The sequence below is a fragment of the Bos taurus genome, chromosome 6, assembly GCF_002263795.3.
Source record: "Bos taurus isolate L1 Dominette 01449 registration number 42190680 breed Hereford chromosome 6, ARS-UCD2.0, whole genome shotgun sequence".
In the NCBI taxonomy this organism is placed as follows: Eukaryota; Metazoa; Chordata; class Mammalia; order Artiodactyla; family Bovidae; genus Bos; species Bos taurus.
Genome location: NC_037333.1, coordinates 38,760,205 through 39,048,562, shown reverse-complemented (window position 1 = coordinate 39,048,562; position 288,358 = coordinate 38,760,205).

The window sequence follows — 288,358 nt, the reverse complement described above, 5'->3', positions numbered from 1 at the left end:
ACTAGATAAACCAAATGTTTGATTATATGGATCATTGGTGGCAAAGTAATGTCTCTGCTTTTTAATACACTGTCTAGGTTTGCCATAGCTTTTCTTCCAAGGAGCAAGCATCTTTTAATTTCATGGCTGCAGTCATCATCTGCAGTGATTTTGGAGCCAAATAAAATAAACTTTGTCACCCTATCCATTATTTCCCCATCCATTTGCCACGAAGTGATGGGACTGGATGTCCTGATCTTTGTTTTTTGAATGTTGAGTGTTAAGCCAGCTTTTTTTTACTGTCTTCTTTCACCTTCATCAAGAGGCTCTTTAGTTCATCTTCACTTTTTGTTGTAAGGGTGGTGTCATCTGCATATCTGAGGTTATTGATATTTCTCTGGCAATTTTGATTCCAGCTTGTGCTAGAATCTACAGATATACCAATAGTAGAGATCCAAAAATGAGGATTCAGGCAGGAGTGACATTATAAAGGAAAGGGATGATACGAGTGATGAATGCTAGAGAAAAGTCGAAAATAATGAGCCTGTCTAAATTACAGCAATATTTTATCACTGTAAAGCCATAATTTTAGGAAAGTAGTAGGGGTAAAACACATTTTCCAAAGGACCCAACAGTGAGTACGTAAAAGGATGCACAGTGAGTGAAGTAAAAATACATTTTCAATAACTACAGAGGGATCTATGGAACAGGAACTTGATAAGGTGGTAGAAATGATGATGCGATTTGTGCTAACTCTGTAGAGTGCATTCTATTGTCTGGCAACACTATAAAAGTGACACATATATTGAAATCGTGTGACCAATTCCATTTATAATAAGTTAATGCATGTACAAACCAAACTCAGAGCCTCTAACACATTTTAAATATAGCCAGATGCAAATTTCTGTGTCTTTAAGTTCATTCTGGAATCTTTATCAAATTCTTTGCCTAAATGGGAGACATAGGTATAAATACTTTTCTTGTAAAGAAAAGGCTTTTCATGTAATTGGAATCACAGTCCTCAAAGTATTATCTGACTTCTTAGTCGATTATTTTGGAGGAGGAGTTGACTCATTACTTCAGTTCAGTTCAGTCGCTCAGTCATGTCCGACTCTTTGTGACCCCAGGAATTGCAGCACGCCAGGACTCCCTGCCCATCACCAAGTCCCCGAGTTCACTCAAACTCACGTCCATCGAGTCAGTGATGCAATCCAGCCATTTCATCCTCTGTCGTCCCCTTCTCCTCCTGCCCCTAATCCCTCCCAGCATCAGAGTCTTTTCCAATGAGTCAGCTCTTCGCATGAGGTGGCCAAAGTACTGGAGTTTCAGCTCTAGCATCATTCCTTCCAAAGAAATCCCAGGACTGATCTCCTTTAGAATGGACTGGTTGGATCTCCTTGCAGTCCAAGGGATTCTCAAGAGTCTTCTCCAACACCACAGTTCAAAAGCATCAGTTCTTCAGTGCTCAGCTTTCTTCACAGTCCAACTCTCACATCCATACATGACTATTGGAAAAATCATAGCCTTGACTAGATGGACCTTTGTTGGCAAAGTAATGTCTCTGCTTTTCAATATGCTATCTAGGTTGGTCATAACTTTCCTTCCAAGGAGTAAGCGTCTTTTAATTTCATGGCTGCAGTCACCACCTGCAGTGATTTTGGAGCCCCAAAAAATAAAGTATGACACTGTTTCCCCATCTATTTCCCATGAAGTGATGGGACTCACTACTTGCTGCTGCTGCTGCTGCTAAGTTGCTTCAGTTGCATCCGACTCTGTGCGACCCCATGGACGGCAGCCCATCAGGCTCCCCTGTCCCTGGGATTCTCCAGGCAAGAACACTGGAGTGGGTTGCCATTTCCTTCTCCAATGCATGAAAGTGAAAATTGAAAGTGAAGTCGCTCAGTCGTGTCCGACTCTTAGGGACCCCATGGACTGTAGCCTACCAGGCTTCTCCGTCTATGGGATTTTCCAGGCAAGAGTACTGGAGTGGGGTGCCATTGCCTTCTCCCGGGACTCAGTACTTACCTACACTTAAATCTGAAACTTCTCCTCATGAAAAGAAAAGGCTGATGCCTTAAGAAGTTGAAAGCTCCAATCAGTAATTTGTGTCACTGACAGAAACATAAGTCCTATTCTCTGTTGTTGTTAGTTGCAAAATCATGTCCTACACTAGATAGACCAAAATCATCTTTGGAAAGCTTATGAATTAGAGTGCCAGGTCTGGAAAACCATAGAAATTTGGGCTGAAGTCTAAAACTTTAGTCAAAAATGATGAAAAAAACCCACTTGGTCATTTGGGCCTTTCTTGCTCCTTTTGGGAATCTAGGCTATGTAGTAATTTCAAAGCTCAGAACAGACATTTAATAAAGGGAACAAATGGACTGGGAAATGTATGATATAGAAGAAGCTCCAAGATTAGTAGAAACTACAGGTTAGTAGAAAATACTCCATATGCTGACTACAGCAGTGAAGATAATCTTTGGCAGTGCTTGTTTCTGGAAAAGAGGCTAATAGCTTCATGATTATTATTATGGCATGTCCACGTATGGTCAACGTATACAAAATAAAGCAAAATAGAATGGAATGAGATGGGCTCTTTGAGATGCAAATTCAATGTTTACCATTGATTTATAGTCTCAAATCAGGTCATATACTTTGTCCTTTATTCTGTTTCTTTTTAATCAAATTGTGCTATGATATTTTTTAATTTGTTGGAGTTTTCTGTTCTCTTTTTTTCTCGAAGGGACACAATCACCTCCTCCCTCAGATACTCTATATGCATGACTATAAGCACATGTTATCTTAAAAAAAAAAAATGTTACAATCCCCTTGCAAAACTGAATTCCTTTAGCGCATGGGTCATGCCTCCAGGTTGGAGGGGCTCAATACACACTTACAGAATAATCTGAACAGAACCAACAAGCTACTTCCCAAAGCAATTACAATGTGCAGAAAGAATTGTGATTTTTTTTCCCTCTGACTTTCACAAAAATAAAGGGCTAATACCACCAGCGGGAAAATTTTGTAAAATTACTCTCCAAAGTGCTTCAACAAAACCTGCCAACACAACTCAAGCCCAAACTTCCCCCATCCTTGCTTTATAGCAAAGGGCCTCACTGGGACAGGCTGCCAGGCACGCCAACCAGAGCCAAATTGTTCAGTGGATTTGGGAAGTGGACAGATGTTCTCCTGGGACGATGGAGACAGGCACCGCCACATATATTTTCACTTGACGTGTTAACCAATATTCTTAGCCAATTATTCAGAGGCGACCAGCAGTTAATGCATGCAAAGGCAGGAGCTAGAATCATCACTCATGGCTCCCACACAGCCCCAGACTCCTGCCAAAGTGTTAAATTCCTCTCCCGCTCTGAAAGACACGGAGTTCATTTTGTGTGCCCTTGGCTGTGCTCCTTAAGGATTATATTAGAACATCTAAAGCTGATTACAGAATGGCCATTGTAGTTGAATAAATAGGAGAAAATAAAACAAACACTGAGGATATATGCTTCAAAATACCAAACCGGGAAGAATGGGTTTTACATATAAGAATGCATTTGGGGTCTCAAAGGTAATTACCCTGAGGTACTGGAAGAGTGCAATAAAAACAATAGCAGCTGGGCCACACCAGTGATATACTGTGATAACCGTTATTAAGCTCGTTTGAGGCAGAAATATGATGTAATAAGATCTATCTTTTTAACAGAAAATAGAAAAACATAATAAGACAATGTCCATTTTATTCAGAGCCATGTCAGCGTAAGAAAGTCAACAACTGGAATCTTTGCTTCCAAGTGCCCATGTGTGCAACGTCATCGTAATTCTGACATTGCTTTGGGCTTGAAGCAATGCAAACTTGGATCTGGCAAGTGGAAAATAAAAAGATAAAAGGATATAAACCTTGTTTCCAAGAAGCTTGTGATGCAAGTCATCATTTTAAAAGTAGCATTTTATTTCTGGGGGAGATTGTGTTATATGAAATATGTATAATACTAATTTTATAATAATAGTTATATTACTATTTATTTAATAACAATTTTTGACAAATGTATTGATATGTTCAAATAGATAGACCTGATTCTGTTGGTGGCCAGTCAGAGAAACATAAAATGTTCTGAGCTTTTCGCCCAATAGGTAGTATAATAGAGGTAATCAGTTAGTTGATGGGGAAAACTGAATAGGACAGTAAGAGGCCACCCAGAGATGAACAACTCCAGGAATAGCTACCACCCTTAGGATGGGACAGAATGGAAGACATAGTACCACTAGGAACTTAAGGCTCCCTGTGCAGGCTGGATCCATGGTGGACAATTGCCTCGTGGAAACCTTGACCATGGAAAGAGGAGCCGAGGGAAGTGAAAACTGGAAAAACGGAGGAGACACAGCCACTGCGTTAAAATCTGATGTCAGGGAGAAGTGGGAGGAATACCTTGTTTCTCTCTCCCTTTCACTGTGAAGTCTCCTGCCAGTGCTCCCCACTGATGAACCGAGCCAGGAGCCAGCTAGCATGGGGTCCTGGGACCCACAGCCTGTACACAAAGCTCTGTTCTAGTGCAGAGCAGAGCAGAGAAAGGCTGAGGAGTGAAAGCGAGAGCAACCTGGAAAATGACCAGCACTGTTTCTAAAGCCCAGCCTTGCAATCTACCCATAATCTCCTTCCTAAATGACTGCAGTAGTCTACGACAGTTCTCTTTAATTAACCCAGACCTCCTTCTCATCTATTTTCTATGCTACAGAGAGAATGATCTCTCTCTTCAAATCCCCTGTATGATCATGGAGGACTCTGGTCTCTTTGAAACCCCTCAGTGTCTTCCACTGCTCTTGGGAAAAGAAAACTTCTGCATGTAACCTGCAAAGTCCTTCAAGTACTGGCAGCACTACCTGTCCAGGCTCATCTCATGTAGCACTCCCTCATGGTCTCTGCTACACTGATTCTGGTCTTGGCTATTCACTGATTTATTCAATTACTCAGCCAAACTTTATCAAAGGTCTGCTTTCTGCCAGTCATTTTTCTTCACACTAGAGAAATGGCAGTTAATAAAACAAATGCAGAATAAACTTATCAGGAGTATTTTTTGTTTTAGTGTATGAGTATGAAGGGGTCGTTAAAGGAAGTTAAAACGTGCTGTGAACACTTTTATGTAACGTTAGGAGCCCTCTCTGCTCATGTGATGCTTGAGCAAAGACCTAAAGGAAGTCACAGGGAGCACCTCCTGTGCTGTAGTGTACACACTACACATAGAGGAAGAGCTTATGAGTCAGAGGAAACAGCAAGTACAAAGTCCCTGAAAAATACAGTAGGTAGATCCGGCCCAAGAGCCCTAGTTGGCTAACCCCTGGTCTAAATTGTCAGTTTTATCTCTTCTAGGGGGTTAGGGGATGAAGAAGGCAATGGCACCCCACTCCAGTACTCTTGCCTGGAAAATCCCATGGACGGAGAAGCCTGCTGGGCTGTAGTCCATGGGGTTGCTGAGGGTCTGACACAACTGAACAACTTCACTTTCACTTTTCACTTTCATGCATTGGAGAAGGAAATGGCAACCCACTCCAGTGTCCTCGCCTGAAGAATCCCAGGGATGGGGGAGCCTGGTGGGCTCCTGTCTATGGGGTCGCACAGAGTCAGACACGACTGAAGTGACTTAGCAGCAGCAGAGGGTTAGGGGAAGCATATTTTCTTTTGTACTTCACAGAAATTAAATGAATAACGATGCTGATGTCCTTAGCAGAGACCCAATGCTTAGACTATAGCTTTTGGTTTGCTGTTTTGTTAATTATACAATATAACCAATTCAGAAAATGGATGTGGAGGATAAAATGTCCACAAGGGGCAGGGTCCTCAGTGAGGTCTTTATTGATGAGGCTAAGTTGAGCTAAACCATAAAGAATGCCTGCTATTTATTTAGAATCACCAAGAACACTATACATGTTATATCGTGTCCTCCAACATGTCTATGTAGTTTCATAACCACAGAGAAGTTAAGAAACTAAGGGTCCCAGAGCTAATAGGAAATGGAGCCCAACTAGGGTTTCAATTCAGGTTTTTCTCATTCATTGCGGTGTTAGCCTTCTGAATTTGAATGGCTTGAGGAGGCTGGGGATTGAGATGACTACTTTTTAGATATCAGGAACTATATCACCCCTCCATATCAGTCCATCTCATTAATGCTCAGATCACTTTCAGGAGTATTACCCTTACTTCCACATCACATGGTCATAAAAATAATTAGGGTATAAAGATTTAAGAATTTTTATAATATTGTGCCAGAGATATACCAATAGGTTTTAGAAAATCAAGAAGTATCTGCCTTCCATAATACCATAATACATGATGCCTGCAACTGCTCCAAGTTTGAATGAGCTCAAATTCATATCAATTTATTCTCTGTGTAATGATTTTCTGAAATCTGAGTTCAGATTTTCTGAATCAAGTTCCATGATTTCAAATATTTACCACTAGGCAGAAACAAATTAACATTTTTTTTACCTTCTTTATATTCCTGTCCTCTCTCTGAACAACAGCAGTGGCTCCCCAAGACATTAAAGGATCACATAATTCATGGCTGTACCTATCATATTAAAGGCTAGTATAAACAGCAGATTTTAATTAGAGTTTGGAAAGAGCATTTCTATATGAGTAAAATAAAAACACAGGTGGTTTTAGTGAGTTCATTCTGAGTCTAAACCCCCTAACACTATTTAAAGAGCAAAGTGGTTAAAGGATTTCATTTTCCTGGTCAGCTCTGTCCCAGGTAGAAACAACAATGTTACCATTCCTGACAGCATGGGGTGGTCATGTGTGTTTGTCTCAGGGCCAACTGTTGTATGTTTTAATATTCTCTAACAGTAGAAAAACTCTCTCCAGTAAAATGCCAGGCAGTTTTTAAGCACATATCACTCATACCTTAAGTTTCAGCTGTCTTACAATTTCATTAGAATCATGATGTTTCTTGGGCCCTGGCTACTGCAATGTCCCCATATCCCCAACCACTACCACCATTAGAAGAATGTCACCACCACCCTCCTTTTGACTATGTCTTTTTAGAGCTTATTCCATCAATTTATGCCTTTGATTCTTTCAACTCTCCTTAAACAATCAGAGGAATAGTTATCTTTGGAGCATGCATCTGGCTAGGAAATCATCCCAAACTCAAACTAGTGACTGCACTGCTGACAATCTCTCATCAGCATCATCACTGAATATCTAATTTAGTCTCATTTTGAATGCTGGTTGGACAGCTAATACATAAGTGGAAATTTAGGCTGAAGAGACATTCTTATCATAAGTGCCTTGAGACTAAATGAAGGGCCAGTGTTAGTGAATGGCAGGCACTAATTAAGAAGCACGTAGGCTTTAAAATGGGACTTCTTAGGTTCAAATCCAAATTTAGCCATTTTCTAAATTAGCTATTTCATTAGTTATGAGTGAGTGGGTGAGTGTTAGTCACTCAGTTGTGTCCAACTCTTTGGGACCCCATGGACTGTAGCTCACCAAGTTCTTCTGTCCATGGATTTCTCCAGGCAAGAATACTGGAGTGAGTTGCCATTCCTTTCTCTACAGATCTTCCAACTCAGGGATTGAACCGAGGTCTCTTGCATTGCAGGCAAGATTTTTTACCCTCTGAGCCACCAGGGATGACCAATGGGGACTAATGAAAGTTTCTTTTTGTTGCTCAATGTCCTCATCTGTAGAATGGGAGTGATGAAATAGTATTTAAGTCAGAGAAGTATTTTGAGGTCTATGTGAGTTAACATATACTAGGCATTTCGAACAGGGGCTGGCACATGGTTAGTGCTATAGAAATATTTTCTACTGCTATTGTGATAAGTGACAAAAGTTGAGAGCTTGTGCTATATTAAGTGCTTAACACACATTATCTCATTTACTTGCCAGTCAACTCTGGAGGCTTGTGTTTTTGAGAAAACAGACCTTAGAGATTTATAGCTCAGAGTTTTATGGTGGTAAAATGGAGAAGCCTGTCAGACTCCTAAATTCATGCAACAATAGCAGACTGAAAAGATTTAAGACTACTTTTTCATTGAATAAATGTAAATAAGGGGAGATGTCTTCTAAAGCACATACATCTACAAACATTGTGCTATATATTTGCATATGGACATACTTCCTAAGTACAGTGTATGTTTGCAGAGTATTTATATTGAAATATGCCATCTCCTTTAACATCATCAAGAACACTTTATACCTTAGAACAGATGGTGACTTGGGTTAGAAGCACATTTCAGTAGCATTGATCTTGCAGCCAGCATGTTCTCATTATCCTTGCCCATTTATATGACTATTTTTGGAAAATTAAAAGTGTAGTTACTTAACAAAGTTTTTATGTTTCCTTGGAATTCTGTCTAATACTTCTCAGAATACTCACTCTTAAAATAAAGGTATGACGTATTATGGAGGTCGTTTGGGCTTCTTTGTGGCATTTGTATCTTGTTTAACTTCCTTTACAGGTTATTGATTTGTTAGTGCATTTTACTGCATCATCACTAGCTTTTACACGGCACTGTTAGAGAATATTTTTGAAAGATTTTAAGTCACAATGACCGGGAATAATTTGAGTGGAAAACTTGAATCAATAAAGCATTTGTAGAAGGTCCAATGTAGGTAAACAATTGTGTGGGCCAAGGAATATCATCCATTGTTCCTGGTATTTCTCTTTAACATGTGAGTGGCATTTCCTTGTAACAATACTAAAGTACAGTATAAGGCTTACCTGAATTTTAAGATTGGAAATTATGTGATGCTGAATGAATTTTGAAGATTTGGGGGGCATCACATAATTTCAAATTGAGCATATAAAATTACTTCTTTATATTACATTATAAAATTGTATTTCTGATTTGTATAACATGCTTCTGTACAGTTTTATGACTCTTCACTGTTTTTCCATGTCCCCCTTGAATTAGCCTCATGATTCTTTTACTTGTTGTTCATTGATTTCACTTGAGTATTGTGACATTTGGGCCAAAATGTCCTTTTTAGTGCAAGGTATTTAATACGTCTGTCTCCTGGGCAGAAATAGCAGTAACACTGGATATTGTGATGACCAAAATGCCTCTGTCCATTTCACAAAACCTGATATGGAGTTAATATAACTTTCTTTCAAAATCGTTGGGTGTCACAAAACCATCTCAGCCCACTGACCACCTTTTATGTCTTGTTTGCTGAGATCATGTTCACTCTTATCTACTCTGCTGCTGCTGCTGCTAAGTCATTTCAGTCGTGTCCGACTCTGTGCGACCCCATAGATGGCAGCCCACCAGGTTCCCCCGTCCCTGGGAGTCTCCAGGCAAGAACACTGGAGTGGGTTGCCATTTCCTTCTCCAATGCATGAAAGTGAAAAGTGAAAGTGAAGCCTACCTTCCAAAATGATGAGGACAGAATAAAGTGAAGTGAAAGGAAGCAAAGTAACTGTCTAAGGGATGAAGTCTGGCACCTGGAAAACAACTCAGAGAGGAATCTAGAGGACAGATTAAACCACATGGATAGTAATAATAGTAAAGATAGTGATTAACTCAACATATTTTGCATTCCAGGCATTACATTTAGTGGCCTATGTGAATTATTTTGTGCCTTTATTTTTACAACAAATCTATGTGGTAAAGGAAAGTAATGACCTAGTTATATAGATAATGGAATGCTTATATGGAGTTGATGTGAGTTAGTGATTTCTCAAGCTTCCTTGGTAGCTCAACTGGCAGAGAATCTGCTTGCCATGCAGGAGACCCTAGTTTGATCCCTGGGTTAGGAAGTTCCCTGGAGAAGGGATAGGCTACCCACTCCAAAATTCTTGGGTTACCCTCTTGGCTCAGACAATAAAGAATCTGCCTGCAATGCGGGACATCTGGGTCTGATCCCTGGGTTGGAAAGATCCCCTGGAGGAGGGCATGGCAACCCACTCCAGTATTCGTGCCTGGAGAATTCCATGGACAGAGGAGCCTGGTGGGCTACAATCCACTGGGTCGAAAAGAGTCGGACATGACTGAGCAATTAATCACAGCACAATAATTTCCCAGGTTTGTTAATTTAAGAAAAAATATTCAAATATAAAAAGGAAGGAAGTGCATTACAGGGAAAAAGAGAAAGAAGAAAGGCCTTTCTCCTCATGGTCAGTTCAGTCTCTCAGTTGTGTCTGACTCTTTGCAACCCCATGGACTGCAGCACGCCAGGCTTCCCTGCCCATCATCAACTCCCAGAGCTTACTCAAACTCATGTCCATCGAGTCGGTGATGCCATCCAACCATCCAACCATCTCATCCTCTGTTGTCCCCTTGTCCTCCTGCCTTCAATCTTTCCCAGCACCAGAGTCTTTTCAAAGGAGTCAGTTCTTCACATCAGGTGGCCAAAGAATTGGAGTTTCAGCTTCAGCATCAGTCCTTCCGGTGCATATTCAGGACTGATTTCCTTTAGGATAGACTTGTTGGATCTCCTTGCAGTCCAAGGGACTCTCAAGAGTCTTTCTCTTCAAAGATTCCATATAATGAAGGGTGTTACAGTATAATGTTAAATTGACTTTGAGGTTCAAGGATGTGTATATTAACTAAAATTTGATTCAAGTTTTGTAAGTACTTTCAAAAGGAAATGCAAGAGTTCAGCCCAGAAGTGGGAAAATCAGCTAGAAAATGCTATTCTTGTAGCTTTACAAGGATGTTTAAACAGTTTTACTTGGAAAACAAAACTCATTTTAGTGATTCTAGAGATTAAGTAGACAGAATATCTAATAAATAGCCAGAAGACAAAGTTGATACTCACAATGTTTCTCAGCCTGTTAGAAACAATGAGTCAAAATAAACATATGGAAACATATCCAATGTAAGTCCTTTGTTTTGCTTCAGAAACTCAACTGTGGAGGTACAGGATGATGAGGTTCCTGTTTGAAAACAGAACATGCAGTCATAATTCTGGGGATTTAACTATCATTTGTGGTTGAAAAAAAAAAAAAGACAGCTTAGACAAATTTAGGTTGAATTAATAGAAGCAAAGTATCAGATCACAGGAAGCAACATTTTTGTTATACTCTGCTATAGACCACAAAAAGCAATCACAATGGCTAAGTTGTGAGATTTTTTAATTACCACTAAACAGAGCATGAGATGGATGCTGGTAGCTATACATATGTCGTGATTTTTAAAAACTGTCTGCCACATCTAATGTGCAAGGTATGTGCCTGTACTCCTTGATTAGAGTCCACCTAGCACATTGTTATGGAGAAGGCAATGGCACCCCACTCCAGTACTCTTGCTTGGAAAATCCCATGGGCGGAGGAGCCTGGTAGGCTGCAGTCCATGGGGTCGATAAGAGTCGGACACGACTGAGCGACTTCACTTTCACTTTTCACTTTCATGCATTGGAGAAGGAAATGGCAACCCACTCCAGTGTTCTTGCCTAGAGAATCCCGGGGACGAGGGAGCCTGGTGGGCTCCCGTCTATGGGGTTGCACAGAGTCGGACACGACTGAAGTGACTTAGCAGCAGCAGCACGTTGTTAAGGTATCGTGACCCTTAAGCCCACTGAGCTCAGTGCTTCTTGGAAGTTGTCTTGAGGCAATACTTTCAGCAGTCACTACAGATTGACTGAGCTTGTACTGAATATGTCACATTTCACATCCAGGATCTATGCTAAAACTACATAATGATTTTATTTATTATTATTTGGGTTAGAGATTTGTCTTGGGCAACTTAATAATAATAATAATGATTCTTGGTTGTTGAAACATTTGAAATATTTAAAATGTTATTGGAGAAGGAAATGGCAACCTACTCCAGTATTCTTGCCTGGGGAAATCCCATGGACAGAGGAGCCTGGTGGGCTCCATGGGATCGCAAGAATCAGACACAACTTAGCAACTAAACCACCACCAAGAAATGTTATTATGACTACCTGGCTTTTATAAGAAATGTTATATTTAGTAATCCCACTTTAATCATGAATTTCTGAAAACCTCTATGATAAGAGAATTGAGGAACGTGAGAATGAAGAAGTTCATAACTAATGGGGAAAAAGCAATATGGCCAATACCTGAGGTGACTGAACGTGCAAACGTACATAAGTACACACACGCCTAAGTGTGAGTGTGTGTGTAAGTGTGCGTCTAACACATTCCAACTAGGCGTCTGTCATGATGTGACTGTTTACTCTTTCTACTTGGTGGGAAGTCCTTTCAACTGAAACTTTTCCTGTAAATTCCTCCTCAATGTGGTTCCAAATGATGGGGGGCTATACATGAGATCTGCAAGAGTTTTAAAAAGAACTGAAGGAAGGATCAATTTTACATTCAGAAGGTAGGTACAGGGGCCTTGGCACCTTGGCATTTTACAGGCATTCTCTTGATGGGCTGGGTCACCTGATTGGCCAGATCGCCCCAAAAGACCCACAGTTCCTCCCAACCAGCAGGTCTCTCCTAACAAATTCTCCACATCCTGGGTCAGATGCATGATCAAGTTCCGTGGCACAATACAACAGATTCTCCTTCAGGTCATCTGTACTATCAAGGTGGGAGATAGTAAGAGACAGATGTGGGCTCCTATTTGTCCTCATGGGTTTCTCCACTTGTCCTATGGATTGTCCATATCCACCAACACCAAAATACGAAAGATAGACTCTTAAACAGTCCTCCCAAAATTTCATACAGTATAGTCACCCAGTAAACCCCTTATTATTTATCACTCTTAGTGACTTTGCTTTTCTGATTGAAACCTGACTGATGCACTAACTAAAACATTAAAGCTGGAATTATATTTTTTGTTGGCATGTGTCTAAATATAGACTTTGCCATTTACTGGTTGTGTTATACTTGCATGTTTTTTATGAGCCTCAATTTCCTTATTTATAAAATGGGAATGTTAATATTTTTCTTATAGGGTTAGTATAAGGATTAAATGAGATAATATGAATGATCAATGTATCTCAGTATCAGGCATGCACTATTACTTCAATTAATTTGAATGGTTATTGTCAGTTGTGGATTTGTCACTAGTCAGGTTATGGTTTTAATACATTCACTTAATTTCTCAGAGATTGTTACCTTGTAATTGTTATTGTTGTTCAGTCACTAGGTTATGTCCGACTCTTTGGGATCCCATGAACTGCAGCATGCCAGGCTTCCCTGTCTTCACTATCTCTGGCAGTTCACTCAAACTCATGTCCCTTGCTTTGATGATGCCATCCAGTCATCTCATCCTCTGTCATCCCCTTCTCCTCCTGCCTAATTAAGAGACAATGTATCAAAATTACCTAACCCAGTCCCTGAGCTATCTGAATTATTCAATGAAGCTAAACAGCACAATAAGTAAACAGTATCAATTATACCTTGTATTTTTTAATCAATAAATTGAGACTGTTTCCTTAATTCCCATTATTTTTCTCTTAATGACAATTGCAGGCTTTTCTTTTACACAGCTGCAATAAGTTGCTTGTAAATCATTGAGCTTTGTCATCAATATCACTTAATTACAAGGCATTCTTTTTCTACATCTCATTGTCCATCCAAAATTCCACTGCTTTCTGATTACTATGCTTGTGGACATTGACCTCCCATCTCTTGGGAGTTTCTGAGATATAGGAAAAGGTTTTGCCTGTTAGGTCTCTCGTATTCATACTTTCTCCCTCTATCTGGGCAGTTGAGTCTGTGTAGTTCAAAGCTGAGTTTACTGTCTCCCACTACCTTTCTTCTTCCATTAAGAACTGTAACAGTGTCCATTTTAGCCTGCCTCTACTTAGCTCCCTTTCATACTCCCAGGACACGTTAGAAAAGACACTGATTCTGGGAAAGATTTAGGGCAGAAGGAGAAGGGGGTGACAGAGGATAAGATGGCTGGATGGCATCACTGACTCAAGGGACATGAATTTGAGCAAACTCCGGGAGATAGTTCAGGACAAGGAAGCCTGGCATGCTACAGTGCATGGTGTCCTAAAAAGGTGGACACAGCTTAGCGACTGAACAACAATTACTCCAAAGAGGCAAAGACCACATCAGTTCAGTTCAGTCGCTCAGTCAGTCCGCTGAGTCAGTCTGACTCTTTGCAACCCCACAAATCGCAGCATGCCAGGCCTCCCTGTCCATCACCAACCCCCGGAGTTTACCCAAACTCATGTCCATAGAGTCAATGATGCCATCCAGCCATCTCCTCTTCTGTCGTCCCCTTCTCCTACTGCGCCCAATCCCTCCCAGCATCAGGGTCTTTTCCAATTAGTCAACTCTTTGCATGAGGTGGCCAAAGTACATCTTGGAATTTAAATTCTCATATTTGCTTCCCAACCTTTCTAGTATCTTATGTTTTATCCACAAAAAGGGAAATTTATTGTTGAGAAAGCATTAATGTATCACTGAGTTTATTTTAATGGAAAGCATGGAGAGCACACATGTCAACAATATTTGAAGACAAAAAAAGGTATTTCTGTATTCTATGATTTGATTTCTCTATTTTCTGAGCACACACACATCTATTTTCTTTTAAAAAGTTATCTTGGTACATTTTTCTTCTACTTCATGGTCAGCCAGTTAATTTTTGGATGCATTTTAAAATTCAATATTAACTTTATGTTTTTTAAATATTTAAACAATTTGCAATTCATGTTGCTTATACTTTTAGTTCCAGTTTAGATTTATCCTTAATGTTTTCTTTTCTCATTTGGACAATCTATACACCGGTACTCCATTCCCAGTTTAGAACTTTGCACCTGATAGTCTAACTACAGCTCATACCTGTGTTTATGTTCTAACAGATGATAATGATTATCAAGTTAACTTCTTCTGCTTTCACTTAAAGTTCATTTCCTTTATATCTATGAATTACTCGTGGCTAAGTTGAAATACACTGAGAACTTCCTAGATTCTTTTCTTTCTGATTTGTTCTTTTCTTCCCGCTATATAGTCGTTCCAAAGCTGTCTCCTATTTCTACTGTTTCCCTGTCCTCAGCATGTTAACAGTCTAGACAGGGCTTCTCTTTGTTTTTGTTTTTTGTTTGTTTCTTTCACCATGTACCTTCATCAACTTTCATTGTTGTTGGTCAGTTGCTAAGTTTTGTCTGACACTTTGCAAACCCATGTACTGCAGAATGCCAGGCTCCTCTGTCCTCCACTGTCTCCTGGAGTTCGCTGAAATTCATGCCCATTGAGTCAGTGATGCTATCTAATCATCTCCTCTGCTCTGCCGCCCCCTTCTCCATTGGCCTTCAATCTTTCCAGTATTAGGGTCATCTCAAATGAAATTTTAAATTTCAGTATCAGAGTCAGTTCTTCGCATCAGGTGGCCAAAGTATTGGAGCTTCAGCTTCAGCATCAGTCCTTCCAATGAATATTCAGGACTGATTTCCTTTAAATTTGACTGGTTTGATCTCCTTGCTGTCCAAAGGACTCTCAAGAGTCTTCTCCAGCACCACAATTCAAAAGAATCAATTCTGTGATCCTCAGCCTTCTTTATGGGCCAACTCTCACGTCTGTACATGACTACTGGAAAAACGACACTTTGACTGTAGGGACCATTATTGACAAAATGACGACTCTGCTTTATTAATATATTGTCTACTTTTGTCACAGCTTTCCTTTCAAGGAGCAAATGACTTTTAATTTCAAGGCTGAAGTTACTCTCCTCACTGATTTGGGAGCCAAAGAAAATAAAATATGCCACTGTTTTCATTTTTTCCCATCTATTTGCCATGACATGATGGAACTGGATGCTATGATCTTAGCTGTTTTAAGACAGCTTTTCCACTCTCTTCTTTCACCCTCATCAAGAGGCTCTTATCCTTGGAGAAGGGAATGGCAACCCACTCCAGTATTCTTGCTTAGAGAATTCCATGGGCAAAGGATCCTGGCAGGCTACAGACCACGGGTCACAAAGAGTTGGACATGACTAAGTGACTAAAAGACACGAGAGGCTCTTTAGTTCCTCTTTGCTTTCTGCTATTGCAGTGGTATCATCTGCGTACCCAGAACTGTTGATATTTCTCCCAGCAATCTTGATTCCAGCTTGCGAGTCATCCAGGCCAGCATTTTGCATGATGTACTCTGCACATTAGTTAAATAAGTGTGGGGACAATATACAGCCTTGTTGTTCTGCTTTCCCAATTTGGAATCAGTCCGTTTTTCCATATCTGGTTCTAACTGTTGCTTCTTGACACACATATAGGTTTCTCAAGAGACAGGAAGGGTGGTCTGATATTCCCATCTCTTTAAGAATTTTCCACAGTTTGCTGTGATCCACACAATCAAAGGATTTGGCATAGTCAGTGAAGCTGAAGTAGATATTCTTCTGGAATTCCTTGGCTTTATGATCCAGTGAATGTTGGCAATTTGATTTCTGGTTCCTCTGCCTTTTCTAAATCCAGTTGTATATCTGGAAGTTCTTGGTTTACATACTGCTGAAGCCTAGCTTGAAGGATTTTGTGCATTAGCTTGCTAGCATGTGAAATCAGCACAATTTTAAGGTAGTTTGAAGATTCTTTTGCATAATTGTTCTTCAGGATTGGATAAAAACTGACCTTTTCCAGTCCTGTGGCCACTGCTGATTTTTCCTAATTTGCTGGCATATTGAGTGCAGCACTTTTACAGCATCATCTTTTAGGATTTTAAAAAGCTTAGCTGGAATTCTGTCATCTACACTAGCTCTGTTCATTGTAATGCTTGCTAAGCATTGATATCATACAGGATGCCACTCTAGGTGAGTGACCACACCATCTTGTTTAACTGGGTCATTAAGACCTTTTTTTTACATAGTTATTCTGTGTATTCTTGCCATGTCTTTCTAATCTCATCTGCTTCTACTAGGTGATTACCATTTCTGTCCTTTATCTTGCCCATCTGTGCATGAAAGTTTCCCTTGGTATCTCTAATTTTCTTGAAGAGATCTCTAGGTTTTCCCATTCTGTTGTTTTCCCGTTTCTTTGCATTGTTCATTTAAGAAGGCCTTCCTATCTCTCCTTGCTATTCTCTGGACCACTGCATTCAGCTGGGTATATCTTTCCCTTTCTCCTCTGCTTTTCACTTCTCTTCTTCCCTCAGTTCTTTGTAAAACCTCCTCAGGCAACCACTTTGCCTTCTTGTTTTTCTTTTTCTTTGGGATGATTTTGGTCACTGCATCCTGTACAATGTTATGAATTTCCATTCATAGTTCTTCAGGCGCTCTGTCTATCAGATCTAATTACTTGGATCTATTTGTCACCTCCACGGTATAATTATAAGGGATTTGATTTAGGTCATACTTGAATGGCCTGGTGGTTTTTCCTACTTTCTCCAATTTAAGCCTGGATTTTGCAATAAGGAGCTCAAGATCTGAGCTCTAGTCACTGACAGATCTTATTTTTTTCTGACTGTATAGAGCTTCTCCATCTTAGGCTGCAAAGAACATAATTGATATTGACCATCTGGTGATGTCCATGTGCAGAGTCATTTCTTGGTTTGTTGGAAAAGGTTGGCTGATATGAATAGCACGTTCTCTCGACAAAACTCTGTTAGCTTTTGCCCTGCTTCATTTTGTTCTCCAAGACCAAACTTGTCTGTTACTCCAGGTATCTCTTGACTTCCTACTTTGCATTCCATTCCTCTATGATGAAAAGGGCATCTTTTTTGGTGTTAGCTCTAGAAACTTTTGTAAGTCTTCTTAGAATGGGTCTACTTTGGCTTCTTCAGTATCAGTAGTTAAAGCATTGACTTGGATTACTGTGATGTTGAGTGGTTTGCTTTGGAAATGAACCAAGATTCTGTCACTTTTGAGGTTGCACCAAAGTACTGTATTTTGGACTCTTTTGTTGACTATGAAGGCTACTCCATTTCTTCAAAGGGATTCTTGCTCACAGCAGTAGATATAATTGCCATCTTAATTAAATTCACATATTCTCGACCATTTTAGTTCACTGATTCCTGAGATGTTGATCTTCACTCTTTCCATCTCCAGCTTGGCGATGTCCATTTTGCCTTGATTCGTGGACCTAAGATTCCTATGCAGTATTGTTCTTCACAACATCAGTCTTTACTTTCACCACCAGACACATCCACAACTGAGTGTTGTTTTGCTTTGGCCCAACCTTTCTTTCTTTCTTTTTTTTTTTTCACTTAATTGCCCTCTGTCCTTCCCCACTAGCACATTCGACACTTTCTGACGTGGGGGACTCCTTTTCTGGCATTATGTCTTTTAGCCTTTTCATACTGTTCATGGGGTTCTAGAGGCAAGAATACTGGAGTGGGTTGCCATTTCCTTCTCTAGCAGCCCAGGTTTTGTCAGAACTCTTCACTACAACCCATCCATTTTGGGTGGCCCTGCCCAGCATGACTCATAGCTTCATTTAGTTACACAAGCCTCTTCCCCACAATAAGACTGTGACCTATGAAAACTTTTATTACCATTTCTTTTCTGTCCCTCTCCTGTCATCAACAGATAAATGTCTTTTATCAGTGTAGTGTCATATCTATGAATGTTGGTTTTTAGAAGGCTATTGGCTTCATAATCCAGTCACTAACATTCACTCTACCTATTATTTTTCTAGATCTTCTCAGCAATGATGCAAGCACTTGTAAATAAACAAGGAAATACTGGAGCTTCAGACAACTAAGGTCATTTTCTCCATCTAACAAATCCCTTAACCCATAGAGATGCTATATTCACTTTCAGTAGCATTCTCTACCTCTATTATATTCCATATTTTTGCCCTCAATAATCCAAGTAAATATATTTTCTTTTAGCAACAATATACTTGAACCATTTATTTTTAAAGTTTGCTTATGTCATACATTATTAAGAATCCTGTAGGAAGATTTCTGCTGCTCAGTATACTATACTTTTTCTTCAAATTCTGTTGCATTTACTTACTTAGAAAGTTGATGGCTGATTTGCTTTTAATAACCAAGATTAGAAATAGTGTAATTCTTTTTTCTTTAATACATGAACCTTTAAAAATATCAGTAGATCTTTCACTTAAGCTAGAAGGATAAGTTTTCAGAGGTGTGAAAAAATACTGACACTTTTGTATTCGATATTTTGACTTTATGTACAAATAAATAGCTTTCAGGGAAGAAGATCTATATTATTCATCAAAATATTCAATTATCATAAATTTAATACTCAAAATATCCTGTTGCTATGTGCCAGGTTGAAATACCCAGCATCAATTATTTTATTTGTTGACCACAGCTCTGCTTCTAGATAGGTATTATTATCTCTTTTTATAGATAAAGACAAGGAAGTCCAGGAAGTTAAATTAATTTTCAAATATTAAGGAGTTGGTAAGTAGTAGATAAAAAATTTGAATGTAAGCAGACTATAGAACCCACAGTTGGTAAACAATTATGTCTATATCTCCCCCCAAAAATTTAAAACTGCAGAGAATTTGCTTTATAGTAGTATATATAATAAACACAGTATAGTATATAAGAATTTAGCATAGTATAGCATAAATTCAAGGAAGTCCCTAGAAAATGTAATGGCTTCTAAAACAGTTCCTAAGAAAAACCAAACAACCCAATTAAAAAACTGGGCACAGGGCCTGAATAGGCATTTTTCCAAAGAAGACATACAGATGACTAAGAGGCACATGAAAAATGCCCAATATCATTAATCATTAAGAAAGAGTAAATTGACATCACTAATCACCAAGAAGTGCAAGTCAAAACCACAGTGAGATATCACTTCACACCTGTCAGAATGGCTATTACCAAAATGAGAAGAAAGAAGAAGTGCTGGCAAGGATATGGAGAAGGAACCCTTGTGCACTGTTGGTATGAATGTAAATCAGAGCGGTCACTATGGAAAACAATGTGTAAGCATGAATGTTCAGTTGTTCAGTCACAGCCAACTCTTTGTGACCTCACGGACTGTGGTCCACCAGGTTCCTCTGTCTGGGATTTTCCAGGTAAGAATACTGAAGTGGGTTTCCTCGTTTTTCTCTAGGGGATTTTCCCAGTCCAGAGATGGAATCTGTGTTTCTATGTCTCCTGCATTGCAGGTGGATTCTTTACCACTGAGCCACTGGGAAGCCCAGAAAGCAACGTGGAGGTCTCTTAAAAAAATAAATAAATAAAAAATAGAACCAGGGAACAATCCACCAATTTGACTTTGGATATTTATCTGAAGAAAATGAAAACACTAATTCAAAAAGATGTATGCAGCATTATTTACAATAGTCAAGATGGAATCAACCTACATGCCCCCTGATAGATGAATATTAGTTATAAAAAAAAAGAATGAAATCTTGACATTCATGACAACATGGATGAACCTAGAGGGTATTAAGCTATGTGAAATAAGTCAGACCAAAAAACCACTAAATACTGAATAATTTAACTTATATGTGTTTTCTAATAAAGAAAATAAATGAAGAAACATAACATACAGAAACTGTCACAGATACAGAAGACATTCTGGTGATTACCAGAATGGAAAAGAGTTGGGGACAAGATAAATAGTTGAGGGAAATTAAGAAGTGCAAACTTACAGTTACAAAATAAATGAGGTACCTAAAAATGTACAGTGTAGGCAATATAGTCAATAATAATGCAACATCTTTGTATAGTGACAGGGTAACTAGATACCATGTTGATCATTTTCAAATGCATAGAAATATAAAATCACTATGTTGTGCACTAAGAAGAAACATAATGTTGTAGGTCATTTCTAATTCAAAAACAAACAGACTCATAGAAAAGAAGATCAGATTTGTGGTTACAGAGGTGAATAGCTGGGAGGAAGGGGAATTGGATAAAGGTAGCCAAAAGTACAAACTTCCAGTTACAAGATAAAGAATTACTAGAGATGTAATTCGCTTCAGTCATGTCCGACTCTGTGCGACCCCATGAACCGCAGCCTACCAGGCTTCTCTGTCCATGGGATTTTCCAGGCAACAGTACTGGAGTGGGGTGCCATTGCCTTCTCCAATATATATACTAAATATATATATATACTAAATATATATATATACTAAATATATATATATATATATACTAAATATGTACAATATACTAAATATAATTAACACTGCTGTATGTTATATATTTAAAAAAATGGTTAGGAGAGTAAATACTTGGAGTTGTCATCACAACAAAAACATATATATATATTTTTAATCTATATGAGATAACAGATATTCACTGAATGTAATCTGGTGATCATTTCATGATGTATGTAAGTCAAATCATTATGATACATGTTTTAAACTTATACTATTCTATGTGTCAATTATTTCTCAGTAAAACTGGAAGAAAAGATAAAACAGTTTCTATAAATAGTGTGCTGAAATGAGAGAAATGGAAGATACATTATGATATTTTAATTTAAAATGAGGTACTTATGGCATTGTTATTCATAAAAGAAAGTCCATGTTTTGGTTTTTACTGCCATGAACCACCCCTTTGACCTTCATTATGTTAGTTCTTCACCACAGTCTTTAGTGTCTTAACTCTAAATGTATGGGATAAATCTAGAGCAGGATTTTCCAAACCATGCACTTAAACCTATAAGGGTTTTGTGCAATAGTTTCAAGTAATAAATTAATGAAAAAAATTAAAAATAATAAAAATAAATTGATGAGTATATCAATAATATATTTATTTTAATTTTATGTATTGGAAAGAATTAATTACCATGTGAAAGTTGTGATTAAATGACTGAATTAAATTATTGAATTAAAAGGGGTTGATTAATCAAAATGCACTGGTATAATGAAAAAAACCATAAACATGGTAAAGACTTGTGGATGACAATGAACTAGATAATTTTAAGAGTATAAGGAAGACACAGAAGATAAGCTCTATGTCAGTATAGAATCTAGAACTTGAAAGTTATCATTTATGAATCACAAAAATGATTAAATAAATAAATGAATATCATTTGTATGGCATAGACTTGTAACACCATAGAATGAAATATTTCTTTAACACATTTTCATAAAAAACATAATTCATTCAACAAACTCATTCAATATATATTTATTGAGTCCTTACTCTTTGCTTAGTAACTGTACTGGATACGAAAGCACAATAGTGATTCAGTTAGGTAGGATATGCAATAATGCAAATAATAGATGTTTCAAAATATTATCTTCAGACATAACCAGGGTACAATGCTCTTGGGAGTCCAGTAACACCCAAGCTCTGGCCAGAAACCACTAGATGTTAAGAGTTTTTCTACCTATGTATCTAGAGGAACACGTGGGAGCCTTTTAATTCATGTTCCAGAAGAATGGTAATATCACCTATATCTGTTGAGCTACATGTCTGCCTTACCCAGATAGGATAGATTTTATCTTTTGTTGTAAGTAGAGGTAACTAGCTGAGAACATTTAATATGGTTCAATTTTTATTTCTTTGACCAATAACAATGTCAAAAGAAGCAGTGCAAAATTGTGGAAAGACCTTAGTAGAAAGCCTGACTCTGACATATCCTTGTGCCTTTGTAAATGTTGAAGCATTCTATTAAGCCTCAGGGTGTCAGAAAGCAAACAGTGAAATCAGGAGCCTTATAAGAGGAAATGTGAAATGCAACATTGATAATGGTTATTTATTAATAATTACAGTTGGAGCTGACAAGAAGTAAGGATTGGTTGGGATCTGAAATGGTTGCATAGTTACCAACAGAGAACTTGGGACCCTAAGGTTGCATTTGGAAAGTGTCTTTGAATCTGTCAGAGTTAAAAAAAAATTCAAATGTTTGGTGCTGTAGAGAAATATCTGAGACGAGATCCCCAATATCTGCCCAATTCTATTTTTGTATGTCTATTTCAATTTGTCAAGAGAGGTGACAGAATCTTGAAATTTCTCCCCTATAGATCTCTATAACTAACTTTTAAAATAAGTACATTTTAAACTTATTTTAAAAAACAAGCAAAATGTGTTGAGATACTGTTAAGAAGACCGTATAGGCAGTCTTGATATCTGAATAGCTTATTATTTAGATAAGGTGAAGAAGGCTCTTCCAGGGAGGTGGAACAATCACACTGAAACACCAGAGAGTGAGCACATGTCACTTTCAAGAGACTGTCTGTCTGATTTAAACCCAAGATATACATGGGAGGAAGTTAAAAATGAAATGGTTCAGGTAAATCAGAGACAGCTCATTAAAGATTTTCATTCCAATGTAAGAAATGTAAACTTTACATGTATGGATGCAAAGAATATAAAAATCTGAGGCAGATGTGATCAATCATGTTTTAATAAGGGAAACTGATCATAGACTAGGGTGAGGACAGAACTAAAGATTTGACCCACAGAGGCAGAGAGCAACATCAGAAAAGTTGTATTTTTTGTTATATTTTATATTTTATAAAGCTTTTCACATTATTACTAATGTCTTTTATTTTCCATTAAAATGTACTTTTTAATATAAATTTATTTTAATTGGAGGTTAATTACTTTACAATATTGTATTGGTTTTGCCATACATCAACATGAATTTGCCACGGGTGTACATGTATTCCCCATCCTGAACCCCCCTCATTTTTAAAGAAATACTTTGTTGTATTTGAGTAGTTTGTTGACTATTCTTTCATATATGTATTTTTAAAAGTCCAGAGCATGGATTTTATGACAACCAATCTCTTCCTAGTGGAAGCCAATAAAGTTAATAAAAATATTTTGGGAGCTTGTGAAGATGAAAGCCTTATGTCTACCACCACCAGGGCTTCCCTGGTGGTTCAACAATGAAGAATTGGCCTGCAATGCAGAAAACACAGGAGACGCTGGTTCGATCCCTGGGTAGGGAAGATCCTGTGGAGGAGGAAATGGCAACCCACTCCAGTATTCTTGCCTGGAAAATCCCATGGACAGAGAAGCTTGGCAGGTTACAGTCCATGGGGTCCCAATGAGCTGGACACGACTGAGCACACTCACACCACCTCTATTCCTTCCCCACTACCCTTTCTCACTATAATTTATACTAACTTGAAGGCTTGCTAGAAGCCATTGTATTTTCTGCCTGTGAAATCAGAAAATTAAGAGATATATATCTGGCCCCAGTTCCTGACACAGAGCTCCTAAAACTCTTGTAAGTAAGGGTGCTAGGAGAATCTTTTCTTCTATTAATAATAGTATTTAACCCTGGTCCTGACACAGAGCTCCTAAGACCCTTGAAATTTCCTGGGTAAGAGGAACATCTTTTGTTCTAATGAGGCAATTCTTTCTGGACTCAGAGACTGGTCACCAGAAACATCAAGCCGTGGTTAGAAGCTTGAGGCTTTCACTCCCACCTATGATTGTCCAGGGTGGAAAGAGAGGTGGGAAGTAGAGTTGATGTGGCTCAGAAGGTAAAGTATCTGCCTGCAATGTGGGAGGCCTGGGTTCGATCCCTGGTTGGGATCCCCTGGAGGAGGGCATGGCAACCCACTGGTGTATTCTTGCCTGGAGAACCCCCATGGACAGAGAAGGCTGGCAGGCTACATACAGTCCATGGGGCCACAAAGAGTAGGACATGACTGAGCGACTAAGCCCAGCATGTATGATGAAACTTCCCATTAAAATCCCTAAAGTATAGGGTTTAGAAAGCTCCCAGGTTGGTAAAAATATTTGTATCCTCTCTGAGCCTCAGTTTCTTTTGGTTTTGAAAAATGGCATCATTGTAAATACTTCCTAGAATCACTGTGAATGTATAAGAAAAAGCCTCAGTTTCATAGCTATTATTACTTATATTATATATATATATAAATATTTAAATACATATATATATTATTTTGTTATAAACAAAATCCAGGCCTGTTCAGTTCAGTTCAGTTCAGTCGCTCAGTCGTGTCCGACTCTTTGCGACCCCATGAATCACAGCAAGCCAGGCTTCCCTGTCCATCACTAACTCCCGGAGTTCACCCAGACTCACGTCCATCGAGTCAGTGATGCCATCCAGCCATCTCATCCTCTGTCGTTCCCTTCTCTTCCTGCCCCCAATCCCTCCCAGCATCAGAGTTTTTCTAATGAGTCAACTCTTCACATAAGGTGGCCAAAAGTACTGGAGTTTCAGCTTTAGCATCATTCCCTCCAAAGAAATCCCAGGGCTGATCTCCTTCAGAATGGACTGGTTGGATCTCTTTGCAGTCCAAGGGACTCTCAAGAGTCTTCTCCAACACCACAGTTCAAAAGCATCAATTCTTTGGCGCTCAACTTTCTTCACAGTCCAACTCTCACATCCATACATGACCGCTGGAAAAACCATAGCCTTGACTAGATGGACCTTTGTTGGCAAAATAATGTCTCTGCTTTTGAATATGCTATCTAGGTTGGTCATAACTTTCCTTCCAAGGAGTATGCTATGCTATGCTGTCACTTCAGTTGTGTCCAACTCTGTGCGACCCCATAGACGGCAGCCCACCAGGCTCCCCCATCCCTGGGATTCTCCAGACAAGAACACTGGAGTGGGCTGCCATTTCCTTCTCCAATGCATGAAAGTGAAAAGTGAAAGTGAAGTCACTCAGTCATGTCCTACTCTTAGCGACCCCATGGATTGCAGCCTAACAGGCTCCTCTGTCCATGGGATTTTCCAATCAAGAGTACTGGAGTGGGGTGCCATTGCCTTAGTAAGCGTCTTTTAATTTCATGGCTGCAGTCACCATCTGCAGTGATTTTGGAGCCCCCAAAAATAAAGTCTGACACTGTTTCCACTGTTTCCCCATCTATTTCCCATGAAGTGATGGGACCGGATGCCATGATCTTCGTTTTCTGAATGTTGAGCTTTAAACCAACTTTTTCACTCTCCTCTTTTACTTTCATCAAGAGGCTTTTGAGTTCCTCTTCACTTTCTGCCATAAGGGTGGTATCATCTGCATATCTGAGGTTATTGATATTTCTCCCAGCAATCTTGATTCCAGCTTGTGCTTCTTCCAGCCCAGAGTTTCTCATGATGTACTCTGCATATAAGTTAAATAAGCAGGGTGACAATATACAGCCTTGACGTACTCCTTTTCCTCTTTGGAACCAGTCTGTTGTTCCATGTCCAGTTCTAACTGTTGCTTCCTGACCTGCATATAGGTTTCTCAAGAGGTAGAGCAAGCTAAATTGTTAAGCAAATTTTATCCAAAAGTGACTTTCGAAGACTGGGACACAGATTTGGTTCAACTAAGAAGTTACCTGTAACTACAGAAACAGTCTTTGCCAGGTCTAAAAAGAAAAGACCCAGGTGAAATATGGCACATTTTTGGTTAGAGATTATAAAATTCTATCTGGATGTAGTTATGATGATTTTTGTACTAGAGTAAATGGCTTCCACATTTGCCAATACATGCATAATTTTTTTAGATGGATGTCAGAATTTTTAAATACTTTTCTCAAATCTGGTTTTCCCTGGTAAGAAAGTAACTAATGATAACATTTTCAGCTAGGTTGAAACTTTGCATGTGGTAAGGATTAGTATCTGGACAGTAACAATGTCACAGTAGTGTCATTTTTAAGAGCTATCATTGTCCATGAGTGCAAAGATTATCTTGCTGAAAAAAATACTGGTCTTTCCACACATGGCTGGTAAAAGAAAATCTCTCAAAATAATGTACCTGGATTGAAATATAATTTTATAATGGACTGAAACATAAATATCTGCAAGCATAATGTGAAGACTAGAGTACTACCTGAAACAATTTTCAGAAAAACAATATGGTGGAAAAGCTGTGTTCATTTCTTATAAGAATCATAACTTTATAGCTAATTAAACTCAGTTTATACTATTAAACTTACTCAGCTTTCATATATTGAATATTTATTTCATTTATTGAATATGAATTTCATTCATTTCATTTCATATTTTCACTTATTTCATTTATTGAATATGAATAAATCCCTGTATTATATACAATTAAGTTGCTATATTATTCCATTAGCTTTGTACAACAACTTTAACAAATATATACTTCTTTTTGATGTGGACCAATTTTAAAGTCATTGAATTTGTTACAGTATTGCTTCTGCAGTTTTTGTTTTGGTTTTTTGCCTGTGAGGTATGTGTGGTCTTAGCTCCCTGACCAGGGATAGAACTCATTACCTCTGTATTAGAAGACAAAGTCTTAACCACTGGATCACCAGGGAAGTCCCTAAAACTGCTTTTACAATTTATAAAACTCATAAATTTGTTCATGTATGTGTCTGTACATGTATTATTGGTTACTATAGCAGTCTTGTAATATGAATATTAATTTAATGAGCATCATTATCTACTTTTTCTGTGTGAAGAAACTGAAGTTCAGAAGGATAAGTGACTCTTTCAGGGTCAGCAGGATACACATGAAATTTGGATAATTATGGTCCAGTTACTTATGGAATACATGGTTAAAATCAAGTCTGGAATTTCTCATGTTATATAACCTTTTTATCCTTCAAACGAGAGGCAGTCTTTACAATACTGATGGTATGAGTTTTGGAATCAAGCAAACTAGTGTTTCTATCATGGTCCTGTGTGTACATGTGGTACCCAAGGCGCTGCCAGGTCCTTTAAGACCTAAGAGCTTCTGTTTCTTTCCTACTAAAGTTATTGAAATACTAGAGACTCTTCTTCTTGCTGGAAGAAAATAATAATGGTAATAATATTAAAAACAGTATCATAGATAACAACTAATGTTATCATAACGCTCAAGATGAACTAAGCTATTTTCCATGTATTACATTTAACATCCCAGAACTTTTCTCATTAGGTCTTATTATTGTTATTATTGACAATAAAGAAAGGTAAATGCAGAAAAATTTCAATTCATAAAGATGGTATAACATGACCAAAGTCATATAGCAAATAAATAATAAAAACCACATAAATTTTTCTTACTTCATCATTCATATGCTTTCCTCTTAAGACAAAACTCACAAAATTTTTCATCAAGGAGGAATCTCCATTACAAAGTGCTTGTTTATTTTTACCTTATAAGACACAGTTTATGAAAACAGTACTGTCTGAAATACATAAACCATGTATTTTCTAATTCCATTTAAAAATGTGTGGGAGAAAAACTGCTTCTCTTTTCAGGGAAATGCTGCAGAATTTAAGTAGAGGCATTTTTCCTGCAGCGTGAGATTTTAAAGAGTGAGTAGGATAATTGGGATTTGACTAATAAGAAAGCATTGCTTGCCATACACAGATTATTATTAGCTACAATATAATCAAGATCTGGATCCAGGGAACATGGGAATAATAATTTTATTTTCTCATGAGAAAAACTGAAGAGCACAGAGGTATTTTTTGAGTTTATTGTTTTGATAACATCTCCTCTTATTTATTTATTCTATCTTTTAAACTTTAATGCAGTTTTACTTTGGTTTTATCTTTGGTGATTGTGAACAATACAACAATCAAAATTACAAGGTCAAGATAAAAGATAATAGCAGAAACTGAAATAGCTGAAAGATTGAAGGACAAAGGAAAGAACATTTATTTATTGGTTGTGTTTTATTTAATAAAATGTGACATATCTCTTTGTTATGTAGGATCCAAAACTCCTTACACAATTTCCTTTTATTCTTTCTTAAAATTTATTTTTTTTTTTTTTGTATGCAATTTTACTTAGAAATGCACCTATCATGTTAGGAAAGAACACAATTCATGACAAAAAATGCAAGACGCCTAATGTGAGTAGTTATATATAGTTCATTTCTCTTGATGCTGTTTTCTTTTTCTAATTTTTCATGAATATATTATTTTTAAGTCTTCTAAATTATAAAAAAAAATCTAGATGGACAACTCAATTTGGATTTAATGAGTCTCATAAACGCTTTCAGTGTTCTATACCATATCCATATTAGTCAGCCTCTCCCAGGAGGTTTAGTTTATTTTGTTTTTTAAAAAAGTTGTTTTAGACTAAGTTTCTAAAATTGCTCTCCAAGCCCCAGATGTCATATTCACCGATCATCTGTAACAAAAGCAATGCTTCTTTTTCAGACAAATATCAACTTCATTTTATCTTTAGCATGGAAGCATTGGCATTCTATTCAACCTCATTAGGTACTTTTAACTTGTTTTAGTAATAAGAAGTGGAAAAATACCATCTATATTAGTCAAGTTTTCCAGAGAAACAGAATCAAAGGATGCTTATTTATGGATTTATTTTAAGGAATTGGCTCACATGATTATGGAGGATAAGCCCAAAGATTTTTTAGTCAGCAAGCCAGAGGCTTAGGAGAAATGATGTAGTTCCAGTTTAAAGGCCAGTAATCTCAAGACCCAGGAAAAGCTGATATTTTAGTTCAATTTCAAAGGCAGAAAAAAAAACTATGTCCCTACTTGAAGGCAACTGGGGAGAAAGAATTCTCTCATTCTTGTAAGAGGTAAGCATTTATGATCTATTCAGGCTTACAACTGCTTCAACGAGGTCATCAAATGTACCAATGGAGAGAATAGGACTTGTTGATGGCCTTGTTTAAATCACATTCTCCTATATGATCCTACATACTTATATTAGTTTAATAGGCTTCCATAGTAAACTATGGAGGAGTGGTGGTGAGGAGATACCCCTCATCCAAGGTAAGGAGCAGCGGCTGCACTTTGCTGGAGCAGCCGTGAAGAGATACGCCACGTCCAAGGTAAGAGAAACCCAAGTAAAACAGTAAGTGTTGCCAGAGGGCATCAGAGGGCAGACACACTGAAACCATAATCACAGAAAACTAGTTAATCTAATCACACAGACCACAGCCTTGTCTAACTCAATGAAACTAAGCCATGCCCTGTGGGGCCACCCAAGATGGGCAGGTCATGGTGGAGAGATCTGACAGAATGTGGTCCACTGGAGAAGGGAATGGCAAACCACTTCAGTATTCTTGCCTTGAGAACCCCATGAACAGTATGAAAAGGCAAAATGATAGGATACTGAAAGAGGAACTCTCCAGGTTGGTAGGTGCCCAATATGCTACTGGAGATCAGTGAAGAAATAACTCCAGAAAGAATGTAGGGCTGGGAGGGATTGGGGACAGGAGGAGAAGGGGATGACAGAGGATGAGATGGTTGGATGGCATCACCGAATCCATGGATGTGAGTCTGAGTGAACTCTGGGAGTTGGTGATGGACAGGGAGGCCTGGCGTGCTGCAATTCATGGGGTCACAAAGAGTCAGACACGACTGAGTGACTGAACTGAACTAAACTGAGGCTGCCATAACAAAGTAACCCAAATGGATGGCTTGAAAACAGAACTTTATTGTCTCACAGTTCTGGAACTTAGAAGCTGAGCTCCAGGTTTTGGTAGGGTTGGTTACTTCTGAGGGCTCTCACAGAAAACTTGTTCCATGCCTCTTCCTGACAGTCCTTGGTGTTCCTTGATTTATCAAAACAATCTATCATCTCCACCTTCATCTTCACACTGAATCTTCTCTGTATGCATGCTGCTGCTGCTGCTAAGTCACTTCAGTCGTGTCCGACTCTGTGTGACCCCATGGATGGCAGCCCAACATGCTCCCCCGTCCCTGGGATTCTCCAGGCAAGAACACTGGAGTGGGTTGCCATTTCCTTCTCCAATGCATGAAAGTGAAAAGTGAAAGTGAAGTCACTTAGTCATGTCCGACTCTTAGCAACCCCATGGACTGCAACCTACCAGGCTCCTCTGCCCATGGGATTTTCCAGGCAAGAGTACTGGAGTAGGGTGCCATTGCCTTATCTGTCTCCAAATTTTCCCTTTTTATAAAGGCACTAGTCTTACTGTACAAGAGCCCATCCTAAAAGTTAATTTTAACTTGATTATATCTGTAAAGTCCACATTCCAAGATAGTGGGGCTTATGGTTTCAACATGAATTTTCAGGGGACAAAATTCAATCCATAACAATATAGCAATCTAATCTAATCTAGTCTAATTTAGACTGTACTCTAAACTAGCGTATTTCAGTCTTAATCTAATTTGTTTCCCTCACTCTAGTACTCTATGATGGTTGGAACCTTTATTTCATTTATTTAATTATTGATGTATCCCAAGTTCCTAGAAGTATCAGTTAGAAGTGGACATGGAACAATGAAAACTGGTTCCAAATTGGGAAAGGAGTATGTCAAGAGGGTATATTGTCACCCTGCTTATTTAACTTATATGCAGAGTATATCATGTGAAATGCCAGACTGTATGAAGCATAAGCTGGAATCAAGATTGCCAGGAGAAATATCAGTAACCTCAGATATGCAGGTGACATCACCCTATGGCAGAAAGTGAAGAGGAACTAAAAAGCCTCTTGATGAAAGTGAAAGAGAAGAGTGAAAAAGCTGTCTTAAAACTCAACATTGAAAAAATGAAGATCATGCCATCTGGTCCTATCACTTCAAGGCAATTAGATGGGAAAACAATAGAAATGGTGAGTGACTTTATTTTCCTGGGCTCCAAAATCACTGCAGATGATGACTGCAGTCATGAAATTAAAAGATGCTTGACCCTTGGAAGAAAATCTATGACCAACCTAGACAGCCTATTAAAGAGCAGAGACATTACTTTTCCAACAAATGTCCATCTAGTCAAAGCTATGGCGTTTTCAGTAGTCATGTATGGATGTGAGAGTTGGACCATAAAGAAAGCTGAGTGCTGAAGAATTGATGCTTTTGAACTTGTAAGTGTTGGAGAAGACTCTAGAGTTCCTTGGACTTCAAGGAGATCAAACCAGTCAGTCCTAAAGGAAATCAATTCTAAGTGTTCCTTAGAACTACAGATGCTGAAGCTGAAGCTCCAGTACTTTGGCCACCTGATGCAAAGAGCTGACTCATTAGAAAAGACCCTGATGCTGGGAAAGACTGAAGGCAGGAGGAGAAGGGGACGACAGAGGATGAGATGGTTGGATGGCATCACCTACTTGATGGACTTGAGTTAGCTCTGGGAGTTGGTGATGGACAGGGAAGCCTGGCGTGATGCAGTCCATAGGGTCACAAAAGTTGGACATAACTGAGCTAATGAACTGAGCCTGAGACTGATGTGGAAAAAATTTTTTAAAATATTATTTTCTCCTTTACAATTCCTGGCATTTTCAATTTTTATGAAACTATGTATTGCCATTGACACGACTAAGCAACTGAATTGACTGAACTGAAGTTCCTAGAGCATGTTTGATCTAGAATAAGCATTCACACATGTTTTTTGAAAAAGGCAAATAAATGATGTTTATAAAAATGTGAGCAATATTTTCTGGTACAGGAAGACTAGTAACATATATTAACTTTTATTGTTATAATACATGTATTGATCCTAAGAAGACATCTTTGAATGTTCTTTTCCAGAACATTCAGGTTGACTATAAATTACAGTGAAACTATTAAACAGACCAGAATTTGAATTTGTATAAGTGCATTGCTTTACAATAGGCTAATTGGTAAAGTGTTTATTTAATGACTAGGATATAGCTCAATTAATTTTAAGGAGTCATCTTCATAAAAAAAATTATATAAAACCATGTATTTGTGATGGACAGGGAGGCCTGGTGTGCTGCGATTCATGGGGTCGCAAAGAGTCGGACACAAATGAGCGACTGATCTGATCTGATCTGATCACCTAGTTTGATCCTTTAGTGATTCACCAAACACCATTCAGTATTTATTCGATTATTTTTTAAATTCATATGTGCCCATAAAACATAGAATGGTGATATTTCAAGTGTATTGTAAATCTTTTATGTGATTTCCAAAGGTGTGTGTGTTATATATCTTTATTCAATTTATCTTAGAAAATGGCATCATTATAGGGAGAAAACAAATGAATGATGGGTCATTAATAGGGTTTGAAAGTACCCACACTTATTTAAGACCTCCTACTCTCCTTTTTTTTAATGATTAAATTACAATAAAAATGTAGATACATATTCCCAGAATTAAAATTCAGAAACACTGCTTCTCTGTCCTCATACAGAAAAGACACCATAAGATTAGTAATTAAAAGTTAGGTTTTTTCACTTTAATAATATTTAGGTCATTGGCCTATAGAGTAATAGTAAAGGTAAAATTCTCCCAGATTAACACCATATGCTATCATTCAGAACCGTAAGTGCTGGTGATGAATTTTTCAGTTTGGATTAATGATGCTGTCTCTGTACGAATGGTAAGCAATTTACCCTCCCCTCGACACACACATTAGCTATGGAGTCCAAGAAGACCTTCATCAGATCTGCCTCAAATCTAGGCCTTCAAGGTCCTTAGAGATTGCCAAGTCTTAGGGGTATGCAGAATAAGTTATAGTTAAAATATTGTCCAAAAGAGCCCATATGTTTGAGCAGACTGCATTTGCCTTGACGGGAGAATGGAAGTGTTAAGACAAATCATGTCCAGGTTGTCATAAAACTGAATTAAGACTGGAAGGAAGATGAAAATTTTAGTCAAGGGAGCCAGGAAGCTTAACAGATATCCTCCTGAAATTAGCAGACATGAGTGGTGGCCAAAACACCCTTCATCATTCTTTTTTTTCCCCCTGCGACATAGAGGTAAAAAATCTTGAATGAAGCAATATGAGTGTTTTTAGTTTTCTCATAACCATATGAAAAAGCTTACATAAAGCCCAATAGTGATACCCAGCTGGCTCATATTCTAGAGTCTAGATAAATAATGTTATCAGCAAACAAAAATAATATTTTAGATTAGTTGTTTCATCTATAAGAGGTTCATTTCATATTGAATCTATATCTTAATGGTTAAGATATGTTCAGTGACTACTTTGAGTATTACTCAGTTAAATGCTAATTTCTAAAGTTACTTGGAAAGAATAATCAGTACTCTTTGAGGAGACCAAATATTGAGAGACTTCATCTCATCTGTTTTTTTTTTTGTCATAGTTTTGGCCCAGAGATGACCAAGGGCCATGTCTCAGAGGTAATAAGGCTCTATTGTGTGCCTTAAAGTAATGTGATTGGTGGCAGGAAAAAAAATAAGACATACAATGGGATTAGGGATTGCTAAAGGAGATTCCAGGTAGGTTGATCAGGAAAGGCTTGAGTGAGGAGGTGAGGTTTGGTGGGGATTATACAGATGTTTAAGAGAAATTGCTCTAAAGACAGGAAAAAGTAAGCAAAGAGATGACTAGAATAATCCATGAGAGAGATGTTTGCCCTTAGGAAAGGGTACTGGCAACAGAAGGGCATCAGAGTGGTTTTATTCTGGATGTGTTTTAAATACAAAGCTAAAAGATTTGTGGACTAATTAAATGAAAAATTTGAGAAAGGGGAGTTAAGCGTGGACTCAAGTTTTAGCTTATGGTTTAACTATTAACTGAGATGAGGAAGAATTAAACTGAGCAAGTTTGGAAAGAAAAACTTAGGAACTCAATTGTATACTTACAATGTTCAATTGCCTATTAGGTATTCACATGAAGAACTTTTAGCAAGCAATTAGAAATATGAATTTGGAATTTGAGAGAATTCTGGGATATACATCTACACAGATGAGAGGTAGGTAGATGGGTAGATAGATACATAGGTTGATAAAATGAAGAGACAGAAAGATGGAACTAATATCTGGAAACTAGACGTTTTAACTATAGAAAGTATGCAGACTTCAAAGCAGATATATTCAAGGATCAAGCATTAAGAATGTAGAAAAAGTAAAGCCCAGGAATATAAGTTTCTTTAAAGCCAATAAAAACACACAGTTCTGCTGTATCAAATGCTTTCAATAGCTCAAGTGAGATGAATACTAAAAATTGATTATTAGTAGAATAGTTATGAAGGTATGGTGGAGGCAAAAGTCTGTTTAGAACAGTTTCAAGAGAAATTGGGAAGGGCAAGTTGGAATCATCAGTATAATTAACCCTATTTTGAATATGTAACTGCAAAACAGAAGAGAAATGAGTCAATAGCTAGAATGGTGGTCAAGACAGGAAAGATGAAATGCTTTCAATTTTTCACCATTGAGGATAATGTTTGCTGTGGGTTTGTCATATATAGCTTTTATTATGTTGATGTATGTTCCTTCTATTCCTGCTTTCTGGAGAGTTTTTATCATAAATTGATGTTGAATTTTGTCAAAGGCTTTCTCTGCATCTATTGAGATAGTCATATGGTTTTTATTTTTCTATTTGTTAATGTGGTGTATTACATTGATTGTTTTGCGGATATTGAAGAATCCTTGCATCCCTGGGATAAAACCCACTTGATCATGGTGTATGATCTTTTTAATGTGTTGTTGGATTCTGATTGCTAGAATTTTGTTAAGGATTTTTGCATCTATGTTCATCAGTGATATTGGCCTGTAGTTTTCTTTTTTTGTGGCATCTTTGTCAGGTTTTGGTATTAGGGTGATGGTGGCCTCATAGAATGAGTTTGGAAGTTTACCTTCCTCTGCAATTTTTTGGAAGAGTTTGAGCAGGATAGGTGTTAGCTCTTCTCTAAATTTTTGGTAGAATTCAGCTGTGAAGCCATCTGGACCGGGGCTTTTGTTTGCTGGAAGATTTTTGATTACAGTTTCAATTTCCGTGCTTGTGATGGGTCTGTTAAGATTTTCTATTTCTTCCTGGTCGAGTTTTGGAAAGTTGTACTTTTCTAAGAATTTGTCCATTTCTTCCACGTTGTCCATTTTATTGGCATATAATTGTTGATAGTAGTCTCTTATGATCCTTTGTATTTCTGTGTTGTCTGTTGCAATCTCTCCATTTTCGTTTCTAATTTTGTTGATTTGATTTTTCTCCCTTTGTTTCTTGATGAGTCTGGCTAATGGTTTGTCGATTTTATTTATCCTTTCAAAGAGCCAGCTTTTGGCTTTGTTGATTTTTGCTATGGTCTCTTTTGTTTCTTTTGCATTTATTTCTGCTCTAATTTTAAAGATTTCTTTCCTTCTACTAACCCTGGGGTTCTTCATTTCTTCCTTTTCTAGTTGCTTTAGGTGTAGAGTTAGGTTATTTATTTGACTTTTTTCTTGTTTCTTGAGGTGTGCCTGTATTGCTCAATGGTGAAAAATTGAAAGCATTTCCTCTAAAGTCAGGAACAAGACAAGGGTGCCCACTTTCACCATTACTATTCAACATAGTTTTGGAAGTTTTGGCCACAGCAATCAGAGCAGAAAAAGAAATAAAAGGAATCCAAATTGGAAAAGAAGAAGTAAAACTCTCACTATTTGCAGATGACATGATCCTCTACATAGAAAACCCTAAAGATTCCACCAGAAAATTATTAGAAATAATCAATGACTATAGTAAAGTTGCAGGATATAAAATCAACACACAGAAATCCCTTGCATTCCTATACACTAATAATGAGAAAACAGAAAGAGAAATTAAGGAAACAATTCCATTCACCATTGCAACGGAAAGAATAAAATACTTAGGAATATATCTACCTAAAGAAACTAAAGACCTATATATAGAAAACTATAAAACACTGGTGAAAGAAATCAAAGAGGACACTAATAGATGGAGAAATATACCATGTTCATGGATTGGAAGAATCAATATAGTGAAAATGAGTATACTACCCAAAGCAATTTATAGATTCAACGCAATCCCTATCAAGCTACCAACAGTATTCTTCACAGAGCTAGAACAAATAATTTCACAATTTGTATGGAAATACAAAAAACCTCGAATAGCCAAAGTGATCTTGAGAAAGAAGAATGGAACTGGAGGAATCAACCTACCTGACTTCAGGCTCTACTACAAAGCCACAGTTATCAAGACAGTATGGTACTGGCACAAAGACAGAAATATTGATCAATGGAATAAAATAGAAAGCCCAGAGATAAATCCATGCACATATGGACACCTTATCTTTGACAAAGGAGGCAAGAATATACAATGGATTAAAGACAATCTCTTTAACAAGTGGTGCTGGGAAATCTGGTCAACCACTTGTAAAAGAATGAAACTAGACCGCTTTCTAACACCATACACAAAAATAAACTCAAAATGGATCAAAGATCTAAACGTAAGACCAGAAACTATAAAACTCCTAGAGGAGAACATAGGCAAAACACTCTCTGACATACATCACAGCAGGATTCTCTATGACCCACCTCCCAGAATATTGGAAATAAAAGCAAAAATAAACAAATGGGACCTAATTAACCTTAAAAGCTTCTGCACATCAAAGGAAACTATTAGCAAGGTGAAAAGACAGCCTTCAGAATGGGAGAAAATAATAGCAAATGAAGCAACCAACAAGCAACTAATCTCAAAAATATACAAGCAACTCCTACAGCTCAACTCCAGAAAAATAAACGACCCAATCAAAAAATGGGCCAAAGAACTAAATAGACATTTCTCCAAAGAAGACATACAGATGGCTAACAAACACATGAAAAGATGCTCAACATCACTCATTATCAGAGAAATGCAAATCAAAACCACTATGAGGTACCATTTCACACCAGTCAGAATGGCTGTGACCCAAAAGTCTACAAATAATAAATGCTGGAGAGGGTGTGGAGGAAAGGGAACCCTCTTACACTCTTGGTGGGAATGCAAACTAGTACAGCCACTATGGAGAACAGTGTGGAGATTCCTTAAAAAACTGGAAATAGAACTGCCTTATGATCCAGCAATCCCACTGCTGGGCATACACACTGAGGAAACCAGAAGGGAAAGAGATACGTGTACCCCAATGTTCATCACAGCACTGTTGATAATAGCCAGGACATGGAAGCAACCTAGATGTCCATCAGCAGATGAATGGATAAGAAAGCAGTGGTACATATACACAATGGAGTATTACTCAGCCATTAAAAAGAATACATTTGAGTCAGTTCTAATGAGGTGGATGAAACTGGAGCCTATTATACAGAGTGAAGTAAGCCAGAAGGAAAAACATAAATACAGTATACTAACGCATATATATGGAATTTAGAAAGATGGTAACAATAACCCGGTGTACGAGACAGCAAAAGAGACACTGATGTATAGAACAGTCTTATGGACTCTGTGGGAGAGGGAGAGGGTGGGAAGATTTGGGAGAATGGCATTGAAACATGTAAAATATCATGTAAGAAACGAGTTGCCAGTCCAGGTTCAATGCACGATACTGGATGCTTGGGGCTAGTGCACTGGGACGACCCAGAGGGATGGTATGGGGAGGGAGGAGGGAGGAGGGTTCAGGATGGGGAACACATGTATACCTGTGGCGGATTCATTTTGATATTTGGCAAAACTAATACAATTATGTAAAGTTTAAAAATAAAATAAAATTAAAAAAAAAAAGACAGGAGAGAGATTCCTTAAGATGGAAGAAATGACAGAGGCATGAATTACTAGAGCCATATATTTGTGTTTGTGAGAAGGATGTAGTCTTAGTAAAAGTAAGTGTAGGTAATCCATAGTCACAGGCTGCAAAGGAAAGTATCTGTGTACAGATTCAGATGGGTGAGCAGATGTGGTGGTGGGAGTTTTTAGATATTCTCCATTGATTCTTACAATTTTCTCTGGTACACAAAGAAAAGTTCAGTGTTTGTGAATGATGATGGAAAAGGAGGTACTGGAGGTTTGAGGAGACGATAAAACATGGTGTGTGAAAGATCGGAAACAGAGAACAGATTTTGGAAATAAAGTATCTCGATTGCTGAACAGCAATAAAGATAAGATTATGAATCATGAATGAATAATAACATCAGTTATTATGCTTGTGTTTTCTTTAAGTTTGTTTGTCTGTATGATTTAGGACAGGGTCGGTAATTTTTTTTTTATCAAGAAAGGAAAACAAGACAGTTATGGATAACAACATTGAATGCTGATGAAAAAAAGGGATTATAAAGGATATTCTTTGAACTTCTAAGTATCTCCTTAAGTCACTGTTTTGATTAGAAATACTTAAACTGGTTCTGATTAGCTGGCCCCTCTGAATGGTACAACATATCTAGCATTTCTATGAAATAGGAATGTCTACATGTAGACCCCTCAGGTCACGTGTACAAAAGTAGGTTCTAATAGCAGTCCAGACATAGGAGTAAAATTAGGTAAGAGTTAGGATACACTAAAGCTTCAGTCCTGGGTTTCCCAAATGGCATTAGTGATAAAGAACCTGCCTGCCAATGCAGGAGACATAGAGACACAGGTTCTATCCCTAAGTAAGGAAGATCCCCTGGAGGAAGGCACGGAAACCCACTTCAGTATTCTTGCCTGGAGAATTCCATGGACAAAGGAAAGAGGAGCCTGTCAGGCTGTGGTCCACAGGGTCACAAAGAGTTGGACACAACTGAAGTGACTTAGCACATCCACACAAAGGGTTCAGTCCTGTTCAGAATATTATTAAGTTAAATGTTATTTTTCTTAAGTTACTTAGAATAATCAGCATTCCTTGAGGAGACGAGTGGTACAATACAACTGTATTAAAATACTCCATTTCAGTTGTTTATTTTTGTCACAAGCAGTTCCCCAGATGACCAAAGTCCATGTCCTGAAGGTAAGGAGAACCTTGGTTTTAAAAGCCTCTTCTTTTTAGACATTTTTGTTACTTAATATAATTCCTGACAACTTAAGAAAAACTTCCCAGAAGGCATGCAGAGAGGCAGGGCCATCCTGATTTGTTATTGGCACAAACAGCCTTGAAAATCCAATGGCTTATGAAATGTGTAAAGATCTGTGGTCATGAAATACATTAAGCAAAAACCTTCCGTAAGGTCTGGATGATATAAGATGTTTAGGAAGATCACAGTTCCAATAAATCAAGTGTACCATCTAAAGCAAATGACTATGGGGATTTAGGAGTTAGACTCAAGTCATCTGAACACAAGCTTTTCAAATATATGAGAGATCAAGCATTACAGTTGTGAGATCCACAAAGATCGCTTTAGGTTGCGCTTTTGGTGGAGGATACACTGTTACTACGTGGTGTGACTTAACTCTACTATGCCCAGTGCTTCTTACTGGCCATTAGAAAATACCAACATAACTTAGAAAAAAAAAAGTGAAAAGCCAAATGAGGAAAATAAAGCCAGACATATAAATGTTTAAAAGCAAAGAAGACATAGAGGTAGGCCTTGCTTTCTTTGCTGAGGGATGCCTTGTTGGAGAGATGGAGTCCTTGTGGTTGGTGACCCAGTATGGATTAGAATAATGTGACTGATTTGTACTATTCACTTTCATGCATGATTCTTCATTTTATCTAAAGACGAAAACTCATTTCTGCCAAGATCTTTATATTAAAAGTATGGCATAGTGTGTAAGTTAAGACTGTGTAGACAGTCAAAGATCATGAATAAAACTGCCTCCTGGTGCTACCTGCTGGCTCAGTGGTAAAGAACCCGCCTGCCAATGCTGGGGACACAGGTTCAACCCTGGTCTCGGAAGATGCCATGTGCCTCAGAGGAACTAAGCTCATGTGCCTCAACTATTGAGCCTCTGCTCTAGAGCCTGAGAGCCATGACTGCTGAAGCCCACCTGCTCTACAGCCCATGTTCCTCAACAAGAGAGGCCATCACAGTGAGAAGCCCGTGCACTGCAACTAGAGAGTAGCCCCCACTCAGTGCAACTAGAGAAAACCCGCACAGCAATGAAAATCCAGCACAGCACCTCCCCCCACCCCCAAAGAAACAACCTGTCTCCTGTTGTATACTCAGGAATTGTATTCTATCAGATCTTTAGAAACCATCCCACCATAAAAGAATATAAGGGCTTGAAGGGTAATCAGTAATTATCGAGTCCAGTCCATCCTTTACAGAAGAAACAGAGGTCCAGAACATTGAATTTACTTAGCTAGCTTGGATCAGAACCAGATTCACACCATACTTATTCCATTATATCACAATGATCATTGTTATCAGCTTGTCCTGTTAATATTTTGAGCTAGTGGCAAGTGCTATTTTTACTCCAGTTCACTTCAGTTCAGTTCAGTTGCTCAGTCATGTCCGACTCTTTGCGACCCCATGAATCGCAGCACTCCAGGCCTCCCTGTCCATCACCAACTCCCTGAGTTCACCCAGACTCAAGTCCATCGAGTCAGTGATGCCATCCAGCCATCTCATCCTCTGTCGTCCCCTTCTCCTCCTGTCCCCAATCCCTCCCAGCATCAGGGTCTTTTCCAATGAGTCAACTCTTCCCTTGAGGTGGCCAAAGTACTGGAATTTCAAAAAGGATGTCAGATATGGAAGTAGAGACACGGATATTAACTGCAATCAACAGCTAAAATGTTCAGTAGTAATTGCTTTTTATGTCCACTTAATGGAATACTAAAATATCATTAAAAATAAAGTTGCTGATGAATATTTAGTTACTCTATTGCTAAAGGGAAGACAAAATATTCAGATAGCAACATAATAAATATAATATGATACTAATTTGCCAGATAAATGGAGAGTTAGCAGGGATAATATAGACCAAAGAGTTAACAGTGGATTTACCTAGGGTCTTTACCTCCTTTCTATGCCACTTTATTTCCCCTCTATTTTTATAATGAATATGTTTTACTTAAATTATCAGAAATATGCTATTTTTAAAATTTCATTTTTGAAGTATATTTATGTGATACACTGTAATTAATTCCTTCTTCTTTTCTAACTGTAAGAGCTATTTGCAGATTCATTATTGGGTACATCTCAAGCCAGATAAAGGTTTCCTAAATTTGTAAACATGAAAGCAGTCATTTCCTTTCTTGGCTTCTACTAAAAACCTTCACTGATCACACAAAGGGAGAGGAAAATACATTTGCAGAATGAGAATTTGACTTTTAAAGGTGAGATTCAATCTCTGTTATTGCATAATCATCAGAAAGTGACAAAACAACCAACTTCCTGGTATCTAATTTTAGATTCCTGTGGATATCTAATTTCAGAAAATGCTATAATCACTGTTCAATATGTGCACTAGTAGAAATTTTCAAAGGAAACTTAGTAGGTAAAAATTACTTAATCTGTCCAAAAATATCTAAATAAAAAAAACACATAATAACCAAAGATTCTGATACTCTGATTCCTGATAATACTAAGGAAAATGACACATATAAAAAACACAGCAACAATGACAAATGGTAGTTCTTAATGTATTAAAGAGTGCTGACCTATAGTGAGAGAAATTAATTGGTAAAGGAACAATGTGCGTCTCTCAGAGGATCTTATTCCATAGCCATGAAATCTAAAGAGTGATTCCATCTAGCTGAAGGCCCCACGAGCTGTGAAAATTATTTGAATAGGAAATGTGCACATATAAAATTCTCCAAGCATTTATATAAGCCTTTGTGTTCCCAAGTTATAATTTACCAAGTGTTGTTACAAATATAAATACAAATTCATTCTTTACAGAATATTTTGAAGTAAAATTCTAAAGCACCTAAAGAAATCTATTCAGATTTTTTTTAAGTATTTAATTTCTAGTAAAATAATATATATTAGTGTAGATATTCAGCAAGTCACATAGCCTCTTAAAATGTCAAATTTTATGAAGACACACAAATTGTATGCTCATAAACATTCATAGTCTTGCAAATATTATCCTCTGACCATCACATTCCTTTATTCAACAAATATTCATTGAGTTTTTATCATGTGCTACATATTATTCTAGACACTGAGGAAAAACTGTGAACAAGACAAAATATCTGCCCTCGTGAAATTTTATTCTATTGAAAGACATACATTGTTAAGGAAAGAGTTATCCTGCATTATCTATATGAATATAATAAAGAACATAGGTATAGTATCAAACAATTCTGTACAAGGTATGAATAATAATAATACAAATATGACTGTGTACTCAGAAAAAAATCAGTTCTAATCAAAATTGTGCATATCCTGAAAGATTCTTCAGACTATATGAAAACTAAGTTATACATTAAAAGCTTGCACATAATTATATAATAGGCAGGATCTTAGGCATTAAGCTAATATGTAAATACAACACCATTGAAGGAAGTATTTGAATGCTTTACATAATATATTCATGTATGATGAATATGAATATTCATGTATGATGTGATGGAGAAATAGGGATCTCTTTTTTAGATCTTTCTCTAATAATAAAGGACACAGTTCTGGAAAAATAAAAAAAATTATTACAAAATATATTTCTAAAATGATTTCATCCTTTCATATTCCTTCCAATAAAGTGTGAGAATTTCAACTGGTTCACTTACTTCTGTTGTTGAGTGTGTACTGATACCTCATTGTTTTTTTTAATTGTTATTTTATAGATTACAGTGATTATAAGCATATTTTCAAGTATCTATTGGTTGTCCCTATAGATTGCTTTGTGGAGTGTCCAAATTTTTTGCTCATTTTAAAATTGGTTTGTCTTTTTATTAATCTATTATAGAAATTATGTATATATCCTGGATACCAGCCTCTGAACACATATCACATTCTGTAAATATTTTCTCTGCATCTGTGGCATTCTTATTATTTTTCCTAAGTATATCTTTATTGAGAAAAAATTAAACTTGTATTTAATTTTTGATGAATTCTTAGTCTGTCAATTGTTTTTTCACTACCATTGTTTCTTTGTCGCTGGTCTAAGAAACCTTTGCACAGCCTAAAATTAGAAGCAATGCTCTGATGTTTTCCTACACAAGCTTTAAGGGTTCAGCTTTTATGTTTCAATTTATGATGCATGTTGAATTATTTTGATATATTCTGTGATGCAAATGACAGATTATAGTATGTATTTATTCCAGTATGATTTGTTGAAAAGGCAAAATAAACTCTGATTGCACTGGCATCTTTTGTAGAAATCAAAGGACAGAGGGACTCAGTCTGCTGCTGGGCATTCTACTCTATTCTGCCGATCTGTTTACTGATCTTTAAGTCACTACCATATTTCTTGATTAGATAGCTTTGTAGCAACTTACAAAGATGTGTAATATAAGTTCTCCCACTTGATTCTTTTACAAAATTGCTTTGGAGAGTCTACATATTTTGCATTTTCATGAAATCCTGCTGGTGTTATATTTGGGACTGGATTTAATCTAAAAATCAATTTGGGGAGAATTGAAATGTTAACCATACGAAAACTTCCAGTCCATGAAACTGTCTATCTCTCAACTTAATTTTTAGCGTATCAACATTCTACAGGAATATTGACTTTATATTTTAATGATATGAGTCATTATTTTCCAGACTCATATCTTTATTCTAGATACTGCCTCAATTTTTCACTGGGCCACACTATGCTCAGTGTCCTTATACCTATTTGCTCCATGCGTATATTTGAGTACCATTCTGAAGACACTAAATTTTACACCTGTGACCTATATTTTGGTTTTCATAGAATTGCATAAAACTATTAACTGTTTTGACCATCCTTACTGTTACTTCTACTTTTGATGCTATCCCATCATTTTTAATACTTTCACTAAAATCTTACATTCTTTAATGTGAGACTGGAATATTTTTTTTGGTGTAGTCTTTCCTGAACAATTCAGACAAAATTCATCACAAATTGTATGAGTTACTCATGCCTTTCAAATTCCTCTCACATATGACATGGCATATTTTATGATTATCTGTTGACAATTGACTTGTCTAAAAACTTAGTATATAAGAAATATACATATAAAAGCCTTCCTAAGTGATCAATGCAAAGAAATGGAGGAAAACAATAAAATGGGAAAGACTAGAGATCTCTTCAAGAACATTAGAGATACCAGGGGAGCATTTCATGCAAAGATGGGTACAATAAAGGACAAAAATGGCATGGACCTAACAGAAGCAGAAGATACTAAGGAGAGGTGGCATGAATACACAGAACTATACAAAAAAGATCTTCACAACCCAGATAATCATGATGGTGTGATCACTCACCTAGAGCCAGACATCCTGGAGTTCAAAGTCAAGTGGAGCTTAGGAAGCATCACCATGAACAAAGCTAGTGGACATGATGGAATTCCAGCTGAGCTATTTCAAATCCTAAAAGATGATGCTGTTGAAGTGCTGCACTCAATCAGTCAGTAAATTTGGAAAACTCAGCAGTGGTCCCAGGACTGGAAAAGGTCAGTTTTCATTTCAATCCCAAAGAAAGGCAATGCCAAAGAATGTTCAAGCTACCGTAAAATTTCACTCATCTCACACACTAGCAAAGTAATGCTCAAAATTCTCCAGGCTAGGCTTCAACAGTATGTGAACCTAGAACTTCCAGATGTTCAAGCTGGATTTAGAAAAGGCAAAGGAACCAGAGATCCAGTTGCCAACATCTGTTGGATCACAGAAAAAGCAAGAGAATTCCAGAAAAATCTACTTATGCTTCATTGACTATGCTAAAGCCTTTGAATGTGTGGGTCACAACAAATTGTGGAAAATTCTTAAACAGATGGGACTACCAGGCCACTTTACCTGCCTCATGAGAAACCTGTATGCAGGGAAAGAAGCAACAGTTAGAACTGGACATGGAACAATGGACTGGTAACAAACTGGGAATGAAGTAAATCAAGGCTGTATATTGCCACCCTGCTCATTTAACTTGTATGTAGAGTACACCTGCTGAAATACCAAGCTGGAGGAAGCACAAGCTGGAATCAAGATTGCAGGGAGAAATATCAATAACCTCAGATATGCAGATGACACCACCATTATGGCAGAAAGTGAAGAAGAACTAAAGGCCCTCTTGATGAATGTAAAATAGAGTGAAAAAGCTGGCTTAAAGCTCAACATTCAAAAAACTAAGATCATGGAATCTGGTCCCATCACTTCATGGCAAATAGATGGGGAGACAATGGAAACAGTGACAGACTTGATTTTCTTGGGCTCCAAAATCACTGCAGATGGTGAAGGCAGCCATGAAATTAAAAGATGCTTTCTCCTTGGAAGAAAAGCTATGACAAACTTAGTGTATTAAAAAGTAGAGACATTAGTTTGCCAACAATGATTTGTATAATCAAATTTTGTTTTTTTCCAGTAGTCATGTATGGATATGAGAGCTGGACCATAAATAAAGCTGAGCACTGAAGAACTGATGCTTTTGAATTGTGGTGATGGAGAAGACTCTTGAGAGTCCCTTGGACTACAAGGAGATCCAACCAGTCCGTCTTAAAGGAAATCAGTCTTAAATATACATTGGAAGGGCTGATGCTGAAGCTGAAACTCCCACATTTTGTCCACCTGATGCAAAGAAATGACCCATTAGAAAAGACCTTGATGATGGGAAAGATTGAAGGCAGGAGAAGAAGGAGATGACAGAGGATGAGATAGTTGGGTGGCATCACCAACTCGATGGACATGAGTTTGAGCAATCTCTGGGTGTTGGTGATAGACAGGGAAGGCTAGCGTGCTATAGTCCATGGGGGTGCAAAGAGTGGAACATGACTGAGCAACTGAACTGAACTGAACTGATTTTATTTTTTACGGTATATCATAACGTATTTTGAACAAGTAGAAAACATAAATAGAAGGATATAATAAATATTTTATACCAGTGGTTTGCAACCAAAGTTTTTTTTTTTTTTTCCTCTCAATTCAAAATAGTTGGCATCATTTTATCACAGCTGGAGCAGGGTTGGGAGGTTTGCTACTGGCATCTAGGGGATAGAGACCGAAAGCCTTCTAAATGTCTCAATATCCTACAATGCACAGGACTGTTCCCCAATAAAAAAATATTGTCTCATATACTAATGGTACAGAAGTTGAGAATTTTCCTTTAAACTCACCACTTAGCTGTATCAGAATTTTTTTTTTGGCCTTTTTGCCACATCTGTTCCAAATTCCTTCACCTGTAAATAATAAGCTGTTACATATATTTTAAGCATTTATTTATTCTGATCTTTTTCTTCACCTTTCCTCATTAGAGATGACCACTACCCAAAAATTGATGTACAGGTAACTCCCTATATTTGTAGATTATATTTTATATGTATAAAAAAACTATGACTGTGTTTTGTTTTACATATGTATCATGCCTATATATTAGGTATCACACCATAAGATATAACTTTCTTTTTTCTACTCAATGATATGCTATTACTTAGGAGAATGAAATGGCAGCACACTCTAGTATTCTTGCCTGGAAAATCCCATGGATAGAGGAGTCTAGTGGATTACAGCCTTAGGGTCACAATTGGTACATAACTTAGCCACTACACCACCACCACCACGAGGTTATTATTAAAATTTCCCAACTCTGCTATTCATAAGTCTAAGTCATTTGTTTTAAAGTTGTATAACCTTCATTGTGTATCTATACAATTATTCATGGGTAATTAGTCTAATGGATATTTTGCTGTTTAAAATTACTCCCCATGGCAAAGAGTGCTATGATGAAATTTCTTGTTATACATTTCTGCTTCTGTGCTGAGCATCAAAGAATGGATGCTTTTGAATTTTGGTGCTGGGGAAGATTCTTGAGAGCCCCTTGGAATGCAAAGAGATCAAACTAGGCAATACTAAAGGAAGTCAACCCTGACTATTCTTTGGAAGGACTGATGCTGAAACAGAAGCTTCAATACTTTGGCTTCCTGATGCAAAGAACCAACTCATTGGAAAAGCCCCTGATGCTGGGAAAGATTGAAGGCAAAAATGGAGAAGGGGGTGGCAGAGGATGAGATGGTTAGACAGCATCACTGACCCAGTGTACATGCATTTGAACTACCTCCAGAAGATAGTGGAGAACAGAAAAGCCTGGCATGCTGCAGTTCATGGGGTTGCAAAGAGTCAGACGTCACTTAGCAAATGAACAATAATAACAAAAAAATGTACTAGATTGGCTAGAGTCCTCCGATTGTTCACCCAGAACTTCAGAATGTGACTTTGTTTGGAAACAAGGCTTTGGCAGATGTAATCATACTAAGGTGAGGCCATACTGAATTAGGGTGGGTCTTAATTCAATGACTTTGTCCTTAGAAGAGGGAAATTCACACACACACCTACAAAGGACTTAGCACACATACATGTACCATAAGAAAGACAATGCAAACATTAGAGTGATCTACAACCCAAAGACCTCCAAAAATTTTCCACCACCATCACTAGCTGGAAGAGAGACAAGACAAATTCATCCTCAAAGTCTCCACAGAAGTACCAATCTTTCCAACCCCTTGAGTTCAGACTCCTAGTCCTCCATAACTATGAAGATATATATTCCTGTTGTTTTAAGCCACCCAATGTGTGGTGATTTGTTATAGCAGCTATAGCAAACTAAAACAGGTAGTTATGTTTCTTTCACTTAGTAATTAAACTAAAGAGTATAATTACTGGGATATAGAATCTATGCATCTATAAATTATTAGAGTTGAGATTATTTTCCTCATACTTTCTCCTACATTGATAGCATCAGACTCTAATTTTTTTAATTCTGATGGGTGAGACAGTATATCATTGTTTTTTACTCACTTTTCTATAATTATTAATGAGGTTTGTATGTTCACACAATTTTTTATTTGTTCACTTCTATTATTATATGGACTAAATATTTATCTATTTATTTATATGATTTACTCATGTTGTGTGTATTTGTCTGTGTCAAGAGGAGAAGGGGACGACAGAAGATGAGATGGCTGGATGGCATCACTGACTCGATGGACGTGAGTCTGAGTGAGCTCCGGGAGTTGGTGATGGACAGGGAGGCCTGGCGTGCTGCAATTCATGGGGTCGCAAAGAGTCAGACACGACTGAGCGACTGATCTGATCTCTGATCTGATGTGTGTGGGGGTGTTGCTTACCTTTAATAGATAATAATAAGTAGGGTGATATAATGTTTTCTGGATACTAAACCTTTGTCTAATATACATTGCAAATATCATCTCAAAGCCAATGGATGGTATTTAAAATGTGTATATTGTCTTCTTAGCAGAAGTTATTTGTTATATTTATCAGTCTTATTTTTATGAGTTGTTCTTAGTTTCTATGGAATAATTCATTCTAATTACCATAAAGCTATTCTCCTACATGTAATACTAAAAATTACATCTTAAAGTTTGATAGTTACATTTTAATATTTATGTTTTTAATATATGTGGAATTTATTTTTGTCCATGGTATGACACAGTAGTCTACTTTACGCAAAGAAAATCAATGTTCCTTTCACTATTTAGTAAGCAATATATCTGTTCCTCATTTGGTTGAAATGAAACCTCTGCCTTATAAATAGTGTATGTGTGTGTGTGTGTGTGTGTGTGTGTGTGACTCTACAAATTTTCTGTTCTGTTCTAGTAACCCATTTGTCTGTTATTGACTTTATATCATGTGGCCTTAATTAACATACTTTAAAAATAATTTTGATATATGAAAGAGCCAGTTACCCAACTTTGTTCTTCTTAAAATATATCTTAGATATTATCAACTTTTTATGATCCCATATGGATTTTGAGATAAATTTGTCAAATTTCCAATAAACCCTAGAAAGATTTCAATTAAAATTGCATTGATTTTACAAATTAATTTAGTGTCATATGACATTTTTATGATGTTGGGTCCTGTCATTCAGGAATATTAATGTTTTTTTTTAATGGGTTAATAAAATTTAAAATTTCTTTGTAATATTCTTGTACTCAATTATTTTATATTTACTCATGTATTTTATGGTATCTCTTGCTATTATGTGTAATAATTTATTCTCATTTGTTATTGGCTATCACTTCATGGGAAATAGATGGGGAAACAGTGGAAACAGTGTCAGACTTTATTTTTTCTGGGCTCCCAAATCACTGCAGATGGTGACTGAAGCCATGAAATTAAAAGACACTTACTCCTCGGAAGGAAAGTTATGACCAACCTAGATAGCATATTCAAAAGCAGAGACATTACTTTGCCAACAAAGGTTCGTCTAGTCAAGGCTATGGTTTTTCCTGTGGTCATGTATGAATGTGAGTGGACTGTGAAGAAGGCTGAGCGCTGAAAAATTGATGCTTTTGAACTGTGGTGTTGGAGAAGACTCTTGAGAGTCCCTTGGACTGCAAGGAGATACAAGCAGTCCATTCTGAAGGAGATCAGCCCTGGGATTTCTTTTGAAGGAATGATGCTCAAGCTGAAACTCCAGTACTTTGGCCACCTCATGCGAAGAGTTGACTCATTGGAAAAGACTCTGATGCTGGGAGGAATTGGGGGCAGGAAGAGAAGGGGATGACAGAGGATGAGATGGCTGGATGGCATCACTGACTTGATGGACGTGAGTCTCAGTGAACTCCGGGATTTGGTGACAGACAGGGAGGCCTGGCGTGCTGCGATTCATGGGGTCGCAAAGAGTCGGACACAACTGAACGACTGATCTGATCTGATCTGATTAATGATGCATAAAAACACTCTATGCCCTCATTTGTCCTCAGCATGTTTACTGTCATTGTATTGCTGTTAATAACTAATAGATACCTTGAATTTTATAATGAATTAAATTCTGTTTCCTGAAAATGAATGATAATTTTATCCCTTCCAATTGTCATACAAAATTTTGCATTGCTCAGGGAGTTCATTAAAAAGGGTAATGGTGAGTATATTTACTTTCTGCATAATTTTAATAGGACTATTTTCAAAATATCATGTTTAACCATGATGTTTCTTAAGGAGCAATGAATACCTTTAACAAAGTAAAGACATTTCTTTTTATTTTGAGCTTGCTAGGTTTTCCATGATGAATTAATGACACACTTTATAAAACTTTTCCAAATAACAGGCAATCAATGAGTAATCACAAACAAATCCTGCCCAATAATTTATAAATACTGTTGATAGCAGGTGACAGGTTCTGCTCCATTATAAAAAGTGTGTTTCTGACATTTATTTACTTAATCTTTTTTTACGTTAAGCTTTGAATTTCTTCAAATGTGACATTAAACATATGTCACCAATTTTAAAATTAATACAGTACATAAAGTGTTTATAAGAACTATATGCATTTCTGAGTGTTTATGTACTTAATCAAAGTATTTTTATGCTCTTTTAAGCATATATTTATTTAATCAGGCTTTAACTGTTTTAGGAAGTGGAAAATGGCTGCACCATATGTGAGATTTCAGAAGTACCCTGGAAAGAAAGTGAATGAAACATCAGAGGAGAGATAAAATAGATTATGAAACAGAAATGAAACACTCTGGGGTGAACACTGGCAAAACACACACACACAAGAGATAAAAGACTATATAGGAGAAACCACAAAACACAAACATTGCAATGTAAGAAATGCAAGCTATTGAGGAACAGAAGTTAACATTTAAAATGAATGTAACTATTTTTATGAACAACTCTTGGGATTGACTAGAACAGCATAGGTAATGTTGAGTAAGTAGTGCCAGTTACTCTATCTTACATATCAACAATGAAATGTTTTGGAAGCATCTGGTATCCAACTTTATATGTTGCCTAGATTGTCTCACTTTTTAAAATATATTTTAGTTTCAAGAATTCTATACTGTAATCATGGCCAGAAGATATTAAGAAGAGGTGGAAAGAATACACAGAAGAACTGTACAAAAAAGATCTTCACGACCCAGATAATCATGATAGTGTGATCACTCACCTAGAGCCAGACATCCTGGAATGTGAAGTCAAGTGGGCCTTAGGAAGCATCACTACGGACAAAGCTAGTTGAGGTGATGGAATTCCAGTTGAGCTATTTCAAATCCTAAAAGATGATGCTGTGAAAGTGCTGCACTCAATATGCCAGCAAATTTGGAAAACTCAGCAGTGGCTATAGGACTGGAAAAGATCAGTTTTCATTCCAATACCAAAGAAAGGCAACTCCAAAGAATGCTCAAACTACTGCACAATTGCACTCATCTCACACACTAGTAAAGTAATGCTCAAAATTCTCCAAGCCAGGCTCCAAGCCAGGCTTCAGCAATATGTGAACCGTGAACTTCCCGATGTTCAGGCTGGTTTTAGAAAAGATAAAGGAACCAGAGATCAAATTGCCAACATCTGCTGGATCATGGAAAAAGCAAGAGAGTTCCAGAAAAACATCTATTTCTGCTTTACTGACCATGCCAAAGCCTTTGACTGTGTGGATTACAATAAACTGTGGAAAATTCTTCAAGACCAGACCACCTGATCTGCCTCTTGAGAAACATGTATGCAGGTCAGGAAACAACAGTTAGAACTGGACATGGAAAAACAGACTGGTTCCAAATTGGGAATGGAGTACATCAAGGCTGTATATTGTCACCCTGCTTATTTAACTCATATGTAGAGTACATCATGAGAAACGCTGGGCTGGAGGAAGCACAAGCTGGAATCAAGATTGCTGGGAGAAATATCAATAACCTCAGATATGCAGATGACACCACCCTTTGGCAGAAAGTGAAGAGGAACTAAAAAGCTTCTTGATGAAAGTGAAAGAGGAGAGTGAAAATGTTGGCTTAAAGCTCAATATTCAGAAAACTAAGATCATGGTATCCAATCCCATCACTTCATGGCAAATAGATGGGGAAACAGTGGAAACAGTGGCTGACTTTAATTTTCTGGGCTCCAAAATCACTGCAGATGGTGATTGCAGCCATGAAATTAAAAGATGCTTACTCCTTGGAAGTAAAGTTATGACCAACATGCTGCTGCTAAGTCACCTCAGTTGTGTCCGACTCTGTGCGACCCCATAGACAGCAGCCTACCAGGCTCCCCTGTACCTGGGATTCTCCAGACAAGAAAGCTGCAGTGGGTTGCCATTTCCTTCTCCAATGCATGAAAGTGAAAGTGAAGTCACTCAGTCGTGTCCGACTCTGCAACCCCACGGATTGCAGCCCACCAGGCTCCTCCGCCCATGGGATTTTCCAGGCAAGAGTACTGGAGTGGGGTGCCATTGCCTTCTCCAATGACCAACATAGATAGCATATTAAAAAGCAGAGACATTACGTTGTCAACAAAGATCAGTCTAGTCAAGGGTATGGTTTTTCCAGTGGCCACGTCTGGATGTGAGAGTTGGACCATAAAGAAAGCTGAGTGCTGAAGAATTGATGCTTTTGAACTGTGGTGTTGGAGAAGACTCTTGAGAGTTCCTTGGACTGAAAGGAGATCCAACCAGTCCATCCTAAAGGAGATCAGTCCTGGGTGTTCTTTGGAAGGACTGATGTTGAAGCTGAAATTCCTATACCTTGGCCACCTGATGAGAAGAGCTGACTCATTTGAAAAGACCCTGATGCTGGGAAAGATTGAGGGTAGAAGGAGAAGGGGAAGACAGAGGATGAGATAGTTGGATGGCATCACTGACTCGATGGACGTGGGTTTGGGTTGACTCCAGGAGTTGGTGATGGACAGGGAGGCCTGGCGTGCTGCGGTTCATGGAGTTACAAAGAGTCATACATGACTGAGCAACTGAACTGAATTGTGGCCCTAGGAAACCAAGTTTAGCATGGTTGCATAATGACAGCAAGAAAAGCACAAAGGGAATGAGATTGAATGAAAGAATAGCAAATACATTTTCAACCATCACTCCAAGACCTCACTTAATGGAACGGTGGGGAAAATCTTTTTGCTTTTCCAAATATTCTCTCTCTGTATATGTGTCCTTCAATTTTCTAAGTCTCACTCATCTCTTTCATGTCTCTTCCTCTGACTATCTGTCTCTGAGTCGGTTTCCAACTCTATATGCACAGAAGTCAATGATAGAACTGATGTATTCAGGGATAGATCTAGCAATAAAGAGTATATTTCAAAGGTTCTATGTTGTCCTGGCTAATTAAAAATAACCCCTTATCCATACATGCTTTTGTTCACCATACAAAAAGTAGAAATTTAATTTTTCTCATCTTTAACCAAGAAATAAGTTGAAAGAATATCAAGCTCATTCATATAATTTAAATCACTTAGATAGCAATTATTCAGCAGTAGCAGTTTAAAGGTACTTTCTCATTTGCTGAACTTTTAATCCAAGAGTTAAAAGCCTATTTAAAATTAAAGAATTTTAACATTACACCACTGTATGATAATTAAGCGCTGAATGGATGTTAAAGAAGAAATACACATATGTTTTTAGGGCATAGTTTAGTCATTACGGTAATTAGTAGTCATAATACATACATTTTTATATTCTAATATTAAAATCTAAGAAATTAAGTACAGCTCCTCAAGAAGAATCTGAACCCTGTACTTGTCACTTGTCTATAGGAAGAGTTATTCGCTTAAAACATACAGCCTTTTCCAAAGTAGATTGTGGGTTATAATAGAGAGATGACCAACACAAAAGAAGAAAGGCCAAAGTTCTTCTTAGGTGCCATACATGCCTGGCACTTCTGCTTGCATGATCTCATTCAATCCACACAAGCCCATTGTGCACTATGATTGCATTATTTTGAAAATAAGGATAAAAAACTTAAATCAGATTAAATATCCTGAGAGAGTTCATGAAATTGGCCTTTGAATCCTACTCTGTTGGATTTGAACTTTATAGTTTTTTCCTCCTTACAGCATTGAATCACTAGGACAATCATGTTTATTATATATAAACCAATTATTCATCTAATACAAAATGTGTACTAAATTATAATTCTGAAATGAAATAGCTTAACAAATAGAACAAAGGAGCTCTTGGATACTTGGAGTGCAGAATATTTACTGAGCTATGTAACTGCCTCATATTCATTCAAGAACAATCGTACAAGAAAACTGGAGTTTAGGTGGTGGGAGATAGAGGAGGGGCAAATCTAGGGATGGTGGTATATCCTCAGGTACTTTCATTCACAATATTTATCAAGTAAAAACTATAAACCAGGCACTGCTAGGTGCTAGGCCTTGAAATGCAGTCCCTCAGTTAATCATGTGAAATGTAAACCATGAGTTAGAGAACTTAAATAATCTTCTCAAGGACTCACAACTGCTAAGGCATGAAATTCATCCCTCAATTGATTTTGCTATAGAGATGATACAGCAACCAATTTTTGATGGCATAAGATTTCAAATGGAAGATCATATCTCTGTGAGATCATATCCATACACATACAAATATATCTATACTCATGTACACACACATATATTCTGATAATAAAGCAATCTCAACCATATATCCATTAATTTTCAAGGTAAAGCTCCTATTTCTCTACAATTTTGGTATGACAGCTCTTAAGTAATGATGGTATAAACATGTATTTATTTCCTATCTTTCCAAATAATTTATGTCAAAGTCTATAAATCTATAAATCTACTTGAAATTGTGTTCTACCTATTTACAGGAAACCATGAAAATATACAAAGATTTTGAGTGAAGGAAAAAAAGTGTTTGGGACTCCACTACTAAAAGTTTTACCCCCAACACCCAATCCACCAAAATAAGAACAAAGCAGTCACAATAATGGCAATACTCCACTTCCTTATTTAAAAAGAATGCAAGAATTATAGTCATGAACTCAAAAAATGCTTCATCATGACCATGGCCTTAGCAGAATTTATTGCTCTATCATTTTTAAACAGTCTGTAACTTTTTTTAAGTTCAGTTCCATATTTAAGAGATAAAAGTAATCACAAAAAACTAAAATAAATGCAATTATCATAATAAAAAATGCAGGAATTTGAAAAATGGAAAAGGAAAAAGAAAACAAAGAGCTGGTTCTTTGAAAAAAAAAATAAAATGGAGATGAGAAGGAATTTAAGAGAGAAAGAAAACAAATATGGAAAATTATACTAGGAAATAAATACAAATATAAATCATGGCCTAACTTTGTGTGAGAATATACTTTGCACAACTATTTGTTTTTAGAAAATTTCATGGAATTACAGCTGTTTTTGAGAAAAGACTTACTTTTTTTTAAATTTTATTTTATTTTTAAACTTTACATAATTGTAAAAGTGAACCAAAAACAGATTTTGAAACATGAATAGATAAAAGCCATAAAAGAAAATGCAAAATTATCAAAGAAATGTCTTCTAAATATTGCAAACTAAGGAAACTTACAGGTGAGATATTTAAATTTTTTATTTAAAAAGTTTAATTTGTGTGCTTTATAAACTGTGATAATTAAACATGATGGGATATCATATGCTTTATTTTATGAAGCACATTTATACCTGACAAAGGAAGTATTAAACAAAAATATAAAACATTATTTATGGATATAAATGAAAATATTTTAATACATGAAACACTAAAAAATGGATTTATCATGGTATTTAAAAAATAATCCACCTTGAAAAAATAGATTTACTCTCAGTATGAACACAAAGAATTTGACAAATTAGATTAATATTTGAGTAAGAACACAATACAAATTCCATGCAATAAAAGATTCCACTAATGATAACATCTAGAAAAGGGAAAAAATGTTCTTCTCAATCTTATAAAGCAAAAGGCAGCATTTTACTTGCTGGTTAAAAACAACAGATGTCACAATTAAAATGAGGAACACAATGGATATTATAACTTTGCATTTTTTGGTAACTTTAACAAATACTGGAAATTAATTTAATGTTATATATTAAAAGTCTTAGAAATGATCATACTATAATAAGACTTCTAAGAATTAATTAAATATGTAATCAAAGATTTATATAAGAGGGTATCTTTCAGTCCTCTGCTGTAAATTCTCTAATAACCCCATCTCTCCCAGAATGAAAGGTTGCCTTCAATGTCCCTACCGTGGCCTAGAAGACACATTCCATTTGAGCCTGTGTTAACTCTTGGAACTTGACTCTCCTGTTTCTCATTTCCTTTTCCCTCTTTCACCTCCAACCTCTCTGGCCTTGTTATTGTCCTTCAAATACACTAGGCCCCTTCCCACCACCACACAGGTGTTTGCCTTCGAGATTCCCTTTGTTTAAAATTTTGTTTTTCCCTATGGGTATGGCTTGCTATTGTAATTGTTCAGTTGCACAGTCCTGTCCAACTCTTTGTGACCCCCATGGACTGCAGCCTGCCAGGCCTCTCTATCCCTCATCATCTCCTGAAGTTTGCCCAAGTTCATGTCCATTGCATCAGTGATGCCATCCTGCCATCTCAACCTCTGATGCCCTCTTCTCCTTCTTCCCTCAATCTTCCCCAGCATCAGGGACTTTTCCAATGAGTCAGCTGTTTGCATCAGAGGACCAAAATACAGGAATTTCAGCATCAGTCCTTCCAAGGAGTATTCAGAGTTGATTCCCCTTACAACTGACTTCTTTGATCTCTTTGCTGTCCACTTTCCCATACCACAGTTTGAAGGCATCAATTCTTTGGTGCCCTGCTTTCTTTATAGTCCAGCTCTCACAACCCAACGTGTCCACTTGGGAAGACCATAGCCTTGACTAAATGGACCTTTGTTGGCAGAGTAATGTCTCTGTTTTTCAACACACTGTCTAGGTTTGTCATATTTTTCCTGCCAAGAAGCGAATATCTTCCAATTTCATGGCTGCAGTGACTATCCGTAATGATTTTAGAGCCCAAGAAGAGGAAATCTATCACTGCTTCCACCTTTTATCTGCCTTTGTGTTGCTATTTTGATTCACTTTTATAACATGATAAAGTGAATCAATATATCACTTAGAAAATAAACAGCAAGAAAAAAATATGTCATTTATTTTAAAATAGAGTCTCATGAGGGAATAAACCACTAAACTAATAGTGCTTGCTTGCGTGCTAAGTCACACACGTTCAGCTCTTTGCAACCTCATAGACTGCAGCCCACCAGGCTCCTCTGTCCATGGGATTATTCTGGCAAGAATACTGGAGTGGGTTGCCTTGCCTGCCTCTCGGGTATAGTCCCAACCCAGGGATCGAACCTACATTCTACTGTGTGTCTTGCATTGCAGGCAGATTCTTTACTGCTAAGCCACTGGAGAAGCCCAAACATATGTTATAAAAAATACACAAATAAAAATCACTATAGTACGGTTTTGAAAATCATAAATAGAAACAAACTTAAGACAAATAACATACACATATATACAGACTATATCAATCATTTATTCATGTATTCACTTGTTCAATAACTGGTGACATATTATGTTCCAGGAATCGTGTTTGGTGCAAGAGGTTCAAATATCCTCATGAAACACAAAATATTAGAAAAGGCAGATTATAAAAATAATCAATTAGAGTATTGGACAACAAGGAGATCCAACCAGTCCATCCTAAAGGAAATCAGTCCTGAATACTCATTGGAAGGACTGATACTGAAGCTGAAACTCCAATACTTTGGCCACCTAATTCAAAGAACTGACTCATTTGAAAAGACCCTGATGCTGGGAAAGATTGAAGGCGGGAGGAGAAGGGGATGACAGAGGATGAGATGGTTGGATGGCATCATTGACTCAATGGACATGAGTTTGAGTAAACTCCAGGAGTTGGTGATGGACAGGGAAGCCTGGTGTACTGCAGTCCATGGGGTCACAAAGAGTCGGACACGAATGCGTGATTGAACTGAACTGAACTGAGAGTGTTATTTGAAACATGGTCGTCACAGAGATAATGAAAGAAATTACTTTTGAAATATTTAAGAGCAATGTAATTCAAGTACTGTTTACCATTTAGAGAGCTGGTGGTTTAGTCGCTAAGTCATGTCCAACTCTTGTGACCCCATGTAGCCTGCCAGGCTCCTCAGTCCATGAGATTCTCCAGGCGAGAATACTGGAGTGGATTGCCATTTTCTTCTCCAGAGGGTCTTCCTGACCCAGGAGTCGAACCCAGGTCTCCTGCATTGCAGGCAGATTCTTTACCGACTGAGCTACAAGGGAAGCCCATTTAGAGAGCTACTGATGTGTAATACAGCACTTGTGTTGTTGTTGTTGTTTAGTTGCTAAGTTGTGTCTGACTTTTTTGTGACCCCATGGACTATAGCACACTAGGCTCCTCTGTCCATTAGATTCCCCAGGCAAGAACACTGGAGTGTGTTGCCATTTATTTCCTTCTCAGGGGATCTTCCCAACCCAGGGATCAAACCTGTGACTCCAGCCACTTCTCCTGCATTGCAGGCAGATTTTTTCTTCTTTACTGCTGCCACCCAGGAAGGCCATTTGTATTAACATATATATATTGAATTCTAATACAAACCATCAAAATGCCCTACCAAAAATGAGGGGAGAGAAAAAGGAAAGAAACTCACTTTTTATGTTAAAAATGTATACAATGCCTCTTCATTGCCAAATAAAGGACTGCAATTTTATTCTAAGTAAAATTTGGCAATTCATTGACCTGGCAGATTGCCTAATGTTTCTGAGGATCAGACAAAGATGTTAAAGGCAGATGCCTGGTGAGACAGCCTAAAAGAGAAGTGTAGGGTCATTCTCTAATTTCTGTGGTTCTTAGAAAATGGATCAATCTTATGCTCTTAAGATCTGATTTGAGAGTCATGGAAAATTGGTCAAAATGTGCAATACAGACTTGCTGGAAAGGCAACAAGGACCAACAATACAAAAAGTAGTTATCAAGTTAGACTGCCAACTATGGTTCGAGAGCAAATAGGACTTAATAATTAAGAAACCCATGTTGGCAAGGGAATGGCTTAATTTGTTTTAATTAAGAGATACAAGGACTTACATTCCATCTTTTTGAGACATAAATTAGGGCAACTGTGGAGGAGTGAAAGTTCTTTTTTTTCAAGTAAGGAGCCATTTTTTATATTATATCTTTAGGGAAATGCAAATTAAAACAATAATGAGGCATTGGTGCACACATTAGAATGGCCAAACTCCAGAACGCTGATGAAAAAGGCTGGTGTGGATGTGGAGCAAAAAGAACTCTCATTTTTAGCTGGTGATAATGCAAAATGGTACAGTTTGGATGACAGTTTGATTGTTTCTGATAAAACTAAACACACTCTCACCATTTGATGGATCCAGCAATTACATTTCTTGGTATTTACCCCAGTGAATTAAAAACATGTCCACACAAAAGCCTCCACATGAATGTCTATAGCAGCTTTATTCATAATCACCAAAACTTGGAAGCAACAAAGGTGTATTTCAGTAGGTGAACGACAAAATAAGCTCTAATACATTCAGACAATGGGATATTTGTCAGCACTAACAGCTATCAAGCCATTAAAATGTTCATAGGAATATTAAATGCATATTACTAAGTGAAAGAGGCCTATCTGACAAGGTTATATACATTATTATAGTATGATTCCAACTACATAATGTTCTGGGAAAAGAAAACTTATTGAGATCATGAAAAGATCAGTGATTGCAAGGGACTAGGGGAAGGGATGGATGAACAGATGGGGCACAGAGTAATTTCAAGGCAGTGAAAATATTTTATATGATACCATAATGATGAATAAATGCTGTTACACCTTTTTTCCAAGTCCACAGACTACACAACATCAAGAGTGAACCCTAATGCTTTTTATAAACTTTGGGTTACTATGATGTATCAGTGTAGGCTTTTCACTTGAACCAAATATACTACTCTGGTGGGGAATTGTTGATAATGATGAAGACTATAACTTTAGGGGCAGGTGTTACACAGACCATCTCTATATCTCCCCCTCAATTTGCTGTTAATCTAAATGTACTCTAAAAAATAAAGACATAATTTTTCAAAAATGATCAAACACCTGTGGAATAGTTTTAAGCTTTTATTAGTAATTCTTTCTTCTTCATGAAAGGAGTGATCAACAAAGATAGTTGAAAGCAATGATTGAAAGAAACAAATATTTTACATTTTTACTAAAATTATGAGTTTGCATTTAGACAATAATACATGAAAAAAATTACAGTCATATATAGAAAAAAATCAAGTCATTTAAAAATAGAGGAGAAAAAAATATAAGATCTCAAAATGAGTAAAGATATTTCTGAACTTAAACTAATGGGCATAAGCCATATTGAAAATAAATACTTACATATGATTCATATCTGGGCTTCTTCCTGGGTGGTGCTAGTGGTAAAGAATCTGCCTGGCAGGGCAGGAGACACAAGAGACCTGGTTTGATCCCTGGATTGGGAAGATCCTCCTGGAGAAGGAAGTAGCAACCCACTCCAGTATTCTTGCCTGGGAAATCCCATGGACAGAAGAGCCTGGTGGGCTACAGTCCATGGGGCTGCAAAGAGTTGGACACCATTGAGTGTGCACACACACACACACAAATCATCTCACTAATTTTCAACTAGGTGCTGTTTTGCCTCCTCTGGGGCTATATGGCAATGTGTGCAGGCATTATTGGTTGTCACAAATGAAATGAGAGGTTATTGTCATGTAGAGGATAGAGGCCAGGATGCTGCTAAATGTCTCATAATGCACAGGACAGTTCCTTGAGTCAAATTATCAAGTCCAAAATGTCAATAATACCAGGGTTAAGAAACCTAGATTTAACTCTTACCAATTTTCAGTTCTCAAGAACTGCCAGTTTTTGGAGAGAGTTGAAAGCATCCTATTCATAAACTGAGCAAATCTGCTGAGTTTATAAGAGGTGTGCTTGTTTGAGTAAGCCAAAGTATCAGTTGGCTAAGAGCTGATTCTTAGGCTTTCTTTTTTACTTTATCTGGATAGAGAATACTGGAGGCCATGTTGTCAGGAGACATCTTCTAGCTAGCCTGAGTTAGGTGCCTTCCAGGAGGTAACATAAATTGCATTTATTTTATTTTTTACTATGGCTGGACCGATCTTTAGCTGTGGCTTGTGCACTACATGCAGTTGTGTGTGTGTTAGTTGCAGTGTGTGGGCTCCAGTTCCCTAACCAGGGATCAAACCCCAGAAAAACTTCTTCATTGGAAGCACAGAGTTTTAGCCACTTTACTACCAAGGAAGTCCCTAAATTCCATTTCTGACTTTCCTCTAATGTATTCTGTGATCTTGGGAGTCATTTCTTTCTTCAGGAAAGAAACCTCATCTGTATCAAAAGGTCATTGACTCAAACATAAGTTTTAGAGCTTCAACATTTTCTGTCTCCTTCCCCACACACTGGTTCACATCTTCTCATTCCATGGATGAGCCTTAGGTTTCAAGTTGCATCTTTTGTCATGTTGACGAAAAGAAATGTGAAATCCACTCTGAGACAAGTACATCTCATGTGCCAGTGCAGAAGGCAGAGAAAAGGAATGGTTGATTAGTCACACAACCCAACTTAATTAAAACACTTTTCACTGGCCTCAGTATCCCGATGGGGAGGGAGGAATTCAGAAAACGAGACATTGTGCTTCCTTTCTTTATTTGGTATCTTTGCAGTGCTTAAGCTGCAGGATGTAACTTTTAACAACAACTTTGGGGGAAATCTTGAATGCCGTATGGTATTCATTGGCTTCTATGGTGGGAAACATGCTGCATCTTTAGCAGCATATATTGGTATTTACCCAGTCCTATATGTGCCTTAATGGCAGACATTACTTTAGAGAGGGGGAGGTTATGTGGAGTTTTATGGTAAATAGATATTTTTATATCTGTGATTAATCAGAGTAATTATTTTTATCCTGTTAAAGGTCATGAATTACTAGGTAATATCTGTCTTCATTCCGAATTTTTCCATAGTGAGTTTACAAAATAAGAAGCTAATTTCTGTCCCACTATTTGATCTCCATGCTCCTGAAATATGTCTTATATCTATCTATCCATCTACCTATCTATATCTCAAGCAGTCTGTCTGTACATATGTATGTAAATTTCAAACATTTAAATTAGTCTCTTGCCCTTTTCCTTTCTTTCTCCCTTTCTCCAGTGGCAGGGGAGTATAACGTATGGAATTTTACCAAAAGCTCCCTGGAAAATACATCCATGATGACACAGAAGACTGAACTATGTAGCAAGAATTTTTTTTATAGATTTGAGAGAATAGTGTTCAATTATTTCAAGCCAAGATCAAACAAATAATTTGAAAGAGTCTCTGGAGTCCCCATCATATTAAGTTTTGTTTTGTAATTATTTGTTTATTGAGGTATAATTTATAAACAGTAAAATTCATATATTTAAAATACACAATTTGCTATGTTTTAATATATGTATACACAGGTGAAAACATCACCACAATCAACATAGCGAAGAAAATGTCACCCGTAAAGTTCTCCTAGGTACCTGATATAATCATTTCTTCTTGTCTTTCACCTCCAACCTATTCTGTTTCCAAACAATAACAAGTAAGATTTCTGCCACTGTAGATTACTTTGCATTTTCTGGAATTTCATATGCATGGAATTTCATATACATAAAAGTACGTATTCTTTTACCTCCCTCTGATTTTATTTCACTCAGTGTAGTTATCCCTGAGTTCCCTGGAGTTGGTGATAGGAAGCCTGGAATGCTGCAGTCCATGGGGTTGCAAAGAGCCAGACACGACTGAGCAACTGAACTGATAATTATCCCATCCATGTTACATGTTTCAGACTCTTTCTTTTTATTATGAACATTATTCCACTTCATAGCTATAGCACAATTTGTTATCCATTCACTTGTTAAAGGACATTATGAGCATTTCTGTTTTGGGAAAGAATAAATACATATTCTATAAGTATTCTTATATTTTTACTTGAATATGTGCTTTTATTTCTCTGTGGGGAGACCTAAGAATGGAATAGCCATATCATATGGTAGGTCCATTTTTTTTTAAGTTTAATTTTTTATTGAGGTATAATTGGTTCAGTACTAGCCATGGAAATAAATGAAGACTACCCAAATGTGAAGAAAAAAGTGACTATTGATACAGAGCTTACTACAGCAGGAGAATCAGCCACCACCAATTGTGTTTGGCAAAGACCCAAAGGCAGACAGAAGAGTGGGAAAGTTTTATAGTGAATAAAGGAGGTTTTAGCTATGTGCAGTTTGGAGACTGTTGGCATGGGGAAGCTGAAGTAGGCTAAGTAGAAAGCAAACATATTCTGTGATTGGTTTGGAGATCATCTTTCTTTAGTTAGACCTGCAGTGGAAACAGGGACAAAACATAGTAAAGCTTCGACTTGTTGTCCAAGTCCTGACATGTATGCATGCGTGTTCAGTCGTGTCCAGCTGTTTGTGACCCTATGGATGGTAGCCTACTAGGCTGCTCTGTCCATGGGATTCTTCAGGCAAGAATACTGGAATGGATTGCCAAGCCCTCCTCCAAGGAATCTTCTTGACCCCGGGATCGAACCTGCATCTCTTACGCCTTCCACATTGTCAAGTATGTTCTTTACCGCTAGCGCCACCTGAGAAGTCCCCAAATCCTGACTGCTGCTAAGTCGCTTCAGTCGTGTCCGACTCTGTGGGACCCCATAGACGGCAGTCCACCAGGCTCTGCCGTCCCTGGGATTTTCCAGGCAAGAACACTGGAGTGGGGTGCCATTTGCTTCTCCAAATTCGTGAAAGTGAAAAGTGAAAGTGAAGTCGCTCAGTTGTGTCCGACCCGTAGCGACCCCATGGACTGCAGCCCACCAGGCTCCTCCCTCCATGGGATTTTCCAGGTGAGTATTGGAGTGGGGTGCCATTGTCTTCTCCGAGTCCTGACATTCTGCACTAATTGGTGCAGAAGTTGTGATTTGACTTCCTGGGATGATTGCTGTGGAGGTTTTGGGTCAAAGTTTATCATTATATGTTCAGGTGCTACAACAAAAGTATCATAGACTGGGTAACTTAAACAAACATTTATTTCTCACAGATCTGGAGGTTGAAAAGTACAAGATCGAGAAGCTGACAACCTCGTGTCTGTTGAGGGCCCACTTCTTCACAGGCAGTCATCTCCCTGTGTCCTCACATGGCAGAAGGGGGAGAAAGAGTTCACTGAGTTCCATTTTACCAGGGAAGATCCCCTGGAGGAGGGCATGACAACCCACTCCAGTATTCTTGCCTAGAGTATCCCATGGACAGAGGAGCCTGGAGGACTATGGTCCATAGGATTGCACAGAGCTGACGTGACTGAAACAACTTTGCACGCACACACAATCCCCTTTATGGCCTTCTCAGGTGGCACTAGTAGTAAAGAACGCACTTGCCAATGAGGTAGGCATAAGAGATATGAGTTCAGTACCCGGGTGAGGAAGATCTCCTCGAGGAGAGCATGGCACCCTACTCCAGTATTCTTGGCTGGAGAATCCCATGGACAGAGGAGCCTGGTGACTACAGTCCTTAGGGTCACAAAGAGTCAGATACAACTGAAGCGACTTAGCACGCATGCAATCCCATTCATAAGGGTTCCACCCTCCTGATCTAATTACCTCCAAAATGTTTCACCTCCTATTACCATCCCTTTTGGGGTTAAAATATAAATACAATAACTTGAGAGGGACACACTTAGTCCTTTTCAGAGTCCTGTTGTTATATATGGTTTGATCATTGTCCATTTGTATGTCCCCTCCTTCTTAGCTACCTGGCAGTACATGGTTCTAATGAGCATATATTACATTTCAAGTGCTGATGAGAAACTTGAAGCTCCATTAAAATAAGGGATCAACTTAAGCATTTTTAAAACAGTAAAGAATGAAGAGTGTCAGATTTTTGACCTTGAAGAGCTGTTCTCAAAGAACAGTCTGGGAAAAGCAGGTCAGCATCTCCTAAGAACTTGTTGGAAATGCACATTTTTGGCTGCACCCCAGACTTACTGAATGTGACAGCCTGGGGGGGGGGTTGGCTCGGCATCTTGCATTTTAATAAGGTCTGCAAGTGATTCTGATGCTTCTGCTTATAGGTTGAGAACCACTGATCTAGAGCTGCATGCACTACACTATGATACTGTCAAGTGAGGGAAAAAGAATTCTCTCAACCCTGAATATGCTTCTGTAGAAGTCAACAACATAGCAGTTATAGTGATTTGCTTAACAAGGATTAGGAATAATCACTGTGTCTTAAATATGAGATGCTCAAGTTCTTTCAAGGGATTTGAATAAATTGAGCTTTATTAGGATTGATGAAATGAGGATACTTACTTCCCTACAGAATAGTTTAAGCCTGAACATGAAATAAATCAAAGGAAATTCTAGACTTGGAATTTGCAGATGGCGTTAATTAGCAGATGAGGTGCTTGGCATTCAGATTTAGTGAAAATTTTGACTTGGAGAAAGTGGTGCTTGATATGCATTATTCTAGTCTTTCAGAAACCTGGAAGGCTTTGTAGGTCCCAGCTACAGATATGTAGAAAACAATAAGAAATATCAAGCGTTTCATTCTCCTAAACATAATACCCCAGTCCACAGCCTTAACTAACCTCATAAAGACTATATATGGATACCTTACATATAGTTTAAAAGGGGATGTTTTGATCATAGGATGGAGGCTGTTATTACAAGAGACTACAAAAATGATTAAATTGACACATATATAAAAATATGATTGGTATATATATTCTAATATATAATTAGAATATAAAGTAAAGACATTTTGGAACAATATTCTAATATAGGTTCATTTAATAAGTAGGGAGTTAAGTTTCATTGAAATCATTCATATCATATAATCAGGAAAACAGTATTAAAGAATTGGATTATAATACTGCTCTGTCTCATATGATACACATATGTGCATTATATATAATTTTGTATATTCACATGTACATGCACATATGTATGTAAACATGTATGATCATATACAATGTATGTATAATATGTACGATCATATATGATGCATGCAGTTATGTGTGTGTGTGTGGTGTGCATATTCCTCTGAATGTACAAACATAGACTTTTTACCAAAAGATGTCAGTAAAGTTTTAGATTGTGGAATTCTGTATGCTTTTATTTTAAATGAGAAAAACAATCATGTGTTCATCGTGCTTTGTGCTCAGTCACTCAGTAGTGTCTGACTCTGCGACCCCATGGACCATATCCACCTGGCTCCTTTGTCCACGGAATTCTCCAGGCAAGAATACTGCAGTGGGTAGACATTTCTGTCTCCAGGGGATCTTCTTGACTCAATGATTGAACTTGAGTCTCCTGCATTGCAGGTGGATTCTTACCATCTGAGCCATGGAAGTCCAAATATATACAAGAGTCAAATGTCTCAGGCACTCCATCCAAAAGTCTGATATATTTTCCAAGAAATTCAATTTAGTCTCTTAATTAACAATTCTCAAAATATTTGTGTATATTCTGTATTGAAACACCATTACCAATTTCATTTGTATCCTAGAGACTCCCTAGTGAATATGTTCATGTTTAGAACATAACAATTCTCTACAATACTAGAAAGAAATAGCATTTTGCTTCAATGCGTAGAAGTTTATACTGCACAGACTTTATGATTATATTTCTAACAGTTTGGCCAGTTATAGTCTCCTGAAGTTCACCTCCATAAGTAGATATAAAACAATCCAGGGAAGATGACAGAAAACACGTCACCTTGTAGACAGCTGGTTCTGCAAAACAACCCTCAAACTTATCCTAAATGGAAAAGACCTGAGCAACACATGCAGCTCACTCCACCCCTTTCTATCCTAATTCAGGCTCAGCTCCTTTTTACTGGCTTACACAAGCAATATCCCTAGGGAAGGTTTTAAATTTTAGAAACAGATATTGAATTTTGGATAAATATTTCTATAAATTAATATTTCACACATCAAAATTCATGGAAAAATATATTTTCTCAGAGAGAGAAAAGACAAATATATATCTCATACACCTGTATATTTAATGTGTGTGTGTTGTGTAGGTCTGCATTGTATATGTGTGCATAGGTACATATATGCATATCTGTACATATTCATATTCATGGATATATGTGTATATATACTAATGACCATGGTTTCTATTCATAAATGACCTAATAAGGTAGATAAATAATAAATAAACATGTTGTTTTACATTATCTCCACAAAGAAACTCCTTTATACACTCCTTTATAGTGTGCTGGACCAAGTGAGTGAGTGATAGCAATCGCCTTTAAAAGCTTGCAATTTAATTAGAGAAGAGAAAATATAAGCAGATAGATACCTGATATTAATATTTAATTATCAAAGAGATAAATACATAATGTAAGTCAATTAAAAGATAATATAAATCTCATCAAGCAATGCTTTATGTACAGTAATAGCTGTATGCACAGGGTATTGTGGCAATGTAGCAACACCAAGGAGTCCCTTACATCATAACTGGAGATATCAGAGGTGTCTGTGAAGGTTGAACAAGGAGGACAATGCATGAACAAAATGGAATGAGGAATGTGAAGAAAATGAAGAAAATAAATCTCTAACATAAGGAGCAGAATACGAGAGAACACAGATGAGAGAAAGCTTGGCAAACTGAGGAGAAAAGAGGTAATTCAGGGATTCTAAAAGCATAGACCACGAGGCAGGGAATACCACATGATGGGACTGGTGAGGGAGAAAGAGGTCAGTCAGTTCATAGGTAATCTTGCATCTATTCTAATAAGCTTTGACTGTGATCTGCACAGGAGAGGAAATCTCTGGAAATAAGATGGTGAGTTGGGGAGACACTGCAGTGACTTCCATGAAGAGTTATGAGTTCTGAACTAGGGTAGTGAAAGTAAGGTTGCTGTGTTGGAAGATAACTTCAATAAATACTTTGGTTTAGAGTCATTATTGGAGAAGGAAATGGCACCCCACTCCAGTGTTCTTGCCTGGAGAATCTCAGGGACGGGGGAGCCTGGTGGGCTGCCGTCTATGGGGTCGCACAGTGTCGGACACGACTGAAGTGACTTAGCAGCAGCAGCAGCAGCAGCAGAGTCATTATTCGGTCATGACAAATGGATGTGTGTTGTGTGATGTAGAGATGGGTATAGTAATGGGTTAAATTAAACCTCCCTGATTTCTAGGAGAATATTGACAATATAAGAGAAGGAATTAGTTTGGAAGGATGCGTTGGTTAAAAAAAAAAAATCTAGGTTCAAATAAGACATGTGTAAACTAGTCAAGACAATGCCTCATGCTCCAAAATCAACATCGAGAATTGAATTTCTTAGCAGTGAAAGACAAAAAGCCTGAGGAGAAACACCAGTTGTTTTATTCACTTACAGTGTGACTATAAGCAGGTCATATAGGGTATTTTTGAGGCTTACTTTGATTTTCCCTTGTGAAATGAAATACTATTTTCTGTGCTCTTGTAAAGTTCAAATGATATCATTTCCAAACTTTATGTTTTTCCAACAGTAAAGTCATATCATACTTAAACTAACCATGGCTCTGATAAAGCTACAAACCATACTACCTTGTTGGACCTCCTAGTCTGTGATGGATATATAGTGCCTTTAGAATACTTGTAGAAGGCAGAAAGGAACCCAAAGGTGTACCAGGATAAATAGAAGGCTAAACATTGGTAATAAAGAAGAAACTTAATGGGTAAATCCACTCTGGGAATATGAAGCTATCCTAGTGGACCAACATGTGGTATACACACTTGAAGACTAGGTTTAATGAAAAAATAGCAAAAGAAAAGAAAACTAGTACTCATGGTTAGGGACTGAAACATAGGAATTAAGATCCTGAAGCAGGGGACAGGTTCCAAGGCTTACAGCAGATATTCAGAGATAGCAGATGTCATGAGTAAGATAGATACTAAGAAAATACTTTCATACGCCAGGTACTGACAGGGTGCCTGAACTGTCCCTGGAAAACCAATTTGCTGTTTTAAAAATGGAAGACTTTTTATTGTAAGCTGTCATTTACAATTCTCTGACATTGCCCCAGAGGAAACAGCTCACATTTCTTGAGAGAAGAGCCTATAAAGCACAGAAATATTTCGCATATCTTTGGGAAATGAACAAAAATTTAGACTTTGGTGGAGAGAGAAATCTTCATTCCAGACAAGCAAAAGAAATCATGGTAGAAACTGTGAGATAATCAGTGGCAGTAGTGAATGAAATAGAAAGAAATGCATTTTGAAACCATTCAATTCAAAAGCAGAAGAAAGAGCATTAGACACACAAAATTAAGCATAACAGTAAATGGAATGAGAAAGAGTGGAGAAAATGAGTGAAAAGTGTTAAATATTCAAATGGCTTTATAAGATACGGGTTAGAGTAAAATTATATAGAGTGAAATTATAATCCACACATTTGGTTGCATCTCCTCCATTATTTCTTTGAGCCCCTTTTTTTTTTGGCGGGGTGGGGGGAGCAAGAATACTGGAGTGGGTTGCCATTCCCTTCTCCAGGAGATCTTCCCGATGAAGGGATTGAACCTGGGTCTCCCTCATTGTAGGCAGACGCTTTACCATCTGAGCCACCAGGGAAGTCCTCCATTATTACTAATGTTCTTCTATACCATGGATTTTAATATGGAACACTTTTGATTGTAAGCTGTCATTTACAGTTTTCTGACATTGCCCCAGAGGAAACAGCTCACATTTCTTGAGAGAGGAGCCTATAAAGCAGAGAAAAGTTCTTCTATACCAATGGATTTACAATTGCTTATGAACTGACAAATGGATTTACAATTGTTTATTCCAGATGGGTGGAGATGCCTCCGTTTATATTGAAGACATATGACACAAAGGGGACTAGATAAGTAATGAGATCATCTAGTCTTTTTTAAGAAACTTTTTGTGTTGGGGTGTAGAGGATTAACAATGTTGTGATGTTTTCAGGTCAACAGTGAAGGGACTCAGCCATACATATAAATGTATCAATTCGCCTGCAAACATCACTCCCATCCAGGCTGCCACATAACACTGAGCAGAGTTCTATGTACTAAACAGTAAGTCTTTGTTAGCTATCCATTTTAAAAATAGCAGTTTGTACATGACTATCCCAAACTCCCCAACTATCCTTTCTCCTCAGCAACCATGATTTTGTTCTTTATCATATGACATCCATTATATATGGAATTTAAAAAGAAATTATAGAAATGAGATCTTCTAGTCTTGATGAATCTGAGATAATTCAGAAATTTCTCTCTATGAGGTTGCTGGACTTACAGGGTTCAGCTGAACTATTAAAAACAATGAAGTTTAGTCATTTGGTTCTAAGTCTCAAAGGAATAAGCATGAAAGAACAAATATTCATTTGCTTATAACGTCTACAATATTGTCAATGGTAGTGATTTAAAAGTAAAAATATGTGGTTATTGTTCCTCACTATAGATATGTGAACCATGAACTTCCCGATGTTCAAGCTGGTTTGAGAAAAGGCAGAGGAACCAGAGATCAAATTACAAACATCCGCTAGATCATTAAAAAAGCAAGAGAGTTTCAGAAAAACATCTATTTCTGCTTTATTGACTATGCCAAAGCCTTTGACTGTGTGGATCACAATAAACTGTGGAAAATTCTGAAAGAGATGGGAATACCAGACCACCTGACCTGCCTCTTGAAAAACCTGTATGCAGGTTAGGAAGCAACAGTTAGAACTGGACATGGAACAACAGACTGGTTCCAAATAGGAAAAGGAGTATGTCAAGGCTGTATATTGTCATCCTGCTTATTTAACTTATATGCAGAATACATCATGAGAAACGCTGGGCTGGAAGAAGCACAAGCTGGAATCAAGATTGCCGGGAGAAATATCAATAACCTCAGATATGCAGATGACACCACCCTCATGGCAGAAAGTGATGAAGAACTAAAGAGCCTCTTGATGAAAGTGAAAGAGGAGAGTGAAAAAGTTGGCTTAAAGCTCAACATTCAGAAAACGAAGATCATGGCATCTGGTCCCATCACTTCATGGGAAACAGACGGAGAAACAGTGGAAACAGTGTCAGACTTTATTTTCTTGGGCTCCAAAATCACTGCATATGGTGATTGCAGCCATGAAATTAAAAGATGCTTACTCCTTGGAAGGAAAGTTATGACCAACCTAGATAGCATATAAAAAAAGCAGAGACATTACGTTGGCAACGAAGGCCCATCTGGTCAAAGCTATGGTTTTTCCAGTGGTCATATATGGATGTGAGAGTTGGATTATAAAGAAAGCTGAGTGCAGGAGAATTGATGCTTTTGAACTGTAGTGTTGGAGAAGACTCTTGAGAGTCCCTTGGACTGCAAGGAGATCCAACCAGTCCATTCTAAAGGAGATCAGTCCTGAATATTCATTGGAAGGACTGATGTTGAAGCTGAAACTCCAATACTTTGGCCACCTGATGTGAAGAGTTGACTCATTTAAAAGACTCTGATGCTGGGAAAGATTGAGGGCAAAAGGAGAAGGGGATGACAGAGCATGAGATGGTTGGATGGCATCACCGACTCAATGGACATGAGTTTGGATAAATTCCAGGAGTTGGTGATGGACAGGGAGGCCTGGCGTGTTGCAGTTCATGGGGTCGCAAAGAGTTGGACACGACCGAGCAACGGTGTTGGGAGCCACGTTAGGCATTACTGACAAAATGGAGGTAAGGTCCCCAGGCCCCTCTCCTCATTCCGCAGGCACGGATCCCAGGATGAAGGAGTTAGGCCTTGTAATTCTGACTTGTCTTTTCCTCTCCTAGGCTGAGTTGACTGAAAAGGAATGTTAAGGTGCTTATTGTTCTTGAGACGAGTATGAGAAGGCGCAAAGCCTTCTGCAGTTGTGCTCAGAAAATAATTCATAAAGGTAATCATTGACATTTGTTCAAGGACTCTTACAAAAGAGTGTTCCAGGATGAGCACATAGGCCGTAGCTTGAGGCTATGGGAGGGATTGATATCTGAAGCCTATTTGTGAGGAGAATGTTTATGGCAAAGGAGTTTACTGAATTTAGGGCTTAGAAATAATTAAAACAGTTAGAAGTTAAAGATTTAAGAAATGTTGTAAAGTTAGCATATTTTACTATAACTTATAGAAGTTAGGAATTTTTAGAGACACTATAGCTAGAAGCCTTTTTAAGAGATAGTGAGCTCAGGATGTTAGGGGCAAACAGGATTTAGGAAGATAAGTAGTAAACTGAGGAATGTAGCATGAGTTACAATATAATCACAAGTTAACTATAGGACACATTAGAGGAGGTAGATAATAGATGATAAGGCTGATTCCGAGAGAATCCCTGAAGCAGGAACTCTGTTTGAAGAGCAACAATGATTTATGGAGATAATAAATCTGGGAGAGAGGGAACTGAAAATGTCAAACCTCTGGCCTAATGTTTTTGTAAAAGTATAAAAGAGAATCTTAAACTTGGAATAAACAGGCAGTCCATAGAAAAATGAGAGGCTGTCTCATTTCTCATCGCTGACACCGTCCATCTCTTCAGGTTGAATCCCTGGTTGCTGGAGTTGGACTCCAGCACAATGGAACTGAACTGATACATTTATTCCACTTCCCCTCTTATCAGACTTCATTATTATCTCCAGTCCACTGAGAAATGGGAATGCTCCCTGATATCAATGTGGTCCTTGCACTCAGTATACCTAGGGCATCTAGACTTTAACAAACTTGTCTCATCTAGGATAAGAAGTTAGAGATTTTTATCTATGCTCAAATGTAGAGAAATGCTAGTCCAAAAAGAGGACTAGAAATCAAGGGAAATTTAAATGATAATCACTGATATTATGAAAGAAAATTATCTTGAATTCATTTTATAATCCATTTATCAAAAGTATGTAACATGTTCTATACATAATGGAAATAAAACTAACATATAATTGTTTTAATAGATTCAAAAGCTTTTCATAACATTCATTTTTCCAATAAAATATATTTTATTATAATAAGAATATATTTTACTTATATAAATGTTACTAAAGAATAATAATGTATTGTTTTTCTTTTTTCAAATAAGTTGGGTTAATTCTAGGTGATACAGAATTCAGGATGGATCAAAGACTTAAGAACACATTGTCAGGATTCTGGATGGTGTTTATGTGGATCTCATAGCTAAGGTAGAAAGAAATAATGATAAGGTACAGAAGAACTAATGAGAAGATGAGCCACTGTATAATTTTTTTTCTTCACAAAAGTTTATTCTTAAATGTGTATTAGGTTCCAAGACAACACTTCATTCTAGCTATTGGTGGCAACAGATGTTATGGCAGAGGATCTAGATGTTTAATCAGAAATAGGATTAAGGATCATCATTGCCTCAGGTACAAGGAGCAACTTACTTTTTGCCAGATTTCTTAATTCCACCTGTAGCCTTTGCTTTTAGTTCCTGTGTTTCTTCTGCTTCTCCATTTGTTTCTGTTTGATTGCCTTATCCTCCTTATCCATCTCCTTGACTTGCTTTTGGGCTGCTTCAGGGACTTCTTGCCACCATCATGGTAAAAAATGGCACCTGTTGCCCCTTCCCCAATAATGTCTTAAATCAAGAGCTAAAATGGTATATAGTGGCAAAAAACTAGAAGCATATTAATCAGTAAAATCAAAGAAAAAAAATGGAAGACCGTAGTCATCATTGTTATTTACATAGCAATTAAAGAAAAAAACAGCATAATGTGTTTGAGTATAGTTTATACGATAATTTTCTGCAATGCTAGTAAAATTTCTTAATTTCTCAAAAATTAATTTTCTTTCTTAAAAATTGGTAGTAACTTTACATTTAATAAAAAATCAGATGTGTAATAAAAAGGGGAAAAATAAAACTAAGAACTAACTTTACCAAGTGTGGACAATATGAACATAAATATTAGGCAAATAAATGGAGAGATAATGTCTTTGAATAGGATGACGATATAATAAAGTGACCATCTCTTGAAAAGAATTTATATATTTAACAAAATTGAAAAACATTTTGTTATTTTTAATGGATTTTGATAAATTGATTTTAAAACTCATTCAGGCCTACGAATATAGAAGAAACATTAGGAAAGCAGTTCTAAAAACAACAAAAAGATTTTCTTAATCTATAAAAACATGATATAAGTGACAAAAGTTAAATGACATTGTGTTAGCAGAGAAGTGTGCATTTAGCTTAATGGTATTTTTAGTCTTTTAGTAAAGTCAAATTAAGTCTCTATATTATACCATATTTTAAAATAAATTCTGGATTAATTATATTTTTTAATTTTTGGTAATTCAGTGATGTACTAAAACTATAGGAGGCTATTTGTACAATTTTGGTTGATCTTCAAGACAGTAATATCAAAGAGATTTGTTTTGAAAGTCTGTATGAAAAGTACTATTAACATTATTAACAGAATTATAAAGGAGACATGTAATGTTAATTTGAAACATGTATTTCAATAAATTTTTTGAAGTTTAATAAGACTTTTGATAATGTACACAACCACTCTGTATGTCTGTTTCCTTATCTGTAGAATGAGGCTCTTAAACATACCTAACTCCTAGGGATGTTGTGAGGATTAATGTTATGTATAAAGTACTGAGAGTATTCTTAGGACAGAGTCTGCTTCTCATATTTATAAATGGAATATTGGTTTTATTTTCTTACTCTTTGTTAAAACCTCTAACTTCTCTCCTTGTTCATACAATCTTCTCCTAAGTTCTTTGAAACCCCTTACAGTCATTACCTTGAACTCTTTATTGGGTAAATTATTTATTTACCTCCACTTCCCCTAGATATTGCTTTGCAGTTTTATCTTGTTCCTTTATTTGGAACATATTTGTCTGTCAACTCATTTTGCCTAATTTGTTGTTTTTATTTCTATGTATTTGGCAGACCATTTATATTTCCTGACCTTGAAGAAGTGACCTCTGGTAAGAGACTTGCTATGCATTCCAGCAGCTCATTCCCCTCCCCAGTTATCAGAGCTGTATGATCTAGGTTTGCCCTCTAGGCACTGTGCATCCTTCTGTTGTGGTGGGCTGACTACTGTGGGTGGTCTGGTTTGCAGGATTAGGCCCCAGTCCAGCTGGTTGCCAAGCCCTGCCTTGTGTAGAGGCTGCCAGTTGTGAGTGGAAAGTGCCAGGTCAGAAGGTGGCAGGCAGAGGTACTGTACAGGGGATCCTGAGGCCAGTGCTAGCCCATTGGTGGGTGTAGCATGGCTCTAGGGTGGGTAGCTGCAGAGTTTAGGGGAAGGGGATCATGGATCTAGTGTCAGCCTTCCTGATATGCCTGAGTATGGGATCTAATGTGTCCAAAAGCCGGTGCTGGCCCACTGGTGAGTGACCCTGGATGCAGATTTGGCTGACTGAGAGGTCCAGGGTGTCTCGGAGGTTGTATCTGTCTACAGCTATCAGTAACTGGGGCCAGATCCTGGGCTGGGAGTCCAGAGGCTAGTTTTGGTCGACCAGTGGGCAGAGCCAGGTCACAGGATCTCTGGCTTGCATTATCTGGCTGGTGGGTGAAGATGGATCCTGGGATGGTTGGCTAAGGGGTCTAAGGTCACCAAGTGGGTATTAACCTTCTGGTGGGCAGGGCTGAGGTTCATCGGGCCCAGGGCTGGTATGTGGGCTATGTTCTCATACAACAGGTTGCATGATTATAGGGGTCTTGGAGCAGGTGACTACCCACTGTTAGGTAGACTTGGTTCCTAGGGCCTCTGGTTGCAGGGCTCTGGGGGTCCTAGGGTTGATGTTTCAGCCTACTGATGAGTGGAGCCAATGCCCAGGAGGTCCTGGGGCTGATGACTATTCACTGGTAAATGAAGCTGGTCTAATGAACACCCACTGGTGAGCAGAGAAAGGTCCCAAGGTCTCTGGCTGTAAGGCCCAGGTGGTCACAGTACAAGTGTCAGTGTACTTTTTGAAGGGCCAGATCCTGGACTCTCTGGTGGACGGGGCTGAGTCCCAGAGTGGTTGTGGCACAGAAGGTCTTGGTAGCTGGCCTTCTAGGGGGTTAGCTCTGTCCCTTCCTGGGTAGTTTGTTTGAGCTGAGGTGTCCCAGTACTGGTGCCATAGGCTGGTGGATGGGGCTGGGCCCTGAGGGATGATCTCAGAATGGCACTTGCCAGTCCAGTACCAGTACCCCTGAGATAGAACAAGCTCCCCATAATGACTGCCACCAGTATCTATGACTCCTGGGTGAACTCCAGTTGCCTCCCTCCTCTCTTGGAGGCTCTCCAAGATCATCAGGTGGTTGTAATCAGGCTTTTTTCAAATTACGGCTTCCTCTCTGAGCCCTGGTACATATGCAATTTTTTGTGCGCAAGTTTAGAGTGGAATCTATTTCCTCCTCAGAGAATTCCATGGACAGAGGAGCCTGGTGAGTTACAGTTCACAGGATCACAAAGAGCTGGACACATCTGAGTGACTAACATGTTTCACTTCACTATTTCACATAGTAATATGGCTCTCCAAAGAGAAAGCCCTGACTGCATTCAAAGTCAAGTGTTCTGGGGGCTTGTCTTCCTGTTGCAGGATCCCTGGGCTGGGGAGTCTAATGTGAGGTTTGGACAACTTGCTCCTTGGAGAGAACTTCTGTAGTTGTAGCCATTCTCCTGTTTGTGGGTTGCCCATTAGGGATATGGGTCTTGACTATGGGTCTTGGAGATATGGTCTCCACTCTTCTTACCTGCTTTGCTGTGGTTCGTTCTTTAGATCTTTAGTTGTAGAAGCTATTTTCTGCTAGTCTTCTAGTCTTTCTCACCTGTAATTGCTCTGTAAATAGTTCTCAATTTGATGTGCCTGCGGGAGGAGATGAGCTCAGTGTCTTCTTGCTCTGCCATCTTGTCCATTCCCTATAAATGTGCATATTAAGATAGATATACACTTGTTAACTGCTTTGTCCCTGTTTTTTACAAATGATATAAATGAAGAAATTAACAAATGAAAAAAGTATATTAAGTATTAAGTGCCTATTTTATGTTACACATGCTTTATATACTTAATGCTCAAAAAAAATCTGCAATCTATATTTTCATATCAATTTATCAGATGTAGGTTTCTCTGTCCATGGAATTTTCCAGGCAAGAATATTGGAGTGGGTTGCCATTTTCTACTCCATGGGATCTGCCTGACCCAGGGATCAACCCCAAATCTCTTGCATCTCCTGTACTGGCAGGCAGATTCTTTACCACCGTGCCACCTGGGAAGCCCTTGAAGATCAGTACTTATCACTTGATAATAAGTAAGAGTGATCAAGTACCTTTGAACATGTTATGTTAGATTTCTCTTTAGCCCATGCTGCATTTTGCTTTAAATTAAAGCCTGTTAACATCCCGTGAAGCTCATCATTAGCTCTTCACAAAACCAAAGATTTGGGGGCACCCTTAATATACATCCTTAGTGCTTTGATCATTAAGTTTCAAAGTCATGCCAAGTTTTCCATTGATTGCATGGCATGTAGCCCTTAGCAGCTTTTATTTTTCTTGTCTTTATGCAAATAAAACAAATGCCTGGAAAGAGAAAGCAAATCAAAGATGAAAGTCTGTTTATAAGAATGCCAAAATAACTTGTTTATCCTTGTTCCTATCACTCCTCTTTTAAGTCTTCACAGATAGAAACAATGACATTGGATAGGAGCAATTTAAGCAGAATATCGGAGATAACAAGCAGATAGAGGGCTCTGCAGAATAAGCCTGCATACAATCTTAGGAAGCCTAAGTTAATAAAGCATAACTTTATTAACCTAAATAAAATTGATACCAACCATTCACTTAGCCTATCATAAATGTATGTATACAGACTACATACAAAATCTTATTCAGTCTTTTTTTACAACAGCAGTGGAAACCCTCTACTGTTATAGGTACCTTTCAAAAGAGGAAACAGGGTGAGAGATAAACTGTTACATGTCCAAAAGAATGCAGCCAGGAAATGGCATTGTCTGAACCTGAGAACAGGCAAATTTGAATCCATGTCATTATGACATTCAACTCATCTGTATTCTGGGAAATGCTTTATCAGGTCTTTTATACATAATGCAGAAAAAAATACTACTATCTCAGAATGAAATGAATTAATTAATGTGCTTGGCACTTCTACTTTCCCAAATTTTATTTAAATGTTGAATTGCCGTAGAGTGACCAAATTTACTCTGTCCCTCTTTAGCAAAGCAAAACTCTCATTTCTTTTATCTCATTTTTTTTCTAAAAAGCACATAATTCGATTCATAGTTCTACAGCCATTGATTTATAAATCCAGAGAGATATGTCTTTCTTTGGGTGCTTGATGTGCCAAATTAAAAGTTACCCTCATATAGAGTAGTGAGTTATTTAAAAATAATTATTAGTAAAACCAGAGAAGGCAATGGCAACCCACTCCAGTACTCTTGCTTGGAAAATCCCATGGCTGGAGGAGCCTGGTAGGCTGCAGTCCATGGGGTCACTAAGAGTTGGACAGGACTGAGTGACTTCACTTTCACTTTCACTTTTCACTTTCATTTTCACTTTTCACTTTCATGCATTGCAGAAGGAAACGCAACAAAGGTCCGTCTAGTCAAGGCTACGGTTTTTCTAGTGGTCATATATGGATGTGAGAGTTGGACTGTGAAGAAAGCTGAGCACCAAAGAATTGATGCTTTTGAACTGTGGTGTTGGAGGGTGTTGGAGAAGACTCTTGAGAGTCCCTTGGACTGCAAGGAGATCCAACCAGTCCATTCTGAAGGAGATCAGCCCTGGGATTTCTTTGGAAGGAATGATGCTAAAGCTGAAACTCCAGTACTTTGGCCACCTCATGCGAAGAGCTGACCCATTGGAAAAGACTCTGATGCTGGGAGGGATTGGGGGCAGGAGGAGAAGGGGATGACGGAAGATGAGATGGCTGGATGTCATCACTGACTCGATGGATGTGAGTCTGGGTGAACTCCCGGAGTTGGTGATGGACAGGGAGGCCTGGCGTGCTGCAATTCATGGGGTCGCGAAGAGTCGGACACAACTGAGCGACTGAACTGAACTGAATGGCAACCCAATCCAGTGTTCTTGCCTTGAGAATCCCAGGGACGGGGGAGCCTGGTAGGCTGCCGTCTGTGGGGTCGCACGGAGTCGGACACGACTGAAGCAACTTAGCATCAGCTGCAGCAGCATTAGTAAAACAGAGACAGTTTCTCATGTCATTAGATGTATTAATTTTTAAATAATAAAATATGCACATAGTGTGTTCAATTAGAGGTTTCCCCAATGGCTCAGAGGTGAAAAATCTGCTTGCCAATGCAGGAGATGCAGGAGATATAGGTTAAATCCCTGGGTCGGGAAGATCCTCTGGAGGAGTGCATGGCAGCCCACGCCAGTATACTTCCCTGAAGAATCCCATGGACAGTGGAGCCTGGGAGGCTACAGCCCATGGGGTGCAAAGAGTCAGACATGACTGAGCACATATGCTCACATATGTTCACTTAAATGTGTTTTAGTGGGTCAGTAGTTCCTTCCCTACCTATCACCCATTTGATTCTTTTCACCCTGTGTAGCTGCCCTGGTGTTGGGTAGGACTGACTGCACTCCCAAATCTATAGTAGACCCTCACTGGTCTAAAACAATTAATGTAATCCCATCCATGTTCCTAGTGGTTAGTTCAGTTTTCTTGAGCTAAGATAATTGGTTTTGTGACTAGAATTTATTCAGAGGGGATTCAAGCACAGAAGATTGAAGGCTTTTATTGGGTGCTTTTAGGAATATTTTCTCTTTCTCACTATCTCTGTTTCTATCTTTGAAAATCCTTAGCACTGATTGTTGCTATAAACCATTTTATAAACACCAGGATGGATATATACATATATAATCTCAGTTCAGCTCAGTTCAGTTGCTCACTCGTGTCTGACTCTTTGTGACCACATGGACTGCAGCACTCCAGGCTTCCCTGTCCATCACCAATACCTGGAACTTACTCAAACTCATGTCCATTGAGTCAGTGATGCCATCCAACTGTCTCATCCTCTGTCTGCCCCTTCTCCTTCCACCTTCAATATTTCCCAGAATCAGGGGCATTTTAAATGAACCCGTCCTTCGCATCAGATGGCCAAGATATTGGAGTTTCAGCTTCAGCATCAATCCTTCCAAAGAATATTCAGGACTGATTTCTTTTAGGATGGACTGGTTGGATCTCCTTGCAGTCTAAGGGACTCTCAAGAGTCTTCTCCAACACCACAGTTCAAAAACATCAATGCTTCTGTGCTCAGCTTTCTTTACAGTCCAACTCTCACATCCATACATGACTACTGGAAGAATCAAAGCTTTGACTAGACAGACCTTGTTGGCACTATATAGTGCAAAATTAAGCAAAAAGGAAGGAAAATATTGGATTCCCTAAGACATCTTTGAGCCATTGTATCTACCAATCACACAGGCTGCCTTACTTCCAGAACCCCAGTATGTAGAACAAATACAGCTCTTAAGATGTATGTGAGTTTGAGGCAGGTTTTCACTTCTGTTCAGCTGAAAGTGTTTAATTTCTACTTCTGAGATTTCTACCAGAGTTACAGTTTCTACTGGGATTCCTACCAGTGGTTATGAGTTCAAGCTCAGCTTTTGGCTTTGTTATTTTAAGATATATGATCAAAAAAAAAAAAAAGATTCAACATTTCTGAGCTTCAGTTTTGCTATCGAAAATGGATACTTACTGTGGGTTACTGTAGGAAGTACAGATCAGATCAGCTCAGTTGCTGAGTCGTGTCCGACTCTTTGCGACCCCATGAATCGCAGCATGCCAGGCCTCCCTGTCCATCACCAAATCCCGAAGATCACTCAGACTCACGTCCATCGAGTCAGTGATGCCATCCAGCCATTTCATCCTCTGTTGTCCCCTTCTCCTCTTGCCCCCAATCCCTCCCAGCATCAGAGTCTTTTCCAATGAGTCAACTCTTCGCATGAGGTGGCCAAAGTACTGGAGTTTCAGCTTTAGCATCATTCCTTCCAAAGAAATCCCAGGGCTGATCTCCTTCAGAATGGACTGGTTGGATCTCCTTGCAGTCCAAGGGACTCTCAAGAGTCTTCTCCAACACTACAGTTCAAAAGCATCAATTCTTCGGTGCTCAGCCTTCTTCACAGTCCAACTCTCACATCCATACATGACCACAGGAAAAACCATAGCCTTGACTAGACGAACCTTTGTTGGCAAAGTAATGTCTCTGCTTTTGAATATGCTATCTAGGTTGGTCATAACTTTCCTTCCAAGGAGTAAGCGTCTTTTAATTTCATGGCTGCAGTCACCATCTGTAGTGATTTTGGAGCCCAGAAAAATAAAGTCTGACACTGTTTCCACTGTTTCCCCATCTATTTCCCATGAAGTGGTGGGACCAGATGCCATCATCTTCGTTTTCTGAATGTTGAGCTTTAAGTCAACTTTTTCACTCTCCTCTTTCACTTTCATCAAGAGGCTTTTTAGTTCCTCTTCACTTTCTGCCATAAGGGTGGTGTCATCTGCATATCTGAGGTTATTGATATTTCTCCCGGCAATCTTGATTCCAACTTGTATTTCTTCCAGTCCAGCATTTCTCATGATGTACTCTGCATTTAAGTTAAATAAACAGGGTGACAATATACAGCCTTGACGTACTCCTTTTCCTATTTGGAACCAGTCTGTTGTTCCATGTCCAGTTCTAACTGTTGCTTCCTGACCTGCATACAAATTTCTCAAGAGGCAGATAAGGTGGTCCGGTATTCCCATCTCTTTCAGAATTTTCCACAGTTTATTGTAATCCACACAGTCAAAGGCCTTGGCATAGTCAATAAAGCAGAAATAGATGTTTTTCTGGAACTCTCTTGCTTTTTCCATGATCCAGCAGATGTTGGCAATTTGATCTCTGCTTCCTCTGCCTTTTCTAAAACTAGCTTGAACATCAGGAAGTTCACGGTTCACATATTGCTGAAGCCTGGCTTGGAGAGTTTTGAGCATTACTTTACTAGTGTGTGAGATGAGTGCAATTGTGCGGTAGTTTGAGTGTTCTTTGGTATTGCCTTTCTTTGGGATTGAAGTGAAAACTGACCTTTTCCTGTCCTGTGGCCACTGGTGAGTTTTCCAAATTTGCTGGCATATTGAGTGCAGCACTTTCACAGCATCATCTTTCAGGATTTGGAATAGCTTAATTGGAATTCCATCACCTCTACTAGCTTTGCTCGTAGTGATGCTTTCTAAGGCCCACTTGATTCACATTCCAGGATGTCTGGCTCTAGGTCAGTGATCACACCATCGTTATTATCTGGGTCATGAAGATCTTTTTTGTACAGTTCTTCTGTGTATTCTTGCGATCTCTTCTTAATATCTTCTGCTTCTGTTAGGTCCATACCATTTCTGTCCTTTATCGAGCCCATCTTTGCATGAAATGTTCCTTTGGTATCTCTGATTTTCTTGAAGAGATCCCTAGTCTTTCCCATTCTGTTGTTTTCCTCTATTTGTTTGCATTGATCGCTGAAGAAGGCTTTCTTATCTCTTCTTGCTATTCTTTGGAACTCTGCATTCAGATGTTTATATCTTTCCTTTTCTCCTTTGCTTTTCGCTTCTCTTCTTTTCACAGCTATTTGTAAGGCCTCCCCAGACAGCCATTTTGCTTTTCCACATTTCTTTTCCATGGGAATGGTCTTGATGCCTGTCTCCTGTACAATGTCACGAGCCTCATTCCATAGCTCATCAGGCACTCTATCTATCAGATCTAGGCCCTTAAATCTATTTCTCACTTCCACTGTACAATCATAAGGGATTTGATTTAGGTCATACCTGAATGGTCTAGTGGTTTTCCCTACTTTCTTCAATTTCAGTCTGAATTTGGCAATAAGGAGTTCATGGTCTGAGCCACAGTCAGCTCCCAGTCTTATTTTTGCTGACTGTATAGAGCTTCTCCAGATCTGACAGAATGTGGTCCACTGGAGAAGGGAATGGCAAACCACTTCAGTATTCTTGCCTTGAGAACCCCATGAACAGTATGAAAAGGCAAAATGATAGGATACTGAAAGAGAAACTCCCCAGGTCAGTAGGTGCCCAATATGCTACTGGAGATCAGTGGAGAAATAACTCCAGAAAGAATGAAGGGATGGAGCCAAAGCAAAAAGAATACCCAGCTGTGAATATGACTGGTGATAGAAGCAAGGTCCAGTGCTATAAAGAACAATATTCCATAGGAACCTGGAATGTCAGGTCCATGAATCAAGGCAAATTGGAAGTGGTCAAACAAGAGATGGCAAGAGTGAATGTCGACATTCTAGGAATCAGCGAACTGAAATGGACTGGAATGGGTGAATTTAACTCAGATGACCATTATAACTACTACTGCGGGCAGGAATCCCTCAGAAGAAATGGAGTGGCCATTATGGTCAACAAAAGACTCTGAAATGCAGTACTTGGATGCAATCTCAAAAACGACAGAATGATCTCTGTTCGTTTCCAAGGCAAACCATTCAATATCACAGTAATCCAAGTCCATGCCCCAACCAGTAACGCTGAAGAAGCTGAAGTTGAACGGTTCTATGAAGACCTACAAGACCTTTTAGAACTAACACCCAAAAAAAGATGTCCTTTTCATTGTAGGGGACTGGAATGCAAAAGTAGGAAGTCAAGAAACAACTGGAGTAATGGGCAAATTTGGCCTTGGAATACGGAATGAAGCAGGGCAAAGACTAATAGAGTTTTGCCAAGAAAATGATCTGGTCATAACAAACACCCTCTTCCAACAACACAAGAGAGGAAGTAAACAAATTGCCTGTAAAACCCCTTGTACTGCACCAGTGACACAATATGTAGAGCTCCTATTTCTTGGGAACAAAGCAATTTCACCTCTATGAATATTTCAGAGTAAGCCCATCTGGTTCTAGGCATGTCAATTGTCCTGGCATTCCTTTTGGCACTGCAAAGCCATATTTGGTTATATTTTTCCTTTGTTAGTATTTTTCAGGACTTAGCTTGCTTTGTCTCCAATGAAATAGTGATATTATTCTTTTTGAGGGGAACTTGCTCTTCCTTGAAGTAGGTACTCATGGAACTCAAAACAGTGCTCTTTATAAAGTGGGGACTTGATAAATCAGTATTTCTTTACTCATGAACATATAATGTGAGAACACTAAATATAACAGTAAAGCAAGAACTAAAGAGACATTCAGAAAAATACACTGTTTGCCCAGAGGTGTTCACTAACCACAAATTCAGTAACTATCATTCACATAAAATCCTATTTTTAATTTAAGATTTTCTGGACATTGTAAGATTATACAGAAAGCAAAAGAGGAAAAATTAGAATATATTTTCAGTGATTACTATCTACCAGATACTGATATTATACCATGATGTCTTTAATATTTATTAACTCTCAGAACACAGCTGTTTCTTCATTTATGCAATTATTTAATAGACCCTTATTGAGCCACAGATACTATGCTAGACCCAAATGAGCTGTAGTCTGGATATTGTCATGTATTTAAATTGAACAGGTAATTATAGGAAATCATCAGGCAGGTAAAAAATGATTACTTTTATGCACATAAAGAAAAATTAAGTCATTTTATCCAAGTAAGACAAGTAATAAATGGTAAACTATTTGAGATGTAGAATAGTTGAAGAATACAATGGGAAGCAGAATATAATCTCTCTGCTCTCAGTAGCATAAGGTAATACTACCCAACACAGACTTGATGGATATTTATTGAATAGATAAGTTATTTGAACTCAGGCTTATCTTTCTCACATTTCCACATCATTTCACTATGCTATGCTACATTAAAGTAATCCACATTTCACCCGTTATTCTGAAAATCCTCAATAGTCTACTATAAATAAATTATATGCTTTGGGCACAGTCAAGTCCTATTCTTTGGACTAATTCTTTAGACCTTTTAGAACTAATTCTACTAATTCTTTTCTTTTTACTACTACTTTTAAATTAAAAAAAAAAAAACTCGTTTAGATTCCCTTGTTTAAATAATGAATAAAAATCTACTTAAATTTACTTAAAATTTATTTTACTGTTTTAATTTGAAAATTATACCAGTCAGAATTTTAACTTATATCTTCTGTCTGCAAGTAATAAACTGAGTCACATTAAAATTAGAACACTAAATTACACAGATTTAATCAGAGCAAAAATAAATTAGAGGCCTGTCCTGTCCCATCAAATCACAACAATTATTTTGTTCACATTAAAGATAATCAGTTATCCAAAGATTTTTGAGTAAATGAACAAAAAATAAAGATAGGGATTGTCAGAACAACACATAAAGAATAAAGATATTCAGATATCCAAGAATTTTTGAACAAAAGAACAGAAAATAAACATACGAATTGTCAAATCAAAAACAAAATCTGTCTGGAAACTAGTCTATACTGTAGAATGGTACAGAATAATTTAACTGATTTTCCAGAATCCAGCCTCAAATGTTTCATATGCTTCTACTGCACATTAATCTGCTTTCATGATTTTTCTGCTTGTGACACTTATTAATTTTAGTCATACTTTACAGTAGGTATTAATATATTCTTGCTTGGAAAATCCCATGAGAAGAGGAGACTGGTGGGCTACAGATGCAAAGAGTCGGACATGATTTTGTAACTAAACAACAAAATGTTATTTAAGTGGTTCTCCACCTCATAGTCATTAGATACTTCAGGAGATTGACACTGGTCTGTAAAACATATCCATTGGTATGATATATGTGTATACATTGCTATGAGAATAGATTCTCTGACTTTCTTACAATTCCCAAATGAGCATAAAAATAGTTGAGAAACACTGATTTGTTTTCTTAGCTTATTTTTGCCTTTATCAAACTTTAGGATTTGAAATAGCTTAGCTGGAATTCTACCACCTGAACTACCTTTGTTTGTAGTAATGCTTCTTAAGAACCATTTGATTTCACACGCCAGAATGACTGGCTTTACGTGAGTGATCACAATGTTGTGGTTATCTGGGTCATTCAGACCTTTATTGTACAGGTTCCTGGGTATTCTTGCCACATCTTCTTAATATCTTCTGCTTCTGTTAGGTCCATACAGTTTCTGTTCTTTTATTGTGCTCATCTATCAAAGAATGTTCAACCTACCTCACAACTGCACTCATTTCATATGATAGCAAGGTAATGCTCAAAACCCTTCAGGCTAGGCTTCAACAGTATGTGAACTGAGAACCTCCAGATGTACAAGTTGGATTTAGAAAAGGCAGAGGAACCAGAGATCAAATTGCCAACATTCATGGGATCATGGAAAAAAGCAAGGGAATTCCAAAAAAAAATCTACTTCTGCTTCATTGACTTTGTTAAAGCCTTTGACTGTGTGGATCACAACAAACTGTGGAAAATTCTTAAAGAAATGGGAGTATCAGACCACTTTACCTGCCTCCTGAAAAGCCTATATCCAGGTCAAGAAACAATAGTTAGAACTGGACAAGGAACAATGGACTGGTTCAAAAATGGAAAAGGAGTATGTCAAGCCTGTATATTGTCACTCTGCTTATTTAATTTACATGTAGAGTACATTGTGCAAAATTCTGGGCTGGATGAAGCACAAGCTGGAATCAAGATTGCCAGGAGAAATATCAATAACCTCAGATATACAGATGACACCATCCTAATGTCAGAAGGTGAAAAACTAAAGGGCCTCCTGATGAAGGTGAAAGAGGAGAGAGAAAAAGCTGGCTTAAAACTCCACATTCAAAAAACAAAGATCATGGTATCTGGTCCCATCACTTCATGGCAAATAGATGGGGAAATAATGGAAAGAACAACAGACTTTATTTTCTTGGGCTCCAAATCACACAGATGGTAACTGTAGCCACAAAATTAAAAGACACATGCTCCTTGGAAGAAAAGCTATGACAAGCTAGACAGTGTATTAAAAAGCAGAGACATCATTTTGCTGACAAAGGTCCATATTGTCAAGTTATGGCTTTTCCGGTTGTCATGTGTAGATGTGAGAGTTGGACCATAAAGAAGGCTGAGGGCTGAAGAACTAATGCTTTCAAACTGTGGTGCTGGAGAAGACTCTGAACAGCAAGGAGATCCAACCAGTCAATCCTAAAGGAAATCAACCCTGAATGTTCATTGGAAAGACTGATGTTGATGCTGAAGCTCCAATACTTTGGCCACCTGAAGTTAAGAGCCAACTCATTGGAAAAGACTCTGAAGCTGGGAAAGATTGAGAGCAAAAGAAGGTGGTGACAGAGGACAAGATGTTTGGATGGCATCATCAACTCAATGGACATGAGTGTGAACAAACTCAGTTCTGCTGTTCATGGGGTCACGAAGAGTTGGACAGGACTGAGTGATTGAACAGCAAAATAAAATGTTAGTATTTGACCACTCTTGTAAATTAAAATGAAAAACTATGTAACTAGATTACATGAGTTCCAAATTCCTACTCTAACACTGAACAATTATGATACATTTGGCATGTTATTTAAGTATGCTAAATGGAGATAGTGTTACCTAGCTCACAAGATTATTGAGATGAGTATACGGTGTAACAAAATTAAAAGTCTAGAACAGGGCCTAAAACAAAGGCACTATTAATCTAAGAGCTAGTTTTACGTATTATGAAAGAGTAACAAAGTATTATGTTGGTGTAAATATTATGTTATCATTACTGTAAAAGTCCATGATACCTCCAATTGCTAGAGAGCTAATTCCAAACTATACTCCCCGGAGCACTCATACTTGGAGTTGCTACAAATACTGTATTCTATGAAAATAGTGTTAAAAGGGTAAATACATTTGAGAAAGAGTGCCTGGTTTTCTTAAAAAAGATTCACAGTACATGCTAGTTTCTTAAAGACTATAAAGATTTCTTAAAGAAACATATTTAAATTTAACTGCATATTTTTTACCACAGAACATTTTATTGGAGGAAATACCTACTATTTTCTTGTGGAACTCACAATTTAAGTAATATTATCCTACTGGATGGTGGTCACTTCACTGCAGATAATGAGATGGTACCAAAATCTAGTTTCTTCTTCAGTTAGTATCATATAAGGGATGCACTTAGCCAGAGTATTTGATATAGTAATTTCCAAGTTGATTGAGTCAATTACAGAGTTCTTCATTCTTGGAAAGCTGGGAAATGCAGAACAGCCACTCTCTCACCCATAAAACCCCATACAAAAAATTTTCATTTTGAAATTTCCTGTAGTTAGAGTTGTGATCATAAGACATTTCAGGGAAGAAACAAATCTTAAAGATAATTGACTGGCAATCTCAACATTTTTATAGGTTTACTATGGTCTCCTCAACTACGGAATCAGTCAGACTTGAAACAGTTATCAAAACCCACCATCAAATTATGTGGCCAAAATTTAAGTATACAATGTATTCTATTGTTTTAGTTAATTATATCTTTAAGGCCATTTATATTATTTCTATGTTTTGTCATCAGAAGTGTATTTTATAAGTGATTATAAAGATGTATAGATTAGTATAGAGCATATAAAATAATTTTAAATGTATTTTAACCAGTTATTTATTTATTTAATTTTTATTGATTTATAGCTGGTTAACAATATAACAATATTGTGTTAGTTTCAGATATACAACCAAGTGATTTGGTTACATGTATTTTTTTTTTACAGATTCCTTTCTATTATAGGCTATTACAAAATATTGAATATAGTTCCTTGTGCTATACAGTAAGTCCTTTTATTTTATATATAATGGCATGTTTCTATTACTCCCACTCTCCTATTTAATTTCTTCCCATATCTTAAAATGATTTTTAAAAAATGTACCTATATGAGTTTCCTGAGCTTTCATAATGCATTATCATAACTTAATGGCTTAAAATAAGAGACCTTTACTCTCTTTTAGTTCTGGAGGCTAGAAGTTCAAAATCAAAGTGTCAGAACAGCCACACTCTTCTGAAGTCTCTAGTAAAGGATCCTTCCTTTCCTCTTCCAACCTATGTTTGGCCCAGAGATTTCTTGGCTGTGGTTGCTTAATTCTTATCTGGGATTGATCTTCACCTGGTTTTCTTCTTTGTGTGTCCCTCCATGGCATACCTTAAATCCAAGATTATTTGATCCCAATATCCTGAACTAATTATTAATTTATCTTCAAACAATCTATTTCTTTATAGAAATAAATGAGGTCACATTCTGAGATTAAAGCAGTCATTGAGTAAAGGGGGAGGAGCTTAATATTTAAGCCAGTATAAAATTTCCTGCCATATTTTCCATTAATTTCTGATATTTAGAGAAGTTATATAAACATCTAAATGTATATACATGTGTGTGTGTGTCTTTATATATACATATGGCTCCAGGTAAGAATATTGGAGTGGATTGCCATTCCCAGGGGATCTTCCCAAGCCAAGGATTCTCCTGCATTGCAGGCAGATTCTTTACTGTCTGAGCCATTCCTGATGGCTCATATATATATGTGTGTGTGTATATATATATAATAAAATAGTATTTTATAGAGCTAAGTTGGACATTGGTAGATAAAATGGCAGAAATTCAAGCTCACCTCTACACTGTAGAAGAATGCAGAACATACTTAAGCACTTAAGTTTGATAAGATTAGGGACATATAATACTTACAGATAATTTTGATAGATTCTAAATGTATCATGCATATGTAATACTACAGTTCTGGTGTAGTAAAATAAGAAGAGTATTTAGATAACAATTTGAAAATTACAGAAGGAGTGACCTTTCAAGAGATCAAGAAGTACAACGATGGCATGGAAGAATAGTAGGAATGAATGGGATTGCTTTTGAGAACTTGGGAGATTTAGTAATTTAACCGTCCATTCTCTTCTCCTCCTTTAAGCCAAGGATGCACAACAAGCTGATGTCACTAAATAAATTCAAACAGAGAAGAAAGACTTTTGGTAGATTGTTAGAAGACCAAAAATTCCATAGTCAGCCATGACACATGTGAAGCTGAGAATTACCAAGTAAATTAATACAATCTGCACAATCCCAATGACAGTCCAGAAAATAAGCAGTCTTCAAAAGTCCCCATGCTCTTCTTAGCTGAGAATATGCCTCCTTACTTTTATGGAATTAAAAAGATGTTTCTTATTAACCAATGTTTTAAACAAATATAAACTGACTTTTATTTTGAAATCATACTCTGTTCACAAATCAATGTGGCGCTAAACAACATTTGAAGGTGCTGAAAGAGGAAGCTTATTTCTAACACATTAAATAGTATATGGAGTTTCAAGGATCGAGCAGAGGCCAAATGTTAGGCAAAAAAGACTGGGTGGTCTCACAGCAAATATTTGCAGCCGTCAACATACTGAGGGACCACAGTGTTCAAGCTCAGAGTCCCAACAAACAATAGTCAACAAAAGACTGGAAACCTGAGAGTAGGAATGAATTTTAAAAAGCTTGTCTTTTCTTTTTTTAATTTAATTTTTGTTGAAGTATAGTTGGTTAAAAATGTGCAAATTTCTGCTGTACAGAAGGTAACTCAGCTATACCCACGTAGACAATTTTTTAAATATTCTTTTTCATTATGGTTTATCATAGACTATTGAATATAGTTCCCTGTGCTATATAGTAGGACCTTGTTGTTTATCCATCCTCTACATGTAACAGTATACATCTGCTAATCCTAAAATCCCAGTCCTTCCCTATCCCATCCCATTTCTCCTTGGCAACCACAAGTCCATTCTCAATGTCTGTGAGTCTCTTTGCATTTGTAGATAGATTCCTTTCTGCCATATTTTAGACTCAATAAATAAGTGATATCATACAGTATTCATTTTTCTCTTTCTGACCTAGTTCACTTATATGATAGTCTCCAGTTGCATCCATGTTGCTGCAGATGGTATTATTTCATTCTTCTTTTTATGCCTGAGTAGTATCCTGTTGTATACATGTACCATATTTTCTTTGTCCATTCATCTGTCAATGGACATTTAGGCTGTTTCCATGTCTTGGATATTGTGAACAGTGCTGCTATGAGCATAGGGGTGCATGTATCTTTTTGAATTATAATTGTGTCCTGGTATATGTCCAGGAGTGGGATTTCTGGGACATATGGTAATTCCATTTTTAGTTTTCTGAGGAATCTCCACACTGTTTTCCATAGTGGTTGCTTATATTCCTATTAACCGTGTAGGAGGGTTCCCTTTTCTCCACAACCTCTCCTTCATTTCTTTTTCCTTTCAAAATTAATTTATTTAATTGGAGGCTAATTACAGTATTGTAGTGGTTTTAGACATCTTAATTATGGTTATTCTGATTGGTGTGAGGTGGTACCTCATTGTAGTTTTGATTTGCATTTCTCTAATAATTAGTAATGAGCATTTTTTCATGTGCTTATTGGCCCTCTGCATGTCTTCTTTGGAGAGATGTCTATTAAGGTCTTCTGCCCACTTTTTGATGGGTTGTTTGTTTTTTCTGCTGTTAAGTTGTATAAGCTGTTGTGTATTTTGAAGATTAAGCTCTTGTCTGTTGTATCATTTGCAAACATTTTCTCCCATTCCATAGGTTGTCTTTTCTTTTCTTTTTCTTTTTTGTATGGTTTCCTTTGCTGTGCAAAAGTTTGATTAGGTCCCACTTGTTTATTTTTGTTTTTATTTCTATTGCCTTGGGAGACTGACCTCATAAAACACTAGTACAAATTATATCACAGAATGTTTTGCCTTTGCTCTCTTTCTAGGAGTTTCATGGTGCTGCATCTTATGTTTAAGTGTTTAAGTCACTTTGGTGTGTTCTAACTTCACTGATTTACATGCAGCTGTTCAATTTTCCCAGCACCACTTGAGGAAGAGACTGCTTTTCTCCCGTTTTATATTCTTGCCCCTTTTGTCAAAAATTAATTGACCATAGGTATGTGAGTTTATTTCTGTGTTCTCTATTCTGTTCCATTGATCCATATGTCTGGTTTTATCCCAATATCATACTATTTTGATTGCAGCAGCTTTGTGTTTTTGTTTGGAGTCTGGGAGAGTTACGCTTCCTGCTTTGTTGCTCCTCCCCCACCCGCCCCCTGCCCCAGGATTGCTTCTGGTGGTCCTGTGGTTAAGATTCTGTACTTTCACTGCAAGTGGCAGAGGTTCAACCCCCGGTCAGGTAACTAAGTTCCCACAAGCCAAGCGGTGCAGCTTAAATAAATATCTAAGTAAATAAAGCTTGCCTTTTTATTAGAAATGCTAACTACTGGCATGGAGGGGAGAACCACAGAGATGATAAAAAGGTATTTCATTGAGCTGAGGAAAAACAGAGTTCAGAGAAACCAACTGTGTTGAAATTCATGGGGCAGCGTACTGGAGATGAAGGAGCTACTCAGAGAAAGAGTTCCAGAACTCTGCAGGAATCTCCTTGAGTTGTCTGAATTCTAAACTATACATGCATGGAGAACTGTCACAGGACTGGACAAAACCAACAAACCAACCAAAAATTATCAAGCAAATATTAGCTGAAAAATCCTCAAAACACATACAGGGCTGAAGACATTGCATTCCGACTACCTACAGTAGAGAGACTTTGCTTACCATTTAGATAATTCAGTAGGGATCTCAGAAACTCACATCTTAGTATTAATAGTAAGACTAAAGTATCAAAATAGCAAAAGCTATGCTAGGAGTATCTTGATAAAATTTAAAATCAAACTTCATAAGAATCAAGGTGAATGGCAAATAAGTTAAGAATCTACCAAAAAAAAATAAAAAATAAAAACACAGAACAAACTTTTAACAGGCTTTAAAGGTGCAACATAACAATGATATTCAAGTACATAACAAACATACCATCTGGCAACCAGTCAACAGATACTAAACTAGCAAAGAAGTGTGAAGCCTAGGATAAAAAGCAGTCATAGAAACTAAATTAGAAATGACTGAGAACCTGGAATTATAAAGTAAGGATTTTAAACAGTTATAAATATATTTAAGGATTATGGGAAACATAAGCAGAGATGTTTCAGAAGAGAGACTGAACGTATGGAAATCAGCAGATTTAGTTACAAGATAAGATTTTTTAAGGAAAACTCATGGAATGGGCTTAAAAATATAAAACTGTACTGAAGAGAGGATCAGTGAACATGAAGACAAAACAACTGTAGGCTATTTTTAAAAAGAGAGAAAAAAATGATATACCAGAGTGAATGAAACTTAGTACCTGTGGATAGATACTGGGTTGTCATATATGATGTAATTGGAGTCCCAGGGTAAATTGGCAGATGGAGAGAGTGCCAAATAATACCACGAATAAATAATGTGCTGTGCTTAGTTGCTTCAGTCATGAGTGACTCTTTGTGACCGCATGGACTGTAGCCAGCCATCCTCTTGTCTATAGCATTCTCCAGGCAAGAAAACGGGAGTGGGTTGTCATGACCTCCTGCAGGGGATCTTCCCAACCCAGGGATCAACCCAGGTCTCCCACGCTGCAGGAAGATTCCTTGCCATCTGAGCCACCAGGGAAGCCCAAAGAAATAATAGATGAATTTATTTTCAACTTTGAATAAAACTGAAAATTCGAGATCCAAGAAACTGAAACAAAATAAACACAGGAAAACCACATCAAAGCACATCTTAAATAAATTGCTGAAAAACAGTGCATGAAGTCACTTTGGTCATGTCTGACTCCTTGTGACACTATAGACTGTAGCTCACCAGGCTCATCTGTCCTGGGATTCCCCAGGAAAAAATACTGGGGTGGGTTGCCACACCCTTCTCCAAGGGATCTTCCTAACCTAGGAACTGAATCTGCATCTCTTAAGTCTCCTGCATTGTTAGGTAGATTCTTTACCCCTAGTGCCACTTGGGAAGCTTGCTGAAAAATATGACAAAGAGAAAAATCTGAAAAGCCAACAGATGTGTAGAAACATCTGAAGAGAGTGCCAGAAAAACATCTATTTCTGCTTTATTGACTATATCAAAGTCTTTGGCTGTGTGGATCACAATAAACTGTGGAAAATTCTGAAGGAGATGGGAATACCAGACCACCTGACCTGCCACTTGAGAAACCTGTATGCAGGTCAGGAAGCAACAGTTAGAACTGGACATGCCTGGGGCTGGTGCAATGAGACGACCCAGAGGGATGATATGGGGAGGGAGGAGGGAGGAGGGTTCAGGATGGGGAGCACATGTATACCTGTGGTGGATTCATTTCGATATTTGGCAAAACCAATACAATATTGTAAAGTTTAAAAATAAAATAAAATTTTTAAAAAATGATAAAAAATAAAAATATACATTATGTACACATTAAAAAAAATAAAAAATAAAATGGAAAAAAAAAAAAAAAGAACTGGACATGGAACAACAGACTGGTTCCAAGTAGGAAAAGGAGTGTGTCAAACCTGTATATTATCACTCTACTTTTTTAACTCGTATGCAGATTACATCATGAGAAACACTGGGCTGGAAGAAGCACAAGTTGGAATCAAGATTGCCAGGAGAAATATCAATAACCTCAGATATGCAGATGACACCGCCCTTTTGGCAGAAAGTAAATAAAAACTAAAGAGCCTCTTGATGAAAGTGAAAGAGGAGAGTGAAAAGGCTGGCTTAAACTCAACATGCAGAAAACTAAGATCATGACATCCATTCCCATAACTTCATGGCAAATAGATGGGGAAACGGTAGCAGACTTCATTTTTTGGGGCTCCAAAACCACTGCAGATGGTGACTGCAGCCATAAAATTAAAAGACACTTACTCCTTGGAAGGAAAGTTATGACTAACCTAGACAGCATATTAAAAGGCAGAGATATTACTTTGACAACAAAGTAGGTCTAATCAAAGCTATGGTTTTTCCAGTGGTCATATATGGATGTGAGATCTGGACCATAAAGAAAGCTGAGTGGCGAAGAATTAATGCTTTTGAACTGTGGTGTTGGAGAAGACTTGAGAGTCCCTTGGACTGCAAGGAGATCCAGCCAGTCCATCCTAAAGGAAATCAGTCCTAAATACTCATTGGGAGGACTGATGCTGAAGCGGAAACTCCAATACTTTGGCCACCTGATGCAAAGAGCTGACTCATTTGAAAAAACCCTGATGCTGGGAAAGATTGAAGGTGGGAGAAGGGGATGACAGAGGATAAGATGGTTGGATGGCATCCCTGACTCAATGGACATGAGTTTGAGTAAACTCAGGGAGCTGGTGATGGACAGGGAGGCCTGACGTGCTGGAGTCCATGGGGTCGCAAAGAATAGGACATGACTGAGTGACTGAACTGAACTAACTGTGGAGAAACATTACATAGGACCACAGCAATAAGAATGATGTTTATCTTCTCATGGGAATAAACAAAAGTGAGAGACTAATTATAAATATTGAAAGAAAATAAACATCTACTAAATTTTTTTTATATCCATCAAAAATGTACTTTAAAATTTAGGGTAAAATGAAAAACTTTTTAGAGAAGCAAAAGTCAAAGGCTTTTATCACCAGCTGCTCTATGAAAAATATTAAAAGGAAAGCCTTCAGATTGAAAGAAAATTCTACATGATGAAAACTTGGATCATCACAAATATGAAATATTTTCTTTTGAATTTTAATATCCTTAAAATAATTGACTTTAAAACAAAATAATGTAGATGAACTGTACAGTTTATAAAAATGTAGAAGTAAAATGCATAAAAATACTAACACAAACAATAGGACAGGGAAGTTAATGTGGATTGCTTCTGGATTTTATATTATATATGAAGTGGTATGATTTATTTTGACAGTATCATGGGATGTTTAAAATGTATATTGTAAACCTGTGTGTGTGTGTGTGTGTGTGTGTGTAAACAATTGGAAATCAATTGGAGAAATACAGATAATTATTAAATTTAGGAAATTTAGTACTAAAAAAATACTCAACTATCCATCAGTTCATATTTGAACATCTCATACTTTGCAGATGTATAGCATTTCCCCCCCTTCTTACAATATAACCTGTGATTACACATTTCATTTGGCTGTTGTGTCTCATTAATTTAATCTGGATTATTTTATCCTTTATTTTTCATTATGCTAAAATTCTTTAAGGTTAGAAGTTTTTTATTTTGTAGACTGTCTTACATGTTAAGCCTGTCTGACATTTTTTCAGGATGAGATTCAAGTAATGTATTTTTGGCAGAAATACCACAGAAATTATGTTTCTTTCTCAACATAATAGCAGGAGGCACAAGATTGATCTGTTCTCATACTGTAGTGATAAATTTGATAATGTAGTTAATGTAGTATCTGTAAATGTTCTCCACTTGATACTGTTTTTCTCATTGTATTAATAGAAATCCATTAAAATTGCAAAGCTATGTAATTATCCTTTCTCATCAATATTTCACTAACAAATTTTAGCATCAAGTAATGATTCTCTAATTCATCTTAACTTCAATTTAATTGATATACTGTAAGAAAGAGTGTTCCTTTTTCTCATGTTTATTTTTACATTAATATTAGTTACTTATATAAATATAGGCTTATATATATATTCTTGTTTTATCAATGGATTATATTGATTATGACAATGCTTCAAGTGTTCACTGGTAATAAATTCACTCAATATTCATTTATCTGGAAAAGTCTCTTTTTCCAACATCATATTTAAATATTTTTCACTAGATATAGAATTCAATATTGAGAAAAGTTTTCAGAACTTTATGCCATTCTATTTTCTCCTCACATTCAATATATCAAAGAGGTCAACTGTAATTTTGACATTTTTGCCAGTATTTTTGTTGATTTTCTGTAAGAGTTGATTTTTGGAAATTTTTACATACTCAAGTGCTTCTTGTATACCTATTCTTACATACCATTCAACAAGGAAATTTTCACTTGCATCCCAAACAGGTCTTATTAAAATTGATCTCATAATATGTTATGAGGGCTTCCCAGTTTGTGCTAGTGGTAAAGAACCCAGCTTCCCAGGTAGGAGATGTAAGAGATATAGATTCGTTTGCTGTGTTGGGAAGATCCCCTGGAGAAGGCAACGGCAACCCACTCCAGTATTCTTGCCTGGAGAATCCCATGGACAGAGAATCCTGGAAGGCTGTAGTCCATAGGGTCACAAAGAGTCAGACAAGACTGAAGCAACTTTGCAATGTGTGATGAACAGAAGGAAGAAGGCATAATTATGATTAAACAACTTTAATACTTCAATTATAAATAAAAGTGATTCCAAATTTGCAAAATTTTTTATAAAGTTTCATGAGACTTGAATCACTAAAGGATACAGAGTTGAATGAAACAGAGTCATTGTTGTTTGGAAGGTCATAGTTTTATTAAAGAGCTATATACGAGAAAAAGTAGACTTTGTTTACTGGTTCTGCACATAAGGAACTTTAAAGTTGCCACTGTATCTAAACAACAAGTAAATAGCTGAACAGAATGGAAATCAACAACTCTTGGTTCATAAGAGAGGAGAGGACACAGAGAAAGCCGTAGTTCTCAAGGTTGGAGAGAAAGAGAGACAAATATAGGCAGTTATGACTTACTAATGCAGAGACTCACAAGCAGAAAACTCCATGGGAACCAGACTGGATAGGAAAATCTGTACTGGATCAAATGCTGAAGTCTGAATAAGGACAACTCAGAGAATTACATATCCTACAAGGAGTCTGTTATAGGAGGGGCCTCATGATATTATGAGATGTACCCTCAAAGAGCTCTAGGTTTCCACCAGAATTCAAAAAGACACATGTATGCCAATGTTCATCACAGCACTGTTTATAATAGCCAGGACATGGAAGCAACCTAGATGCCCATCAGCAGATTAATGGATAAGAAAGCTGTGGTACATATACACAATGGAATATTACTCAGCCATTAAAAATAATACATTTGAATCAGTTCTAATGAAGTGGATGAAACTGGAGCCTATTATACAGAGTGAAGTAAGCCAGAAAGAAAAACACCAATACAGTATACTAATGCATATATATGGAATTTAGAAAGATGGTAACGATAACCCTATATGCAAGATAGCAAAAGAGACACAGATGTATAGAACAGTCTTTTGGACTCTGAGGGAGAGGGGGAGGGTCGGATGATTTGGGAGAATGGCATTGAAACATGTATATTATCATACGTGAAATGAATCGCCAGTCCAGGTTCGATGCATGAGATCAGGTGCTCGGGGCTGGTGCACTGGGACGACCCAGAGGGATGGGATGGGAAGGGAGGTGGGAGGGGGGTTCACGATGGGGAACACATGTACACCCGTGGAGGATTCATGTCAATGTATGGCAAAACCACTACAATATTATAGATATTTAGCCTCCAATTAAAATAAATAAATTTATATATTAAAAAAAAAAAGACCTCTAGGTTTCCATAGTAAATGTGTGAGAAAACTTTCAGGTTTCCAACATGGGGACAGAAAAAGAAACCATCTTGAAATATTTCAGAGTATTATGTTCTTCTTAATAAGGTCTGCCCTCAGGGAAAACTATTTAATATGTAGCCAAAGCCTAACCTGCTGGGGTATTGCAAGGGACTAACTGACCTAGGGAAAGAAAATACCAACTCTTCAGACCACTCTAGCCATCCTGTCCCACCAAAGGAGGGAGAGAAAAACTGAGAAACACTTGCGAAGTAAACAGCTAAGAAGTATAAGCTTACTGAAAGGCTGAAACTTTGTCAGAGGACTATATGATACTTCTGCTCTCCTTACATCTCACTACTCAATTAGTAAAGTCCTATTTACACAATAAATCATGTCTGGGTCTCAACAAAAAATTACAAGGCATATCAAAAGAGAATCTGAAGAGACAGAGCAAACATCAGAACCAGACACGGCAGGGATGTTGGAATTATCAGACTGGACATTTAAATCAACTATCATTAATATAGGGATTCCCTGATAGCTCAGTTGGTAAAGAATCTGCCTGCAATGCAGGAGACCCTGGTTTGGTTCCTGAGTCAGAAAGATCCACTGGTGAAAGGATAGGTACCCATTCCAGTACTCTTGGGCTTCACTTGTGGCTCAGCTGGTAAAGAATCTGCTTGCAATGTAGGAGACCTAGGTTCAATCCCTGGGTTGGGAAGATCCCCTGGAGAAGGGAAAATCTACCCACTCCAGTATTCTGGCCTGGAGAATTCCAGGGACTGTACAGACCATGGGGTTGCAAAGGGTCAGACATGACTGAGCGACTTTCACTTTCTTTCATCATTAATATGTTAAAAGCTCTAAAAGATAAAGTAGACAACCTACACGAAAGAACAAATGGGCAATATAAGCAGAGGAGATGGAAATCCTAACAAAGAACTGAAATGAAATGATAGAGATTTAAAAAAAAAAAGGAAAGAAAACACTGTAACAGAAATAAAGAATGTCTTGAATGTCTTTGATGGACATATATGTGGAGTGTACATGGCTGAGGAAAGAATTGTTGACCTAGAGGATAAATCAAAAGAATTCTCAAAAACAGAAAAGCAAGGAGAACAAAGACTAAAAAAGCAGAAGAGAATACATGAAGACTGGAACAACTACAAGTGTTGTAATATGCATTCAATGGGAACACCAGAAAGAGAAGAAAGAGAAAGGAACAGAAATATTTGAAACAATAATGACTGAAATTTTCTGTAAATTAATGTCAGACACCAGGAAGCACAAGGAATACTAAGCAGGATAAATGTCAATGAACTGCACTTCTGGATATAATTTTCAAATTATAGAATATCAAATAAAAAGAAAAAAGATTCTGAAAGAGTCAGAGAGAAAGACACCTTACTTACAGAGGCACAAAGATGAAAATTACATTGAACTTTTCCTCAGAAACCATGTAAACAAGAAGCAAGTGGAATACAATATTTAAAGGGTCGAGGAAAAAGCAAAACAAAGGAAACATCAGCTTAGATCTCTTCACTGTTCAAGATTATCCTTCAAAAGTGAAAGAGAAATAAAGGTTTTTTCAGACAAATGAAAATTGAGGGATATGTTGATCTGCCTTGCAAGAAGTATTAAAACAAATTTTTTATAGAGAAAAAAATATGTCAGAAACTCTGACATACCTAAAGAAAGAAAATACATGGAAGAAAATATGTTAAGGTAAAATTAAAAATATATTTTTTTCTTATTCTTAATTGATCAAATAGGCAACAATTTGTTCAAATAATAATAGCAACCCTGCATTTGGTTATGTACGTTTATGTATATATCACATATGTATTTATACATGTATGCTGCTGCTGCTAAGTCGCTTCAGTCACATCCAACTCTGTGCGACCCCATAGACGGCAGCCCACGAGGCTCCTCTGTCCATGGGATTCTCCAGGCAAGAACACTGGAGTGGGTTGCCATTTCCTCCTCCAATGCATGAAAGTGAAAAGTCAAAGTGAAGTCACTCAGTCGTGTCTGACTCCTAGAGACCCCATGGACTGCAGCCTACTAGGCTCCTCCGTCCATGGGATTTTCCAGGCAAGAGTACTGGAGTGGGGTGCCATTGCCTTCTCCATTATACATGTATAAATATGCTCATATATAATGAAATGAATAGCAGCAGTGTGACAAGGGACAGGAGAGAGGAATTAAGATATACTGCTTTTGTAAGTTACCTATACTACCTATGAAGTACTATGTTGTTATTTGAATGTAGGCTTAGATTAGCTGTAAATGTAAATTGAAAACTGTAAGCAACCACTAAAAAATAAGTGAAAAAAAAGTATAATTGATGTGTTGAGAAAGGAGAAATCATGGAATAATGTAAATTGCTTAATTAAAACCACAAAAGGGAAAAAAAAAACAGGAATAAAAGAACCAGAGCAATGAATATAAAACAATAATGAATATAAGACATGAATCCAAGTATATAAGTCATCACTTTGAATGTCAATGATCTAAATTCATCAGTTAAAATGCAATTGTCAGAGGTGACAGAATACAGGACACAACTATACATTTTCTACAGGAAAACCACTTTAAATATAAAGATGCATATAGATTAGAAATAAAGAGATGGCAAATATATGCTGTTGTTGTTCAGTCACTAAGCCATGTCTGGCTCTTTGTGACCCCGTGGATGGAAGCCAGCCAGGCTTCCCTGTCCTTCACTATCTCCCTGAGTCCCTGAGTTTCCTCAGATTCATGTGCATTGAGTCAATGATGCTATCTAACCATTTCACCCTCTACCGCCCTATTCTCCTTATGCCTTCACTCTTTCCCAGCATCACCATGTTAATATTAATCAAAATAAAGCAGAAGCAGCTATATCAATTTAAAGAAAAGCTATCAGGGATAAAGAAGGGCACTACATAATGATAAAGAGATCAATTCTTTAAGAAGACAAAACAATCCTTTTTGTGTGTACAGCTAACAATGGAGTATCAAACTACATGCGTCAAAACCTCATACAATTGCAAGGAGAAACAGATGAATCCATTATCATAGCTGGGCACCTCAATGCTTCTATCTCAGAAAAGGATAGATACAGCAGGCAGAAATAACAAACACCACCATATATTGCAACCAGTGTTATAATAGGATATGGAGGCAGTCAAAAATACAGCTATTCTGGGAGGTGGGATATATGCTCTCAGTGTCCCATTTCTTATTTTAAGGTAGCTTCATTTTATTACATAATGTTTCTAAAGTTTAACTGGAAATAATCCCTATGTAGGAAAAAGTGTTAGTCACTCAGTAATGTCTGACTCTTTTGTGATCCCACAGACGGTAGCCCACCAGACTCCTCTGTCTATGGGATTTTCCAGGAAAGAATATTGGAGTGGGTTGCCATTTGCTCCCCCAGGTGATCTTCCTGCCCAGGGATCTACCCCAGGTCTCCTGCATTGGCAGGCAGGTTCTTCACAATTGAGCCCCTAGGAAAGCCTGCATTCACTTTCAGTTCACTTATATTAGAAACATGTAAAAATCACCTATTGGTAAAATTTTATATTTCTTCACATGTTCATAAGCAGTTTGTGATAGCATTAAGGGATTGATTTAAGTAGAATTATTCAAAGTCCTGCCTTTCACTTTTAAACACTATTCTTCTTTGCCAATGATTAAGATCTTGAAGTTAAATATAAATCCACTATTAAATTTATTAACAACACATAAGACCATAAATACCAAAGTGACATTTTTAGTAATGAGCCAAGAGAATTAAGTTTATAAACATTCTTCATCTAAAAATTTCCTTAGAAATTATGAAAAGGTATTTTTCTGCTAAATTCTTATTTAAATGTGGTAAAACAGGTAGACACAGAAATTATCCTCTTACAGCTCAACCTAAGGTTTAAAAACCACTTTTGCTTTTCATTGCAAAATCTTAAAGAATACACACTTTAATTGACTGTAGACAATTTGAAGCAACTTGTTCCGTGTAGTTGAGGAACATTGAGTTGGGTAAATATGTAGATGAATTTTTACTCACTACTGAGGGACTAGACAGCAACAACAACAGAAGTGCAATGTATATTGAGATGCCGCCGCTGCTGCTGCTAAGTCCTTCAGTCGTGTCCGACTCTGTGCGACCCCGTAGAGGGCAGCCCACCAGGCTCCCCACGCCGGGAGTCTCCAGGCAGAACACTGGAGTGGGTTGCCATTTCCTTCTCCAATGCATGAAAGTGAAAAGTGAAAGTGAAGTCGCTCAGTCGTGTCCGTAGCGACCCCATGGACTGCAGCCCACCAGGCTCCTCCGTCCATGGATTTTCCAGGCAAGAGTACTGGAGTGGGGTGCCATCGCCTTCTCCAGTATATAGAGATAAATGAAGCTAATTTATTCATTGAAAAATGTTAGAAGGTAATAGTGGCCTATATGCCAAATAGAATGAGGAAGTATAAAGTATTCTAAAATTCATAGATTTTGCAATCCAGAATGAAAGGTTATGAATTCTGAGTCACTTAATTACAGGTGTGCAACTGAGGAAGCTACTTAACCTTTAAATGCCTTAAATTTCTCATTTGTGTAATGTAAATAATTGTTCTTAATTTTTAAGATTATGTAAAAACTAAGAACTATGTAATATATACGGAACAAATAGCATAGTTTCTAGTATTAGATTTTATTTTTCCTAAAACATTAATTTATAAAATATTTAGTACCAATGAATGCAACTTAAAACACTGGAGGAAAAAGAATTATGAAATGAATTCATCATTTATGTGTGTTGTAAACTCATTATTCCCTCAACTTCTTATTCAAAGATGATTAATTTGTTCATGGTGAATATCACACGTATTCTTTCTTTCCTACTCTTCAATTTATTTGTTATCAGGTCAGTAAAGTTTTTAGAAAAGAGGAAAAAATCTGTTTTACCAAATGCAGCATACACATAAATAGGCACACAAGCATACACATTATTTGATGAAGTCAAACTGAAATTAAATATTTTTGCTTACCCTTGACAAAATACAGCTTCCTGTATTTAAGAAAAATAATAATAAAATTTATGTTGAATAACAAAATCTCATGTAGAGCCACTTGATGAGTTAAGTGGAAAGCAATGAAGAGCGTAAGGATTGAATTTCCGTGAAAAAATGTCTGGGACTAAAAATTTAAGAAGGAAAGAACTTAGAGAACCAACATGTTATATCTGGCTAAACCTGAAAAGTCTTAAAAATAGCATGATAGAAACAAAGATGTAGTTTCATTTTTGTACTCTTAATGCATCAACAGTTTTATGAAACTGAAAGAATGGTGCTCTAGAGGAATTTTTCAATTTAACTTCCTTAAAATTGTAAATTTCACAATGGAAACTGGAAATGCCTTTTAAAGATAAAGATACAGCATCTCATTGCCTCCAGACCCTAAAGCACAGTCTTGTCCGCAGCTTAGAATGTCCCACACATGCCAGTTCACACATGAGTACAACTCCCAACAAATAGCTCAGAACAGACACGGAGCTGGTGATCAAGTAACATTTTTGTTAAGTAAATACTATGACATGTCTTACATGTTTTAACAAACAAAACAGCATGGCGTTGAGCAGGTATTCAGTTTTCTTAAGCTTCTTACATATTTTCTATAACAAGTTAACAACAACAACAAAAAGATTTCCAATGATTGCATTTTTTAACTCACTTTTTATTTTATATTTTGAATCAAAACTTTAGCATTGTTTAATATGCAATGTAGTTAACAAAAATCACTTCCAAAGATCTATGGTCTAGCCTCTTAGCAATTTCAATAGAAAAGCTGAATTTCATTTACAACTGATAAAATATTAAAAGCATCACAAAGTCCAAAAACAGTTTCTTTGAAGTTATAAACAGAAGAGAGTTATAAAAGTTGTATAAGAATCATCAAGATATTTACTATAGAGTTTTCCCAGCCTTCATTATTTTTATAGGCCAGAGGTAATACTGATAGTTTTAAGGTTCTTATAACAATAGTCACACTTGTGATTACTTTCTTGACCTGTTTTCAGGTGGTTGCCATATGTTTGGCTTCAATGCATAGACTATTTTTTGATTTACCTCTCTGGCATATCAATCATTTTTCAATGAAAAAAATTCTCTTAGAACATGCACTCAGTCAGTTCAGTCACTCAGTCATGTCCAACTCCCCGTGACCCCATGAACTGCAGCACGCCAGGCTTCCCTGTCCATCACCAACTCCCAAAGTTCACCCAAACTCATGTCCATCAAGTCGGTGATGCCATCAAGCCATCTCATCCTCTGTCGTCCCCTTCTCCTCCTGCCCCCAATCCCTCCCAGCATCAGGGTCTTTTCCAATGAGTCAACTCTTCGCGTGAGGTGGCCAAAGTATTGGAGTTTCAGCTTCAACATCAGTCCTTCCAATGAACACCCAGGACTGATTTGCTTTAGGATGGACTAATTGGATCTCCTTGCAGTCCAAGGGACTCTCAAGAGTCTTCTCCAACACCACAGTTTAAAAGCATCAGTTCTTCGGTGCTCAGCTTTCTTCACAGTCCAACTCTCACATCCATACATGACCACTGGAAAAACCATAGCCTTGACTAGACGGACCTTTGTTGACAAAGTAATGTCTCTGCTTTTGAATATGCTATCTAGGTTGGTCATAACTTTCCTTCAAGGAGTAAGCGTCTAATTTCACGGCTGCAATCACCATCTGTAGTGATTTTAACATGCACTAGGTTCACTGAATTTTTGCAAATCTATTCACAAAAGGTAAGATACAACTTGGAGGTGGGAAGTGTTTCAAACGAATCAAGGCAGAGCTGGAGGAGCTGAGTCCAAAGTAAACCTTTTTGAAATTCACAATTTTTCCAATATACATATATCTGGATTATTTCAGAGTAACTGTAGACATGACCCCACTTATTTGGCATATATATTTGATGTCCTTAATCTGGAACAGTTTCTCAGACATCTATGTACAACATGAAATTAACATTTTGAAGAGTACAGGCCTGTTTCACTTTGTTTTGTTTGCACAGAGTGGTTCTCCATTTGCATTTGTCTGATGTTTTCCCACGATGAGATTTAGATTGTGCATACTGACAGATTACATATATAATGAAAATATATTGTGTTCTATTTGAGTGCATGCTAAGTTGCTTCAGTCTTGTCTAACTGTTTGCAACCCCTTCGACTGTAACCTGCCAGGGTCCTCTGTCCATGGACTCTTCCAGGCAAGAATACTGGAGTTTATCACCATGCCCTCTTCCAGGAGATCTTCCTGATTCAAGGACTCAAATCCACATCTCTTATGTCTCCTGCATTGGCAAGCAAGTTCTTTACCACTAACCCCATCTGGGAAGTGTTCTTAGAGTATCATGTAAAAAAGTACATGATACTGGTTTGGCCCATTATTAGTGCAGTTAACTTTGATAGCTTGATTAGAGTTATGTTTGATAGTTCTCTTTATTATAATCATTATTATTTTACCAATTATATTGACAAGTAATTTATGGAAACATACATCAAAATTATGTAAATATGCTGTTCCTTATTAAAATCTTACCAATAGCTTTAGCATCCATTTCTGATTCTTTATGCAGCTAATTATTCCTTTGATAGTTGAAAAATGATAAATGTTTTAACTCCATCATTTCTTTTGCATTTACTAGTTGACATTCCACTATAAACAAAAGCTTTGCCACTTTCTTTCTTTCTTTGTCTTATGGACACATACATTTTATAAACCATTATTTCCATTATTTTTAATCTCAAAACTACCCAAAACAAAGGTGATGAAAGTTCACTCAAGCTATCTCCTCTGTCCTCATGATACTGCTTTAAGCATTTCTTTAAAAAGTGATCATAAATAGGTAACAATTAAAGTACCCATGGCAAGAATAATATTGAGGAAAGGAAGTTAAAATTTTTAAAGTGCTTCAGCAGGAAAAACACTGGTATTTTCAAAGTTTAACAAGAACTCAGGGGATTCTATGGTGGCTCAAATGGTAAAGAATCCACCTAGAGTGCAGGAGACCCAGTTTCAATCCTTGGGTTGGGAAGATCCACTGGAGAAGCAAATGGCCACACACGGCCTTATTCTTGCCTGCAGAATTGCATGGACAGAGAAGCCTGGAGGGCTTCAGTCTATGGGGTCACAAAGAGTCAGACATGACTAACACTTTCACTTCACTGTTAATAAGAACCCAAGTGCTATTAAAAGATATCAATGAAGAAGAAGTGATATAAGTTGGGGCTGGAGTGATGAGTAGACAATCAGGGCCTTGAAGACTCTGAAAAGCAGAGTGGACCATTTCAGAAAGTAGAAGCATAAAAAGTGGAAAAAACCAGTTTATCTTTTTTGGAGGGATTGTCCTGGCTGTTTCCTAGAAGAGCTCGTCAGTTTAGTTCAGTCACTCAGCCATGTCCACACTTTGAGACACCACGGACTGCAGGACGCCAGGCTTCCTTGTCTATCACCAACTTCCAGAGCTTGCTATGAAACTAAAATGAAAAAAAAAAAAAGCAGAAGAATAAAAGGGCTATTGCAGAAGTTCAGAAATGTTCTTACAGTTTGGCTTAGAGGAGTAGCAGTGAACAGTGAAAAAAGAAGTGAATTTCAGGAACAATTTATGAGTATAGCCAACATGGCTTTAGTGAACTTGATGATGTAAGGTGCAAAGGAAAGGAAAAAAAATAATATCTAAAGGTTTGACACGAGTTACCAGATAGGTGATTTTTGTTAAAAATAAAGTGAAGATTAATTCTGAAGGAATAGAGGTTTTTGTTTTGTTTTTTTTTGGTGGCGGGGGAGTGGGCGTTGGGGTTAGAAATTATATTTTGGGAAAGTTTAACCTTTGAAGTATTTAAGTATAAATGTCAGGACTCTGATGTAAGTTTGAAGCTCATAAAAGTGTTTAGTAGCAAAATTATAAACTTGGGAAACATAAAACCCATATATATTTATTTAAACTGAGGAATTAGATTAAGTATGATAAGTTATACTATTTCTGAAAACATTAGCAAATATTTGCTTTATTCATTGTACTATATCAATTTGATTGCCACAAATGGGTCTCATTGTTATTTCTTACTTGATAAGTTAATGCTTAACTGAATCAATAGTAAATAATTTTGACTTCTACCCAGTTCATATATGAAATTACTATGTGAAAATAGAATTCTCCATAAAAACTCTTACTTAATGAAAAAAGTAATGTCTGCAATGATCCAGTCTGAATAGATTAACTTCGAGGTATATTTTTATCAAATGAGAAAATAGACAAAATTTAAAAAATGGAAAATAGAATGAAAAAATGTTTATATATTTGAGTTAAGAAAGAAGATAATAAATGGAATTTGAGTAAGAACACTTGAAGAATATACTGCTGAGAATTTTCCAGAAATGGCATTTTTGTTTGTTTTTTATAAAAACCAAGAATCTGAAAGTTTGGTTAGCATAATCAATTCAAAACTCATACATTTAAAAAATTCACACCTTGATATATCTTCTTGTTGTTCAGTCATTAAGTTGTGTCTGACTCTTTGAGACCTCATGGACTACAGCACGACAGGCTTCCTTGTCCTCTGTCTCCAGGAGTTTGCTCAAATTCATGTCCATTAGGTCACTGACTCCATCCAACCATCTCATCCTTTGTTGCCCCCTTCTCCTCCTGCTCTCGATCTTTTCCAGCATCAGGGTCTTTTCCAATGAGTCAGCTCTTTATATCATGTGGCCAAAGTATTGGAACTTCAGCTTCAGCATCAGTCCTTCCAGTGAATATTCAGGGTTGATTTCCTTTAGCATTAACTGGTTTGATCTCCTTGCTGTCCGAGTGGCTCTCAAGAGTCTTCTCCAGCACCACAATTCAAAAGCATCAATTCTTTGGTGCCCAGCCTTCTTTATGGTCCAACTCTCACATCCATACATGCCTACTGGAAAAACTACAGCTTTGACTAAAGTGGTGTCTCTTCTTTTTAATATGTTGTCTAGGTTTGTCATAGCTTTTCTGCCAAGAAGCAAGCATGTTTTAATTTCATGGCTGCAGTCACTGTCTGCAGTGATTTTGGAGCCCAAGGAAATAAAATCTACCACTGTTTTCTCATCTATTTGCTATGAAGTGATGGTACAGGATGTCATGATCTTAGATTTGAATATTGAGTTTTAAGCTAGCTTTTTCACTATCCTTATATGTTATATCTTAGTGAAAATACAAACCATAAAAGAAAAGACAATTTTTTAAAGATCTAATACTTACAGAGTAGTGACAAGTGGACTGACAGCAAACTTTTCACAGCAATAAAGAAGGCAAAAGGTACTGGAATATTATATTTGATCGACTAGCAAAATACACTTATTGGTGAAATAATAAGTGTTTTCTTCTTTGCAGTAGGAAGTAGCCAAATAATTCCACTATTACAGCTTCTCAAATTTTGTATAAAGGTGCTAGGCAATGCAACAAGAAAAATAAATAATCAAAAGGAAGAAGGAAATTTGTACTTATTCATAAATGAACAGAAAAGAATCTACAAAAAAATCTAATAGCAACAATTGCATTATATTACTATATACTAGCAAATGCAAAATTGAAATTAAAATACAATATCAAATACATAGGAAGAAATCTAATATGCACAAGATACCTACTCTGAAAACTCCAAAATTTTTGAAAGAATTTAAATCGTCTGAATAAATGAAGGATATACAAGTTAATGTATTAGAAAACAATATTTTTACAATATAAAGTATAAACTGATCCATAGATTCAATACAATACAAATCATAATCCTAGCAGGTGTGTGTATGTATGTGTGTGAATGTTTGTAAGCCTATACTAAGGTTTATATGGAAATGAAAAGGACCAAGAAGACAATTGAAGATATTATATGTTGCAATAATTAATCTAGTGTGGTAATAGCCCAATTTTAGACAAAACACTCATGAAGCATGATAGTAAGAAACAGAACCAAAAAATAAAGTCACCTGATTTATGACAGAGTTAATACAGTTCAGTTTTTTTTTTTTTTTTCACAAAAATAAACCATTAGGTAAGGGAATAGGCAAGACACAGATTATGAGAAGATTATAGAAAATATATCTTAGACAAATGGCATAGGTCTGTAACATGTAAAAAAACAGAACAGATACATCAATTAGCAAAAAAAAAAAGCTAGTATAGAAGCAGGTGACATAGTTTCACAGGCACTTCACAAAGACAGACAAATAGCCAATTTAAAAAAAAAAAAACAGAAAATTTGCTAAATACCACTAGTTTTCACAGAAATGATAATTTAAGCATAATGAGTAAATTTTAGAAGACTGACAATACCAACTGTTTTCAAAGATGTAGAAAACTTGGGACTGTCATACATTGTTGACTGAAGTACAAAATTATTCAAACAAGGTTAGGTATTGTGCAAAAATAAGAAGAAAATAAAAACCCTGAATTCTTAAAATATATATTGCTTGTGTGCTGTCACTCCAGTGGTGTCCAACTCTTTGCAACCCCAGGGACTATAGCCCGCCAGGCTCCTCTGTCCATGGGATTCTCCAGGCAAGAAGCTGGAGCGGGTTGCCATGCCCTCCTCCACGGTATCGTCACACCCAAGGATCAAATCAGAATCTCCCTTATTGCAAGCAGATTCTTTACTGCCGAGCTACCAGGGAAGCCCTAAAGTATATATTAAAACATGCCAAAATTTGACAGAAATTCTAAAAATGGACATAATATTAGCTATAATATGTTCTGAATCACAAAGAAATTCCTAAATAAATCTTTTAATGACTGTTGTGGAGAAATATGTAAAATGAGAGATTCTTGAGAAAGTTCAATAAAAATTGCAAATCTTAATATACTTGGTGGGGCTAAAGATCATTATTTTGTAATGATTTCTATTGGTTCATAATTACATGTTAAATAAGTGTGTCAAAAATGAATAGACCTTTCTTTAAAGAACATATATAAAAGTGCAACAAGCAAATGAAAAGATACTCAACATTATTTTTGGTTAGGGAAATACATAAACCATTTCATATCCATTAACATAGTGTGTATTAAAAGCAAACAAGCAAAAAACAAACAAAAAATGGAAAACAAGTTGTTGATGAGGATGTGGAAAAAAGTGAAACCCTCATACATTGGTGGCAGGAATATAAAATACTACAAAAGCTGTAGAAAACTATGGGATGGTTCCTCCAAATATAAAACATAGAAGTCTTATGTGAACCAGCAATCATAGGATATACATCATAGGATTTACATAAGATAAACACTTCTATGGATAGTCTATGTATTTCCATAGGATATACACTTCTATGGTGTATATCCCCCAAATTAAAAACTAATATTTAAACAAGTACCTTGATAACAAAATATATTTGTAATATTAACCACAGTTAGCAAATGGAGAAAGAGCCAAAATATCCATCAACAAATGAATGGATCAGCAAAATGTAAATGTCCATACAATAGAATATTATTAGTCATAAAACGAAATGAAGCACTGATGCCTGCTACAAAGTAGAAGAACCTCAAAAGTATGCTGATGCAGAACCTGGAAAGAAGACTGATACAAAGTCTTTGGAGAGAAACTTAGTTGTTTGTATATTGCTTTGAGTATTGTAGAAACGATGGATAATACTTAATGATCATTTATTCTGTAAGGAAGGGCTTTGTGGAGATACTGACTTATTAAAAGATTTTTTAGATATGTGATATTTGGAACAGAATGCAAATTGATAAAAACATAAGAGTTACAGTAAGTATGATGCTTTCATGGAGAGTGACAAAATTGACCTTACTGCAATCTATTTTTTAAAAAACAATTTTTTTGGTCATCCTAGCTCTAATCAGGATTGAAAAATTGTTTCTTCACTGGGCATGATCAAAAGATACATTAAGATTAAAAATTCAAAAAATATATTTTTGAAATAGTCTCACATTTCTCTCATGCAGCCCCGCCCAATAGAATATTCTGTGATAAAGTTCTGTATATAACTTGTCTAATATGGTAGCCACTAGCCTTTGTCACTTTTGAGCTCCTGAAATGTAATGAGAAAACAAATGAACTGATTAAATAATTCATTAAATAATCAGTTATTCATTTACTTCAACTTTAATTTCATTCATTTTATCTTTATTTAATTTCAATTAATTCATTAAACTGGTCACGTGTGTTTAGCGGCTACCATTTTGCTTAGTGAACCTCTACTCTCCACTCTACTGAAAATACTTGGATAATATCATTTTGGCTCAATTTTAGCTCTTCCAGTTTAAATCTATTAACTTTAATCCATCTCTTCTACTTAAACCCATTTTAAGTCTTTCTGAATTTGTCCTCAAGAATGCTCTGTCCTATCCCATCTTCTTCTATCCTAACTTCAGGATGGCATCTAAGAGTAGGAATTCGGTGAGAATGAAGGGATTCTCACAGTACTGTGGGAATGACATCTGATTCTTGTTTGGAGTGTGTCATTATCCTTTGACTCTGGATCTCAGCCTCTGTTCTCCAGAGCCCTTTCTTTTATAACTAGGTCCAGTCATATTTTGTAACTAGTCTTTCTGGTCATCTAGAAGCTTAGTGCTGGTATTTGCTGAGGAATAAAGTTCCCTTCATCATTTAGCGGTTGTTAAGATCTAAACTTAATGACTGTGGTGTTGCTTATACTTGTGTGAGTGACCTTTTTTGACCCCCAGATCTATTTATATCTACTGTTTCTCACAGAATATCTGACTCCTAACTCTTGAGAATAGGGTCTCTCCTTTCCTTACAGAAGCTGGTGTGGGCAGTTCCCAATAAAGAAGCCCTGTACTCCAACTCAAACTCCCGCACAATTGCACTCATCTCACACGCTAGTAAAGTAATGCTCAAAATTCTCCAAGCCAGGCTTCAGCAATATGTGAACCGTGAACTTTCAGATGTTCAAGCTGGTTTGAGAAAAGGCAGAGGAACCAGAGATCAAATGGCCAACATCAGCTGGATCATGGAAAAAAAAAGAGAGTTCCAGAAAAACATCTATTTCTGCTTTATTGACTATGCCAAAGCCTTTGACTGTGTGGATCATAATAAACTGTGGAAAATTCTGAAAGAGATGGCAATACCAGACCACCTGACCTGCCTCTTGAGAAACCTATATGAAGGTCAGGAAGTAACAGTTTGAACTGGACATGGAACAACAGACTGGTTCCAAATAGGAAAAGGAGTACATCAAGGCTGTTTATTGTCACCTTGCTTATTTAACTTATATGCAGAGCACATCATGAGAAACGCTGGGCTGGAAGAAGCACAAGCTGGAATCAGGATTGCTGGGAGAAATATCAATAACTCAGATATGCAGATGACACCACCCTTATGGCAGAAAGTGAAGAGGAACTGAAAAGCCTCTTGATGAAAGTGAAAGTGGAGAGTGAAAAAGTTGGCTTAAAGCTCAACATTCAGAAAACTAAGATCATGGCATCTGGTCCCATCACTTCATGGGAAATAGATGGGGAAACAGTGCCAGACTTTATTTTTGGGGGCTCCAAAATCACTGCAGATGGTGACTGCAGCCATGAAATTAAAAGATGCTTACTCCTTGGAAGGAAAGTTATGACCAACCTAGATAGCATATTCAAAAGCAGAGACATCACTTTGCCAACAAAGGTCTGTCTAGTCAAGGCTATGGTTTTTCCAGTGGTCATGTATGGATGTGAGAGTTAGACTGTGAAGAAAGCTGAGCGCCGAAGAATTGATGCTTTTGAACCGTGGTGCTGGAGAAGACTCTTGAGAGTCCCCTGGACTGCAAGGAGATCCGACCAGTCCATTCTCAGCCCTGGGATTTCTTTTGAAGGAATGATGCTAAAGCTGAAACTCCAGTACTTTGGCCACCTCATGCGAAGAGTTGACTCATTGGAAAAGAATCTGATGCTGGGAGGGATTGGGGCAGGAGGAGAAGGGGACGACAGAGGATGAGATGGCTGGATGGCATCACTGACTCGATGGACGTGAGTCTGAGTGAACTCCAGGAGTTGGTAATGGACAGGGAGGCCTGGTGTGCTGTGACTCATGGGGTCGCAAAGAGTCAGACACGACTAAGTGACTGAACTGAACTGAACTGAACTGATACTCCAACTCCAACTGATACTCCAAGAGTACCTTCCCTGGTGGCTCAGACAGTAAAGTGTCTGCCTACAATGAGGGAGACATGAGTTTGATCCCTGGGTTGGGAAGATCCTTTGAAGAAGGAAATGGCAACCCACTCCAGTACTCTTGCCTGGGAAATCCCATGGATGGAGGAGTGTAGTAGGCTATAGTCCTTGGGGTCACAAAGAGACACAACTGAGAGACTTCACTTTTGCTTTTCACTTATCCTCCAACTATTGGATTTTCTTCACCATTGCAACTCAACCACTCGCAGGCCATCTCAGTGTGATTCGCCCAGGGGCAGCCAAAATCTATAGGCTAGGTCAGGATGTAGAGAACTAGCACTGAGGTTTTGAGAGAGTCTCCAAAAGTCTCTGAGTGTTATGGCAAGAGATCATGACAAAATCCTCTCTCTCCTTTCTCTCTACCCTCACTGTTCTTGGAAAGAGTTTTGTCAGTGGTGTGGTAAATTCCTTCACTTTAAAGATCCCATTCTCTCTAGTTCTTGGTTTACTCTGAGATTAATCCTCTAATTCAAGGTTGTGAAATGTAAAAACCCAGTTTTAGGATGCTCAAGAAATCTCCTTTATATGATTTGAAACATGGCTGAAACTTTGCAGCTGGGTTTTTATTAAAAGCCTGTGGGGGCTTTCCCTGGTGGCTCAGTGGTAAATAATCTGCCTGCTAGTGAAGGGGACATGGGTTCAATTCCTGGTTTGGGAAGATCCCGTAAGCCATGGAACAACAAAGTCAATTCACCACAACTACTGAGCCTGTGCTCTATAGTCCAGGAAGTGCAACTGAGCCCAAGCACTGCAACTACTGAAGCCTGCATGCCCTAAGAGCCCATGCTCTGCAACAAGAAAAGCCACTGCAATGTGAAGCCTGCACACTACAAGGAAGAGGAGCCTCCCTTGTTCCAACTAGAGAAAGGCCTACACAGCAAAGAAGACCCAGTGCAGCCAAAAATAAATAAGTAAATAGAATTATTATTTTTTTAAAGCTAGTGTCTAACTCAGAGATGCACTGCCAGATTCTAGTTCTAGAAAAGATTAGTAACCTCAGCTACCAGTTACCACCTGGGCTTCCTTGGTGGCTCAGATGGGAAAGGAACCCATCGCAATGTTCGATCCCTGGGTTGGGAAGATCCCCTGGAAAAGGAAATGGTAATCCACTCTAGTATTCTTGCCTGGAAAATCCCATGGACAGAGGAACCTGGTAGGTTACAGTCCATGGGGTCACAAAGAGTCGGACATGACTGAGCAACTTCACTTTCTTTCTTAAACTGTCTCAGCATCTGCTTCCAAAGAACCCAACCTGAGGCATTTAGTTTGAAGTCCAAACTAAACACTGAGTTGTTTTTTTTTTTTTTTTTCCCTAGGCAATGTCTGTCTGCCTCTTATCTATGGCAATAGACCTAATCCCCTTGGTCTAGTCTTAATTGCAAAATGATTCTAGGGAGGGAATTTTTTTAAAAAGAAAAATACTTTTGGTGATACCCTGCCCTCCTCCTTTATTTGGGTACATTGACCTCAGGGGAATAGAGGTCGGAAATCTGACTATTCTTTAGGAAACCTCTGTGATAATTAGTGACTTTCAGCAGAAAATTAGTGTTCAGCCATGCTTCTCATAGCTTTAGCACACTAAAATTCATATTTAAGACAAGTGTTGATCATTTCACTTAAAACTTTCCCTAATGTATTAATATTAATAATTTAACCTTAACACAAAAGCAAAATTTTAACAATTGCTGTATTTCCTGTCTCTAGCCAAAGGTTTGTTTCCCAGGAGAAATATGGGTATGTTTTACGATTCCCTCTCATTTACACCTTGTAAGTGTCAGGACCTTTGGCTGATTTCTGTTTCTCAGCATGTAAATTCTTCAGTGTTTGGGTAGTGCTGCGTTCGAGGTAATCTACCTTAAGCAGCTCATAAAGAGTGACACCTCATGTTTCCAAGCCTGCAAGGGAATGAGGTTTTTATGTTATGGATTATTTAAATTGTCAGAAGAACGCTATCAAGTGTTAGAAATTTATAAAACCATCTTAGGTGAAAGAATTTTTAAAAATCATTCAGTTCAGTTCAATTGCTCAGTTGTGTCTGACTCTTTGCCACCCCATGAACTGCAGCACGCCAGGCCTCCCTGTCCATCACCAACTCCCGGAGTTTACCTAAACTCATTGAGTCGGTGATACCATCCAACCATCTCATCCTCTGTCATCCCCTTCTCCTCCTGCCTTTAATCTTTGTAAACATCAGGGTCTTTTCAAATGAGTCAGCTCTTCGCATCAGGTGGCCAAAATATTGGAGTTTCAGCTTCAACATCAGTCCTTCCAATGAACACCCAGGACTGAACTCCTTTAGGACGGACTGGTTGGATCTCCTTGCAGTCCAAGGGACTCCTCAAGAGTCTTCTCCAACACCACAGTTCAAAAGCACAGTTCAAAAGCAAAGAGCTGGACATGACTGAGTGCTTGAGCACACACACTATAACTGATCCATACATTGCTGTCATGGATTCTCCACCTTCAACCATTCCTTGTCACCCCCTCCATGCCCTTATTTTAGAAACTTCCTTCCCTACCTGCCCCAAAACCAGAGGAAGGGGATACTACCAATTATCACTCAACCATAAATCACTTAGCATACATTCACATGCTTTCTAATTTCTAAGCTAATGTTATCTTGTCTACTCTCCCATGTTCCATTTTTTTTTTTAAATCTCTTTTCTAAAGATAAAGTTTCAGGGAAGTAAATTAGATGACCCATCCCTCATACTGTATTTTCTCTCACACAACTCTTTTTTGACATTCTGCAGTTCATTACTCCCTGAATCAATGTGTTCTGGAATCAGATTTTTCCACACTCTATTCACCATAGGAAATCCTTCTAGCACCACAGGGTTGGGACCAAAAGCAACAGAGCAAAACCAAAACAGTAACAAAAGCACATTTCTGGGCAAAAATCACCTCTCCAGAATAATTCACCTGAACACTATGGGGGTCACATACAATTGCATGCCTACATCTGCCACTCCTGTGTATGAAACTTGATTATGTGAGCTCATGGTCACCTTTTGTTTCCAGGTGTCAAGATTCCTGCCTCACCCTGGTACTATCTTGATGAACTCAGTTTTCAACATGACTGGTTTCTAGATATTTTGACTCTGCACTTTTTATTTGGAGTCACTCTATTGGTATTTTTCAAATCTTTTAATACCCATTTCTAATTCTAGGCAAAAATATATGCCTATTTTTATATAAGTCTTACTTGTGGACATTCACACTTTACAAACTATATATTTTAGAATTTCTACTATATAAACTAGAGTGTGATATCCTCTGCTATCTATTTACAAGTATCCTATAGTATTACTTCTTAAGACTCAATTTCCTTTTCTGTGCATGGCCAAAAAACAAGACTTAGGGCTTTAGTTCTTCAAATTAGTCTCAGTATTTGTTACCTGATTACCTTTCATTTCTTTTTTGATCACCTTGACAACACTGGGAAAGTATCATGCTGAGTATTCTGGCCAACTCCAGTATTGGTCTCAATCTGATCATTTTACTCTTCTACTTAAAAAAAAAAAAAAAAAAGTTTTTATCACTCATTTCACCCTCAAGTTCTATTTCCTGACTACAGAGTTTTTGGTAGAACATGATGCTTTTGAGTAGAACTCTAGTAGAAAAATGTCCTTGATAAAAGCATCAGTTCAGTTCAGTCGCTCAGCCATGTCTGACTCTTTGTGACCCCATAAATTGCAGCACGCCAGGCCTCCCTGTCCATCACCAACTCCTGGAGTTCACACAAATTCATGTCCATTGAGTTGGTGATGCCATCAAGCCATCTCATCCTCTGTCGTCCCCTTCTCCTCCTGCCCCCAATCCAACCCAGCATCAGAGTCTTTTCCAATGAGTCAACTCTTCGAATGAGGTGGCCAAAGTACTGGAGTTTCAGCTTTAGAATCAGTCCTTCCAAAGAAATCCCAGGGCTGATCTCCTTTAGAATGGACTGGTTGGATCTCCTTGCAGTCCAAGGGACTCTCAAGAGTCTTCAATACCACAGTTCAAAAGCTCAATTCTTCGGCGCTCAGCCTTCTTCACAGTCCAACTCTCACATCCATACATGACCATAAGAAAAACCATAGCCTTGACTAGATGGACCTTTGATGGCAAAGTAATGTCTCTGCTTCTGAATATGCTATCTAGGTTGGTCATAACTTTCCTTCCAAGGAGTAAGCATCTTTTAATTTCATGGCTGCAGTCACCATCTGCAGTGATTTTGGAGCCCCCCAAAATAAAGTCTGACACTGTTTCCACTGTTTCCCCATCTATTTCCCATGAAGTGGTGGGACCGGATGCCATGATCTTCGTTTTCTGAATGTTGAGCTTTAAGCCAACTTTTTCACTCTCCTCTTTCACTTTCATCAAGAGGCTTTTTAGTTTCTCTTCACTTTCTGCCGTAAGGGTGGTGTCATCTGCATATCTGAGGTTATTGATATTTCTCCCGGCAATCTTGATTCCAGCTTGTGCTTCTTCCAGTCCAGCAATTCTCATGATGTACTGTGCATGTAAGTTAAATAAGCAGGGTGACAATATACAGCCTTGATGTACTCCTTTTCCTATTTGGAACCAGTCTGTTGTTCCATGTCCAGTTCTAACTGTTGCTTCCTGACCTGCATACAGGTTTCTCAAGAGGCAGGTCAGGTGGTTGGTGCTCCTATCTCTTTCAGAATTTTCCACAGTTTATTGTGATCCACACAGTCAAAGGCTTTGGCATAGTCAATAAAGCAGAAATAGATGTTTTACTGGATCTCTCTTGCTTTTTCCATGATCCAGCCGATGTTGGCCATTTGATCTCTGGTTCCTCTGCCTTTTCTCAAACCAGCTTGGAAGTTCACGGTTCACGTATTGCTGAAGCCTGGCTTGGAGAATTTTGATCATTACTTTACTAGCGTGTGAGATAGTGTCCTGCATTTTTAACAACTTGTTCAGATTTGTTTTCTTTTTTTAAAGTCTCCTTTGTTTAAACTCATTCCTCATTTAATTAAACTTTGTTTCTTGTCTAGGAAATGGTACATGGTATAAAATCATGCGGGATGAAAGGCATTAACATTTCCTTTATTTTCATTGTTGTCTATCAAGATCTTCAAATCAAAAGATTAAATACATTTAACTCATTTTTATTAACAAGCCTAAATTGAAAGTCTACTGTGTTTCAGTTATAGCACCAGATGCCTCTGAGGAAGATCACTGTGTAGAGAGAAGTTATGTGAAACAATTGCTATAGAGCATCAAAACAGTTATTATAGAGATAAGGACAATTAATAGGCAAGTCTGGTATTTTTGGGTCATATAAATTAGAAGAGTGAACATTTCCTTTCTCCTTCTGAACGGATTGCTACTTGCTTTCATCCCATTTTACCTCTTTGTTAAAAGATAACATGGTTTCTGAAGGGAAAAGCTTCCTTGGTTCTAATTCAGGGACAAAAAGAGTCATATAAACGTATTTCCAAATTTCCTTCCATTTCTTTCCCCCCCCTCTCATCTTCTGATTTCCATTTACTTGGTAGTAGCATCAATTCAATGGCAAGCTCACAGCTTGGTTGGACATTTTACCTTATGCCATTCCGAGAGCTTGCTTAATTCCAATTTGCTTTCCCGTTTGCTATTTGTTGGAAAAATGTATGTTCCAAAAGCTACACGTAGTGAAATGAAAACCCATTATACTATTTTATGATGAAAAGTAAATAATGCTTAACATGTTTCATATTCATCAGAATAATTTCCTTATGTTTCATCATTTGGCTATGGGGAATTTCTCTCACACAAAAACCTGTTCCCTGGCTTCGTAAACACTGTCTAGCTCTGGGACCCTTCTGACCTCAACAGTCTGTTCCATTGCTGCTAAAATAGTGGTTTTTAAGGAAGAAAATATGTCTGGTCTATTCTTTTACTGTTTCATATATGAAGTTCTAATTATCCATAATGGAAATTATACTCGTATATTAGGGGGGAAAAGACCTTTCTCATGTGTCACCTGTTTCTTTTCTATCTTCTTGTCAGTCTAACAAAATGTTTTCAGAATGTGAACTTAGTGCTAATTAGATTCCATCAGAGATCTCATGATGTTGCCAGTTCAGGCTCATTAACCTTTCGTAAGGTGAGATTTTGAGGCAGTAATATATTTTAAAATCCAGTATTTAGGGAGTAACCAGTTTAGTGTTTGTGAAGCATCCAAATACATATTTTGTATCTTCCAAGATGTTTTGAAAAATTGTCAAATCTGCCCATCACTTTATTTATGATATTTTAAGATTTAGAATATTTTGTGTATATGCTGAAAGTTAAGTTCTCTACATTAGAAATTATCTAGAATGTATTCTACCAAATAGGGCTTCCCAGCTTAATCAGTGATAAAGAATCTGCCTGCTAATACAGGAGATACGAGTTTGATCCCTGGGTTGGGAAGATCCACTGGAGTAGGAAATGGCAACTCACTCCAGTATTCTTACCTGGAAAATTCCATGGACAGAGGAACTTGGTGAGCTACAGCCCCTGGGGTTGCAAAGAGTCAGACACAACTGAGCTATTAAGCCTGCACACACATTCTACCAAATATTTTAGAAAAGTCAATAGCATAATGCTGACTACTTGGCATATATTTCCGTAATGAATCCACATGAATTAGTTACATTATTGGCAGGGCCTTAAAAGGCCTGTGATTTAGAGGTTAGTCATGTCTTGCATTGTAGACTTTGGAATAGCATGCAATGAGGTGAACAGTTTATTATGAAGATTTAACAGAGTGTATTAAGCATTCAGAAGACTGATTCCTTTCATGCCCTTGATAATAAATTCACTTTTCTCATGCAGTGAATTCACTTGAGATTCATAGTCTCCTCATAAACCTTGTAGTAAATGTTTAACCTCAGATTTCAAATGCTATAGTTCTTTTTATGATAATAAATGTTATCCCTATGGGATTGTGAATTTGGAGAGCATACCTAGTGCCCCAGTTAGAGAAACCTTACCTCCCACATACAGTATCCAGAGGTCCTGTTAGAGTATTTGATTACCTAAATTCATTGAGATTAGTTTTCAATTTGTATATGTATATGCATCCTGCATTTCCATGCACATGGAGTTTTTCTTAGCCTCAATAGGATTAAGTCTCTTTTTACTTACTATAATATTTAATGAATTTTATTTTCCTACATATAGGCCATATGAAATACACCTTATTTTAATTAGTATATAAATCATACACAAATATTTCCAAGCATGGTGGACAGTAGAGAGGCACAGGGTACATTTTCTGTATGAATTATGATCTAAACAACTTTTCCTATTTTAACACAGTGCCTTCCTTCCTGAATGCATCAATAAGATTAACTCTTAAAGCAAATCATGATTCTAAAACTTTGGAGGGTAGCCTTTGCTGCTTCTTTAAATGAAGCTGAGTTTTACTGTGATATATTTTGCAGTCTGATAAAATGCTATGAACATTTTGATCTGAAATAAAGTTTTTTTTTCTTTTTCTTATTTCTGAAAACAATGTCTAATTTCTGGATTTTAATACATACAAAATCTGAAGTATTATGTGTACTTTTTGATATGGTGACAAGGGTGGGTAACATTCTCACTGAAAGAATTCCATGTACTTACATTAAGAGAAATTAATATATAGTCTATGGCATTTAAAAGAAATACCTGTATGCTGATAATATTTTTTAATTCTCAAAACAACTTCACTAGAATTTAGTCCATTGTACAAGCTAATTAATAATTAAGAAAAGACACAATGTGAGAAAAGTACTAATTCCAACTCTTGAATACTTAGCATATTCAAACACTAAGTGCTGTACTGTGGTGGAATCAAAGATTAATATAATACACTATCTCTCTGAACAGCCTAAGCAATAGAAACAATAATATTATATTAAAACACATAAAGCAAAATAAAAAAGAAAACAAAAAAGCAACACCTGATAAAATAAAGGTTTTTATCTTGTTTTCATTCTTTGGGTCATGTAGATTTCCAGGGGGACTCTGTGTGTCAAACCTCGTCCTGACTGCTGATTGCTATTCGATGCCCACGTAACTGTCCATGACAGCAGGTGAAAAGTCTGCTGCTATAGAGTCTCGTTCTTGAGATTAAAAACTCTGGCCCAGAAATGACATATGTCATTTCCACCTAAAAATCACCAGCTCAAATAATCCCATGGCCACTCCTAACTGATTGAAACAGGGACAAACATCTTCTTATGAACCCAGGAGAAAAAATTCCAATGAGCACTGGCAACATCTGCCATACACACAATCGCCTCCATCTTGAAGGTTAATCAATACAGTCAAACACGAACATGAAAGCTATCACTAAATCATTCATGTGAAGATGAACTTCCTAATGATAGTAAAAGGTACAAGGAGACAGTTAATTTTGAATTTAACCCTCACAGAAGATAATAATTTAACTGGAAAAGAAAAAGAAAGGGTGTTTTCAAGGAAAATACAAATTACAGATGAAGACAAAGATTGCTCAAATTTTCATGGTCTCATTATTATTTCAGGAGATGTATCCTTTTTCTTACGAAGTCAAACAATCTCTGTCACTTTATGTGCCTTTTTTATTTAAGAGTTGGTCTCTATTTTTATGGGCATCAATAGTTAGATTTTGAGACCCTATTTAGTGTATTTTACTTTATCAAAATGGTGATACCATTCTTATTTAGAATGCATATTTATTTCAGACAGTGGTTTTTAGATTAAATGAATATTGTGATATCAATAACTATAAATTGGGTGTCAAAAATGAAAAAATGTTGTTCATGTCCATGGCCATGATTCTTCTGTTAGCTATTTCCTGGAAAATACAAGCTATTGAGATGGATAATATTTTAACCCAAATGGAATAAGACTAGCCCAAGCAACTTTTAAACAGTATGATTTTTCTTTTCAAGAGATCTACAATTCCTTTTTAATATCTCTGTAGCAACTAAATATACACGTAAGACTTGAGATGCAAAATGTTGAAAATGTCTAGGAAGAGACACTACCTTTGGCAGTACAAAGCATCAGAGAGCACAAAAGCAACCCGGAAATAAGGTGAACAAAATTGTGGCCAACACCACCAAGCATCACATTTGAAGAGTAAGGTATAATCAGAAATGATTGCAAAAAAATGAAGGAATGAAGGGAGGTCCCATGCTGTCATAGGAGTATAATGGAAGCAGTATAGAAGCAGATTGCCTGAGTTTGGCTCTCTGCTGTACCAATTCTCCTTTTGTCCCACTTACTTTATCTATAAAATGAAATGATGGTCACAAAGGAATATGGGATAAGTCACGGAGATGTGTTGTACAGCAGGATGGCTATAATAAGTAATACTGTACAGTGTATTTGAAAGTTGCTCAGAAAGTCTATCTTAATTCTCATCACAAGAAAAAAATATAACACTGTATAGTTATAGGTATTAGATAGACTTACTATGATGATCATTTTGCAATATATACAAATATTGAATTGTTACACCTAAAATTAATGTTCTATGTCTATTTTACCTTAATTTTATAAAAGGGAGGTGAGGATGGCTAGTTTTGTGCAAAATCACTTGCATGCTTTGGTTCTTTCAGATTCAGTGGTATAGACCTAATCTTTAGAAATCTATCTCCTTTTATTCCCTGGTATCTAATGCTTTCATATTAGGCTAAGAATTTTAACACCTATTAGGACGTACTTCTCTGTGAACAGATAAGTTGTTAGAGACAATGATAAATAAATTAACTTTCACGAGAGGGATTTAGAGACTTCTAGAACAAAAAGATATTGGGCATAGCGGATAAAAGAAAAATGCATGGGTAAATGCTACTGACAATAAAAATAAGACAAAACAAACAACAAAAGCAACCTTGGAGTCTGAAGAGAAAAAAGGTTGGTGCAAGTTAGAAAATTAGGTTGACAACACATGCTTTCCTTACAACTCGGCTGTAATAAAGGCATTTGGAGCAGCAGAATTTCAACTGTAGCATAATATCCTATAGTTGGTATTTGCCATACGTTAGCTAAACAGGTCACTGTTCGCAGACAATTATATTTTCTCCACTTAATCATCATTACAAATATCATTGTTATAAATCTCCTACGGTGTATTTTTTAGGTTCATGTTATTGTCTTAGGAGAGATGGCTATTTTTTCTTATTTTCTCAATTGCTCTCTTGAGCTGATGTACAGTATAAACCTGTTTCTCTAATGGACAATTTTTCTCTGAATGATGTGGTGATTATTCTCCAAAAGTGTTTGTTAGGAGGCCCCTGTATACTTCTGTCCTCCAGTCTCGATGATCCATGGTCATGGAGCTGCTATGATGGGCACTGTAAGGCCTCCCTCACATATTCATTTAACCAGAGACTTTAGATATCAAGTACTGAGCATACTTTGATTTGAGCTTTTATATTTTTTCTATAATATTTCAAAAAAAGAACTTAATTAGTCATGCATTAATCTTGATTCCAATAAATTTAACACCAAGGTTACTTCATGCAGTAGTATTATGGTCATGGCACCTGTGACACCTGTGGATGGTGGAATTTGTGATCTTCTTGCCTTCCTCCCAGAAAACTCCCTGGGTCCTAAGGCATGATCATCTGTGGAGGTCTGCTACACACACCTCCTGTTAGTGGTTCTTTTTCTCACTGAGTAGACCTTGAGTTCCTAGAGAACAGGAAACATATCTCCTTTGTCTACCACTGAATGTTCACTTTAGTGTAATATCCAGCACATGCTAATCTGTGCTTAGTCACTCAGTCATGTCTGACTCTTTGCAACTCCATGGACTGTGGCCCACCAGGCTCCTTTGTCCATGGGGAGTCTCCAGGCAAGAATACTACAGTGGGTTGCCATGCCCTCCTCCAGATAATAGTAATTAAATAAATATTGGTTGAGTAATTAAGTTAATTAACCTTGATGCTTTCTTTCTTACTACTAGATATCCATTCCTTATTCTGGGACACTTGTGTATTTTCTATTTTCTTATTCACATCCCAAGTATAATTAAGATGTATAGGAAAAGATCATAGACTTTAGCTTAGATTTTTTGCCACAATATTGCACAAAAAACTTATCAGATGCTAAATTATACTGAGAATACTATTTTTCTTCAATAATTTGCCCAAATATTAATCCAGATTAATCCAATGAGTCACTTCTTTTAACTTATACTCTCCATGGTCATTGATACCTTGGGGATAATGGTTCAGTAGAACCTGATTAACAATCTCTTCTCCATTGCTGTCTTCACACACTAACTCCTCACTGTTTTGTTCCAGCCAAGACCTACTTCAGTCAGTTCAGTTCAGTTTAGTCACTCAGTCATGTCCAACTCTGCGGCCCCATGAATCACAGCACGCCAGGCCTCCCTGTCCATCACCAACTCCCGGAGTTCACTCAGACTCACGTCCATCAAGTCAGTGATGCCATCCAGCCATCTCATCCTCTGTCATCCCCTTCTCCTCCTGCCCCTAATCCAACCCAGCGTCAGAGTCTTTTGCAATGAGTCAACTCTTCACATGAGGTGGCCAAAGTACTGGAGTTTCAGCTTTAGCATCATTCCTTCCAAAGAACACCCAGGGCTGATCTCCTTCAGAATGGACTGGTTGCATCTCCTTGCAGTCCAAGGGACTCTCAAGAGTCTTCTCCAACACCACAGTTCAAAAGCATCAATTCTTCGGCGCTCAGCCTTCTTCACAGTCCAACTCTCACATCCATACATGACCACTGGAAAAACCATAGCCTTGACTAGACAGACCTTTGTTGGCAAAGTGATGTCTCTGCTTTTCAATATGCTATCTAGGTTGGTCATACTTTCCTTCCAAGGAGTAAGTGTCTTTTAATTTCATGGCTGCAGTTACCATCTGCAGTGATTTTGGAGCCCCCCAAAATAAAGTCTGACACTGTTTCCACTGTTTCCCCATCTCTTTCCCATGAAGTGATGGGACCGGATGCCATGATCTTCATTTTCTGAATGTTGAGCTTTAAGCCAACTTTTTCACTCTCCACTTTCACTTTCATCAAGAGGCTTTTTAGTTCCTCTTCACTTTCTGCCATAAGGGTGGTATGATCTGCATATCTGAGATTATTGATATTTCTCCCGACCTACTTAAAAGTCATCATAAACATCCACTGTTTCTTGTATAGGTTCTGCACGTGCAGTTTTTCTCAACTTGGATTACTTTCCTCATCCTCACTCACCTAGGTAACTCCTAAGCATTAGTCAGTTCAGTTCAGTAGCTCAGTCATGTCCGACTCTTTGCGACCCCACGAATCGCAGCATGCCAGGCCACCTTGTCCATCACCAACTCCTGGAGTTCACTCAAACTCATGTCCATCAAGTTGTTAATGCCATCCAGTCATCCCATCCTCTGTTGTCCCCTTCTCCTCTTGCCCCCAATCCCTCCCAGCATCAGAGTCTTTTCCAATGTGTCAACTCTTTGCATGAGGTGGCCAAAGTACTGGAGTTTCAGCTTTACATCAGTCCTTCCAAAGAACTCCCAGGGCTGATCTCCTTCAGAATGGACTGGTTGGCTCCCCTTGCAGTCCAAGGGACTCTCAAGAGTCTTCTCCAACACCACAGTTCAAAAGCATCAATTCTTCGGCCCTCGACTTTCTTCACAGTCCAACTCTCACATCCATACATGACCACTGGAAAAACCATAGCCTTGACTAGACAGACCTTTGTTGGCAAAGTGATGTCTCTGCTTTTCAATATGCTATCTAGTCATACACTATCTTGGTCATAACTTTCCTTCCAAGGAGTAAGTGTCTTTTAATTTCATGGCTGCAATCACCATCTGCAGTGATTTTGGAGCCCCCAAAAATAAAGTCTGACACTGTTTCCACTGTTTCCCCATCTCTTTCCCAGGAAGTGATGGGACCAAATGCCATGATCTTAGTTTTCTGAATGTTGAGCTTTAAGTCAACTTTTTCACTCTCCTCTTTCACTTTCATCAAGAGGCTTTTAAGTTCCTCTTCACTTTCTGCCATAAGGGTGGTGTCATCTGCATATCTGTGGTTATTAATATTTCTCCTGGCAGTCTTGATTCCAGCTTGTGCTTCTTCCAGCCCAGCATCTCTCATGATGTACTCTGCATATAAGTTAAATAAGCAGGGTGACAATATACAGCCTTGACATACTCCTTTTCCTATTTGGAACCAGTCTGTTGTTCCATGTCCGGTTCTAACTGTTGCTTCCTGACATGCATAAAGGTTCCTCAAGAAGCAGGTCAGGTGGTCTGGTATTCCCATCTCTTGAAGAACTTTGCACACTTTATTGTGATCCACATAGTCAAAGGCTTTGACATAGTCAATAAAGCAGAAATAGATGTTTTTCTGGAACTCTCTTGCTTTTTCAATGATCCAGCGAATGTTGGCAATTTGAGTAGAGGTAACATATTGTCAGAAGAACTCTACTTAGCCCCAAAGACTGGCAAAGCTGGTAAACTTCCTGATAAGCACTTTGCACATACCAATTTTCACTTTGTACTTTGTACATAGTATTGTATTTTGATGCTTTTGAATTATGGTGCTAGAGAAGACTCTTGAGAGTTCCTCGGACAGCAAGGAGATCAAACCAGTCAATCTTAAAGGAAATCAACCCTGAATACTCATAGAAAGGACTGATGCTGAAGCTGAAGTTCAAATGCTTTTGTCACTTGATACAAAGAGTCAGCTCACTGGAGAAGACATATAAGTGAGGCCACATGGTATCTGTCTTTCTCTGTCTGACGTATTTCACTTGGCATAATGCCCTTATGTCCACCCATGTTGGTGAAAAAGGTACCATTTCCTTCTTTATAATTTTATGAGTATTATACATATATATAGTATTGCAAATGGAATTGTTTTCTTTCTTTTTCAGATGGTTAAGTGTTAGTGCATAGAAACAGAACTGATTTTGATGTGCTAATTTTTGAATTTATTTGTTCTAATAGTTCTTAGTTGGAGCTTCAGGATTTTCTATACACAATATCATACATAATATTACATAACATAATTGCAATATTATATAATTATGTAATTGTAATTATGTAATTATAATATTGTATAATATTACATATAATACATAATATCATATATATATCATATATATCATATCATATAAAGTTGGAGATAATTTTGCTTCTTTCTTTCTGATTTGGATGCTTTTCATTACTTTTTATTGCCTAATTGCTCTGGAAAGGATTTCTAGTTCTGTGTTGATTGGGTGTGGTGTTAAGAGCACACTTATCTGTGACCTTAGTTGGAAACAGTATGACTAGATTTTCAGATAACACAGAATACCTGCTGTCAAGAAATGTCTAGTCCATCTAAGGGAAAGATGAGGATATTATATGCATATCTGGAATGAGAGTTTGAGCAAATTTCTCATAAGTTATTACTGTTGGTAGAATTTTCTCATTTGTAATGATTCATTTTCTAGACACTCACAGAGCACCAAAGCAAGCATTCAGATGGCCAAAAATATTGCTTGGAATCAGTACCATTATCTCAGGAAAAATACATCACCTCTCCAATTTTCAATCACATGACCTATAAAATAGGCATGATAACTATCTTGTTCAGTTGTTGTAGAAACCAAAACAAGAAAAAATCTACACAAAAAGTACACAGAACATTGTCACCCCATAGATGACAGTTTTTATTGGTATTTGATCAAGATAATTCTCATTATCACCATCATCAACATTATCATAACCATTTTTTCCTTTGATCCAGATTAGGTTGATGAAATATTTTAACCTCAAATGATCCTGAATCACAAACAAAATCTTTGTTCTGCCAATGAACAGTAATGTGACACTGGGCATGTTATTTATCCATTGATTACTTTACTGTGTTTCAATTTTCTTTCCAAAATAAGAATGGTAATATCATTTATCTCACAGGATGGAAAAAAGGGTTAAATGATATACAGGTTTCCCCAACCATCTGAAAGTAGAGCATTCCTATGAAAAATTTCTAAGCTGAAATGGCATAAAAGGAAGAAGCAATTATCTGAGGACATATCTTGCTAACGGATGCAAAAAGCAAATTGAGATAAAGTGCAGATGCTCAAAGACACAGTTCAAAGCTAAGACAGCTTGATGCTGAGATGCAGAGTGTAGTTTCTGGGGAAGGAGCTTGGTGGTGTCCCCTCACTGCTGGGTTGCATGCTGTCTATGAGGGCTTGTTGCAAAATAAATGCTATTTTTCCTTTTCACCTTTTCTCATAAAAGTGAAAATGTTCTTCAGATTTATTATGTTAGTGAAAACAAGTATTAATGTAGATCTCTTGTAAAAGTGAAATGGAATAGAGCAAACTTTCTGTAAAGTGGTGAATACCTGTAATACTTATTACTGACCACAGTTTTAAACACATGGTAAGTGTGCAATAAATTATTATAAAAATATTCATGTTAAATTTGTTCCTTTCTTTATTCATTTTTGAAAAAGTTATTACTATTAATACTGATATTATATTTATAAGCAGCATTAATTGTGGAAACTTCAAAGGATGGGACACGGAATTAATTATAGTAGTTATTATTAAGTGAGGTCATGAAAACGGTTATTGTGATCCAAAGACAAGAGCGATAAGCTGAGGCTGAGTTGTCCCATTATTACTGATATAGAATTTCTTACAAAATTGATGAGGACATTCTACCAAGAATACCAACAAGAGTACTCCTTTGCTCAGAAGATGACCCCCTATGGCAGACAAATTGTAGCTAGCCCAATGAGAGACCTAGAAATGTCAGTGAGGATGGGAGAAACTCTGAAGATTCTGAAAAGCACTAAGTAATGAAAAAAGTGACAGTTCCTGCTGGGTGGAGGAGAAAGTAATACTGTCTGTACAGTGAGGAAACAGAAAGTATTTCTGGAAAGTAAAGATCTGCTGATGATATTAGGCAGCTGTGTGGAGCCTGGGAGATTACGAAGAGTGTCAAGACCATCAACATGAATAAATTGGAGGTCAAGAGATCATGCTGCTCATCAGTCAGTGTCACTGGTGATGAATGTTTTCAGGGGAAAGGTCAGCAGATGAGAGGGGACTGGAGTATTCCAGGGAACACTGCTCTTCTGTTAAACAGGAGGCTCTTGGAATACTGACACATGATTATTAGACCTGTCATATCAGTGAATAAGGGCCACAGTCAAATCAGAGTGATGATTCTAAGAATTGGATAAACTAAAAAAAAATAGATAAAAATCAAATGTCTTTATACTGAACTACTACTTTTAGATAATTCACATAAAATGCCAATTGCTGTTTTATGACATATTCCTTTTTATAAAAAATAGGTAATCTAAACAATTGTAAAATAAGCTAACCTTTTGTTTTCTTTTCCAATTGTCTACATATCTCTAATCAAAGTAAGCTTGGAAAACCATAACTAGTCAATCTGAGGTTGCGAGCTCTGCTGACCAAAGACAATGCCAGGAATTAAGCAAGGCTCATTTTTAAATGGATGCATATTATTTATGTGAATGGGGCAGATAATTTGTAGAATCTGAGTGGATGTATTAACTCATTTTTAGATCAAGTGCAAATACAAGGATCACACAGGCAAGGCATGATAAGCAGAATGGGCTCAAATCACACAGATCTAGGTTTAAGAATTGTTACATGTGTGACTCATGACATGCTATTTAATTATTTTGAGACTCAGTTTCTAAAACTGAAGAACGAGCCAAATAAACTCTATTTCAGGTTTGTTATTATACTAAGTAAAATAATGTGTAAAAAGCATCTCTTATGTCATCAATATATGACTCTGTGTTTGCTTGTATATATGTATGTCACAAAATTTGGCCTTATCTCATTTTAAAATCTTAATACTGGCTTGATGTATGAAATGCATCTTTTCAACAAATATATACTGGGTCTCAGATACTGTTTAGGTGCCAGAAACAACAGTGACCCAAATAGCCAAGGTCTCAACCTCACAGAATTTATATTCAAGTGAGAGGGAGGCAGGTGATAGACAAATAGTGACATAGTGTGTGACAGTGCTAATCAAGGTACAGGAGATGCAGAGTGCCATCAGGGCAAAGGTGGGAAGGACTCTAAATTTAGAAATCATGTGGTCAATTGAGGATTTTAGAGGGACTGGCCATCAGTGAAAATACTGTTTCTAAAGACATAAAGATGAGCCAGGAAGCTGTGTAAGCAACAGTAGAAACACATGTTAGGCAGAGGGAAGAATCTCTGTCAGGACTTTGAGTCAGAATGTGCCAGAACAGTGTGCCTGAAGCAGAATGAGCAAGAATGACTACCGCAGGGGGAAAATGGAGACTCAGCAGTGACTGGATCACATAGGACGATCATTTCAGGGGCTTTGCTTTGTACTCCAGGGCTGATGAGGCAACACTGAAAGTTACCAGCAAAAGAGTGACAGGAAAAAAAAAAAAGAGTGACAGGGATTAAACTAATGCTCGAGTTAACTGTTTTAAGTAAGTCTCTAGGAATCTCTATTTAAAAATTCCCACAATGCCCAATGAAGAAGTTGCTATTCTTATTGCCACTATCCCAGCAAGGAAATAGAGGCTCAGAGAAGTTAGGTAATTGACTAAGGCCATGTGGTTACTTAGTAGCTGAGTGAGCTGAGATTCAAATACAGGCAGATTCAAGGACACATCCTGAAATTTTTCTTTTCTATTTTCGATTGTGTCCATCCTATTCCTTGCTGTGTCTAATGTACAGGTTTGTTCTATAACAATATTTTATGCAAATTTCTGTTTTATAGTCTCAATTTTCAGCCTATTTCCTCATTTTAGCATCTAACTGTGAGGTGTTTATTTATTTATTTTAGATTAGAATACTAACACATTCTAAACTTTAATGAAACATTCTTTAGAAAGGTACATTTTCCTTGGTTGTCTTTTAGTTTTCCCAGACTGTATTTTCTCTTGGTCTTTTTTATTTCATTCTCCTTCATTTTCTTCTCTTCTTTCCTTCCCTCCCTCAATCTGTCCTCTCCCTCCTTCTTCCTTCTTCCCTCCCTCATTCCCTCTCTTTCTCTCTTTCCTTCCCCCCTTCCTTCCTTCCTTTATTTCTTCCTCCTTTCTTGACTTCCTAACATTGAAACTTCATATCTTTCTTTTCTGGTTTACTTTACATATTTCTCATGTAGCTTAGCTCACAATATGTTTTATTATATACCCCCCCTTTTTCTTGTCTATTCATCCTAAGACAGTGTCCAACTAATTTAATGCGTCTTGCCACACCAAAGCATGGTCTCCAGCTGCAAACACTTCAAAGTTTATTCAAAATGCACCACCACAGACTCTGTCCTGAGATCCACATTTTTGTTGGATCCACAAGTCATTCATAGGCACATTAGTGTCTGAGAAACACTTTTGGTGCGTATTGGGTGACACACAATAGGATTTGTCAGCCTTACTGTCCCATAGCTTTTTAAGGTAGACTCTGTTTTTCAGATCTCAGGTACAGAAAATTTCATTTCAGAAGATAATCCTATAACCATCTACAGAAAGAAATTTATCTGATGTCACCAATATAGCAGAAAAGGAAACTCCAGTCTCCATTCCTCACAACAATTAACAATGACTCAACTATTCATAAGTGAAAATACTGAATAGTTCTGAGAGAGTTCATATTTCTACTTTCAGCAACAGAGTGGGGCAAAATTACCTGAGAATAAATACACAAAAAGGGAAGAAAGAATGAAACAATCATGACCATAGAAAATACTGCTGCTGCTGCTAAGTCACTTCAATCACGTCCGACTCTGTGCGACCCCATAGACAGCAGCCCACCAGGCTTCCCCATCCCTGAGATTCTCCAGGCAAGAACACTGGAGTGGGTTGCCATTTCCTTCTCCAATGCATGAAAGTGAAAAGTGAAAGTGAAGTTGCTCAGTCGTGTCTGACTCTGTGTGACCCCATAAACTGCCGCTGACCAGGCTCCTCCATCCATGGGATTTTCCAGGCAAGAGTACTGGAGTGCGGTGCCATTGCCTTCTCTGTAGAAAATACTAAGACTCTACAAATAACTAATAGAAAAATTCAATAAATTGTCTGGGTATGAAATAAAAATACAAATATAAGATGCATTCTGTAAACTAACAATGAGCTACCTGATAAATAAAGAAAATAATTTTCAATTTCAGTAGCATAAAACATAAAGAAAAAGTGCCTTGACATTGGTCTTGGCAATAATTTTTGTATGTGACACCAAAAGTACAATCCACAAAAGCTGAAATAAGCAAAAGTGGGATCACATCAAAGTAATAAGCAAAAAAAAAGAAACAATAAAATGACAAAGCTACCTATGGCATATGATAGAATATTTGCAAATCATATATATGATAAGGGATTAATATTTAAATTATATAAGAAACTTATATAACTTAATATTTCATCAGATAATTGGATTTTAAAAGGGTAGGCTACCTAAATAAACATTTTTCCAAAGAAATCATAGAAATGGGCAACAAGTATGGGAAAATGTGACCAACATCACTGATCTCAGGATAATGCAAATCAAAACCATAATGAAATATCACCTTACATGTGTTAGAAAAAACAATGTCAATAAATATTGGCAAGTCTCAGAGAAAAGGGAACACTTGAGCATTGTTGATGGGAATTTAAATTAATACTATAATTATGGAAAACAGTATGGAATCTCCTCAAAAACATAAAAATAAAGCTACAAAATAATTTAGCAATTCCACTTCTGGGTATTTTTCCAAGGGAAATGAAACAGGTTATTGAAAAGATATCTGGTCACCAGGTTCATTGCAACAGTACTCATAATGAGCAAGATAAAGAACCTAAATATCCACCAACAGTGAATGGACACACACACACACACACACACACACGAATGTTATTTAGCCATGAAAAGTATGGATATTCTGACATTCGTAAGAACATGGATGGACTTAGAGGAACTCATACTAAGTGAAATAAGTCAGACAGAGAAAGACAAATACTGCATAAGCTTTTGTGTAGAATCTAAAAACTCCTAATTAAGGAAGATAGGAAAATGGGGATTAGTCAGTAGCTGGGAGGTGTGGGAAACAGAATGTTGGTAAAAGTGTAAAAACGTCCAGTTATTAGAAGAATAAATTCTGAGAATATAACGTACAGCAAGGCTTCCCTGGTGGCTCAGAAGGTAAGAATGTGCCGACGATGCAGGAGACCCAGGTTCAATCCCTGGGTCAGGAAAATCCTGTGGAGAAAGGAATGGCAACCCACTCTAGTTTTCTTGCCTGCAGAATTCCATAGACAGAGGAGTTTGTCATGCTACAGTCCATGGGGTCACAAAGAGTCGGACATGACTGAGAAAATAATACTTTTTCTTTTTCATGGTGACCATAGTTACCAATACTGTATTGTATACTTGAAAGCTACTATGAGAGTAGATCTTAAACATACTCACCATAACAACAATAAAATGGTAATTATAGCAGGTGATTCTCCAGGAAAGAATACAGGAGTGGGTTGTCATGCCCTCCTCCAGAGGATCTTTCCAACCAAATGATCAAACCCAGGCCTCCCACTTTGCAGGTGGATACTTTACTGACTGAGCCAACAGGGAAGCCCATATTAGGTGATGAATGTGCTAAATAACCCTACTGTGGTTAATATTTCTCAATATATGCATGTTTCACATCATCACCTTGTACACCTTAAACTTAGACAATCGTATAGGTCCATTATATCTCAAAAAACCTATGAAAACTGTAAGAAATTAAACTAACAAAGCCGTGCTAAAAATGGATCATTTTCTAACCCCACTCCCTCATTTTGTTCACATTAAAACATATATTCCATAAGTTACACTCCACAGCTTGCACTACTTCTAGAATGCTTTGGGGTTTTGCTTCTCTAATTTTTCTTCCTTTGGAAATGCATGTTTCAAGGATACAATGAACCAGTTAGTTTCTACCTTTAATCCTTCTAATCCTGAAGTTTTAAGTGGAAGTCACTAAATATTCTTAGAATAAGAGGTACTAGTGGAAAGGACAAATGCTATACTCTATCTTTCTTAAAATGTATATCTAGTTTTTCAGTCTCTGAGACCAAGGCAGAAAATGGAGGATAAATAGCATATATCCTTCCTTTCTTTCAGTCCAGTGGGTCTCTTCTGCTTCTGACGGCAAACAATGCGTTAGAAACCAACTGCACTCCTTAGGTCACTGCTGTAATCAGAAAATCTTTCCAGATCCAGCCAAAATCCAACTCCGAGAGTTACTTTTCAGTGTTCTCATCAAACACAGAGAAGTTAAAATACCTGCCTAAATTACTAAGTGATACAGGCAAGAGCCAAAATGCTTCCCAGGCGGTGCAGTGGTAAAGAATCTGCCTGCCAATGCAGGAGACACAAGAGATGCGAATTCGATCCCTGGGTGGAGGAGATGGCCTGGAATAGAAAAGTAGGAAAATACGAACCCACTCTGGCCTTCTTGCCAGCAGAATTCCATGGAAAGAAGAGCCTGGCAGTCTAGAGTTCATGGGATCACAAAGAGTCATAAACAACTGAGCAACTGAGCACACACACAGGCAAGTGATAAAATGATTACACACACTCTCACACACACAGGAGTACTATCTCATGACTTTCTATTAACATTTCTGCATGATTTAAGCAAAATATGAGGAAAACAATGTGAGTATTGTCCAGTGGCATTAGAATCACTCTCCATGTCGTATTTCACTGCAGTTTTTGCAGTAGATGTGGTGCCACACCTTCTAAGTACCAAGGTCTCAGTCTGCATGCATATCTACAGATTGCCTTCTTTTCCAAATTCATGGCCTCTGTGCAGTAAAACCTGCTGCCTGCCCCCTGAAGTCCCAGCTGTTTGGATCCTATTGTGACCTGGTGCTGGATAGCTGCAACCTCAGTTCAAAAAGACCTGTGCATGTCCTTCCTACTGAAATCTTTGGTTCGTTCATGTTGTGTATATGAGCACAGAGAATAAATATCTCTCTTTACAAAATATTTGAGCACCACACTTTTATCTCATTTCACATGGCCCTGCACTTACGATGTGTTGTGTTGCATTCATCTTATAAATTCAGGAAGGTTCTTGTTTAATTTGAAACAATTTAACTGTATACATTTTAGGTAAAGTTTAAGCCATAATAATGCTGTTCATAAATATGAGTTCAGTTGCCTTTTGTTTTCCAGGCCACCTTTACTTGCCTTTTTCATATAGTATTTTACAGAGTCATGCAAGTCTTAGAGATCCTGAAGTGTTCAAGGACTGGAAATAGCAAATGAGAACTTGCGGGAGCATTATATCAGCTGAGTCATTAGTTTACTTGGAAAATTTAACTTAGTCAAACCAAGTAGTAACATAAGATGAAACCCTTGTGTATTCAATTGCCAAAATGTCTGTTTCTTTTAAATAGCCTTTATTTCCTGTGTTAACTCCTGGAATATCATTTACAGTATATTCGCTTTTTTAAGTATACTATTTTTACTTTTGAATGTCCTCAAGATATGATAGCTAATTAGTCCTCTGAGCATATTGATTAAATTCATTTACATTCATAGATCTAGAGAAAAGAAAAAATATTGGTAGAAGGTTATTCTAGAACACTGCACAGAAAAATGAATAAAAATGAAAACAGTTAAAAATAATCAAATGTTCTATGTACGCTCTTATTGCCAATCAATTTTTTACATTTTTAGAGATATCAGCCTGTTATTAAAACTGTTTCTGCAGATATTTTTCTCCCATTAGTGATTATCTTTTATCATTTCAGCAATTTAACATAGTGAAAATGTTAATATTACTAACTTATCCTTGGCTTGCGCATTATGCCTGAACTATCTCTAAAAAGGATCTGGTCTGCAAAAATCTCATTCTTAGACCAGTTTATAAATGGTGAAGTCCTTTGGGTCAATTCAAAAAGCTCTTAATGCTAATTAACGAATGCAGCAACAGTGATACAATGGGAATCATGTGCCAGTCATGTTTGTTAGACCCTATAGAGAGTCAGAAATGAAATGGCCATCAATCAGAGCTCTTTGACAACAGAATGAAATAAGAATGTTATGGTATTGAGGTACAAGGCATAAATATTGTTATTATTCATAAGGCATAAATCTGGGACTGTGGTGCATACAAAAAGGCTTGTTTTACTTATTTATTTATTACCTATGGGTAGTTTATAATCTTATAGAGTAAATTAAGCTTGAATTAAGTATGTACTTTGCTGCTGTTGTTGTTTAGTCACCAAGTCACATCTTACTCTTTTGCAACCCCATGGACTGTATAGCCTGCCAGGCTCCTCCGTACATAGGATTTCCCAGGCAACAATACTGGAGTGGGTTGCCATTTCCTTCTCCAGGGAGTCTTTCTGACCCAGGAATCAAACCCAGGTTCTCCACATTGCCAGGCTGATTCTTCACCACTGAGCCACTTGGATGCCCCAAGTTTGTACCTTGGTTGAAGAAAATTGGATTTTTTCCTCTTAATTGATACTCTCTCCCTACCAAAGAGAAAGAAGGCTGTATTTCTAAGACATAGTCAATAAATGGGTATCATTTTTGTTGTTTTGCCTCAGAATGTCAGTATATTTTGAAGATATTCTAGAATAGATGCAACTGGTTTAAAGAGGGGGAATCAATCATACTAGTTTGTTGGCTTTATCTTTTACAGGAAGACAGTTATATTACTGCATTTTGGTGCAGTTATTCATAGGATAAATTTAATCCCCTGTTGATCTCTTTCTTTAAAGTGATTTGGTATTTCTCCTATCAATCATCAGTAAAAGATATGGGACTTCATTTTTTTTTGTTGTTTTTCCTATTGCTGCTGGAACATATTGCCACAAAGTTTGTGGCGTAAAATACCAGACTTGGTTATCTTAACTGTTCTAGAGGTACATTGTCAGAAATGAGTATTACTGAGTTAAAATCAGGGTGTCAACAGGGCTGAATGTTTTAAGGGATAATCTGGTCCTTGCTTTTTCCAATATAGAGACAGCTGCCTTTCTTAGTTTGTGGATGTTTCCTCTAACTTCAAAGCAAGCAACATGAAATTTTCAAATCTCTCTCTGAGTATGATTTCTTCTTCTGCCTTTCTCTTTATATACATATATATATATATATATATATATATATATATGTATATGTGTATGTATTTTGTTTGTTTGTTTGTTTTCTTTTGGCCATGCCACACAACATCCAGGATCTTAGTTCCCAACCAGGGATGAACCCACAGCCCCTGTTATGGAAACGTAGCATCTTAAACACTGGACTGTCAGAGAAATCATTTTTCTTCTAAGTTAAACAATACACTTGGAATCCCTTGAGGCTGGGGTTCCTGCAAGGCAGGCAAATTCTTTACCTTCTGAACCACCAGAGTATTCATACTGGGTGGAAAAATTGAGAGTGATTGACTTACCCTAGATTAGTTGTTAATGGAAGATCTCTCTAAGGTTTTAACATTGAAGTTGAGATATGCATGATAGAAATTAATTGTACGGAAAAGAAAACAGAGCTGAAGCATAGAGAAGACAAGTAAAGACAAAAAAGAAAAAAAAAAAAAAAGAAATTAATTGTATGTACTCCTACCCAGAAACACCTTGAGCCCATCTACATAATACAGGATAGTATCTTGATCTTTAAGTCAGCTTATAGTAAACTTGATTATATTTGAAACTCTGCTTGCCCATTTGCCTTGTAACCCAATATGTTCAGAGGATCTAAGGAGTAGGAAATGAACATCTTTCAGATCAGATCAGATCAGTCACTCAGTCGTGTCCGACTCTTTGTGACCCCATGAATCGCAGCACGCCAGGCCTCCCTGTCCATCACCAACTCCCGGAGTTCAGTCAGACTCACGTCCATCAAGTCAGTGATGCCATCCAGCCATCTCATCCTCTGTCATCCCCTTCTCCTCCTGCCCCAATTCCTCCCAGCATCAGAGTCTTTTCCAGTGAGTCAACTCTTCGCATGAGGTGGCCAAAGTACTGGAGTTTCAGCTTTAGCATCATTCCTTCCAAAGAAATCCCAGGGCTGATCTCCTTCAGAATGGACTGGTTGCATCTCCTTGCAGTCCAAGGGACTCTCAAGAGTCTTCTCCAACACCACAGATTCTTCGGCACTCAGCCTTCTTCACAATCCAACTCTCACATCCATACATTACCACAGGAAAAACTATAGCCTTGACTAGACGAACCTTTGTTGGCAAAGTAATGTCTCTGCTTTTGAATATGCTATCTAGGTTTGTCATAACTTTCCTTCCAAGGAGTAAATGTCTTTTAATTTCATGGCTGAAGTCACCATCTTTAGTGATTTTGGAGCCCAGAAAAATAAAGTCTGACACTGTTTCCACTGTTTCCCCATCTATTTCCCATGAAGTGATGGGACCGGATGTCATGATCTTCGTTTTCTGAATGTTGAGCTTTAAGCCAACTTTTTCACTCTCGTCTATCACTTTCATCAAGAGGCTTTTTAGTTCCTCTTCACTTTCTGCCATAAGGGTGGTGTCATCTGCATATCTGAGGTTATTGATATTTCTCCTGGCAATTTTGATTCCAGCTTGTGTTTCTTCCAGTCCAATGTTTCTCATGATGTACTCCGCATATAAGATAAATAAACAGGGTGACAACATACAGCCTTGACGAACTCCTTTTCCTATTTGAAACCAGTCTGTTGTTCCATGTCCAGTTCTAACTGTTGCTTCCTGACCTGCATACAAATTTCTCAAGAGGCAGATCAGGTGGTCTGGTATTCCCATCTCTTTCAGAATTTTCCACAGTTTATTTGGGAAACCCTAATTCTCCCTACCACAATGATTTGACCAAGAACTCCTGGGTTTGCTTCTCTTGGCTATGAATTTCAACTGGTTTTGCCAGACTCACAAGTACTCCTGAATAATCAGCAGCAAAGGTAGTTATAGAGATGTAGAGTATGGTCTAGCAGCCAAGGGTCCCTGTCTGGATCATGGAGGGATTCTTACTCCCCTGCCCTCCCTTGTTTTTTTTTTTGGCCCTTACCTTGTATGGGCCAATAACTGAACTTTGTGATGCTACAGTGACTATAAAAGACACATGTTTCAATTATTTGTTGTTGAGTTACAACTATGGGACACAGGGACCTAAACGTCCATTTTACTTTTGCTCTCAATTTTGTGGAAAGGAATTTGGATGGTTCATCTCTGATGCACATGGTGATAGTTATGGCTGGAATATCCATTTCCAATGGTTTCATCATTCATGATTTTTGTATTGGTTCACCTTGCCACTTACCTCTCTTTTCCTCTCCTCACTTCTAATTTTCTGTCTCTGTCTTCCCCTCTTTTTCATTCTCTCCCCTTCTCTTCACCTTCCCTCATCCTTCTTCCTTCTCCCTCACTCTCATTCTCTCTCTCTGAGGTTTCTCAAACTCTAGGCCTCTCCCCACTGCTTGAACTTCTCAGAGCATGGCTGTTTCTGAGAAGAAGTAGATAAAATTAACTTCTTTCATGCATATTTCAGCTTCAGTGTTAAAACTTTAGAGAGATCTTATGAACAACTAATCTAGGGTAAGTCAGCCACTCAGTTTTTACACCCCATATGAATTCTTCTGTGGCTCAGAAAGTAAAGAATCTGCCTGCAATGCAGGAGACTTGGGTTTGATCCCTGAGTTGAGAAGATCCCCTGGAGAAGGGAATGGCAACCCCCTTCAGTATTCTGGCCTGGAGAAGTCCATGGACAGAGGAGCCTGGCAGACTGTAGTCCACGGGGCCGCTAATAGTCAGTCATGACTGACCAACTAACACACACACATGAATTCTCTGCAGAACATTAATCAATGTCTTATATATTTATACATTAACTTATTCCCAATAACTCCCATTTATTTATTCATTGAATATTTATTGAGCACATATAAAATAACTAACAGCTATTATAGACATTCAACAAACGTCAGTAAGAAAATTGACAAAAACACTAAGATTCCTGATGGCATGGAATGTACACTTCACAAGAGCTGGAATCTAGTTTGTCTTCCTCATTATTGTATATTCAGATCCTAGAAACATGCCTGGCAGGTAACAGATGTTCAATAAACATTTTTAACTGATCAAATAAATAAGACTAGGGCTGCTATGAAAAGAGACAGGAGGAATCTTAGAGTAGTATGAGAGACACAACCAGGGAACTAATTTTCATTTGAAGATCATGCAAAATCTACTTGCAGAAATGATACTTAAACTGAGAATCAGAAAATTAGTTGAAGTTGGTGATGACAGCAGCATCAGTGGAGACAAGCCTTTCACTGGCATGATCTGTATCCTACTGATAGAAATTAGATCTGAGATTCAAAGAAAAGTGGATAATAATGGGAAGGAATATTGAATTTTCTCATTTGAGATGACTGAAGCTAGTTTTTATATTAATTTTTTAAATTAATTTTGAACACCTTACTATTGAAGGTGAATATTGAAACCATATACTGAAACCATATACTTTAAATTTATACACAGATAGATGATTTTCATAACCACAGAGTACACTGACTTTTCAATGAATGCTCTTGAAATTGGTGATCCAAATGTTAAACTTGTTTTTTAATTAAACTGAACATTTATTTTAAATTAAATATCCAGCAATCTTATTTTAATCATAGATTCAAGATGTATTGGAATTTTACTTAAAATCATCAATACCTCTTTAATATTATTACCTGGAATGTATGTGCTTCAAACCCCCCTGTATCTCTAAGCTTCTTTTATCAGTGATGGTCTATTCACAGCTTCTTTGTTTGATTCGCATAAGTCCTGCATGGTCTCGCTGATTTCCACCCTATTCTTGGTATATCTCCTATTTTGAACATATGACAATTACTCCTACTCTGCTCTTTCAGGGTAATAATGGAAAACACTCTTTCAAAAAATTTTTCCACATTTGGTTTTGCCTCACATAACCTCTCACTACAATAACTTTTAGTTTCAGAAATAAGTAAGTTCATCTATAAATTATAAAGCCACAAGAAAATATATAACATCTATAAATTTGATAGGTTCTCAAACATTGAGATATGTTCATGAGATTGCTAATCTTTAATAAGAACAAAGAAAAAGTTAAAACCAGAAGTTTAAACAAAATAAAACCATATGTTATGATGTGTAATTTCATCAAACTTCTTCCGCGTATACTCCATTAGGCAAAATCACTAAGCCCATTCTCCTGATGTTTTATTTCATAACAAGAATTTTACATTAAGGTAGCATTGGACTTTCATTGACTCCTTATTCCCATTGAAGATGAGTGGTCTAGGTATTTAGGGAGAAGAGCTAGGTAGATAGAGTTCAACCTACTATTCATTCAGCTTTAGTCTGGCCTCTAAGAAGCTTATGTTCTTTGTCCCTAATGGTAAAGTTTACTAGTTAAGGCTCAGTCCATGTGGGGGAAGTGGTGCTACCTGTGACAAGGTAAACCCAGATTCTGGAGAACAGTTTTTTCTTACCACACAGTGAGCTGTGCTCTCTGGAAACTCCATCAATTATATGAGTTATATTTTTACCTCCATATGATAAACTTCTTTATATATCTCTTAGCTGGTTCAGAATTTGAATGGGAGATATAAGGCCTTTCAAATATTAATACGGTAGGAAGAATTTAGGAAGCATATGAGAGTATAGGGTACAAAAGTTTCAAAGAACTGGGATCCTTGTTTTTTATTGCTATTAAAAAGTTTTGTAGTTTTGGGTAAGTCATTTTTTCAGTCATTAACCTGAGGATAATGGGCTAGTTTAACATGTTTCAAACCCCAAAGTACTCACTATCCCAGAGAAGTAAAGGAGGGCTGAGTGGAGGAGGAGTGACTTCAGAGTTCCACTGCTTTACCAGGAGCAGCTCTACTTGTAGAAAATATTGAGCTTCCCAATAGGGCTTTGCAACTAAATATTTGAAAATAATTTCAATAGATAATTTCTATTAATTTGTCCATCTCTGACTCAGTGCGGCTCAGTGTAAAATGCACAGGCAATGAATTGGTATAGGTATTATGCAGGCTTGGACACAAAAATTGACTTCAGTTTGGATCTTGATTCTAACATACACAATGACACTGGACAAGATGTACAACAGAGTTCTTGGATGGATGGATACATAGATAGATGATAGATAGATGGTAGACAGGTAGATAATGTCATTGTTGTTGCAGGTGGGAAATTCCCAAAGCCACAGGGAGTATTCAATAATTGCTAAGGCATTCCTACTCTCATTTTTCAAAGGAAAAGCCTTTCAGTAATAACATGAAATATTTGTACAATGCTTTAAACTATTTTTACATAGGCCTTGTCTCATTTGATTCACATGATTTCCTGTGTAAGTCTACATCAATTTCTTCCATTTTAATGTGAGCAAACTGGCTCAGTGGTCTGCTCAAGGTCATGCAGCTAATAAATGGCAGGCTTAGGTTCGAACCCGGGCTGTCTAATGTTGCATCTGTCCTAGTGTCCTTTTCCTAATCAGCGAGCTCTGGGTGAGCCATACATATTCAGTTTCACCTGCCTCATCACTTTTTCTGGTTCAGCTCATCCATGCGACTCCTGTAAAATGAAATTGGCAATTGTTTATGGCATTGGCAATGGGTTGTTATGTCAGCTCATCTACTGAGGCAGCCATTGTGAAATAACAAGTGTGCTGACCCTTCAGTGTGAAGTCTAGCACCTATGTCATACTTGTAATTGTTCAGCATTAATATCTGCCCTGCTACTCCCTAAATATACCTTCCAAGTATCCACCTCAAGGTATTTGCTCTCAAAGCAGCTTGACTTCAAGTCTGAAAAAAATGGCAGATGGATAAGCAATGTGTAAACATGATAACTTGATTTTTTACTCCATGTGAAATACAATTGAAAACAAATAGCATTTCAAAGAAGAGTTTTCAGTAGCTACACTTATTATCTCTAAAAAAATAAAAATAAACAAAATAAAGGATGCTGTGTAGAGAGAATTTTTGTTAATGCTATTACACTATGCAAATTCCACAAAAAAGGTAACTCAATTCTGCCATTTTTCCCCCCAATTTCTACCCATGTAACAATAACAATTTTCTACCATAATAAAAAAAATAAGCAATGGAAATTTGCCTTCTCTGTGATATTCAGATACCACCACCCTTATGGCAGAAAGTGAAAGTGAAAGAAAGAAAGCGAAGTCACCCCCGACTCTTTGCGATCCCATGGATAGTAGCCTGCCCCAAGCTCCTCCGTCCATGGGATTTTCAAGGCAAGAGTATTGAAGTGGGTTGCTATTTCCTTCTCCAGGGAATCTTCCCAACCCAGGGATTGAACCCAGGTCTCTCACATTGTAGACAGATGCTTTATCGTCTGAGCCACCAGGGAAGTCAAAGTGAAGAGGAACTAAAAAACCTCTTGATGAAAGTGAAAGAGGAGAGTGAAAAAGTTGGCTTAAAGCTCAACATTCAGAAAATTAAGATCATGGCATCTGGTCCCATCACTTCACGGGAAAGAGATGGGGAAACAGTGGAAACAGTGTCAGACTTTATTTTTCTGGGCTCCAAATCATTGCAGATGGTGATTGCAGCCATGAAATTAAAAGATGCTTACTCCTTGGAAGGAAAGTTATGACCAACCTAGATAGCATATTCAAAAGCAGAGACATTACTTAGCCCACAAAGGTTCATCTAGTCAAGGCTATGGTTTTTCCTGTGGTCATGTATGGATGTGAGAGTTGGACTGTGAAGAAGGCTGAGCGCCGAAGAATTGATGCTTTTGAACTGTGGTGTTGGAGAAGACTCTTGAGAGTCCCTTGGACTGCAAGGAGATGCAACCAGTCCATTCTGAAGGAGATCAGCCCTGGGATTTCTTTGGAGGGAATGATGCTGAAGCTGAAACTCCAGTACTTTGGCCACCTCATGCGAAGAGTTGACTCATTGGAAAAGACCCTGATGCTGGGTTGAATTGGGGGCAGGAGGAGAAGGGGACGACAGAGGATGAGATGGCTGGATGGCATCACTGACTCGATGGACTTGAGTCTGAGTGAACTCCGAGAGTTGGTGATGGACAGGGAGGCCTGGCGTGCTGCGATTCATGAGGTCGCAAAGAGTCAGACAGGACTGATCGACTGAACTGAACTGAACTGAATGATATTTTTACTGCAGGTCTGCTCTGAATACAGTTAGTAAAGTTCCTTCAACCTTATCCCAAATTCCAATTAATTTCCCTCACCCTTCTTACTCTTTCTTTCTGTTGATACTTCCTCAAGTTACTCATGAAAAACAACGAATAAATATACAGCAGCAACAGCTAGACAACGGCAGACTCAGCAGCACCTACCCCACAGGGCTAACAGGAAGAACAAGGATTATATACAACCTCGTGCTCATGCTCAGTTGCTAAGTCATGTCCAACTCTCTACAACTTCATGGATTGCAGCTCACCCAGCTCCTCTGTCCATGGAAATTTCCACACAAGAATATTGGAGCGGGTTGCCATTTCCTCTACCAAGGGACCTCCCCAATCCAGTGATCGAACTGGTATCTCCTATGTCTCTTGCATTAGCAGTTGGATTCTTTACTACTAAGCCACCTGGGTAGCCTATTACTTTTTCCATGTGTGTTATTCACTGATGCCTCTCTTCCTTTCAAACCCCACAACTAGTCCTAAATCAAACATCATCACCTTAACCTTAAAAAAAATCAAGACTTTGATCCAGCTTTGTCATCTTCTTTTCATTGGCCATGTCTGACATCACTGATTGCTTCGACGCCTCCAAACTGCCCTTTTTATATGTGGCTTTATCAACAGAATTGCAACCCAACACAATAGCCGAGGTGGTCTTATAACTTAAACCAGAGACTGTCTTTCTTTTGCTCTGAACCCTGCAATGACTGCCCATCTCACTCAGTCTAATACCCTCGATTCTTACAGTAGACTATGAGGTCTTAAAAACTCTGGCTTCTTAGCTTTCTCTATACTCTTTTGTTTCTTCTGCTCCTGGTACACTGATCTTGTCTTACACACACACTAGGCCCAGGCACTTCCCACCTGGGATCTTTTCTTACAATTGCCTTTACTGGGAAAGTCCTTCTCTAAGATCTCAGTGCAGTTTATCCTTCTTTTTCTATGATTCTTTAATCAGATGCTCTCACTCCAGTGAGGATTTCTCTGACCACTCAAAAATAAACATTGTCACTCTTCACCCCCCATTTCTATTTTATTTTTATTCTGAGTCCTTGCTAGCACTAACATATTACATATTTTGTTCTTTAATCTTGTTTCTTTTCTGCCTCTCTCAGCTAGATCAGCTCCACAAAGACAGGACTGTGACTCATATTTTTCATTGCTTTATCCCTAACACCTTAATCAGTCCCTGGTGCTTGCTGAGTATCCATTAGGTATTTATTAAATGAATGGCTCTACCTCTTATTCACTCTGCAGATGAAGTCCTGATTGGTACAAAAAATCTGAGTCTCTGTGCTATATCATCTTTAGTATCAAGTTTAATCGCCTGAATTTTAGCAACACTAGCTGTGTAACTTTACACAAGCCCATCAGCTTTGCTTCCCTGTTTTGTGGTGAGAAAAATCATATGCAAGACGCTAGTAACTTTGAAATTTAAGTGAGACAATGTGTGTGAAAATAAGATTTATTTGATATAAATATTCAGGTTACTTTCATTGTACAAAGGGCTTCCCTGGTGACTCAGATGGTAAAGAATTAGCCTGCAATGCTGGAGATCTGGATCCAATTCCTGGGTTGGGAAGATTTCCTGGTGAAGGGCATGGCAACCCACTCCAGTGTCTTTGCCTGGAGAATCCTGTGGACAGAGAAGCCTGGTGGGCTACAGGCCATGAGGTCACGAAGAGTCAGACACAGCTAAGTAACTAAGTACAGCACAGCAAAGCATTGCATAAAATATTACTACATTAGCTATTCATGGTAACTTTCTGACATGGTGGTATGGAAGATTCCCCTAAGCACATTCTGGAGGAGCCCAGGTAATCATAATCCAGGAGTATGCACAAGCTACCTTGGTTATATAGGGGGATTTCAAAGTGGAAAATAAGTCAGTGTTGAATATTATGAGCAGCATAAAAAGAGTTTTGAACTTGGGTCAGGTTATTTTTTGCTAATCTTTCTCATTTTAATAAATGTGTTTCTTTTCTTTCACCACTTCTCAGTTCCAACTCCTGTAGCACTTAATAATTATTTACTTTTCAAGTTTTCAGCCAAAAATTTAGTTCCTTCACAATGTCCTCCCTATATTCCACACAGATTATATTGGATCTATTTTTTTTACAAGCTGCTATAGGACATCAAATGTTATCATCTTAATATTCCATATATGCAATTATTCAATGTATAGCCTCTCTACTGACAACACAGTAAGGACAGGACATGAACCATGTTTATTTTCCCCACTTTATTTCCGATACCTAACACTGTATCTGTTATGCATCACATATTTGATATTTTTTGAAAGAACAATTTTTTTAATGTAAGATTCAGTAATATATCTTAACTTTGAATCCATATAATACAATTCACCTCTATATAAGCATATTATTTTTTTTACCTTTTGTTAGTTTTTTGTGTATATGGTTTCTCTGCTAGGTTTTTATTATCTATATACCTTGTCAACTTAATGTTATCCATCATATATTTAATAAGTATCTACTACAATAATACTTTGGGGCACATTAAGCACTACATGTTATTTTAAGCTGTTTAATTTTACACATTTTTGGTTTCCTGTTGCATGTAGTAACTCATTCAATATATCTTATACAATCTATGTGTAGGATTTCTGATATTTCTTTCCTTTTATGAAAGAGGAATCTAAGATACAGGAAATTCAAATATCTTGCCTCAAGCCACACAGGTGGGATATGGAGAGCCAAAATCTTAATTCACATGATGGATTTTCAGAACTTATATTCTACCAAGAACATAAAAGAGATGAGCAAGAAAGTTCCCCCCACACATCAACTAAGTATTTAGTGGTATGTAAATAATTAAATTGATAATTTTGATATAATTGATAATTAGACTGCCCACTGCATATAATAAAAGTCTCAGTACTCAGTAGATTCTTTAAAAAAAAAAATGTTGGTTAAATGAAGAATGATTTAGTCTTAGCAAATAGCTTGCCTGGACTATTCATATTCCTCCCTTCCCAAAATAAAACCTTATGGATATTTTATTAGGTTTTATATTTTTTTGGCTAAAATCATATGTATTTGTATGCTTTGTGAAAAAGCAACATACGTCACCCTGTCACTTTGTAAAAAAAAAGTACATAGATCATTCAATTCAATTCAGTCTCTCAGTTGTGTCCGACACCACGATCCCATGGACTGCAGCACTCCAGGCTTCCCTGTCCATCACCAGCTCCCAGAGCTTTCACAAACTCATGTCCATCCAGTCAGTGATGCCATCCAACCATCTCATCTTGTGTCGTCCCCTTCTTCTCCTGCCATCAATCTTTCCCAGCATCAGGGTCTTTTCCAGTGAGTCAGTTCTTCCCATCAGGTGGCCAAAGTATTGGAGCTTCAGCTTCAGCATCAGTCTTTCCAATGAATATTTAGGACCGATTTCCTTTAGGATTGACTGGTTTGATCTCCTTGCAGCCCAAGAGATTTTGAGTGGCAGTAAAAAAAAAAAAGGAGCGGGGCCGGCGGGGGGGGGGGGGGGGGGGCAGTGATACACTCCTTTTTGAGAAGCCACTTGAAGAAAATAAGTAGTATATTTTCCTTCAGTTTTAAGGAGGTTTAATATTTATTCAGAGTGATCTGCCAGCTTTTGGTCCTCCTGCTATTTCTGTCCTCGCCCTCCATGTTCTACAGCAGCAGTGAGGAGAATGGAAGTTACTATAATGCATTTGTCCTTGAGAGTGCTACAGTACTCTTTGCTACTGATATTATAGCCAGAGGGCTGAACTTCCTTGCTGTGAATTGGGTTCTTCAGTTTAATTGTCCATAGAATGCCAACAAAAAATTTCCAGCTACAAAGAGAATGGTGACATTTTATTAATTTTGCTTCCCTCAGATGGAAAAGAGAGGATAGAGCAGCTTCTCTAGAAGAAAGCACCTGTGAAAAAAATCAAAATAAAACTAGAAAATACTTATACATATCTAGAAGAAAATCAGAATTTTTTAGCCCCAAATCAATATTCAAAAGAAAGAGGTCAAAGGTGATCTGTCCTCTACATATATTCAGTATGGGCTTCCCTGGTGGCTCAGACACTCTACATATATTCAGCATGGGCTTCTCTGGTGGCTTAGAATCTGCCTGCAATGCAAGTAGACTCCAGTTTGGTCCCTGGGTAGGAAGATCCCCTGGAGAAGGAAATGACTGCCCACTCCAATATTCTTGCCTCAAGAATCCCATGGACAGAGGAGCCTGAAAGGGTACTGTTCATGAGGTTGCCAAGAGTCAGACATGACTGAGCGACTAACACTTTCACTACATTCAGTATATCTGATGAAGGATAAAAAATATTTGGTGTAGGCAAGTTACCTATCCTGAATGTGCCTTGTCTCTTAGTCTTGTTGTAAGTAAGATTCTTCAGAAAATGCAGAAACAACCTACCAAAGAATTGGTAGTGAGTCAAGTCAATAAAATAATTGAGTCAAAGACTCCCTCTCTCACCAGTGATGAGGTGGAAAAATTTAGAGCCTACTCCAGCAAGAAAAGTTCCATCTTTCAGAAAAGTTGGAAAAGCCCAGAAGGGACAGAGGACAGACTGGCTAGTGGTATTAGTAATGAAGAAGAAAAAGAAGGAAGATGAATAAAAAAGGAAAGAGAAATTGGGAAAAGCAAAGGGATCTCAACCTCAATCAGTCTCTAACACTGTTGAAGTACAGAAGATCAAGGACATTTCTTTGTAGTTCTTGGATGGAAATGATGAGAGAAAGGAGGACTTGATGCTGATTTCTTTAAAGTAAAACGTGCTTCGGTTGGACTCAGAGGGAAAAAATAAAAAAAATTTGGAAGAAAGAGCCTTCTGATTCCAGCATCAAAAAAAGTGACCAGGGTCATAGAAGCAAAAAATTCATGGAAGAGAAATATATGTGTGATATGTATGATTTTATATATCACATTTATTGAATAAATATATACACATATGTATACATTTAGTATTCCCATTGCATATATAATGTTTTCAAGAATTTTTTAAGTCACAAAATTAATTATTTATTCAATGCACATATACTTACATTACTTTCCTAGGGAACTTAATCTGTATAAATGACTTGGCTCACAATAGCTTCTTAACTTCAGTGTAGTTACTGTGTGGGGTGTCTGCAAATATCTCAAGGGAGTTGTTAAATTTCTATAATCAAAAACGTAAATGCAGCATGAAGAGTACACATTTCATAGAAATATGGAGCTGGAAAGAACCTGAATAATAGGTGGTCTCTTTTTGGCTGAAAGGATAGAGGCGCAGAAGGGTTAAGTGACCTCGCCAACATCACAGAGTACTGATTCCCAAAGGAGTGCTCAGACCATGTTACTTCTCCATTAATTCTCCTGTGAATCATTTTATGGCTTGAAGACTCCCTATGCAATAAAATTTTATTGGCCATGTGTCAGGAACTTTGCTAGGTGCTGGAGTTACAACAGTTTATGAGACGTAGCCTGTGCCTTAAAGGACATCACAGTCTAATGGTAAAGGTAGGCACAAAACATGCTATAGGACGTAATAAGTAAAATGCATACAGAAAAGGGACAAATAACGCAGCTGAGAGAGTTCAGAACTCTTGCCTGGAAAATCCCATGGACGGAGGAGCCTGGTGGCCTGCAGTCCATGGGGTCGCTGAGGTCAGACACGACTAAGCGACTTCACTTTCACTTTTCACTTTCATGCATTGGAGAAGGAAATGGCAACCCACTCCAATGTTCTTGCCTGGAGAATCCCAGGGACAGGGAAGCCTGGTGGACTGCCGTCGCACAGAGTCCGACACGACTGAAGCGACTTAGCAGCAGCAGCAGCAGCAGCAGAGAGTTCAGAGCAAAGGCACTGGAAAGAAAGACCTCTAATCTGAGTCTTAAAAGATAAGTAGGGGTGGAAGATTTCCAATTAGGCTGGGAGAGTGGAGGCAGGGGAGGCTTATGCATAGGAACAAGTCCAGCTAGGCAAAGATCAACATAAATAAAAGAAATGTGCTATAGTAGGAGTGGGACTGAAGTATGGAGAATTGCTTATAGGTATATGCAATTTATTGCTGTTGGAGTATGAAAGGTATAAAGAAAGATAGCAGGAAGTAAATCTGCATGAGTAAATCCAAATCCTACAATGCCTGGTAACCATATTTAGGAAATGTGAAATAACTCTAGAATTTTTGATAGGAGTGCCACAGTTGGGATTGTACTGATGGAATCCTGGAACCAGCATAATCCAAAAAGTGAAAAATGAAGCAGAGAGATTACCTAGTGAATTAGTGTAATGATCCAGTTTGGAGATTTGGGGGAGATGACTAATGTAGAAAGACTTAAATGAAAGTAGATGAGTTACAGATAGATTAATAGATTACCAACTGAGCTATCAGGGAAGCCCTAGATTGATAGATAGATATAAATGGATATAAATATACAAATGATATAAAATATGTATTATTTTATATGTATATATATATATTTGATGTAAAATATTATGGTAAATGATTGAAAGTGGTGGCTGAAGGTAAAAGAAAAGTGAGGATGACAAACTAAGTTTTTAAGAGATGATTTAGAGTTGACCAATTCAAATGGTACAGAATTAACTGGAGATTTAACTGGTACAAAGAGATTGAATATATACAGTTTGGGGCATATTCAGGTGAAGGGGTTCAGCAGAATTTAAACGTGGAGGTTACTTGAGCAATCTATATGAGTATGATTAGCATGAGACCAAACAATTGGATGCCTTTGTAATGGGAAAACATATGAGTAAGAAGGGCCTAATTGATAGAAGAAAAAGAGGGAGTGGATAAGATAGGAAAGGTGTCTTCAAAGCTATAAAGAAAATCAGGAGAGAAAAATGTTACAGAATTAAAGAGAAACAGAATTTCAAGATGGAAAGAGTTGTTAGTTGAATAAAGGTTAAGGAAGAAAATAAAACAAAATGTTCATTAAATTTGAGAATTGATGTTATTGGTATCATGTTTTCCAACAATTTACATAAATTCTTATGATTTATTGTGAAGGGAGTGGAAGTAAGAAAACGGAGATAGGAACTATAATTGATTATTTTGAAGTCATAGATTGGAAAGGCTTGGAAAGGAAAAGAACTTGGGAGTCATGTGATTCAAGGATGAGATACTTAGGCTAGTAAATATTTATCAGGACTGTCTTGAAGAGAGAAGAGGTTGAAGATACAAAAGGTAGAGGATGCGGCACTGACAGTACAAGAAACCAAAGGAGTCGCGATGAATGAGGTCAAAGGCACAGACAGAGGCAGAGGTTGCCTGAGAATAGGAAGAGGAATATCATTTTCTGGAATTACAGAAAAGGAAGTAAGTATAGAAAGTAATGAAACTGAGGAGCAAGCAGACAGAGGGGAGGGAAGTTGAGTGTGACCACTCATAATAACTATTTTCCATGAAAACTAAGGAATTGTCTAGTTACTATCTGTGATACTGATTTAATAAGGCTGAACTTTTTAAGAAAGGAGAGAAAATGGGCAAAAATATTAGTGGCCTTAGTAATTTAATTAGGGAGTTTAGTAAATGTGAAGGTGTGAGATTCTTGGAAGGACAAGATTTAGTGGTCTGAGTAATGTTGTTTTATTTTAATGTTTCTTTGGTGGTGTGCTGCCTAACCACAAAAAAAGTTTCATGAAATAATGTAGGAAGAAAAATAATGAAGCAGAGTACAGATGCAGCCAGTAAATGGAGGAAGCCCAAGAATTTGGGACGTGGTTAGTTGGATGGATTTTGTTCATAATTTGTGATGTTTCCTAGATATAAGGTGCATACATCGAGGATAACGAATGAAAATCTAAACCAAGCACAGAATCCTTTAGTACGAGTTTGTTTGTGGAAAGAGAGTAACACACGATAGAAATAGTAAAAGCCATGTGGAACTATCCATGATGGGTTTGGTAAAATGAACATTCTCCATTGCTGAATCCTATAAAGGAAGTGGGCTTCCCTGGTGGCTCAGAGGTTAAAGCGTCTGCCTCCAAGGCGGGAGACCTGGGTTCGATCCCTGGGTCGGGAAGATCCCCTGGAGAAGGAAATGGTAATCCACTTCAGTATTCTTGCCTGGAGAATCCCATGGATGGAGAAGCCTGGTAGGCTACAGTCCACGGACTCGCAAAGAGTCGGACACTACTGAGCAACTTCACTTTCACTTTCACTTCATAGAGGAAATGGTGTCCTTAAGCATAGACAGGGTTAAGAGAATGCAAAGTAGCAGAGAAAAAAGTCCATGAAGAGAATGAGGAAATAGGTAGATAAAGCCTCTTTTTCCAGGAAAAAAAAAAAAATTGAAAGGATTTGGAAATGAAGTCAGAATCAAAAGGAATCAGGTTGCAGGAAATAAATATAGCAAAAAAAAAAAAAAAAAGAATGAGGAAAGTCCTGAGAGGAATGACAACTATTTTGGGTCACTCCAAAGAAGGAGAATAAACCCAAAATCTGATCTGGATACCATTCTAGTGATGTCATACATGCACCAAGAAGTTATGAAATATTAGTCACCCAGAGACTTCCAGGGAGGATGGGGTAAGCTCTTAAACTCGGGCAAGAAGGGCTTGAGAGAATAAAGAAAGAAGACTAACTTAGGGTTTTAGGATTGTTACAGAAAGAGGCTGAGAAGTTGTATGCACTAGCTGGATCTTGTGGGGTGTGATCTTCCCATTGGAATCAAAAGAGAAAGTAAGTGGGTTTCTCATCAGATTTTCTAGATGTGGGGTATAAGGGGAAGGTAGTAGTGGAGCTTGAAAGATGTCAACAATCAAATATTAAATAGGGAGTCAGACACTTGGCAAGATGATTGCCTTTCCTTCAGTGATCAAGGATTATATGGATAAGACACATGGTTAGAAATGCCAGAGTTAAGATTTGTATGTTCATTAAGCTTAAAATATTCACACATAGATTCCAGTGACCATGAGCATCAAAAATAGGAAATTTAAGTGTCAAAGAGTAAGTGTAGGACTCAAGGAAAGATTTCCATCCAAAACGGGCAGTGGAGCATTGAACCCAGAAACAAAAGCCTGAATGTACAAATCCAGCCAAAAGAAGAGACATAAGAACCAGATGTCAAAGCTGCTGCTGATCAGAAGTTCACAAGTGTTCAGGAATTTGGCTGGACTAAGTTGCAGGTGAAGGTTATTATTGACTGCAGCTGGGAGGTGCCAGGATCATGTCAAGCTCTTTAAAATTTTATATACTTGTTAGTAGAAAGGAAAATGATTCCTCTGAATCAATACATGGCACTTCTTGCATGAAGGAGACAACCAAGAACCAAGGCTATGGTTGGAAAGAAGCCTAGAATTATCAAACTTCAAAATTTAAGACATCATGACAAGCTTATAAACCCACATGTTTTATCTTCTTGGTTAATTCAAAGAGGAAAAGGAATATATTTTTCAGATCTTTAGGTCAAGTAGGTTGCCTGACAAGGCTTGAAAAGAGGATAAAAATTCTTCCTGGTTTTGTGACAAGACTGTTTGGAAACAATTGAAATTCTGCTATTCAAAGAGATCTGAGATAGTAACGTGAGTGAAATTTAGTTTTATATTAAATTCTTTACTTCTTTTTTTTCAGAAGCCAACCTGATCCATTAAATTATTGCTTTCATATAGCAATTCTCTCTCTTAATTGAAATCCTGAAACATAGGGATGTTTTCCAAATATATTTATGGTATAATTAAAAAGAATCCCCCACCAGGAACACACTGTCAAAAATATCATCACTGAAACTGCTAAGTGTTTTACAGTCTTGAAATCCAAGCAGTTTATTCAAGCGCCTATTATAAACATTAGTATTTCAAATATTTCAGGCTTAATCAGGTCCTTCTTGACAGTAAATCTAACAATATTTCTATATTTTGGAGCAAAAATGAATGATAGCTAGGATAGCTTTTCAATAATGAAGAACCACTGTTGTAACGGAAGGAAGAAGGTTTGAAAATAAGGCTAAATTTTCTGGAAGCTAAATAATAAATAAAATCACTTATTGTCTCTGAACATCCAAGGACAGAAATGTCAAGAGAACATATTGTTCAAAATGGGATGTTTTGAAATTCTTTTCTTTCATCACGGTGATTAAAATCATAAGACATTAGAACCATAAAGGTTGAGTTCAAATCCTGGTTCTGACACTTAAAAGATCTGTCTGTCTCATCCATAAAAATGTCAGGAAGAAAAATCAATAATTGTATTTGCTTTATAGTGTTTTTGAAAGGTTAATGGGTCAGTATTCATGACATGCTGAGAGCAGGGATCAGGTTATTTTGGGGAGTTGATTCTGATAAGTCAGTTCTCTTAACTTTTTGTCTGAGACTGATCTTTAGAGTTTCAGACTTTTCATTGTTTATTCAAGTGCTGAAACTGAGGCGAATGCTATACTGTAAGTACAATAAATCCTCTCAATTGTTGCCATGTTACTGTAGTTTTAATTATTCAGATAATTCTCCAAATTGGCTCAAATTCTCCATTAACTTTGCCATTATCACCTAATTCGATAATTAATTCTTGACAGAATTTGGTTCCCAATGCTATTTGCCTTCTCAAACAGTCAGGAATTGGAAAGCAACAATATAATTGCCTTGGCAGCATTTTCCTTAGTTTCACAAATCTTGTTTTGGATATATTCTAGGAACAAGGATCCAAGATTTGTAGACTCAAAATCCCATCTTGGCAGTAATAGCATTTGACTTTGCACAGATTGTTAAAGAGGTAAGGTGTTTTGCTCAGCAGGTGAGAAAATTATTTCTGTTAGCCATTATGGCTGTCATGATTTGGGGAAGCAATTCAGAAAACTCCTTTCATAATACTTAAAAGGTTTCCTTGACATTCACTGAAAGAATCAGCAGTGTGGAGGGGAGGGGTGGCACTGGTGAAATTAATTTAGTCAAAGCAAAACAATTAGCAATATAATCATTTCAGAGAAACATTACTCATTTATTTGGTCATTAATTCAACAAAAATTTACAGAGTGATTTCTATGTGTCACACAGTTTTAATCTTGCAATAAAATGATGAATAAAATGTGGGCCTGATATGCATATGCTATAGAAAATAAATTTAGAAAATACTGTTTTGAATATTAATTCTAAATCTACAGTCTATTACTATAATTGAGAAAGCATCATTCCTCCTGATGTCAGTTCTAATCAGCCCCAAATATTTTGTGTATATAATAAGATGAATTTCTTTATTTGATGTTAAACTCAATAATTTAGAAATAAAAATGATTCTAGAAGAAATTTCCTTGGCCATTGGATATATTTCTATGGTCACTTCTTCATTCCCAATGTCACATGTTAAGAGGGACAATTACTCTCATTTTACTCAGTGGTTCATAACTGTTCTAGACTGAAAGCTACTACAGGGACTGTTTCTTATTAGCCTTTATATTCCCTGTGCTTAGAATAGTATCTAGAAGAATGGTACTTTACTATGGTGTGTATCATTATCTCATATTCTATATAGCCTTAATAATATGATTGCTTGCTACTCTAGGTGTTTCTTGACTTCCTACTTTTGCATTGCAGTCCCCTATAACGAGAAGGACATCTTTTTTGGGTGTTAGTTCTAAAAGGTCTTGTAGGTCTTCATAGAACCATTCATCTTCAACTTCTTCAGCATTACTGGTTGGGGCATAGACTTGGATTATTGTGATATTGAATGGCTTGCCTTGGAAATGAACAGAGATCATTCTGTCATTTTTGAGATTGCATCCAAGTACTGCATTTGGGACTCTTTTGTTGGCTACTCCATTTCTTCTAAGGGATTCTTGCCTAAAGTAGTAGATATAATGGTCATCTGAGTTAAATTCACCCATTCCAGTCCATTTTAGTTCGCTGATTCCTAGAATATCGACGTTCACTCTTGCCATCTCCTGTTTGACCACTTCCAATTTGCCTTGATTCATAGACCTAACATTCCAGGTTCTTATGCACTATTGCTCTTTACAGCATCGAACCTTGCTTCTATCACCAGTCACAGCCACAACTGGGTGTTGTTTTTGCTTTGGCTCCATCCCTTCCTTCTTTCTGGAGTTATTTCTCCACTGATCTCCAGTAGCATATTAGGCACCAACCGACCTAGGGAGTTCATCTTTCAGTGTCCCATCTTTTTGCCTTTTCATACTGCTCATGGGGTTCTCAAGGCAAGAATAATGAAGTGGTTTGCCATTCCTTCCCCAGTGGACCACATTAGGTCAGACCTCTCCACCATGACCAGTGGAAGTGAGAAATAGATTTAAGGGACTAGATCTGATAGATAGAGTGCCTGATGAACTATGGATGGAGGTTTGTGACTTGTATAGGAGACAGGGATCAAGACCATTCCCAAGAAAAAGAAATGCAAAAAGGAAAAAAGGTTGTCTGAGGAGGCCTTACAAATAGCTGTGAAAAGAAGAAAAGTGGAAGGCAAAGGAGAAAAGGAAAGATACCCATATGAATGCAGAGTTCCAAAGAATAGCAAGGAGAAATAAGAAAGCCTTGCTCAGTGATCAGTGCAAAAAAAAAAAAAAAAAATAGAGGAAAGCAGTAGAATGGGAAAGACTAGAGCTCTTTTCAAGAAAATGAGAGACACAAAGGGAATATTTCATGCAAAGATGGGCACAATAAAGGACAGAAATGGTATGGACCTAACAGAAGCAGAACATATTAAGAAGAGGTGGCAAGAATACACAGAAGAACTGTACAAAATAGATCTTCATGACCCAGATAATCACGATGGTGTGATCACTCACCTAGAGCCAGACATCCTGGAATGTGAAGTCAAGTGGGCCTTAGAAAGCATCACTATGAACAAAGCTAGTGGATGTGATGGAATTCCAGCTGAGCTATTTCAAATCCTAAAAGATGATGCTGTGAAAGTGCTGCCCTCAATATGCCAGCAAATTTGAAAAACTCAGCAGTGGCCACAGGACTGGAAAAGGTCAGTTTTCATTCCAATCCCAAAGAAAGGCAATGCCAAAGAATGCTCAAACTACCACATAATTGCATTCATTTCACATGGTACTAAAGTAATGCTCAAAATTCTCCAAGCCAGCCTTCAGCAATATGTTAACTAAAAACTTCCAGATGTTCAAACAGGTTTTAGAAAAGGCAGAGGAACCAGAGATCAAATTGCCAACATCTGCTGGATCATCGAGAAAGCAACAGAGTTCCCGAAAAACATCTACTTCTGCTTAAGCCTTTGACTGCGTGGATCACAATAAACTGTGGAAAATTCTGAAAGAGATGGGAATACCACCTGACCTGCCTCTTGAGAAACCTGTATGCAGGTCAGAAAGCAACAGTTAGAATTGGGCATGGAACAACAGACTGGTTCCAAATAGGATAAGGAGTACGTCAAGGCTGTATATTGTCACCCTGCTTATTTAACTTATATGCAGAGTACATCATGAGAAACGCTGGGCTGGAAGAAGCACAAGCTGGAATCAAGATTTCCGGGAGAAATATCAATAACAGCTGACACCACCCTTATGGTAGAAAGTGAAGAAGAACTAAAAATCCTCTTGATGAAAGTGAAAGTGGAGAGTGAAAAAGTTGGCATAAAGCTCAACATTCAGAAAACTAAGATCATGGCATGCAGTCCCATCACTTCATGGCAATAGATAGGGAAACAGTGGAAACAGTGGCTGACTTTATTTTTGGAAGCTTCAAAATCACTGTAGGTGGTGATTGCACTGTGAAATTAAAAGGTGCTTACTCCTTGGAGGGAAAATTATGACAAACCTAGACAGCATGTTAAAAAGCAGAAATATTACTTTGCCAAACTATGGTTTTTCCAGTGGTTGTGTATGGATGTGAGAATTGGACTATATAAAGAAAGCTGAGCACAAAAGAATAGATGGTTTTGAACTGTGATGTTGGAGAAAACTCTTGAGAGTCCCTTGGACTGCAAGGAGATCCATCAAGTCCATTCTAAAGGAGTTCAGTCTTGGGTGTTCATTGGAAGGACTGATGTTGAAGCTGAAACTCCAATACTTTGGCCACCTGATGTGAAGAGCTGACTCATTTGAAAAGATCCTGATGCTGGGAAAGATTGAAGGCAGGAGAAGGGGACGACAGAGGATGAGATGGTTGGATGGCATCACCTACTCAGTGGATATGGGTTTGGGTGAATTCTTGGAGTTGGTGATGGACAGGGAGGCCTGGTGTGCTGTAATTCAAGGGGTCACAAAGAGTCAGACACGACTGAGCAATTGAACTGAACTGAACTGAACTGAACTAAACTGAATATGTTTGGTCTGAATCCACTGCAGGTTTACTGATGAAGAATGTTCAAGGGTACAGACTTGTCTGTTTTTAAAATAGTCTAAAGAGATTTCAGAGACTCCATTAGGGTTGAGAATTGAGTTACACCAGTATATAACTATTGATTCATTTAATAATATGTGAATGAATGAATAAAAACTAGCATCATAAATTTACATAGAAATTAACATATTACTTAAATTTGTGAAACCAAATTTAAAGCTTTTCTACAATAAAACTGAATCAATAATTCAAATTAAAATACTTTCGTGCCAAACTTTCATTCTCAATTATTCAATTTGTCAGTAATTTATCATCTTTCCCTATACTTCTGTATTTCCAAAGAGGAAAGTATAAACGTTAGAGAATAGGAAGCTCTCTCTAAGCTGACTCACAAGTTAGAGGAAAGGTTACAAGATGTGAGTTAGCTGTTGATTTTCAGGCAAGCAGGATGAGTGAGAAAAATATATATATATATCACTGAAAGGCCTGAGATTTGAAGGCAGTATTATCCCAGATGTCAGAGATGGTGAGAGTAATGAGTACCTGGTGTTTAGTTAGCAGTCCATAAGTTACAAGGAAAAGTAATGATTTGAAACAAGTACTTATAGTAATATTTTATCCCACAGTCTTCTTTTCAGTATCTGTTGACTCTTTATAGGAAAGTTAGCATTTAAATATAGATTCTTAAGAAAGCAGTTAATAACACTGTGAATTCTGTATATGTGGATGACACCACCCTTATGGCAGAAAGTGAAGAGGAACTAAAGAACCTCTTGATGAAAGTGAAAGAGGAGAGTGAAAAAGTTGGCCTAAAGCTCAACATTCAGAAAACTAAGATCATGGCATCTGGTCCCATCACTTCATGGGAAATAGATGGGGAAACAGTGGAAACAGTGTCAGACTTTATTTTTCTGGGCTCCAAAACCACTGCAGATGTTTATTGCAGCCATGAAATTAAAAGATGCTTACTCCTTGAAAGGAAAGTTAGACCAACCTAGATAGCATATTCAAAAGCAGAGACATTACTTTGCTAACAAAGGTCGGTCTAGTCAAGGCTATGGTTTTTCCAGTGGTCATGTATGGATGTGAGAGTTGGACTGTGAAGAAGGCTGAGTGCCGAAGAATTGATGCTTTTGAACTGTGGTGTTGGAGAAAACTCTTGAGAGTCCCTTGGACTGCAAGGAGATCCAACCAGTCCATCCTAAAGGAGACCAGTCCTGGGTGTTCACTGGAAGGACTGATGCTAAGCTGAAACTCCAATACTTTGGCCACCTGATGTGAAGAATGGACTTATTGGAAGAGACCCTGATGCTGGGAGGGATTGGGGGCAGGAGGAGAAGGGGATGACAGAGATTGAGGTGGCTGGATGGCATCACCGACTCAATGGACATGAGTTTGAGTAAACTCCGGAAGTTGGTGATGGACATGGAGGCCTGGAGTGCTGCGATTCATGGGGTCCCAAAGAGTTGACACGATTGAGCAACTGAACTGAACTGAACTGAACACAACCTTAAATGAAGAAATGGTTCCTTTGCAAACTTTTGTGTATTTAGGATATGCCCAAAATGTGTTTCTTTTTTTAATGTTACAGATATTGAAAAAACATGTGGATCAAAATAAGCTTTGCCAACAATTTTAAGCTCTGAATAATAGCTATGCAAGAAGTGATTAATTACTAAGTGTTTTAATACTAATTCAATTAACTCCATTCATTTTCCACACCACACTGTCTCTAATTAGCTGATTTGCCATTAAAAACAGCACATTTGTGACAAGAATTGTACAGGAAAAGAAAAGGAACATGCTGTCATTTGAATTCAAATGCTAATTTACAAGTACAGCCTAGGGAAAGAATACATTTTGTTTACAAAAAAATAAAATGGAAGAAAGACAAACAAAAAAAAATCACTCCTAAAAAAATAGTAAAACCATATTCATCTCACTACAAGTATCTTCCATAGTGTAAAGCTTTTAGAATGAATTGTAAGTGTAGGGACAACATTTCAGGAATTGGTTCTATAATTCAATCAAATTTAATATAGTTGTAATGATTTACAAAGTATTTGTTCTTCCAATGTTTTTATTACAAAATAAAAACGTGTTAATCTAATTGCCCTTGACACTTTTAATTCCCAGGTTTGGTCATTCTATTGTCAGGATAGGTGAAAATCAGACTTCTAATAGAAAGAATCATCGTTATAGTGGAATTTAACTGAATTTTTGACCTCAACCTGTTAAGCAAAGTTATTAATGGACCAGATTTTATGTAAATTTATATCTCTTTGCTAACTTCTTCTTTCCATTTATTAAAGGGAATTCCTTGTACATTGAATGTCTGGAAAAATGAGTTACACTTAAATAATAGCAAGGAGTATTTTATTCATTTACAGCTTACCATTCAGAATTGTAGATTGTTTAATATTATAGTCAGTATGCTTTCTCTATTATAATATTCTCAATGCAGCAGCATGTTCATTAAAGCATATATCATTGTTTAGTAATCTCTGAAGACAGATGCCATTTATTGGCATAAATCAGAGTTGTTTTATGCTAAAGAAAAGAGGCAAAACTGAGTCCAGGGTTAATTTGGAAAGACTAAAATGGCAGGCATTATAATCTAATTGTATATAGTATCTAGTTGTATATAAAGTACTATATCAAGAGGATAATATTTATCAGCCTTTAACTTTGGTTGTCAATAGTGTTATTAAAATGCTTTCATTTCATATCTTTGTGAACATCAACTGTCAATTTATTTAAATTAACATAAGCAACATCAACAATATTTAAAAAGAGATATAAAAACACCTTCATTTAAAAATTGCTAGTCTTTGCAAACACTCCTCAAAGCAAAAACTTAACCAGCTCTTATAACGGTTTGGTTTATCTAGAGGTTAGATCGAGAAGCTAAAGGACCAAAACAGTACAGAAACAGATGACGTATAACCAGCTATTTGATGAAGACTCAATTACTCTCACTTGGTTTCCCTGTTATTGTTTAGTCCCTGAACTGTGTCTGTCTCTTTGTGACCCCATTGACTATAGCCTGCCAGTCTCCTCTGTCCATGGGATTTCCCAGGCAAGAATCCTAGAGTGGGTTTCCATTTCTTAAATGTCCTGAAAAATTTTACTTCGTTTATAGCATATCCATTTCTAAATGTGAAGAGAATGAATGTTCAGAGGTAAGAGATAGCTTGGTTTTCAACATCACCTCTCTCAACTTTTGCAGCTCTTTTCTTCCTTTTTTTCTCATATCAGCATGCCACTTGTCACTGTAGTCCTTGTTTTTCAATCCATAACCACTGTCACAAACATGGCCTGATGTGATCTAGCTGCCCCAACAGGAATAGAGTTGGATTTGTCAAGATCTGCTTTGGGCTCATAATGAAGTGTTTAACAAGATAGGGTAATAGGTCAATGACAGTTGGGATTGTTGCACTGGCAAAGCCACCAAAAGCTTTGTATGAGAACTAATTCACTTCCAAGCTCCATAACAATTCATTGACCCTGAATCCACTGCTTGAATTTAGACCCTAGATATTCCAAATCCTGAAAGATGATGCTGTGAAAGTGCTGCCTCAATAAGCCAGCAAATTTGGAAAACTCAGCAGTGGCCACAGGACTGGAAAAGGTCAGTTTTCATTCCAATCCCAAAGAAAGGCAATGCCAAAGAATGCTCAAACTACCGCACAGTTGCACATCTCACATGCTAGTAAAGAAATGCTCAAAATTCTCCAAGCCAGGCTTCAGCAATATGTGAACCATGAACTTCCTGATGTTCAAGCTGGTTTTAGAAAAGGCAGAGGAACCAGAGATCAAATTGCCAACATCCGCTGGATCATGGAAAAAGCAAGAGAGCTCCAGAAAAGCATCTATTTCTGCTTTATTGACTATGCCAAAGCCTTTGACTGTGTGGATCACAATAAACTGTGGAAAATTCTGAAAGAGATGGGAATACCGGACCACCTGATCTGCCTCTTGAGAAATCTGTATGCAGGTCAGGAAGCAACAGTTAGAACTGGACATGGAACAACAGACTGGTTCCAAATAGGAAAAGGAGTTCATCGAGGCTGTATATTGTCACCCTGCTTATTTAACTTATATGCAGAGTACATCATGAGAAACACTGGGCTGGAAGAAACACAAGCTGGAATCAAGATTGCCGGGAGAAATATCAATAACCTCAGAAATGCAGATGACACCACCCTTATGGCAGAAAGTGAAGAGGAACTCAAAAGCCTCTTGATGAAAGTGAAAGTGGAAAGTGAAAAAGTTGGCTTAAAGCTCAACATTCAGAAAACTAAGATCATGGCATCTGGTCCCCTCACTTCATGGGAAATAGATGGGGAAACAGTGGAAACAGTGTCAGACTTTATTTTCTTGGGCTCCAAAATCACTTCAGATGGTGACTGCAGCCATGAAATTAAAAGACGCTTACTTCTTGGAAGGAAAGTTATGACCAACCTAGATAGTATATTCAAAAGCAGAGACATTACTTAGCCCACAAAGGTTCATCTAGTCAAGGCTATGGTTTTTCCAGTGGTCATGTATGGATGTGAGAGTTGGACTGTGAAAAAGGCTGAGCACGGAAGAATTGAAGTTTTTGAACTGTGGTGTTGGAGAAGACTCTTGAGAGTCCCTTGGACTGCAAGGAGATCCAACCAGTCCATTCTGAAGGAGATCAGCCCTGGGATTTCTTTGCAAAGAATGATGCTAAAGCTGAAACTCCAGTACTTTGGCCACCTCATGCGAAAAGTTGACTCATTGGAAAAGACTCTGATGCTGGGCGGGATTGGGGACAAGAGGAGAAGGGGACAACAGAGGATGAGATGGCTGGATGGCATCACTGACTCGATGGACATGAGTCTGAGTGAACTCCGGGAGTTGGTGATGGACAAGGAGGCCCGGCGTGCTGGGATTCATGGGGTCACAAAGAGTCAGACACAACTGAGCGACTGATCTGATCTGATTGGTCAAAGGACAATGAGAAAGTTAAAGCAACAACGGCCTTGCTGTTGAACATCACGAGAATAAATTTGCCTCCTATATGTCTATACTGTATAGAATAATGGATTACAGGAGAAGTTTTGGAATCAGACATGTTTGAATCTCACTGTCAGTTTCAACACTTAATAACAATGTGAACTTGGGCAAAAAAAAAAAAAATAAAACAATTAAACTTCTGTTTTCTTATTCCTAAAATGTAAGCATGACAGTTATTTTAGGAGAAGATAGTAGAATAGATTACATGAAATAATGTCTATGTAAGTTATAATATTATCATTATTGTAATCAATGATACTGTGCAATGACAGTGCTCATCAGGTAGTCCTCCACGTTTCCAGGTCCTGTTGTAATTTATTGGGAGCATGTGACTACTACTGGTAATTGAAATGTGATGGACAATTTTGTGAGTCATTCCAGACTGATGCAATTGAGAAGTAGGTGGCTCTTTATATCTCTCCCATTCCCTACCATTGTAACTTTGGATACCACACACTCCAGATGATATAGTTACAAGGTGGAGGAGGTCCAACAATCTAGATTGAATTTCACATGAGTGGGAAATAAACCACACACATGAGAGTGTTGTTTTATTTTAATTTTTATCATAACACAGCCTAGCCTAAACTGACTAATACAGATCATTAGAGACAGGAATGGGAAGTTCAATTGCTCTCATTTTATAATAAAAGATATCAGGACTCAAAGATTTAAAACAATTCCCTTAAAGTTCCAGGGACAATTAGGGATATTACCACAGAAGTTTTACCATGGAAGATGAGGGCCTAGAGAACTTGGATCATGATCAGTGTAGACAGACAACGTTTATATGAAGATCTGAATCTATACAATGCCTTCCATCAGCTGGCATTGCATTAACAATCTCTAGATTCACTCCTCATCAAAATTAGTGTTCATAGAATAAGAATAGCACTGCATATTAAGCTCTTCATAATCCTTGTAAAAAAGATATTATAGTAGATGTCACAATGGTAGGTTAATTATTGAAATATTAATATCTGCTTCACGGAAAAAAAAATTCCTTGAATTGATTTTCCATGCATGAGGTGTTTTACAGGCTAAGCTTGTGACCTTGAAATTGCAGAGATATTGAACATGGATCATTTTTTTTCTTCCAGAAATAAATTCAGTAATTCAGTATTAATTCAGGTAAAATGAACTAGAATTTGCTTACTTATTTCTACGGAAATTGTGGCTCTTTGAATCTTCATGCCTTTTGTTAAATCCCAAAAATCTAATAGTCATTCTGAAATGAATGAATTGATTTGAATTCCAAATTTTTACTACCTGAGTTAACTGATCTCATTGATATCATCCCCACCCCCAAATCTACACCCACCAACCTCAATTTCTAAGTTGAACAAATATGATCAGAATTCTATCTCACTTATGATTTAAGGAAATTGCTTACTTTCTGAATATATTCCAATGTTTGTTAATAGTTTGTTTTTTTTTTTTTAGACAAATTGGTACTCATTATGTTTCCTTCTAAAATTGCATTCAAATTTTTAAAAAATTCTGAATAACATCTTTAGCTAGTTTTATTTTATTTTATTCTCAATACATACTCAGAACCCCATTGTAACACAGTTCATACAAATGCATTTACTTTTTTGTGCCAATTCTAAAGAACAATAATGTTTTTCCAGAGAAAATTTTGCTTTTAACAGTTTCAGCTGAGTTTTTACCAGCTCCTGAATAAATGAACAATATAATGAGTGTTGAATATTTCAACAGACCTAAGATCTACTTTTGGCTCTTCCAATAAAGTTATTTGAAATGGGAAAACTCACTTACTCTTATTGAGTTTTAATTTAAAATCCAGTAGTATGGGAAAACAAAGATCTCTAGGGTAATTTTCATTTCTAACTCTGTGCATCAGTGCATGCATGGCACTTTCATTTAATCTACCTTTACCTATATTTGTGCAATATATTCCTAACTAATCCTCTGTATCAAATCTCTTATTTACCACCCACCAAACAGTTCTCTCCTCTACAGCCACTCATCTTTCAATGGCTTTATTAAGACATAATTCACATGCTATAAAATGTCCCCATTGTAATTATACAATTCAATGATTGTTAGCAAGTTTATAGAGTAATTTAATAATCATCACCATTTAGAACATTTTCATAAACTCCAAAATCTCTCTTGGATCTGTATACACTTAATCTTAACTCACACTACCGATCCCATTGATTATCTTATTATCTCTGTTTGTCTTTATATCATTTTCATTTTCTGAGCATTTTATAACAATTCAATTAAATAATAAGTAGTCTCTTGTGTAAGGCTTCTTTCACTTTTCATAATGGTATAAGTCTCTACCATATTATAGTACATATCACTATTTCATTCATTTTTCTTGATCAATAGTATTGCTTAGTATGGATACTACCACATCTTGTCTATTTATTTAACAGCTGGTGGGAATTGGAATGTCTCCAGATCTTGGCTATTATGAATAATGCTGCTGTGAACATTTGTATTCATTTCATTTGGGGGCACATAGATTTTTTTCTCTTGGGTAGATCATTAGGATTGAACAGCTTGGTCTTATGGAAACATTAACTTTTTAAGAAATTGCCAAATGGTTTTCCAAAGTAGTTGTATTATTTTACATTTCAGGCAGCAATGTATAAATAATTCAGCTTTCAACATTTTGTCCAAATACTGGTATTGTATCTCTTTTTGGTTATAGCCATTCATGTTGGTGTATACTGACAACTCATTGTGGTTTTGATTTCCATTTATCTAATAGCTAATACTGTGGAAAATTTTTCTTGTGATTTTTAGCTTTTGATAGTGAAATCTTCAGTGAATTTGAATCTATTCAGAGAATTTGCCCACTTCAATTGGGTTGTTGATACACTTGTAATAAGTTGAAAGTTCATTATGATTATGGATTCAATTCTTTTTCAGATATGAAACCTACTTTCTTTTAGCATGTAGATTTTTTAAATGGTGTTTTTGAATCACACAACTTTCTAATTTTGGTGAAGTCCCATTTATTCATTTTATTTAGCTCATTGTCAATGTGTTCACCCAACTAAGGTCACAAAGATGTTGTCCTACATTTAGTTTATAACTTTTATAGTTTAACTCTTACATTTAGATATCTGATCAATTTTCAGTTCATTTTTCTTATGGTGTGAGTTAAAGTTTTAACTTCCTCCTTTCCTTTCCTTTTCCTCCTCCACCTCTTCCTTCTTCTTCTTTTTGTATAAGGATTTACAAGTGTCTCAGCATCATTCAGACCGATAGTTTTGTTCTATTAATTCATATACCTATCTTTGTTACAATATACTAGCTTGATTACTATGGCTTTATACTTTGCCTTGAAATCAAATACTGTGCATCCTTCAACTTTATTCTATTTCAAAAGTATGATAGATTTCTTGTTTTTACGTATTTCCGTATGAAATTTAGAATCTACTCAATAATTTTTTCAAAAGACTACTGAGGTGTTAAAAGAGATTGCATGAAGTTTATAGATCAATCAGGGGTGAATCATCTTTTAACAGTATTGAGTCTTCCAGTCCATGAAGTCATCAACCAATAATTGAGGTTACACTCATCTACCTCAAGTCCATGAGACTTTTGTTCTCTACATATTAGATGTATCTGCATGTATAGGAAAGTGCCTTCAAATTCAGATTATTTTTATGTATACTCCAAATTTTACTTTCTATTGAGCCCTTTCTAGTTTTCTGTCTGCCTATGAGCATCCTCAGCTTTGGTCAAGAGTGTGTGACTGCCTTAAGTCCTCTGTTTTTGCTTCAGTCAAGCCTCAAATATATTCTTGTACCCAACAATTACCACATCAAGCTAATAGAGCCATTAAACGTTCTTGCCACCGAGAGTGGGCATCACCATCACTACAAAATAAGAGATCCCCCTTTACTGGCAGTAGAAACTGCTTCTCCTTGTGGCTTGCTCTAGACTTCCCAGGTAGCACAGTGGTAAAGAATGCTCCCACCAACACAAGAGACACAAGAGGTTCAACCCTTGGGTCTGGAAGATCCCCTGGAGTAGGAAATGGCAACCCACTCCAGTATTCTCCCCTGGAAAATTCCATGGACAGAAGAGCCTGGTGGGCTACAGTCCATGGGGTCACAAAGGGTCGGACATGACTGAGCGCGCACACACGCACACACACACACACATGCACACACACGCACACGCACACACATACATGACGAGTTTCTGGAAGAACTTTCATGGCCACGAACTTTCAGCAATGTGAGTGAGCGAAGAAACAGCTTTGAGCCTGAGTGTCAGAGATTTCTACTCTTCTGATGTTCACTCTTTTAAGTTCAGCATGTTTGTTTATTTTTAAGCAAAAGTACTTCTCAATTTATGCCTTTGGTTTCATCAATTTCCAAATCACTAAAAAGGTATTTTGGGCTTTATGTGATTTTACATGTGTGTGGGTTTGCATTTTTTTGCACTTTTCCTCCCAAGATTTATGAGGAGAGGATTTTCCTACCTTCTCACTTGACCATAATCTGAAGTCACTTATTTTTGTGATATATAACTGGTCATTTTTCTCTGCTTTAAACATATTAGTAGCCTCTATTTTTTCTTTGAATAAGAGCTTTCACAGTACTAATACTAATACCTCATCTAATGCATCCCTGCAGCAATATAATACCCCTTGCCCGCTCTGGGTCTAACACACTGAACTTATTTGATGTGCTGTGTTTCCTCCTACCACAAGGCCTTCACAATTGCTTCTCGCCTGAAATGCCTTCTGTCTCTCACCTCCACCACACAGTTAACTCTTCTTTTCCTTCACATGGTCATTCAATCATCACTGATCTTTCTGACTAGATTATTTATTCTATGAAATATTCCAGAGTTAACAGATAATTCCCACCTTTTCCCCCCTGTCATTCATAGCAGAGTAAGAAAGAATCTGTTTTGCTTTTCATCATATTCTCAATGCCTGACAAGTTGCCTGGCACTTATGAAACAAACAACTAAAAGATCATTTTCTTAGATATTTGTTAAATATGGTGATTGGTTATCATTAGCTGGTAAGTAAAGTTTGTCACATAATTTTTGTTTTTGTTTTTTTTTACATCTGCTATGAACCAGACACCTTGGCAGGCCTGGAGGATACAAAGATAAATTAGATGCATTCATGCCATTTTTATACATTTTAATGCAAATAAGCATTTTCTGCATTAACATTATTACATCACTGTCCCTGAACTGGGCCAGATAATATTTCTTCCACAATTTAGCTTGACATAGGTGAGGTAGTTTATGCAAAAATCTATCACCGGGCTTAATAAATTAATGTTTTGAAGTTAAATTTTAATGTTTTGCAGTCATATCTAATGTAAAAATATGTTTCTCTCTCCTGCTTGAAAAAAGAGATATAAGCACAAGAAAATTATATACTATAGACATGGAAACATTAACATTATGCTAAAAGTAATTCAATGGCAGAAGTTCACAGGTGTAATTTTCCTGTAAAATTGTAGCTTACATTACTCATGTTTGAGCAATATTGAATCAGAGTGTTTTTACAATAATTCTTCTGTCAGAATAAAAAGGATAGAAAACGAGGAAAAGAAGGAAGAGGTGACAGGGAAAATGGGAGATGAAAGGGAGCCAAAAGAAATAGGTGTTACATAAACAGACGCTATGGATAAGTTTCCAATTATGTGCTCCTTCCCTTTGTCTACTAGAACATTATTCCTTGCTCTTAGTTGCTGTATAATTTTAAGTGCCTTCCTTGAGAGCAGTGTATTTCTTAGCTTCAGTGGCAGCCCTGGCCAGGTGACTCACTTTGGCTGATGGACTGTAATTGAAAATGTTTATCAATGTTTATGCCAGTTCTCTTGCTTTTCTCTCTTGCCACCAGAATAGTAGGTCCCAGGTAGTGGCACTTCCTTTAGCCTGAATTCTGAAGTGAGAAAGCATGAGTTGCAGAGTCCCATACAACCCACAGCCACTACTGGGAGTGAGAAATAAGGCATTGTTATTGAAAGTCACACAGTTGGAGATGATGGCCACCTTACCTAGGAGTGTGTTGCTCACTCAGTCGTGTCTGACTCTTTTGGGATCCCATAGACTGTAGCCTGCCAGGTTCCTCTGTCCATGGAATTTCCCTACAGGAATACTGGAGTGGGTTGCCATTCTCTTCTCCAGGGGATCTTCCTGACTAGGGATTGAAGCCAGATCTACTGCATTGCAGGCAGATTCTTTACCGTTTAAGCCACCAGGGAAACCCTTTATCTAGGAACTGAGGATTAAAATAAGCATTATACATTGCTGAGAGTTTTCTTGAGAAAAAACTCAGATAGTACACTGTCCCTGCTTTTGAAATGCAATTTCATTCCATTTTATTCCAGTGAAAATAAGCATGTTTACCTGGTGCACATTTCCATCTTTTTGTGCTCCCTGGATGTATATGTGTCACACAAAACTCTAAAATGAACAAGTTAAAACAACAGCCACCCCGAAGAATCAATTAGCTTCTTTCCCCAGGAGCCAGTGAAGGAAGTTGGTTTTCCAAAGTCGCTTTGATAAAAGAGAGGTACTCCACAGGCATCACCCCAGGCTTGTAGCTGAGCGTCCTGTGCTGCCTCTTCCAAAATGTGAAGCACAACAGTGTTTGAACTTCAAAAGATGGAAGGTGGAGACACTGATTATAGGCACTCAAAGCAGACTAGATACTTTAACACTATCAAATTTGGGTTTTAGGATTCCTTTTTTCAAACTACTTACTGCATATTTAAGAACAGGATGCATTCTTAGTTAACCTCACAACTTAGCTGAGAGTTTTACTCGCTAGCTTCACACGTTGCAATTTTATTTTAACTGGAGGCACTTTCTCACTATAATGAAAGGACATGATTTGAGAAGTTGGCATGTTCCATGAAATCTATTTCCATTCATCCTATTTCCCAATGAGGGATATCAAAGGAGAAGATACACAGACCTTGAGGTATTTCAATTCATGGAAGACATTTATCAGGTAAATAGTGATAGAATGTGGAGAAGGCAATGGCACCCCACTCCAGTACTCTTGCCTGGAAAATCCCATGGATGGAGGAGCCTAGTAGGCTGCAGTCCATGGGGTCGCTAAGTCGGATACGACTAAGCGACTTCACTTTCACTTTTCACTTTCATGCATTGGAGAAGGAAATGGCAACCCACTGCAGTGTTCTTGCCTGGAGAATCCCAGGGATAGGGGAGCCTGGTGGGCTCCCGTCTATGGGGTCACACAGAGTTGGACACAACTGAAGTGACTTAGCAGCAGTGATAGAATGAGCAGAGAAAAGAAAAGCCATGAAAGCAGGGATGAGTTTTGTTCCTGACCTCTGCAAAAGCAGATCACGAAAGATTTTGAAAGAGGTGAAACACTTAAGGCAAAGATATGTTCACTTTTCATATATGAGTATATGCAAGTCTTTACTTGATTGGAAATTATGTGCAAGCTAAGCATTTTCATTGTGCACAATTTCTATCAATAATCACATCTCTGATCTCATTTCAGGCTTGCCTGGTAGCTCACAGGTGAAGAATCCATCAGCAATGTCAATAATCACATCTCTGACCTCACTTCAGGCTTGCCTGGTAGCTCACAGGTGAAGAATCCATCAGCAATGCAGGAGCCACAGGAGATGTGGGTTTGATCCCTGTGTTGGGAAGATCCCCTGGAGGAGAGCATGGCAACCCACTCCAGTATTCTTGCCTGGAGAATCCCTCCAGAGGAGTCTGGAGGGTTACATTCCAAGGGGGTCACAAAGAGTCTGACACAACTGAAGCTACTTAGCACGTTTGCACACAGACCTCCTTTCAGAGACCACTACTATTATCCTTCTTCCTACCTTATGTGAACATCAAATACAGGATTCCTAACATCAGAAGTTGCCTTTTCCATTTAGTCGTTTACTCAACACTGTGTTTTGGGTTCATTTATCCCGATTTTCTCTTAATTCTGTTCTGAAATTTAAAAGAAAATAAAGCTCAGCATGTAATGAAGGGATGATCAGTAAACATAAAATTAGAATAAAATGTGAAAGTGCTGTGATAGGAGCCCTGGGAAACAGAAAAATGTGTGCTTGCTTCAGTCTGCGCAGAGGGTAAGTGGTTAATGTGAGCTAATCTTGTAAGATGAGTAAAATATTAGGTGAAGAAGAGGGGGGAAAAGTTCCTTTCAACCTGTAATAAAGATAAGAGAGGGCAAAGAACTAGACTAGAAACTGCAACTCACTCTATTGAACCAGAAACTAGCACTTTAATTTTGCTCTTTTTTATTTTTATTTTTTTGCTGTGTATGATTCAAATATTTCACTGATCAAACTAGCTAGGTATTTCTCTTGAGGTGCCTTTCTTTATTCTCTCATTTTTCTTACTCATTTAATATACCTATTTTTAAAAACGAATTCCTTAGGCTGAGTGAATTGCTGTTTAAATATACACATAGGTGCAAAATTTTTCTTTTTTACTGTCTTTGGATGTTGATTTTGTTATTAAGTAGTCCCAAGAGAAGCTAAGTTTTAGTGTATCAATATCTGCTTTTTGAAGATATACTACACTGATAGTTCTTAGCTTTTCCTTCATATGAGTCCTTTTCTTGCATAAATCATCACCAACCCCTGCAGCCACACTTTTGCTTAGATTCCTGACTTGTAACTTATTTTTAATTATCTCCTGGCTTACTTTTTTAGCTCCAGTCTCTCCATTAACTTATTCAAAGCCAACTTTGTCAATTCCTTGCTCAAAGGTTCTCCCTTGACTGTCTCTTTCTGGCTGGCTGCCTCTCCTGTCTTTCTAGTCCTTCTTAATTTGACTTTTACTTATTTAATTTCTTTGTTCTCTGTTTAAGAAAAAAAGGTCATTTCTGCCAGTCTCTGTCCTGTTGGCTTTTTCATTTTTCATTGGCTTTTTCACCTCAACCTGACTTTTTCATTTGCATCTCTTCCCAGACAATTTTTACTCATCTCTCAAGACTTTAATTCATTCATCTTCTTAAAATCTTTCTTGTCAAGACAGAGACGAAGAAGTCCTACTGAAGGGCCGTTCTCTGAATTCTTATTGTGTTTATAATCAATTCCCTGAAACTCACTCCTGAAAAAAAAATCCTGTTTTGTATAGATCAATTCTGTCTTGTAAATGTTGGTATTGTCTTCTCCACTAGATTACACTATCTTTAAGGATGGAAACTGTGGCCCATACTGTTCTGAATTCCATACCATGCCTTGCGTTCTACAGACAGCATAGTTAAAACTCAACAAAGGTTGGTTGTAATGAATGAACTTTATTCCTAACCCAGTTAATGACTTCAAATTTCTGTTTTATGTAATTTGTGAAATTAGTTATCTTTTAAAGTTGTATTTATTTGTTTTATAATACATGCAAAAAAATAAACATTTAAGATTTACATAGTGTCTTGATTTTTAACCATCTTAGTGATTTATTTTGGTCTTTTTAATATCCATGCATATTCTTATGTTTTAGTTGTTTTTTTTTATGTTTTTATGGCATCAATAGTGGTCATTATAAAAAATTTAGAATATGTCCTCTGATATGTGACTGTCTGTGTGTTTACCTGTGTTTCTTGTATTGTCTGAACAGTAAGTATTGATACATCTGACTTCATCAGCGTTACCCAGAACTAGCTGGTGAGAATATGCTGAAATTGGAACTCTCCATGTTTTAAACCTTAAACTCATTTGAACCATCATTATAATTAATTTCCACTCAATAAATCTACCACTGCAATTGGTCATGTTTCTGAGTTTTCAGATTATTGCTGTTTTTTCTTTATTTGTTTTTCTTTTGTTTAACAAAACACTTGGAATTGACTAAATGGATATCAAATTATCCCATATCTCGATGGATGGCCTATTTTTTTTCCTAGTGCAGCAAACAAATCCAGCCCCACATACCACTCATCTGATTGTCCCTTTACATGCTTTATGATGGGGAGACCCCACAAACTGCCACAAAATGCAAAACTCTTTTCAGTGGGGGATATGAAATGTTCAGTATGGGATACAAAATGCATAGAAGTGTTGCAATTGTGGCATAGAAGATATAAGTTTGACTCCCAGGTAGGCCACGTTAGTGTGGCATTACTAAAACTCTCTAAGTAGGTTTTCTGCTTTGTAAAGAGAAATGCACTTAGAATTTTGAGGAGCCATTCAAAAACTTTTCAAAGTTACAAGCGTAATATCTTTCACAAAAGAGTTATTTGAAATGACATTTTGGTTGAGAGATACATCGTAATGTTGAGAGGACAGGTTCTAGAGTTTTGCAAACCTGGATTTCCAGTTGAGTGAACTTTGGAAAGTAACAGTCTTCTTGATGTTTAATTTCATCAGTAAATGAAGAATGCAAACCTATGTAAATATGTTTTGGCTTAAAGCAAATATGTTTAAAATACTGAAGAAATACTTGATATAGCTTAGGAACTCAAAAAAAAAAACATTAGCTAAAAGAAAAAAATGCAAATTTCAAAGACCACTCTTGAGTAACCAAGGTATGTGTTACAGATTTATAGGTTTTGTTTATTTTTTATTGAAAAATAAACAGACATAGGATACTACATGGTTCTTCTCCATTATATCACAATTTCTATGACTTAGAAGTCCTGTCACAGTCTAACTGTATTCTCTGTAACTATGGTCTACTCTGAAGCTTGAATTGGGGAAATATCCACTTCTGAGTTCACTCAGAACATTGAAAAATTCAGTTCTTTTAAGTGTAGGACTACAGGCCCCAGGTGCTTGCCTGCTGTCAACAAGAGGTGGCCCTAGCTCTAAAGACTGCACACATAAGGTTTCCCAAGTTGGCCACTTGCTTCTTCAAATCCAGCAAAATAGAACAGGAACTCCAGGAAGACAGATTCTACAGTATTATGTGAAAACCATATACAATTACATGCATCCTGTCACCTTTATTGTATTCTCTGCTAGAGACAAACACAGGTCACGCCCATACTCAAGGTGAAGGTACCTAAGAAGGGCTTGAACATCAGAAGATGAGGATCCTGGTTGTTATCCTGGAGTGTATCTACCGCACTCCCTCATACAAAATGAGGCTTAGTAAGATAATATATTCCTTTCAAACTAGACTTTGATTTATTTAATGGCACCATAGTTCAGAAAAAATGATGGCACAGTGATGCGATAGCTGCTTAACCATGTGTTCATTCATAAAGATAGCCTATCTTTCTCTATGTATTCACTTGTTCAGGATTCCTACACAAAGATCTGGGTGATGTTTCTCAAAGATTCTAGACCATGTGCTGTGACTCAGGCAAAGTTTATTTATATTTTATATGAATTCTGCTAACTTCATAATCCCTATAAATTTCTTTATTTTATGGGCCTTCTTAAAAATGTAATATTTTAGTGTAATATTATCTAACATGGCCACAGAAGAGCAGAAAGGCATCTAGCATTGTCCTGTCTACCATCTGGTCCCACTAAACATACTGAGTGGCAAGGAACTATGAGAACCCAAATGTCTACCTCATTGACCAACTGCCATGATCTTGAAGATTAGATGTAAAATGGGTGAAATATTTAAATAGCAATCTATATTAATAGCAGAACATATTGAAATTGCATCCCTTGCTAATTGACTACTGACGGAAGTAACCACTTGGCTCCTATTGAGCAAATGCTGTAAACTGTCTGCTGCAATGAAATACAAATGTGGTGTATTGGTTTCTATAACTTCTTCCACTGTAAAATTAACCTTCCATCCTATCTTTCATTTATAAGGTGGAAACTCATTACTTTGAAAAATTCAATGGAAACATACAAACCTCTTTGGGAATTACTTGACTCTTAAAAACTAAACCAAAATACACAGGTAATAAAAGAAAGTCTTGTTGCTGTAGAAAAATTGCTTGAATAAGAATTTTGGTGTATTATTGTTTTTCAGCAAACCAATTATAGAGGCTAAAATTGGAACCTAAGTGAATAGCTATTTCATGTTGCTGAAAGTGAACTGCAAGAGTTCTCCATTTCAAAGTCCGCTTGACATAAAACTTACACATTCCAGACTTCTGAAACTTTCCACCTACTTATATCGCTGCCACTTACACATATCGTTAATCCATCAATAACTCTCCGGATTGCAACAGCTGAATGGAAAAATGGCTAAGTTTCCCCCATTTCATAAATCTCAAAGTGCTTGTGATTCTTATAAATACTGCACATATTTTTATTTGCAGTTTCAGAATGATTGAAATAATTCAGAAACAGATACTCTTAACTGGTGAGTGATTTAGTCTGGAGTTAGAATTAATATTCCACATTTTCTCGTTTTTGGACAGAGAACTATTTACTAAGAGCATTTCAAGCAAGAGGAATTAATGCAGTTTTTATATTGACTTTCCACCTTAATATTTAAAAGGAGAGCATTTATTGAGGAAAATATGATTTCACATTTACTCTAGATAGTTTTGTATATAGAACATTTCATGGAGATGAAAATATTGAAGTTTTAAAGTTATGGAGGTTTATTTTACACTAGTACATATTGAGTAGCTTATATCACAGAGAATGGGTTATTAATTTTTTTGGTAAATCTGCCCCAAAATTGAAGGTCCCCAAAGAGAAATAAAATAAATTCTTATAGACAGATATATGAAAATGAAAATTTATTTGAAAAACAAAATTAATTTTAAATTATACTAATTCATAGTTCCTGAAGGTGTGCTATATAACCCTATTTAGACATTAAACAACAGATATTCTGTGACTAGAGAAAATCATAGGGAGATTTTTTAAAAGGAAAATTTAAAGCAAATATAGAGAAAAACTTCATCACTCAAGATAAGGGACTTTGACTTTATTAACACTTGGTTGAAGGGATGAACAAATATAGGATTGAATGGAAAGCAATTAGAAAAGGGAACAATGATGAATCATGTCAATTGAAGTTATTTCACTACAATTTGAAGAGCGGAACATATGAAAAGAAAGTGAAGAGACTAGGATGTCCAGGCAAGTGTCTAGTATGGGTTGCTATTTTAAAAAGTAAAATAAGTACAAAAGAAAATAAATAAATGTAGCCCAGGGTGTGGGCCCTTGTTAATAAAGGCATTTTCCCCAGGGAACTTGCAAGGACCTCTTGCTCTAACTGTATCTGTACTAATTACAAGCTTTTTCTCCTATGTAGTCGCCTCTGCATTTCTTGACCTTTGCTGCAGCACTGAGCTAACTCGTTCTGTCTGATTGTTTGCAGACTAAGTAGATATAAAAGCCCTTTGCTTGCTCCACTTGAATATTGTAACATTTTCTGTTTCTAGTGTGAAACCCTTAACAATTCACCTGGTAAAAAAAATAGATCTTGAAAACCTTACCTCTAAAAACAAGTTGTCATGAACAAACTAGTGGGATCCCCTATAAAGTGAGTTATTCAGAGGCTTTGTTCATAAAAGGGAAAACAATATACTTAATAAATAAGGCAGTAGAGGTGTTTTAATTAAGTAATTAATTTAGTGGCATTATCAAATTGATCTGGCAATAAAATGCCTGTAGTTTTCAAACCATCTACTGTCTTGATGAACATTTGGAAATGCTTCCATTTGGCAGTTTACTCATTTCCAGAAGAGTTCCTTTCATAGACATGTATTTTTGTACAGTGGTTTGATAATAAATCATACACAAGGCACATTTCCCATGTCATTCCTATAGACATCATCAAGGTGTGTTAAATATTTCAAATTCAACCTGAGGATTTTTCTATGGGAAAGTTTTAACACCTTGCACCAATCAATATATCACATATGAAAAGTGTTAGTCACTCAGTCATGTCCAGCTCTTTGTGATTCCATATACTATAGCCCTCCAGACTCCTCTGCTCATGGAATTCTCCAGGCAAGAATACTGGAGTGGGTTGCCATTCCCTTCTCCAGAGTATCTTTCCAACCTAGGGACTGAACCCAGGTCTCCTGCATAGCAGGTGGATTCTTTCCATATGAGCCACCATAGTTGGTTTTAATTTTGTCATCTTATTTGTTTTTATTTGCTTTATACTTTATGTCTTACTCATTTTGATTACTTGTACTCATTTTTTTTTCTTAAGAGATTTGAAATATATGCATCTTGTTCTATTTTATACAAGTTCTTTGTCTTAACTTTTTCTGTCTGTGTACATATTAAAATAGTTAATGAATATTAAGCCCTTACTACATGCTGGGTACTACAGTAAATGTTAGTTCACAGTAAATACACTAATTCTGTAAAGTAAGTGTGCATTCTTCCTCTGCTTCACAAACACAGGACCACTGATTCTAAGTAAATACCCACATTCAGAATGTATGTGTGTGAAAGTTGCTCAGTACTGTCCGACTTTTTGTGACCCCATGGACTATATAATCCATGGAATTCTCTAAGCCAGAATACAGAACTGAGTAGCCTTTCCCTTCTCCAGGGGGAGCTTCCCAACCCAGAGATCGAACCCAGGTCTCCCGCATTGCAGGCAGATTCTTTACCAGCTGAGCCACTAGGGAAACCCAAAAAATTGCAATAGAAATGGAATTCAATTTTGTTCAAACTAAGAGTTTGTGTTCTTAACATGATAATGCAGTATGTCCCTTTAATGATCAGTGTTGATTGAATGCAAGGTTAGCAGAGAAGATGGAGAACACACAACTGGGGATGTGTAAGGAAATAGCCTGGGAGGTGAATGCTGTATTTTCTCTACTAGTTTGAAATCATGCTTTATGATGAAAGTCTTTTGCATATATATGGTAACTATTTCTCCATCATTGATTTTAACTTTACTTCATTGTGATTTCCTTCATTGCAATTGTAATAATTCTAAACTTCTCTGTTTGAATTTCAACTTTCAATAATGTTTTAAATAATATATTCCATGTTACAATATTTTTAAATAGTCATCTATAACTTCTTTTCTAATCTGTATTATTCTGCTTTTAAATGAAATATTGAATATCCTTACATTTGCTGTATCATATGATTTAAGATAAAGATTAATTTAAAATAGATAAATCAGTATGTGATTTATTTATCAAATGTTTTGTCTAATGACTAATACATATATCATAAATGTTTACCTATTTCATGAGTATACAAATATTTCAACTGATCTATAGGTCAATAATCTGGCACTCTCATCCTACTAATTTTAAACATCTTACTTTCATAATATGTTCTAATAATGGTTTGAAAAATCCTCACTATATTTCATTTAAAAGATTTTCCTGAGTATTCTAGATTATGTAACTTATGAAATTAACTCTGGAACATTAATTTGAAAAATGACTTCCAGTAATATTTTTGTAAATAGCTTTTTTAGTGGAACTTATTGCCTTGAGAAACCCCATGAACAGTATGAAAAGGCAAAAAGATAGGACACTGAAAGATGAACCCCCCAGGTTGGTAGGTGCCAATTTGATACTGGAGTTCAGTGAAGAAATAACTCCAGAAAGAATAAAGAGACAGAGCCAAAGCAAAAAAAAAAAAAAAAAAAACCATCCAGTTGTAGATGTGACTGGAGATGGAAGTAAGGTCCAATGCTGTAAAGAGCAATATTGCATAGGAACCTGGATGTTCAGTCTATGAATCAAGGTAAATTGGAAGTGGTCATCAGGAGATGGCATGCATGAACATCGACATTTTAGGAATCAGTGAACTAAAATGGACTGGAATGTGTGAATTTAACTCAGATGACCATTGTGTCTACTACTGTGGACAGGAATCCCATAGAAGAAATGGAGTAGCCATCATAGTCAACAAAGGAGTCTGAAATGTAGTACTGGGATGCAATCTCAAAAATGACAGAATGATCTCTGTTCGTTTCCAAGGTAAAGCATTCAATATCACAGTAATCCAAGTCTATGTCCCGACCAGTAACGCTGACGAAATTGAGTTGAATGGCTCTATGAAGACCTATGAGACCTTCTAGAACTAATACCCAAAAAAGATATCATTTTATTATAGGGGACTGGAATGCGAAAGTAAGAAGTCAAGAAATATATGGAGTAACAGGTAAATTTGGCCTTGGAGTATAGAATGAAGCAGGACAAAGGCTTTTAGAGCTTTCCCAAGAGAAGACCCTCTTCCAATAACAAAAGAGAAGATTCTACATGTGAATATCACCAGATGGTCAATACCGAAATCAGATTTATTATATTCAGTTCAGTTCAGTGGCTCATGTTCGACTCTTTGTGACCCCATGAACCACAGTACACCAGGCCTCCCTGTCCATTATCAACTCCCGGAGTTCACCCAAACCCATGTCCATTGAATTGGTGATGCCATCCAACCATCTCATCCTCTGTCATCCCCTTCTCCTCCTGCCCTCAATCTTTTCCAGCTTCAGAGTCTTTTCAAAATAGTCAGCTCTTTGCAACAGGTGACCAAGTTTCAGCTTCAACATCAGTCCTTTCAAGAACACCCAGGACTGATCTCCTTTAGGATGGACTGGAGCCAAAGTTGGAGAAGCTCCATACAGTCAGCAGAAACAAGACTGGGAGCTGGCTGTGGCTCAGATCATGAACTCCCTATTGCCAAATTCAGATTTAAATTGAAGAAAGGGAAAATCACTAGGCCATTCAGATATGGCCTAAATCAAATCCCTTATAATTATACAAAAGAAGTGATAAACAGATTCAAGGAATTAGATCTGTTAGACAGAGTGCCTAAAGAACGATGGATACAGGTTTGTGACTTTGTACCAGAGGCAGTGATCAAGACTTTCCCCAAGAGAAAGCAATGCAAAAAGGCAAAACAGTTGTCTGAGGAGGCCTTACAAATAGCTATGAAAAGAAGAAAGGTGAAAGGCAAAGGAGAAGAGAAAAGATATACCCATTTCCATGCAGAGTTCCAAAGGATAGTAAGGAGAGATAAGAAAGCCTTCCTTAGTGATCAGTGCAAAGAAATAGAGGAAAGCAGAAGAATGGGAAAGACTAGAGCTCTTTTCAAGAAAATGAGAGATACCAAGGGAATATTTCATACAAAGATTAGCACAATAGAGGAAAGAAACAGTATGGATCTAACAGAAGAAGAAGATGTTAAGAAGAGGTGGCAAGAACACACAGAATAGCAATATGAAAAAGACACTCATGACCCATATAACCATGATGGTGTGATCACTTACCTAGAGATATACATCCTGGAATGGGAAGTCAAGTGGACCTTAGGAAGCATCACTACGAACAAAGTGAGTGGAGGTGATGGAATTCCAGTTGAGCTATTTCAAATCTTAAAATATGATGCTGTGAAAGTGCTGCCCTCAATATGCCAGCAAATTGGCAAAACTCAGCAGTGGCCACTGGACTGGGAAAGATCAGTTTTCATTCCAATCCCAAACAACGGCAATGCCAAAGAATGCTCAAACTACCACACAATTGCACTCATCTCACATGATAACAAGGTAATGCTCAAAATTCTTCAAGCCAGTCTTCAACAGTACACAAACTGTGAACTTTCAGATGATCAAGATGGATTTAGTAAACACAGAGGAATCAGAGATCAAATTGCCAACATCTGTTGGATCATCGAGAAAGCAAGAGAGTTCCAGAAAAACATCTACTTCTGCTTTATTGACAATGCCAGATCCTTTGACTGTGTGGGTCAGAACAAACTGTGGAAAATTCTTCAAGAGATGGCAATACAAGACGACCTTATATGCCTCCTGAAAAATCTGTATTCAGGTCAAGAAGCAAGAGTTAGAACTGGACATGGAACAACAGACTGGCTCCAAATCGGGAAAGGAGTATGTCAAGGCTGCATATTGTCACCCTGTTTATTTAACTTATATGCAGAGCACATCATGAGAAACACTGGACTAAATGAAGCACAAGCTGGAATCAAGATTGTTGGGAAAAATATTAATAACCTCAGATATGTGGATGAAACCACCCTTATGGCAGAAAGCAAAGACTAACTAAAGAGCCTCTTGAAAGTGAAAGAGGAGAGTGAAAAAGTTGGCTTAAGACTCAACATTCAGAAAATTAAGATCATGGCATCTGGTCCTATCACTTCATGGCAAATAGATGTTGAAACAATGGAAACAGTGACAAACTTTATTTTCTTGGGCTCCAAAATCACTGCAGATGGTGATAGCAGCCATGAAACTAAAAGACACTTGCTCCTTGGAAGAAAAGCTATGACCAATCTAGACAGTATATTAAAAAGCAGAGACATTACTTTTCCGTCAAAGGTCCACCTAGTCAAAGCTTTTGATTTTTCAGCAGTCATGTGTGGATGTGAGAGCTGGAGTATAAAGAAAGCTGAGCATAAAGAACTGATGCTTTTGAACTGTGGTTTTGAAGAAGACTCTTGAGAGTCCCTTAGACTGCAAGGAGATCTAACCAGTCCATCCTAAAGGAAATCAATCCTGAATATTCTTTGGAAGGACTGATGTCAAAGCTGAAACTCTAATACTTTGGCCACCTGATGAGAAGAATTGACTCATTTGAAAAGACCCTGATGCTGGGAGTGATTGAATGCAGGATGAGAAAGGGATGACAGAGGTTAAGATGGTTGGATGGCATCATTGAGTCAATGGACATGAGTTTGAGTAAACTCCAGGAGTTGGTGATGGACAGGGAAGCCTGGTCTGCTGCAGCCCATGGGGTTGCAGAGAGTCAGACACAACTGAGTGACTGAACTGATCTGAACTGAACTGATTGTCAAAAACATTAAATAATATATTTGCCATTTTAATAATTACTGTATCAAAATGAAAGATTAATTCAGAAAGAATACATGGCAAGCAGTTTTAATGAAAAATGTTATTTAATAACTATAATTAATGAATAGTATATCCTTCTCACTTGCTTGATTGATATTATTATTTTCATGATATCAAATGCTTTTTATGCTTTAGCATATAGCTCTATCGTTTTCTTTATTGTATAAACATATTTGATTTGTCATCATGGTATTTAATATTTGCATCTGTATTTATCTGTGATATCACCTAATTTTGTTTTTCTATTTGGAGGTTTCACCGATTGGTGTTATCAAGATTAAAGAATGAATTGAGACTAGTGCTATAAAGGAAAAGTGGAGGAATTTTGAGGAATTGTAGCAGGAGCTCTAAAATATAGTGGGATGTGAAAAATAAAAGACTGTCAAAGTACATGATATTTAAGACATGACTTGAAGAACAAACATATAGAACCTTTGTAGTCAAGATGTGGAGACTGTGGAAGAGACCTTCTACTTAAAAAAAAAAAAATCATCATGCAAAGCCAAATCTATTTCAAATTCAAAGACAGGCTAATAGCCCTGTACTGTTGGAGCATAGGAGAAGAGGCTTCAGGGCCATTCAAATTTATGACAGAAAGAGAAGCAAAATCATGAAAAGTAGAATGTGGGGAAGTAGCCAAAGAGTTAGGAGAAATAGCAGGGAAATTTTATAAAAAGCAGACTGTCATGGTCTTGAGCAGGGTATTCATAGGGATGTTTGGCTTAGCCAACAAGAATTGTGTTGGATTCCATCTTATCCACACTACTGTTGATTGATCCAGTATCTCAACAAGATGTAAAGGAGCATGATTTCTCTACCGCTTGACTCTGCTGTCCACAGCGCAAATTCTGTCTTAGGGCTAGCTTCTCTCTTGTCATTGGAAAACAGAGTTATATGAGTTCACATCCCTTTAAAGAGATCTTTCCCTTTTTTGAGATCTTTCCCAGAACTCTTCCACACACATCTCCTTATGTTCTAGGATGACTGGGTCACCTGCTCATTTCTACATGAGCAAGAGAAATGGAAATACTTTTAGACCAGTCATGATGGTATTGAAAATAGGTCAGGTAGCTTCTAGCATATGTGACTTAGTGGTAAAGGGTTATGTGTCTAGATTCTGTCAGAAAGGAAGACAAGAATAATAGATGCTTCATAGGCAATTGACATGGAGAAGGCAATGGCACCCCACCCCAGTACTCTTGCCTGGAAAATCCCATGGACGGAGGAGCCTGGTAGGCTGCAGTCCATGGAGTCGCTAAGAGTCAGACACAACTGAGCGACTTCACTTTCACTTTTCACTTTTCACTTTCATGCATTGGAGAAGGAAATGGCAACCCACTCCAGTGTTCTTGCCTGGAGAATCCCATGGATGGGGGAGCCTGGTGGGCTGCCCTCTATGGGGTCACAGAGAGTCGGACACGACTGAAGCGACTTAGCAGCAGCAGCAGCAGCAGGCAATTGACAATGTGTACTTCAAAATTAATGTAAATTTAAAAACTAAAAAAATTGATTTGATTGAGCAACTAGGTCATTTGTGGATATAGCAAGTTTCAGTAGGTAGGAAGCCAGATGTAAATGGGAGGAAGAGGGAATGAGAATCAAGAACTAGAGCTCTAAAATTAACAACACTTTCAACATGTTTGTGAAGGTTACAGTACTGAGATAAAAACAGGCATAGGAAGGGAATTAATAAGGCCAGAAAGACAGTTATAGATGGGATCTAGACAAAATATTGAAGATTTAGCCAACCAGGTGCAATCATATCTTCTATTATAATGTAGTATTAAGAGTATGAAATGAGATGAAGGACTTTTTTAAATCTGTGAGGGAACATGCAGTTATTCCTTTGTAATATAGAAATGTTATTCTATGAAGTATAAGATAAGGTTATTAGCAGAGAATGAAAAAGGCAAAGGAGATCAGAGATTTGAGGGAAGCAGAGGAAAGACCAAGTGGTCAGTAAGGGAGTAGAAAAATGTCTTACCAGGGAAAGCAGATAAGGAACCCAGATGGTGTTGAAGGCACAGTTGGGATTTTATGCTATGGTCATTTTTTGAGCATTTTTTTCTCTTTCTTTTTTTTAATTTCAGGGGTACAATATCAAGAAAACATGGTGTGTGTGTGTGTGTGTGTCTTTAATAATTGTACATGTGTATATTGTTGCATGGTTTCTAAATCTCAGAAAATATTTTTCATTTTCTTAGACATGTTAGCCAACTAGGCTAGACATGCATATTTTTCCCCTCAAAATTTTTTTCTGAAAACTAGTTTGAAGAGTACAACTTTGAAACAACAGAGTTTTATTCTTTTGTGGGTATTTGTTTTGTTAATAAGTTAGTATGCTTTTAAAAAATTTTTCTAGATATAGATCTCTATTTGCACATTTTACATCATCTTTTCAATTTGCTCATATAGAGTTTTTTCTTTAGTTTAGCAAAGCTTTAATCTACCAAGTTACTATATTCCAATTTATTCTATTAATATTTTACTGATCATAAACAAAATTTACCTGATATATGCTATTATGGAACATGTTAAATCGGGAACACAGTCAATAGACTGTATATCAAGCTCTAGCATTCTTTATACATGACTGACGTCCATGCTCTAAGCCAGTGTCTTATAAGGTTTGGTATCACAACACTTGAAGAACTCATGAAAAGACAATGGCTGGATCCCATCGATACTTTCTGATTCAGTAGGTTTCAGGTTGGAGCTGAGAATATACATTTCTAACAAGCTCCCAAAGGGCACTCACTGATTTTTCAGGTTTGGGGGCTACACATTGAAAACAAGTACTCTAAACTATTAAATTTTCTTGCTTCATCAAATTAGAGTAAAATGACAAGAAGGGAAAGGAACTATGCTGGCAACATTAAAAAATTGTACATATAAATTCCAATGGCTTCATTAATTTTTCTGCATCTGGTAAGTGGTTATTTGAAGGAAGCTTCACAGAGGGGCTAAGATTTGAATGAAGCTTTGAAAAAAGTGAATGGCTTTCTCACAACACAGATTATTCCAAGTAGAAATGCACTGCTTGGAAAGGCAGATAAACAGCTATTTATGATGATGTAGAATAAGAAATGTGATGAGACACTGGTATAGATGTTATTTGTAAAATATATTATATTTTATAAATAAAATATAATAAGGTATCAGATGTGTTCAACCTCACTTGAGTCTCTTTCAATGTGGCTATGCACTTGTTTGAAGAAAAAGAGCATAAGAACTAAGTAAATGAACTGGAGCCAGACAGGTCTGGTCCAAATCCCTACTCCACAACTGATTGGCTCTGTAAGGTTGGAGAAAGCATTTTATCACTCTCAAACTCCTTGTTAGTTTGCTAAAGCTGCCATGACAACATACCACAAACTGGAAATTTAAACAACAGAAATGTATTGTTTCACAGTTCTGGAAGTTAGAATTCTGAGATCAAGGTGTTTCCAGGGCTATGCTTCCTCTCAAGTAAGGAAGGATCTGTTCTAGGCTTCTCTCCAAGCTAATGGTATTCCTTGGCTTGTGTAACCAGCATGGTCTTCTCCTTGTACATGTGTCTATGTCCAAATTTCCCCAATCGGGACTCTACTCCAGACCTCATCTTAGCTAATCACATCTGCAATGACCTTATATTCAACTAAGTTAACTTGTTTAAGGAGGTTAAGGATGCAACATATGAATTATAGGGGACACGATTTAATATATAACACTCTTCCTCCTCTCCTGTGAAAGAGGTTTGCTTTTGTTTGTTGTTTAGTCACTAAAGTTGTGTCTGACTCTTTTGCGACCCAATGGACTGCAGCATGCCAGGCTTGCCTGTCCTTCACTATCTCCTGGAGTTTAAAGTTATACAATTAATAGCGTTGTTAAGGAAATTAAATGAGAATTGTATGCAAAGTTTTATCTCAGTAGCTTTTCAATCATTGCAATATTATTAATTTAAAATATATCTATTATTGTGTAATATTCTTGAGGTTGTCATCTTTTACCAGCCTACCATCTGTATTAAAGTCACAGGTCTATAAATCCTCCTAATACATTAAAGATGGAGTTTCAAAAAGATATACTGGGAAAAATTGTTATTTACCTTTTCTGAATTTGTAATTTATTCCATCCTGCTTGTAGAAGGGTTGGATATGTCTGACCTGTTTCTATGGATGCAGAGAACTATAGTCTTGTGGTGGCCCCATTCAGAGAGAGAATCTCCAGGATTCTCTTTATACTAGACTAGCACTCGGTTTTTTTCCATCCTCTTTTTTATTTACTTATTTAATTTTTGTCCTGTTTGCTGCCAAAAGTGTCCCAAATGATGAGCTCCTGCACTGGGCCTGTGACCAGCAGGAAGAGAATCAATGCTGAGAACATATTCCCACAGCTCAATGGGCAGCATGCAGGTGGTAATGACTTTCAGTCACAATTTGTGCGAGGTCCAGTGCCATGCTTCAGACTGCTAGTCCATTACCAGCTTCCCTGCTCTCCCAGTCTATTACCAATTTAACTCCCCAAAGCTCCCTTTCACTCTCTCTTTTGCTATTGTCCTTTCTTATTCAATTACAGTGACTACTCAAGGCCTGAACAGAAGGTTGGTGCAGCATAAGGCAAAATTAAGCTGCTGTTCCAATACACTGGACCTGCGTTGGCAGACATTTGAATTGAAAATGGATTTGGCCATTCCTTGGTCATACTGTTTGGCCATTTTTATCATACAAATGCAGTATTTTGGTCAATTTTATAAGGCACCTGGTCTTATATTTCCTACTCAACAGAGGAACAGGAAGACAGATTACACAGTGAACGCTGTGTTTGTTTCATGGAGTTGTACTAAATATCCCCATTTTATCCCCAGTTTAATGACAGGGGTAAAAGTAAGATGACCCTCAAAGGGAAAAATATCCAAACAAAGATGTAGCTTGCATATTTATATTTATATAAATTCATCTATTTTTAATTGGAGGAAAATTGCTTTAAAATATTGTGCTGATTGCTGCCATATATCAAAAGGAATAAGCCGTAGGTATCATATACATATATTTTTATAATAGGGGAAAAATAAGTTTGAATATTTATCTAGAAAATAATTACCATTTACATATATATATAATGTATATTCCTAAGTGCTAATAATCTCTCCCAACACTAGAAGTTTCTCAGATAGGAAAACAGAGATTTAGTGAATTTAAGTTACTAACATACAGTTCAGTCAGTTCAGTCACTCAGTTGTGTCCAACTCTTTGCCACCACATGGACTGCAGCACACCAGGCTTCCCTGTCCATCACCAACTCCCAGAGCTTGCTCAAACTCATGTCCATTGAGTCGGTGATGCCATCCAAGCATCGCATCCTCTGCTGTCCCCTTCTCCTCCTGCCTTCAATTTTTCCCAGCATTAAGACCTTTTCCAGTGAGTCAGTTGTTCACATCAGGTGGCCTAAGTATTGGAGTTTCAGCTTCAGCATCAGTCCTTCCAATGAACACTCAGGACAGATTTCCTTTAGGATGGACTGGTTGGATCTCCTTGCAGTCCAAGGGACTCTCAAGAGTCTTCTCAAATACCACAATTTAAAAGCATCAATTCTTTGACACTCAGCTTCCTTTATGGTCCAACTCTCACATCTATATATGACTACTGGAAAAACCATAGCTTTGACTAGATGGACTTTTGTTGGCAAATCAGTGTCTTTGCTTTTTAATATGTTGTCTAGGTTGGTCATAGCTTTTCTTCCAAGGAGCAAGTGTCTTTTAATTTCATGGCTATAGTCACAATCTGCAGTGATTTTTGAGCTCAAAAAATAAAGTCTGTCACTGTTCCCATTGTTTCAACATCTATTTGCCATGAAGTGATGGGACCAGATTCCATGATCTTAGTTTTCTGAATGTTGAATTTTAAGCCAGCTTTTAAACTCTCCTTTTAAACTTTCAATATGAGGATCTTTAGTTCTTCCCTTTCTGCCATAAGGGTGGGGTCATCTGCCTATCTGAGGTTATTGATATTTCTCCCTGTAATCTTGAATCCAGCTTGTGCTTCATCCAGCCTGACATTTCACATGATGTACACTGCATGGAAGTTAAATAAACAGGGTGACAATATGCAGCCTTGACATACTCCTTTCCTGATTCGGAACCAGTCTGTTGTTCCATGTCCAGTTCTAACTCTTGCTTCTTGACCTGAATACAGAGTTCTCAGGAGGCATATAAGGTCGTCTTGTATTCCCATCTCTTGAAGAATTTTCCACAGTTTGTTCTGACCCACACAGTCAAAGGATCTGGCATTGTCAATAAAGCAGAAGTAGATGTTTTTCTGGAACTCTCTTGCTTTCTCGATGATCCAACAGATGTTGGCAATTTGATCTCTGATTCCTCTGTGTTTCCTAAATCCAGCTTGAACATCTGGAAGTTCACAGTTCATGTACTGTTGAAGCCTTGCTTGAAGAATTTTGAGCATTACTTTGTTACCATGTGAGATGAGTGCAATTGTGCGGTAGTTTGAGCATTCTTTGGCATTGCCTTTGTTTGGGATTGGAATGAAAACTGATCTTTCCCAGTCCAGTGGCCACTGCTGAGTTTTGCCAATTTGCTGGCATATTGAGGGCAGCACTTTCACAGTATCATCCTTTAGGATTTGAAATTGCTCAACTGGAATTCCATCACCTCCACTAGCTTTGTTCATAGAGATGCTTCCTAAGGCGCACCTGACTTCTCGTTCCAGGATGTCTATCTCTAGGTAAGTGATCACATCATCGTGGTTACCTGGGTCATGAATGTCTTTTTTGTATAGCTCTTCTGTGTATTCTTACCACCTCTTCTTAATATCTTCTGCTTCTGTTTGTTAGAACCATACTGTTTCTTTCCTCTATTGTGCCAATCTTTGTATGAAATATTCCCTTGGTATCTCTCATTTTCTTGAAAAGAGCTCTAGTCTTTCCCATTCTACTGCTTTCCTGTATTTCTTTGCATTGATAACTGAGGAAGGCTTTTGTCCTTACTATTCTTTGGAACTCTGCATTGAAATGGATATATCTTTCCTTTTCTCCTTTGCCTTTCACTTTTCTTCTTTTCACAACTATTTTTAAGGCCTCCTCAGATAACTGTTTTGCCTTTTTGCATTTCTTTTTCTTGGGGAAGGTCTTGATCACTGTCTCCTGTACAAAGTCACAAAGCTCCATCCATAGTTCTTCAGGCACTCTGTCTATCAGATCTAATCCCTTGGATCTTTTTGTCACTTCTACTGTATAATTAAAAGGGATTTGATTTACGTCATATCTGAATGGCTTAGTGATTTTCCCTTTCTTCAATTTAAATCTGAATATGGCAATAAGGAGTTCATGATCTGAGTTACAGCCAGCTCCCAGTCTTGTTTCTGCTGACTGTATAGAGCTTCTCCATCTTTGACTGCAAAGAATATAATCAATCTGTTTTCAGTATTGATCATCTGGTGATATCCACGTGTAGAGTCTTCTCTTTTATTGTTGGAAGAGGGTATTTTATATGACCAGTGCATTCTCTTGCAAAACTCTGTTAGTCTTTGCCCTGCTTCTTTTTGTACCCCAAGGCTAATTTTGCCTGTTACTCCAGGTATCTCTTGACTTCCTACTTTTGCATTCCAATCCCCTATAATGAAAAGGACGTCTTTTTTGAGTATAGTTCTAGAAGGTCTTGTAGGTCTTCATAGAAGAAGATACTGTATGTAACTTACAGTTATATCACTATTATATAGAAGGGCTAAAATTTTACCTTCAATTCCAGATGGGTCCCTTGGAAACTGTGCTCTGGGTAGAGTTTGCTGATACAGCATAACATCTGGCCCTATTGCCAAACATACAGCAGTTTTAGTTTTACCTAATCATAGTGCCTTCCAAGCAGGACAAAGATATCATCGCTAAGGATCTACAGCACTTTCCGTGATATCTTCTGCTTTCACTCATCCTCTTGCCTTGGCAAAGTGAAGAAAGGCTGGCCCAGGTAAGATCACTGGAACCTGTGTCACTGTAAAAACAAGATAAGAGGCAAGCATCCCTTTCCCATTTTTGTAACTTTAAAAGAGCTATAATATACAAGTTAATTTTAATCTGCTTCCAGCTCAACTATCTTGCCTCCCACGTCCCATAGTTAACTGGAACAAATTTAATTACACACAGACACACATACACACATATATATGTATATATATAAAGAGAGAGTTATATTCCTTCCATAAGAAATTGATATTTTTACCAACCAGATTTTTAGCTAAAGTCTATCCATATTGTTTCCTAAATCTGGGCATTTGGGTGGATCCAGTAGTTGTATATCTAGTTCTTATATTTCATCTCAAAAATTGCTATAAAATAATTTTTATGATGACATTTGATTGCATCTATTGTCCTTCTATCATTTGTGAATATATCATAATTGAAACCATTGGATAAATCATGATTTGAGTGGTTAGCTAAATGAGATTATCACAATCTTCCTTGTCCTTGTGATGTTTAGCACAAGTATATGCTTGTAACATTTATCCTATATGAATTGAGTTTACATAAACATTTGTACTCACAGGACTAAATGCATTCTCATCCTCATTTTGCTATTTGCTTTTTTCTAGCTAGTGCTAAAGCAAAGACAGAGCAATCTAGAGATGGTACTGGGGCCATAGATGATGAAGACTAATGGTAACAGTTACATTTTTCTAGTGGATGGTGGAGATGGAACATCTTAAGAAGACTGAGACCATTAGGGACCCCAGTGAATATGGAAAGACCAGCTATCTAGTTGCTTTCATCAGCCTTTCTAAACAGGGCTCCACAAGAGAATTACACCCTGAATCTCCAAGAGGCACCTATTTTACCCAATGAGTTTCCCACTTTTTGTTCATCTAGTATGATACTACCTAAGTATCATCTTTGAAGGAACTTAGGTAATAGTCACTGGGATCATTTTCTGGATTATGCAATTTAGATGAAGAATCCCACTTGAGCTCAGGAAAACTACACATATTCTGTCACTCCTCCACTCTCAAAAACTGTGGGAAAGAGATCACTTGACCGGCAAACACTGACCCACAATTTAGGGCTAGGCGGATACTGGCACCCATGAGAGCTCATTCCTTCCATTCCAAGCTAGGTTTTGCAGAATATTACTCCTGGGGAAGCTACTTAATGGGTCTTCCCATTTTCTATAGAATTTTTCTCCCTTAAAGAATTGCCCACTTAAATATATAGTCATTTAAATTTAGTCAATGAAGATGGAGTGTCAGGTCCCATTGGTCACTGTCTGTGAAGCTGGAAAATTATCACAAAATAATGGAAGTATATACAAAGAGAAAAGGGAACTTGCTAAGTAAAGACAACAGATGAACATTGTCATAAAATAACACCGACTCTTTTTTTGGAACTATAGATTAAGATGTCCCCAACAGGCTGTTTTAAAGTGCCTTCGCATTCTGAGAAAAGGTCACAGTTGTGATGGATGTGGTTGCTCCTTTCTTTTGTCATGGTAAATTAACAGACTTCATTAGGTGAAGTGTGATAAATAATGAAGCAATAGAAAACAGTTGATCTAGATCTAGAGAAGCAAGGAGAAGTTTCAATTCTAGCATTGAAATCATGTTTATTAGCCACATACATGATCTTGGACAAATTTCTCAGTTTCTTTAAGTCTCAGATTCAGCACTATAAAATACTAACCCTCAATCTCAAGTGTTTTGGTGAAACTGAAGAAGATATAAATCCTACATATGCTTTAAAGAAACAATTACAAAGTTCACCATGATTTGCTGATTAAAGTAGGAATATTTTAATTTATTTGTATTTTGTGCTTTACAGACAATTTATCCATTTCTCTCAACACCACAGTGAACTAAGCCAAGGAACATTACATGACTTGCCTGAGGTCAGAAAACAAATACCAAGCTGAGCCTGAACTCCTCTTGTCTGCCTGATTCTCAAGTGCAACTTCTGTAGTCTCTTCAATATATCATGTCTGTAGTTGTCTAACTTTTAAAACGCCTCCATTGATTTTGCTTTCGCAAATCGTTCACATTATAATGTAGACTGTAAGGGCCACAGGTTGAAGTGCAGGATGAGGAGTGAAGGCAGAATCTTGGAACCAGAAAGCACTGTCAAAGTCATCTAGGTGAACTCTTTGCCTTATGTAAAGCTCACCAAACTATTCCAGACACATTGTCAGGGATGGAATTAACAGCTCTGCTAACTCCTCTGCTGCCTAGCCATGCTTGCTACCCCCAGAGTTCCTCCTTACATCATTTGAATTCTCTCCAACTGCAATTTATGCCCCTCTCCTCTTATTGTGGCCTCATCAGAGAGGGAGAACAGATGGTCACCATCCTCATATAATCATACTGGGGATAATGGAGGTGGTTATTGAGTCACCCTTCCCCAGCTCCAGTCCAGGTCTTGCTACACGGACCTATTTACTGGGGAACTGACAAAGATGGCAAGTGGAGGAAAACACATTTAAAACATATTCACACCTAGTGATTAGAAAAACTGTTTTAGGAGTGAATAACAGTATTCCTTCATATGTTACCACAGCTCATGTTCTGCAATTGTTTTCAATCTGAAGCCCATTCCATAATAGCTAATGATATGACTTTTTATACAATTTGGATCTGGCTTTATCTGAGTTTGAGATAACTAAGTTAGGAAATCCAAAGTGGAAAAAAAAAAAAAAAAAAAAGGTTTGGACAGCAGCCAGAAGAATATTTGATCCAAGGCACATGTGTCTGAAATTAAATTTGAGAGTTAGTCTGTGCTGTCTAAGTCATGACAGCAAATGAAGGGGAACCTTCTGTATGCTAAGAAAAGGAGAATGTGTTGGCTGTTGCCTTACAGGAATTGCAGCGAACAGGGGTAATTCCTAGAAACTACCCAGATTGGCTGAATGGCTTTTTGGCACACCAGAGTGAGGGGACTAGAATGGAAGCCTCCCTATAAGTATCCTGTCGGGTTCCTGAGAGGTCACCTGTGTGGATTTGGGCAGGGTCAGCTAGAGAGTACAGAAAATAAGGCATTGCCTAAATGGAATGGCTTTTAAAGTGAGCAAGCCCTCCGGTTAGTAGTCAACCCTAGGTATGTTGCTTTGTTCATTACAATTCTATTTTTTGAGACTTTAAAAAAGTTGTCTACATCTCAGACTTCCTTATTGGAGAGGTAATATTCTGCATTAGCAAGTCTGCTAATGCCATCTTGAAAGCATGATGTTTAAAGAATTGGGAGGATAGTCAGACCCTACTTGGCTCCAGACAAGGTAAGAAAATGATCCGAATTCTTTCATTTATTCTTTCACTCAATTATCCATCAATGCAATGGGAATAAAACCAGCATTTACCCCATAGGGATAAGCATTAAATAACTTGGCAAATGAAGAGTTTGTAATAGTACATAGTACAAAATAACAGCTCCATGGTTGCTATGTTATTACTAAAGACAGAAAGCACCACTGTTCTTCAGGAGGTTTTCCATGAACATTCAAAACTAGTGTTTAATGTGAAAAGTTCTTTAAGACAAGGTTCTGCAGATGGAAATATCTTAGTGATTATGTTTTTAGAAAGAACAGGGGGTTTCAGAAGACGATAATAACAGAAGGTGATAATAACTGTTTAGTGCTGGGTTAGAGTCCATCAGAAATATTTCATTTTTCTAGACATAACACTTTAAAAAGGATATTGATTTATTTGATTTTATCCCTGGGAAGCAACCAAATAGAAAAAGGATTTCAAACTGATTTAAATGGGAACAATTTAATATAATTTTACGTGTTCCATTTAGAGAGGACTTAGGCTGAGATATGATTGTGTTCTTGCATGACTGTCTATGGAATATGAAATCTTTCTGGAGAATAAAACCAGGACCACACAGAGTGGAAGTTTCTAGAAAAATGTCATTCATTAGATAATTTTTTTCTGGCAATAAAATATGATCAAAATATGATTAAGCTTCTCAAGTAGTATGTGGATTACTAAAAGGGTATAGGACACTTGAAGAGAATATTTCGAGATAGGCCTATAACCTCCCCAGATCCTTTTTGCATTCAAAATTTTATAATTGATTAAGAGCATTCTTAACCTTGATAATTACAAGGTTACAAATTGTTACAAATTAACAATATTTCAAAGACCAAGTGGAACAGAAGACACACTCACCAAAACAGTTTCTATGCAAATATATCTGAGGGCAAGCAGTTGTATGTTTTAAGTATTAGGAAAACAATTTTTCGTTAATTCTTCAATGGAGCCTCCAGACATTACACTCTATGAACCCTCCCTAACATTGTAACCAGATAGTAAAAGCATCTGTGAAGGCCAGGGAAGGCCCACTTCCTGTAGAGGTATATCAGTGACTGCAATGGATAGCATAATTAAGGAATGCAAGTAGGGCTTCTGGCTCAAGTCAAGAGTAGCTAGGTCAACCTTTTGTGAAACAGTTACTTGCAAAGAAATTGAACATACTAATCAGCTGGTTGTGTGTACCCAAAATTCTTGTGAAGAATTTAATTCATGACTGTACAATGTCATTGGATAAAACAAAATTTGCTGATCATTATCTCTAAAACTTTGATCTTGTCCATTTACACAGTCTCATCTACAACTATGTTCCCTTTCAACATGTTACAAACACAAGGGCTTTCTGCTCTCTCTCGATCAAGCAAAGTTCACTACTCGCCATGTTTGAACTGTTTTCTTTGTCTCTTCTACTTTCAGATCTTTGCACGGTTGTTCCTTCATGATCATTCAGATTCCAACTGGATAGTCTTCTCTGGCCAAGGATCTAAATGTATTATATTGATCTCTGCCATAACATTACTCTCCATCCTATCACTCCATTTTATTTTTTCCTAGAATTTTTTATCTTTTTTTAACTTCTGCAATACAAGTGTCTAGAATATTATCATATATTTATATGTATATGTATGTATATATATACTTCCAACATATTGATTTATCTCATCTATATTTATGTGTTTATTATCTTCTCTCTCCCACTAAAATATACATTTAATTGGGTCAGAGGCCCCTTTTACATGTTCACTGTGGCTTTTCCAGTACTTGGAAGAAAGTGACACCTCCATAGTTTTTTTTTTTTTTTTTTTTTTAAGGAATGACTCTTGTTTGTGGCGGGCAATCACACAGGAAGAACTTAAAGTTATTTTAGGATGGTGAAAGGTATGATTTTGTTTTTGCTTAAGCAGTTTGTATTCTTAGTATCTAAGATGCAAAGTCCTGACCTTAGAGAAATGAAAGTAGATTCATCATGCTATGCTGATGATGAAGAGAAAGAAACTATGCAAGTCATCCTTAACTTCTCTGGTGCAGCTGCTTTCTTTTCTGAACTATTTCAGCACCACTATTCTAAACAAGACTTGGTCCTCTGAAGGTAAGACTAGAAACTAACTTAGAGGTCAGAGCTAGTGGAGCAGTATAAAAAATACAAAAAGTGTCCTAAAACTCTAGAGAAGAGTCTCAAGAGGATGTGGATAAAGAGCAAAAGGTTAGAGACAAGTAAATGCTATTAGCAATGACTTTGGTGAAGTATAATAAAAACCTGCCAAGACCTGAAGCTACAGGAAACAAGTAGAACTCAAAGAAATAAAAGGAAAGGACAAATTGATTTTGACAGATGAGGGCTTCTGCAATATAATCCCTCTTGAAGATCCAGAAGCTGTTCACCAGTCCCTCTTTGTCCATCTAAGAGGATCCAGATGTTTCTGACATATAGACTTTATTATCTAATCAGTGTGATCATTTATTTTATAAAGATTGCTCTTCTGAATGTTTAAGTACAAAATCAGAGTCAAAAATAGTTAATGAAAATAAAAATTATACATAGTATATGTACATATAGTTCTATATCATCTTTTATATTATTATCACAATGTATTATTGTTTGGAAAAATATTCCTTTAATGCTAATTGCCACTATTATACAGAAATAATATCAGGAACATATTTTAATCACCGTTTGCTGCTTGATTAATTATTTAGAGTTAATTTAGCAAATACTTATTGAGTATCTTCTATGATAGGATGCATGATAGGTCCTGGACAAACATGGTCTCTGCCTCGGGAAGTTTATGATCTTGTAGAAGTGGACGATGCTAAAATATCTAGGATGATACTGGATTTTGATAAGTGCTTCATGGAAAATAAAACACCATGAGGTAGTGATAATTGTGCCTGAGAGGATGGTGTCACTCACGAAAGGATTAATGTTTGGCATGAACAGAATTTAAGCTGAGATCTGAAAGCTGAAAACACATAGAAAAAAAAAAAAACAGATATCTATGATCTGTTTTGATCTTAGAGACAAGAAAAGAGACTAAAAGGTACAGCATAGTTCCAAGTAACTGTAAGGAAACCCCTGGACTGCAGACCAGTGAGCAAAGAAGAGAGCAATGGCAGAGGTGAACAAGGGAAAATCACACTAAGTCTGTGGATTATCTTTGGGAAGTTCAGGTTTTATTCTATGTCCATTGCAAGCTTCTGAGCAGGGGAGAAATCTAATTTATTTACCTTTTTTAAAAATTGCTCTAGTTAAAATACAATACATTGTAGAAAGGTAAGCTGCCAAGACAAGTCTTGGGGATCATATTGTAGGTGACCAGTTGATGAGAGATGAGTGGCTTTAACTGTGGATATGCAGTGAAGATGATAATAATTGTAGAATATGTGAAAAGTTTAGATGTATGGACAACAGAGAGAGAGCTGAGCTAACTACTAGATTTTGGCTTGAACATCTGGTTTGATGTTGATATCATTTATTTATAGGGAACAGACTGAGTTGAGTGAGAAAGATGTTCAAATGGTGAGTATCATTAATAACATTCTTAATTAGTTTCAGAGACCATTATGTATAGCAGATCTCTCACATGTGTTTGAAGTTCAAAGCAAGTTTGGGCTAGGAATATATATATATAGTTGAAATATAAAGTGATTAACATGGAAGTGATCATCCAGAGAGAAGGTGTAGAGAGAAGAGATTAAAACCCAGAACCAATCGTGGGAATATTACATAGAAGTCAGATAGTAATATGGAATATACAAAAAAAAAAAAGAAGTCCAAATGGAATTACCAGTTGAAAAAGGAAAACTTATGAGAATGTGAAATTATATAAACTGAAGGACTGTTGCAAATACATGGGATCATTTATTTCTTGTGAACAGTGCTAAAATGTGTAGAAAGACTGAAGACAGACATTAAAGCATTTTAGGATTTAGTTTGGAGGTCATTGTTGGCTTCATAACATACATTTAAATAGATCACTGACTGAACACCTAGATACACATGAATCAAAGTATTGAACACTAAAGATAGTCTTAAAAAAGATCAGAAAAAATGGATAGACTTACTTGTAAATGAAAGATGATTATTTACATTCATCGCTGAATTCTCAGAAGCATCAAAGAATAATATCTACAAAGTTAGGAGAAAACTCAATTCTAGTGAAACTATCACTTAAGAATCAGGTCTAATTACTTCACACCAATTAAGATTGTTATTCAAAAAAAAAAAAAAAACAGAAGTTTGGGCAAGAATGTAGAAATACTGGAACATTTATGCACTGCTGGGAATGTAAAAGGACAGTCATTAAAGAAAAATGGTGATTCTCAGAAATTTGAAAATAGAATTAGTATAAGATCCAACAGTCTAACTTCTGGGTCTTACTCAAAAGAATTGAAAGCAGGATAGGTATTTGTGCATTTATGCTCAAAATAGCATTGTTGCAGTATCCAAAGGTAGATGCAATCCAAGGTCCCATTCAACGGATTGATAAATAAAATTTTGTTATGTATACACCAAATGTTGTTATCCATTCTGCCATATGTCTCTTTTCTTTTTTTAAACCACAATTGAAATTTTAAAAAAAAGATAGTCTTGAACTTTTTGAACATGTAAAGTTTCTTGGCAATACCTAGGAGTCTAGAGGCCATACTTTGAGAACTTCTAATATATAGTAATCTTATTAATACATATTAAGATTGCCCATTATAATTAAATAGTATAAGTTCATGTGCTAAGGACTTTTCTGTGTGTTTTCAAACTACTATCCCTTTAAACCACCACCACAACCTGATGAGTACCATTGTTCCCTTTACAGTCATAAACTTCTCATCTTTGAGGAGTATAATAATTCATATTGGGTGATGTAAGTAACTTGACTGATTGCCTCTAAGTGAAACTGAGAGAACTTTGCCTAGGCCTCTTGAACTAACTGGCCTCACAATCTTTCCTAATGGTAAACATATTCTTTTAAACAGTGCTTAAGCATTTAAATTGTTCCTTTCTCTTAATTCTTCTGTAGTGCTGGTTTAGACTGATTTTGACACATTAGGGTCTTTGTTACTTGTTGGCATTACTCCTTTTTCTGCTCTAAGAACTCATCACATTTTTGTCAAAACATTGAGTTTTCACTCTTCCCCTGCTCAAGCATTTCCTGCAGTGTCCCTTCTCCAGCAATCACAGGGCGCAAAGCAGAAGGAAACACCCCCACACCACATTAAATTACGATTCTCAAAAGAATAACCTGATTCTTTACTGTATCTTCCCCCTTAATTGCTAATGTTTACAAAAGCTTATTCATTTCCCTCTTTTATTTTTTAATGGCATCCCACGGATCCTGAGGGCTGGTGGGATGACAATTTGGGGTAGTATTAATATTTAATATACTCCCGGGTGGCACAGTTGGTAAAGAATCATCCTACCAATGCAGGAGACACAAGAGACCCGGGTTTGATATCTGGTTCAGGAAGATCCCCTGGAGTAGGAAATGGCAACCCACTCCAGTATTCTTACCCAGAAAACTGATGGATAGAGGAGCCTGATGGGCCACAGTCCATGACATAACTGAGCATGCCTTGCCATATCTTCCACTCCATTGTGACATGAATATGAACACTGCCACGTCTATTCTAGCTGGAAAATATGCAAAATATATAGCTGGACTTTTTATTACTCAAGGATGGAGTCTTTGCACAGTTTTACAAATGTGAAATTTTAATAACATTAAAGAAATAGTGTTTATACATGTCAAAAATTCATCAATTGTGCTCAAGGAATTGTGTTCAATATCAGATTTCTTTGCATAAATAACATTCTTTTCAAATAGAAATTCCTAGGCTATATTTTGCCAGAAATACAGATTAAATAGTTCTGAGGTGGAGCAAAAGAGACAATGATGTATAGAACAGTCTTTTGGACTCTGTGGGAGAGGGAGAGGGTGGGATGATTTGGGAGAATGGCATTGAAATATGTATAATATCATATATGAAACGAGTCGCCAGTCCAGGTTCGATGCACGATACTGGATGCTTGGGGCTGGTGCACTGGGACGACCCAGAGGGATGTTATGGGGAGGGAGGAGGGAGGAGGGTTCAGGATGGGGAACACATGTATACCTGTGGCAGATTCATTTTGATATATGGCGAAACCAATACAATATTGTAAAGTTAAATTAAATAAAATTTAAAAAAAAGAAAATATATAAGTGAACAAGCATGCCTGTTGCAAAAAAACAAAGACGCTTTACAAAGAAAAAAAAAAGTCCCCTCATATCACTCTTAGGTAGAATATACTTTGAGTATAACTGATCTGGAGTATGGCCTTCTCTGGTAGCTCAGGTGGTAAAGAATCTGCCAGCAGTGCAGGAGACTGGGTTAGATCCTAGAAACCGGAAGATCCCCTGGAGAAGGAAATGGCAATCCACTCCAGTATTCTTGCCTGGAAAACCCCATGGACAGAGGAGCCAGGTGGGCTACAGTCCATGGGGTCACAAGAGTCAGACACAACTTTGTAAGTTATAATGATACTTGGGATTCTTGTGTGGCATGAGTGCCTTAACATGCACTAGTCTAAGTGTTTGAAAATGCCTTCTTGTCAGGTGGCAGTCAATCCAGGTGGGCTACCCCCAGAGTCTGCTTTTAACCCCTCTACCATGCTTTTTTTCCTAACCTCATATAAAATGCCCAAATTATCGGATACTTGCAAAGGAATAAGCCAGAGAGTTTAAATTTGTCCTCCTACTTTATCTCTTTTCGTATTTAGAATCAAACTATCTTCAAGATTCCCTAAACTGAATCTCAAGTACTTAAATATCTGTTGATTAACCAAGCACTAGAAATTGTGCAAGATCCTTCTAGACAATTTCCAAAATATTGGTTAAGGGAAGATTTCATAGTAAAGGATGAAAAAACATCTCAAGAGCCAGAGCCTGTCACACTGGAAAGCTAATCTCACAAATATCAGCAGGAAGAGTTGTGACTTTGAGATCCAGGAGGGAGGTGGTAATTGTGGGCATGGTGAAACTTCCCAAAATTCTAGGGCTCCAGTGGAGAGATACATGGACCACTTCACTCCAAGCTGACTTCAGGATAATGGAGACACAGTGGTTTTACCAGGAAAGAACACTTTTACTAAAGAGAAAACATGTTGAAATGCTCTCAGGGATGTGAACTAAAGGTACTAAATAGAAAAGTAAAACAACTTTCTCAAACAAAAAAACAACACCTTTTTGCATTCAAGTACTGATTTGTAAAATATGGGATAACTATAAATATGGTCAGTCAACCCTTCTCATCTCAGAGGCACACCGTCATTCTAATAGATAAATTGCAAAATTAAAGTTGGCCAAAGAAACCTGATGATCTTAGGAGCCATTATTCCCATTTTCTAATCTACGTTATGTTTCAGTATAATGTCAAGTAATTGAGTTATTGGGCTTGGGGCAGGCACAGACCACTGCTAAGCTTCCTCATCAACATTCAGAGGTTGATAGTTTTCAGATGGAAATCCACACTTATTCTATTTAATAATTGAAATCATCCTTGCAGCTATAATTAAACATAAAGCATTTTGTGACAGTAAATAGTAAACTCAATGCCATTTATACCAAAACTGCAGTTTAAGGCTAGTCTATTGGAATGAAAATTCTGGGATCAGGAGATCTTAGCTTATGTCCAGTCTCTATCACCTATTTGGGCTTCCCAGGTGGCGCTAGTGGTTAAGAACCCACTGGCCAATGCAGGTAGATGTAAGAGATGTAGGTTCGATCCCTGGGTTGGGAAGATCCCCTGGAGAAGGGCATGACGATCCACTCAAGTATTCTTGTCTGGAGAATCCCATTGGTCCATAGTGTTGCACAGAGTTGGACACAACTGAAGCAACTTAGCACGCATCACCTATTAAGGGCTTTTCAGGTGGCTTAGTTGTAAAGAATTCTCCTGCCAATAAAGGAGACACAAAGGACACGAGTTCAATTCCTAGGTCAGGACAATCCCCTGGAGGAGGAAAAGGCAGCCCACTCCAGTATTCTTGCCTATAAAATCCCACAGACAGAGAAGCCTGGTGGGCTACAGTTCATAGGATCTCAGAGTTGAACATGACTGAGCATACACACCACCACCTATTAAATGTGTGACCTTACAAAAGTCACTTAACCTTTCTGTGCTTCAATTTCCTCATCTGTAAAATTTGAATAACCTATAGCCTAACTCACAGGGTTATGATGAAGATTAAATGATTTCATACACGTGAAATTCTTAAACAATGCTTGATATATAGCAAGAATGATATGTGGTAGTTAACATTATATTATTAGTCATCAGAAATATTTTAACTTCCCAATAAAAGACCTAGGTTAAAAAATGGTACAGGCTGTATGTTCTGTAGGACTTCCAAGAGGGTGAAATCACTGTGAGCCTCAGTAATAACAGTCTCCAATTTAAACAGTTTCTCTACTTAAAAAATGGAAATAGAAGAACCTGCCTTTCCAGTATCTTAGAACCGTGGTGATAATTAAATAAAATAATACTTAGAAAGAGTTTTATGAATTTCTGAAGAGCAATAGTTTTGCAATTTAGCAGTGCTGTTATTTTGCAAGAAGTCTAAAGGAGATGACAGACTCTGATGGAGGAGCTAGAAAAAGAATTTCCTACTGCAGGTGGAGGCAAGGTGCCCAAATATATCCCAGTCATCTTTGCACAGTATCAGTTAAGGGAACAAAACTCACCTTAAAAAAAAAAAAAACTGAAGTATAGTTGATTTACAATGTCTTGCTAGTTTGAAGTTTGAAGGCCTAAATTCTTTGGTGTTCTGCTTTCTTTACAGTCCAGCTCTCACAACCATATAGGACCACTCAGAAGACCATAGCCTTGACTATATGGACCTTTGTCGGCAGAGTAACCTATCTGGTTTTCAACACACTGACTAGATTTATCATAGCTTTCCTGCCAGTTTTATATGTGCTGCTGCTAAGTTGTTTCAGTCGTGTTCGACTCTGTGCAACCCATGGACAGCAGCCCACCAGGCTCCTCTGTCCCTGGGATTCTCCAGGCAAAAATACTGGAGTGGGTTGCCATTTCCTTATCCAATGCATGCATGAATGCTAAGTCACTTCAGTTGTGTCCAACTCTGTGTGACCCTATGGACAGCAGCCTACCAGGCTCCTCTGTCCACGGGATTCTCTCGGCAAGAATACTGGAGTGGGTTGCCATTTCCTTCTCCCAGTTTTGCATATATATAAATATAAATATATATACTTCTTCAAATTCTTTTCACTTACTGATATTGTTCAGTCACTCAGTTGTGTCTGACTCTTTGTGACCCCATGGCCTGCATTACGCCAGGTTTCCTTGTCCTTCACCATCTCCTAGAGTTTGCTCAAACTCATATCCATTGAGTTGGTGATAACATCCAATCATCTTATCCTCTGTTGCCCCCTTCTCCTCCCGCCTTCAATCCTTGCCAGCATCAGGATCTTTTCAAGTGAGTCAGCTCTTTGCAGGAGGTGGCCAAAGTATTGGAGTTTCAGCTTCAGCATCAGTCCTTCCAATGAATATTCTGGACTGATTTCCTTTAGGATGGACTGGTTGGATTGCATTGCGGTCCAAAGGACTCTCAAGAATCTTCTCCAACACTACAGTTCAAAAGCATCAATAGTAAAGAGTTCAGCTTTCTTTATTGTCCAACTCTCACATCTATACATGACTACTGGAAAAAATGACTAGATGGACATTTGTCAGCAAAGTAATGTCTCTGCTTTTTAATATGCTGTCTAGGTTTGTCATAGCTTTTCTTCCAAGGAGCAAGCGTCTTTTAACTTCATAGCTGGAATCACCATCCACAGTGATTTAGAAGTCTAAGAAAATTAAGCCTGTCACTATTTCCATTGTTTTCCCATCTATTTGTCATGAAGTGATGGGATCGGATATTATGATCTTAGTTTTTTGAATGTTGTGTTTTAAGCCAGATTTTTCACCCTCCTCTTTCATTCTCAAGAGACTGGTTAGTTCCTTTTCACTTTCTGCAATAAGGGCAGTGTCATTTGCATGCTAAGGTTATTGATATTTCTCTTGGCAGTCTTGATTCCATCTTGTGTTTTATCCAGCCTGGCGTTTCACATGATATACTCTGCATATAAGTTAAATAACCAGGGTGACAATATACAGCCTTGACATACTCCTTTCTCAATTTTGAACCAGTCTGTTGTTACATATCTGGTTCTAACTGTTGCTTCCTGACCTGCATACGGATTTCTCAGGAGGCAGGTCAGGTGGTCTGGTATTTCCATCTCTTGAAGAATTTTCCACAGTTTCTTGTGATCCACACAGTCAAAGGCTTTAGCATAGTCAATAAAGTAGAAGTAGATGTTTTTCTGGAATTCTCTTGTTTTTCTATGATCCAGCGGATGTTGGCAATTTGATCTCTGGTTCCTCTGCCTTTTCTAAATCCAGCTAATACATTTGGAAGTTCTCAGTTCATGTATTGTTGAAGCCTAGCTTAGAGGATTTTCAGCATTACCTTGCTAGCATGTGAAATGAGTGTAATTTGCCATTGCCTTTCTTTGGGAAAGGAATGAAAACTGATCTTTTCCACTCCTATGGCCACTGCTGAGTTTTCCCAATTTGCTGGCATATTGAGTGCAGCACTTTCACAGCACCATCACTTTAGGATTTGAAATAGCTCAGCTGGAATTCCATCACCTCTACTAGCTTTGTTCATAGTGATGCTCCCTGAGGCCCACTTGACTTCATATTCCAGGATGTCTGGTTCTAGGTGATTGATCACACAATCATGGTTATCTGGGTCATGAATGTCTTTTTTGTATAGATCTTCTGTGTATTCTTGCCTCCTCTTCTTAATATCTTCTGTTTCTTTTAGATCCATACTGTTTCTGTTTTTTATTTTCCCCTCTAGCATTTACAAAATGTTGGGTAATGTTCCCTGTGCTGTACAATAGGTCCTTGTTGGTAATCCAATCTATAAATGTAGTGTATATCTGTTAATCCCATCCTCCTAATTTATACTTCCTCCCCTTATCTCTTTTATAACCATAAATTTGTTTCATCTTGCCACCTCTTCTTAATATCTTCTGCTTTTGTTAGGTCCATACCATATCTGTCCTTTATTTTCCCTTATAGGTATTTACAAAATATTGTGTAAAATTTCCTGTGCTGCACAGTAGGTCCTTGTTGGTTATCCATTTTATAAATGTAGTGTGTATCTGTTAATCCCATCCTCCGAATTTAAATTTTCTCCCCCTCCCTCTTTTTGTAATCATAAATTTGTTTTCTATGTCTGTGGGTCTATTTCCATTTTTTAAATGACACTTATTTCTCGTAATTCACTCTTTTCTAATGATAGAAATCAAAGTGAGAGAGAGAGAAAGAACTCATCCATCCAAATATGAATTTAGAGTTCTTTTCACTTACTCTGCTATCAGCATCCAGAATATGAAACTGTCATCTGCTGGATTACTGAGCTGCTTGTCAAACCCCTTAGGATTTGGGGAGCTAGCTTTCCATTTCATTAGTAGCCTTTCACTGTTAGAGTGTAATAGGTTGTCCTTGTAATACTGGAGCCCTAGTCACTGTATTCTTCCACTCCTGAATATCTCAAATATCAAAGGAAAACAACATCTTAATATAATTACATCTAATTGCATGAGGAAGAGATATAGATAGATAAATAGAAATATGTATCTCAAATCATACATGATTTTCACCAATATCATAATCACTATCATCATTAAAATTTTCCTTTTGATGAAAGCTTAAGTCCCATTGTTTTCTTTGTGTAAGGTTTTGTTTTCCATAAAATTCCTGCAGTGGGTTATTAGGTTACCTTTCTTTGTTTGTTTTAGTTTTTTGAGTTTTTTAAGATCAGACATCTGATTAAATCATTAGATTGTTTTACTAAATAAAAATTTTAAACACAGATTTTAAGATTGTTAACACAAAACCCTTTTCAGACTCATAGATGGCTCAATGCATTTGAGGAAGAGAAAGGAGTTGGTATGAAACCTCAGATGGAGATGATTTTGAATTGACATTTTGGTTAAGTCCCCTGATTAACTGAACTAGCCACATAGGTGAGACTTAAGTAGGTTGTGTTTAATAACCTCCATAGCTATTTTAAACAATGTTACCTTACTGTTCAGAGAAGAAGCTTTATTTTTTAAATTTATTTTGTCATACTGCCTGGTGTGTGGGATCTTAGTTCCCTGACCAGGGATTGAACTGTGTCCCCTCCATTGGAAGCACGGAGTTTTAACCACTGGACTGCCAGGGAAGTCCCAGAAGATGCTTTAGTATGACATGTGAGGATCACTGCTTTCTGCTGCACTGTTTGTCTTTCTAAGTTTGGTCATCAGAAAGTACATACATACATACATCCATAAATACATTTTTTAAAATTGTTGCACATACTTAAGGCTTTTAAGAATCTATTTGGCAGAGAGTTAATATTTCCTGGAGCAGGAACTACTCTACAAATGTAGGCTGGATGCTTTAGGAGGTAAAGTTCACCATATTAACAGACTGTGTTTGGACAATTGTGGACAGCAAACAGGCTTCAGAATCAGAAAAAACTAGGTTTAACTCCAAATTTTCATTAGTCTTCGTTCTCACTGATCATCGGTTTCCTTATCTCCTAACTAGGGTAATAAAAGATTCTGACATCATAGAGTCATTTTGAGGTTAAATGAGGAAATATAAGTCTAAATGTTTTCTAAATTCTAAAACAGTTTAAAAGGCAAACTTTTTCTTCTTGAGTCCAAAGAGAATCAGGAAACCTAACTGTAGGACTTGGAGAGGCTATGTGAAATAGTGTGTGGTGTGTCTCATATGGTCAGGCATTATACGTCTATAGATAATGGTTAAGAGCTCCATCCCTGCAGTTTAAAAAAAAAAAAAAAAAAGCATACTGGGGGTTCCATTTTAGGCCAAAATTTTCTAGTAGAAAACCCCCAGCTGGTTTTGGAGATCACTTATCTCTAGGATTTCTGCTGTTACTTTACTTTGGTCTCTGATAATTTCTTTTCCTAGCATGCCTGCTCAGGAATGCAGTAAATAAGATTTAAAATATATTTTATTTTCAAACACTTCATTGGTTTTATGGGGATGGTCATCAGAGTGTATAGACGATCATGCTACTGGAAATAGAAGTCTCCCATTTAAGCCAAAACTCAATAACAGAATACCTGCTTGTGTAGAGATCTATAAAAATTGACATCTATATAATTTTAAAGAAGGTCAGTCTTCACTATTCAGATAATTGGGCCTTTCTGAATGTCACATGTTCATTCAGACATTGAATGAACTATATTTTTCCTTACTTGGTTACTGTTATGCTCTGAATCACAATCTCTGCTTTTTTGTGTGTTTCCTTCCCTCCTTTATTCCAAAGTAATGTCTTCAAGCCTACAGTGTATTTATCTTCTAACTACCCTCAAAAATTCATTTAGTTATTTTACCATTAAGTATGTAAGATGGGTTGAATAAAAACTGGGGATGAGGAAGGTGGAGGAAGGGTTCAGAATGAGTTTGTTGCATTTGGTTATATTCTCACTCTTGTTTTTCCTCTCTATAAGCTACATCGCTAAATACAAGAATAACTTTTACATATGTTATGTCTTTGAGCATCTTTGCACTTATTTTATCAGAATTTCATTATCTCTGCTTTCACTATTGGTACAAAAGTGAATGATATATTTTTGTTTTGTATTATAACTGGGTAAAAGTAAAATTCCAGAAAATTGCATTCCAAATGTTTATAATTGGTATTCAAATTAACACTAAAGATTAGTTTGCAACATTTTTTAATAAACCCCGTCTCTTTCTAGCCAAGGAGTGAAAATACCTTTATGGACCACCAGAAAAGACTGTACCTTTTTCATCTCAACCCTCACCTTCCTGTCATGTCATTCACACAGAGAACCAAGCAGACATGTGCTAATGAAAAAATCTGAAACACATTTACTCTTCTGTTTTACAATTAAATTAATGGACACTAAACGACAATTTTCCATGTCCCTTATCTTTACCATGCCAAGAGATAGCATGTGTCATTGTCACTGTCATTTTCTGAACTCCTTTTTTTTTAAACTGGGCAGATATCTCAGCTGCTGATGGCAATAAAAATGATTTCCAATGAGTGAGATGCCTGTTGGAGGGGGACTAGATATCGTGGGCAGGTGGATTCTGAGGGTCTCCACGGCAAGGCTGTTAACTGACTTCCAAAATTATCTCTGCATTTTACAGTTATTCAGCAAATCTCTTCTCACAATAAAAAGATCCTCTGTGCCGCTTAAAAAGGCCATGGCATTCATTTCATTCCATTTCATGGAACAGAAGCAGCTTGTTGATTAAATGAAAAAAGAAGTTAGCCTGGCAATCCATTGCTTTTTACCCTCCATTTATAGGGTGATTGAAAATTTCATAGTAATGATCTCTGTGTGGTTTTTCTCTGGTATTACTCTTAAAGCTTGCTGGGTAGCAACCTTTCTTTATTCCCTTGAGGTAATCAATTTGGGATAGTTGTTTACTATATATCACATACACACACATGCTTTGTTTGAAATTCACTAACAAGAAATCGCTAGATTTTGCTCCCCACCCCTCTTTGTTGATTTGCCTGTAGTAAATGATTTTCAGTTCCCTAAGGGATTTTTTTTTCTTGTCTACTACCACTAGAGCTTCTGTTTTTCCGAAGCTATCAGCAAAATCCAAACTAGAAAATTTTACTTTATCCAACTGTCATAGTCTTTATCTCTGGACCCAGGAGATTGTCTTTTTTTGAATGTATGCACAGGATTTTAACTCCATTTTGAACAGAAACCCAACTGTACTCCAATAAAAGTTAATTAAAAAAAAAAAGAAGAAGAAGAAATCCAAGATCAAGTTTCTGAGAAAATCACTTACAAATGTTCCTGTTTGGGAGAATTGATAGTTTGCCTTCAATAAGAAGTTTACTTTCTGATCTTTTTCAGATGCTATCTTGTCATAAGGAAGCAGTCATGACAGTGTGTTAAAGAATACTGACCTCTAACCAATAACGACTTGACATGGCTCATTCCTCTGCTGACCTGCTGCGGCTGCTAATAGCCTAACAGCAGCTACTGGTGTGAAGCATTAAACCATGAAGAGAGAAAAAAATCTAACACTCATGATCCCTTCATTTAAAAACTGTTGGGAGTGGTATTGAACCAAGTTCCCTAAGACTAACCAGCTGTTCTATAAATATAATTAACCTTGGTACTTAGAAGTTATATATTATGTTATGTTTTGTTATATATGGGATAATAGCTTTAAGATTACTTCTGATTTGGCCTTCTTATTGTATATTATATAATTTACTCTTTATATAATACACATCATACTAAATGTAATAGAAAAATAGTTCAATGTCTTTTAAATACAAGAAGCAGATTCGTCATGTGTTTTTTCATACATATGACATTTTAATCCCCCCAACAACAGTAAAGGCAATTTGGTATACAACAAATTATTCTTATTCATTCAAGTTAGAAAATCTACTACTAAAATTTGGATGAAACTACAAAGTTTTTTTTTAATAGATACTTTTTGGCACTCTGCCAAATTATAGATTTTATTAGATGAGGTAAATATATTGCTTCACCAGAGTTTAATATTTTATGATATAGTTTTGTACATCCTTTTGACTATGACATTCTTTTTAGGGCACAATATTTCTCTTTCTTTAGAACTAATTCCTTAGTTAGGTTTTATTTTTTATTGTTGCTGTTATTTTCTGTAAGTCTGAATGGACTCAGAGCCGAAATTAAGTGGTCATAATGGATATCAATATTTTTAATTTACTATCCTACATTAGATTAAAATATATTGAATTTTAACACTAATTCTAAATTTTCAGACATATTTGTACCAATTTTGATGCATTTGTCTGATCATATTTACTGAAAACCCAAGGGGAAAACATTGTAAATGCTTAGGGTTACTATCAATTAAAAATTTCCAATTAGATACGTCATTCGTTCTCAACTTTTCCTCACAACCAATGGACTCAAAGTAGATGAGCTGTCACTATTACCTGAAGGAATGCTGCTGACAATGGTGTTTTCTTTGCGAACCACGCTCAAAGACAGCTTTGAATGTAGATTCTCCTCCAAAATCACTTTAATTTGCAGGGCACTCAGTGTGCCTGAAAGGCCTATTTTGGTCCCTGCCAGGAAGATTCCATCAACTTCTATCTGTGTCACTTGCCCGCTTCTGTTGACTTAGCACTTCCTGAAATACAGTCTTCACTGACCTAGTACTCCAGGAAACACCAATTTAGCATGGTAAATTACCATTTTCACTGCTGCCTCAGCGTTTCCTGCAAAGACTTTTTTTTCTCCCCTTAGTCCCTTCTGTCAGAGAGCTATGGTTTTGAGGTGGATTTAGAAGTTGAGGACTATCACAGAACATAATGACAGGATGCCCTCAAGTGGTAACATTTACTCTACCTAGAAAGGTCTAAGTGGTTTACAGCATGAAGACACAATTCATCCTGTGGTCTCCTTAATAGCGGTGGATAGCAGCCCTGATGGCTCAATAATGGAGTAGCATGTGAAAGCTGAGTGAAAGAAATGGAAAAGATATTAAATGTACTTGGAAGGAGATAACATGTATTTAACCAGAAGGATTCCTCTGCACATCTCAAGTTACCACTCTATAAAACAGCTAATGGAACTCTTCCTGTCTACCACTGAGTACCAAGAATACCCAACTGGCTATGGGTATTGTTTGAATATATTTATTAGAACCATGGGCTTCCCTGATGACTCAGATGGTAAAGAATCTGCCTGCAATGCAGGAGACCCTGGTTCAATCCCTGGGTCAGGAAGATCCCCTGGAGAAGGAAATGGCAACCCACTCTAGCATCCTTGCCTGGAAAATCCCTTAGAGAAGCATGGCAGGAAAAGTCCATAGGTTTGGACCTGATTGAAGCGACTTACCTACACGCACTGACCTCTAAAATAGCACGTTTCACAAAGACATAATTTCTACTAATAACCACTCAGAACTTCAGATTAAAACAAATATATGAATATCATATAAGTGGTGTCTGATAGTGAGAAGGGCCTCAAGAAATAATAATTTTAATTCTATTACATTTCACACATTTCTCATCATCAATGATATCACAGCCAAGAAGTCTAACTCACAATTCAGATTAAAAAAAAAAAAAACTGATATTTTAAAAACACAAGTTTTTTTTTTGTTGTTGTTATCCGAATTGTGAGTTAGAAAGGGTCAGAAAGACTGCAAATGATGGAGTGACACTAATGTAATGAGATGTAATAAATCCCTAAGAATCTCAAGCTGAACATTTTAAAACAAACTCAGCTTGTTGTTTTTCTAGGCTCTGAATCTGTGCCTTTTATTTCAATGTCTTTTGTATTTTATTCTGGTAAATAGATCCAGTCTAGTTAAAACATTCTGTTACTCAAGTTTGCAGCCCCAGGGTCATCCCTGAATCAGTCATTTCATGTCCCACTTGAATTATTTGGTTTTCCGAATGCTTCTTCAGTCTGTTACCTCCTTTCTAATATCATGAGAGCTTTGGTTTAAGTCCTAAGCATTTTTCACCTAACTGATCTTTCCAACATCAATCTTCTCTTATTGTGAGTGGTACAAGTTACCCTTCCAAAATAAAATTCTGGTCATTATTCTTCATTAGAGGCTTCCCTAGTGGCTCAGAAGTAAAAGGAAAAAAAAAAAAAATCTGCCTGCAATGCAGGAGATGTGGGTTTGATCCCTTGGTGGGGAAGATGCCCTGGAGAAGAAAATGGCAACTCACTCCAGTATTCCAGCCTGGGAAATCCCAAGGACAGAGGAGCTTGGTGGGCTACAATCCATGGGGACACAAAGAGTCAGACCTGACTTACAGCCTAGACAATAACAATTCTTCATTTAGGCCAGCTGATTTTTAAGTTTGTTTTTTTACTTTTTACTGAAGAATAGTTGATGTATAATATTTTATAAGTTACAGATGTTTAACATAGTGGTTGACCACTGTAAAACTTATATTTCATTTAGAATTATGATAAATTACTATATATTCTGTATTTTACAATATATCCTTACAGTTTATTTATTTTAGACATAATAATTTGTATGACTTAATCCCCTACCTCTATCTCATCAATTCCCATTTTCTTCTCCTCACTGTAACCACTAGCTTTTTTTCTATACCTATGAGCTTGTTCTTTTTTTTTAATATATTCATTGGTTTGTTTTACTTTTCACCTTCCACGTATAATTGATATCATATAATGTTTTTATTTACTGTATGATTTATTTCACCTAGCATAATAACCTCTCATGTTGCAAACAGCAAAATTTTATTCATTTTTTTCTCTTGGTGAGTGCTATTCCATTGTGTATATATATACACACATCTGTTGATGGACACTTAGGTTGCTTTCATATCTTTTACATGCATATTTTTAAAATTTCTAACTGCAAAAAAATCCACTCCTTTACAAATTATGGAAAATTCTTCAAGTTCTAGATCACATAACTATGTGTCTTTCTTTCCTTATTTCTTTTTTTTTCTCATTTCCTATCTGTACCTGCTGCTAAGCTACCAAGTCACTACAGTTGTGTCCGACTCTGTGCGACCCCATAGACGGCAGCCCACCAGGTTTCCCCATCCCTGGGATTCTCCAGGCAAGAACACTGGAGTGAGTTGCCATTTCCTTCTCCAATGCATGAAAGTGAAAAGTGAAAATGAAGTCGCTCAGTAGTGTCCAGCTCTTCGTGACCCCATGGACTGCAGCCTACCAGGCTCCTCTGTCCATGGGATTTTCCAGGCAAGAGTACTGGAGTAGGGTGCCATTTCCTAATGGCTTGCAAATCTCACTTTCTTCAGTTCTCTGTTCCTCAGGCAGGTTGTTTCCCATAGTTGGAATGCTCGCCATCTCCAATTTATCTACTTTGCAAAACACATTGTCCTTTTACTCTACTATTATGTTCCAATTTTACCTCCTTTTTGAAGTTTTTACTACTTCTCCAATTAATCCTTTATAATTTTTCACTAAGTTTCCATAGTATTTGATATACTTCTTTTATCAAATCATATTATCAATTCTTGACTACATAGTTAGTTTTCTCTTGATTAAGTATCATGTAAATGTATATACTAAATCTTGCTTGTATGTGTCTGTCTCAACATTATTCTACCTGACAAATAGGGAATCCTACAGAAATACCAGTCTATCAATGTTGAATGGCTATATGCAAAGCATTATTTTAAAAATTTCAAGGAATAAATATAGCATTGAGCAAAACAGGAATTCAATTGGCTGCAAACTCAATATAAATCTAAATGATAAATTTTGTATTTGTTTCAAAAAAGAGTTAGAGGATGGAATTCAGATTGGCTCAAACAGTTGAAAAATAAGGGATAAAACCTTGGACTACTCAGAAAATGAACCCTAAATCTGTGTGTAAACTCTGTACAATCCCTTAACTAATACCGAACTACCCACAAGTGGAAGAAATGCCAAGAATTTCGGCATACAGTAGGGATAGAAAGCTGAGGTAACTGATCTTTGCTGTGAACCACTGCAGGAAAGACAGGATTTCAGTAAAGCCAGGTTTACAGCTTGCTATAATAAAACAAATCAGACAAAAAAACTGCATTCTTTAGAAGTTAACAATAGTCCAAATCATTATAATACATCATTAGTTTCCATAATACAATCACAAATTACTAGACTTAGAAAGAAAAAAAAAAAAAAACAAGAAAACATGAATCATAGGCAACAGAGAAAAGGAGTCACTATAAATGATCTTAAGATGAAGGCAATCATGATATAATCACAATTTCAAAGTAAAACAAAATCATAATTAACAAGTGAGGACTTTCAGCAAATAGAAAATGTAAATAATCATATGCAAATCTTCAAACTAGAAAGTAAACATCTGAAATTAGAAAAATAATAATCATTAGATGAGCTTCAAGAGCACATTGGTAAACACAAGAAATAGTTAATTAACTTAAAGATTTATGAACACAGATCACCCATCTTCAGAACAGAAATACAAAAACTATTAGAAAAATAAATAGAACTGGTTTCAAGAAGACAATATCAAGCTATCAAATATATGTATTGCATAATTAGAGTCCCAGAAGAGGAAAAGAGAAAAATGGAGAAGAGAGAAGAAAAAGGATGAAAAAGAAAATTTATAGTTATATAAGCAAATTTTCTTATTCTTTAGAAAATGCTCTCAAATATTTAAGGATTGTATTAGTCTGCTAGGGCTGCCATAATGAAGTACCATACACTTAGTGGCTTCAACAACAGAAATGTATTCTTTGCAACTCTGGAGACTAAAAATCCAAAATTAACATATCAGTGGAGCAGGGTCCCTCTGAAGATTCTAGGAAAGTATCTGATCCAGGCTTCTCTTTTGACTTCTGGTAGTTATTTGACTTGTGGCAGCACAATTCCAATCTTTATATGATGTGTTCCCTACGTGTGTACCTGTGTCCAATATTTTTATAAGATTAACATTTGTATTGGATTAAGGCCCACCTGGATGACTACATTTTAATTTTGTTACCTCCACAAAGACAATTTCCAAATATGGTCCAATTTTGAGATACTGAGATTAGGATTCCAACATGGCATTTTGAGGGGATCACAGTATAATCTGTAATTGTGGTAAAGAGTTATAATGAAGTGTCTACTTTAATCTCAAAAAAAATCAGAAAGAAATATGCATCTATTCATACATGTGAAAGAAGAAAAAAATAGAGAAGATGTAAAAAAAAATAGTGAATCAGAATTCAAGGTATATGGGGGTTTCCTATATCAATTTAACATGAATCAAAAATAATGTCATGAAATATTCAATAGTGTATATCCCGTTGGAAGTCCCACGGGGCTCCTCTAAGAAGACAAAATGGGGATTAGAAAGTATTAGGCTCTCATGCTTCCTGTTCAGCATCACTGTCTTTCCTATGATGGGAACCAGCATTCTCTCGTTAGCAGTGTCAGCCCTTGCAACCTCAGTAACAAACAATTGTCCTAAAAAAACAGTGGAAAATTTGCAACCTAACACACTCTATTGTCATGTGAGGCTGAGTCCAGTTATATGAATAAAACCTGATCAGAGCATTTCCTCCCATACCAGAATCTGTTTAAGGTCTTTTCATCATCTTTATTTTACCTTGAACTGAATTTCTTGCATCATTATATTTTATTGATGTCTCTTTCATCTCAGCCCCCGAATATGGCCTCAGAACTTGGAAATTCTCTCAGTATTTGGACCCAGGTAAAACTTTCTCTTACACCACATCTTTCTCATAACCCCACCTTTTCTTTCATAAACCCATCCAAGATAAAGTAGGGCATAACAAATATAACATGGCTACCAGGTTACTTTTTTTGAAGCAAGGACTGTACATGCATACATAAAGCTTAGAGGGGAATTAATACGTGTGAAGAGTAAAGTGCATGCTCAGTCATATCCAACTCTTTGCAGTCCCATGAACTGTAGCCCGTCAGGCTCTTCTATCCATGGAATTTTCCAGACAAGAATACTGGAGTGGATTGCCATTTTCTACTCCAGGGGTCCCCCCCTGACTCAGGGATTGGACCCAGACATCAAACCCATATCTCTTGAGTCTCCTGATTGGGAGGCAGATTCTTTACCACTGAACCACCTGGAAGCCCACGAGGAGTAAGGTAGCATATGTAAAATAGACATAAGGCATGCACGTAGCAGAGGATCTGGTGTTTAATGACTGTGGAATTACTGGGCCGTGATCAGGAAACCATTGTTCCATCTTAAATATCAACTCCTATTTGTTAATAGTGGCTGCTGGCAGTATTGTGTTGGGAGGGATTCCTTGCCTCTTAAGGTCGCAACTAAATGAATCATTTATCCAGGATGTGAAACCTGCAGTATTACCTTTCCTACTCTGGCTTCTATTCAATGCACAAAAAGAATAGTAGGATGTTTTTGATATAAATGTGAACTAGATGACCCCTGGGTACAAATCCTCTTCTTACATGTTTCTCTATCTATGGCATGTATTAAAGTAAAGAGTACAGGGAATACCATTCATTGATGCTTACTTATGCCAGATATATTAGTGTTAGAAATATTAGTAATTTTTATTTATATTTTTATAAAATCTGTATAAATATAATTTGTTAAAATTTTATTTATTAAACCAGTGTCATGCATGTTTGCATGCTAAGTCGCTTCAGTCATGTCCCATGTCATACAGGATAATAATGAGGCAGAGAAATGTTAAAATTTTTCTCTTCAGTCTTTCAAAAATAATTAATAAAGAAATTAATAAAGAATATTAATTAATAAATTAATTAAATTAAATTAATTAATTAAGATTTAATAAAGAAATGTGACACTATATCAAAAAATACCACCTTGCTTTTTACCCATGTGGTGTTATAGTTAATTCTGTATGTCAACTTGGCTGGGCAATGGTGCCCAGATGTTCCGTGAAACGTTGTTTTGGATGTAGAGATGATTCTTGGAAGAGATTTATGTTTAAATAGGTACATTTTGAGTAAAGCAGTGTGACCTCCACATTGTGGGTGAGCCTTAACCAGTAAGTTAAAGGTCTGACTAGACAAAAAATCTGACCTTGCCTGAGCAAGGCATTCTGCCAACAGACCACCTTTTTACTTTTTCTGCTTTATCAGCTCTTCCTGGTCCACCAGCAGACTACCTTTAAATTCAAATTGCAGCTCTTCCTTGGATCTCCAGTTTGCATTTCCAATCAAACTTTGAACTTTCCCAGCCGACACAATTTCAGTTCAGTTCGGTTCAGTTCAGTGGCTCAGTCATGTCCGACTGTTTGCAACCCTATGAATTGCAGCACGCCAGGCCTCCCTGTCCACCACCAACTCCCGCAGTTCACCCAAACTCACATCCATCGAGTCGGTGATGCCATCCAGCCATTTCATCCTCTGTCGTCCCCTTCTCCTCCTGCCTCCAATCCCTCCCGGCATCAGAATCTTTTCCAATGAGTCAACGCTTTGCATGAGGTGGCCAAAGTACTGGAGTTTCAGTTTTAGCATCATTCCTTCCAAAGAACACCCAGGACCAATCTCCTTTAGAATGGACTGGTTGGATCTCCTTGCAGTCCAAGGGACTAGTCTTCTCCAACACCACAGTTCAAAAGCATCAATTCTTCGGCACTCAGCTTTCTTCACAGTCCAATTCTCACATCCATACATGACCACTGGAAAAACCATAGCCTTGACTAGACGGACCTTTGTTGGCAAAGTAATGTCTCTGCTTTTGAATATGCTATCTAGGTTAGTCATAACCCTCCTTCCAAGGAGTGTCTTTTAATTTCATGGCTGCAACACAATTTATGTGAGCCAATTATTTAAAATAAGTCTCTATGAGTATTGGTTCTTATTTTATGTGCAGAACCCTGCATTAGTGAACACAGGTGGGTATTTTCTGGTTATTGTACATTTAATGACTCTTAAATTTTACCCTCATTTCAAACACTATATCTAACCACAGATCATTAAATTTGAGATTTTATGAGAAAAAAGAAGAAAAACAAATAAGAAGCACACTTGTTCTGGCCACCTATCACTGTGTAACAACTCATTAATGGCTTAAAACAACAGCCATCACCATTATCTTTCAGGTTGTCTTTCTGTGGAGTAGAAAATTGAGAGACTCAGATGGGGAGTTCTCGTTTGGGTTCCCTCATGCAGTTACAGTCAGACTGTGGCTGGAGATGGAACATCAAGAGACTGGAATAACAGGGGCTTTCTGGTCATGTGCATGAGTGTGTCTGGGGGGGCACATATGTGCATGCACACACACGTGTGTGTGTGTGTGTGTGTGTGTGTGTGTGTGTGTGTGCGGTCTCTAAGCCGTTACATAAAGTCTCTCCATTTGAGCTACTTTCAGCTTCTTCACAGCTTGACAGACCAAAGCTATCGTGGTGTTTACAGGGCATCTAAACATTTCAAGTGTGGGTATTCCATTGATCAAGGCTGAAGCTATATCATATTTATGATATATATTATATATATTTTATGATATAGCTTCACAAGTCATTAATGTTATGTCCTGTTAAACTCTATTGGTTGAAATAATCACAAATGTACACTCATTTTTAAGCAGGGGGCACACAGATCCTTATCTCAGTGAAAAGAACATCAAAAGAGTTTGCAGACATATTTTAAAACGTCCATGCTGTTTCTTTCACCACTTCCTTTACCTCTCTTAAGAAATGTGGCCACGTTCTGTCTCTAAAGCCAGTAAGGAAACCACAACTCCTTACCCAATCAGTACTGGTTACTGGATTAGTACAGACTGTAACTAGCACGTACTAATCAAGAAGTTATCGTGCTCTCAGCACCTCATAGGTAATGCCAATGTGGAGAATAGGAAACAGCAGAAAACTGATTCCCTGAGCTCAAAAGCTTAGCATTTATTGTAAAGTGTATGGTCTCTCTTTTCCTTCTGAATCCTCATCAATGTTTTGAGATTTTTAAAAGCTGTGTGTGGCCTAGTGGTAATTTGGTTACCATGATTCTACACTAAGTCCATTCTCTCTTATCAGAATTCCCAAAATTTTCAAGTCTACAGTTTTATTAACTAACCTTCACTATAAAAGAATGAGGTAGTATTAACTTCAAAATATCAAGCAATTACTTGTTTTCCCACTCAGTGTTACATTCTAGAAGGTGACTTCAGCGGCCATAAACTTTCATCCCAAAGCTGAATGACAAAACAGCTTCTGAGGACTGTTATAATAATTTCAGTCTGAATAAACTACATTTGTGATGATAAGAAAAAACAGTCATGTAAAGGCTAAAAATTTATTACTGCCTTTGTTCTCTGAGAATAAAGGAATCAGTCTGCTGGTCAGCTCTTGGAAATCAATATATCAGTGCATTTCTTTCTTCTTTTTCCCTAAGCCAGAGGTCAGCAAATGCTCAAGGTGCCAACACCACCCCTGTGTTAGAGATTCACTATAAGGCTTTCAGGAATATGTTGAAGGGAGAAACATACTAAACAGCTAAATGTACTAAACACTGCTATTATTTTGTGCATTTTTGGAGTAATTAAAAAGTGATACATTCTTTATTTGTGAATCACATCGCATGGTGTTGATTTTTCCCAATATATTAGATAACTGTTTTGAACTGTGGTGTTGGAGAAGACTCTTGAGAGTCCCTTGGACTGCAAAGAGATACAACCTGTCAATCCTAAAGGAAATCAGTCCTGAATATTCATTGTAAGGACTGATGCTGAAGCTGAAACTCCAATACTTTGGCCACCTGATGCGTAGAACCGACTCATTGGAAAAGACCCTGATGCTGGGAAAGATTGAAGGCAGGAGGAGAAGGGCAGGACAGAGGATGAGATGGTTGGATGGTATCTCTGACGCAATGGACATGAGTTAGAGTAGGCTACAGGAGTTGGTGATGGACGGGGAGGCCTATCGTGCTGAAGTCCACAGGTCACAAAGAGTCAGACACGACTGAGCGACTGAACTATCTATAACTGTTTTTCACTATGAAGTTTCCTTTGATTCAAACAGGTAATTTGTAGGGAGATATCATAATATCACATAAAATTTTCTAACAAAAATTTACCCAGTAACTTTAGCAACCAGTAATAACTCTCTTACTCTGTCATTCCTTTTATGTTTTCTTTTAATTTTATATTCTGCTGTAAAAAAGAGCTTTGCTCTTTCTGTACTGAACAATTAATTGATCTGTATAACTAACTATCATGGGTTCAATCCCTGAGTCAGGAAGATCAACTGGAGATCCAGCACTGTAATGTATATTTAGTCATGCACTTTTTTTGTGGACAAAAACTCCCATGGACCGAGGCGCCTAGAGAGTTACAGTCCATGGGGTCGCAAAGAATTGAACACAGCTGAGCAGGCCTGCACATAAGCTAAAAATACATAAAAAGTAGTTCCTGAAAATCTAACCCATATAATTTTTTAAAAGACAGTCCACTAACTAGAGTCCTAAATTTGTTTGCTATTTTTTTTTATGGAGAATGTGACATTTCCTTATAATGATATGCACAGATCTTAAGTATACAATTAGACAGATTTTATCAGATGTATACTCCAGTGTAACCTATATCAACTATCTAGTGATTCAACGTCTCGTCTCTGCTAAGCTCCAAATCTCATCTCTGCCTCATGGACTAAAATTCTTCTCGCTGTCCTAAAAGACAAAAATATATGATTAAAAAGTTCTTATTAATTTTACCAATCCACTGTTCAAGTGGTCAGGTTTGAATTCCACCATTTTCCAATTTAACAATTTTCCTTTATTATGTGTTTTTTAACTCACTCATGTTATATTCTATATTTTCTGATAGATGATAATATTTTAGATATATATAAAATGCAATAAAATGAAATATAATACATATTAATACCAAGCTGTCTTCTAAACTTCAGGCACAATGGAGCTAGAGCTCATAGTTTTCCATACATTATTATTATGGTGATAATTGCTTCTTTTAAAATTAAAACATCTAGCTTCTTTTAATTTGATTTATGAAATGTAAATATATTTAATCTGTTATCAGTAATTGTTATATAACTTATTAATAAATAATATCATATATTATAAAATTAAAATGATCAAATAATTAAGTGATTATTTCTTATCACTTAAATTAACAAGAAAAAAAGTAACAGCCAACTAGTAATTTTCTTTTTTTCTTTTTCAAAACCCATTTGCTTCCTGTATTTTCTTTGTGGTCTTAAATTGAAGCATAAAAAGTCATTTGATAGAATATCATGGTTAAATTATGATTCAGGAAAGCTCTTACACAGTGGATTTTTATGAGTATCTTAATTGTGGAGCTAATGCAAGCTATAGATTTATGCTGATTAACTCCAGATGGCTCTCTGTCATGATCCTTAAAAGTTTAAATTGTCAGTTACTGATTCTACTTTTCCTACTGTGTATTCTTAGGAGCAATATCTCTCTCCCTTATTTAGAAAAGATATTCCACTCTTTGTTTTACATTTGGATTAAAATTTCTGCATGTTAATGTTCAAGTTAATGACAAAGCTTATAGAAAAACAACAAAAATGTATTTTAAATATTAAAAATCTCCCTGAATATGAAAAATTCTTGTATTTACAAACATAAGACTGTCTTTTATTGTGGTTCAAACTAATCCTTTAATTGGAAGAATAAAAAATCAACTTGCCAAATGATTCAACTTTATCTGTTTTTGTGTTAACAATACTGAACAAATTGCTTGAAAATAAAGTCTCACTGATTTAGCCAAGTTTAATTTTGAAAGGTATATATGCTGAATTGGGCTCCTGATCCCTAGTCACACAACAGTACAAGTAAAAAGGAAAGAAAAAAATTGCTAGTCTGAGATGGATTTTCTAACTCTATAGCTAAGTGACTGTTGAGTAATCTGCGGTTACACCTTTAACTCTGAGAAAGACATAATGCTTAGAACAGATTCACCATGACTGTTTCCTAAAGACTAGGCTGCTGCTGCTGCTGCTGCTGCTAAGTCGCTTCAGTCGTGTCCGACTCTGTGCCACCCCATAGACAGCAGCCCACCAGGCTCCCCCGTCCCTGGGAGTCTCCTGGCAAGAACACTGGAGTGGGTTGCCATTTCCTTCTCCAATGCATGAAAGTGAAAAGTGAAAGTGAAGTCGCTCAGTTGTGTCCGACCCTCAGTGACCCCATGGACTGCGGCCTTCCAGGCTCCTCCTAGGCACTAGTGTCTTAATGCCCACTGACAGATGAGAGCAATAAAACGCAGGGTTCTCTCAGCAGTTTAGATTATATATGAAGTTGTAAACAGCAAATAAATATATGTATATATGGAATTAGGTGAAAACAAAATGTTGTCACCTTTCTTCTGCTCAGGCAAATGTGGAACTGTGTCTTTGATGATGTCCCATGTGAAGAGCTATATTCACGCATGGTTTGCTTTTCTTTCATCTTGCCCTTCTTTAGTGAGGCAATCTCACTTCTCAAAATAGTTTTCTTGAATCAAACTAGCCTGATCACCTACTCCTTCTGACTTTTGCCTTGGAGACATTGGGGAAATTTTGGATTTTCTTTTAAGAGAAATGGATTGTGATGAGAGAGACTTCAGCTGGTGAAAAGTAAAAAGTAGAAATCATTAGTCACTCAGTGGTGTCTGACTCTTTGTGACCCCATGAACTGTGGCTGGCCAAATTTCTCTATCCATGGAATTTTCCAGGCAAGAATACTGGAGTGGGTTGCCATTTCATTCTCCAGGGTATCTTCCTTACCCAGGATCAAACTGGGGTCTCCCACATTACAGGCAGACTCTTTATGGTCTGAGCCATCAGGGAAGGCCTGGCTGGTGGACAACACAAATATAGAGATTATTGTCTGTTCTATTTAGAAAATCATATATATGAATAATTTCCTAATAATTATATTGTCATGGCTATGAGTATAGGTTAGGAGTCAACTGTCTGGGTTCACACTTCAGATTAATGATATGTAAGTTATGTGACCTTAGGTAAGTTATTTATAAATGGGTATAATAATAATACCTAGTTCATAAGACACTAATGATTTCAAATGAAATAATAAATATACAGAGTTTGGCACACTGCTTCACAGTGTTGTTGAAATCATCATAACCATCATTATCATCATCATTAGTCTTTAGATATCATTTATAATACAACTCTCTTGACAAGGCAAGTCAATAAAATGAATGCTTTGAAAGAGCTAAAAATCAAGTATTTTATTATCTATTCAACACATTTAAAAAGTTCATAACATTTTTTCCTGGACCTTTGCATCTGCCATCCAATCAGTTGCCAATATTAATATTCACCACTCCAATGGTACCATTATAAAAATTTCACAACAGTAATCTCTTAACTAGAACAAACAAAAAATTTCTAACTACCAAAATCTATCTTAATAATTATTGACAGATTAATATTCTAAATGTCCAGCTCTAATCACACAAATGCCTCGGGTAGTTACCTTCAAAGAAACTTTCACTCAGCACTTCTACTTCTTCACATGTATCCAAGATTTTCATGACCCAGAAAGTAATTCTACAACTTTATTGCCATTGCTGAAAGTATTTTCTATGTCTCTAGAAGCTTGGAATAAAGCTATTATTATTTCTAACCTATTTTTATTGCCAAATTATTCCTTATAACCAAAATGTCCCTTATTTTCTCTTCACAGTATACATGCTGTCTTTCTATTTAGAATTTGCTATGTTCTTCATTTTAACTATATATTTTCTTTAGGGGGCTAACCAGGCTTCAACAGTACGTGAACCATGAAATTCCACATGTTCAAGCTGAATTTAGAAAAGGCAGAGGAACCAGAGATCAAATTGCCAACATCCATTGTATCATCGAAAAAGTTAGAGAGTTCCAGAAAAACATCTACTTCTGCTTTATTGACTATGCCAAAGCCTTTGACTGTATGGATTAAAACAAACTGTGGGAAATTCTTCAAGAGATGGGAACACCAGACCACCTGACCAGCCTCCTGAGAACTCTGTATGCAGGTCAAGAAACAACAGTTTAGAACTGGACATGAAACAACAGACTGGTTCCAAATCAGGAAAGGAGTACATGAAAGATATTATATTGTCACCCTGCTTATTTAACTTATATGCAGAGCACATCATGAGAAATGCTGGACTAGATGAAGCACAAGCTGGAATCAAGATTGCTGGGAGAAATGTCAATAATCTCAGATATGCAGATTACACCACACTTATGGCAGAAAGTGAAGAGGAACTGAAGAGCCTCTTGATGAAAGTGAAAGAGGAGAGTGAAAAAGTTGGCTTAAAACTCAACATTCAGAAAACTAAGATCATGGCATCCGGTCCCATCACTTCATGGCAAATAGATGGGGAACAATGGAAACAGTGATAGACTTTATCTTTTAACTCTCACAAATCACTGCAGATGGTGAATGCAGCCATGATATTAAAGACATTTGCTCCTTGGAAGAAAAGTTATGACCAACTGACACAGCATATTAAAAAGCAGAGACATTACTTTGCCAACAAATTTCCATCTAGTCAAAGCTATGGTGTTTCCAGTAATCATGTATGGATGTGAGAGTTGGACTATAAAGAAAGCTGAGCACTGAAGAATTGATGCTTTTGAAGTATGACATTTGAGAAAACTCTTGAGAGTTCCTTGGACTGCAAGGAGATCCAACCAGTCAATCCTAAAGAAATCAATCCTGAATATTCTTTGGAAGGACTGACGTTAAAGCTGAAATGCCAATACTTTGGCTGCTTGATGTGAAGAAGTGACTCATTAGAAAAGACCCTGATGCTGGGAAAGATTACGGGCAGGAAGAGAAGTGGAGGACAGAGGATGAGATGGTTGGATGGCATCACCGACTCAATGGACATGAGTTTGAGTAAGCCCCGGGAGTTGGTGGACAGGGAAGTCTGGCATGATGCAGTCCATGGCGTCGCAAAGATTCAGACAAGAATGAGCAACTGAACTGACCTGAACAGGTGACATAGTGGTAAAGAATCCTCCTGCCAACACAGGAGGCACAAGAGACACAGGTTTGATCTTTTGGTCAAGAAGATCCTCTGGAATAGGAAATGGCAACCCACTTCAGTATTCTTCCCAGGAAAACTCCATGGAGAGAGGAGTTTGGTGGGCTACAGTATATGGGGTTGCAAAGTGTCGGACACAACTGAGCACACACACACACATTTTCCTTAGTTGGAATACATTTTCCTTATTTTAACATCTAGACTGCTATTCTCTGATTCAAATTCTCATACTGGGTTTTTGTTTAGGGTGGATTTACATTAGTTCTAACTATTATTACAGTTATTTATGTACACATTTCATATCCATTACAAAGCTGTGAGCTTCTAAGCAACAATCTCTGATCCACATGATCTTTTTAGCTGTCACAGGATCTGAACAATGTTTCCTAGATGTTAATTACTCATGTATTTATTAAATATGTAATGTTCTAGCCCTTTACAAAGGTCACCATGACTTCTGCTGACGATCCATGGGTCACTCTTCTATTTAATGTATACAAGTAATGAAGGAGGCAAGGGATCTTCATCTGGAATTCATTAACTGCCACTCCTAAAGAACAATACTCTATTAAGCTTCTCTTAAGTGTCAAAGATCTTCTTAAATTAAAATTAAACTGATTGAAGAGCCAAAAAGATTTTTTAAGTACTAGATTTTTATCAAAGAACCACTATCTCAGCAAGAGTAGAGGTCAGAGTCTCCTTTATCTGCCAAGAAAATCAGAAATCAAGCAAAGCCTTGAGTGCAATTATTGGGCTTAAAGAGCACCAGTGTGTCATTTCTAAAGTGATTAAGAGAGTATACCAGGAATACTGGATATCAAAATTGTCAATTAATGCAAGGTTCCAATTGCTATTTATTATCTCCCTTTTAATAAATTGTATCCTGGAGGCTTGGATTTTCCATGAATTACTGAAGGTAAATCTATTTTTAGAGATTTCTGATTTTCCGGGTTTAATGCTGTGATACCTTATCATTCTAATATATATGAATAAAGAATTATTTGGGGGGATAATCATCTCCAGACAAACAAGATGAAGTTGGAGAGCTTTTCATTTCACACCTGAGTAAAGGCACCAGGGAAGAAATTCTGTCACTCGAACCCTAATACCTCACTCTGGAGTTCTGTGAGCCCTATTGTGAACTACAGCCATCTGCTCATTTGTTTTCTCTTTTTTTTTCTTTTTACTTTTTAAACTTCTGTTTGTATCACATTTGTTTTGCTTTTTTAAATTTATTTATTTTAATTGGAGGCTAATTACTTTACAATATTGTAGTGGTTTTTGCCATACATTAACATGAATCAGCCATGGGTGTTTTGCTCAGAGGTCAGGAAAATCAAAAATCCCTCCCTCATTCAAAGTGAAGAGTGCCAGAATATATCAAGTAGATTCTGAAAAGAATGTTACTGTATTTTTTGTTTTTAATAAACTTACACCTAATTACAGTTTCCTTTCTAAATAAAAGCTTTCTGTGAAAAATGAAAACTTCTTTGTTATTATCAGTAGTGAAAATAATATTAATAAATTATCTCAAGTGATAAATGTATTTTCTTATTTTCTTTAAATTCTAAATTTGATCTTTGTTCTTGGGATTTCTTATTTTGTATGCCACTGCAAAATTCAAAGGTCTATATTCTTCAAAGTTTATATGAAGAGGTCAAATTACAGTATAAGGTATGGAAGAGAGTAGATTTGGCTCTGGCTGTTTCTCTGGAGGGCATAATGTCTTAATGCATTTGCCAAATCCTCTATCAGAAGTCCCCTCCCTTCCTTCATTCTGCTGTTTCCCACTCTGTTTATAGCAATTGACTTTTTTTAACTTAATTTTTAATTGAAATATAGCTGCTTTACAATGTTGTGCTAGTCTCAAAAGTAAAGTGATTCAGTTATACAACAGATATGTGTACATATAATCATATATATATGATTCCTTTTCCTTATAGGCTATTACAAAATATTGAGTATAATTCTCTGTACTACACAATAGGTCTTTTTTGGTTATCTATTTCATAGATAGCAATGTGCATATGTTCATCACAAACTCCTAGTTTATCCCTCCTTTCTAACTTTCCTTGCCCCTTTGGTAATCATAAGTTTGTCTTCTATGTCTATGAATCTATTTCTGCTTTGTATGTAAGTTCATTTGTATCATTTTTTAGAATCTACATATAAGCAGTACCATGCGGTTAAAGAAGATGCAGTGTGTTTATATAATGGAATATTATTTAGCCATAAAAATAATGAAATAATACAATTGTAGCAACATGGATGGACCTAGAGATTATTAAGTGAAATAAGCCAGAAAAAAACAAACATCATATAAAATCACATTTGGCTTCTAATGATGACTGTGTAATGTCCCTTTCCTCATTATTCTAAAATGTGAGACAATGTTTTTCTATTTTTGTCTGTTACTGAGATGTTATTCATGTGAGTTGCCATCTGAGCTTTCTTCCACCCCTCCTGCATTCCTGTTCTCTTCATTAAACAACTGATAGGGAAAAAAAAAAAAAAATTAGAATACCCTTAACTGAACTCTCTTAGGATGGTGATGGTTTAGTCGCTAAGTCGTGTCCGATTCTTGCGACCCCGTGGACTGTAGCCTGCCAGGTTCCTCTGTCCATGGGTTCTCCAGGCAAGAATACTGGAGTGGGTTGCCATTTCCTTCTCTAGGGAATCTTTCCGACCCAGGAATCAAAGCTGGATCTCCAGCATTGCAGGCAGATTCTCTACCAACTGAGCTATAAGGGAAGCCCATCTCTTAGGATGCTGCTAACTCACTTCAGTCGCTTCAGACTCTGTGCAACCCCATAGACGGCAGCCCACCAGGATCCCCTGTCCCTGGGATTCTCCAGACAAGAACACTGGAGTGGGTTGCCATTTCCTTCTCCAATGCATGAAAGTGAAAAGTGAAGTCGCTCAGTCATATCTGACTCTTAGTGACCCCATGGACTGCAGCCTACCAAGCTCCTCCATCCATAGAATTTTCCAGGCAAGAGTACTGGAGATGGGTGCCATTGCCTTCTCCGTCTCTTAGGATGAGCCATCCACAAAAAGGGCCTACTTATTTATACTTCATTCCTTCCTCTGGGACCAGTATTTCATGTTGGAGGCTTAGTTTGCATGGAAGGCCCTGAAGTACCTGATTTTGTAAAAAAGTCACAGAAATTGCAACAACTGTCTTTCCTTTCAACTTTCTGGCTCTGCCCATTTTCTATCAGTTTTCAAGCATTAACCTCTAAGTAAGGAAATGAAATTGTGTTTATTTAGGAAACATTCTCCCTGCCCAGCTTTCCTTAAGCAGGATAAGAGAAATCTTGCCCAGTTTACTCATAAAAGCTCCTGCTTACTGGCCAGATGATGTTTTAAAAAGTAATTTAGTAATTATTTCTTGCTCTTTCTCCATTTCTTCAGAAAAAACAATTTTTTTAACTGCTAAATCAATTAAACAAGGTAGCCAAATTAGGCTGAGGGGGCTCGAATATATTGGTGGCCTACATGAGAAAACCAAAACCTAAAATTTTTAAATACCTCAAGATTACAAAGTTAAAATCTAAGGACAGGTAATTCTCTGGCTGTCCAGTACTTAAGACTTTGCCTTCCAATGCAGGGGTGTGAGTTCCATCCCTGCTTGAGAAGCTAAGATCCCACATGCCTCCTGGTCCCCCAAAAAGCCCAAAATGAAAACAGAAACTATATTGTATCATATTCAATACAGACTTTAAGAATGGTCCACATTAAAAAACAAAAAACAAACAAAAAAAAACCACAGAAACATAACGACAGCAAAAAAAAAAAAAAACCTCAAAGGACAATCAATTGCTAACAGACAACTGAGCTTTATAATGAATCAATAATTTTCTCACTTTGCTTCTGCCTTTTCTCTACAAAAGCTTTTCCCCAGCTCCTAAGGTTGGAGCACTCCTAACTGCTTCCAGTTTGGTGCTGCCCTATTGCAGTGGATTTTTGGTCAAATAAACTCTTAAAATTTTAATATGCCTCAATTTATCTTTGAACACAGCCTATATTCTCTACTTTCTCTGATCTCTCACAGAGAATTTTGAGCAAGTTGATGTTTCTAATATTCCCTCACCTCATATATACCTCTTTGGTCCCACTCACATTCTTACCAAAACCAGACTAATTCCTTTTGGATAGATGTAGAACTTAGAAGACATGAATCTCTAGTGAAACTCTCTCTCTTGAATCTTATGCATAAAGAATGAAATGTTATTCTGTAGGTGAGGTTATTTGTCTACTGGTGTTATGATAGGAATATTTGTGCTAACCAGAAATTTATTGGTGATAAAATACAAATTTTATACTTAATTATAATATATGTTTCTTAGAAGTTTTTAAAGAAAAACAAGCTACCATTGAACAACACTAGGTTGACCAAATGTAGATCTTTTCTCATTTTCTACTTTTATTTCTCTCTTTGTTTTATTTTCTTGGCGATATGATTTTCTTCCACAGTTCTCTTCATCTCCTGTTTCTTTTTTCTTCTCTCATAATGCACTCATTGAATACCTATTTATCAAGCATCTTCTGTGTTATTTGGTTTTCCTCTCATTCCTTCTACAAACAATAACTTTTCATATGGGGCAAACATTGTGATAGAGTACAATATAAACAAAAATGATATCAACCCTGTTTTCAGTGAACCTGAAATCTAAGGATGGAGACAATTTTAAAGAAAAAGACAAAACATGTATAATTATTTCATGAAGGATCAGTTCAGCTCAGTTCAGTCGCTCAGTCATGTCCGCTCAGTCATTTGCCACCCCATGAATTGCAGCACGCCAGGCCTCCCTGTCCATCACCATCTCCCGGAGTTCACTCAAACTCATGTCCATCGAGTCGGTGATACCATCCAGCCATCTCAGCCTCTGTCATCCCCTTCTCCTCCTACCCCCAATCCCTCCCTGCATCAGAGTCTTTTCCAATGAGTCAACTCTTTGCATGAGGTGGCCAAAGTATTGGAGTTTCAGCTTTACCATCATTCCTTCCAAAGAACACCCAGGACTAATCTTTAGAATGGACTGGTTGGATCTCCTTGCAGTCCAAGGGACTCTCAAGAGTCTTCTCCAACACCACAGTTCAAAAGCATCAGTTCTTCAGTGCTCAGCTTTCTTCACAATCCAACTCTCACAGCTATACATGACCACTGGAAAACCATAGCCTTGACTAGATGGACCTTTGTTGGCAAAGTAATATCTCTGCTTTTCAATATGCTATTTAGTTTAGTCATAACTTTCCTTCCAAGGAGTAAGTGTCTTTTAATTTCATGGCTGCAATCACCATCTGCAGTGATTTTGGAACCCCCCAAAAATAAAAAATAAAGTCTGACACTGTTTCTACTATTTCCCCATCTATTTCCCATGAAGTGATGGGATCGGATGCCATGATCTTCATTTTCTGAATGTTGAGCTTTAAGCCAACTTTTTCACTCTCCTCTTTCACTTTCATCAAGAGGCTTTTGAGTTCCTCTTCACTTTCTGCCATAAGGGTGGTGTCATCTGCATATCTGAGGTTATTTATATTTTTCCTGGCAGTCTTGATTCCAGCTTGTGCTTCTTCCAGCCCAGTGTTTCTCATGATGTACTCTGCATATCAGTTAAATAAGCAGGGTGACAATATACAGCCTTGACATACTCTTTTTCCTATTTGGAACCAGTCTGTTGTTCCATGCCCAATTCTAACTGTTGCTTCCTGACCTGCATGCAGGTTTCTCAAGAGGCAGGTCAGGTGGTCTGGTATTCCCATCTCTTTCAGAGTTTTTCCACAGTTTACTGTGATCAACACAGTCAAAGGCTTTGGCATAGTTAATAAAGAAGAAACAGATGTTTTTCTGGAACTCTGTTCCTTTCTCAATGATCCAGCAGATGTTGGCAATTTGATCTCTGGTTCCTCTGCCTTTTCTAAAACCAGCTTGAACATCTGGAAGTTCACGGTTCACGTATTACTAAAGCCTGGCTTGGAGAATTTTGAGCATTACTTTACTAGTGTGTGAGATGAGTGCAATTTCACCTCCTGTAGGCACAGGAGGGCCGAGAGGAGCTACTCCATGTTCAAGGTCAGGAGGGGTGGCACTGAGGAGATACCCCTCAACCAAGGTAAGGAGCAGCAGCTGTGCTTTGCTGGAGCATCCATGAAGAGATACCCCACGTCCAAGGTAAGAGAGACCCAAGTAAGACGGTAGGTGTTGCGAGAGGGCATCAGAGGGCAGACACACTGAAACCATAATCACAGAAAATTAGTCAATCAAATCACATGGACCACAGCCTTGTCTAACTCAATGAAACTAAGACATGCCCTGTGAGGCCACCCAAGACGTGGGGGTCATGGTGGAGAGGTCTGACAGAATGTGGTCCACTGGAGAAGGGAATGGCAAACCACTTCAGTATTCTTGCCTTGAGAACCCCATGAACAGTATGAAAAGGCAAAATGATAGGATACTGAAAGAGGAACTCCCCAGGTCGGGAGGTGCCCAACATGATACTGGAGATCAGTGGAGAAATAACTCCAGAAAGAATGAAGGGATGGAGCCAAAGCAAAAACAATACCCAGTTGTGAATGTCACCTGTGATAGAAGCAAGGTCCGATACTGTAAAGAGCAATATTGCATAGGAACCTGGAATGTCAGGTCCATGAATCAAGGCAAATTGGATGTGGTCAAACAGGAGATGGCAAACCTCGACATTCTAGGAATCAGCGAACTAAAATGGACTGGAATGGGTGAATTTAACTCAGATGACCATTATATCTACTACTGTGGCCAGGAATTCCTTAGAAGAAATGGAGTAGCCATCATGGTCAACAAGAGTTCAAAATGCAGTACTTGGATGCAATCTCAAAAACGACAGAATGATCTCTGTTTGTTTCCAAGGCAAACCATTCAATATCACATTAATCCAAGTCTATGCCCCAACCAGTAATGCTGACGAAGCTGAAGTTGAACGGTTCTTTGAAGACCTACAAGACCTTTTAGAACTAACACCCAAAAAGATATCTTTTCATTATAGGGGACTGGAATACAAAAGTAGGAAGTCAAGAAACACCTGGGGTAACAGGCAAATTTGGCCTTGGAATATGGAATGAAGCAGGGCAAAGGCTAATAGAGTTTTGCCAAGAGAATGCACTGGTCATAGCAAACACCCTCTTCCAACAACACAAGAGAAGACTACACATGGACATCACTAGATGGTCATGAAGGATAGTGATACAAAATAAAAGAGGTAGTCATTAGGCAATAAACACCAAATCCCTAATGACAGACTGTTTGATCAAGGAAAATCTGTATGAAAAGAAAAGATTTGAATAGAATCCTAAAGGATAAGAAGGGATCAACTAAGATAAGTAAAGCCAAGGAGATAAATTTAATCAATGCCACTTAGACAGCCTTTCACCAAGCACAGGGACTGTTAAAATGAGAAATATTCACCTTGCTTCAGGATATGCAAAACCCTCACTTCTATGTGAAGCACTCAAAGAGCTCTATTTCCAAATTTGACTTCCCCCCTGAGTTTTGCTACACACCAGAGAGCCCTAAATGGAAAGTTTCAAGGTCTATCAAATCAAATCCATCATCCACTCCTCAAAACTGTTCCCTTAGAACTCACAGGTGAACACAGGGATAGATTGATCTAGTGTTGTCTCCTTGAAATTCTCTATTAACTAAGTTATGTAAAAAAGCAAAAATTGACAACAGATCTATGTATTAAAAACTTGCATAGATCATATATAATCAGTATGGATAAACCTTTTATCAGTGGTGTAAATGCCAATAGATTTAGAAAAACACATAATTCGACACATAGCATATGTTCCAGTCTAACACAGAATAGGATATACTCTCAAGGAAACCAGGAAAAGATTTTGCCTTTTTCTCCCCATTGTGTCTAATTGTGGAATATAGAATGTGTATTTGATCAGAAAACCGGATGCTGTTAGATGGTGAAAGAGTTCCCTTAACCTCTGTCCTCAGAAAGTAAAAAAAAAAAAAAAAAAACTGCATTTGACTCTATTTCAGTCAAAAAACCTAATAGTGGGGGGAAGACAGTATCCTCCCTCATGCAAGGCGCTCCGGGAAAATCGCATATTTGTTGGGTATCAGTAATTTAATAAAAGTCTGCATGAGAGCTTTGGGCTTGTATTTCTGTCCCGGCTACACTGGTCTCTGACTGTTTCTCAAACAGACCGACTCTATTGCACCTCAGTGCCTGTACACTGGCCTTGCACATGTGCCTAGAATGTCCTACACCCACTTGCTTGCAGAAAACCTACCTTTCTTCATTCAGTTCTCTAATTGTATCCTCCTTCCATTCTAGTCTCTAAAACTCTCCAGTTCCTTATCCTTAGGTTAATTTGCTGCTGCTGCTAAGTCGCTTCAGTCATGTCCGACTCTGTGCAACCCCACATACGGCAGCCCACCAGCCTCCTCTGTCCCTGGGATTCCCCAGGCAAGAACACTGGAGTGGGTTGCCATTTCCTTCTCCAATGCATGAAAATGAAAAATGAAAGTGAAGTTGCTCAGTCGTGTCCAACTCTTCATGACCCCATGGACTAGCCTACCAGGCTCCTCCATCTATGGGATTTTTCCAGGCAAGAGTACTGGAGTGGGTTGCCATTTCCTCCTCCAAGGTTATTTTAGGTGTATATATATTGTTTATCTACTGTCTGTCCATTACATAAGCAGTAGTCATTTCTGGCCTGTGCTTCATGTATCCCCATCATTTAGAACAGTGTCTGCAAGTTAGTAACTCCTCAGCATATACTTTCTTGATAATTGAATGGATATCTGATGGCTATAAAAAGTCTAGTCACTGATCACACAATGAAGAGTACTACAGACCCAACTATCACCTCTGAATAAATAAAAACTATAAACATATATCACAAGTGTACACAGCTATTTTTCAGGGAATATATTAAAAACTTACATTATCTTATAATTCAGAAAAAATAAGATTCTCTGGAAATAGTCACTTGAAAAATTAAACTTTTAGAAAAGATTGCCTAAATATCATAAACTATTTGTAAGAAGGTGTGTTTTTTTTAATAAATTGAGAGTTAATATATCATATGGAGATAAAATGAAATAATTTCAGAGATGAAAAACAATCATATTATTGTATGCATGTATCAGTTCAGTTCAGATCAGTCGCTGAATCGTGTCCGACTCTTTGCGACCCCATGAATCGCAGCACGCCAGGCCTCCCTGTCCATCACCAACTCCCGGAGTTCACCGAGACTCACGTGCATCGAGTCAATGATGCCATCCAGCCATCTCATCCTCTGTCGTCCCCTTCTCCTCCTGCCCCCAATCCTTCCCAGCATCAGAGTCTTTTCCAATGAGTCAACTCTTCGCATGAGGTAGCTAAAGTACTGGAGTTTCAGCTTTAGCATCATTCCTTCCAAAGAAATCCCAGGGCTGATCTCCTTCAGAATGGACTGGTTGGACCTCCTAGCAGTTCAAGGGACTCTCAAGAGTCTTCTCCAACACCACAATTCAAAAGCATCAATTCTTTGGCACTCAGCCTTCTTCACAGTCCAACTCTCACATCCATACATGACCACAGGGAAAACCATAGCCTTGACTAAATGGATATTTGTTGGCAAAGTAATGTCTCTGCTTTTGCATATGCTATCTAGGTTGGTTATAACTTTTCTTCCAAGGAGTAAGTGTCTTTTAATTTCATGGCTGCAGTCACCATCTGCAGTGATTTTGGAGCCCAAAAAAATAAAGTTTGACACTGTTTCCACTGTTTCCCCATCTATTTCCCATGAAGTGGTGGGACCAGATGCCATGATCTTCGTTTTCTGAATGTTGAGCTTTAAGCCAACTTTTTCACTCTCCACTTTGAGGACATACAAAATGCAGGGAAAAAATTGAAATATATTGATAGGTGATAAAGAAAAAAAACAGACATTATTGAGAATTGAAGCAAGCTGAAGCAAAGCTGCAAAACACTCCAGATGCAGAAGTAAAAAAAATAATAATATGATATCTTAAAACAGATATATAGAACAAAGACATTATTATTCGAGAGGAAGAGAACTAGAAGTAATAACAGCTGATACTTATATAATGCCAGACAATGTTCTAGGAGCTTTACTTATTATTAACCATTTAACACATACAATAACTGAATATGGTAGGTACCGCTACAATTCCATTTTACAATAACATTTCTGAAACTTGGGAAAACTGTAAGAACGGACCAAGGTGGCTGAGCTGGAATGGGAAATCATGCCTTTTGTATCAAAGTATCCAAGACATACTAATTCCACTAGTTATAATTTTAATAAATATGGTTTAATTTTTATCAAGTCTATTATATGAACTGTTGAATGCCCACTTAAAAGTATATTGTCTGTATCCTTCTTACTATTGTCTACTTTAACTGGGAAAGTGAAAGTCGCTCAGTAATGTCTGACTCTCTGCAACCCCATAGTCTATACAGCCCATGGAATTCTCCAGGCCAGAATACTGGAGTAGTCTTTCCTTTCTGCAGGGAATCTTCCCAACCCAGGGATCTAACCCAGGTCTCCCGCATTGCAGGTGGATTCTTTACCACCTGAGCCATAAGGGAAGCCCAAGAATACTGGAGTGGGTGGCCTATCCCTTCTCCAGGGGATCTTCCTGACCCAGAAATTGAACCAGGGTCTCCCGCATTGCAGGCAGATTCTTTACCAACTGAGCTATGAGAGTACTTTAATTGGGAAGTGGATGTTAAAATTATATATAACTCATAATACTGTGTTTCTGCCTAAGTCTCCTTGTAGTTTTTATATTATTTTCTATGCCTTTGACCATCCTTTAATTTTAAAGTTTTTTGAATCGTGTTGCTTCCAGTATTTTGTTTTTAATTTATATATAATTTTGTGGGATTTTTATTATATATGTGCTATGAAATCTATATTTGATCTAGTCCTCCCATCTTGTTGCAAGACACATTTTCTTCGATTCTTTTGGGGCTTTCTGGCAGCAGAATTGAACAAATACATCTTCAGCTATTTTACAAGAATGACTCAGTTATTCTCTTGACAGAGGTTTTATTTCTATTTTCCTTAGATCTGAATTAAAGGCCAAGAGTTACTCTCAACCAATAATTCAGTTGTCAGCCAGCAATATGGAAACGGCATTATCTAATAACGGAGTGAATGGACATATTATTTGGTTTGTTAAATGTATCAGAAAGAAATCTAGAATAATTAAGCAATTAGCTATATGGTAATAGGAAAAGAAAATCACTTTGAATGCAATAGGCATAGAATCTTCTTTACTGATGTTCCACATTAATCTCAAGATAAACATATACCCCCACAAAGGTGATCTTTTGTCTTCCCATTCTAGAAAGTCTGCTACCAGAATGACACCTAGGTAGTCATTCAAATGTTAAGCAGGCTTTTTGCATACATGTAGGAAGCTTTCACAGATTAATCTATTCTTTTAGACACTCATTTGCTAATCAGAATGCAACTAAAATCCAGAGTTTTATTACTAATTCTGAAAGAAATTCTCACTAAGATTGCTTAATAATTAAACATGCAAAGAAACAGACAGTACTAGATGACTTATTTCTTTATTGTTCTATGGGCAATTTTTATGAATTTGTAATGGTAGAAATGTCTTTAAAAATAAAACCAAAGAATTCACCTATTTTTTTAATTAAAAAAAATATTTTAGAGATCAGTGAATTTAAGTCATTACTCTGTCTTTGCCTACATTTTACAATATCCAGTGTCAGAAAACAAAACAGGTCTTACCTGAGTTTTGAAAAGTATTTTCTCCTATTTCTATACTACTGGTTCAGTTCAGTGAAGTTGCTCAGTCCTGTCTGACTCTTTGCGATCCCATGAACTGTAGCCTACCAGGCTCCTCCATCCATGGAATTTTCCAGGCAAGAGTACTGGAGTGGATTGCCATTTCCTAAAAACTATGAAAAGCTGTCTGAATGACCAGAGTGATTCACTTACTTTCCAAACAACTTTTTAAAACAGAACAATTCTCTGCATCCTGAGGGACAACGGCTGCCTCTACTGAACTGTGCAGATGCTTTAAATCTTACAAGATTATAAGTCACTGTGGACAGGGCTTGTGCCTATCCTGTTCACAACTGCATATTCAACTTCAAGGACAGTGAGGGGCACTTGATACAAGCTTAATTTTGATGGTTCTTTGCTTTCCAACGGTTGATTGCCTAAAAATAACATGTGCCTCCGTTTATAATCATAGGTTTATTTAAAAGGCCATTATTACCTGAATAAACAAAAATATAGAAAATTAATTTTTTGATGGCCATAACGAATTTACAAAAATGTATTGAGCTACGTGAGCTGTTTATATATTTTGGGGATTAATCCCTTTTTGGTTGCTTCCTTTGCAAATATTTTCTCCCATTCTGAAAGCTGTCTTTTCCCTTTGTTTATGGTTTCTTTTGTTGTGCAAAAGTTTTTAAGTTTAATTAGATCCCAATTGTTTACTTTTGTTTTTATTTTCTTTACTCTAGGAGATGAATCAAAAAAATCTTGCTGCAATTTACGTAAGAGTGTTCTGCCTATGTTTTCCACTAAGCATTTTATAGTGTCTGCCCTTACATTTAGGTCTGTAATCCATTTTTTAGTTTATTTTGGTGTAAAGGTATTAGGGAGTGTCCTAATTTCATTCTTTTACATGTTGCTGTCCAGTTTTCCCAGCACCACTTATTGAAAAGATTGTCTTTTCTCCACTGTATATTCTTGCCTCCTTCGTCATAGTTTAGGTGAACATAGGTGCATGGAAAAACCTAACCAAAAAAATAAGGGGAAGATTTAAATAGACATTTTTCTAAGATGTCATACAAATGGCCAAAAAGCACATGAACAGATGCTCAATAACACTGATTATTAGAGAAATGCAAATCAAAACTATAATGAAGTATCACATCACACTAGTCAAAATAGCCATCCTCAAAAAGTCTACAAACAATAAATGCTGGAGAAAAGAGAATCCTGCTACATTATTGGTGGGAATAAAGTGGTACAGCCATTATGGAAAATGTTATGGAGGTTCCTTAAAAGACTACAGAGCAAACATATGACCTAGCAATCCCACTCCAAGGTGGATATCTAGAGAAAACCATAATTCAAAAAGATGCAGGCACTCTGCTATTCATTGCAGCACTATTTACAATAGTAAAAATATAGAAGCAGACTAAATGTTCATCGACAAAGGAATGGATAAAGAAGATGTGGTACATATATACAAAGGGATAATACTCAGCCATAAAAGGAATGAAATTTTGCCATTTGCTAAGACATGGATGGATCTAAAGACTGTCATACAGAGAGACATATATATATATATATATATATATATATATCATATAATATTGCTTATATGTGCAATCTAGAAAAATTATACAGATGAACTTATTGGCAAAGCAGAAATAGAGTCATAAATGTAGAGAAGAAACTTATGGTTACCAAGGGGAGAAAAGGGAGTGAGACAAACTGCGAGATTAGAACTGGCATATATACACCACTATGTATAAAATAAATAATTGATGAGAATCTACCGGTTGGCAAAGGGAACTCTGCTGAACGACCTGGGGTGACCTAAAAGGGAAGGAAACCTAAAAGAGTGGAAAATATATAACTGATTTACTTTACTGTACAGCAGAAACTAACACAACTTTGGAAAGCAACTATATTTAAATAAAAATTTAAGAAAAATAATTTACAAAAATATAAAAGACATTTCATACAAAATATTCAAGATGTCACGAGAATTTCTATGTATTAAATCTGTAAACAACCCTATGAGTTAGGAAATTTATCCTGGTTTCATTGCAGAGGAAACAAATGATCAAATTGTTCCATCAGATCAGATCAGATCAGTCGCTCAGTCGTGTCCAACTCTTTGCGACCTCATGAATCGCAGCATGCTAGGCCTCCCTGTCCATCACCAACTCCCGGAGTTCACTCAAACTCATGTCCATTGAGTCGGTGGTGCCATCCAGCCATCTCATCCTCTGTCGTCCCCTTTTCCTCTTGTCCCCAATCCCTCCCAGCATCAGAGTCTTTTCCAATGAGTCAACGCTTTGCATGAGGTAGCCAAAGTACTGGAGTTTCAGCTTTAACATCAATCCTTCCAAAGAACACCCAGGGCTGATCTCCTTTAGAATGGACTGGTTGGATCTCCTTGCAGTCCAAGGGACTCTCAAGAGTCTTCTCCAACATCACAGTTCAAAAGCATCAATTCCTCGGCACTCAGCTTTCTTCACAGTCCAACTCTCGCATGCATAAATGACCACTGGAAAAACCATAGCCTTAACTAGATGGACCTTTGTTGGCAAAGTAATGTCTCTGCTTTTGAATATGCTATCTAGGTTGGTCATAACTTTTCTTCCAAGGAGTAAGTGTCTTAATTTCATGGCTGAAGTCACCATCTGCAATGATTTTGGGGCCCCAAAAAATAAAGTCTGATACTGTTTCCACTGTTTCCCCATCTATTTCCCATGAAGTGATGGGGCCAGATGCCATGATCTTCGTTTTCTGAATGTTGAGCTTTAAGCCAACTTTTTCACTCTCCTCTTTCACTTTCCTCAAGAGGCTTTTTAATTTTCTTCACTTTCTGCCATAAGGGTGATGTCATCTGCATATCTGAGGTTATTGATATTTCTCTCGGCAATCTTGATTCCAGCTTGTGTTTCTTCCAGTCCAGCATTTCTCGTGATGTACTCTGCATATAAGTTAAATAAGCAGGGTGACAATATACAGCCTTGACATACTCCTTTTCCTATTTGACCTTAATTATAGAGCTAATGCGGAGAAGGCAATGGCACCCCACTCCAGTACTTTTGCCTGGAAAATTCCCTGGATGGAGGAGCCTGGTAGCCTGTAGTCCATGGGGTCTCTAAGAGTCGGACACAACTTAGCAACTTCACTTTCACTTTTCACTTTCATGCACTGGAGAAGGAAATGGCAACCCACTCCAGTGTTCTTGCCTGGAGAATCCCAGGGATGGGGGAGCTTGGTGGGCTGCCGTTTATGGGGTCCCACAGAGTCGGACACGACTGAAGCAACTTAGCAGCAGCAGCAGCAGCAGCAGCATAGAGCTTGTGAATGGAAAAGTAAGGGTTTGAAGCCAGTTCTCTTGACTCCAACCTAGCAGAATTTAACAAACATAAAATGTAGTTATGTTTCTTTGATTATTGGAAGTAAATTGAGAGAGATATTCCCTCAAAGATATATATAATAGACATGAATAATTTCAGTTTTTCTGATGCAAAACAACATTAATTATTTAAACAACAACAAAATAAAATCATTGTTTTGATCACAGATTTTTAGATATAAAAGAAATAGCATGACCTACAATGACCTCTATTTTAAAACACACCACTTTTTCAGAAATGTTGAAAGCATGGAAAAATGTATGGATGTATCTTCTGCTAGCACTGTTTGCTACCCTGGCTGATCAAAGATTTCCAGGTTCTTTAAGTTCCAATATACATTTAAAGCAATGCCTTTTGGAAATTTTACTAACACATGACCAGAGCAATGTCTTCAGTCCTCTAGAAGAAACTGTATCGCGGCTTCTTTTGTAATCTCCCACCTATTTTTATTCAATCTTAAATTAATATATCAATTTCATATCATATTCAATCACTAAGTCTCAGTTTTCTCATCTATGAAACAAATTTAGAAAAATATTTCTCACTGGACAGGGGTGTTGAGAAGACACTCATAAAGTATTTACTGTCTGCCCGATACAAATACATTATATATATATAGTTATATAGTTATATATGCATACATATAATGTAGTATTAACAATTATAAACTTCCTTAACAATTCTATAATGGTGCTACTATCCTGATTTTGAAAAGCAAAAATACTTAGGCCCAGATGGTTAGGAAACTTTCTGAAAGCCATAGGGGCATGAAAACGCAAATGCCGAATTTAGAGGAATTGACAATGAAGTTGACAAGCAAATGCTGGAAAGCATGAGGAGGAGGCAGGACTAAGCTACTTGGGTTGTGAGGCACACAAAATAGGAAAAGAGTCAGTCATAGGACGAGGCAGGGAAGGAGCTGGGGAAAGAAAGAAGCCTCAGACTTTTGTCACCAAAGACCTTGCCCAATCACCAACAAGCTCCTTCACCATAAATTATCTTGAAGGAATAATAATGATTATTAATTGCTAGTATTTATTTAGCATTACTATGTACCAGGCCTTATCCTAAGCACTTTCCCTAGGTTTACCCATTGATTCTTCAGTCCCCTTTACAGATAAGGAAACTGAGGCTCAACTAGTGGGTGACAAGGTCTGATTCTAACCTTGGATGATCTTACCAAAGAAATCTATACTCAAGAATTTGCTCCTGTTTGTCCTAGGGCACCAATGATTAGCAAAGAAATGGGGTGATAAAAAGGATTCAATGGGACACTTTGAGAAGCTCAACAACAAGGGATTATTAATACCTCATTTTTAAAAAATCATCATTGTAACTGCTTAGATAGAAACAAGGCACTCTTCACCTTACCCTTGTCTCTTATAGGATGTCCTCCTGGAAACTTACAGTTCAAAGTTCTTATTTGAGTCCATGACCTTGTGTAGTCCCTTCCAAAGCCAAATCTTAAAAGGGAAAAAAAAGAGAAAAGGATTAAGTAGAGAACAGTATGTTTGGGGATATTTGACTTCCCCTATATCCTGCTATGGGCTTCTCAGGTGGTGCTAGTGGTGAAGAACCTGCTTGCCAATGCAGGAGATGCAAGAGATGTGGGTTTCATCCCTGGGTTGGGAAGAACCCCTGGAGGAGGGCATGGCAACCCACTCCAGTATTCTTGCCTGGGGAGTTCTATAGACAGAGGAGCCTGGCAGGTTATGGTCCTTAGGGACACAAAGAGTCAGACATGACTGAAGTGACTTAGCACACACGCATGTACTCTGATATAGAATTTATTTTCTTTTGTATCCATTCACTCTCTGAATCCCACACTCAGATGCAGGCGTTCTGATGACAGAATCTGTTTTATTCTGCTTTATCCCACGTGCCTAGAATAGTGTGTAGTTCACAGTAGGCATTTATTAAACAATTGCTAAATGAATGAACTAGTATCAGACTTCCAGGGATCTGAGCTTTAAAGCTACCATTCACTATTCACTCATTGTGTAAACTTGGATTATTTATTTGTTATCTCAGAACCTTGCTAAATGAGAGTGATAAAGCTTTTAGTCATAGCAGTGTTGTGATTAAAAGAATGGAGTGTCGAGCACCTATTTCTGTCTGTAGCAGGACTCTGGACTTCTTAGCTTTTGCTTATCCTGCAAATGTCTACCTCTGACCCTTAGTATACATTATGAATGCAGAGAATTAGCATGAAATTCACAGCCAATTCTGAGGAAATGGTTTGTCACTTAGAATGTGTCTCCTCTAGAGAGTTTATACCCTTAATGGTTTGGTTAAATTCTCAGATCACCTTAGCCAAGCATTATCTCAATCACTAATTTTCATGCCTGATATATTTTTTTTCAAATTATCTGAAGAACCACACACTGTCTGGGGAAAGCTTTCTAATCTCATCCAGAGGGAATTAAGCTAGTCACAAGCAAATCTTCTCTCATCAATAACCAATTTAAACCATTATCCCAATTAAATATCATTCTGAAAGCAATCTTAATCAATCTAGACTTGATGGGCTTCCTGAAAGAATTGCCTAATTAAACTCTGTATAGAATAAAATGATTCTGCCTAGTCAACCCAACGGTGACAGGAAACTAAGAAACAGAGAATATTTGGAAGTGAATCTTCTTAGAGCATCCAACAGAATTCAAAGGCAGTAGAGCTAATGTCTCCCTCACGGGGTATTGCAGGGACACAGAGATAATTTATATGAAGTAGTTTTGAGATGTGCTCTGAAAGGAGAATTATAAGCATTATATTTGGAGTGTGGCCTTCATGTCATCTGACTCTTATTTCTGCACTTTCTTTTTAATTTTTAGCATTCTTCTTTTGTGTAAACCCAGAATCTTGTTATCTCTTCCACCCTTAGGACTGTGGCACAAGTTGTCCTCTCCACAAAGGTACCTTCTGAAGAGGTAAGTAGAGGCTAAAATCCAATCCAAGTATATCTCCTCTCCACACTGCTTGTCTATAGAACTCTGCTCATTCAAAGAGCTAAGTCCTTTCTTAATCTGCATAGAAAGTGTTCTAACAGTACTTCATCCTTGCTGTGTTACTTTCCTAGGGCTGTCATAACAAATTAACACAAACTTAGAGGCTTAAAGCACACAATTTTGTTTTCTAACAGTTCTAGAGGTTAGAAATCTGAAATCAAGGTGTTCACAGAGTGACACATCCTCTGTAGGCTCTATACTAGAATCCACCCCTCTCCTCTTCCAGCTTCTGGCAGCTCTTGGCATCCCTCCATTGTGGCTGCGTCTCCACCCAGCATCACACTCTCTTTTGTGTTCTCTCCTTTTGTCTCTCTCTGTTATAAGAATACTTCTGATAGTATTCAGGATCCAACTGCTTCACTGAAGGTCATTTCCACATCTTAAAATCCTTTATTGTATCTGTAAAAATCTTTTCCTCAAATAAGATTTACAAGCTTCAAGAACTAATACTTGAAATATTTAGATGGTCATTATCCAGCCTACTGTCTCTCTCCCAAAATGCTTTCAGATGATAGCCTAATATTAGTGGATGGGGGAAGCATGATTTATTGAGCATAGTTGTTTTTGTTTTTTTTTCCCCAAACTGAGGAGAGTTCAAGCACATTGAGGTCTCATCACTATTTAGTATGAATAATTCAAACTCTAGTCATCCTATTGTGACACTTGGGGAGAATGTATGCTGCTGTTGCTGCTAAGTCACTTCAGTTGTGTCCGACTCTGTGTGACCCCATAGACGGCAGCCCACCAGGCTCCCCCGTTCCTGGGATTCTCCAGGCAAGAACACTGGAGTGGGTTGCCATTTCCTTCTCCAATGCAGGAAAGTGAAAAGTGAAGGGGAAGTTGCTCAGTCGTCTCTGACTCTTTGTGACCCCATGGACTGCAGCCCACCAGGCTCCTCCGCCCATGGGGTTTTCCAGGCAAGACTGGAGTGGGGTGCCATTGCCTTCTCTGGGGAGAATGTATATAGCAAGGCTCTTCAATGGAATGTTCTGAGATGATGGAAATTGGGCAGATGCTCCTAAATTCAGGACTTCAGACTCTTTCTGCTAACTTTTTTATGCCACATTTCTTTGAGCATCCGGGCAGGAAACAATGCTGAGACTCACATTGCGTTCCTCACACCTTCTTATGAGGTGCCACAGTCCTCTGTGCTGCAATATATGCTCTGTAGCCCATCTCTAAGAACACTCTCACATCCTTATCCCATGGCCCTGATAAGATATGCTTTTGGGTCTTTTGATTTTTCAATTGATAATTATGAAAGTATAATTCTGGATAGATTCATGTGACAGGGAACCCATTAGAACTAATAAAACAGCCTTTCATTATGAAACCTTGAAATATTTAGAAAAGAAGGTGGAAAAAAAATGCACAAGTGCCTCAGCTGGTAAAAATTATTTTCAGTAAATGAATCTAACTTTAGTAGGAAAATGAGTAGAGCACTGTATTTGGGGAGAATATCTGCTTTATTGATTCCTTATTAAAAGCACAGTTCTCTGACATTAAAAGTGAAATATGTTTATTGAATATAATTCTGAAAAACATTTAAAAAAAAAAAAACTGTAAGAAAGACCAAAGCATAGAGATAGTTTCTAAATGGATCAACTCTCTCCAGCCCAAATCTCACTAACCTGGTCCAAATCACTGTTTTCTCTCACCCAGATTATTACAATCATATTCTATCTGGGCCCACAGCCTGCAATTATCTTTCTATCTGCATCCAAGTAAAGATTTATACATTGATAAAGTTTTTTTCTTCAGTGACTTGGCATCATCTCATATAAAGCCAAGTTCCTTCACAATTCATTTCTTGTACATAACCCAGGAGTGTATGGCCATTAAGGAGTGTTAACATCATTCCCATTATGGCCTCATAATTTCTGGCTGAAGTTGTAGAGACACTTTTAAGTTTGGTCAGAACGATATTACTCTCACCAGGGCACCTCTCAACATGGTTGCTTCCATCTCCCAAAGCGCTTCACCTACCCGCTATCTTCATTCATTTCTTGCCCTCCTTCTCCCTTCCTATTCAATCATCTTGCCATAGCTTTCAGGTCATGTTTTCTTGGAAGTCTCCATTGATTCTACAATTCTAGATTAGGTGACCATTCTCTGGGTTTCAGCAATATCCCCACACTTGGTCCATATGGTCTTTATACTCAACTCTAAAAGAAGAGAAGCGAAAAGCAAAGGTGAAAAGGAAAGATATAAACATCTGAATGCAGAGTTCCAAAGAATAGCAAGAAGAGATAAGAGAGCCTTCTTCAGCGATCAATGCAAAGAAATAGAGGAAAACAACAGAATGGGAAAGACTAGGGATCTCTTCAAGAAAATCAGAGATACCAAAGGAACATTTCATGCAAAGATGGGCTCGATAAAGAACAGAAATGGTATGGACCTAACAGAAGCAGATGATATTAAGAAGAGATGGCAAGAATACACAGAAGAACTGTACAAAAAGATCTTCATGACCCAGATAATCACGATGGTGTGATCACTGACCTAGAGCCAGACATCCTGGAATGTGAAGTCAAGTGGGCCTTAGAAAGCACCACTATGAACAAAGCTAGTGGAGGTGATGGAATTCCAGTTGAGCTATTCCAAATCCTGAAAGATGATGCTATGAAAGTGCTGCCTCAATATGCCAGCAAATTTGGAAATCTCAGCAGTGGCCACAGGACTGGAAAAGGTCAGTTTTCATTCCAATCCCAAAGAAAGGCAATGCCAAAGAATGCTCAAACTACCACACAATTGCACTCATTTCACATGCTAGTAAAGAAATGCTCAAAATTCTCCAAGCCAGGCTTCAGCAATATGTGAACCGTGAACTTCTTGATGTTCAAGCTGGTTTTAGAAAAGGCAGAGGAACCAGATATCAAATTGCCAACATCTGCTGGATCATAGAAAAAGCAAGAGAGTTTCAGAAAAACATCTATTTCTGCTTTATTGACTATGCCAAAGCCTTTGACTGTGTGGATCGCAATAAACTGTGGAAAATTCTTCAAGAGATGGGAATACCAGACCACCTGATCTGCCTCTTGAGAAATTTGTATGCAGGTCAGGAAGCAACAGTTAGAACTGGAACCTGGAACAACAGACTGGTTCCAAATAGGAAAAGGAGTTCGTCAAGGCTGTATACTGTCACCCTGTTTATTTCACTTATATGCAGAGTACATCATGAGAAACGCTGGACAGGGAGAAACACAAGCTGGAATCAAGATTGCCGGGAGAAATATCAATAACTTCAGATATGCAGATGACACCACCCTTATGGCAGAAAGTGAAGAGGAACTCAAAAACCTCTTGATGAAAGTGAAAGTAGAGAGTGAAAAAGTTGGCTTAAATCTCAACATTCAGAAAACGAAGATCATGGCATCCGGTCCCATCACTTCATGAGAAATAGATGGGGAAACAGTGGAAACAGTGTCAGACTTTATTTTTCTGGGCTCCAAAATCACTGCAGATGGTGACTGCAGCCATGAAATTAAAAGACGCTTACTCCTTGGAGGGAAAGTTATGACCAACCTAGATAGCATATTGAAAAGCAGAGACATTACTTTGCCAACAAATGTTTGTCTAGTCAAGGCTATGGTTTTTCCTGTGGTCATGTATGGATGTGAGAGTTGGACTGTGAAGAGAGCTGAGTGCCGAAGAATTGATGCTTTTGAACTGTGGTATTGGAGAAGACTCTTGAGAGTCCCTTGGACTGCAAGGAGATCCAACCAGTCCATTCTGAAGGAGATCAGCCCTGGGTGTTCTTTGGAAGGAATGATGCTAAAGCTGAAACTCCAGTACTTTGGCCACCTCATGCAAAGAGTTGACTCATTGGAAAAAACCCTGACGCTGGGAGGGATTGGCGGCCAGAGGAGAAGGGGACGACAGAGGATGAGATGGCTGGATGGCATCACTGACTCGATGGATGTGAGTCTGAGTGAACTCCGGGAGTTGGTGATGGACAGGGAGGCCTGGCCTGCTGCGATTCATGGGGTCGCAAAGAGTCAGACACGACTGAGCGACTGATCTGATCTAATCTACTTGTTGCCCACCTGGATATATCATCTCCCTACTAGACAGCATACTCTTTTTTTTTTAAATAAATTAATTAATTTATTTTAATTGGAAGCTAATTACAATATTGTACAGGTTTTTGTCATACATTTACATGAATCAGCCAGGGGTGTGCATGTGTCCCCCATCCTGAACCTTAATCCTGACAGCATGCTCTTTAAGAGCAAAAATCATATCTCTTCTGCTACAGTATTTCCAAAGTTTATCACAATGCTTAACACATTGGAGACATTATACATTATACACTGAATATATACTGAATTTTAGAGAAATGATTAAGAGCAAGGATCCTAGATCCACATGCCATTTCCTACAACTAACTTTTAACCATAGGCAAGCTAATTTATTTCTCTGAATCTCAATTGTCTCATAAGAAATGAGAAAAAAATAAAAACAGTATATGCTGATGCAAATTAGATTACCTCCAAAAACTCATGCCCTTGTATGATTTCCTCCTGAGTACATGCAGAATCTGTGACTTGTCTCTAATGGATAGAATATGTCAAAATAATGGTATGTCACTCCATTGATTGGGCAACACTGTATGGCAAAAAAGACAGACCATCCCTCCCATGACTCCATTACATTATATGACTCTGGCTTAGCAGACTGCGCTAAGAGACATTCCCTGCTGACACGGAGGCCACAAATGTTCTTGAATCAGGCCTTGAGTGTCCTATGGAGAGGATCGCATGGCAGGGAAGTTCAAGCAGCTTCTAAAAACCCAAGGATGTTTTCCCATTGATGGTCAGAAGTCTGGGTCTTTACTTTTAAAGCCACAGGAAATGAATTCTGCCCACAATGTATGCAAACTCAGAAGATTCTTTCCTAGTTGAGACTCCAGATCACAGGGCAGCCCTGTTAAAGTGCAACTGCAGCTTTAAGGTACTTGAAACAGAAGACACAGCTAAGCCATGCCTGGACACCCAGTCAACAGTAGCTATACCATGATAAAAAGCAGCTATGTGTACAGTAATTTTTTTTTTACACAACAATAGAAAACTAATATATAGTCCCTCTTTCATAGAGTAATTTGGAGGGCTAAATAAATTAATATTCACAAGATGCTGAGAACCATGCCTGTCACCTAAAATTTTTCAAATAAAGGAAAATTAAATGTTCTTATTACTCAAATACAGCTAATGTTTACATTATGTATTTTGCCTCTCTCTCCACTATTTTCACTGTATTTTATTCCTGGATTTGTACTGTTCACAAAATATATAGGATAAAAAGTACAATCTATTAATAACTTCCTAGTAATAATATTAAATTATGCAGACATGTCAAAATTTGAGTAGCTTTTTCCTATTTTTGTATAGTTAGGATCTTTTTAATTTTTCATGATTATAAACAATGTTGATTTTGTCATGAGTCTTTGAAATTACAGCATTATTTATTTTATTAAATTTTGAACACATAATTTAAAATTTTGTTTCTTTCATATATTTGTTTCTTCCCGTAGAGCTGATTAACAAGGAAGAATTTTAATAGTATCTTCTTGAGTGAGTGATAGTCACTCAGTTGTGTCTGACTCTTTGCAATGCTATGGACTCTAGCCTGCCAAGCTCCTCTATCCATGGGATTCTCCAAGCAAGAATACTGGAGTGGATTGCTATTTCCTTCTCTAGTATCTTTTTATAAAACTATTAATGAATTTATAAGAATTTATTAGTTAAATCTAGTTCTTCTATAATTAAGTCTTCACAGTACACTCCATGTTGTATAACATGAAAAAGAAGACCTCCCACTCATTTTATCCCAACTTACCTTAAGAATGAAATACCAGACTGGGGTCAACTGATCTTGTCCTTAGAAACAAACTAAATTGCTTAATTCCTCCTTAAGCCATTGACGTGGAGACAAGGCTGCATATGTGTATTCTGAACTGACATGTAAGGATTTCATTTATATTAACTAATATCATGTACCTTCCAGGAGTTTAAAGATATCTAAATTACTTGATGTGCTGTGAGTATTGCATCCATCTTGGTATCACATCAATTACCCCATCAACTCTCAGAGGGTGAAAGATCATGTCTATTATTATCATCATTTTCATCATTATTATTATTTTGAATCTAGTCACAGTCACATGACAAGGCAGTGCTTAAGAGACTCACAGAAATACATTTCCTTCATGAAGTGAAAGAAACTTCAAAAGATCTCAAAGTCCATTTGAGGAAGAAATGGACTGTATTTTTGGTATAAACCAGTGTTACTATCATTTAGTAGCTCTGAGACTCATAACTAAATTGACTCTTGGACAATTAAATGTGAGCTAATATGCCATATACCACATGTGAACCAAAATTTTCAAAGTACCTGTGCATGTTTATTTTCTCTTTTTTGGCCTCCATTTTAAGAAAATTATGTCACAGAGGGGACCTCTAATTTTAGCTTTGTTTCTGAAGTGAGGAGACATACAGAACCAAGCACAGCATAGTCCAGAACCTGGAACAGCCCAGATCAGCCTAATCTAACCACAGGCTATGTACGACAGATGTCTAACTACAGACAACAGAGGATGAGATGGTTGGACGGCATCACTGACTCAGTGGACATGAGTTTGAGCAAGATCTGGGAGTTGGTGATGGACAGGGAAGCCTAGTGTGCTACAGTCCATGGGGTTGCAAAGAGTTGGACATAACTGAGTGACTGAACTGAGCTGTGTACATGAATGGGAAATAAATATTCAAAACAATTGAAATATCAGGATTGTTTGATACTACAGTAAAAGCTGGTGGATAGATAGATAAATAGATAGAAGTACATGTGAGTAGAGATAGATCTACCCATTTGTCTGTCTGTCATCTATCTATCTATATTTATACTTCTATCAATCAATATAGACATAAATAGGGATTCTCAGGTGATGCTAGTGGTAAAGAACCCATCTGCCAATGCAAGAGATGCGGGTTTCAATCCCTGGGTCAGGAATATACCCTGGAGTAGGAAATGGTAATCCACTCCAGTATTCTTGCCTGGAAAATTCCATGGACAGAGAAGCCTGGCAGGCTACAGTCCATTGGGTCACAAAGAGTCAGACACTTTGAGCACACACACTCACATAGATATATATATATAGCTATATCTGGATCTACATCTAGCTATATCTAATTATGATATTGATTCTACTTCTTAATAAATTTATGCACTTGGGGAGCTATTAATATAACAATTACTATTATAATCTTTGTCATTATCATAATAGTTAAGTATCTAACTGTTTGCAATCCAAGACTATAGCCTCTGTCCATGGAATTCTCCAGGTAAGGATACTGGAGTAGGTAGCTATTCCCTTCTAGGGAACTTCCTGACCCAGGGATCAAATCCGGGACTGTAGAACTGCAGGCAGATTCTTTATCATCTGAGCCACCAGGGAAGCCCAGAGTTATATTAGCAACTCTAACAATAAACACCAATATTTAAGTTGCTTAACATATTAAATATTTATATTTTGTTGATATAACACTCCAAAGTGTTCAAAGATTTTCTCCCTGTGAAAAATCAGGAATGCAGCCTCCTTTTATGTTGTATTCTGACCATTCTCTAAAAACTCAGGGATTCTCTGGGTCCATCAGCTAACTTGACTTCGAATATTCTGTGTTTCAGTTTTCTCATCTGTTAAAATGTATAATTTTGGTAATAATATTAATAAATATATACAAAGTATTTGGAATAGTAATGGCATAGATTATATAGCCCTAAATATTGGCTTTTATCACTTTTCACACATCCTGGCCTTCCTTTAGGGTATTTCTGTGTCTTTCTCTTTCACAAATAATATTGCCAAGTCATTTAATATCTCTGTGTCCGTTTCTTTAACAAAAAAGTGCCTATAATGAAAGTCTTTTGCAAAATTGTTGTGATGACTACAAATTATCCATGTAAAATACCACAGTATATGGCACATTGCTATTGCTAAGTCACTTCAGTCGTGTCCGACTCTGTGTGACCCCATAGACGGCAGCCCACCAGGCTTCCCCATCCCTGGGATTCTCCAGGCAAGAACACTGGAGTGGGTTGCCATTTCCTTCTCCATAATAAGCACTTAATAAATAAATATTAATGCTTAATGCTTGTGTTTTAGCATGATAATCCAAAGTATTTACTTCTTTCCTTTTCAGATGTCTGTTTCATCCCATGGAAGGGAGATAAAGAAAACTCACAGGAAGCATTAAATTTAAAGCCCAGGAGAAAGATTCAGTAGAAAACAGACAGAAACAAAAACAGTCTTAGGAATAAAATAAAAACAGAAGTATACGAATTCCAGGTCTTAATCATTTGTTGTTAATGTCATGTACTGTTCTTAGTCACTCAGTCTTATCCAACTTTTGCAATCCCATGGATTATAGTCCACCAGCCTCCTCTGTCCATTAGGATTCTCCAGGTAAGAATAGAATACTGGAGTGGGTTGCCATGCCTTCCTCCAGGGGATCTTCCCAACCCAGGGATCAAACCCATGTCTCCCTCATGGCAGGCAGATTATTTACTGTCTGAGCCACCAGGGAAACCCAAGAATACTGGAGTGGGTAGACTATCCCTTCTCCAGGGGATCTTCCTGACCAAAATTGAAACAGGGTCTCCTGCATTGCAGGCAGATTCTTTACCAGCTGAGCCACCAGAGAAGCCCCATTTCATTCTTAATAGAACCATGCATTTTAATATGAAGCACCTTTATTTAATCAAGCAGGAGAGTCTCTCATATGTATTATTTGCCCTTCTTCCTCCCTACTCCCTCTCCACCTTTGAAAGAATCTTCTTTTGCTCCTCTCTCTGAGTCATTTCTTAGCATTTATCCAAATCCCTAGCCATGCATTCCAGAGAGCATTGTTTTGGCTGAATCTCCATGGTCACATATGATAAATCCACCTGCATGCATCTTAACCCTCACTAGACAGAAATTGGTTCTTGGATGGTTTAAAGTGCAGAAGATGAGAAAGATGGTGGCACAAAGAGAACATAAGGCAGCCTTTCCCATCCTGTGACTTCTCTGGCTTGTTCAAGTTGGAGGCTGGTGGCTTTGCCATGGCCTTCTTGGGAAAATTCATATTCTAAGAATTTTTGCCCAGCCAATCGTGATGTTAATAGTACCCCATGGACTGAAGAGAGTCAGAGGGAGTGTTTACTTTGGCCAATTTTTTCTATTATAAATGTCCCATTTTTGTTATATTTGGATCTGACCCATTGCTGGGTTTCATATACAACTAATGTTAGAGTCTTTATTCTTTGCATAATTCTGGCTTCCTTCAAAAAACTTATACAAAGCTAAAGTGTATCTCCAAGAGGAAAGAGAAGGAACTTCTGATAAGCACAACTATCTATATCCTTCAAAATGGCTAGGCTTACTCTGTTCTCTTCTGGATTAGCAAACTAAAGTAGGCCTTTAAAAAAATTCATCATCTTTGAAATTCCACAAACGTTCTTGCTTGTTTTGTGCATCAGAGTAGGAAGTGAAAATTTATATTTCCTAGGGCAATGTTAGCTTTGGAAGACAATATTGTTCTCAAAAACAGAGGTTCATGACTTCTCAAGAGTTAATGAAAGCACTTCACAAAAGGGGGAAATTGGCTTATGAATTTGGAACTATTTCAAATACATGTGCATATGTTTATTCTTTCTATGACAGTGTCTATAACTTTTATCATTTACTCACAGGAGCAGATACCCCACAAGAAGAAAAGAGTCAATGCTTTTAAATTTAATCATATTGCAACCTCAAGAGACAGTGCCAAATCTAAGCATTTTATAAGAAAATTTTCCCTCAAACTAGAAAATATCAATAGCTAAACCTACTCTTATCTGATACTATTATAAAATTGAAGACTGTGTTGAGTTTTTCGTTAGACATAAAAGCTTTCATGATATTTTCTTGTGAACTACAAGCTATTTTGATCTCTAATCAAAATATTGTAATGTTTGCTATAAAATGTAGCTTGTGCAAAGAATTCATCTTTGATGTTGCATATTTATACTTCTTTATTGTAAGGAATTTTTCTTTTTTGTATTCTTTGGAGCTTCTTTATAATCTTGATTCTCATTTTTCTAAAATTTCTATAAAAAGAAAGAAAAAATTGAATGCATGTGATGCTACAACTCAGCTGTTAGTTTCCTTTCTACTCTTGCTGTGTTTTTCCTCCACACACGACATGAACGTGTATACCTGTGGTGGATTCATTTCGATATTTGGCAAAACTAATACAATATTGTAAAGTTTAAAAATAAAAAAAAAGCAAAGTGAGTAAATCCAATAGTAGACTGTCTAAATAGCTCCAAATGAGGTCAACTTATATCAATCATGAGATTAGCCTATATCCTTGTTACTGTTAGGTTGCTGGGATTTCTTACCAGTTAGAAATCAATAAGTAACAGCAACCAGGAGAATGAAAATTTAAATTGAAATGTGGGCATCATACTTCTGTTACATGAGATGCGACAGGAGAGACAGAGACAGTAGAGAAAGAGGTAGTGAGGGACAGAGAGAGACAGAGAGAATGTGTGTATTTCTAGTTTGAGTTTTCAGTATAAGGGCAATTTGTATTTTACTTAGTAACTTGAATGCAAAAATAAAACAAGTTGCAGAATTTTACAGATGGAAGGAGGCTTATTATTATCTTTTAATATTATAGATAATTATAGCACATCTGAGCGAATGTATGAGAAATTAAATTGAGGAATCAATTCTAAGTGATTAGTACATAATGGTAATACAGGATGTGATTGATTTCTTCACATATGTTGGGGGCTGTGCTAAGCACTCCAAGTATAACATCACCTTCATTTTCAAAATTACTCTAGGAAGTATGTTTTACATATATACATACATATGTATATGTATTTATATATACCAGCATACATATATATATATATATACCACTTCAGTTCATTCTCTCGGTCGTGTCTGACTCTTTGCAACCCCATGGACTGCAGCACGCCAGGCTTCCCTATCCATCACCAACTTCCAGAGCTCGCTCAAACTCATGTCCATTGAGTCAGTGATGCGATCCAACCACCTCATCTTCTGTCGTCCCCTTCTGCCTTCAATCTTTCCCAGCATCAGGATCTTTTCTAAGGACTCAGCCCTTTGCATCATGTGGCCAAAATATTGGAACTTCAGCTTCAGCATCAATCCTTCCAACGAATATTCAGGGCTGATTACTTTTATGATTAAGTGGTTTGATCTCCTTGCAGTCCAAGGGACTCTCAAGAGTCTTCTCCAACACCACAGTTCAGAAGTATCAATTCTTCAGTGCTCAGCTTTCCTTATGGTCCAATTCTCACATCCATACATGACTACTGGAAAAACCATAGCTTTGACTATATGGACCTTTGTTGGCAAAGTAATGTCTCTGCCTTTGAATATGCTGTCTAGGTTGGCCATAGGTTTTCTTCCAAGGAGCAAGCATCTTTTAATTTCATGGTTGACATCACTATCTGCAGTGATTTTGGAGCTCAAGAAAATAAAGTCTCTTACTGTTTCCACTGTTTCCCCATCTATTTGCCATGAAGTGATGGGACCAGATGCCATGATCTTCGTTTTTTGAATGTTGAGTTTTAAGCCAACTTTTTCAACCTTCTCTTTCACTTTCATCAAGAGGCTCTTCAGTTCCTCTTCACTTTCTGCCATAATGGTGGTGTCATCTGGATACATTAGTTATTGATATTTTTCCTGGCAATCTTGATTCCAGCTTGTGCTTCATCCAGCCCAGCATTTTGCATGGTTTACTCTGCATATAAATTAAACAAGTAGACATTATACAGCTTTTCCCAAACTGGAACCAGTTCATTGTTCTATGCCTGGTTCTAACTGTTGCATCTTGACCTGACTACAGATTTCTCAGGAGGCAGATAAGATGGTCTGGTATTTCCATCTCTAAGAATTTTCCAGTCTGTTGGGATCCACACAGTCAAAGGCTTTGGTATAGTCAATAAAGCAGAGTAGCTGTTTTTCTGGAGTTCTCTTGCTTTTTCTATGATCCAATGGATGCTGGCGACTCGATCTCTGGTTCCTCTGCCTTTTCTAAATCCAGCTTGAACATCTGGAGGTCCTTGGTTTATGTACTGTTGAAGCCTTTTTTGGAAAATTTTGAGCATAATTTGCTAGTGTGTGAGATGAGTGCAACTGTGCAGTAGTTTAAACATTCTTTGGCATTGCCTTTCTTTGGAATTGGAATGAAAACTGACCTTTTCCAGTCCACTGTGGCCACTGCTGAGTTTTCCAAATTTGCAGGAATATTTAGTGCAGCACTTTAATAGCATCATCTTTTAGGATTTGAAATAACTCAATTGGAATTCCATGAACTCCATTAACTTTGTTCGTAGTTGAGAGTCCCTAGGACTGCAAGGAGATCCAACCAGTCCATTCTGAAGGAGATCAGCCCTGGGATTTCTTTGGAACGAATGATGCTGAAGCTGACACTCCAGTACTTTGGCCACCTCATGCAAAGAGTTGACTCATTGGAAAAGACTCTGATGCTGGGAGGGATTGGGGGCAGGAGGAGAAGGGGACGACAGAGGATGAGATGGCTGGATGGCATCACTGACTCGATGGACGTGAGTCTGAGTGAACTCCCGGAGTTGGTGATGGACAGGGAGGCCTGGAGTGCTGCGATTCATGGGGTTGCAAAGAGTTGGACACGACTGAGCAACTGATCTGATATGATCTGATCTGATGCTTCCTAAGGCCCACTTGACTTCGCATTGCAGGTTTTCTGCTCTACATGAGTGATCACACCATGGTTATCTGGGTCATTAAGAGCATTTTGTGTAGTTCTGTGTATTCTTGCCATCTCTTGTTAATAACTTCTGTTTCTATTAGGTTCATATTGGTGCTATCCTTTATTGTATCCATCTTTGCATCAAATGTTCTCTTAGGATCGCTCATTTTCTTGAAGAGCTCTTTAGTCTTTCCCATTCTATTGTTTTCCTCTATTTCTTTGCATTGATTACTTAGGAAGGCTTATCTCTCCTTCCTATTCTTTTGAACACTGCATTTAGATGATTATACATATATATATAATTTATCTTATTATTTAATGTTTAAATATTTATTATTTATCCATTTAGATTATACACACACACACATACACACACATACACACACATGCACACACACATGCACACACATACATACACACACACACACACACACATAGCCACCAGGCTTCCCTGGTGGCAGATGGTAATGAATCTGCCTGAAATGTGGGAGACCTGGGTTTGATCCCTGAGTTGGAAAGATCCCCTAGAGGAGGGCATGGCAACCCACTCCAGTATTCTTTCCTGGAGAATCATCATGGACAGAGGAGTCTGGTGGGCTGCAGTCCATGGGGTTACAAAGAGTCAGACATGAATGAGTGACTAAGCACAGGCACACGTGTGTGTGTGTGTGTCATTATCATCACTTTATGAATAAAGAAATTTCAACTGGAACATATGAAACATCATTGTGAATATTTTTTAGCATTTGTCTCTGCTTTTTCCAGATAAATGTTAACAGAGATGTAAATGAGAGAGTAGGAAAAGAAGACAGAGAGGTAGGTGAGTGGATTTATCATACAGAAAGAACAAGGACAGAAAAAGAAGCAAAGAGATCTCTATGGATATTAGTTAATATTAGATCATTCTTTGTTCTTATGGTTATCGAGAATATCACTATAACTAAGGTGAAGTTTCTGAAACCCCAATTTAGTGTCCTTTTTGTCTTATTTTACCAGATGTATGCTACTTTACTCTATTGTATTTTAAACTCGTTCTGTAATTATTCATTTGCATCTAACAGCAAAAATACCCATCCTAAGAAAACTAAAGCTGTAGGTTTCCACATTTTCTACACTGCAACTTTGAATGTAAAACCTAAGATGCTATAATTGTTGATTTCTTTTGAAAACATTTTAATTCACCATGAAAACTGCCTCATTGAATTCACACACTTTAATAATTGCTTTTGCTTTTAAATTACAACTGTTACTATCAGTTGTCCAAATACTACTAGGGATCTTTGTGGAACTGCTGTCTGGAAGTATGAAGGATTTTAGGGTACATGCTCAGGCCCACCTTGTTCTTTAAAGTTGCCACCTAACTTCTGGGGTGTTTGCTCATCCAGCCGACTAGATCTCTAATTTTGATTTCTCATTAGCATTTCATTTGTTCTTAGAATTATTCATTTATCAAGAACTTGGAAATTAAAATCAAAGAAAAAATATTGTTCAAAGTGGTCAAATAGCTGGTAGATCAAAGATACAGGAAAACTACCACTACAGTGAGTTTACACATGCTGCAATAAACCCCAGTTTGTGACCTTTATAGCAACAAGCACACCCTAGTAAAACTGCCAGGTGTCTTGTTTGTTCATCTTACTAGAACTGAAGCTCTTTGAAGTCAGGAACTGTATCTGCCCATTATGAATCCAAACTTCTGAGTTTAGAGGAGACACTCACTAAACAGTAAAAATGAGTGACTGGAAGAAAAGTTCAAGGTATATAATATTCTTTGAATGTGATGTGCAAAATATCCTCCTCATGATTGTGTCAACATTTCCTACAAAGCTGCATAACTACATCCATCTGCACTAGTCTATTGTGACAGGTTTCTAATTTTATTTTTATCTCTATTATTTTCCCCTTTAATTTCCCCAGACTCAACTTTTAGATGAATAATCCTAATCCACTGTCTTACAAATGCCACCATTACATAAAATCTCCAGGGACTCACGTATAGCTGCAGGATTCTATACTAGAATTTCCACCTCCTAATTCCAATTGTCTCAAGTCATAGAATTGCCTGTCACAAAATTACAGCTCTAATTGATCTAAACTTTGTCCACTCAACAACACATTTCCCTTCTCTCACTAGACTATTTATTTCCTTTATACTTTATCCTTTTATTATCTTTGTCTTTGTTTAAATATCACCTTTCTTTTAAAGTCTGTTTCAAATTTTCTTTCTTCTACAAAGATTAGAATCCTATTTGTATCTCATATTCTAAGGAATTAAAGACTCTGATAGATATCAAAAAATAATTAGAGTTTCATATCAGAACCTTCATAAGCTTTCCTGTATCTGTACACCGGTTAGAAGTCAGATCTATCATTGAGCATTGGTTTTTACACATGCCACCTGAGTACCATTGAGAAAAATCAGCTTACTCATCTGAACTTTAGTTTCCTGATTTGTAAACTAGATATAGTAAATTTCCTACATAGAAATATCACAGGAATGAAGTAGAAAAATGCTTAAAGTGCTTAGAATGCCAGTTTTTTTTTTCAAAGCTTAGTTATCTTTAATACATATATTGAGTCCTCTAATATTTGATCATCCCAGTCCAGGAAATTAAAATTAAAGCATAGCATTCTATTATTAGAAAATGTGAGGATTTTCTCAATATATACTGGAACATCAAATTTGTCTTGGAATAACCAGAAAGTTTATGATTTAAAAATATTTAAAAATCAGATACTCAAATAATAATTTTCAGATTATGAAGTCAAATATTCATATCATAAAATGATATATTCAATTTGTTTGCTCTGAAGGGTTTAGGAAACTGAAATGGTAACTCAATATGTTTGGCCCCTTTCCAAATTTTTGGCTTTAATTCCTTCGATCTCCTAATAGTATGACCCCAAAAACAAAGGAAGAATTTGCAAAAAAAGAAAAAAACGACTAATTGCAGAAAGAAAAATGAGATTGAATGTACTTGTGTCTTAGGTTATTTATGTAACCTTTTGAGAATTAGATATGTTTGAATAAAGCTCCATCACTTGCTTTCCTAAGATGATGGTTTCATTAAAAAGCCTTTCTGCTGAAACCTGGAATGCATTGCCTGGATAAGCAGGTCAGAGTTCACAATTCAAACTGCTCATGCAAAGCATGTTCAAAACTATCAGAAAAAATGTTTAAATGATAGCATCTTCCTCTGTGTGTGTGTATTCATGCTTTACATATGAGGGTAAAAATGTGCGCCTGCTTGTGAGAAAGAAGAGGCAAAGGAGGATGGGGATGCCAGGATGGGATTTAAATGAGCATTTCACATACTTCTATACTATTCCTGCAGTGATAAGATGGTACAACCTAAAGACATTTATGGCAGTCTGGAGGGAGGTAATCTTTGACAAGAGAGAGAAAAATAAACCACATTTATCTCTGATGATTTATCAGATTCATAACCATAAATCTTAAGCCAGAATACTCAAGGCATTCCTTTATCTTTTGAAGTTGCAAAACAGAGCTTCTCTACCTGTCTTGCATCTCCCACTGAAATTGAGGGCCTGTCATTTGTGGGCTGGGCTACTCCAGGGTGATAGGAGGCATCACAGAAGGTCAGAGCCGGGAGAGCTGTTTGTCAGCCAGAAGGGCTGGTTTCCTCCTCTCACTGCATGTGGAATTCTGACTGTGATGAATGTGGCCTATGTAACTGCATTGTTAGCATCGGGCATCTGACAAAGCATTGTCAGAATGTCTAACACAAAAAATTCCAGGGAAGCAGATATCAGCATATCTTCGATGTTTTCTTTCTTCCTCCAACATTTGTCCCAATTACTGAATACATATCCAAAATGAAGCAGAATGTTATGTCATTCATTTACTAAATTATTTATTCAGTTCATTTTTATTGGACATACACCATTTTGATGAAAAATATGTGAAATAACTGTGTTCATGGAGTTTACAGTTGATACAAAAAATAAATATATCAGATATATTAAATTAAATATATGTTAGTTCCCATAACAGTATGAAAATAAAGCTGGATAAAGTGGATAGAGAAAGAAGGAGGAAGCAGAAGGTGGCTGGTTGTTTGAGATAAGTGGTCAATATAGAGCTTTACAGTATGGAGGCATTTGATCCAAGCTATGAACAGAAGACGGAGAAGGCAATGGCACCCCATTCCAGTACTCTTGCTTGGAAAATCCCATGGAGGGAGGAGCCTGTTAGGCTGCAATCCATGGGGTCGCTAAGAGTCGGACACGACTGAGCGACTTCACTTTCACTTTTCACTTTTATGCATTGGAGAAGGAAATGGCAACCCACTCCAGTGTTCTTGCCTGGAGAATCCCAGGGACGGGAGAGCCTGGTGGGCTGCTGTCTATGGGGTCACACAGAGTCAGACACGACTGAAGTGACTTAGCATAGCATGAACAGAAGGGTGTAAGCCAAGTTGTTATTTGGGGAAAAAAGTGTTTCCAGTAGTGAAAGTTGCTCAGTCGTGTCCAACCCTTTGTGACCCCATGGGCTATACAGTCTATGGAATTCTCCAGGCAAGAATACTGGAGTAGGTAGCCTTTCCCTTCTCCAGGGGATCTTCCCAACCCAGGGATCAAACCCAGGTCTCCCGCATTGCAGGTAGATTCTTTACCAACTGAGCAACCAGCAAGTGTGAAGTCCCTGAGTCAAAAGCATATCCTGATAAAATAAGAAAAAAAAGTGGTAAGATATAAGGGTAACAGTGGTCCAGATCACATGAAAGATTTTTTTCTCAAAATAAAGTCCATGAATCACACTGTGAGTGAGACGGGAAGACATGGGTGGATTTTTGAGTAGAAGGGTAAACTGACTTCTGCCTACATCAAGGCTGTATATTGTCACCCTGCTTATATAACTTATATGCAGAGTACATCATGTGAAATACTGGGCTGGATGAAGCACAAGGTGGAAACAAGATTGCCAGGAGAAATATCAATAACCTCAGATGTGCAGATGACACCACCCTTATGGAAGAAAGCAAAGAACTAAAGAACCTCTTGATGAAAGTGAAAAAAGAGAGTGAAAAAAATGGCTTAAAACTCAACATTCAAAAAACTAAGATCATGGCATCTGGTCCCATCAACTCAAGGCAAATAGATGGGGAAATAATTGAAACTGTGACAGACTTTTTTTTTTTTTTTTTTGAGCTCCAGAATCACTGGAGATGGTGACTGCAGCCATAAAGTTAAAAGATGTTTGCTCCTTGGAAGAAAGCTATGACCCACCTAGACAGCATATTCAAAAGGAGAGACATTACTTCACCAACAAATGTTTCCCTAGTCAAAGCTATGGTTTTTCCAGTAGTCATATATGGATGTGAGAGTTGGACTATAAAGAAAGCTGAGTGCCAAAGAATGGACGCTTTTGAACTGTGGTGCTGGAGAAGACTCTTAAGTCCCTGGTACTGCAAGGAGATTCAACCAGCCAATCCTAAAGGAAATCAGTCCTGAATATTCATTGTAAGGACTGATGTTGAAGCTGAAACTTCAATACTTTGGGCACCTGATGTGAAGAACTGACTCATTGGAAAAGACTCTGATGCTGGGAAAGATTGAAGGTGGGAGGAGAAAGGGAATGACAGAGGATGAGATGGTTGGATGGTATTACCGACACTATGGACATGAGTTTGAGTAGGTTCCGGGAGTTGATGAAGGACAGGGAAGCCTGGCATACTGCACTCCATGGGGTTGCAGAGAATTGGACACGACTGAGTGACTGAACTGAACTGAAATGAGGAAAGAACTGCTGGGGTTTGCAGCAGGTGAGGGTGGAGAGAAGTGCACAGGCTCTGCATATATTTTGACTGTAAGGAGGACAGATTTTGATGGATTAGATGCTGACTATGACAGAAACTGAGGAATGAAGTCTGACTTCAAAGTTTGGAGCCTGAACAACTGGAAGAACAAATGTGACATTTACTGATTATTTGTTGTTGTGCTGCTAGTATTAGAATGTACATTCAGAAATAAATGCTGTCTTTCAAATGACTTTTCTTAGAATAATATCTACTTGGAACAGTGCTACTGCATAGCTCAAAGCAGATGAAGTCCTCCTGATTAATTTCATTCCATCAATGAAACATATAGAATATTCAGTCTCATTCAATTTCATTTTTAAAACCAAACAGTGGAGTATATTTGCCTTAATTTTGGCTCTTTCTAAGACATGACTTCAAATCTATTACAAGTTAGTGCAGGCATTGGAGATGGTGAATATAAAAGGTAGCAAAAAGACAAAATCGTAGAGTTTCATTGTAATATTATATGTGCACTTCAGTTCAGTTTGTCACTCAGTCATGTCCCATGAAGTGATGGGACCAGAAGCCATGATCTTAGTTTTCTGAATGTTGAGCTTTAAGCCAACTTTTTCACTCTCCTCTTTCACTTTCATCAAGAGGCTTTTTAGTTCCTTTTCACTTTCTGCCTTAAGGGTGGTGTCATCTGCATATCTGAGGTTATTGATATTTCTCCCAGCAATCTTGATTGCAGCTTGTGCTTCTTCTAGCCCAGCGTTTCTCATGATGTACTCTGCATAGAAGTTAAATAAGGAGGGTGACAATATACAGCCTTGACATACTCCTTTTCCTATTTGGAACCGGTCTGTTGTTCCAGGTCCAGTTCTAACTGTTGCTTCCTGACCTGCATATAGGTTTCTCAAGAGGCAGGTCAGGTGGTCTGGTATTCCCATCTCTTTCAGAATTTCCCACAGTTTATTGTGATCCACACAGTCAAAGGCTTTGGCATAGTCAATCAAGCAGAAATAGACTTGGCAGCTTAGCCTCCATCATTTTGCAAGCCATTCTCTCTGGTCACCTAGTTTGGGTTTCTTTGGTGGCTCAGAGTTTCAAGAGAAAGAAAGCAGTGTCCAGAACTTAGAAGTCCTAGAATACTACATCTTCTATAATCTATTGGTAAAAATCAATCATAGGTTTAAGAGGGGAATATATAAATTTCTTCTCATGAAGAAGATTGGCTACCACAAGTATTATTCACTTACACTATAGATGTATATAAAGATGGTTGTTATTACTATCAGTGTCACAGCTTCTTTTCCAGAGATTTGCCTCCAGATGACAGCTTTGTGGCTGTTAGTACTGAAGAGGAAAAATTAAATTTTACATAACTCCTTGCTCATTCTGCCTCTGTGACTCAGCTTGCTCCTTGCAGTCTGGATCACGTAGGTCACGTAGTCTCAGAAAGTGGGGACTTACAGAACTGGAGCTTATCTCACTTACCCTTGTCCTGCTCTTTGCAATTGCCCAGCCCCTGCAAATCTGCTTAATCATGCCTGTACATGTAAAGGTCAGGCATTCCTCTCCCTATCTTGACTGCTGTTCCCGTGGGTGCAAAACCCCTTAGTTTAAACCAGCCTATTAGCAGCTAGTGTTGCCCATTATAGTCTGTCTATAAAAACTCCATAACCCTTTGTTGGGGGCCCAGAGCTTGGAGTGTTAACTCCTCTGGGCCCACTGGCGAAATAAACCTGAGTTCTCGAACTCTCCGAGTGTGGTGCTTTGTTTCTCGATTACTAGTTTCTGCAACAGTACCAACAGGAAGCTGTTAGTACTGCTATTGCTATTTCATCATTCAGTCTTGTCCAACTCTTTGGGACCCCATGAACTGTAGCCCACCAGGCTCCTCTGTTTATGGGATTTCTCAGGCAAGAATACTGTAGTGGGTTGCCATTTCTTTCTCCAGGGGATTTTCCCAACCCCAGGAACAAACCTGAGTCTCCTGCATTGACAGGCGGATTCTTTATCACTGAGCCACCAGGAAAGCCTGTGAGTACTGCAGTGTGGTAGAAATCACAGTGGGGAAATGGGTAATCATGAGTCTGTAGCTGAAAGGAGACATCCTGCTTCTCGTAGAACGAGAAAAAGACTTTCGTTTTGTTGTAAGGAAAACTGGGGCTTAGTGTCTGGCTCTGATATCTCTAGTTCTGTGACAGCAAATGCTGAAATTTTCTGAGACTCAGTTAGGTCATCTGTACTAGTATTCCAGTAGATGTGATTCTGAAACTACTCCAAACCTGAGTGGCTTAAAATAAAACAACATGATTTGTTCCTGGATCTGCAATCTGGTCAGGAAGAGAGGAAAGTTTTTTCTGCTTCTCACCATCAGCTGAGGTGGCTCAAAAACTGAAGCCTGTAATATCTGAAGTCTCTTTTACTCGCATGTTGGGTCTTGGTCTTGAACAGCTGTGGAATAGAACAGCTGGAGCTCCTGGAGCTAGTCTATTTCCATATGGTTACTGAAGTATGTTGAATTCAGGGGAGCTGAACTTTGTTCATGGACATGCAGGGCTCCAAAGGCCTAAGGGAGAGACAGTGGAAGAGAGAGAAGGAGAAAGAGGGAGAAAAAGAGAGACCCAGCCTTTTGGAACTGTGTTGAATTTGCATAGCATTCTCTTTATAAGGAGTGAGTCATTTAATGTTGATGCAAATTCAAGGAGTGGGGAATTAGATCCTACTGTTTGTGGAAAGAGGGTCAAAGAATTTGCAGACCGGATTTAAAGTGTAATATTTCTGATTGTCTCAAATTAGCTGCTGATTCATTGAATGTTGAGGCTTACTATACATTCAGTTTATTTTTTTTCCTCACCTGGCATAAATCCTCCTACTGGCCCAAATATCCTTACTTCAATTTCCCAAAATATCATTTGAAAAGATTCAGATAGAGCATCCTTTCAAGAATGCCAGTATCACAGGTCACTCTGGAATCTTCAGTTTGTGCCCAAGCAGATTCTTCCATACTGGTTCAGGTATCTGCCTATTATCAGCTTTCATAGGAGGCTCAAGTAATCTTTTAGAGGGGCTAGTTTTAGGCAAGATGAACCAGGTACTGGCATTCTTACTGAGACGTCAGCCTCTCCCCTACTACTGGGCAGAACTTCAACCTGCTGTGGGGAAGTGCGTTGGTCCAAGGTAACTCTAGTATTGAAAGGAAGCCCAGATACAGTGCAGAGACAAGCTTTGAAGTCTAGAAGAAACTTGGGATGAAGCTTCCACGGTGGACTCTTTTTAATTTTACTGCTCAGAGATGCTCAGCTCAGTCATACCTCTTTAGACCCCACGGACTGTAGCCTGCCAGGCTCCTCTCCATGGATTCTCCAGGCAAGAATCCTGGAGTGGGTTGAAATTTCCTCCTTCAGGGTATCTTCCTTACCCAGGGATGGAACCCCCATCTCTCACATCCCCTGCATTGGCAGGCAGATTCTTTCCCACTAGCACCACCTGGGAAGCCTTAATTCTGCTGCTAGTTAACTATACAAATTACTATCTCTGCCTCCTTGAGACTCAGTCTTTGTTCTTCCCCAATGCCACTCCCTTGGCTTCCTGGTCAGCAACACATCTTTCAAGATTCAGCTAAAATATCATCACCTCTGTCTCAGTTGGATTCTCTCAAGTTCTAATAATACTTGCTTTTTGTTTGTTTGTTTGTTTGTTTCCACAAAATATATATATACAGACTTCTACTACAAAACTGACAATACATTAGTAATTCCTCTTTATTTTCCTGTCTGTTTTCTCTTATTAGGCCATAAACTTTCTATGGAAAAAGCAGACATCTTGGGCATCATTACATCTAGTGACTGTCTCATCACTCCTCACAAAGTATATGCTATATAAATACTTATTGAACAGATAAAAAAAATGACTATGCTAATATCATCTGTCCTTTCTATTCTTATGGCTGCTGTATTATTACAAAACAGGCACACATAGGTCAATATGTTTTTAAAGTGTTAATTCATCTCTCAATGCAATGTGGTTTTATTATAATTAATTTTATGAAGTGAATATCAAGAAGACAATAGCAAAAAGGCAAAAATATAAGAAATTAAACATGACTTTCATTTCTACTCTTTGCTAAAAACAATACAAATGATGAATAATGATTTGTAAAATTTTCTATTTGCAGTGGAGGCTAGAAAAAATGGTCATGGCTGTTAAGGGAAGAATGACCAGTATAGTGATAAGATTTGAGGTGATGTCACATTTATAAGTACTAAAGGAACTAAGGTTTTTTTGTTTTTCATTTTCATTTTTTTAGCCTGGAGAGATAGAGACTCCAAAGTCTAATGATAATTTATTTGAATTGTGTAGAAGACTGTCAAGTCAAAGAGACTTGAGATTTTTGTTTCGATCTAAAGGGAGAATCATGATCAGTGGATGAATGTTGAAAGGATGCATCATAAAAAATGATTATGAAGCTGAGCTTTGGCATCAGACAAAAGAGGTTGAACACTTCACTGTGCTATTCATAACCTCTGTTCTTTTTTTTTTAATTAAATACAAACAAAATAACAGTCTTTTATTAAGTTCTCAGTAACCACTAATTTAAAAATAACTTTTGATCATTATTGATGAAATTATCCATACATTAAAAACAAATAAAATTATTACATGTACATACAAATTTTATTTTATTTCTTTTTCTCTCTTTTTTAATTAATTTTTTATTTTTTATCTTTTATTCATTATTATTATTCCTTTTTTTTTTTTACTTTACAATACTGTATTTGTTTTGCCATACGTCAACATGAATCCACCATAGGTGTACACGTGTTACCCATCCTGAACCCCCTTCCCACCTCCCTCCCCATACCATCCCTCTGGGTCATCCCAGTGCACCAGCCCCAAGCATACTGTATCCTGCATCAAACCTAGACTGGTGATTCATTTCTTATATCATATTATACATGTTTCAATGCCATCATCCCACCCTCTCCCTCTCCCACAGAGTCCAAAAGACTGTTCTATACATGTGTCTCTTTTGCTCTCTCGCATACAGGGTTATCGTAATACAAGCTTTCGTAATATTGCATACAGGCTTTCTAAATTCCATATATATGCGTTAGTATACTGTATTGGTGTTTTTCTTTCTGGCTTACTTCACTCTGTATAATAGCTCCAGTTTCATCCACCTCATTAGAACTGATTCAAATGTATTCTTTTTAATGGCTGAGTAATACTCCATTGTGTATATGTACCATAGCTTTCTTATCCATTCATCTGCTGATGGACACCTAGGTTGCTTCCATGTCCTGGCTATTATAAACAGTGCTGCAATGAACACTGGGGTACACGTGTCTCTTTCAATTCTGGTTTCCTCAGTGTGTATACCCAGCAGTGGGTTTGCTGGATCATAAGGCAGTTCTATTTCCAGATTTTTAAAGGAATCTCCACACTGTTCTCCATAGTGGCTGTACTAGTTTGCATTCCCACCAACAGTGTAAGAGGGTTCCCTTTTCTCCACACCCTCTCCAGCATTTATTCCTTGTAGACTTTCGGATCACAGACATTCTGACTGGCGTGAAATGGTACCTCATTGTGGTTTTGATTTGCATTTCTCTGATAATGAGTGATGTTGAGCATCTTTTCATGTGTTTGTTAGCCATCTGTATGTCTTCTTTGGGGAAATGTCTATTTAGTTCTTTGGCCCATTTTTTGATTGGGTCATTTATTTTTCTGGAATTGAGCTTCAGGAGTTGCTTGTATATTTTTGAGATTAGTTATTTGTCCGTTGCTTCATTTGCTATTATTTTCTCCCGTTCTGAAGGCTGTCTTTTCACCTTGCTTAAAGTTTTCTTTGTTGTGCAGAAACCTTTAATTTTAATTAAGTCCCATTTGTTTATTTTTGCTTTTATTTCCAATGTTCTGGGAGGTGGGTCATAGAGGATCCTGCTGTGATTTATGTCGGAGAGTGTTTTGCCTATGTTCTCCTCTAGGAGTTTTATAGTTTCTGATCTTACATTTAGATCTTTAATCCATTGAGTTTATTTTTGTGTGTGGTGTTAGAAAGTGTTCTAGTTCCATTCTTTTACAAGTGGTTGACCAGTTTTCCCAGCACCACTTGTTAAAGAGATTGTCTTTTCTCCATTGTATATTCTTGCCTTCTTTGTCAAAGATAAGGTGTCCATAGGTGCATTGATTTACCTCTGGGCTATCTAGTTTGTTCCATTGATCTATATTTCTGTCTTTGTGCCAGTATCATATTGTCTTGATGACTGTGGGTTTGTAGTAGAGCCTGAAGTCAGGCAGGTTGATTTCTCCAGTTCCATTCTTTTTTCTCAAGATTGCTTTGGCTATTCAAGGTTTTCTGTATTTCCATAAAAATTGTGAAATTATTTGTTCTAGCTTTGTGAAAAATACCATTGGTAGCTTGATAGGGATTGCATTGAATCTATAAATTGCTTTGGGTAGTATACTCATTTTCACGATATTGATTCTTCCAATCCATGAACATGGTATATTTCTCCAGCTATTAGTGTCTTCTTTGATTTCTTTCACCAGTGTTTTATAATTTTCTATATATAGGTCTTTAGTTTCTTTAGGTAGATATATTCCTAAGTATTTTATTCTTTCTGTTGCAATGGTGAATGAAATTGTTTCCTTAATTTCTCTTTCTATTTTCTCATTATTAGTGTATAGGAGTGCAAGAGATTTCTGTGTACTGATTTTATATACTGCAACTTTACTATATTCATTGATTAGCTCTAGTAATTTTCTGGTGGAGTTTTTAGGGTTTTCTATGTAGAGGATCATGTCAGCTGCAAACGGTGAGAGTTTTACTTTTTCTTTTACAATTTGTATTCCTTTTATTTCATTTTATGCTCTGACAACTGTGGCCAAAACTTCCAGAACTATGTTGAATAGTAGTGGTGAGAGTGGGCACCCTTATCTTGCTCCTGACTTAAGGAGAAATGCTTTCAATTTTTCATCATTGAGGATAATATTTGCTGTCGGTTTGTCATATATAGCTTTCATTATGTTGAGGTATGTTCCTTCTATTCCTGCTTTCTAGAGAGTTTTTATCATAAATGGATGCTGAATTTTGTCAAAGGCTTTCTCTGCATCTATTGAGATAATCATATGGCTTTTATTTTTCAATTTGTTAATGTGGTGTATTACATTGATTGATTTGCAGATATTGAAGAATCCTTGCATCCCTGGGACCTCTGTTCTTTGAAACAAGTGACTTAACCTTTCTGAACCTCACTTTTCTGATTTCTAAAATGGAGATGATAATAACACTTATCTTCTAGAGATATTTTAAGGATTAAATGAAGAAGGAGCTGTATTATGCTAAATCAAGTACCAGGGCAATAACAGAAGCTCAGTCAATCAATGAGAAAATGGACCTGATTACATTTGTAGTTGTTTCTCATTTTTATTTTCTGGACAAGGGCATTTAAAATCTATAAAGAAAAGAGCACAGACTTCTTAGATTATCAAGCCACTTTCTACATGAGAGCAGAGCTTGTATGACATTTTGAAAAAGCTATTCCATTCTCAGAATGGCAAAAGTTATAACCAGGAAATGCAGAAATCGTGATCCATATTAGAAAGGCAGGCATAGAACTAAGGCAAGAGGGGAAGATAATCTAAGAACTATAAACTATGTATTAGAATCTTTACTCATAATTTTGTTACCATTATTATCACAGTAACCTTGAAAGTGGTGATTCTTTATTCACTTTTTCTTTTCTATTTTAAAATAAGAATTCTGAGGTTCTATATATGATGTCACATTTATAAGGACAAATGAAACTTAGAAATTCGCTTGAAGAAGCTCACATCATAGTTGAAGAAGAAAAAAATAATAATAATACTCCCAAGTATGTCTATAGTCTTTAAAAGCTTTATTATACACAGAACTGTAGATTTAACCAAGAAATGGACTGATAATACAAAAAAGAGTGAAACTAGCAGTTCTCCCCCTCCAGACACATATCTCTATTAGTATGTCCATTGCTACATTAGCGTTGTTTGATAATAACTCCATAATAATTAAACCATGTCAAATTTACTACTAATAATAGGGATTATTATTGATAGTTATTACATGATCCATTTAAACAAAATTTTAAGTCTGGTAAATTTTCTTTTGAGAGATGTATGTGTTCAACTCAAGAAAAATATTAACTTTCTCCAATCCACATAACTCTAGATTGGGAATGGTGGAGTTAAAATGAAACATATGATCACCAAACTTTAACACCCATGTTTTATTCCTATGCAAGGGGGCAAACTGCCATGCCATGGTCCTGAGCAAGCCAAAGAGCCACAAAATATTCCTAAGCGTGGGGTAAGGGAAAGATTCTTGAAGGCCCATTTGATCTGCTCATTCCTGTTCCTGGGTCTAGTAGAAACCCAGGCCTCAGGTGTGGTGGGATCATTTCATGGTGGGGTGTCAGAACAGCAACTATCTTCATGAAGTCACAAGAACTGTGGCCCAGAATTACATGGTATGGTAAAATAATGAGTTCTGGACTAGCAAGTAGGAGATTTGAACTTAGATCCTATTTACTGTGTAACATGTAGGAATAAGTGAACAACTTTGGATCTGTTTTCCTCAACTCTACAAACAAAAGCTTGGGAGAGAGTAAATTTTAAATACACTGTTTAGCTGAAAAATGTTATTGTTCTTTATTTCTCAAATAGCAAAACCCAGTCCCGTGTATGGCATTTGAATTATGTATTTTTCTACAAATGTGGGTGCTTTAGAATCTCAGACAATGGAAATATCATCAACAAACAGAAATATTTGCAATTCTCATGTGAATCTAATTAAACTTCTTTCAGTCTATAAACTTGGGTTATCATTTTAACTATTATTGTATTTTATCTCAATTTCTTCACAAGAAATTTAAAATACAATATAGCTTGGACTGTTCTAGTATTAGAATCAGGTGACACTATTATTATACCTCGAAATAATTTTCATAGGTATTTTGGCACAACTTGCTCAAGAAATTGGCTTTAGAGCAAGGAAATGTGTTCAATTGCTACCAAAAGGTGTCCTATGGGAGTTATATAAAATAAACTCAGGCTTAACAATGTTCAAAGAGAAAATTATTTTTGAGTGTGCTTCTTTTAAATGCAAATGGAATTTGAAGTTGTACACTGGCACTTTCTATCCCAGTGGAATTTTATAACTACCTATTATTTTATTATTCCTCTTCTCCACCATGTATCCAGAGCTCCCAGGCAAACAAATGACTAGAATCATTCCTCTTTATCTTTCAATGTCTAAAAAATGGCAGTCTTTTCGTAGGAGATAAGGTAAATCATTACTGCAAAGCATTTTTGAAATCCATTCTGGGTTCTTGATATTTACCCATAAAAAGATTTTGAAAAATGAAATACCATTATTGTCAACTAAAAATGTAACCCATGTGACTTGGAAAAAAAAGGTCACAGGCTTTTTTTTCCCATCTCCTCTTCTGAGCTTTTATCAGGAAGATATTTTTAGTAGAATTTATAGTCACTCACATACCACACACATTTATATGTACAATTTAATGTTAATTATATATCTACTCATATAATTGATAATCTAAAAGAGAATCGAGCTGAAACGCTTGATCTCTGATGAAAAAAAAGTATTGATTACTGATGAACAAATTAACTGTGTGATATTATTTTATTTTAGGAGTTATATTTAATCATATGTGAGGAAACTGTTTTAAATTCCCTTAGATATTTTCATTTTTAAAATCATTATTTTATATCAACTTGTATATTAATTCCTTCTGATTTAAGTTTGCTAATATTTTACTAATTTAATTAAGGTATCATACAGACCACAATAAACAGTTAAGCAATGATTATGTTTCCTTATTTGTGATAATCTTTGTATTGGTCCTGTGAACACAAGGTGCAATACGTTTAGTCTCTCTTTAAGCTCGCTGTAATTCAATGTGTGCTGAAGTTGAAGGCAGGAATTTGTACCTAAATTCACATGGTGGGTTATTCAATAATTGTTTTCTAAATGAAAGAAAACTGAGAGATGAGACATAATTTAAGAACTGTGTACTCACCCATGAAGTATTAAGCTTTTAGAATTAAGAAAAGCTTATTGAGTGAATTTTGAAAAGGGGAAAATTTACTGAAAAAAGTAAACCTCAAACTGCAGTCTTTCAAGGGAGTTTATGTTACAAATTAAGAAAAGAGAGATGAGTAGACATTGTGTAAAAACAGCCAGGAGGGGAGGATAAATTAGCACAAAGATCTGTGGAGAATGAGTATAGTTTAATCTGTATATATATATCTATATATATACATATATCCATGCTCAGTTACTTCAGTCATGTCTGACTTGTTGCGACCCTATGGACTATAACCTGCCAGGCTCCTCTGTCTATATAGATAGATAGATAGATAGATAGATACAATATATATAAATAATCTATCCTTATTTGGCTCAGCGCAGCATCAATAATATCCATATTATTTTAGTTTTCCATATGTCATTCCTCAAGATTTATATATTACAAAACTAAGAACATTCTCTCTACATCCAACCTAGATGGCCTATATTTCCCACCCAATATAAACATATACACATATATTCTCTCTCCTTCTTGTCCTTACAAACATACACACACACACACAGAAACAGAATACTCTGCTATCTAGTATTTCCTAAATTTCTTCTTTGTTAACTTTTTAGACTATGCCTTTTATCCTTGCATTCATTTTTATTGCTGATAAATCTTTTAGAGCTTCACACAGTGGAGTGGAAAGAAATCTTTCATGAAATGAATTTTAGCAAAACTATTCCCCTTTACCATGTACCCTGTGCAAATCATTTATACTCCTGAACTCAAACTTCATCTTTAAAAGAGAGGTAAAAAAATCACTTATACCCTAAAATTAATAACTTACAATGTGTTTGAGAATCCAAACAGAATAATATCTATGGAAGAAGTTGTGTAAATGCTAAAGCAGTAACAAAAACAACAAGTAAAACTATGATCACTACTGAGTTAACTCACCGATTCAACAGGCATAGGAGACAAGCAACAAGGTAACTAATGTACGAATTGGGAAATACATAGGGAAAACTTAAATTGTTTATTCTCTTGGCAAGTTCTCTTTGCTTTATGTAAAATCAAATCAGTCTATGGTATGTAAAAAAAAAATCAAAGTGTCAATAACAAGAGGAAATAAAAGAAGTACAAGATGAAGCTGTAAGATCACAAATAAAGTGGCTATTTTTGTCCTGACTTATATTCTCATCTTCTACAACTTGCCATGGAAAAATGTTCAAACATTTTTCCAACTCAATGTGTATTGAGTGTCACCAGTGGTAGAAATCATCACCACTTGAAGGTAGATTTGACTTTTAAAAATTGCTGAACGTCAATCAGAGTGAATCCTGGTGAAAGAGTGGAATGATTAAACTGAAAAACTGTATTTTTCATTTAAAAATAAACTAATAATTTTAAAAATATATTTGGTTCACAGGCTGGCTTAGAAGACATTTTTAAAATCACTTTGAGGAACAAATATAACTGAACTCATTGCATTATCCTCACTGTTATGGACGTAGAACATTTTTTGATACAGATAAAAAACGGTCAAGGCTGTTTTGAAAAATCAGCCTTCATGCATTATTGTCACACTTCATCCACTGCCTCACACTTGGGACAAGTGTCTGCAAAGTAACCCAAATGAGACCAAGTATTCACACATGCAGAGATTCCTGGTCTCCTGCCTTATCAGATTTTTACCAGGATTTACTCTTGCTCGTGGTTTATATGCTTAAATAATACATGTCTCTTGACACTGGGCATACTTTGAGATGATACTAAAGGAGACAAAAGACAACAGCAGCTAGCAGTAGCCATTTGAGCTAAAGTAATATACAAATCAGGTTGGATGGTTTCTGTTTACCATAAATCTTTAAACTAGTTATTCTCTTCATGCTCCAGCCTTCCTTTCTCAGACATTCAGTCTATAGAGCACAGTCATAGCCTGGAAGCTGTCACCTTGGATTATGCAACTGGGTTTCCCTCTGTCTCCTCTGGTCAGGCTTTTCTAACTGGTTATCACTCCCATGATCCATCCCTCTTTATCTCCTTATCACACATGAGCTGACTTTCTTTCAGACTCTTCCATGCCAGCATCTGGCTTGTCTCTAGACAGTCTTCTAAGAGGATCTGGACATTCTCTACAGGACGGTTTCAAATTTTGACTCTACCTGTTTACAATGTAGATACAATCTTAGTCTTTATCGCCATTCTCCTGCTTCTTAGGATTAAGACTTTATCCTAACATAGATCACATCTGCCTAAATCCAGCATCTTTCCATCTCATCTCTTCTTTTCTATGATCAGACCCTACCTAGCTATTTCTCCTTCCACACCAGCATTCACAAATTCTTATCATGTTAGAGACAGTGCAGCCGAAAGAATTAAGTGATATACTAAATGCCAGAGATTTATAAAGTCTCCACTATTTGAATAAGATAAATTAGAACAATCACCTTAAAATTAAATTTATCTGTGATGCATTCCAGGAACTGTACTAGGCATTTTACTGTTTGGTCATTTAATCCTCAAAATGATTCTGCAAATTTACAAATTCAATACTTATTTGTTGAATGCATTAATGTTGATTTGCAGTATTTGGATTCTACATTCATCCCAGCACTGCCTCTACATTAAATACTTGGGAGATATAGGGGAAAAAAAAAAAAAACATGCAATTTTTCAGAGAAAAATGGAGTTTAGCAGAATCATAAAATAGAACATGGATCCATTCTCAGCCATGAAATGCAGTGGCAAGCAAAACATGAGAAAGCAGCACAATTTTTGGTATGCCAGTCCTTCAAGGAGGGGCTATCATTGAAGAAAACAGAAGAGGAAGTTGGGGAAAGCTGTCACTCTTTGATGAAAGTCTACCTGGGACTCTTCCTAAATGAATTAGACACAGAGCCAAAAGCAACCTAATTTTATATGCATTTAACTGTAAGCTCCATTGATGGGTGGCTCTGCTTATAGTAGAATTGGAGGATTCATCTGTCAGGATGGGAAAGATTTTGGTGTGTCCTCTCCAAGACAAAAGAGAAAACTGTCCTAAGAGGTAATATTTACCAGAATACTCTTCAGATCTCCTTCTTATGACCTCTTTTAGAGATGTTTTTCCTAAAATGATATGTACTTAAGTCATTTTATGTATTAGTACTTTTGAATTTAATAGTCACAAAACATGCCTATTATTTATTTTCTTTGGTTATATGTAAAATGATGTGACTGATGGCTTCCAAAAGAGAGTATATAAGCAGAATGTAGAAGGTAAAAAAAAGATAATGAAATTTACTGCAACTTCCTATGTGAGACCACAAGTTATACACTTAAAATTATATCATTTGGTTGAAAGTCAGTAAGGTCATTATTATTCCTGTTTTATAAATGAGAATACCAGGTTTTGGGGCTTCCCCAGTGGCTCAATGGGTAAAGAATCTGCCTGCAATGAAGGATACACAGGATATGTGGGTTTGATCCCTGGATCAGGAAAATACCCTGGAGAAGGAATGGCAACCCACTCCAGTATTCTTGCCTGAAAATCCCATGGACAGAAAAGCCTACTGGATTACAATCCAAAGGATCACAAACAGTTGGCCACAACTAAGAACAAGCACTGTTTTTACCACTTTAATGAAGTCTTCCAGTCACCCACTTCACTAGTAGACCAAGTATTTTAGAGCAATGATTTTTAATACTTGGTTGGTGCTTTTAAAAAGGAAAATGAAAATCCAGGGCCTTTCTAATCCATGAATCCAGTTTTTCAAAGACTCTGAAATCATATTTAAATGCTATTATACCATTTAAGCAATTTATTTTGGTACCAATGTGACTGTAAATATAAACATTCATTTAAGCACTAAAATCTTGAGATATTGTGCTATTCTGATACTGTTATTAAAATGACATTGAATATTCTTTTTTAAAAATATTATCATGGAAGTAATAGCAGATTTTTTAAAAATCATTTTAAATATATAGGGTCTAGAAAATGTGTTTCAGTTGTTCTGGAGAGATTTGCCTATCATTGGCAAATGATTCTGAGGTCTTCATCCAATAATAAAATTTGTGGTTTTAAGTTATTTAATTTGTTCCTACTCCGATTTCAGAATGTTTCCTCTATTTCTAGTAATTTTCTTAGAACAGTACAGAGCCAGTCTCTGGAAATTCAATCAACACAATAAGGTTGAAATTTTTATATTTGAAAATTTCACCATGGGATGTCAAAAATTCTCAATATGGGGCTTCTGAGTTTAGTTTCTCATCTCTCAAATGGAAGGTAAGTAATATTCACTCCTTTGTGGTTATTTTGACACTAAGGTTTTGCATGTCTTTCTACAGTGATGTGTTTAATGGGAAGGATATCATTCCCTTGAGTCCAGAATTAAAGGGATCATCATAAATACAACCATAAACTGAACAAAAGTCAAATAGCCATTGGTGATCATAGACATGATAATGTAAGTAAAAGACTGACATGGTTCTTGTCACTGAGAGGGATTACTCAGCAGTTCAAAGCACACAGTAGCAGAGTGCTGTCTGTGGATTTCTCTTAAGAAAAACAAACTCTACCAGGAAAGGAAAGGCTAACATTTCAAAGCTATGAATCCCCAGGAACTGAGGAAAAAGGGAAGGGAACATAATTGGCATTTATTTAACACATTATTATGCTGCTTAATTGTATATTCTGTTTAAATCTTAGGACAACCTTCTTTAGTTGATTATTGGTTCCATTTTACATATAAGGAAACAGGATTAATAAATTCCATAAATAATGATGAGACTGGATATATAATCTAGGTCTCTCTGGCCCAAAAACCACAGTCTTTTTCATATGTCCTATTTACTCTCTACTGAGAGAAATGGATAATGGAGCAAAAGATTCATTTGAGAAATAATAGGTAGTAATTCTGAACACAAATGTCTTATTTTTTTTTCCCTGAATTGCTTTGAAATTGGTTTCTTCTGTTATAATGCTTTTCCTGAAATGTAGAGCATGGTAATTCCATTCTGCAGCATGTTCATGGTCTTGAATAAACAGTGCTCATGAAGTATCTTCAAGATGAAGATATATTCATGGAGCTAAAAGTTTAATTAATTATGGTTCTTAATTATTATGGGGTTCCCTGGAGGCTCAGTGGTAAAGAATCCGCCTGCCAATGCCTGCTATTGCAGGGGACACAGGTCCGATCCCGGTGTCAAGAAGATCCCCTGGAGTAGGAAATGGCAACCCACTTCAGTGATTTCCCTGGAAAATCCCGTGGACAGAGGAGCCTGGCAGGCTACAGTCCATGGGGTTGCAAGCAGTTGGACATGACTTAAGAACTAAACAACAACAGCTTAATTATATTCAGTATTAAAGGTTTAAGAAAATAGAAATATATGAACTCAGCTTGATTATAATAAAAGATCTCAGAAGAAACTCAAATTTTAGTTCCAGCTCTTCCCCTCACTAGTGTGGAATGCTGTCTGTTCTGTGTTTTCATTGAGAACAAAGAGAAGAGATATTCTCTTTTCCTCTGTATATGCTTTAGATCTAAGGTAGTAATATAATCTTTGCTAAGTGGTGACATTTTTTCTTTTATATTAGCGTTATGGAAACTGAAGTGTGTATATTTATGCATTGTCTTCAGAAAGACATAGGACTATTGATACATGACAGACCTGTTAAGTGTCTCTACTTCTTCATGGGCTGCTGTGTGTGACATGTTTAGCCTCTGAGCCATCCACAGTGATGCCTTAGCTCACTCTCCAGTAACTACCCTGCTTATAGGAGAACATCAGTGATGATGGGAAGTGAAAAAAGCAGACTCAGAGAGTGAAACTTAGTCTCCCAGTCATATTCTCCCTTTATAACACCCTACAACAGAAGGTGCCATGTCTGAAAATCTGCAAGGAACTCCCTTTGAGTGATCAGTGATGATTGTAATAATAGCTATCACTATCTGAGCCAGACATAGTACTAAGTTCCCACATAGTTAGCCAACTTAATACTCACAGCCCTTACTAAGATCCCATTTCCCCCGCCTCTTCCTTTTTCATATGTACAATAAGAAAAATGTAGCATAATTAAGTCGCTTGCCCAGTGTTCAAAAGCTGCAAAGGGAGAGAGCCAGGGATATAGATCCTCATAACCTGAAAGTTCACTCTGTAAATCCTCAAATTCTATAGATCCCCAAACTATATTGCCCACATGGGTTCTGACTTAGAATTTTAATTTATTTTTATAGTGATTGTAAATTAATATTTTAAAATCTACTACTGATTGTCCTGAATACATATATGCATGTGTCCGTCCATATTTTATCAATCATTTTCAACAATATAATCAATCATTACAATAATTTTTCAGACCGTTAATGTCCTCTTAGGCTGGATGTTTGAGACACAAAGAAGCTCTTAACTCCCCTACATTCTTTTAATTTTTAAAGGGTAGAGCAGAGCTTGGAATACATGCACATTTAAAATCAAACCTATTGCCCATCTGATTTCTCACTGTTTTGTAACGCACTCAACTAATCATATAGTGATTATTTATCAATACCTATCATGCCAGACAACTTAAAAATTTTACGTGAGGTGAGATCACTACAAAGTTGCCATATGTAGTAAAATACACCAGTGAGGATTATTTATTAGGATAGTCTAAATTTTTTTGGTTTCTCACCTAACTGTTGACTTTTTCCTTATTCCCTAACTTATGTTTATTTACTCTTGAACTTGACCAACCAACATGGTTATTGGAGAATGAACTAGCTGAAGAATTTGAGCTCACTGACCACTCCTTGCTCTACTTCTGGCCAAATAATTGCTTCAGATCACTGTGCCTAAAAAAGCAGCTGGGACGCCAATGCTGTGTAGAAACATTTTTGACTGAAAAATCAAGAGACCTGGATTCTGTTATTGTCTCTGCTGTAAAACAACAAAGTGACCTTGGCATGTTGCCTGAGGTTCCTAGACCACAGTTGCCTTGTCTGCAGGTAAAAGTTTGAAACAGATGATCTTCAAAAGCCCTTCTAGTTCTGAGGGTTTATAAACACTCTTCCTTCTAGTCCCCTCTCAGAATAGGGTTGCTACTGCCATCCTAAATTGTTACTAGAGAAGAGAGAAGGAAACAGTGATAAATAATTCCATTGTGGTTGCTTTGGAGCGTCTAATGAAAACCACAGTGACTTGCTGTGAACAAAGGACCTGCCTTTTCAGTATTTATCTGGCTTCTGGAAGGATATTGTTCAAGTTTCACATCAATAGTTCCTTTTGTCTAATTACTTATTCAGGACAAATACTCAGTTTTCAAGATTCCCCCTGTAATCCGCAGGCCTTCCTCCGTCTCTTCCCTCACCTCCTTGATGACTCTGCTCTCTTCAGTGACACCAATCACGGTGTCTCCACTTTCTGCCATGTACCTCCACTTCATCACCATCACCCATGGTATCCACAATGAAGCCCTTATCAAGCTAGCTGGCATTTTCACAAAGACTGTCAAATAAATTCCCTGTGCTCAGGAGACCCATTTGTGTTACCCCAACTCTAAATAAGCTGACTGTCTGATGCAATATCCCACCAGGGACATCCCTGATAGCTTTTTCTACATTTACCATGAAACTCCATGTTTGTATAACTGCAACACCTCAATACCCTCAGCAAATGATTTATTCTTGGAAAATGAATATTAAGCAAGCTTTCTGTCATTACACAGAATGAGCTCTTATAGAAAGCAAATAGGAAAGCTAAGCCCAAGGTATCTACATTCCTAAAAGACAGAATCCACAGCACTGATCTACCCAACTACTGTATCCCCTCCACCTTACTTCCTCTCATAGATATTCACTGAGGACATAATATGTGATGTAAGTATGCTATGGGCTGTAGATACAGAAAAGAACAAGTCTGATGATATTCCTGTCCTTGTAGAATAAATAGTTTGATCTACATCTATTAAGGCACTGATTATGTTTTATTATAAATATATAATTTTCAGATATGTTTCTCCAGTAGATTCTGAGGTTTTAGAGAGCAGGACACCTCATCTAAATCATATCTTATTGCAATGATTGCAAATATACAACAATTCTCAGTACACAATAGAGGTTAAGGAAAGTTATGACCAACCTAGATAGCATGTTCAAAAGCAGAGACATTACTTTGCCAACAAAGGTCCATCTAGACAAGGCTATGGTTTTTCCTGTGGTCATGAATGGATGTGAGAGTTGGACTGTAAAGAAGGCTGAGCACCGAAGAATTGATGCTTTTGAACTATGGTGTTGGAGAAGACTCTTGAGAGTCCCTTGGACTGCTAGGAGATCCAACCAGTCCATTCTGAAGGAGATCAGCCCTGGGTGTTCTTTGGAAGGAATGATGCTAAAGCTGAAACTCCAGGACTTTGGCCACCTCATATGAAGAGTTGACTCATTGGAAAAGACTCTGATGCTGGGAGGGATTGGGGGCAGGAGGAGAAGGGGATGACAGGGGATGAGATGGCTGGATGGCATCACTGACTCGATGGATGTGAGTCTGAGTGAACTCCCGGAGTTGGTGATGGACAGGGAGGCCTGGCGTGCTGCGGTTCATGGGGTCACAAAGAGTCGGACACAACTGAGCAAATGAACTGAACTGAACTGAATGTATGAAAACATGGATTTGCATAAATATACACAAATACAAATCACCAATGACTTTTCATTCAATTTAAAATAAGACCCAAATGCTTCGCCATATACTAAAAAGCCTTCCTAGATGACTCCTCTGCCTATTTTTTTTTTTTTTTACTTTCACTCTCACTTCCAGTATCCCTTTCTTCTTCTTCATTAAGTAGGTTAAGTCCTTATTAACCTCAGGACCTTTGCATATGTCCAACTGAAATGCTTTTGACCTAGTGCAAGACACAGTAAGCTCTTTCTTGTCACTCTGCCCTCAGTTCAAATGGCCTTCAGCGGTCACCTGCTCTGTGGTTTCCTTTGGCTTTCCTGAGTAATTATCTACCTCATTGCTCTGGTGTATTTTCTCTATAACACTAGCATTATGTTAAATAACCTAGCTGTCTCTAACTTGATAAGTCACAACCTGTCTGGACATTTAGCCTAATTCACAAACATAGAAAATTAGACTCAATTATTTTTTCAGCTCCTTTGAGCTCTGAAGTCCTATAACTTATTAGCAAACACTTAACACACAAAAAAAGAAAAGACCAGATAATGCTCAATTTTTTTAGCTATTTTTAGTCAACAATATACTGTGTACACTAAGGTGAGAGTCTGTGATACTGGTTGCCGTAGATTAGCAATGCCTTACTCACTTTCTTTGGAGTAGGAAGTTGATTGATTGATATAAAATAATTTATTAAGCTTTTTCTAATACTTTCATAAAAATATAGCAGCTATTCTTCTGTGTTTCCATAGTAATTTTTTTCTTGTTGTTCTTGAATTTATTGATTTCTTTTCTTCTTTCTTACAATTGTTTTCTTTTTTCTTTTTTAATGGACACAGAGCATACAATGAAAGAGCATATATCCCACATTAAAAAGAAATGTCTTGAATTTACAGATGTAAGAATCCTGTTTGGGAACATTCATGAGAGGGAGGGAAAGGAGGAGGTAGGATATGAATTAGAGCAGGATATGAATTAGGCAGTATTTCAACAGCTGTTTCTAAGCAGAGGGATCCATGTTTAAGTGAAATGTAGGAGGCAGGAATTTGCCAGCTGGTTGGAGGAGAAAATGGTGAAAATCACAGTTTGTTCAAACTTCATTCACCTGTACATATTTCTGAGTGCCTATAAAACCCCACTTCTTCCTTCTACAGCATTATAGAAGAAGAAAATATTAATCATCCAAGTATATATATAATTCAAAATGGTGACCTAACATGAGTGCATATAACAGCAGGCCTAACATAGTCTAGAGGTCAAAGATGGCTTTACTATGAATATCAGGGTCAAAAGCTTTTCAAGTTTTTTTAGTAACAACATTCTGTTTCCATCTCCTAAGCAGCAATAAGAGTTTATTACATTTCACTTCAACGATCTGGCATTAATATGGCTCAGCTATTCTCTCCTCTGCCACAGATTATCTGAAAAAGAACCCAGTTAATCCAACTAGCTTGATGAGTTCTTTGAAAAGCACTCACACAAAAATATGTCTTATGCTAACCCATAAACTGTCCTTTATCACTGCAAGAGCTCATTATTTAAATCAACTATGGGTGATTGTGGTTCACCATACAGGGGAAAATAACCTCTTATGTGAGGGAAACTTCCATATTGGGGTCTATAGGGTTGACAGTTATCCAGAAAAGGGTTGTGACAAGCACCTGGTGCTCTGGAGCATAGGCAGCCAAGGTTTATTAAAATAGATGGGAGAGCACAGCTTTCTTGAAGCACAGGTGAACACCTCTCAAACAAGCTGAACTGGGTCTGATAGCCTGCCTAGAGAAAGATGGTGCTTGAACGAGATGTTGAAGGATGAACAGAAGTGACAGGAAGATAAGTATAAGGAGGGGTGGAGAGAGCATGATGTACAGCTTGGAAGTATAAGACAACTCCAAGCAGTTAAAATTAAATGAGATAACATGAAACTTCATCTCACTGATAAACACGTAGCACAGTGCCTGATATATACTAACTTCTTGAATATTCATGTCTTAATTGATGGCTTTGTCTAGAATAGGAGTAAAAGTCCGACCATGTACCTGTTTCCTGAATGCAAGCTAGGGATAATAATATTATTTCCACTGACAGAAGGGTGGACAGAAAATATAATTTGTGCTACATACTAGGAAAACAGAGAACATTGTAAGAGATATATGTGAAAGTGCAAAAAGCAGCTAAATATTGTAGTCATCCAAGAATATTTGCAGTTTGCACCACTGAAATGAAGACTGTGATATCTAGGTAACTGTTTTTAGAACCTTATCCTTTCCAGGCTAAATCCAGATTGAAGAGAGATATTAGCCCCTGTCTCCTCTGGAATAGATAGATAAGGTTGATACATGTATCTGAGGATAATACCCCTTGAGAAAGCCTTGTTTTCAAGAGTATGGGGAAAGTATGACTGGTCCTTATTGATTTCTTAATCTGTTCTATATTTATAAAAGTTCAGTGGTAGGACAGCAACAGCTAGTTTATGGAGAGTAGAAACAAATGCCCCCTTCACGGATTACAGCCTTGTTGAGGCAAAAAGACTTCCATAACTCAGTGAAGCTATGCGCCATGTTGCACAGGGCCGCCCATCGCACATTATTCACATTCTAAACAAAAAGAGCTAAGCTGGCTTCAAGCTGATTGGTAGTTGTAGGCAACTGCATTGTTTTGATGCTGCTTTGTGTTCTTTTCAATAAAGTTGCCTACAAGAAACATGAATAGCCAATGCACAAAAGAAATACAAATAAAAATAAAGACATGAGCAGCCATTCATCTATACTAGTAACCAGAGGTGGAAATTAAATTAATGAAATGCTCTTATTTTCCACACCAATTTGATTTTTAAAACGAAAATGCTAAAAGTTCCTGAGTGTGTGTTATGACACGTGTTTCTTAAACTATTGTGGAAGTAAAATTAGGTACACACTTTCTGGAAAGGAATTTGGCATATATATAAAGGATCTTAAAAATATTCACCTCCTATGATTCAGTATTTTCATATCCGGGCCTCTACCTGAAGGAAATAATCAGAAAAACACTCAAAATGGATGTAGAAAGTTATTACTGCAATTACATATTACAAAAATATAATGGAATGTAACCTGAGTGCATACCTACACAGGAATGTTAAAATCAATTGTGTTAAATGAATACAATGTCACATCATTTATAACCAATGGAAAGCCCATATAGTTTCTTAAAGAAAGTTTATAGCCAAAGGAACATGCACACAAAATAACGTTGTTAAAAAAAACCTACAGAATCTAAGTTTTATATTAATGTTATTTCAACTTTGAGACACGTGGATGTGTGTGTGATATATGTGTTTTTGTGTTTATGTGCCTATGTATCTGTGTTTTTCACATTCAGAGTTAACATATCAAGAAAACACTGGAGAAAAAATATATGAAATATGAATAATGCTAATCTGTAGATTAGGAAGAGTATCTGTGTTAATAATGCTTCTTTCTCCATATTTTTCACATTTCTACATTGAATATTATCAATTCATTATTAAATATGTTTTAAGTGGGTCTAACAGACTGATGTTACAATTTCATGTAGAAAAGATCTATTTTTATCTGCCAAATTAAGACAGATTCTTCTCATAGTTCTATAAGGGTTTGAGTGTATAATGTTTCCTTCATTTAAAATATTAACATTATTACATAAAGTTATATAATTAAGTTGTAAAAGTACCCTAATTTTAAAGCGAAAATAACACCTTTTGGAAATTTACAGTCCAAATATGCATTTTGTAAATTTCAGATGTTATATTTTATAATATGACTCAAACACTGAAAATATAAAAGTTAGAGAAGCCGATGTACTGTTTACTTGCAATCTAAATCATTCAATTTGTATCTGCCTAAAAATCAATTGATTTTTTCCTTTTTCTCATATCTCATCAATTGTGAAAAGTAGAATCTGTTTCTTGTGTAGTGTGTTAGAGTTTTATTTATAAAAATAGCTGGTTGAGTCAATTTAAAATAATAAGACAAATGAAAAATAAAATGATTCATTTTAGTTTCTTTTCTCATCAAATCAAAGTCAGAAGAGTCAAATATTTTCCTGAATAATTAAGAGACCAATATTTTTTAAATTTTTGTGATTTGTTCCAATCTGAAGATCAAACAACTTCTAAGTCACATTCACTTGCTGCTAGTTCTATGCTTCAAAATTGTGTATTTTACAGGAATCAAGTAGTTAAAATTCTGTTATTTAAATATAAGTACAACAAAATGGCTAAAATCTCAGTGGAGACTTAGAATGATATAGATTTGAAATTTGAAACTCTACTTCCTCACTTATAAGTGTAACCTTTCAGAAGGTCTTCTGAAACTCTGAGCCCTCATCTACAAAACATGACTAAAAATGTACCTACTTCATTAGGTCGTAGAAAAACATAATGAGGTGACACCTGCACTGTTTTAAACCCTGTATTTGGAACTTCCCTAAGCATTCAATTAATTATAAGCATTATATGTATTTTTTAAAAAGCACAATTATTTCTGGGATCCTTACTCCCTAAATGCCAGGAAATGCATTTAAAATGAGTTTCTTTCAAAAGTATTTCCTCTCAGCAAACACCTACATGTATATGTGGACATTTAAGAGTAAAGTGTTTTAATGACTCTTATCTGTAAGCAAGAGAAATACATTTAAATATCTTTTCATCTCTCTTTTACCTTATGACTTTTTAAAATTTATCTTTAAAATTTAAAACAAACAGAAACAAAAATGAACAAATAAACAAATAAAACAGCCATTGCTGTGATAGAGACACCTTTTTTTATTTTAAATGTGGCACAGTAGTTTTTTCCAATTTAATTTTTCATAAATGCCGCCATCTAGTGTTCACTATTTCAACTTTTAGTACTGACCTTAAACGCACATATTGATGGGGAAGTATTCTTCACAGTTTAACGAAAGCAAATATTAACAAGTCACTGTATTTAAAGTTTCCAAGTCCTTTAAAAAGACCTCTGATACGTGAAGTAACAAGGTAATGGTGAAATAAAAATAAGCAAGGTATACAGTAGAGTGTATATGTCAGTCCCAATCTCCCAATATATCCCTCCCTTGCTGCACACCTGAAATTAACAGAACATTGTAAATCAAATGCACTCCAATAAAAATTTTTAAAATATAAATATTTTAATCATTCTGGGAAAAAAAGAAGGTAGCTAAAGTTCAGCACTTTAGACATGGTATTTTACCACTTTTGTAAAATACAAATGCATTATAATTTTAATTTTCTCTCTCTCTCCCCTACTCTCTCTTTCTCCCTGAACCATTCTCTACAAACCCTTTGCTCTCCATTTGATCTGTGGTTCACAGCATATTTTTGGCATATAGTTGCAGCTCAGTGGCATATGTGGTACATGTAATAAAATACCTAATGCTTATATGCCAGTGGTTGATTTAATCATTTCTTATATAATATCTCACTTAATCACTGGAGAAAGATTCTATCATTGTTTTCTCTTATGTATGAGGAAATTGAAGCCTAGGGAAGTTAAACTTTATATGAACATGTAGCTGATGAGTGGCCACGCCAAGATTTGAAGTCAGTTTTCTGACTCAACCAGTGGCTCATTGGTAAAGAATCTGTCTGCAATGCAGAAGACACAGGTTCAGTCTCTGGGTTGGGAAGATCCCCTTGAGAAAGGACATGGCAACCTATTCATACTCTTGCCTGGGAGATCCCACAGACAGAGGAGCCTGTTGGGCTACAGCCCATGGGGTCTCAAGAGTCAGACACCACTGGGTGACTAAAAAGCAACAGTCTAACTCAAGAGGTCTCACTTTCACCCATACGGGGCCAGTGAATTTCCACATTTGCAGAAGTTATTTGGCTCTCAGAATACCAACAGCTGTGCACATGCCAATTGATAAATGAGAATTGAGGGGTAAACATATTTGAAATCATTTATCACTCTTGGAAGATATCACCGTTTCTAAGGAATTTGAAACATTATGAAACTGAACTGAATCTACTGAGAGAAACTGAACTATGTCACTTATTAACAAAATAGAAACATATTTCATTCTATTTCAAAAGTAAATGCACATCAATAGTTTAGATGGTTGAATTCATTCTTTTTTAAATAAATTTAAAACTCTCCAAAAAAATTGGAGAAGTTGTTAACTTCCTTAGCAAACGAAGATAGGACAAATTTACGTACTAAAATTAGTGGCTTATTAATGTGATTGGTTCAATGCATGATACTGGATGCTTGGGGCTAGTATACTGGGATGACCCAGAGGGATGGTATGGGGAGGGAGGAGGGAGGAGGGTTCAGAATGGGGAACACATGTATACCTGTGGCGGATTCATTTTGATATTTGGCAAAACTAATACAATTATGTAAAGTTTAAAAATAAAATTAAAAAAAATTATATTGTGCAGTTTGTCCTATTATATTAGTATGTTATGTTGCAAATAATTTTTATTTTTGTCTTTAATCATTATGTGTTCCCCTTCTACTCTACAAAGACAGGTTTCTAAGTTTAAATAACTGTTTTAGGTCAGAAACTTAATCATTTAAAGGTCACACATTCATCAGTTTCATACTATAAACATCTGTACTAACAACAAAAGGGAAATTATATGCATTTCATCTTAAAATTCAAACAAGAAATACATTGTTAGTTTTCCCAATTGACTTCCAAAAAAAAAAACCAGACAAACCACCCAAAGATAGGTGCAATAATACCAGTGGTTTTTCATCAGGCATTGTAAATAGCCAATTCAATTCCCCATGAAAACCGGAATCTTCACAATGTCACTGCCCAATGTGAATTTAAGTGATTGGCATGATTGAGGATAGATAGATTTTAAGTCTATATTTTTAAAAAAAACATTTCCTCTTAAAATTAATTTGTGGAAATGTTCATATTTATAAGACAGTTATAATAAAAATAAATTTAAATACCAGGGCTGAAAACTATATTAATAACATTCAAACCATTTTAGGATATTAGATTTTCTAACTCATAGAAGCATGGGTGCTAAAATGTCATAGAGAATATTCATGCAAGTCTTTGTCAAGTAGAAAAATAAGAGCTGTAAAATGTTAGGAGCTTTGTCCAAATACAAGTGCTATTTGTAAATCCAAGACTACAATCTAGAAATTAATTTCTCAGCACTTTTCACTACAAGGAAAAGCAGCATCTTTTTAAGTTCCTCAAAGCAAAACCTGTATAAAAACAAGTATTAGAGGGACAGTAGTGATGGAGTTAAAATAATAGATCTGACAATGATCACACAAGTAGGTGAGTAATCATAACTCATCTATCTATTCTTCATACAATTATTCAATTAACAAACATTAACAGTGCATGGACTCATAGTTTTACAACTATGAGTTAACAGCTAAAATTTAAACAGTAATTTCGCTTTTATTTTTACAAACATAATTGACAACTTTCTGTGAACAAACATATTAAAGATTGAAGCAGTATCTATGTAGTGAGACTTTGAAATGTCCTTTTATTTTTGTAATGTTTTTGTGACATTTTTTCTAGAACCTTTAAAACAATTTATTTCTTTACTATTGTTTTTGTGTATATTTGCCTCACTAAACTGTAGCACAGTATGGCCAGAGTGGATCTTTTAAAACATTTATTAACAAATGACTTTTATTTATTAAATATTTATTTATTAAAATTTATTATTTAAATAAATCATTTATTTACTTAAAAATGACTTTTTTTCAGAAATCTTAAAAATTAGAGCAGAAATAAATGCAAAAGAAACAAAAGAGACAATGCAAAAATCAACAAAACCAAAAGCTGGTTCTTTGAAAGGATAAATAAAATTGACAAACCATTAGCCAGACTCATCAAGAAACAAAGGGAGAAAAATCAAATCAATAAAATTAGAAATGAAAATGGAGAGATCACACAAAAAAAAAAAAAATGACTTTTTTTCTCTAGGGAAAAGTCCATTTTCTCCTCAATGCCATCTTCCCTCTCCCCGCTTCCATTACAATAAGAAGACATCTATTGTCTCCTGTTTTTCCTAAATTATTTACAGAAGAGGAAATAAATATGAAGAAAATTGTATAAAAACAAATCAATGTATTTCTCTGAACAAAAAGAAGCAAGATGCAGTTTTCAGTATAATGTAGTCATAGCTTAAGCCAAGTCAACTCAGTTGCTACTATCTTAATAATGTGTTTCTGAAGAGCCTGTTTTCACTTCATTCTTACAGAATTTAAGACTGAATTACCCAAATTGATCATTTGTATCCCTCAAATTTCATATACAATAAACATTTTGTGCTTTGTATTTTTCCTGACCAGATCTAAAATAATAAGATCAGAACCTACCATTCTATATGCTGTTCAGTGGGATGGATTGGGAGACCTTATTTTGTAGTGTTACAAATAAAGTATTAAAATATAACTGGAAATTCATAATTAAACATATTCTCCAACTAGATTTTAGTACTAACATAATTTGTATAGTAGCATCTAGGTAATTTGCTGATTAAAAGCTGCTATGCAAACCAGCATTTTTTTATGTCTATGGTTTTAACCTTTAATTTTATAATCTGAAGGGTAGTTG